Source organism: Sminthopsis crassicaudata, chromosome 6 (assembly GCF_048593235.1).
Source record: "Sminthopsis crassicaudata isolate SCR6 chromosome 6, ASM4859323v1, whole genome shotgun sequence".
NCBI classification, from domain to species: Eukaryota; Metazoa; Chordata; class Mammalia; order Dasyuromorphia; family Dasyuridae; genus Sminthopsis; species Sminthopsis crassicaudata.
Window position 1 is genome coordinate 232,363,585 of NC_133622.1, and position 251,746 is coordinate 232,615,330.

At 40.2% G+C, this 251,746-nt stretch overlaps 2 protein-coding genes, 3 long non-coding RNA genes, 1 other non-coding gene and 1 pseudogene across 14 annotated transcripts in view; 6 read left to right on the forward strand and 1 right to left on the reverse strand.

The window, feature by feature from the left end:
• The window catches only part of LOC141545483 (uncharacterized), a 78,069-nt gene extending 68,336 nt beyond the window's left edge, over positions 1-9,733 (forward strand). The window contains exons 3-4 of the long non-coding RNA XR_012483031.1: positions 7,678-7,733; positions 8,180-9,733. This is a non-coding gene — a long non-coding RNA (uncharacterized LOC141545483). The remainder of the gene's footprint in view (positions 1-7,677; positions 7,734-8,179) is intronic.
• Positions 1-48,903, reverse strand: part of LOC141545484 (uncharacterized) — a 61,347-nt gene extending 12,444 nt beyond the window's left edge. The window contains exon 1 of the long non-coding RNA XR_012483032.1: positions 48,718-48,903. This is a non-coding gene — a long non-coding RNA (uncharacterized LOC141545484). The remainder of the gene's footprint in view (positions 1-48,717) is intronic.
• Positions 14,801-16,654, forward strand: LOC141546628 (cyclin-G1 pseudogene; annotated as a pseudogene).
• Positions 18,946-60,719, forward strand: LOC141545482 (uncharacterized). 4 transcript variants are annotated; one of them, XR_012483030.1, is made up of 4 exons: positions 18,946-19,057; positions 21,830-21,881; positions 58,737-58,812; positions 59,359-60,719. It is a non-coding gene; the product is annotated as an uncharacterized LOC141545482 (long non-coding RNA). The 4 variants fall into 4 exon arrangements; XR_012483028.1 differs by lacking the exons at positions 18,946-19,057; positions 21,830-21,881 and adding an exon at positions 40,727-41,085; XR_012483029.1 differs by lacking the exons at positions 18,946-19,057; positions 21,830-21,881 and adding an exon at positions 40,727-40,946.
• An 8,017-nt stretch (positions 60,720-68,736) lies between these two features.
• On the forward strand, positions 68,737-191,859 carry HSD17B12 (hydroxysteroid 17-beta dehydrogenase 12). The gene is made up of 11 exons (XM_074274977.1): positions 68,737-69,055; positions 111,253-111,299; positions 116,252-116,327; positions 144,164-144,271; positions 156,924-156,988; positions 157,969-158,013; positions 168,723-168,757; positions 181,694-181,775; positions 184,965-185,030; positions 189,952-190,101; positions 191,066-191,859. The coding sequence occupies exons 1-11, from the start codon at positions 68,896-68,898 to the stop codon at positions 191,168-191,170; spliced, it is 939 nt and encodes a 312-aa protein (XP_074131078.1). The 5' UTR covers positions 68,737-68,895; the 3' UTR covers positions 191,171-191,859.
• On the forward strand, positions 118,765-118,902 carry LOC141548161 (small nucleolar RNA SNORA68). The gene has a single exon (XR_012483845.1). It is a non-coding gene; the product is annotated as a small nucleolar RNA SNORA68 (small nucleolar RNA).
• Positions 191,860-198,967: 7,108 nt separating the features above from the next.
• ALKBH3 (alkB homolog 3, alpha-ketoglutarate dependent dioxygenase) lies at positions 198,968-243,551 on the forward strand. Of its 6 annotated transcripts, XR_012483439.1 has the most exons (12): positions 198,968-199,104; positions 200,189-200,287; positions 201,032-201,149; positions 201,410-201,516; positions 205,409-205,443; positions 211,184-211,231; positions 214,545-214,648; positions 217,752-217,840; positions 222,014-222,223; positions 241,166-241,264; positions 242,042-242,204; positions 242,445-243,551. XR_012483439.1 is itself a non-coding variant. In XM_074274986.1 (11 exons), the coding sequence occupies exons 3-11, from the start codon at positions 201,071-201,073 to the stop codon at positions 242,141-242,143; spliced, it is 873 nt and encodes a 290-aa protein (XP_074131087.1). In that variant the 5' UTR covers positions 198,968-199,104; positions 200,189-200,287; positions 201,032-201,070; the 3' UTR covers positions 242,144-243,551. The 6 variants fall into 6 exon arrangements, 5 of the variants coding, with proteins under 5 accessions (XP_074131087.1, XP_074131090.1, XP_074131088.1 ...); XM_074274986.1 differs by having other exon boundaries at positions 242,042-243,551; XM_074274989.1 differs by having other exon boundaries at positions 198,997-199,104; positions 200,217-200,287; positions 242,042-243,551.
• Positions 243,552-251,746: the final 8,195 nt, after the last annotated feature.

Genomic DNA, 251,746 nt, shown 5'->3' on the forward strand with positions numbered 1-251,746 from the left:
CCCAATTGTCATTGGAAATAGATCTAGTAGTGGTGTTGCTAAGTCAGAAGGAATAAGTAATTTAATAACTCTTTGGGCATCATTCTAGATTGCTCTCCAAAATGGTTGTATCAGTTTACAATTCTATCAACAATCGATGTATTCCAATTTTTCTACATCACCTCCAACATTTGTTTTTTTTTTCCCCTTCAATGTTTCTTTCCCCTTCAACCATTTTGGCCAATTTGGTAGGTGTAAATGATACCTCGAGGTTGTTTTAACCAACATTTCTCTTATCAATAATAATTTAGAACATTTTTATAAGACTACAGATAGTTTTGATTTCTTTGTTTGAAAACTGTCTGTTCATATCCTTTGACCATTTATCAATTGAAGAATGAATTGTATTTTTATAAATTTGACTCAGTTCTCTATTTGAGAAATGAGGCTTTTATCAGAGATACCTGTTGCAACCCCCCCCCCCATTTTCTGCACCCTTTTAATTTTGGCTGCAATCATTTTGGTTTGTGCAAAAACTTCTTAATTTTACATAATCAGAATTAGTTATTTTACATTTTATAATATTTTGTGTATTTTCTTTGGTTCCCAACTCTTGCCTTATCCATAGATGTGACAAATAAATTAGTTTTTGCTCTTCAAATTTGTTGATAATTTTACCCTTTATGTGCAAATCATGTACCTATTCTGATCTTATTTTAGAATACAATGTGAGATGTTGATCTATACCTAGTCTCAGGCACACTGTTTTTCCATTTTACCAGCAGTTTTTGTCAAATAATGTTTTTGATAGGGCTTATCATATACTAGATTACTCTGGCCATTTACCATAAATTGTTTTGATAAGTACTGCTTTATAATAAAGTTTGAGATCTGATACAACTAAACCACTTTCCTTTACTTTTTTTTCATTGATTCTCTTGATATCGTTATCTTTTGTTCTTTCAGATGAATTTTATTATTTTTTTCTCACTCTGTAAAATAATTCTTGATAGACTGATTGTTCTGTCACTGAAAAAATAAATTGACAGTTACAATTGTCATTTTTGTTATATTGGTTCAGTCTACCTCTCCTATTTTTAATCAAATTGAATAACAATCTATTAATTTTATTACTCTTTTCAGAGAATTGTTTGCCACTTCCATATAATTTTTGGTTTTCAATTTATCCATACCTTGAATTTTCAAAATTTCTTTTGTTCTTATTTTTAGTTTTTGCTTTTTAATTTAAAAAAATACATATTTATTTCATCAATCCTCAGCAATTCTAGGAAAGGCTTCAGGGAGAGAGCAGAAATTGAGATGAATTTTAAAGGAAACTATGATTGTCAGAGGCAGAAGTAAGGAAATAGTAAATAACAAACATGGAGGGTAGTCAGTATAAAAGGAGAGAGCTGGAAAGTAATGTATAAGGTATAGCAAGTAGATCAATGTGATTGTGCTGTACAGTGTTTGCAGGTGAATAAAATGATATTGTTCTTGCAATTAAACCAGGAGAATCAGCATGAAATTGTAGAGGGTAATAAAAAATCATGCTAGCTAATTGACCACAAAGGAACCACTGTGTATTTGGTGCTAGTGAAAGAAAACTGAGAAAAATAAGAAAGATTTTTGTGGGTTTATAGGTTGAAAATTCACTAGTAAATGTCTTCTCCCACTAGCCTCTCTCTTCTCTAAATTCTAATTATGGGCTTCCCTCTGCTCCCCTCCAAAGGAGCCATTTTCAGAGAGGAGAAAAAGGAATTAGGCATAATTCTGAATTTCAACATTTTAGTAAAAGCTGCTGATGGAGGGCCTAAGTGCCAAAGGAGTGCATCCTCAAACTTTCATTTGTTCATGCATTTGCTTTTTAGAAAAGTTGTTATTTGGACTTTGATGAAGATAAAGAGGTATAGAAGATAAAATAATATGATGTCTGAAACTATGACTCTCTCATACTGCTTGCTTTAAAAAATATATATAATAATTTCCATTTACTTTCAAAGCTGCCCTGCTTTTCTACACTTCCTTCTGAACATACTTTTGTATTTTTCTGTGCCATTTAGAAAAATGGTGCAATGACCTTTTTTTTTCCATTGCTATTACTAAAGTCTCTTTTCCCTACCAATTAAAAAACAAGAGGAAGGGAGAAAATCCTTGCAATTAATAAGTATATTCAAGCAAAAAATAAATATAGTAGCCATGTCAAAAAATGAATGTCTCCTTTTAGTACTTTGAGTTCATCACCTCTCTCTTAGGAAGTGGGAAGCATGCTTCATCATAGGTCTTCTGAAGATGTGACTAGTCATTATGATTGGAGTTCTTAATTTAGAGTTTTTTGTTTTATTTTGTTTTACAATATTGTTAATTTTCTATAAATTACTCTCCTGGTTCTGCTCACTTTACTTTTGCTAAGTTCATACTACCCAGGATTCTTTGAAATCATCTCTTTAATAATTTCTCACAATAAAATACTATTTAATTAGGTTCATATACTACAATTTGTTCAGCTATTCATAAATTATTAACGGGCACCTCTGTTGGTTTCCAATTTCTTTTTTTTTTCCCTTTAAGATCAGAGTTTAGTTTTGTGTATAGCTATTCTCTCTCTAGTATTAAACTTCTTCTTTCCCTAACATCTTACCTCTAACTACACTTATTTCCCTGCTGAGATTAATATTCGCTACTCTAAACTGAGTGTTTGTGTATGTTCAACCCTCCTCCATCTGATTCAGATAAAATTGCGGTTTATCTGGTGCCCCCTTCTTCCATATTTATATTCTCTTCTCACACAAACCAATTATGAGAAATAAGTCCTAGCCCAGGCTTCCTCCTTTCTATGCTAGTATAGTCCTTTTATTCTCCCTTCTCTTTCCTCTTTTAAAACCCTTGAGAAAGAATTGGTCCAGCCCCAGAATTTCCATTTTAAAAAAATTAAACTCCCTTAATATTCTTTGAAGACTTAGTTTCTGGAAGGACATTTGTTTATTTTCTTCATATTAAAATGTTAGCACTGCATCATCATATAGCCCTTCCAGTTGTTTAAATAAATTTGCCTTTTTAGGTTTTCTTTCATTCAAATTTGTATTTCAGAGTTCCTATTCAGCACTCACATCTTCATCAGAAATTCTTTAAAGTCCTTTATAGTATTTACTATCCATTTTTTCCCTTTAGGATCATACACTGATTTTTGGATTATAGCATTTGCTTTTTTTTTGTAACAAGATCTCCTCTCATTTATAGTAGAAGTTACCAAGTCTTGCATGATCCTGATTGTAGATCCTTGATAGTTGAGCTGGTTCTGTCTGGTTGCTTGCAGCATTCTTTTTCCTTTGAATTGTGAGCTCTGGATTTTGGTGATGATATTCCTGGAACTTTTCCTTTTAGGGTTTGTTACAAGAAATGATTAGTAGATCCTATCTTCACTTTATTCTAGATATAATCAATTTTCACTTGTGATTTTTTGAAATATAGCGTTTAGTGTTTAAAATTTTTAAAATCCATTTTGACTAAATATAAAACAAGAGGGGGAAGAATATTTACATGTATACAACAGACTGTGTGAGGGTTCTCAATATAAAGCAAATACATTTCAAATTCAAGAAAATCTATATAATAAATACTACATATAATTTTCAAAGCTGACCAGCTTTTCTGTGCTTCCTTCTAGGTTTCCTTTTGTTTTCTGCTGTATACTTTTCATTTTATTTTTTCTCCTCCTCCACTTTAGAGAAGGCTATAATTAAATACATATACATATATACATGCATATCTTTATCTATATTATATATACTTATACACACATATACACATAAGTAAGACCATACTATACATATATCTATTATTCTTTCTCTGGAGGTGGATGACCTCTTCATTCAGAGGTCTAAATCTTTCCAATATTTTTCTAAGTCAACCAGCTCATCATTTCTTATATCACAGCAGTATTCCAACACAACTTTACATTACAACTTGTTTAGCCATTCCTCAATTGAAGGCAATCTATCACTTTAGCCAATCTGATAGGTATAAGATGATATCTTGAAGTTATTGTAATCTCTAATCAATATTGATTTAGATCATTTTTCATATAATTATATATAGTTTAATTTCTTCACCAAAAATAGGTCTTTTATATCCCTTGACCATTTATCAATTGGGTTATGATTCATATTTTTATAAATTTGACAAGTTCTTGATATATTTGAGAAATGAGAGCTTAAACTTTTCTGCTTTTCTTCTAATCTTGTCTACATTGATTTTATTTATACAAGAATTTTTAAATTTAAAATAATACAAATAAATAATGATATTTCTTGTTTTTCATATATATATATATATATATATATATATATATATATATATATATATATATATATATATATATATATATATATGCTTTTACCCATGAGTCTGATTAAAAATATGCTCCATGTTATTCTAATTTTCTTGTGATATTTCCCTTTATATCTTTGTTATCTGTCCATTTTGGCTTTATTTTGGCTTAACATGGTTCAATATATTGGTCTATGCCCAATTTCTGCTGGTTTTTAAGGAAGTCTACTGCTTAAATTTTTCTTTCCTTAATCTTTTTTTTCCAGATCAGATATTTATGATATCAAATATCTTACATGTTCTCCTTTTTTTCAATTTTTTTCTTTCCTTTTTTTTTTTTTTTTTTTTTTTGTTTGCTGAGGCAATTGGGGTTAAGTGACTTGCCCATGGTCACACATGGAAGTGTTAGGTGTCTGAGACAGATTTGAATGCAGGTCCTCCTGACTTCAGGACTGGTGTTTTTCCAATCTTTTCATTTTATTTTAATATTTCTTGCTGTCCCAAGAAATCATTAATTTCTGTTTGCCATATTCTAGCTTTCAGAGTATTCATTACTTTGGTAAGAATTATAAATTTCTTTTTTAAACTATTCTCCTTCCAATTCTTTCCTCTAGAGTTTTTATTTCATTTTTAATGTCTTGTTTCATTTCTTCTAAGTATACATGTCATTCCTGTGGAAAACAATTTTTTCCCTTTTAGCATCTGCTTATGATTGTTATAGTATCATTCCTATCTTCTTTTGGGTGAACCCTAGATCTCCATTAATCTCTTTTAGTAGGAGACTGTCTTTTTTGGCTTAGTCATCATTCCAACTTTATTTCCTATACTGAGGCTTTGTGCCAACTTCTGTTCCTTATTGTGCTTTTGGGTAGAGTAGTTAGACTTTCTGAGTTTCACTGTGGTTCACCTGGGTTCCTGCTTCTCTGATCTCCACCTCTACTGGTTTAGCCCCCTTAGATCTTTCAAGTTCAGAGCACTGGGATATGTAGGGCTCATCGAATGAGTGCTGGGAGTCTCAGAATTGCTAGGTACTTGGGCTATCACAATGTGAACATAATCATGTCCAGGGGCTTCTAAAGTCCTTTCTATAGTTTCTGAATATGTTGGTGATTTCGGATCTCCCTGGGACTTTCTTGGGGATCTCTTTCCTTAGTCTGCCTCCAGACATACTTGCAACATAGGTCTCTGACTCATTTTTGGTCAACCCGACACACTGCCATCTTGTTTACTTGAACTGACACTGACTTTGCTAGCAGCATCTTTTCCTATTGTCTATGCCTTCCAGCTAACTTTTTGTGCAGTTCTGTGCAGTTTTTTTCAGTTAATTACTGTGGTGTCTCACTGGATTTATTGATATTTATTCGGTTTGATGGAATTTCAGATTTTTGCTGGAAAAGGTATGTGGGAATTAGGCAGCAAGCTTCTGTTCAGGTGCTAATCTTGCCTGAAATTTTTTGTCTTTGATTTGGAATGAGTTGTTGAAGGATTTAGTCCAGGAATCACTAAAGGTTTATAGGAAGAGCTTCTTAAATGATCAATGGAATAAAAAGAAAATTCCTAATCTAAGAAATATGCCCAAACTCCTATTCCTTCATCTGTGCCTAGAATCTATTAGCTCTCAACCAATCTCACTGCCATATCCTGAGGACTAGTCTTGTGCTTTGAGATCTCTGGAAGAAATGTTCTCATAGAGGGCAGGAATCATCAGTCTTTTTCTGAAGCTACTGAGCCACATTCCCAGTAAGTCATTATCAGGTTAACTTCAGTCACTATCTACTTGAACAACATTTGAAACTCAGAGGTGAAAGGTTGTATATGTCAGCTCCTGAGTCATCCAGCCTCGCCATAAAGATGGTTAATGAGCTGGTGGGATGCTTCAGTTGAGCCCTTAATGGTGGCAGAGAATTTCAGGGCTCATTCATCAAAGACCTACCTACTCATATCCCAGAGCCTTCCCCCCATAGTATTGTCAACAGCAGCCACCAAATGTAAGCAGTGTCCTTGATGAGGTCAGGTTATCAATTTCTAGTTCAAAATAAACATGCGACAAACTCCCAGTGGCCATTATTTTTGCCAAAAAGAAGAATTTAAGAATTTTAATTTATTTAAGGAGAAGAGTTACGGAATGAAAAGGTAAGAAAGGCACCAGGAGTCTTAAATATGAAATAGATTTGGGAGAGCAATAGGGTTATCAAGTAAAGGAGTTTGGAAGAATCCATGAAAGGAATATATCATGAGGCTTGAGTACATCATTGATTGGCTGGCTAAATTCAAGTCTGCAGTAGAAAAGATTGTTTTAAGAAAAATCCTATTAAAAAAAAAACTAGAGAGTATAGGAATAGAGTTTTCCTTAAAATTATCAATATTTAGGGTTAGGGTTAGAGAACTATCAGCAAGCATCATATGTAACAGGGGCAAACTAGAACAATCCCCTACTAGTAAGATCAGGGATGAAACAAGGTTGCCCACTATCACCATTACTATTCAATATTACTGTATTATAAATGTTAGCTTTAGCAATAAGAGGAGAAAAAGAAAAAGGAATTCGAATAGATAATGAGGAAACCAAATTATCATTCTTTTCAGATGATATGATGGTATACTTAGAGAATCCTAGAGAATCAGCTAGAAAGCTTCTAGAAACAATTCACAATTTTGGTAAAGTTGCAGGATACAAAATAAATCCCCAGAAATCATCAGCTTTTCTATATGTTACCAACAAAGTCCAGCAGCAAGAGATATAAAGATAAATTCCATTTAAAATAAAAGTAGATAATATAAAATATTTGGGAGTCTACAGGTTAGCACCTTAAAAGAGTTAGTTAGCTATAGGGATAAAGATATCATGAGGCATGGGGAAGGGGAGGGGAAGAAAGGCACTATGAGGCTGAACAACATGGCGGGCTAACCCAAAAGGGATTCAGCAAAGATGGCGTGGATTATGGACATATTTATAGGAGAAATTTAACCTCAGGGGATTGACAAAATTTAGCTTTTTGAATGCATACAGTAAGGTGGGGTTACTCTTCTACAGGGGGTGGACCTCATCAGTGCCTTTCCCTGCTTGCCTCAGGGAGTATTTTTATCAATACTTCAGGCTTTCTCTGCCAAAATCACCTACTGACTCAGGACCTCATCCTAAATGGTCCTCAGGTCCTTGGGTCTTCAGGATCTAAATCAGCAATCATAAGCATGGATATTCCTATAATGCTTTAAAGTTTGAAAGGTACCCTATATAATGTATAATTCTATGTTTCATATACAAACATATATAGAAAGTCTACATTATATTTCATTTGATGATCTCAATACTACAAGATACTCCCAATACTCCTTGTACTATAGGAATTTTTTTTTTCTGTTTTGCAGATGAGGAAACTAAGTCTCCAAGAGGATGGTTGACTTTTCCTATGGCTACACAGTTAGTAAGTATACTTTGGGCACTGTTCTTCTGGGTTCATGATCCCACACTAGAGCTTTTAGACTTTAATGGACCTTCCTAAGTTTCTTTCTCCTAGGGACTGAGTCAAGAACTGGGAAGAGCCAAACTCATGACTGCAATAATAAAAAATGAATTCATTTGTAAATTAAAACCAAAACCCAACCCACAATACACAGTTGTGCCTCTGAGATGGAAGTTTGAAGAGCTTGTGTTCCCAACTCTAATCCCTCGCTTACAACCAGTCTCTGGTTTTGATAATTAAAGAGAATATTAGAAAACATCTATAGCCAAACTTGATTTAGAACCAGGTGCTTAGATTCCTTCCATTGTAAGTAACCTGGGATCCCTTATCTGTCACATGGGGTTCTTTTGTTGTTCTTTGGGACTTTTCAATTGTTTCTAATCATCATGTTTGTTTTCTTTTTGAAGAAACTTCCTGCTGAAGAAGAAACCCTGAAAGAAAGTCTACATATGTACTGCAAGACTTCCAGGGAGTTTTCCTCCAAGATTAATAGAACTCTGATGGCTTTAATTGGTTGTTAAATATTTTAATTTTCTATTCATTTCCCACCTGAAAACCCTTTTCATTTTGAGGAAAATTATCCCTTCAGGCCATGATTTAAAAAAAAAATCATTACATTGAATGAAGAAATGGTCAGCCTTCATATTTTTTAGCATCTTGGTTTATTTCATAAGGAGCTGTCTGAGATAGTGCCTAATACCAAATTTGTTTCTAAATCAGAATTTGGTTGAATATATACAAGATGGCCTCTAGTTGGGATACATAACCCAAATAAAAGTGTGATATGATGCAAAGAGTCCAGTATTTGGAGATGGAGGTCCTGGGTTCAAATCCCAGATTAGCACTTATTATCTGTCTGACTTTGGCTAGCAGTCACTTAATCTTGGGGTGGGGTCCCAGTTTTTTCAAGTAAAATGAGAGAGCGGATTAAGTAGGTCTTCTCTGAGGTCCCTTCTACATCTAAAATTATGATCTAAAAACCAAAACCAAATTGCTGTTGATTTTCCCAAATAGCATTGTCCACTAAGGCAGTAGCACATAAAGAATAAAGACTAACAATGGAGTCAGGAAAACTTTGGTTGAAGAACTGCCTTGATCACCTCTGGGCTATGTATACATGATTATGGGCAAATAGTTTTTGGTGACCCCAGGTAACTCTGTAAGACTATAAATTATTGATATATGTTAGCGAATTTACAGATCTGGACAAAAAAAAAACATTAAAAAGATCTGGAGGAAACACTGGATTTGTTATCAGGTCTTGGATTCGAGTAAAGATTCTGCTACTTAATGCCTGTATTATCTCAGGAAAGTTAACTTTTCAGAACCTCAGTTTCCTCTTTTGTAAAATGAGGAGATTGGACTACATGATCTCTGAAATGTCTCTTCCTGAAATAATCTAAATTTCAGGGCTGCTTTTTTCTTTATTATGTTCTACACAGCTAAGGTCTCTTCTAGCCCAGACATTCAGAGTTCAATACCCTATGGTCAATTTTCTCCATTGTCAAATGAAGGGCTGGACTAGATGAGTCCTATGTTCCCTTTCATCTCTAAATCCTATAATCATGGCTGTCAGAAGTAGTTCTAGTAGACAAATTACAGACAATTCACTTGAAACTACAATTAACTATCCGGCCTGGTTCCCATTTGTTAGACCTTCAGTTCTCAAGCAAAAGCTATGTTGTGCTACTAGATCTTTTGTTTTCATTTGTTTGCTTCTTTGATAAGTACTCCCACTCCCATCAAAGACATTGTTAGCAAAGTACTGTACAGAAGAATGTTGACTCTGTGCTCATCTTTCTCTTTCAACTCCTCCTCCTCTTCCTCTTCATCATTATCACCAGTCCCTTCTTGTCATCAGTTATCAAGGATTCTAAGAAGTAGAATTATCATTTGGAGACTTTATGAGTGGGGCTCAAGGGTGTACAATGATCCTCTTGTAGTATCTGTAGCTATATAGACTCGGCAGTTGTTTAAAAAAATAAAATAAAATAAAATCTCGAAGAGCATATAGTACCTCTGATGAGGGACAGACTCCATTTGCCTTTGACATCAGTAAGACTTGAATGCAGATGGAAGGCAGTCAGTGGGGAAAGAAAGCTGAGGTGACTGGGAAGGCACGTAAGGTAAAATAAGGCACAGAGTTGTTGAGAATAACTCGAGGCAATATTTCTCCCTGGAGCACTTGTCACTCTGTGACTCTGAGGTAAGTGTTCCTGAAAGCCTCTCTTGGCCAGTTGCTTCAATAAACAAAAGCCTAATGACTGATGTGTATCTTAAAGAATTATCTGTATCTGATTGTATCTGTATCTTAAAGAATTAATGGAATAAGGGGTAACTATAGGGCAGGAAAAACAGAAACCAGCAAAATTTCAGGGGGTGTCGGCAGGCAGGATTGCTGTATTCGAGCTTGGGACCCTTGGTGGACTCAAGCTTTGACTGTTATTTTACTCAAGGAAGATTTATAAAGCCAGAGGGTTGTTTTTGTTTTTGCTTTGTTTTGCTTTTTTAAGGATTTAAAGACTTTTGAAAGTTCAGCCAATTGAACTAGAATGAAGAGTCCTTGATGAACTGGAGACCTCCTTTCTCCCAGGCTTAGCTGCCTCAATGACCTTGAATGTGTGCTCCTGTAGCAAGCCATGTGAGGGAGAGGTATTTACTGGGCTCAGTAAGGCCAATTCAGGTCTTCTAATAAAGGGATCATTTTCCCTTTGGTCTTTCAGAAATTGGAAGAGAAGATAAATAGGACTTCACCTCAGGGAGAAGGGAAAACTTTGAGTGAGGATTGGAGAAGTGCTTTTTCTCTGTGATGTTCTTGGTCATGTCTTTCTGCAATGTCTGGCCTACAAATACTCTGCTGGCTAGTATTATCAAGTTCTCTCTTTTTAGTTGTTTTGGTTCAAAGAGGTTAAAAGCTAAAAAAATTAGTCATGACATAAATTTGATCCAAAATTACATGAAAAAGCCTGCTTACTCACTATAGTTTTTTAAGAGGTATAGCTATGAAATCAAAAGTAACTTAAGAGAGTAAAAAAGTAGATTGAAAATAAGAAAAACAGGAAATGAATGGCACAGACAATAAAGAATAAATTCAGTTCTCTATTTTTTTTCCTTTTCAATTGCTACTTCTATAGAGACCAAAGTTAGTTGAAATACTTTCCTTTTTAAGATCCATTTCTTCCTATGCAAAGTAAGGGAGATGGCCAAGAGAATCTCTAAAATCTTTTTCAATTGCAAAATTCTATGATCATCATTCTTCCCTTAATAATTATCTCAGTAAAGCAAAAATCGGTGATTTTTGTCAATATCAGTATTCAGTCAACCTGGCCATGATGGAGGGATGTAGTATAATGGAAAGAACATTGACTTTAAAACGAGGGGTCCTAAATTCATATCCCACCCCTGGTACTTACTTACACATGTTGCCATTCCGGGCAAGTCACTTAACATTTCTAGGCTCAGTTTCCTTGTTTGTAAAATGAGGGGGTTAGATTAAAAATTTTCTCAAACTTTTGTTAATTCCATGACCCTCTGTTCTCTGACCTTGCTAGGCTTGTCTGCCAACAACAAGCCAATCAAGACCATATACCTCAAAATTATCCAATAGGACACATTCATTTGGTCAGGTGCTAAAGAGAACCATGGCACCATTACATTATAGGACTGAAGTTTGGAAAGCCCTTGAGCCTCAAAGGTAAGGCAGGGGTAGGGAGCGACCATAATGGTTCAGTTGGACCCGGACCAGGTTTATTTACTGATCCCTCAAGTTCCAAGGATGAAGAAAGTTGGATTTATGTACCAATCGTGTCATCTACAAAAACAGAGATGAACAATGTCAACAACACTACCCGTTCATCTGGAGGAATCCAGCATCTGTGAAAGTGGTATAGTATGTCCTCTTATGTGAATAAATCAATAGAGTGCACACACTTCCCACAGCTATTATCTCCATCAAATTATTTTCACTTTTAAATAAAATTTCAAATGGCCTCTCATCAGCTACAAATTTAGAAATACAATAATAGATATCCTTCAGGGAGCTGTGGTTTTTTGAAAAAAAAAATCGAACAAAAGTAAATCAGCAAAAGCCACCTTTGATTTTTCAAAAGGCTTCTGAGACTCTAAGCTCAAAAATGGAAGTCCTTGGATCAACAGACAACATGTGCCTCTGCTATTTGGCTCCATCAGCTATGACTCCATCATCCCCTGTGATCTGCAAAGCTGGTTGGGATCTCTATTCTTTATTATCTCTGGTCTCAAGTCCCAACTTGGCAAGAAGGGGAAATAAATTGTGATGTCTGCTCCTTTTCTTCTATTGGCTGTAGGCTTTGAGAGCCAAAGTGGTTTTTATTCATCTAATAAAGGGCACTTCCACAGAGTTGTTCAGAGGGGACCTTCAAATAATTACTCAGTTGAAACAAAGCTTCATCTGGGTCAGACAGCTGGTTTGCCTGTTTGAGACATGACTGGGGACTTTCATATAATGAACTTTTTTTTTTTTTCATATAAAGAACTAAACTGCCTGATGGGGTTCAAATAGACATATTTGTGTCTAGGAGACACATTGAGTGGTAGGGAGAATAAGGAATATGGGACTGTTTGTCTGGTATGTTGTCCTTTTTTTTTCCTTTTAGGAGAGTGATCGGGATTGGTGATTTCATGAGAATGGGACAACTTCCGATGTAGAACCTCCATACCAAATTCACCTTAGCAACTTTATCCATCTGTCTATCTAGCATCTAGTTTTTCTATATATATTTGTAACCGATTTTGTCTTTCTTAATGGAGAGATGGGGTGTGGACGAGATTGATTCAAAAATAAAATTTAACTTGAAAAAGTTCTAGTCATAAAAAGTTCCCTGGGAAAGAAAGAAAGCATACTTATGAAGCATCTCTTACGCGCCAGGCATTGTGCTAAGTGCTTTACAAGTATTATCTTATTTTATCCTACACAATGTTGGTTAGCAGATGCCTTTCTTGCTTCCATTTTACAGCTGAGCCAAGTGAGGATGGGACTTGCCCAGAATCACAAAGCTAGCCAGTAAGTGCTCAGAGTTTAGCACAGTGCCTCGCACGCAGTAGGCACTTAATAAACGCTTATTGATCGGTGGATTTGAGCTCAGATCTTTCTGACTCTAGACCCAGTACTGTAACCTCTGTGCCACTTTGCTGCCTTATTGACTGGGGCATACCCAAGGTAATAGAGCCAATATGGATTAGAAGTGGGATTTGAACTCCTATTTGTTGAACTCAAAAGCTTACCATCTCCACTTCCCCATTCTACTTCTCATACCCTGATAGGGAAGCACTACCCACTGCCCTGGTTTACTAGTGTCTAGCTGGCACGGAGGATTGATGTTAATATTATCCTTTGTAATTTCCCCCTGATGCCTAGCATAATACTTTGCAAATAACAGGCATCTAACAAATACATGCTGAATCAAACTGAAAAGATGCTTCCCAAATACCTCCTGGGTGGCTCTTACCTAGTCAGCAATTATTGGGAAACTCATTGTAAAGGCCGTACCACTACAGAACTGGGCTTCCTCTTGCTTCCCACAAGAGTCAAGCCAAATGTTGCCTCAATGACCCAGATCCAGCAATGTAGCTGGTACAACATTATAGAGCCCCAATTTGGGGGGCCCTGATATAAAAGGGAGTCCTTTCCCTGTCAGTCTAAATTGCCATTCATAGAATCCTGGATTAAGAACTGGGAGGGAACTTAAAAGTCTAGTCCAATTCTCCTCAGTTTTACAAAAGAAGAAACTGAGGCTAAGAATTTAAGTAATTGGATTAAGTTCACACAGATGGTAAGAGGCAGAGGAAGGACTGGAAAGCTGTAGGCTGCCATTTGTGGAGGCTTTTCCCTCAAAGCAGAGGAATAAGATAGAATTTCTTCCAAATAACTCAAATTCTGTGAGTAAGACTCTACTCTGTTTCATTTTGGATTTTTATTCATTCCATTAATAATTTATTAATTAAAATTAATTTTATTAATTTATTCATTTTGGATCCCCTCTGGATCAGGCACTATGCTAGCCCACAGTTTACAAAGACAAAAGGGAAATTGCCCCCTTCCCTTAAGAAGCTCCCATTCTATAGCTTTCCTGCTTCCTGAAGGTAACCAGGCTGGATTAATAGACAACACTTCCCAATGACAGCACCAAACTGATGGATGCTTCATAGCAGCCATTTCCAAAGCACCAAAAAAATAAAAAATAAAAAATGAAAAGAGACTTTTCATGTGTTTTTTAAAAAAATGAATTTTGCTCGAGTGCTATATTTCTAAGCCCAGCCAATTAAACAGTTTGAATATATTCAGTATTTAAACTTCTGGGCCAGGGTCTGGTTTTTCTTTCCCTAGCTTTGACCCCCTAGGAAGAGCTTATTCTAAGTGGCTGAAAATAAGGGATTTCATGAAAGTCTTTTCTCAGCAATAGAAATTGCAGCTGCCAATGGTATAAACTGACCTTTCATGGAATGTCTGATTCAATAATTTTATTAACTCTTTCCACTGGAACACGACCCTCTCCCAGGCAGTGAGAAGAGGGATAATCATAAAGCCCCAGCTTTTAAATTTTTTCTCAAACAACCTGCACAGAGAAAAAATGGGCTGCCTTTGGGCTTCTAGCATGATCAAAGAAAGGGCAACATTGAGGTGTCAGTCAATAAGCATTTATTCATGCTTACTATGTGCCAAGCACATCAATGTACCCACTTCTGTCTAATGCAAATTGGCTGATTGCTGCTTTTGGTTTTCTCTTCTCATAAGGATTGCCTAAAATCATATTCACTGGAACAGACTACTATTGAGTGCCCATTGGGCATTTGGGGAATTGAATGCAATATTTTCAAGGGGAAGAAAGGAATTCTCTTGTTTGCTCTTTGTTAGGGAGAAAGGAGGGAAAATGGCTTATTCCTCTCCACAAATGCTTGAAGAATACCTTATAGGTTCTTATTTCTATAACAGCAGTTCTCAAAGTGAGGTCTGAGAGTCTTTCAAGAATTCTATGAAGTCAAAACTATTTTTATAATAATACTGATGATTTGATTTCTAATAGAGTAAATAACAAGGGCTGTAACCCATAAACCAAAGCTCTTTGGAGTTCTCCAATAATTTTTTAAAATATAAAGTCCTGAGCCCACAAAGTTTGAGAATCACTGCTACATCATGGAAAATTTCTTCATTTCTCTAAAGGAAGTCAAGATGCAAATCCTAGCTTTGTCTTTTATCAGATGTTTGACAGCACAATTACTTCCCTGCTCGTGGCCATTTTCCTACAATATAAGATTAAGAAAGTGGACAAAATGTTCTCTAACTTTCAGGTGCAGTATTCTATGATCTGGGTTCCTTTCCAGCTCTACCATTCACTACCTAAAAGTTGTCTTCTGGTTCTGATTTTCTGTATTAAGATCCCTCTTAGTTCTGATAATCCTGTGTTCTAAGGTCCCTCCCAACTCTATCATCTTGTATCCTAAGATCCCTCCCACCTCTGATATTCTATATTCTAAGATTCCTCCCAGCTCTGACCTCTTGTGTTCTAAAGTATCTCTCAACTCTGCATTGTGTTCTGGGATCTCTTTCAGTGTTTTGTTCTAAAATCCTTCCCAGACTCAGCACCCTGGAGCCTCAGAAACCCCTTCTGTAATTTTCCCCCTCCTCCTTCAGGTCCCTCTTCTCTCCCCCATATAGCTCCAGCATTATCCAGAACATTTGGATTAATTTTTCAGGATGAGGAGAGGACAGGTCCCGGGGTGGGATTGAAGGGAAATTTGCTACCAAGGAAGAAGAGCTGCTTTGAGGAGCTCAAGATGATGGAAGCCTTGGCAACAATTGAAGCTCAGAAAAGGCTGCCCCAGTTGAATGTTCTATTGGCACAGGAATCCAGATGTCAGCTAAAGGTCTGTGGCTTGAAGCTAGTTGAATCTGCTCGTGAAAAATGGCCCTTGGATGACTAGGGGACTTTGAAGTCAAAGTCAAATCCTTCTTAGCCAAACTCAGTTCTTTGCTTAGAGACTTTTGCTCTAGTTGTACATTTGCTGGATGGATATCTACTAAAATGAAATATCTTAGAGGGGTGGGATTAAATTGCTTCTATCTGGCTGTAAAATCCACAAAAGAACAGAGAAATGTCCCATCAGCCACTAGTTTGACCTAAGTAAGCCAATCCAAATTCAGTTTCTGATGAGAATCTGAAAAATTGTATTCGAGAAGATCGAGAAATCAAAGGTACCACTGCCTTTCAGTTTCTACAGCTCTGTTATTCACTCATGCATGAAAACTTGTTGTTTGAAAGGAGGAAGAACCCGGGTTTGGAAAGACTGGAAGCTCGGCTTAAGGCACGCCACTGTAGGATTGTTTTTCTAAAGCAAAGTATTGCATTGTCTATAATTGCACTGGAGATCCAAGCGCAGAAATGTAGAGAATTGACAGAAGGAGTAGAATGTCTTCAGAAACATTCCAAGATAAATTGCAAAGATCTAACCTTCTGGCAGAAACTTGTACTAAAGTGCCTACCTGAATATTCATCAAACTAGTATTCTAAAACAAATGTTCAGAAGTTGAAGTGGATTGTGTCTGGGCGTACCGCATGTCACTTGAAGCGTAGTTATTATAAAATTGCTCATCTTCCAACAATTCCTGAAACTGGGTCTTAATAGGATTCTTATGGTGAAGAAAATCAACTATTTTGAAGGCTTATATCACATCAGAACTCTGGACTCCAATGGATTTAAGTTGTGAAGGCTGGAACAGAGCAACTAGTTTAGCATTGATATGTTTAGACTTGAGGGGGAAATAGGCTATAGTTGGAAATTGATTACGTATGCTGCAGTTGGAAATATGTTTAGTTGGAAATATGTTTGGGATTAAATTATGATTCTCTTTGAAGCACGTTTATAAAAAAAACTAAACTCAATTGAGAAACACTGATATAGAATAAGGATGGGAGATTACATTGCAAAGTGACAGTTACTGATCTAATCTAGTAGTAGCTGGATCACTCTACTGATTATAGGTAGTACTGATGGCTAGATGTGATTGACTTTAATTGATGTTATTTCACTTGTGATTATGCAAGTTCACAACCAAAGAACTTCAGAAAAATGGGATGATGCACTCCAGCATAATCAAGGTTACTGGTCTTTGAGGTAGGATAAACAACTTTGTTAAATCCTTAAACAACTAGATAATTCAATAATTCTAAAGATTAATCTGTACAGGGCATAAGTTTTCATTTAAATTTGATGATTAAATTATCTTAAAATTGTAGATAGATATATTAAATTTAAGATCTTCAAGTGGGGATCATCCTAGGAATCAAATGAGATAGTATGCAAAGTTTTGTACAGAATTATTTATAATCTCAATATTTAACCCCTTAGAAAAAAAATAAGTTCTATTATACAAGCAACTCTCAAAGTTTGCCAGTCTGAAACTTTAGCTGTGCCCTCCTAAAGCAATAAATGTTAATACCAAAACGCTAGAGCTTTTAAATAACAATTACTGTTGGTATGAAACTGGACTGTTAGTGTAGAGTTTTGTATTTAAAAGCAATGCATGTGGAGTATGCTATTGGCATAATGTTCCTGTAACAATTCAACTTGGAGAGACCAAAGTGGGTTGTCTATCCAGATTCAAGTAAGCATTAAATTAATTGGCTAATTATCTGGTAGTTGAAACACTTAAGGCTAGTTGTAGGTTAATGAATCTAAATTGGCATATAGGTTGGGAAAACAGATAGTTAATAAGTGCTTAACTTCCACAAAAGCTATAACTAGTTCAAATTTCCCTTTGACATCATGTGGGGGGGGGGGCAAATAAAACCAAACAAAATCTTCCCTTTAAAGATAAACTAAAGAACTACATTATGTCTCATATCATTTATGTTTTATTTTACAAAGCATTTAGCAGATGCACTCTTCAGTTACTTCTAAACAGCTGATTTATTGAAGAATCCCTTTTCTAATTCATCAATGCAAACTTAAGTTGACTGAAGTAACCTAACAAAGTACCATTATGTTCTGGTGATAAGAAAGTGACCTTTCAATAAAACTATTGAAATGTAAAGTCCTTTCTAATTATAACAATTCTTTAGTTTTGATACTCTGTCTCCTGTGTTTCAAGTTCCCTTTAAGCTCTGACATTCATTCTATGTTCCATGATCAGTTTAATAATACATAAATTAAAAGTCTAGAATAGATGTTCTCTACAGCCCCTTCCAGACCTAACTTTCATGATTCTAATTAAATTGGCTAATCTTTAAAAGAGGGGCTAAGCAAGACAAAATTCAGCTAGTTTTTAAAACATATCTCTGCCTACTTGGGGAAAGTTGGAAGAATCCAAGCAGATGAAAATGTTCCAGGGTTTCTGAAATGCACCTTCCTCATACTGAAAGTGAAGGCAAATCAAAGGATACAAAACTTGATGATCAGACTATACTAACCCATGCCAGCCCTGAATCTTGTACTGGTGGACAGACTGATAAATGTAAGAAGAAAAAGGAGGTGATGGTTTTGATCATTTAAGAAAAACAAAATAAAAATCACCAAAAAGTGCAAGAAGAGAGTTTAGAGAGCCCAAACTATGATTGTGTTCAACAACCAAATTCATCAAAAATGTACATCTCACTTAGAGTTAGCAATTTCATAAGCTCACAGATTTATATGTAGGAGAGATTTTAGGGACTATCGAGTCCAATATCCTCAATTTTATAAGCATTTTTTCTAGTAAAATCATTCTTAGAAAAATTTGAAAGCTCATGTCTGATATGATTGAAAGAGAAAAAAATTCAGGTTGATGGGGTTATCCTTCATAAAAATAATAGAAAATGACTTGGGGCAAGATAGAAGATACAATAGAGGACCTAGGTTCAAATTCTGATTTTATTATTTTTTAGTCAGGTGACCTTGGACATGTTAGTTAATTTTTCTAGACCTAATCTGGAAAAAGAGGGCATTGGACTGGGTCTTCTAAGACCCTTCCATCACCAAATCAATGGCTCCAACAACTCATCACCTATTATATTAGTTAGCAACTAACTTGTTGTATCACTCTGAAATAGCCATTTAACATTTTTTGTCAAAGTTACTCTTTAAAAAGAGACAGGTGTTTATATAAATAAACAATAAAGTTGGGTGGGGGGGGCAGAGGAGAAGGAGGGCGATCCCATAGAATTAACCCTTTCTGCAATGTTTTCTTTCAGATAAGAGGAGAACTAGAAGATGAGAGGACTTTTTCAGCTATCCAACTTCTGGGTTTCAGTACAAGCAGCCCAACCCATATGGTATTTACCAATGTCCTTGTGAAATATACATTTGGAGGAGTTAATGTTGGTAGAATATGTCCAGAGCACAACTGAGTGCTAGACAGATAACTAAATGACAACAAATTGGGAAGATCTAGGTTCTTAAGCATGAAAGTAAATAAATGTATCTCTTGGGAATTTTAACTATCATATATTTGCCAAGATTTTAAAACAAACCAATCTTTATTAACTTCTTCAAATAATTTTCAGTCAGAAAAATAGGAATAAGAAGGGTCCAGTGATTTAGAATGCAAACCTACCATCCCCACAGCACTCAAGTATGCTGGAAATTTGAAGGAATATTAACAATAGATGAAATTAGAATACATTGAAATGAAAATGGACCTAATAAAGAGCAAATATAATAAAGAAATTAAAATGGACTTTGAGAACAATTCATGACCACAATTGTCTTTGTCTCCCAAGAATGTCTTCTTTCTTATGTTAGAAGCATGGCATTTAAAGCAAGAACAAAGTAGCAAAACAAAAGATTTAGTAATTGATACATTTCATCTCTAATATTGATTTGGAGAGATGCAGTTTTGACAGAATTATTGTGATTCTTTTGGGGGGTTTTCCCCAAGAAAGTTTAAACCTCTTAGAAAAATGAAATGGAAGCTAGTATCCTTTCTACTTAACAAAACTGAATGATCAAAAAATCAGCTTCTCCAAATTGCTAAGCAAGTATGGTTATAGAGTAAAAACAAAATAAAACAAAACTACTACCACCCCAACTAAATAAATTTGATAATGTAGTAGGTATGTATATTATATGTATATAAAACAGCAAAAACCTTCACTAAATGAATATAGTAGAAGTAATCAAATTTAAGAACAATTAAATTTTGTTTTAATTTAGTTCTTAAAGATTTTTATTAGCAATTTGATCAATATAAATAAAAAGCATTTTTAAAAATATCAAAAGTAGAACTAATCTCAAAAATTTAACAAATACTGATTTTCAATTTCCTTACCACTAGTTATTATTGAAATAAGCAATATTTTGTTCTTTTTAATTTGTTGTATCATTTCAGCATCAGAATAATTTGCAGATAACCCTTCTAATAATATATTTTAGAAGCTCCAGCCCCTTTTACAAATAAATGAGCAAATTATAATTGATGAATTTTTTTAAAAGACTAGGTTTTATGCAATAAACCTTTGATTTTGGGTTTTTCCATCTCAGAAATAAGCATGCAGAAAAGAGTATTTTTAAAATTATTTTCTGCTTAATAGACATTTAGTTTTATATACATATAAACTGGATTGCAAATTATGGGTTTTGGGATTTTTTTCTTCTTTTGAGAACAGTTTTTAAAAGAAACTACAGAACAAAGAGCAGAAAAACACTGAAAGTTAAATTATATCATTTTCATCAAGTCAGAACATTTCAATGATGGCAAATTGACAACTAATAGTTCATTTTCCATTGAGCCTAATTACATGGTTTCTTGTTATTTAAAAAAAAAATAAGAAATAGCCATAAATTCAGAACTTGAGTTTAATCCTCTAGGTTTTGATTTATTCAGGTAGAAATAGTATTTTTATATTCCTCCTGAATTTAAATATTATCATTTTTATGTTTTAACATTAAGCAATAATTAAACTATTCTTTTATCAATTTATAAATTTCCCTGCTTGGAAGAAAACTTTCATTAAGAATATTTAAAAAAATTTTTTTTGAAACTCAAAGGAGAGATTAATAAAATAGAGACTAAGAAAACTATTGAACTAATATACAAAACTAAGTGTTGGTTTCATGGAAAAAATAAAATAGATTATTTCATCTAAAAAAAAGAATATTTTAAACTCTGTACTTGCTCAGGAAGAAAAAACCCTTAAATATCTTATATTTGAATTATTAAGAGTAAAATCAGAAGCCTTTGTCTCTAAATAGTTGTTTTCTTTAATCTTAAAGTCTGCAAATATTGAATAGTTATATAACTGGATATCTAAAAAATGAATTTTTTATTTTTTAAGAGAGTTTGAAAAAAGCAGCCCCCAAAAGGCTGTCTAAATACTTGAAATATTTTGAAAAATTCTCTGATGCTTATAAATAGACTCATTTATTTTTCTGGATAAAATGGCTTTTTAATCCCTTTGCCTATGGTTATTTTTTTCAAATTCAAAAATTGTTCAATAAGAATAGTTTGATTATATTTGAGAAATCTGGCTAAAAGTATCAAGAATTTATATTTTAGCTTCAAATCTTTCCCCCTTAGACTTAAAAATTAAGAAATTTCTATTGAAAATGTCAACAGAATTAAAAATTCTATTTTAAATTGAATTTAAAATTGAATTGAAAAATTATTAGATATTTTAATGCTCATATTTCTTTATTTTTTTGGTTAGAAGAAAAATCTCTAAGTTATTTGCTTGTTTGCATATTTTAAACATTGGAGAAATTCCATCATTTTGCATTTGGATATATATTATATATTAGAAAAAAATACTGTTCTGTAATAATGTAATCTTTACATGTACATATATTCTCCATATTTGAAAATGCATATTTAAGGAATAGATTTGTGGTCTGGTAAGGAGAAATTTAACCAGCAATAAGAAACAAAGCCATCTTACATAAGCAGGTTTTTATTCTCATGCTTCTTAGGATATTAGATTAAAGAATGAATTGCAAAGCAAAAAAGTCTTTTGATTTTGTCTAGTTCCCACCCTTTTATGGATAACATTACTAAAATAACCTTCCTCTTCAAATTTTTCCATTTGTCAACTACTGGAATGAAATAACAGCAGCTGCAGCTGACCAGAAGCCTCTTTGCTGTCCAGTTTTGCCAAGAGAATGGTAAGTTTTCCTTTGAATATTTCTTTAGAAGCAAGAGTAAGAGAACAGTTTTGTAGAACTGAGGTTTTGAGGTTTGTTTGATCAGTAGATTTCTATAACTATGCTTATTATTTACATCAATATAAAAATTAGTATGGGAGGAAATAAAACAGTATGATCTGACTACATGGAATAAAAAGAAATAAGATATATGGAAAATAGGATTCACTGAAGAAAAAGACTTTACCAGGAATAAAATTAAATACAATTTAAAAAATAAATCTGTGACTATATCTAATTTAATAGAATTAATATGTATATCATTTTAATAGTATTAGCAAGATAATCAGGAGCAGCCAGATTTTAACAGGTGCTAATGGCAGGTATGACAGATATCAATTGTTTCATTATTTCAAATTTATAAAAGTTTGGCATCAGAAAAGCAAAAAAAAAATCTGAATGGTTTTTAAAAAGACTTTTTTAATTACACATTTTGGCATAAATAGAATCAGTGATAACTTTTCTTTCACATTGATATTGGATACAATAAACAGAAAGATAAATGTTTATTTCTTCTTGAATTTGATCTATTAAATGTCTTAACTTTTAAAAGTCTCATGTATCAATTTTAATTTAAAAAATAACATTTATAAATGGCAGCTCTACATTTTGCTTTTAAAATAAATGGAATTCATAGTTTACTTTTCAAAATGTGGGTTTATGATTTAATAATTAAAAATAAATTCTTAATAATATCATACATAGTTAAAGACTGAAATGAAATTATCTACTATGCTATTTTACTATTGTATGATATTTTATCCCATTCTTTGGGTATGCCTGAAAAATATTTCCTTATAAAATAGTCATTTTAGATCTACTATTAAACAGTTTTTAAATCAGAAAGACCTTTAAAATTTTTGCAGCTTAAAAAATTTTTAATTTTAAAAATCACTTGCATAAATTCCAACTTCTTAAAAATAATTTTCAATACCCTTTTAAAATCACCTTGGTTATTTTACCCTAAAATAATATTGCTAATTGATTTACATTTATTATTTAGATTGAAAGATATCAATATAATCTTTTTGAAATGCTCATTTTAAAAACCCCATACAAGGGAAAGACTTTATCATTCTTTAAAGCTGTAAACTGTATCCTATGTTTTAGAAAATTGCTCTATAAGTTAAATGTCCTTTTATTTTCCAGATATCATTTTCTTTGATCAAGTATTTCAAAATTACCATTATAAAAGAAATTACCTGCTATATTTTAAGTTCTTATCTTTAATATTGATAATAATTTTATTAAACTCCATCAACATCAATTCAAAATGCATTGGTTTTATAGTACTTTCTAGGTATCCACTAATTTTTTGAGGCTTCCATGGAAAGAAAAATAGCATTTAAGTACTGATTTTAAAAATCCAAGGATATAGGTTAAAGCTTCCCTTCCTCCTATTGATAATGCAACTCTTTTTCCTCTCTCTGCTGATTCCACATGTCTTAATGTTGTGGTTTTGCTACCTTTTGTTGAAGAAGGCTCTATTTGAAACCTTCTTATATTTAAGAAAAATGTTTTGTCTGGAGCTATTCTTGCATAGCCTTTGACATGATTATTGCCCAGTGGTTGGTAACTATGACCTCTTCACTTGGGAATCCAAATATTACAAAAAACCTCTGATCTTGATTGCTTTTTAGCTTTTTATTTAATCCATTGCTCATCTTCCCTATGGCTTAAAAATATTTTTAATTCTTGAGTTATATTAATCATGCAGAGGGGTGCTAGCTCCCAAATCCAAGGCCTAAAAAAATCAAATGGTAAGAAAATATTTGGAAAATAAGACCCACAGCTCAACTATTTTTATAGGTTACTAGCATGTGGATAGATGCATTTATGATTCTATTTCAGTGAGGATTAATAGAAAGGATCCCTAAAAATGTACCCCATTAAAGATTTTAGCCAGTTTAAAAAAATGTCATTGGCATCCATCTAGAAAGATATTTCAAGTGCTTAAATGTCATTTTAAATACATACAACCAAGTGAAATTCATGTTGGTAGGAGAGTCTGTACTTAGGGAAATCCTTCTCTTCTTTATCTGGTTACTATGATTTTTAACTCTAAAGTGTTCCAAAGTGGTATTGTTTAACCAAATGGTACTGTGTGGTATAAGCAATGAGCATTTTTTTTCTATTCTATTTACTTCTCTGCTTCTGGTTCAATCTTTGGTTTTGAGTTGTGGTTTTGGTTTTGGATATGGATTCTGGTTGATGATTTGTTTATTTGGCGTGATGACTTGGTCCAAACTTGAGACCTCCAGATGTGCAGCAGTTCATTTGCAATATAGACTTAGATAATCACCAGGGAGCACTGAAGGTGACTTATCCATGGTCATGTCAGCTAATATGTTTTGGCAGGTCTTGAATCCAGACCTTCTTCATGGCAAATTTCCCTTTCATTCAGTACCCCACGTTGTCTCTTTTTTCACCTATATGATTTCCAAATGCACCATGAATTTTTGTGATGTCATACGACCGATTGATCTAAAGTTTTTCAAGATTATGAACAGGAGCAATTTAAGAATGGCACATATTCTGATTAATTAGTGTAATTAATTAATGTAATAAACCTCTTTATAGATTCCACACAATGGCTGGGCATTTATCTGCAAGTGATTGAAACTTGGATTTAGTAAGCTTTTACTATGTGATAGACACTGGGCCACACACTCATTATACAAAGACAAAAAGAAAAAATCCCTTGCTCCAAGGGAGCTTACAGTCTACTTGAAGAGACACAAATGTATATAGAGGGAAAAATGTCAAATATAGGCAAATTAATTTTGAGAAGTGGAGAGAGGGTACTAACACTTGAAGACATAAAAAACCCCAAGTATTTAGACTAAAAGAATCTTTCCCTAGTGAACATTTCCCAGCCCTGCCGCTTTTCATCCAACTCACTGGATTTGTATCTGGTATTAATTACCCAAGGAGTTTCTGACCAGGTAAATAGTTGGCTGGCTCTAGAAATGAGCTTTTCTGTTGCTTGTTGTTCAGTCATTTCAGTTTTGTCGTGTTCTTTGTGACTCCATGGATGTTTGTCCAATGGGGTTTTCTTGGCAAAGATACTGGAGTAGTTTGCCATTTCCTTCTCTATTGGCAAATAGAGATTAAGGGACTTTGCCCAACATCACACAACTAGGAAATTTCTGAATCTGGATTTGAACTCAGATCTTCCTGATTCCAAGTCCAGCACTCTAGCCACTGGGCCACCTAGCTGGCACAACTACATGGTACTGTGTTCTAAAATGTTGCTGTTAAATTTGTGCTGTATTACCTGGATAGGGAAATTGCCAATTCAAATAAAAACCAGTTCCAATCATGAAACTTTCTGAATTTGGTTGGCATTCCCAAACTTTCCATGATTGTGCTGAATGGATCTGGGTAGATTTATATTGATGAATTCTAAAATATCTAGATAGTTCTGGTAAGGTAAATGTTGCCAAAATAATTAATAAGAAATGAGATGGTATCCAACAGAGCTTTAAAAAAATTTATCACAAGCAGGAGAAGTAGGGTCTTGTCCTGTAATAGAAAGTCTGCAAGATTTTCAGGCAGAGGTTTATTTTTGTTGTTTCTGTGGTTCATTTGTGTCCAATCAGTTGGCTACTTGCTATCTGTGTGATTTGGGGCAACTTGTTTTATGTCTCTGGATCTCAATTTTTTCATCTGTAATTGGAGAGACTTGAGCTAGATGTTATCTAAGATCTTGGCAAGCTCTAAATTTATGATCCTATGAATAATCCAGTCCTAAAGACCTTGAATTTTTTCCTAGCCACTTCAAGAATAAATCTGGTCCATTCTTTAAACTTGCTGTGAAAAATAACCATGGAGAGAAACTATGGAAAAGCAATAAACTAAACTGTGGGTAGAAGTAGAGTATCTAACCACCTTTGTCCTTTGTGTTTCTATGAAAAAAGGATGCATTTTAGAGAGTCTAGTTCTGTGATGACACAGCAAAAGTGACTAAAGAATGCAAAATTGAAAGCTAATTAATGTTTTTACTTCCATTTAAGTTGTCTGAGTGGGATCTTTGGCCCTCAAGAAAGAAGGCAGGTTTAATGATCATTTCTGGAATAATGTTCCTTTATTTCTGAAAATTGAGGCTACTTGCTGCTTTAAAATATAGATTATATTATGAGATAAAGGAGGCAGGAGGTTTACTTGAGTTAGGAGATAAGTTGTTATTCAGTAGTTTTTTTTTTTGTTGGTGTCCAACTCTTTGTGACCCCATTTGGGGTTTTCTTGGAAAAGATACTGGAATAATTTGCCATTTCCTTCTCCAATTCATTTTATAGATAAGAAAACTAAGGCAAGTAGGGTGAAGTGATTTGTCCATGATCTCAATAAGTATCTGAAGCTGGGTTTGAACATCTTTTTAACTCTTAAGTCTGGTCCTCTATCCACTGGACCAATAACTTCCCAGGAGATAAGTAGTAGAACTTTTAGTTTTTTTAAAAAAAAATAGATTCTTTAAATCTGTGTCTGTAAAAACTTGGGTAGAAAGAATATCATCAGGAACATGGTATTTCAGATGTCTCTTTACAAGGGAAAATGAGGTTGCATTTGCCCAGACTACTTCGGGAATTGACAGCAGGTCAGTTGCAATTAGAAGTCTGTAAAGAATTTTACTTCTGAAAATCTTACCCTTAAAATCCCTATGAGAAAAAAATTTTTCATGTGATCAGTGAATGGTGAATTCTAATTGGTCCTTCCTGAATCAATCTCATAAAAAAGAGATGTTCACCTGGCTCAACTTCTAGATCACAAATGTCCTAAACCAAGGCATTATTTGAGCTACAGACAGAATGAGCACTCTCATTCTACCATTTTGTCAATCTTGTAAATTTCTATGCATCATAAAGACCTTTTTGCCATTGTACATATTCTTTGGTGTTCTAACTAGCCCAAGATATCATGTAAATGTAGTTGGTAGTTTGGAAATAGGTGTGCCAGACACTGTGCTGATCACTGGGGAAAAAATTAGTGAAACAGCCTCTGCTTCAAGGAAGTTTCCAATCTTTTACTGCCTTTTGGCAGATACATAGTCAGGTCCTCTTCTTTAATATACAGAGGGAAAGGATTATTTTCCTGCTCATCCTTCTTGTCAGGACACATCTAGACACAGAGAGGGATGGATAGATGCCTAGGAGTCATAAACTAAATAATGACTATTCCAGGATGGTGGTTGCTGCTTTCCTTTCTGTGGATTACGCCAATGGGAGAGTCCTCCCTCCTTCACTTCTTGGTAGAATATAAGCATTTTAGGATTTTTGTCTTTGTATCAAAATAGCACAATGCCTAGCATATAGTATGTGTTCCCTAAGTGCTTGTCGGATTTAATTGAATTGAATCTAGTAGTCTAGCCATCCCGCATTCCTTCTACAATTAGGCACACTTCTGACAAAAGGGAAGAACTGGGCTGGGCAAATAGGACTTAATAGTATTCAATGTTGCTATCCCATTGTGACAGAATTCTAAAATGCCAAAGATGGCACATTGAAAAACTGGTCAGACTAAATTCTCTAATTTAAAAATAGTCTACAACACTTTCCTAGGCAAAAATATATTTTTTAGGTTTCTTAAACAAAAAAAGTTCAATATCTTTGTTTTCCAAATGAAAGGCTGTGGATCAGATTGGAAAGGAATGTCAAAGATGAAATTTGAACCCAGGACTTTTGACTCTAGAGCCAGCAATTTTTATTTGCATCATCTGACCATCTATTCATACACATTTAATATATATACAGCCAGCTCAACTATCCAAGGACTACTTTTTCTTCTTTACCGGTAATATATTGTCAATAAAAAGCTATAATAAAAAAGAGTAATATATAAGGATATATATATTCTTCTCTCATCCTTTCTGCCTGCCTATATGCTATTGTAGGAATTATTGACACTAAACCAGGTAGCAATAGAAAGAAAAGGAAATGAAATAGTGGTGACTTGTTCAGAAGTACTGGAAAAAAACTGAGGGCAGAATTAGGAATTTATCTTTAAATTCCAGTTATCTATGGGATCCCATTACATAAAATACTAAAGAATTAATTGCTTTGCATAAATACTATATCTAATTATATGAAGATTATATGCTAGAATAGATAGAGGGCTGGACTTGTGCTCAGAAATATCTTGATTCTAGTCTTGTCTGTGATATGTTCTAGCTGTGTGACCATGTGTAAGAAACTCCAATTCTCAGTAGCCTTGGCAACTCGCTGAGATTATAAATTACAGATGAATTGTTGGTCTGTATTAGTGAAAGGAATTTCCAGATCAGAAGTGCTCTATTAGAACAAAATCACAGCTATGGATGAAAATAAAAATGGTTTTGTAACTATGTACAAAGCATGGTGGCATATTAATGAACAGGGGCCTCTAAAGGGAGAAAGTACATGTTTTATTCAAGCTACTGTTTTCTTAGTTTAAAAAAAATAGATTCAAGTGGAATATCTGATACTTTTGTTCCTATGTGAGGTTATAGTTACCTTTTTTTTTTCCAGAAAGAAAATACAAACGAACTGGGTTCCCAGAGAAACAAAATGTCTCCTTTTTAGCAAAGTTCAACCACATGTGAATCAATAAAATAACATACTTTTAGAAAAATAAATCACAGAACATTTTTTTAAAGGAGCTTAATGGATTTAAGTGGGAGGAAGATGGAGAGAAAAGGGAGTTGCTGGGGTATTTTGGCAGTGTTCAAGTTTGAGATGGCTCTTTCAAAATGGCCTTAAGACATAATAGGAACTAGAGCAACACCCTTCCCACCCCCCAAAAAAGACTAGCATACCTTGCTAAACAAAACTGAATTAGAGAACCCTTGATCTGGAAAGGAACTTAGAGAACAGCTAAGCCAATTCACAACTGAAAAACATCTGACTAACATCTGACTAACATCATCCCCATCATTACCATGTCTGGTATTTCTATGGTGCTTTAAGGTTTGCAAAATACTTTACAAATATGCTCTAATTTGATTCTCATAACAACCCTGGAAGTGGGGTGAGGAAAGTACAATCATTATTCTTATTTTACAAATGAAGAAACTGGGGCTGAGAGAAGTTGTCGGGTCTTACTCATTCCATGAAATCTTCCAGGCTTACCTGCAATAACAAATTTGGACCAACAAATGGTCCCAAAATCCCCTGCTTGAATATCAATATTAAAATTAATCCATTATCTCTTCTGCAGTCAATTTTGCTTTTAGACAGTATTTTCTTCCTTTTCTCTAGCAGAAATCTGTCAGCTCTGTCCCATCAGTCACTTCTCTAGGAATAGTTGCCTGTACCTAGAACTAAAGAAGGATTAAAAAAACTGGATTTTCTCTAGTAATAATAATGAAAACCAGAGTTAGGTGGTCCTACCCTTGATAGCCGACTAGCAAGACATGGATTTCTACTGATAAGTTGTCAGTTGCAAATATCTAGAAAATCTAGGGGAAAAACCAAATCCATCAAACAAGTGATTTTGCCTGATTTTTTTTTTTAATGATTAAGGAAAAGCTGATTTCTTCTCAAACCTAAATGAATCAATCTGCCACCAGATTGGTTCTGACACCAGATCTCAATTTCATCATTGGTAAAATGATGGAAAATTGAATAAGATGTCCCTTTAAGCAATAGATCTATGTAATCTGATGAGCTCCTCTTTGTATAAATATGGGCAAGTTGTTTTAACTTCTCATCTGTAAAAACAGGAGTCATAGGATCATAAAGACAGAGCTGGAAAGGACCATAGATGTTATCTATTTCAACTCCTGCTCTATTTTACAGATGAAAAAACTGAAATGCAGATAGGTTTAATAGTTGCCCAAAGTCACAAAGAAAGCAAATGGCAAATGAGGGTTGTTGCACAGAAACAACTTTGCAAATCTTAACGTGCTCTAGAAATAGGTCCTCTTTTAATTTTTTTAAGCAAAATAATATCAACAATGACATATCTTCCAGAAATATAAATTCCAATTTTTGAACTTGTGATCCTGACTGGAGAAAGATGAGCATGTCTCCTATTGTCTAGGCTCCTATAAACTCATCCAGAGAATAAAATATACAGTTATATAGGAGTGTTGTTGTTGCTTGAGATTTGTCAATCACTTAAGAATTTAATTTGATAAATGACTTGTGTATGATGAAATGGTTTTGATGACTGCTGTTTTGTAATATAGTTTTAGATCTGGCACAGCTAGACCACCTTCATTTGCTTTTTTAAAAATTTATTCCCTTGAAATTCTTGACTTTTTGTTCTTCCAGATAAACTTTGTTTTATTTTTTCTAGATCTGTAAAATAATTTCTTAGGATTTGATTGCTATGGCACTTGATAAGGAGGTTAATTTAGGTAGTATTGCCATTTTTATTATATTAGTTTGGCCTACCCACGAGCATTTGATATTTTTCCAGTTGTTTAAATCTGACTTTATTTGTATGCAGCTTTTTGTAATTGTGTTCATATAGTTTCTGACTTTATCTTGGCAAGTAGACTCCCAAATATTTTATATTATCTACTGTTATTTTAAATGGAATTTATCTTTATATCTCTTGCTGCTGGACTTTGTTGGTAACATATAGAAAAGCTGATGATTTCTGGGGATTTATTTTGTATCCTGCAACTTTACCAAAATTGTAAATTGTTTCTAGTAGTTTTTTAGTTGATTTTCTAGGATTCTCTAAGTATACCATCATATCATCTACAAAGAATAATAATTTGATTTCCTCATTATCTACTCTAATTCCTTTTCTTTTTCTTCTCTTATTGCTAAAGCTAACATTTATAATACAATAATATTGAATAGTAATGGTGATAGTGGGCAACCTTGTTTCATCCCTGATTTTACTAGTAGGGAATGGTTCTAGTTTATGCCCATTACATATGATGCTTGCTGATGATTTTAAATAGATGCTACTGATAATTTTAAGGAAAACTCTAGTCCTATTCTCTCTAGTGTTTTTAATAGGATTTTTCTGAAAACAATCTTTTCTACTGCAGACTTGGATTTCCATGAAAAGGCACAAAAAATAACTATCAAAACCATTTCATCTAGGAGAGCCATTAAAAACCAAGTGTCAAAAGGCCTAAATTTAGAACCATGCCCTTGAATCATTGTATCACAAAATGTTAACCAGGATTTTCAAACTGATAAAGCCTATTAAGCCTCACTGCTTGCACTAAAAATATTTTATGTTAATAATATTTGAGAGCAAAAAGTTTTCTATCATTAATAAATGAAATTATTTTTAAAAGATATTAAAATATTTTAAAATAATAATATGAAACCTTATTAGTGTTTTAGCTATGTGAGAAAAAGTTCCTTTTTGGGATTTTGGTTAGTTTTATTTTGGTGGCTATTGGGTCAGCAGCTTTTTCACCTATCAATGTTGTACCATGACCAAAGAATCTGAGGACTATATGGATGGAGGAATAGAGTCAGAAAAAGAAACAGACCCACTAGATATCCCTGTGTAAAAAGATGGAAAGGGAGCCCCAGATGATGTGACTCATGATAGCATCAAGTCAATATGTCTTGATGAAAGGCATGGATTTATCTGCACAAGTGATATCTTTCAATCATTTTTCACTTGTGTCTAACTCTTTGTGACCCCAACTGAACTGGGGTTTCCTTGGCAGAGATACAGGAAATATTTGTTTTTCCTTCTCCAGTTCATTTTACAGCAGAGGAAACTGAGGCAACAAGGTGAAGTGACTTGCTCAGTCACTTCTCTGTGAGTGTGAATTTGAATTCAAGTCTTTCTGATGCCAGGCCTGGTGCTCTATTCACTGCGCCACCTAGCTGCCATTGATATATTGTGGTTTCTCAAAGAAGTAGGAAAATTATTGTGAAATCATAGGTCTGGAACCAAAAAAAAAAAAAAAAAAAAAAAAAAGTGGGAGGGGGAGAAAGAGATTGGCTATTACCTACTAGAGAAAATTAAAATCTAGATGCTGATTTCAAGGGAGATAGCCATATTGTTAATTTTTTCCAGAAAATTTTTCTAATAAATTTGTTCTAGAAAAATTAGTTGAAAATAACAGTTTTTCTAGCACTGTAAAATTAAGCAGATATATATTATTTCATTTCATCTTCACAATGATCCTGTCAGTTAGGTGGGATGACTATTACTTTCTCAGCCTTACAGATAAGGAAGCAGAACAAGGGGAGGTTAACTGAGTTGACTACAATCACATAGCCAATAAATATTAAAAATCAATTTTGAACCCAGTTCTTTCTGCCTCCAATCATAGGATATAGATTAAGAGCTGAGAGAAATGTGGAGGTCACAGAGTTCAATTACCCCATCCCACCATTTTACAGATGAAGAAACTGAGACCTGGAAAGACTAGGTGACTTACCTAGGATTTCATGACCAATGGTTGTTAGACCACTCAGTTATTCAATAAGCATTTATTAAGCACTTATTATATTCTGTAATAAGCTCTGGGAATACAAAGAAAAGCAAAATAATCAAATAAAAACAAAATAAAAAAATTTCAAATGCTTGCTCTCCAGGAGCATGTATTCTTATTTTTTTTCTCTTGGTAGTATTTTACTTTTCCAAATACACATATAGTTCCCAACATTTATTTTTGTAAGATTTTCTGTTCCAATTTTTTCTCCCTTCCTCTCTTATTCCCCTCTCCCCAAGACAGCAAGCAAAGAGATCATTTATTCTAATGGGAGTGGGAATGGAACATATATATAAAGAGCTCTATGCTAGATGCATGAAGAGAAGATGGAAGGTATCCTGAGAGCATGAATAAATCTTAGAATATAATACAAGAGTACATAATTTTTTGTGTAGCAAAACCCCCTCTGGTAACCTGATGAAAGCTGCAGACTCCTTCTCAGAATAAATTTTTAAATGCATAGAATTACAAAGTAAACTAATTATAATAAAATACAATTAACAATTTCTTAATTTTAAATTCATAAACCTCAAGTTAAGAATCACTAACAAAACATGTCAGAGCAGGATGGGATCTTAGACCACAGATGTCCTTTCTGGAAAAGACTATAAAAAAGAGAATGTTGATGTTAGAAGGAACCTTGACAGGAAAAACAAAACAAAACCAAAAACAAACAAACAAAAAAACTAAAACTAAAATGTTAGAGCTGGAAAAGATACCAGAAATGCACTAGTTATGCTTTTTTGTTAGAATGAGGTTTGGTGAAATATACACAACAAATGTCAGTAGGACAGAATCTAGTGATATCCAGGAACCTTTATATGATTGATTTAGGGCATCTCTTATAAAGAGGAACTTCAAGGTGGGAAGGGGAGACACCTGTGAAAGCAGATGCCAGTGTTTCACATCTAGGTCTAGTTGAGAAAGCTTAAAAAGGAGGAATTTTCTCTTAAGTAAAATATATAAGAGAGGGGAGGGGGAAACAATTTTCAGATTGAGTGGTCTTTGGCTGTATATGTGTGTCTACTGTTTAGAAGTAGAGGAGGTAGAGGAGACATGTCTTAAGACTTTCCAGAGAGATGGGTAGCCTAAAGAGGAAAAGGAATTCTCTGAAAAACTTGCCTTCCACACTGGATAGTCAAAGAATATTTTTGTTTGTCTAATTTAGTTTTGTTTGATTGTTTTCTGCTCATACACATCTGTAGTAGCAGAATGCAGATCAAGCTGAGAGGTATTAGTGACTGCTAGACCATGGGGATATCAGTCTATAGAGGAGTACAACCAGGCTCTTTGCAGAACCTGCATCCACTGAGTTTATGCTTGGTTTTTTTGTTTGTTTGTTATTTTATTCTCTGTGTGTCTCCCTCTGTCCTTTTTCTGTGTCTCTTTTTTTCTGTCTCTTTCTGCCTGTCCTGTCTCTCCTTTTTGTCTCTCTGCCTTACCTTTCTCTCTCCTCTGTCTCTTTTTCTTTATTTTGTCTTATTCCTCTTCCTTGTCTCTCTCTTCTTTGTCTTTTCTCTCTCTTCCTTATCTCTGTCTTTCTCTGTCTCCCTGTCTCTCTTTCTGTCTTTCTCTGTCTCCCTATCTCTCTTTCTGTCTTCCTCTGTCTCCTTGTCTTTCTCTCTCTCCTCTGTATCTCTTTTTCTTTCTCTGTATCCTTGTCTCTCTTTAGGTCTCTCTCTGTCTCCCTCTCTCTCCTCCCTGTCTCTTTTTGTCTTTCTCTGTCTTCTCTTTATCTCTTTCTGTTTCTCTGCCTTTCCTCTTTCTCTTTCTGTCCTTTTTCTGTATTTCTCTCTGTGTCTCTTTCTGCCTGCTCTGTCTCTCCTTACTGTTTTTCTGTCTTTCCTTACTCTCTCCTCTGTCCCTCTTTTTTTGCTTTGTCTTACTTCTTTCTGTCTCTCTCTTCTTTGTCATTTTCTTTCTCCTTCCTGTCTCTTTCTCTTTCTGTCCTTTTTTCTATTTTTCTCTCTGTGTCTCTTTCTGCCTGCTCTGTCTCTCCTTTCTGTCTCTCTGTCTTTCCTTACTCTCTCCTCTATCTTTCTTTGCTTTGTCTTACTTCTCTCTGTCTCCCTCCTTTGTCATTTTCTCTCTCCTTCCTGTCTCTCTTTCTTTTTTTGTCTCCTCTCTCTCTTTTTCTCTTTCTCCTCTGTCTCTCTTTCTTTGTTCTGTCTTGCTCTTCTTCTTCTGTCTCCTTCTTCTTTGTCCTTTTCTCTCAACTCTTTTTCTCTGTCTTTATCTGTCTTTCTCTGTTTCCTCTCTTTTTCCCTTTCTCCTCTCTATCTTTTGTCTCTCTCTGCCTTTCTTCTCTCTTTCTTTATTGTCTTGCTCCCCTTCTCTCTTTCTCCCTCTTCTTTGTCCTTTTCCCTCTACTCCTTGTTTCTCTGTCTTTGTTTTTCTGTCTTTATTCTGTCTTGCTCCCCTTTCTTTCTCCCTCTTTGTTGTCCTTTTCTCTCTCCTCCCCATCTGTCTTTTTTTTTTTATCTTTCTGTCTCCTCTGTCTTTCTGTCACCCTTCTGTCCATCTCTTTCTGTCTCTCTCTGCCTTTCTCTCTCTCCTCTCTTTCTTTGTTCTATTTTGCCCCTATTCCTCTGTCTCCCTCTTCTTTGTCTTTTTTCCCTCTTCTCCCTTTCTCTTTCTGTCTGTCTCTACTGTCTCCTCTCTACTTCTGTCCCCCTCCTCTCTATCTCTATCTTTGTCTCTTACATTACCTCTGTGTTTTACAATTAGGGGCTTCTACCTTCTCTTTTCCAAAGATCTTTGAGAAGAGAGTAGAAGTATCAGTAAAAATGCCTTGCTGCTTTTCCTTTATAATTCCCCTGAGAACTCTGCTGGTATTGAAATGGTTTCTGAAGGTTTTAAAGGCTCCCCACTGGGCTGGGGGACCCAGTTTCAAAAGCCTTGAGTTACCCAGTAAGCCTCAGATAGAAAACCTTCTCTGACCACTTTAGATCTGATGTGGTTCTTGTGCAGAAAAAGAGAAGAAAAAACTAAGAAAGGGACATGATGTTTAGGGTCATAATTTCAAAGTGTCTCTTCTCACTAAGCATTTGGGTAGCATATTGGTAAGTTAAGGATTCTGTAGTCTAGGGTTGGGATAGGGGGAGGGACTGATTTCTTTTTATATGAAACCAACTGTTCTCCAGCACATTATTTCCTGTGAGTATTCTAAGTTTGGGGAACATTTGAAGCCTTTCATCTCCTTCTTTCCCCAAGATTTGCTTTCATGGGGTCCTAAGAGCAGAGATCATCATCTTTGGTGAGGTGCTAGTTTGACAGATTTCTTTCCTCCTTTCTTTTGCCCCCTGATCAATCAATCACTCAATCATCACATAAGTCAGAGGAAGATTCCAAGTCCATACATGAGGGGGAAAAGGCATAAGAGAGTGAAAAATAGCTTATTTCAGACTTTCTTGGAAGAAAATGACAGGGCCAAAGCAGAAGACAGAACCTTTGAATTTTTGGTTTAGGATTTAGCTCACTAGATCTTGCAGTTATTTGGCTGCTATTGCCACTGACCAGCCTTCTATCCTCAATTCAATTAGCTTCAATAAGCATGTAATAAATGCCTACTTGTACTAGGCACTAGGTTAAATGCTAGGACCATATGAAAAAATGAAAAATCCCTGACCTCAAAGAGTTTATAATCTATTAGGGGAAAATAATATGTACACAGATAAATGTACACAAAATAAATACAGACGAGGTCTCCATTTTTCAGAGGTATAATAATATCTACCAGTAAAAGAAATCATCTGTCAGTTAGCCAGTTAATAGCCATTCAATACATTTAGTAAATACTTGCTATGTGCCAGCTAAAATCGGGAGATATATGTTTTTTAAATGGCAAAAGACAGCCCCCGACCTCAAGGAGATTATATTCTAATGGAAGAGACAACAAGCAAAGATATATATATATAGGGATTTTGCTTTGAATTATAAATATCAGGTATAAGTATAATTTTTTCAGTAATAAAGAATGAATCCATTTCTGTTAGCATCCTCTCCTCCTATTCCAGCACCTCACTGTATTCAAAATCCTTATTTCTTTAGAAGAGAGTCCAAAGAGCTCTGGCAGGCCTAGATGCAATTAGATAAAACCTAGTTTAATAACTAGTAAAGTCTAGAAAATAGAGACTGTTATTTATGTGTTTAAAAAAAAAACAAAAACAAAAAAAACCCTCCCAAACCAAGATATTTCTTCAAATGCTGGAGAAGAGCAATTAGGCTGATCTTGCTGTCTTATCACGGGAAGTTCAGTAGGGTATGACTAAAACTATTTAGGGGGGAACCTTTGAATCAAGAACTTTCAGGGAGAAAAAAACAGTGAGGAAGAAAGCAGCAAGAATAATAACCTTTCTCTTCTCCTTCACAATTTAAATTAGTGAACCCTTATGTAAACAAAAGCACAACATTGATTTAAAAATACAAGGGTCTTAAAACTCATCTCATCTAATCCCCCATTTTTCAGATCAGGAAACTGAGGCCCACAAGGTAGTTACTTCTTGAGATTTACACATGTAATTGAAGATCAAATCCAAAAATTTGTAGAGTTAATTAAAATTGTCCAATTTTGATATGGAGAAAAATAAATTATAGAGGATGTAGGAAATGTGAGAGAGAGAAAAAAAAGTCAAAATGCTAAAATCAGTCAGTCCAATTCACTTTTTATCTATTAAGTTTCCAAATGAAAATTAAAATTTTCAAATTATGCCTTTTTTGAGAAACTGATTTGTAACTTTTAAATTTAAAGACTCTAAGAAGAAAATTTGAGTATTCAGTTAAAGTTAAAGTTATAAATTTCTTGGCTGAAATCTTTGAACTTTTATATGTTAGTTTGAAATTCAAGATCTAGAAATTTTTTCCCCTCAAGACATTGTTTTGTGGTAAAATGTATAGTTTACAAGAGGGTAGAATAGAGAGGGAGAGTTAATTATTTAAATATCATGAAAAAATAGAGAAATGATTCATTGAGACATAAAAAGGATGCAGAGTATTCTAAGATAAAAATATAAACTTTATATTTTAGGTGGAAAGCAGCAGCTTGTTAAGACAATCTGGGTAGGGGCTGAAAGAGCATTTAAAATTTAAAACAAGTCATAAAATTCTTCAGGATCTTGAATTTTAATTCATTACATTTTTTTTTAAGTCTTGATGCCTCAAATTAGTACTTGGAAATTCAAATGTCCAAATTAAGCCTTGTGCTTTTCAAGGAACTGTACTGATCACCCAATTAATTCATCCCTTTTCTTTCTCATTTTTTTGGGTAGGAAAATTAAAAATTTCCTGTCCTAAGCTGGATGACTTAAAAGGATAACTTATTTTCTGGTAAGGAAATTTGAAATTATTCATTATTGTTACATATCCCTATTCTATAGCTTTCTTGAGAAGAGGGACTTTGAATTAAGAGCCATAAATTGTGAGGAGGCTTCTTCCTATTTTTTGAAGTAAATGGTGTGAATGTTATGGAAATGTTAAAAAGAATTTTTTTTAAGCTAAAAAAAATTACAGTACTAGAAATTGCCCTGATAAAAATACAGGATATTGAAGGAAAATCAAAAACCAACCCCATAATATAGCTTAAATAATAGACATTTGTACCTGGAAATGATATCTTTGTATTATAAGAAACAAACAAATAAACAGAAAGGAAAATGATTTCTAGTCAATTATCTGGAGAGACATGATTTGGAATATTTTTGCCAAGCCAAAAAACATAGCAGCTTTTCCAGATATCTAAAATATTCCAAAATGCTCATATAAATTGTTATAGTTAAATAGGAAGAGGAAGGGCGAGATAAGGGATCTTTGATCAAAGTTGAAAGGATCATGATAGCTTTAAAAGCAGACAAGGAGAGTAAAGGAAAGATTCTCCACAAATATATTCTCAAATAATAGATAAATCATGGCTGGGAGGGTCAGAAAGTAAATGTAGGCATCCTGGTCAATTAGGCAAGAATTGATGTTTAGAAAGATATCTTTTCAATTGTGGATAATTGTTATGAAAAAAGGAACATCAAAGAGATAAGACAAAGCTGTCCAATATACTGGATTTATATTTTTTTGTAGCCACTCTATTGGCATCATTTATAACAGTTAAAATTCCATTTTTAAAAAGCTGATTATCTTAAAACAAATCAACCAAATTTATATGTACTATATATATACATACATATATGATATATATAGTAAAAGGTCTAGAAACCCATGAAATTGGAAAACTTTTAAAATATTTCATAAAATCAAAGAATGAAGGGAAATATTATCCTCAGATAATTAGACCTTGAATTTAAAAAAAAAGAAAGATATTTGTACATTCTTAAATTCTGCTACATTGATAGCATATTTGAAAAAATAAATATGCTGCTTTGTTTTTTTTTTTTTCTTTTGTCATTTATGTTATGGAAAGTAAAAAAAGGATTCTTTCTATGAAATCAAATAATAAGAGTAATCCCAGTAAAATGTCATTCACTGCAATTGAAAAATATTATAGTATCAATTTTTTGGTTTAAAAAGACTCATTTTGCAAAAAGAAATTGCAGTATTTTGAAGCTTTAGAATTCAAATGACTCCATTTCTGTTTTTGGTTTTGAAAAAAAAAAAATCTTTTCTAGATCTCTTTAAAAAAAAAAGCTGCTGGAATCATTTTATTAGTTTTATTTATGTAAGTTAAGACTGACTTAAAATGGCTTAATTAAGTTATACCAAAATTCTAAGTGATTTTTAAGAAAGGATTATGGTGGTTTGGCAAAATATAAAATGACTTCCAATGAAGTCTTTAAGTAAAATCTTTTTAACATGTCAGTTTAAAAAAAAAAATGAATCTTCAAGGTTGAAATGAGGAAAAAAGAAAAAAGGCAACATCTTAATGAAATCTATAATCTCACTGTGCAAGGAGAGACTTTGTAGGTACTTGGGAAAATGTGTGGCTGTCAGTTACAGTTCTAATTTGACTTTTGAGCCTTTTTCATGAAGCTAGGAGTATGGTAATTTCCAAAGAAAGTTATATAAAATGGACAGAAAATATCTAAAGAATAATAATTGAGGGAAAATGGGGAGAAAAAAAGATTTTTACTTTGCTGGATTAAATCTTGGCTAAAGATATTTGGGGGAAGAAATTGAGAGGAGAGACAAAAATAAAAAGTAATGCAGTAAGCTAAAATGACAAATATATGTTTATGTAGATAAAGCATGGGTGAATTTTGTTGAAACTGTGGAGGTACATAAGTGAAAATGGAAATATTAAAGATATGCTTTCTCATGGTAGTGTTCCAGGGTAAAATATTGTTTAAGAGAAATATTAGATGCTTAAAATTAGATATTTGGGGGGATATTTGATAGAAAATAAACCCCTTCCGTGAGGTTTTTTTTTTTTTTTTTTTTGTCATTTTCTTCTACTGTCTTGTAATTTTCAGTACAGGTTACATTTCTAATGTACTTTCAAAAGAGAGAATATTCTGTAAAAAAAAGATCAGTTCTAGGTTCAATTTTACCTTGCATTTTAGCATGAAAAAAAGTTACTTTTTTGCAAGAAATGTGATCGTTTCAGAATATGAATTTTTAAAAAACGAGATTATTGTTTGTCTGTCACCCAGTGCACATTTGAGCATGTGTTCAGTCTGTGGCCTGGCAGCTTAAGGGCATTTATTTGTACAGCCCCGATGCCCCAAACTTCCATTGCGTTTAGACCTCTGTGTTTTGTTGTTGAATGCTGCTTTTTAATGGGGAGACTGAGGAGTTTCGTGGACGAGGATGGTTGTTAGTCTGGAAAGCTATCTCCTCCCCACCCCTCCTCGCCCCTCTGCTCTTAGGAAATGTCTGTGTATTTGTCAATTGCTGTTGCTGGGCAGCCTGAAAGAGACAGAACAGGAAGGGGTCTCGGGCCTGCTCCTGTGGCCCCAGAGAGGTGGGGGAGAGCTTGTCTTATCCAACACTGTTCTGTTGGGGTTTGAGGGGGGAGGGGAGAGTTTTTTAGAAATCAGCTTTATTTTGGTCGGTGGGTCCCTTGCTTTCTTGGGGTTCCCCTGGGGTAAGTGCGTTTCACGGGCTGGAGAGAAACCGAGGGCTATCGGAAGGGGTGGTCTATTGGGAGGTGCGGGGATGGCTGGAAGGTCAGGGGTCAACAGCTCTGGAAGATTGGAGGTGAGCTGGTATGGCCCTACTGTCCGAGCCCAAAGGGCTGAGGAGGGCAGGAGTGGGGAAAGGTCTTTGGCCGCCTAAGAATGGGGTGAGGGGGCGCGCACCCCCAGGAGCAGCATGGGTGGGTACTGAAGAAGGGGATGGGAGGGAAGGCCCAGCTCGTTCCCCACAGTCCGCGAAGGGTTAACGGCCCGGCGGGCCCGGTGTATTGTGGGATTTGTAGGCGCTAGGCATTGTGGGAGTTGTCGTAAAAGCCGGTCCACGTGCTTTCCGGTCATGGCTGCCGGCGGGAGTCTTCTGAAAGGCAACTCCTGGAGTTCACTGGGTTTTTGGGCCCACCAGGGGTTCGGGCTGGGCGTTTGGGGGCCGGCGTGTCCCCGAGAACTTCCTGTGACTTCCTTGTGCCTCAGTCTCCCCGTCTGTCAAATGGCGAGAGTGGCCTCGACAGCTGCCGAGGCCCTTTCGGTCCCCTGTGGGGACATTTGTATGCAGTAGGTGCTCAATGAGTGCTCGTTCCCATGCTCCTCTGCTCCCGGAGAGCTCTGACTGCCTGGGCAGGAGCTGCTGACCTTCTGGGGAGAGAGGGGGGCGTTAGTGACCCCCTAAGGGTCAGGGCGGCCTGCGAGTGGGGTAAGGTCTTAAGGCCGGGCTCGGTCGCTTCGGAGGGCTGCTCTGGACTTCAGGCCCGTGGTGGGGCTCAGAACTAGAGGGGGGAACCTCTGTAAATTTGCGTTTCCAGACACTCCGTGGGCAGGGGTGGGGGGTGGGGTGAGGGATGTGCAGGACCCAGGTTCAGATTCCTGGACTCCAGTGTCTTGCTCCTGAGAGTGCTTTGTTGTTCTCCGGGAGCAGCCTCCCCGGGCGTGAGGCTGAAGTAAAACATCTTTAAGTGGCTGCGGTGGGGAGCCCTAGCTTAGTTAATTGCCAGGACTTAGATTCAGCTAACGGCCGGTTGTTTAACCCCTCCTGTGCCTTCCTTTCCTCCTCGTTGATTGCACTTCCTGGCCTCTAAAGATCCATTCTCAATCTGAACTTCGCATCCTCAGTGGTTGCGGTTGAAATCCACCAATATTTGTATGACATGCAATAGAAGTTGTTGTGGCTTTGCTTTGTGTACTGGCATTTAATTTCTACTATTGCTAACACTTGTGTCTGGCCTGTAGCCGGATTAGATTTAGGGCTGGAGGATTAACTTCTCTTGACACATAGTTGCAGGGCATCCAACAACTTAACCTCTGGGCCCCTGGCACTTGCTCTTTAATTTTCGTATTAGTCGTATTGTGAAAGGAGGCGTACATCCAGAGGGAAAAATAAAAGGAAAAATAGTGTGCTTCAATCTGCATTCAGACTCCTAAAAGTTTCTTTCTCTAGAGGTGGCTAAGTCCTTTGTAATTGTGGTGTATCTTGTCTGGAATCAATGTATAAATCATTCACAGTTATTCATAGTTGCTATTCCTAGATACAATGCTCTTCTGGTTCTGCTCACTTCACTTTGTATCCGTTCAGGTAAGCCAGGCAATTTTCTAAAACTACATTGGAAACTAGTAGCCAGCTAGGCCTTGGTGGAGTTTCCCTATTTGGAGTTTCCATGAAAAGAGGTCGCAAAGGTAATAAGAAAGGAAGTAATTGGTGGTTTGCAAGAATGGTTTTAAAGGTAGCTGAGAGCAACTATTAGAGACTTTTTGTTTGCTGGTGGAGAAGGAAAGTGAGGATTTTGTTTCTTAGAACATTTGGAGAAGGAACGTGAGGAAGATGGTAACAATTATAAGTGGTTTTAATATTTACTTCATGAGATTGTAAAGGATAAATGGACAGAGCTCAATTTTTGCAAGTTAATGGATGTTCATGTTAGCCTATTTAAATGAGCTAGTAAATTATATTGGCAGATGAAAGTGGATATCTGTATTTTGCCCTGACACCATATTAAAATCTTCTATAGGGTGTGTGTGAGTGAGTGAGTGAGTGTGTGTGTGTGTGTGTGTGTGTGTGTGTGTGTGTGTGTGTGTGTGTGTGTGAGAGAGAGAGAGAGAGAGAGAGAGAGAGAGAGAGAGAGAGAGAGAGAGAGAGAGAGAGAGAGAGAGAGAGATGGATACGGGAAATAGGGAATAGGGAGGAAAGGAAAGAGAGAAGGAGAGGGAGGAGAAAGATGTGTCAAGAGTGATGAATTCCTCCCAATCCCTCTATTTTTGTCCGCCTGCATTTTGGATTTCCTTCACAGGCTAATTGTACACTATTTCAAAGTCCGATTCTTTTTGTACAGCAAAACAACTGTCTGGACATGTATACATATATTGTATTTAACTTATACTTTAACATATTTAACATGTATTGGTCAACCTGCCATCTGGGGGGAGGGGGGAAGGAGGGGAAAAATTAGAACAAAAGGCTTGGCAATTGTCAATGTTGTAAAATTACCCATGCATATATCTGGTAAATAAAAACTATTAATTAAAAAAAAAAAAGAGTAATGAATTACCTGACACTGGGCACGACAAAAGCCGATGACCAGTATCTGAATGATTAAGTTACATACAAGTGACCCCGTAAGGGATACTTCCAATTCTTAGCTTATACAATCCTATGTATATTGCATGTGTCCCACTGATAGTATATTTCTGCTCCTATGTTCATAGGTTGTACCTTTTCTGATCTCCACATTCTTTTTTTCCCCTTCCACATTCTTTATAATTTTATGAGGATCTAATTTAAAACATCAAAACTCCTTAGAGCATATCAACTTTTAAAGTTTTATCCTTAAGAAAAATAGTATTTATGGAGTTTTTGAATAGACTAATGAATAGATTCATTTGAATTTATGAAGCAATAGATTCATTAACTATTGTGAGGTACCATATAAGAGTGGTTTGGTAGAGCTTTTTCAAGTATCTGTTTCTAGGATATTTATAAAGCAATTAATAAATTATTCATATAAACAATTATTGAGTACTTACTGTGTGCTAGATTAGAAATCATAGGAATGGGAAGACAACTATTCAAAGTTGCTGGTTTGTTAAGAGCTTATTAAGTAAGGCAATATGTGTGTGGGTTCTGTAAATTTTGGACTGTTTTCTTGTCTTTGTGGGTGAGTAGGAGAGGACACTGAACCTGTGATTTCATTCCAGTGGGAAAATCATAAGTGCTTTTTTTTTTTTTTTATGGCCTACAGGTGTATTACAGGTTCCATTTGTTTCAAGTTTTCTAAAATGATAAAGAACATATTTAAATGGTAGTCATAATTGCACTCACATTTGTATAGTTGCAATTCTACAAACATTTCTGTAGAGAAAAGTAGACTATGATTTGCCTATTCCCCCATATAAAAAGTAACAAGTTAGTTTGTAAATTAATCCAACATTTCTGACTTTTGGCTTCCTAGAGCAGTAACTATGGATTGCTGCCCTTAGTTGATACGGAACAATGAGAGAATTGTGCAATATAGAGATAAGGGCAGTATTTAGGATTTGTACCCTTGGTTTAAGAGTAATCTCTTAGCCTTGAAGGTTGGAGAGTTTATTTGTTGACTTTTTCTTTCTAATTTACTAAATTTTAATTGCATTGTAGTTTTTGTTGAATTAATTTCTCCTTATAAGACAACTGCAGTGTGCACTGGTGGATCCCATAATAGCATTTCTTTAGAAAACTGATTTCTTAAATCTGGTCTCAAAAACACTTCCTACCTGTATGACTCTGGGTAAGTCACTTAACCCCAGTTGCTTCATCCAAAAAAAAAAAAAAAAAAAAAAAAGAAAGAAAGAAAGAAAGAAAACTGATTCCTTGGGATCATGAGAGTAGTATTATTTGAATGGGCTTGAGCGGTCAGCTTGTGCATTTGTCTTGTAGCTTGGAGAAGTTAAGTGACCTAGATCAGGGATTCAAATTCTAGTCTTAAGACTCTAAATCTAGAAAGAAATAAATTTGCTCTCTTCAGAACATCTTGGGGGATTGGAGGGGCAGAAAATAACTACTTTTCTGGGTAAAGAAGCAACTTCAGAAAGATTTTCCAAAAAATTATTAATGTTCTTGAGTTGTCTAGAAAGACACACTCCCTTTTGCTTCTGTTTTCCTGATCACTTTTTGCTCACTATGCCACCCATACGCCTCTCCCTTTCTAGTTCTTCTTTCTGTATTGTATCTCTTCATTAGAATGTAAGCTCCTTGGGGGCAAGGGCTTTCTTCCTTATGAAGTACTTATCACAGGGCCTGACAAATAGTAAATACTTAATAAATGTTTTATCATTCATGTTGTTTTTGAAGTTTTATGAAACAAAAGACAAAAAAAATCCTAGAACTTAAAACTGCAAAAACTGAGTTCATGCCAAAATGACTTTGCAAAAGATTAGAAATTTCCTGTAGATAGAATATCCTTTAAAAGTACTTATACAGGAGCAGCTAGATGGTGCAGTGAATAGAGCATCAGCCCGGAAGTCAGGAGGACCTGAGTTCAAATTTGGTCTCAGACACTTAACACTTCCTGGATAGTGTGACCCTGGGCAAGTCACTTAGCCCCAATTGCCTCAGCAAAAAAAAAAAAGTACTTATACAAAATGCTTTATTTAGTTGCCCAACTTTGAAACCCGCTTTTCTAGAATTTAAACTTGCCAAGATTTTTAAAAAGAAGATCTAATAGGGATTTACCTTTGAAACATCTTTTTTTTTTAAACATATCTTTTTTTTTTTAATTTTGCAGGTACATTAAACTCCACAAGATTGTTTTTTAAATCCAAGTAACAGAATATCAATTGGACTTCCTTTGTTACTACTCTTGACTAATTTTTTTTTTATAGTCTGTAGCCTAAAAGTGTGATATAATAGTACTGATCCTTGAAAGTTGGAATCAAAAAGGATTCATAAGAATTTGTGATTTCAACACACAACTTAGTAAATTCAAGTTCAATTATCTGTCCATAATCACAGTATTCCTAACTCCCAAGTCCAGCAATTTTATCTACTGGCTCACACACTTTCTCAGTGTAACCATAGCTTCCTAACAGGTAGGTTGTTAAAAGCAATATGCTTCATCTTCTGAAGTACATAAAATTTACTTAATCAAGGAATTTGTAATGTTTATGATTGTTTTCTTCTCATTCTATTCCACATAAATACACTTAAAAACATTAAAGTTTGACAACTCTTCCCCTTGCATTATAATTGAACTGCTTGTTGAAAGCTGGAGTGTAACCCTCAAAATAAGTTTTAAAGTTTGCAAAGGACATGCTATAGAAGTCCATAAATTAGAATAATCTAACTTCATGAATACAGGAAAAGTAATAAATCTTAAACTGCTGAGAAAATACAATGGGTTTTTCCATCTTAATTTTCCATAAATAATATTCAGTCCTAATGACATTTATATAGACAGCTGTTTCCTTATTGAGAAATCTCTTGTTCAGTTGGAAATGAATTAAGTATAGAGGGGATTCTGGGAAATTGGTGGAATAGGTCAGAAAATTCCAAGCCCTCCAGATTTCTTCTATAGTTTATTAAACAAGTGAGCTTTTATGGGTAAAAAGCAAAATAAAGAGCTGGGGAAGAGGTTCTGGGACAATTGGAAAACACCTCAATATTTCAGGGGAGAGGAGGATCAGACATCTAAACAGGAAGATTTAAGGATCCTGGACACCAAGGGCCAGGGGCAAGAGCAAAGGGGTGGGTGGGAGTAATGCCAGCAGTGTTCCAACTGATGGTGAGAAGGAACTAGCACATGCCTGATGAGTACAAAAAAAAGAAAAGATGGGGTGGAGACACTGTTGCTTTGGTTTTGATTCAGGCCAGAAGGGACTGAAGATTCCAGCCACTAGCTGGGTGAAGAGAGCAAAAGCATTTCCAGCATTGGTGGCTGGGGGCCCTAGCTGTGGCTTGGAGGGGGAACAAATATTGAAGTTGGGCCCTGGACAATAACAAAAATAATACGGACCTGAGATCAGATTCCCCATGCTCCACATCCTAGGACTACAGGTGATTATAATAAGTTGCTAAAAATGTAAAAAACAATAAAAATAGATAAGCAAAGGAGAAAGAACCAACCATAGATAACTATTATGGGGACATGGTTCATTTTCAGAGAATATTGAAGCAAAAAAAAAAAAAGCCTCTCCTACTCCAAAGAGTTCTTGGAAGGACCTTAAAAATAACTTTAAAAATCAAATAAGAAAGAGTGAAGAATTCAGAATTTTAAGGACTAAAACTTGAAAGCTAGAATTGAGCAAATCATCCTATATGATACCAAGAAATAGCAAAACAAAAATAATTTTTAAAAAGAGAATTTGAAACATTTCATGAGAAAAAATAACTGATCTAGAGAACAAATCAAAAAAAGAAAAAAATAAGCATTGTCAGACTTTGAAAGCTAGAAAAAAAAAGGATTCATGAGACAGTATTACAAGAAATAAAATTGCCCTGAAGTTTTAGAACAAGAGGAAGAAGTAGAAATAGGAAAAAAAAAAAAATTCACTGATCACCACCTTAAAGAGATACAGGAATTTCAGAACTGCAGGTTAAGGAGGAAATATGAACAATAAGAAAAATTAAAATAAGAGCCACAATTAGAATTGCATAAGACTTAGCAGCTATTACATTAAAAGACCACCGATCTTGTAATATTATTTATTGAAGAACAAAAAAACTGGAATTGCAACCAAAAATGATTTAACCCAGAAAAGTATAATAATGAACAGAGGGAAAAAAGCCATTTAATTGACAAATTTTCAGGTTTTTGTTGCCAAAAAAAAAAAAAAAACCCAAACACAAAGCAACTTAATGTTTGGGGTAAAGAACAAATGGTGGAAACAATCAGTAATTTCATTAAGGAAAATGACAATAATGAAACAACATGTTAAAATCTATGGGAGACCCTAGATTAATCAGAGGGAAATATATCTCAAATGCTTATATGAATAAAGAAAAAAGAGCAGACCAATGAATTGAATATGCAATTTAAAATAAACTACAAAAGCATCTCAACACAAAATTAAAAGTGAAATTAATAAAACAGTGTAAAAACATTGGTAAAGTATTCATTATGAAAAACAATAGACAAATCATTGACTAATATGATTAAAAAGAGGAGAAAATCAAATTGTGAAAAATGAGAAGGATGAATATACCACTAAAAAGGTGAAATCAAAGCAAGTTTAAGGAGTTATTTTGCTAATATGTGCTAATTTATATGCTAATAGCTCTAACAACTTAAGTGAAATTGAAGAATATTGACAAAAATACAAACTGCCTGGATTAGCAGAAGAGGAAATAAAATATCTAAATAGATATTTTTTAAAAAATAAATTGAATGGGTCATAAATGAGCTTCCTAAGACAAAAGCACCAGAACCAGAAAGATTTACAAGTGAATTCTATCAAACATTTAAAGACCAACTAATTCCAATCTTAAATAAATTAGTTGGAATAATAGACAAAGGAGTTCTATCATGCTGTTCATGAAACAAATATCTTGTTTATATGTAAATGAGAAAAAGTAAAAACAAAGAAAATTATACCAATTTCATTAATATGGTTGCAAAAATAAAATGCTAGCTAAAATATTACAATATATATACAGATTATATATTATGACCAAGTGGGATTTATACCAGAAATGCTGAGGTAGTTTAACAAAAAAACAACAACAACAACAAAACCTTAAGATAACTGATTTTTTCAATAATACAAGTAAAAATCAACATCATTAGATGAAAAAAAACCGATAGTACAATACTCATTAAAAACACTTAACAGTATAGGCTTTTCCTTAAATTGATAAGATAAAAGATAAAGCCATTAGCAAGCATTATTTGTAATGGGGATATGTTGGAAGACTTCCTAGTAAGATCAGGTGTAAAATAAGGATGCCCTCTATCACCAATATTATTCAATATTGTATTGAAAATCCTAACAATAACAATAAAAGAAGACAGAAATAGAAGGAATCAAAATAGGGAATGAGGTGGTAAAATTATCTCTTTTTATATATGATATGATATACTTGGAAAATCCTGAAGACTCAATTAAAAAGTTTAAATAATTTCAGCAAAGTATTATAAGGCAATAATTATCAAAACCATTTGGCACTGGCTAAGAAATAGAAAGATAAGTCAATCTACAGCAGCAAATGAATAAAGTAACCAGTGTTTGAAAAGTTTAAAAACAAGTTTTGGGCATAAGAATTCATTATTTGGTAAAAATTGTTGGGAAAGCGGGAAACTAGTCTGGTAAAAGTTGGAATAGACCAATATCTTACACCATTTACCATTACCTCCCAGCTGCTTACCTCAGCAGGTGTCAACTGGTTTCTCACCTTCATCAGGTCTTTGGACATCTGGGCTCTGATTATCCCAATCAGAGAACTACCTCTTTAGAGGTTCCAGCACAGACCACAGTCACTCAAGTATGCAGCAACAGGTCTTTATTCTAACTCTTTACATAGTATTCCCTAACATTCCCTCTAACCTTCCTTCTGGAGTTCTCCTGGAGTTTCTTCCCCCCACCTTCTGCAACCCCCCTTTTATAGTCCCCAGGTCACATGACTGAGAGTGCACAAGTTTGAGCATGATCAGCAAGAGGGAGGAGGCTTTTCCTCATTAATGAAGCTTACTCAATACCTTAATGTCCTGTTATCAGGCTCAGGCAGAATAAGCCTCTGGGTGTCTCTTATACTCTGCCCTTGAGATCTGCCCCTGACCTTAACAATTTACCAACATAAAGTCAAAATTCATATATGACAGATTTAAAGAGATATTACAAGAAAATTTGAACAACATGGAACATTACCTGTCAGGCTTAAGGACAAGTGAACAATTTATATACAAATGAGATAGTTTTGTGAGATGTAAAATCAATTATTTTCATTATGTTAAATTTTTTTTTAATGTTGTACAAATGAAATGTGGCCAAAATTAGAAGGAAAGCAAAAAACTGGGGGAAAATTTAGACATTTCTTCAGAAAAAAAAGTCTCATACCTGAAATATATAAAGAACTTTGTTAAATCCATAAGAATGTGAGTCATTTCCCAATTGATAAATGGTCAAGGGATATGACTAGACAGTTTTCTGTAGAAATAAAAATAATCTATAATCATGTAAAAATACTTTAAATTATTACTGAACATTGATTTTAGAAAAACACGGAGAGACTCCCATAAAATAAAGATCAAAATGAGCAATAATGTTTTAAGAACAATTTTGAGCAACCAAGTGATTCCATTATAAATACCCAAATTAATCACAAGTATCCTCTGAAGGAAGTTGCTCTTATAAATGTATGTGTGTGTATACGCGCGCACACACACACACACACACACACACACACACACACACACACAGATTTGTGTCTAATGGTAGCTATCTCAAAGTTTGGAGTAAGAAGAGAGGGAAAAAAATCACATGTAATAATTTGTATGTTTTAAAGGAATAACAAGTTGTATGTAATGGATTTGCAATTTTGGGTGCAATCCTCCATTTTTCTATCCCACTTTGTTATAGAAATGTTTGTTTCTTAATAAAATACAATTTTTAAAAGTTAATTAGATTCATTGAAAAAGAATTTTAGAAAATAATTTTCTTTCTCTAAGAACTCCCACCTCCGAGAAAAACAGTCCTCTTGACCATATATATTGCCTCAAAATGTTCTCTTTTTAAACCGCTCATAGTATTCGATGATATTTCTTTATTTTCTTTTTGTGAGGCGATTGGGGTTAAGTGACTTGCACAGGGTGACACAGCTGGGAAGTGTTAAATGTCTGATACTTAACAGTCCTTCTGATTTCAGGGCTGGTACTCTATCCACTCTGCCAACTACCCTGATATATATATATATATATATAAATTTATAGAACTACATTTAAAGAAAGCTGGGAAAACAAACTGTTGCAAGCAAAAATTAATAAATATTAGACTAAATATTCTGAGAAACTAAAATGTTAAAGAGAAAAAAAATCTCATTCACTGGCTGTGAAATAATATCCAAGGAAATTGGAGAAGCTTTTCATATGCTGGTATTATGCACTGTGATTGATGAATGTTCTTATGCCATTGAAAATCTTGTGCTTAGTTGGAATCATATTCAGAAAGTAAAAAATGGTATATCCTTTGACCTACTGATACAACTATGAGACTTATACCCCAAAGGGATTAAAAGGAGAGAGAAAAAGGGCAAATATGTACAAAAAACAAACAAACCACCAATCCCCATAGGAGCACTTTTCGTTGTACCAAAGAACCAAAAACTTAGGAGAATTATTTTCACTATTTCTCTTACTATTTCTGTCTTCTGCCCCTCCCATTTCCAAGGTATTTATTGAATTGAAGGATGCACATCAATGGGAGAATAACTGAACAGCAAATTATGAATGTAATGGAATATTATATAATAAGAAATGCATAAGGGCTGGATTCAAAGATAATTAAAGTTTATATGAATTGAGGCACACAAGTGAATTCCCAGGAGAATAATTTATACAAGAATAAAAACATTAAAAAACAATTTTGAAATACTTGAGAACTTTGATCGATGCAGTGAGCAGTCATAGCCCAAGAACCAGTGATGTGAAACATGCTCCTCATCTCTTGATAAACATAGTGGACTAGAGATATCAAACCAGACACACATTTTTGGTTGTAGACAATATTCATTTGGTTTTTGCCTAACTTTACTTATTTGTTACAAGAAAGGGTTTTTTGTGTGGGTGGGAAGAACAGAGAAGGGAGGGATTGTTATGCTCTCCCAAATAAAAAAGCATCATTGAAACATTTTTAAAATGCACAGAAGAGAACAGAAGGAAATTCATGGAGAGGAATAAACAGGACAGGTTTTGAAACAAACTTGTTGAATTTATATACTTTTTAGAAATATGTAATGAAGATTTGCTGATTTTTATTTTTGAGATATCAGTCTCTCATTGATGAAATATCCTAAGATTATATGCAAGAACATTTATCGATGGGATAAAAGTGTTCTTTGGTGTTCCAGTACCCAAATTAGTACAAAAACTTAACTGTCTCTAAGAAGTGTAAACTTTCAGTACCTACTCATTTGCCTCAACATGAATCCTTGGTAAAATTAATGCTGTTGCAAATGGCATTGTCTACCTTGACTGTGTTATAAGAAGGGCTAATAAATGTTTTAGTCAGCCAGGTGATTCTTATGGAAAGAGATAGAATTTGCAAAATTACATTGCAATTGTCTTCAAATAATGAATGAATGACTATCAAGAGGGAGACAAATATTGCCAGTAAAGTCCATAGAGAAATACAAGATACTGTGAATCCAGACAGTCCTTCCTAAAGATTTCCGAAAGAAAATTGTGCGTGATAATAAGTTCGATTTAGCTTCTCTTACTATATACTTATGAATTTTGACTTCCAAGAACATTTCTATTTGTTCTATTTGTCAATTGAGAGTGATTTGGCTAATACAAGTTATTTGACCAAGGTAAACTTCTCTCTTGGGTCTTGAAAAAAGTGGCAAATATGATTTCTGATCCACTTTTGGTGATATTTAAAAGATTAAGGAAAAATGAGAAAGGTAACACAGAACTGAAGATAAACATCCCAGTTTTCAAAACAAAAAGTGACATACACTTAAAACCAAGTTTTAATTCATTTCCAGAGAAAATTCCAGACAAATAACAAAGAAGATGATTAGTAAATATCTAAAAAAGGAAAATGATTACAGAGACCTCTTTAAGATAGGCCCTGCCCATCCATAATGAGAAGTTTTCTCCCCTATTCTTTAAAGAAGTGGGGATATGGATATATATGTTAGGATTTTTGGTTACTTGTTTTACTGAGCTATGTTTTCTTTTTATTCTATGTTAATAAGTGATGGTTCTTATAGAAGGAAAGGAGTAATATATTAATATATTGAGAAATTATATGAAAACAAGATCAATAAAAAAATTTTAAATAGCTTATATGAGATTAACCTTATTTTATTTTTTTGCCTCTTGTTAACTAATAAATCAGAAGATATTGTAGATTTAATATACCTTTTTTCACAGGACATTTGATAAAATCTCATACTATTTTTTTCAGAAAAGATGGAGAAATGTGGGCTATTACCTATTATTATAGGTAGGTTTAGAACTGGTTAATTGTTATGAGCCAGAACTTGAAACAAGGTACTAAGTGGAATTCAGGAGACAATGGTTAAATCTAGTTTAGCATTGATCCTACAACAAATAATGATTTCCTAGTGATATAATAATTGGTGTATATTCAGTGTAGAGCATATAAGCTAGGAGCCTTAGCCAGGATTGACATTCGGAGACAGCTAGAGGCAGAAGCTGGCAGAGGAAAAAAAGGACTGGTGGCAGAAGCTCAAGCTCTCAGAACCAAGGAGAGAGTTAGGCCTCTAAGAAAGTTAACCAGGCCCTAGGAAAGGAGACAAGACTGGAAAGAGACAATAAAGGATTTGGACTTTAATACCTGGCTGTACTTGTGGTGATTGCTGAACTGAAATGAAGGCTGTCTCCAGAGACCCCAAGAAAACTACCAGAGAACGTTACAGTTAGTCACAGGTTACTCATGCATTGTCACTAATGGTTCAGTGTCAACAGTGGTCTCTAGTGCAGTAGTTCAAGGATCTGTCCCTCTACTATAGTAACATTTTCCCATGTGTTTAAGATAAAGGCATGGATGGCATGCTCATCATATTTGCAGATGACCCCAAATTTTGAGAGATTGCAAATATACTGGGTGACAGGGTCAAACTCTAAAAGGATCTTATCAGACCAAGATTGAATCTGACGAGATGAAAGTCAGTAGGGATAAACTGGAAATCTCACATTTGGATTAAAAAAGAAAGACTAACTTCACACATACAAGAGGATATGAACCTAAATAAGGTAAAATTCAATATTTAAAAAGATAGGAGACTGGAATGGCATTATTTGTTAAAAGATGGTGGATTACTGGTTCTTTATAAAATTACCATTTCCTTGTGAATAGAGAGATTTGCCAGCCATTTCTTAGATCTATTTTAGAATTTTCCCAGAAATTGAAGTAAAATTCACTGACTTACAGATGTAGATGTTCTTCCTTTAAAAATTAAGATATGTTTCCATTTTGTATTATTATATTTGTGTATTATTTTCATGATCTTTCAGATCACACTAATGTTGACGTAAGGTTAGCTAGATGGTCTCAGTAGATAGAGCACCAAACAACATCAGAAAGACTGAGTTCAATATGACCTCAGACTGCTAGCTATGTACCTTGAGCAAGTCAATTAACTGTATTTGCCTCAGCTGTCTCTTTTGTAAATGGGTAAGGAAGGAAATTATGAACATTCAGTATCTTTGCAAGAAAACATTTTATGAGTCATGTAGCTCAGAAAACTGAAATATCCTGAATAACAATAACTACAAAATAGTGCTTTAGGAGTCACACCTCCCAGTTCTTTTAATACCTAAGGACATAGTTCATCTGAATCAAGTGACTTGAATTCAACAGGAGCAGTCACATGCTCTCTTGAAATCTCCTGGGTTATATAGGAGTTCAGCTCCCTGTTATTTCCAATGCAAAGGTCATTCTCACACATAAAGATTGAATAGCTCTGCTGTCCATTGTCAGTTATAATTGACCCATCCATCCCAAGCAAAGCTCCTATCCATTCTTTGAGCCTCTTTTTGTTCTCCAAAAGTCAAAAATGTTTTTTTTTTGTCCTTAGCTTCCCTTGCCAGCCTCAGCTTGTGCAGAGCCAATTTTTTTTTTTTCAGTTGAATTCCCAAAAGAAAAAATAAAATCCTTATTGGAAATACGCACAGTACATTTGTTCAATACTCACACTGGCCTTGCCCCAGAACATACCTCTCTGTCTCTACATTACAAGTGCTCTCTAATAGGGGTAAGTCACATGATCTCTCTTTAATCTTCTTCACTAGTGGTTTTTCACTGCATCGATTGGAATTCTAAAATCTTTCAAAAATGTTTTTCTCTACAATGTTCTGTTGATTGTTCTGTTTCCGCATCAGTTCACTGAAGTCTTCAGCTTACTTTGAAATTGTCCATTTGCCATTTCTTATGGAATTTAACAGTATGGTATATGAAAGTAATGGAATATTGCTACTCCATAAGAAATGACAATAAGGGTAGTTGTTTCAGTTTTTCATTACCTATGTCATGGTTTTCTATTTGCCGCTGCTTAATGGTCTTGCTTCCATCTTTTATACATTTCTTTTTTAAATTAATTGATTGTTCATCTCCTCTGTGTATGTGTATGTGTGTGTGTGTTTTAGTCTCTTTGGATAAATCTCATTTTTACTTCCATTTGAAAGTCTTTTGAAATTCAGGTTTTCCAAATATGGTGTGATCAGAAAAGTATCCATTTACTTGATTGGTCTTGTCTCCTACTCCGTATTACTCCCAAGTTTATGTTCAAGATCATTTGACACACAAAAAAATCAAAGAGAGAGAGAGAGAGAGAGAGAGAGAGAGAGTGTGTGTGGGGTGTGTGTGTGTGTGTGTGTGTGTGTGTGTGTTGTAGAAAGAACTTGGAGGAGAGAATCACCTGTATATTATAAATCAGGGGAGGGAAGGAGACAGAACCAGACTCATCAAGGAGGGAGCAAGTCAAACCAAAGAGGAAAGTATGGTCTGCAGCTGAAACCTGAATTAAAATAAAATGTAATTGGGAAATATTTGACAAACTAAATACAAGTAAAATATTGCATATATAATGTTAGTTCATGCTTTTCTAAGTCAGTACGTACCCTGTAGGAATCTTTTCTGTTTCGGTTTACACCCCTGGTAGAGCATACCACCATGATTGATTTCATCATGGAGAAGACTGGATTTAGCTCACTGTGACTGAACCACAGTTGTTCTAAGGATTAGTCTTCTGTGTGTATGCAGTTGGTGGATGTTGCTTGTGTATTTTCCTTATTTTCATTCATATTATGTAAATTTTGGCTAAATATTATGCCTTCTTGTCATGAACAATCATTTTCTGTCTCCATCTGCTTATAATTTGCATTAAATTTTCCATAAATATCAATGTTCTTCAAGAAACTGGTCTGATTTTAGTTAAATCAGCTGTTTAGTAGAATCACAATTTCTATTCCTCAAAGTGATTTCAATAAGCAGGATTTGCCATAATAATAGGTCATAGCCTAACAGAAATAATTTTTCCTTAAAAAAAAATTGCGTAGTTAAAAAAATGATGATAGCACCCATCCTGGTTGTAATAAGGGAGAAAATATTCTAGAGGTAGTGTTAGTATAAAATAATTTCCTGCTTTTATAGAATATATAGGTAAATCTATAGTCAAATTTATTGTAGAGATGATAAATTGTAATTTTTAAATTTTGTGTTTGTAGTGAATTTGGATTCTTTAAATATAATTTATTATTTCATAGTTTATGCTAGTGATTGCCCCACATGCAGGCACAAAATGTTCTTGAAACTGGTTTTTCTTGCATATTTCGGTAAAACTCATGAATTTTTAGTATCCCCATTTAATTATTAACTTAACTGTTTCCTTATTCATAGTATGTTTAAAGATCATTTAGCTAAAAGGGAAAAAAAAGACGCTATTAAGTCCATTGGCTTTTATGCTTGTAAAACTAAAGAAATTTTTTTTTTAAACTTTTACTATCAATTAAAATTATTCAAGTTGGGTTATCTATTTAATGTGCAGGCTACCTTTAAAAATACATTTAAAACCAGGTGAGGTGGTGCACACCTTTGCTTCCTGCTTCTGAGGAGGCTGAGACTCCTGGACTGCTTGAGATCAAAAGCTCTGAACTGCAGACAGGCTAAAGCCCAATGGGTAAGCTAAGTCTCCCACGAATATGGTCCCTCTAGGACTGGGGAGAAGGGGAAGGAGACAGGCACCAGACTCCCCAAGGAGGGAGCAAACTAGCCCAAAGAGGAAAGTAAGCAGTTCAGAATTTCTTTCTTGATGAATAATGAGGCTGGGCCATGAGTGACCACTGAACTTCCAGCCTGAGTGAGCTAGGAGTCATTTCAGGCCTGTCTGACTCTTTGTGACCCCATTTGGGGTTTTCCTGGCAAAGATACCAGAGCGGTTGGCCATTTCCATTTCCATCTCATTTTTTTAACAGATGAAGAAACTGAGTCAGAAAGGGTTAAGTGACTTGGCCAGGGTCACCTGATTACTATGCATCTGAAGCCACATTTGAATTCAGGTTCTTCTGACTCTAGGCCTGGCACAGCTGCACCACCTAGCTGCCTCAAAAATAGGGAAACCAAGCTTTAAAAAAAAAAAAAAAAAAGATTAAAAAATTTGAAAGATGAAAATATATATATAAAGAAAAGCATGAGAATAGGTATTTTTCACACTTTGCAGGTAGGAATACTTTAAAGAAAGGATAAAGAATACTAAAACAAAAGAGACAATTTTATTTCAAAAATTTTATTGATATTTTTTGTTTTACATTATCTCCAATTCTAAATTTCTTCATTCCTCTTCTTATACTGGTCAAGCCATCCCCCCGCTGTTGAGACTATAATATATGGAAGTTAAAGAAACAGATGTCCAATAGATAGCTTGGTGACCTAGTGAATAAAATACAGGATCTGGAGTCAGGAGAATCTGAATTCAAATCCTGTCTCAAAAACTTCCCAACTATGGAACCTGACTAAATTACTAAATCCTCATCTATTAAATAAGGATATTTATTAGCATCTAGGCCTCATAGGGATAATGTGTGTATGTATGTATATACATCTGCATATGTATATATATTTATACATATATACGTATATATATGTATATATATATACTTACATACACGCACACACATATATACATCTCTTTGCACACATTAAAATGTTCTCTTAATGTCACTTATTTTTATCATATACCAAAACATTCTTAACAACTCTGTCATCACAAAAAACAAGAAACAGAATGGATGGCCAACATGGATAATGTCAATTTGGGGCTTTCTAAGTCAGTATGTGACCTGCTGGAATTCTTTTCTCCTTGCCTGTGACAACACTGTTCTGGATATACCCACTCATATACCCACTCTCTTTTTTCCCTTAGCCCTAGGCCTTTTTCTTGCAATCTTCAATATCAGGGACCTTCCATGTTCCCAACTGAACATGTCTGGATGAGCCAGATCCTGCCTTTCCTTCAACAATCCCTAGAATATTAAAAAAAAAAAAATTCTAAAGAATAAAAAGATTTAAAAAGGGCCGATTCACTGAAGTGAGCAGAACAAGGAATTGGGGACCTGACAATGGTACCCAATCAGGAAGAGCTTTGAGAACTTGATGGAAATATTTGTGTAGTTCATAGGGCCTCTTGTAGGACTGATGTAGACTTTTCCTCTTCTTTCTGTGGCCCAAGATCATCACATCCAAGGCTCTGGCAACATCCGTGGCTAGCTCCCTTCCTTGCTCTTCCATGTCTCACTGTGGAGGAGCCAGGTTTAGGGAATCCATCCCTTGTCAACTTTGTCTATACTTTCTACACCTTTGTGCTTAGGTTCCAAGATGTAGTTTTCCTTTATGTGACTTCAGACATACCACTTCAATCCAATAAACATTAAGAGTTTACTGTGCGCCAGGCACTGTGTTAAGCCCTGGAGACACAATTAAAAAAGAAAGTCCCTGACCTCAGTGAGTTTACAGTCTAACTGAAGTAGATGATACACAAAAGGAGGCAGCAAAGGGAAGAAGAGGAGACCTGGAGGTGTCTAGTGCCCAGGGGTATCTTGTTCCCATGGAGTTGAGCAGCAGTTGTGGGTGTAATGAACCAGAGTTCATATCTTCTGTAAAGGAAGGCATTGGGAGGAGTCTTCCACCCTCCAATCCTCCAATCTGTTGGAGTAATTAAGTAAGTAATGTGTTGGTAATTAAGGCTTGGTTAGCGGCACAGTGATAAAATTAGGGATGGTAATTTAATCTAGAAGAGGTATCTTGTTTGGTAAATGGAAACTAGAAGGGGCAACAAGGGAATGACCATTTGCTAAGCTTCCTAGAAGTCTCCTAAGAGTGCATCAGATAGTGCCTGGAACAAATTAACTTTTCTGAGTCTCAGTTTCTTCACCTTTAAAGTAAAGGGCTTGGACTATTTCATTATCTATGATTCAGTAATCTATAACAGGGAGTCTTGGTCATAATTTTATTAAAAAAAAACCAAAACAAAAACCTTAAGATTTTCCAGTTTTTCTGTTCCATTCTGACTAAACTTTCTAGTCTTTCATTTGGCTTTCTCCAAAGACTCATTTACTGATTAATAAAAATTGACCAATATATCATTCACATTAACAAAAAGATTTTTTGATTTATAAAATATGTTCTTTTAAATAAAAATAACAGGTTTCCTCATCCCTGAGTGACCTGGCATTTGAGTTTTGGGATCTATAAGACTGAGAGCACAAGACCTGAAGAAAAGGTAATTAAGTTTTCAATCAATCTCTATTTCACAATATGAATTTTGTTGCAAGAAGACAGTCCAAGGATTATGAATTAAGGCAGAGATTTTTTTTTTTGTGATTTCCTTCCTTCCTTCCTTCCTTCCTTCCTTCCTTCCTTCCTTCCTTCCTTCCTTCCTTCCTTCCTTCCTTCCTTCCTTCCTTCCTTCCTTCCTTCCTTCCTTCCTTCCTTCCTTCCTTCCTTCCTTCCTTCCTTCCTTCCTTCCTTCCTTCCTTCCTTCCTTCCTTCCTTCCTTCCTTCCTTCCTTCCTTCCTTCCTTCCTTCCTTCCTTCCTTCCTTCCTTCCTTCCTTCCTTCCTTCCTTCCTTCCTTCCTTCCTTCCTTTCTTTTAAAGCTTTTTATTGACAAATCATGCATGGGCAATTTTTCAACATTGACCCTTGAAAAGCCTTCTGTTCCAAATTATGCCCTCCTTCCCCAGCCTCCCCAGATGGCAGGTAGTCTAATACATATTAAAAATGTTAAAATATATATTAAATCCAATATATGTATACATATTTATACAGTTATTTTGCTGCACAAGAAAAATTGGATCAAGAAGAAAGAGGAAAAGAAACTGAGAAAGAAAACAAAATGCAAGCAAACAACAAAGAAAAAGTGATAACGCTATGTTGTGGTCCATCTTCAGCTCCTACAGTCCTCTCTCTGAATGTAGATGGCTCTCTTCATCACCGAACAATTGGAATTGGTTTGAATCATCCCATTGTTGAAGAGAGCCATGCCCATCAGAATTGATCATCATATAGTCTTGTTGTAAAGCAGAGATTCTTAACCTGAATTTGTTTTTGTTTATATTCTGATAATTGTATTTCAATAAAATTGGTTTCCTCTGTCATATTATATATCTGAGTTTATGAATTTAAGATACATTATTCCAAAAAAGGGATCTAAAATCTTTGTCAGATTGCCCAAGGGATCCAGGATACAATGATGTTTGAAATGCGGAAATTCAAGGCTATTTTTATATTGGTGCCAAGAATAAATAAGTGCTTCTTTAATCCAGCCATTCCTGTTTTATTTAATGCCAAATAATTGTTTATCTTTGTTCATCTTTTGCCTTTTGCCTTCGGCAGTGTTATAGAGCATTGATTCTCCATTAAAGTTTCACTGTTAAAGGAAGTTGAGGACCCCAAACTAGTAAAGTGAGAGTCCTGACTATATTCTGCTGTGGTTGGACCATATAGAGAATATATTGTAGTCAATTTTGGATATTACAATCCAGGAAGGATATTTATAAGCTGGAGAGCATCCAAAGGAAGGCAGGAAGATGAGAGCTCCCTGTCTGAAGTATAGAAGAAAGATCAGAGGGTCAGCAGTTGATCTGGAGAAGCAGACACTCTGAGTAGGGGGATTTGCTGGTTGCCTTAAAGATCTACTGAACTGATAAATGAAAGAGGGATTAAATTCCTTCCTTCTTGGCCCCAGAGGGCAGGATGAAGAGCACTCAGTGGAAGGTCCACAGAGGCAACTTTAAGCTTGATCTAAGGTAAAATTTCTTAACAATGGAGCTTCCTAAAAATGGAATGTATTGTCCCAGGAAATGGTGGGCCAGCAAAACCTTAATGAGCACTTGTTTCCACATGGAAAGATGGAATTCTCACTCTGGTAAATTCTGGACTACAAGACCACTAAGATCTCTTCCTACCCAATAGTTTCTGATTCTATGGCAGGAGCAATAGCAACAGTTTCAGTGGACACAAATGGATTGGATTGTTTTTGTAACACGATTTCATGAATATAGAATAGACGGTAGGGCCTAATACTGAAGAAGAAGGTAAAAAGAACTAAATTTATTAGATACTTTGTCTTATTCTGGAATAACCTCTAGCAGAAAGAAAAGATGACTTAAAAAAAAAAACAACAACAACTTATGGCGTAACATAATTAAGAGTTCCCAGAGTCATTACACAATACCAGTGGGAAGTTTTTTACATGCTTCTTGTATGTACATGTATTTGACACGATATCTGACACAGAGCTGACCTTATTCAAATTTTTGATCCCTTCTTCCCTTTTTCCTATCTAACCCAAGTCCCATCTAAAATGGCTTCTTTATCAAGAAAATAAGTTCCCAAGAACTAGAATTTGTGCCCTGTTATTATGTAATTAGAGGAGAAAAAGTTCTGGACAGTGACTGAGAACCTGGGTCTGTCTAGTTTTGGCTTTGCCACTGATTTGTAGCCTCTCTGTGTCTCACAGGTCGGAGGTTAGGTAATATGACCTGTGAGGGTCATAGCCAGGCTCAAGTGAGCAAATGCATGAAGAAGTGCTGTGAAAACTAATGTACAAGCATGACAAATATGGAAATACATTTAGAAGAATTGCACTTGTTTAACCTATATCAGATTGCTTGCTGTCTTATGAGGGGAGAAGAGAGAGAGAAAAAAATTTGGAACATTAGGCTTTGCAAAGGTGAAAACTGTCTTTGCATAAATTTAGAAACATAACTTACTATTAAAAATAACCAAAAAAGAGAAAAAAGTTCCTAATTAAAAGACTATATATGTACATGTAAGTATATGTAAAAGAAAACTAATGCACAAGCATGACAAATATGGAAATATGTTTCCAAAAATGCACGTTTAACCTATATCAGATTGTTGCTTGTAGGGGGGGGAGAGAGGGAGAAAAATTTGGAGTACAAGGTTTTACAAAGGTAAAAATTATCTGCATGTATCTGGAAAAATCACTTACTATTAAAAATAACCAAAAAAGGAGAAAAAAGTTCCTAATTGAAAAAATATATGTATGCATACATACACATATACACACACACATATGTAAAAGAAAACTAATGCCTATTTTGTGTAAAAGAAAACTAATGGAAAGTAGGAGTACTATTTCTTCAAGTCATAACTAGACATGCTGAAAATTGTGTTGTAATAGAAAGAATCAGATTATCTAAATCTAATTTCCAGCTCTGCAACTTACTACCAACATGATCTGGTCCTGATTTCTCATCATGAAGGAAGGAATTAGAGGAGATATCTTCCAAGGTCCTTTCGACCTCTGATGACAAAAAATCCACAAAAAAATTCTGAAATATTTTTCCAATGTGCCTTCATCCCACTAATGAGAAATTCTGTGCAGCCACAATAAATTTATCTTCATTTCATCTGGAAGACCTGTTTGTGAACTGATATTTCTGAAATGTCACTTGGAATCAGTACCAGTTTATGCGATGACATCAGTACTTGTGAATGTCTTTTGCACATTAAAGAATTTGGTGAAATCAGAAGTTATCATTAATTCAATAAACTCAAAAGTAAAATTCAAATGTGATTGTGTACTGAGTATGTTTATCTGGGCAGCAATTGAATATTGCATGGGTTTGGTCCTTGGAGCCTCTCCAAGGCTCCAAGTCTTAGGCAGTTTGCCCTTCCTGAGCATATCATTAGTGACCTTAGTCACTAATCATGTTTTTCTGATCAGTTATGCCTCTGAAGGACAAACCCTGTTTCCAAAGTTCAAGTTCATAGGGGATTTTGAAACAGTAAAAAAAAAGACTAAAAGTTAGTCTTAAAAATGTAGTCAAGGAGAGGAATTACAAATAGACTTGAAAAAATGAGACCTGAATAACATTCCTGCCTCTACCACTTGTTTATATGGTCCTGAGGGTGAATGGACTCCAACAAAAACCGTATTCCTGGTAGCAACACAATATCTGAGTGGGCCCTGGGAAGGAACAAACTTGACACTGTAGAATTATCTTCTACAGATAGAACAATCTATACTGATGCCCATAGTTACCTTATACAATCTGGAGGTTAAGCTATAGATATCACCTCCAGGAACATCAATTAGTTTAGATCTTAATGACATCATATGTCTTATTTCTTTCTTATTCTGATCTGATACTCTTACTTCTACTTGCTTTTTCCATCATATCTCAGATATATGCAGCAGTATACTTTCTTTCATTCTCCCATCCATCCATCTTTGCTGCAATCAGGGAAGCACAGAGGGAGAAAGGAGACACTTTCTTTCCTTCACTGCCCTAGAACAATAAAACTATTAATCTTGTCAATTGCTTTTAAAATCTTTTTAAACTTTTATAAGATTTAATGCTTATTTTTACTTAAAATTTTACAGAAAGATACTTCAAAACTTACTAAGATTTTTCAGAAGGTGTAAATTCTTGGAATTACCCCAAAGTCTCAGGAGTTCTTTAAATGACTAATTGCCAAACTCCTTAATGATTAATCTCAAACTTTTAGAAGATGCCTTCCTCATTACTGTATACTCAAAGAGATTGAATCAAATAGTTCATCAAAATGAAAAAGTCTACAGATTGTCAAGAAACGTCCTTTGTTTATAATTATAACAGTCAGAATCTGCTATGATGTTTTTTAGTGCTTCTTCATCTTTAATTATCTAACTTTATTTCTGTAACCCCAACTTGGTGGGGCGGGGGGGGGGGGGGGGGAGGGGAAATCTCTTTTCTTATAACTTAATCTCCCATGGAAAGCCTAGGGTAGGAGTTAACAAATCTTTCTTAGTGTTCTAACTACAATCCATAGTAATTTTTTTCTGACTACATTTTAAATCTTTCAAGATAACAGAATCTAGATCACGGCACAGTAAACACAGGCAAAATGGTAAGACGAATACAAAACGCACAATTAAATATTTAAGGGAAGTCCCATGAGATGGAAGAGCGGACTGTCCCATTTTTGACACAAGTCATAAAAAAGAGGGGAAGGAGAAACCAGAGCTCCTATAGTCATTGGTCTCTATTGGTGTCCTGAAGAGGGGGAAATGAAACCTTAAGTGTTCTCAAGATCAGTATCTTTAATCAGGGATTGGGATCAAAGACCCAAGGAACCTGCCTTGGTACTTGAAGGGATGACTCAACTACAGGGCCAAAAGAAGTTGAGAAGAGAGGCTTGTCTTGACTGGGAGAGGGCTTGAGTCACTGACTGGTTCTCACATATGGCACTAAAAATGATCAGATAGAACAAGTTCCAAAGGTGGGAGTTGTCTGGAATGAATTCACAGGCTCAAAACTAATTCTAGGTCAAGGGGAAAAAGCTTTACTGTAATGGTCTATAGCAAGCTGGCTAAGATACCTACTGGAATCCACAGTCAACAAGGGGAAAGGTAAAACCTTGTGTGGGAAAGCACCCAGAACAAGGTATACCAGCTATGCTAATTGTGTCCATCAGTAAATCAACTAGTGTTCCTGGAGGGCCTTTTTGGGTGTAGCTTAACCTCCAGATTATATAAACTGACCGTGGGCATCATTGTATGATAGCTCTGTAGAAGATAAACCTACGGTGTCAGTTTGTTCCACTCTAGAGCCCATTTTTGTTTTGTTTTTGGATTGGTTGGTCTAAGTCACTCCATTGGTGCCAGGCAAGACATAGGATCATCTATTTACAGCTAGAAGGCATTTGGGGGATGAGGTTGGCCAAGCCTCCATTTTCTCAATGACTGTAGACCATTTCCAGAGCCTTGGAAATACAATTGGGTGGAAAAGAATCCTGAGCTTGGAGGAAGACATAGGTTCTATTTTTAACTCTAATTGTAATTCATTTTATGACTGGACAAATCACTATTGATCTAGCTAAGCCTTTAATTCCCCACTTTTAGGAGTGAGATCTACATATTATAAGAAATGAAATGAGAAGAACTTTGGATAAATAAAAATTAAAGAAAAACACAGCTCTAAATATAAACAAAAGATCATTTTGGCACAATACTAGAAAGCAATGGTAAATACTGCAAAATAGTTAAAACCACTCTTATCAAGCCCTGGGATTGGCATCCATCTCTTCATTAATATTGTCATAGAATAATGCCTGCATTTTAAAAAAAGCCTTTGCTTCTACATACCATTGCAAACTAAAGAGATCTTTAATGATTCTCCAGTTTGCAGTGGTTTGTAGTAGCAAAGGTTAGGGAGTTAGATCTTTTAGAAGATGCCGTCTTCATTATACTCAACATGAGATAGAATCAAAAAGTTCAAGATGAAAAAGCCTACGGATTGTTAAGAAACATCCCTTATCATATCAATCAAAAAAAAAAAAAATCTGTCAGAATTAGCCTGAAGAAATATTAGCATTATCAGAGCTTTGGGGCTGGCCTTTTCACTTTTTAAGGTTTTTTTTTGCCCCACAACTTGATTTCTGTGCATATAAATTTATTCAACAAGTAGATATTATATTCAAGACCATGAACTAAGTGCTGAAGAAATAGAGATGAAGTGAAGATCCATGGTTCCCATAAATTTCCGCTTATATTTTATTACAAACATGGGCCCCTGAACCAAGAACTTCTCTTTTCCAATGCTTTTAACCACTGTGATGATACAGTACTCACTGAATCTACGAGCTGCTAGTAATCTCTTTTTATTGTGTGGTTAGACACCAAAGTCTTCTTAGTCATTCTTCTTCTTTTTCTTTTAAACATAATACTGTAGAAAACTCAATCTTATTTCTCTTAATATTTTCAAAAATAAAGTCTGCTTAGAATTATAATAAGTATAAAGGAGACTCTTTTGCTAAAGTTAGAAAGGGGATTTAATAATTGCAAGGAGAAATTTGTGCTAATGGAAGCTACATTTGCTAATTTGAAATATATGTATTTTCTTCAAGATTCCATGATTTCATTCACTTGAGTACTCTGCCCATCAGTGCAGACTGGAATGCCTTCTTGCCTTACTATAGGACAGTGGTCCTCAAACTTTTTAAACAGGGGGCCAGTTCACAGTCCCTCAGAGTGTTAATTTTTATTTATCCAAAGTTCTTCTCATTTCATTTCTTATAATATGTAGATCTCACTCCTAAAAGTGGGGAATTAAAGGCTTAGCTAGATCAATAATAAAAACAAAAATTCATACTCTGTCTCCTCCCCTCAGCCCATTTGCCATAACCAGGTGGGCCACATCTGGCCTGCAGGCCATAGTTTGAGAACTCCTGATTTCTTGAGTATCCGTGGCTAGAAAATTCATTATGTGATAGTCATGATTTCAGTGATGAGCTTTTACATACTTAGCTATCCTGGTGTTTGAAAAAGAAACATATAGTTAGTGGCTCCAAGAAGCTGTAGTATCCTGGCCATACCCTGGTAAAATCATCACATCAGACAGCCTAAACCAGGTTGAGGGTAACCAACAGGAGAGGTAGGTGAATGTTTACTTCAAGCATGTGAAGAATTCCCTCAGCAGAATGGGCAGATGGGGACAATTTATTCCAATGGCAATGAAAGTAGCTGAAGCAAGTCAGACATGGAAGATGTCAAGGTCATCCATTGCATCCTGGACCATCGCCAGCAGTCCTGACTTATGCCTTGCCATGGGATTTGGGATGGCTCTGGAAGAAAAAGTGAGGCTGATAACTTTGCCCGTTTTAATACAATTGACATGCAAGTCAAGACATCATCCTGTGATGTCACTGATGCTCTCTGATAACAAAACATGAACAAGAACATTCTACTAGAGATTGTTAATCATAGATTTAGCACTGGAAAGGATTTCAAAGATCATCTACTTTAGTTCTTTAATTTTTTTAGATGATGAAATTGAGCCTCAGAGAGATCCATTGACTTGCCTTTGCTTATATAGATAGTAAGTGATAGTGTTAAACTGAAAATAGCACTTCATCTTAAAACTCCAACTGGAGTTGTCATTCTATTATACCACTGGATAATCAGGGATTGAAAATAGACAGGGAATTCAAAGATCATCTAAGCCAAGCTTGCCTTTTACGGATGAGGAAATTGAGATGATCAGAGGCTGATGCTTAGTCAGGTCACATGATTAGCAGAAATTATGTTTCATTTCTTGTTTTCTCCACATTCCCAACCTCAACATATTCAAGCCACTGTTAGGCATCCTTCTGGCATATTAAAGGGGAAGAGTTGTATAATCAGAAAAGCTTTATGGCATTATTATTATTATTAGTTAATTATAATTAATAATATTAATGTATTCATATGAATTAAACTGAACAAGTTTCTATATGCAAAGCATCACTTCAAAGTTAAATGAACAAAGGAGAAAATTAAAGGGTTAGTTTAAAAAAATAAAGAGAAAGGAAAAAAACGAGTTCATTATTTTAATGAACACTGTTAATTGGGTAATGTAAAGTGAGGAATTCATTTTCATGGTAAGTCTAACTACAAAACCCTTCTGATTGCAATTATCAAGGGCAAATAGCCATGGTCAAACAGCCAGAGCAACTGGCCCAGAGCATCTCTCATTGATTACTAAATGTCATTAGGATAGAGGTAATTGATCTGAGATTAAGGCAGCCAAATAAAACCCGAGAGAAGGGTGATAGAGTCATCAGGTCCCTTCTCATCTGACCCTCCATTCTGCTCTCCTTAAACAACTGCCCAGCTGCTAATCACTCCTGTTCACCTGGACCTTCCAGGGACCATGCCCTGGGTGACTTTGTTTACTCAGTTCTCTCAGTACCCTTCTGGGGTTACACTGTTCTGATTGTGGAGTCAGGCAGTACAAACTCCTGGTCCTGCTAAATCTTGAATTTTCTTTCTCACTTTCTTAAATTTAGGATTTTACATTTTTGTAGATATTCATTTAAATCTCATTGGTATACAATTAAGCAAAACGGTTTCTAATAATTTCCTGATTTCTTCATTGGCTTTTAATTTGCATTTTAAAATTTTGATACTAGTAATTTGTTTTTCCTCTTTAAGAAATCAAATTAGCTAATAATTTAGCCACTTTATTTCCCCCCACTCTCCTCCCCCTCTCCCCCCCAAAAAGGTCAGCTCTTAGTTTTATTTATTAATTCAAGGAATTGTGTTTTTTAAAATTAATCTTTTCTTTAATTTTTGGGATTTTTCTTTAGCTGTTTAATTGAGCGCTATTAATTTGTTACTTTTCAGTTTTCCCCCTAAGATGTACATCCAATTTTTAAATCTGTTCTCTTTTTTTTTTTTTTAAATTTAATTTAATTAATTAATTTATTTTTGCTGAGGCAATTGGGGTTAAGTGACTTGCCCAGGGTCTTTTTTTTTTTTTTTTTTAATTGATGAAAATGTTTAGGGATATAAAGTGTCCCTCCGCACTGCTTTGGCCAGATCTCTTCATTTTTTTCTTTATAACATCTCTCACATAATCACCTTCTCTTTACTAATATTATAACATCCTAGCTCAGGTCCGTGTTACCTCTGGTCTAGACCGCTGCAGTAGAATTTCACTTTCTCCCTATTCCAGGCCATCCTGTACTCTGCAGCCACAGTAATTTTCCTATCTATGTGTAACTATGTCACCCCCTAGGACGTTGGATGAACACCAGCAGCTGCCTGTTAGCCCCCGGGTTATGTCTGGAAAGTTCTCCATCCTAACTGCTCTCTCGCAGGGCAGTTGTGAGGATCAAATGAGTAAAGCACCCTGGCATACAGTAGGCACTTAATAAATGGCTATGGAAATCTGTAACGTGGGCAATCCGACATTTAAGGCGGGGCTTGAAATTCAATTAGAATCTTCATACAGCAGTCAGCCAAGCTCCAAGTTGGCCACAGCAGTAAACCGGGCCCCTATTTAAATACCATAGCTCAAAGTCGGCTTTTTGAGCTCGGCCAATCTGAGCTCGGTCTTAAAGTCGCGAGGGCAGCAGGAGCCAATGAAAGACGGGGGCGGGGTACTAGAAAAAGCCAGCTGGAGTTTGTGACAGGCCTGGCCGGCAGGAGGCGTGGCTTGAACCTCATTGGTCATCAGGCGACATCAATCAGTGATTTTGGAGCCGGAAGCTAGGCCGCAAGGCGTGCACTTGGGGAGAGAGGCGAAGGGCCGCTCTTGGGGGCGTGGTCTAACGTCTGAGAGGCGGTGCCAAAGCTCTCTTGGGGCAATGGTTACCTCCTCGAAGGTGGGATCGAAGGTGGCGCTAGCCAATGGCTGAGCGCTGAGGGGATCCCAAGGGTAGGCTCTGCCACTGCACCGGGTTTTGGTTCGGGTGGGCGGGATAACGCGGCTTTTCGGTGTCTCAGTGGCCGCGGTCTCCCGCTGTGCTACTCCGCTTCCGGCTGCGGTCCCTCGTGAGTCTCGCCTCCCCCGTGAGCCTCGGTCCGCAGCCATGGACTCCGCCGCCCCCGCCGCCGGCTTCCTCTATTGGGTGGGCGCGAGCACCGTGGCCTACCTGGCCCTGCGGCTCTCCTTCAGCCTCTTCTCGGCCTTCCGGATCTGGGGCACGGCCCACGAGGAGGAGGTCGGGCCGGCGCTCGGCGAGTGGGCAGGTGAGTCCCGGGCGGGGTCCCGGACCCCGCGCGCGCTTTACCTGAAGCGGGGAACCCCTCCCCCATGACCCAACGTGGTTCCGCGGGCAGAACCTCAGGTGCGAGTCCAGAAGCACTTATTAGGCGCCTCCTGCACGCGGTGTCGGGCTGACTCTTGGCAGATCCCCCCTTACGCTGACTCAGTTCACCCCCCTGTCAGCAGTAGCACGCAGCGGGCGGCTGAGAGCTCGAGCTCCGTAAAATCAGGAGGCTTTTAGGCTCCCACAGTGAGGAGGACTCCCAGCACCTTTCCTTCCTTCCGTCCCCGAGCCCCGGGTTACTGCTGGACGTGGTCACCGAGCGTTACTGAAGGCTGTCTATTCCCGGCTATTGCTGCTGTTCACTTCAGTAAACTCGTGTTAAGCTCCAGCTGTGTGCCTTGGAAACCGGCTCCCGCCCGTCGGAAGGTCCCAGAAACTGAACACGTTGACTCCCCGCCACTCGCACCCCGGAGGTTTTCTTCCGATTCTAAATAATAGTATTTCAGGTTAGCAATTAGGTTTGTCTGTAGGGACGCGCTCTCGCGAACGTATCCGCCTTAAAGTTTGCAGAACTTTGCAAATGTTAATTTCCTCGCCCCCGGCAGCTCCACGCCCCCCTCCCCCGGGGCTGCTGCTTTTTCCCATTAGGATTTTAGGATTTGAAGCGGAAGCCTGAGGTTTGATCTCCGCTTTGAAGAAGAGACCTGAGTTTTATAGCAGGGAAGAGCTTACTACGCTAAGCAGCGAGTGTGATAGTTTTGGCTCCGTTTTTACTCAGGCAAAATAAAATGTCAATGTTGAAATAAATACTGCCCCAAATGGGCTCGGGAGGGAAAATGCCCCCCTCAAAATGTGAATGGAATTGTACAAACTAAAAAAAATAAAAGTAGGTTAAAGGTCTTTGGAGTTTCTGAAACTTATCTGTTGAGCAACTTCTAAACAGCCAAGGGATTACCTGTGGAGCGAGGTTCACTTTACTGGGATTTGAGTATCCGTGTAGAATAATAAGGTGAAAGGTCTTAGTGATGATGCTTTTTTAAACTTTTCTTCCTGTACCAAACTTAAATTGTGACTACATCTTCCCAAGGAATAAGTAGGTTTGCAAAATGACATGTATCTGATGTGATGAGTTAGCTTTGTTACTAAAACTTTGTGTTCACTTTGCCTAACTTTTTTCTGGCCCATTAAAGGTGAATCACTCTTATATACCACGCAGGAACTGAATTTCACAACTTTTTGCAACAGAAGCTTGCTTCCAAAAGTTAGTTATCAGCATGGAGTTTGATGTTATCTGCAAACAGTTCCAATAAAGTTTCAATACTCTTGAAACTTGGCCAAGCTCTTGGGAAAAAAAAAGGAAGTCGTCTCTTTAAATAGACAATTCAAAACTGTCCATTTTAAAGTTAAAATTTTTTAAAAAAGGGGCAGCCGGATAGAGCACCAGTCCTGAAGTCAGAAGGACCTGTGTTCAAATCTGGTCTGAGACACTTAACACTTCTTGGCTGTGTGACCCTGGGCAAGTCACGTAACCTCAATTGCCTCAGGAAAAAAAAATTAAAAAAAAAAAAAAAAGAAATTTCCTTCTTGAAAGGAAAAAAGAAAAGAATGAACTTATTTAGCTTTTTTGTTGTGGGAGCGAGAGCCTGATCCTGACTCTGTCACTATCTTGGAAAAGTCATTTACTCTTCGGTACTGCAGATTTAGAGCTAGAAGCAAGACCATCTAATTCAACTGTCTTTAAAAGATGAAGGTGAGGCTAGGGGAGGAGAAGTAATTTGCTGTCAAATGGAGAGCGTCTGAGGTGGAATGATAGCCCAGATACCAAATTTCAGAAGCACTACTCTTTTCCCTGGGTTCCAGAAAGGATTTAGAATCAGTCTGCAAGATTCATTCCAGCACGGATGGAGTCTATGAGCTTCTTATGGCAGAGATTGTTCCAGGTTCTTGGTGATGACTATTTTGAAGAGAGAATTTGGCAACTGAGTAATGCCAGTGACTTCACAAAAAGTCAGTGCCTGAGAGTTCTCACAGCATTTCACTTAGAAAAAAATCTGGCACAGCTCCTGAGAAAAGAGGCTTCAGAAGACAAGGAAAAGATTATAGTCGGAGTCAAATGGCAACTTTTGTTGGTTTTCGTTGGTTATCATTTCATCATTAAAAGGCTAGAGTTTGCTTAGTTTCAGCTTGTTCTCTAGGATTTTGGCAAAAACCTCTATTTTTTCCCGTCTTATTGAGAAAAGTAAGCGGAACAGTTCACACCCATACTACCCAGATGTAATTTTGAACATTGAAGTCTGTTTTTTGTTTTTATTCTTCTAAAGTGTTTTACCCTCTCTCAACTCAAGGGAAGCTTTGAAAAACAAGCTCATCTCAACCTAGTATTTTGTGTTATCTTCAGGATGAAGTTGAAAAGAGGAAGATAGTTTCTCCTTTGCCCTTTAGCAGAAAGGACTCTTCAGCAAATACTTATTTGAGTACTTGAATACTTGGGGTTAATGTGATTTTAAAAAGATAACTAGAAAAACTAAAATCTTAGATCATAGAAAAATGCATTTTGTTAAGCAGTATTAATTTTCAGCTGGTCAGTAACCATTTATTAATTGTCCACCATGTCCCAAGCACTGCGTTAATTGCTGGGGATGTAAAAAGATTAAAAAAGATAGCCCAGTGGACATGTAAACATATGTTCTGAGCATGTTAAATACAAGATAAATAGGAGATAATATACAGAGGAAGGGAATTAAGAAGAATTAACTGACCTTCCAGAGATTTTAGTTAGCATTTAGAACCAGGTTTAGAGTGGAGGAGGGAGAGCCTTCTGGGCACAGCAAAAGAAAGAGTCTGGAATCAGAGATGAACTGTCTTGTCTGTGGAACAGCCAAGAGACCAGATCATTGGACTGAAGAATACCTATAGAAGGATACATGAGTTGTGAGATGATTGGAAAAGTAGGAGGGGACTAAGAAAGGCTTTTAAAAAGTCCAAGGGAACATTTTGTATTTGCTTTTGGAGGCAATTAAAAACTCCTAGTTTATTTTAGATATTTTTCTTCTCATTCTTTGTGTAACATTGTTCTACACTTTGTTTCTACTTAAATAATGCTAATTTTTCTTTTATGTTACATAGTGATGTTGGTGGAGGTATCCTTTTCCAAGATACTGTTTGATTAATACCTTGCTCTCACTTTTATATATCATCATCAGTTTGAAATAATTTAGTTAACGTTTAGCAGTATGGTGGTATGTTATTTATTTAATTTTGGGTACATTCATTTTCATTGGGACATCAGGAGATATTCTGTGAGTTGCTTCTGTTGCTATTATTGCTATTATGTAGCGATTGGTATAGGCTCAGTACTGAGCTTAGTGTTCTATTTTGGATAACATGGAGGAGCAGGGTGGAGAAACCAAATCTGCAAGACTAAAACAATCTTATCTTTTAAAAAACCACCAAACCTTTCAAATGGATTTCTTTTGCTTTTATACACCTTAATCTTCTATTGTGTCTACGGAGAGCAACTGCCCTTTTAATAGAGACTTTAAAAAGAGGAGGAAGAAAGATGCTTGAGCAAAACTTTCAACATCATCATTTGTGTCTGGGAGTCTACACCAAGGTCCACAGTTACAGGATCCTACCTTTTCAAGGGATGGCAGAAAGGCCTTTCTTGCATCTTAGCTGGACTAGTGCAGACATTGTGCCTCCAGAGGAAATCAAAGCAAAATTGTTACCTGTCCCCAGAAATTCATTTACTACTGTAAGGAAAAACTTCTGGATCTTTAGAGCTGACAGAAAGTAAAACAGGTTCGGGAAAGGAGTCAGTGAGTTTCCCACTGGAAGAATCTCCTACCTGCAAGAATCCTTGACTTTTATAAGTCAAAACTAACTTTAAATGTGTGGAGGGAGTATCACTTGAACCAATTCCTATGATAATCTGACCCTTAAAGAATGGATGGAACATCTCGCATTGCCCATGGAACTCACTTTTGAAGGTGATCTTCATAAATCAAATTTGTAGAATCTTAAGGTGGCAGGGACTTCAAAGACCATTTAGTTCAATTTAAAGTTGAAGCTTAGTGGAAAGAGTGCTGCATTTGTTGTCAGGTGACTTGAGATTGACTTATTAGCTCTGTCATTTGCTCCCCAGGTGACTTTGGATAAATTTCTTGACCTCTATGGGTGATGTTCCTCATTTGTAAAATTAGGGAGTTTGACAAGATGGCTACTAAGGTTTCTTCCAGTTAATTATTAAGTGCCAACTATGTCGTAGGCTCTGTGTAATTAAAAAAAAAAAAAAGAAAAGAAATGAAACCCTGTTTTCTCGGCACCTTCTAGCTCACATTCTTTGATCCAATGATTTTTGTGTATGAAAAGGCTGTTCCTATTAAAACTGATCTTCAAGCAAAACATTTTCAAGTTTCTTTAAGCCTCACGCTCCTTAAATCTTTTTATAACCCTCCTCAGAGCACTCTTACTTTAATATTGCATTCAACCAGAAAGAGAGCAGGCCAACTGCTCTGTGTTGCATCTTTAGGAAAGGGTAGGATTCTTGGGAGAAGATGAGTGGAGTCTTTCAATGTGCTCAAGGGACTCAGATGAAGTTTTTGTGGTTTCTTCTTCATTTTTGAAGAGGACCAATGACCTCAGGGTGTGATGTGACTTGATTTTTTATGAATTAGATTTAAATGAGGCAGAGTTGTATTACAGTCATTGAAGTCCAATGGCAGGGCAAAAATCAGGATGTCTGACCAGAGAGCTGCATTTCAGCTGCCTTCATGGTCCTTGGAACAAATTGTTCTTGTCTGCTCATTCCATCAAGGAAGTTTTCATGTGCTTGTGGTAGACATCCCCTTAACATACTAATGGGTTTGAGGCCTGTAGGCTTGTTAAAGGCCATCTGCCAAGATGGTTTTTTGGAGGCCAATGGACGAACTATTGTCACCTATGACTTGAAGAGTAGGAAGGGACTTTCCTTGGGTAATACAGCCGGAGAAAAGAGCTCTCTCTCCAAATGGCCAAACCTGCTAAGGAATATTCAAAAGCTTGTAAATCAGAATAATAGCACCCATTTGAGGGGTTATTTTCAGAACCAAATGAATGAATATTTCAAATGCTTCATATATCCTAGCGCTATAAAAATGATAGCTACTATAATAATGATAATAAGTAATCAGGTGGTTCTTTTATTACTAGATTGTCAGGAGTGAAAAGAATGAATTTAAGTAGAAATTTCTTTTTTTTTTAAATAATAGCTTTTTATTTTCAAAATATGTGCAAAGGTAGTTTTCATCATTCTCATGCAATACCATGTGTTCCAGAATTTTTCTCCCTCCCTTCTCCCCACTCCCTCCTCTAGACAGCAAGCAATTCAATATAGGATTTGAACCCTGGAGGATGAGGCTTCCTGCCTCCAGGCCTGGTGTTCTATCCACTTGTCTTTCTAGGTGACCCAAACAAAAGATGAGATGGAGGGGAGGAGGTGGCTCAGTCACTAGGGGAGAGTTAGCAGGTAGAAAGGCCAAATTGCTCCCCAGGGCATGTGACATATGGAAAGGCCCAGAGGAAGGCCTGAGAATATTGGGGAGAACCTCTGGAACCTCTGTGGGAAGGCCTGGACCAAAACTGCATGGGATGAGAAGATGTGAGAGAGCATGTATGCATTTGCAAGAAGGTTCATTCTTTGAGGTTCTTTTTCTGTAATTGCAGTTGTTAAAGTTCCTTCTCTATGCCAGGTTCTGTGCTAGGATCTGTGGAGACATAGATAAAAACCTCAAACTCCTTACAAATTGATCTTTCTAGCAGACCCTCCCTGGCTTCCAAAGCTTGATGACATTCTTTTATAGTTGTGTAATTTGTGTGCACGTGTACACACACGCTTCAAAACAACTAACAAGAAAACCCCAAAATCTAATATGCTAAAATCCTTTATAAATTGCTCTCAAGTAGGTTAAATAGATTCTCCATAACCTGTTCTGCCTGATGAGTTAACATTGCCCAAGACTGGTTTAGATCTGTCCCATGTTCAGACTGATTCCACTTCTTTGTGCCATCTCTTTTGTCCTTAACACAGATGTTTGGTAACCTTAGGAGATCATAAAATGGGAGGACTGCTTCCAAAAAATGAAGAGTCTCCTTTGATCAGATTGATCACAAATACTGATTAAAAGAGTCTGAATTGATGAAATTTTATTGTATTTCTCTGATGCTGCAAACTCAAAATTTTCAGGAATACAGGTAATTGAGAAAAACACTCAAGGTTGAGTTAGAATACATCAGCTAGGTTAGTACTTTGTACACAGTAGATTAATATACTTTTAATAAACATTTATTGAATCAAATCCAACTGATAATTATACTACTATTAGCAGTTTCAAATGTGACCTAGTCCTCACACTGGTTAAAACTTGAGGTGGATCATCTATTCAGGGCTTCTCAAACTTTTCCCACTCACAATCCCTTTTTTGCCTGAGACATTTTTATGTGACCCTGGACATATAGGTATGTAAAATAGGTCAACAACTCAAACATTTACTGATAATAAATCATAATTTTGTGACTCCCACATTCACTTACCTGGCCCCCTATGGGGTTGTGACCCATGTAAGAAGCTGGGGTCTGAACATTGCCCATAGTGACATATCCATTTATACCTAGTATATTTGTACCAGTCTAATTCTGCCTGCATACTTGGGATATTTAGTTTTAAAACAAATCCTTTAAACCTTATAATTTTCTGATTAAGACTGATTTCTTCTGGTAGGTTCTTAGTTTTAATAGTCTTTCATATTCAAATCCATCATTGTTATTACCATGTGAGTACTCATCCACCAAACACTGGAATCTGAAGATTTCATCCTTATTTCCATCTTTTTCCAAATAGCTGAATCACTAGTTTGTCCTGTCAAATTGTCAGGCTCTTCGCTATTAAATTGTTTGTGGTTTTAAGTGTTTTCTATTTGGATCTTTAAACAGAAGTTGATTGATCAAGATGGTCCCATAACTTAGCTGGTTTTGTATAACAGTGACTCAAAAGCTAACAGTTGATCATGCATGAAAAAACTAAATGGATGGATTTTTCATGCCACCATTTTGTTCGATCTTTAGTCTATAAGTACATGTATCTTGGATGGGCACTCCAGATAGATGGATGGTAAGTTTGTTCCAGAATTGAATGGAATGGAGGAAGTAGGTTGCTTTCAACTGGACATATTGTGGTGTTTTTCACAGAAATAAAGCTGCTCTCTATGTAGAAATCTGCTTTTTAAATGCAACAGTTTCCTAGCAAGGTTGTGTGTTGGAACAACCTAATTTCTAGGGATTTTATAGGACAAGGGAGAAACTCGCAGTAAATAATAGTCCGGCATGTTTCCAGTAAAGACTGAAATGCAAAAAAAAAAAAAAAATGGTAGAATATTAAGGAAACCAGAAAAGGGTATGCACTTAGATGGCAACTGTGAGGAAGGGTAATAGGAAAGACTGGAGTTGCACAAGTACTCTTGAAATAGAAGAAAACTCAGAGGAGAGCTTCTAGTAGGGCAGGTGGATTTTTCTTCCAGAGATCCTTTGTGGAAGCTCTTTGGGAGAATATTGACAAGAAATGAACAAAATTCAAAGCTCTTGGAATCTTAAAAACACGAAGGTTTCTGAGATCCTTTCTAATTCCTCAGGTCTTTGATTCTGGAATTCTTTCTAAGGAAACCTTGCAGTCTGCATTGATGGAGGATATTCTACACAGTTGAAATAAAATCAAATGAGATATTGATATAGACTTGAAATCAGTAATGTTGTGAGGCAGCGCTGTCTCTAGCATTTCAGGTCACATTCCCTCCTCCTTTTAGATTTTCATGAATCGGAATAGTGAAGACAGTTAACCTGGTTGTTATAGTTCTGATGATGATTCTGCAGGGGCTGAGTGACAGACACTCAACAGACAGAGTTTTCCAGGCCCCATCATCCAGTGGCTTTGGCTCATAAAGAGTTTTCTAACATGGAAGCTGTCTCAAAGTGGGATGGCTGCCTTCCATGTGCACTCCTTTCCACATGGAATTTGGATGGTCCTGGTTGGTGTGGGCTGTATTCTGCCAAATCTGGGATTCTGACGCCTAGGGGCAATTGGAATCTCCAGAACCACTGTGTTTTCCAAAGTATGGTGGTCAGATGACCAAGCTTCTCATTGAGGCAATATATTGTAGCAGACCGTGGGAAGGATCAAAGAACGTAGAGTCAAAGAAGCTGGCTTAGATGCTTGCGTTTGTCGTTTACTCACAAGACCCATAGGCTCTCCGGGCCTTAATCTTTTATTTTTTTTCCTTTTTTTTGGCAAGGCAATTAAGGTTAAGTAACTTTCCCAGTTAGTGTCGAGGCCCGATTTGAACTTCTGACTTCAAGACTGGTATTCTATCCAGGGGGCCATCTAGCTATCCCCAGCATCCTAAGTTTTAAGTTTAGGACATTGGACTAGAGGGTCTTCTTAGTCCTCTATGTGGATGGGGGAAAGGTCTTTGGATCAGGTCACATGGAGGACTGGTTGAAAGCAGCTGGCAGGAGGGTGCATAGTTTGATGGAATATGAAGTAGGGTCATAAGGCTGTGTTGTGTTCTTATTTCTTTATTTTCTCTAGATATAAAATTGCTGCATTCATTGTACAGATGTATGTGAGGTTCAAACAGCATCTGAAATTTACTTTGGAAGCATGGTGACTTTCTCATTATCTCCCCTTCATCCTTTTCCACCAGGATGTGTACCTGAGAGAGGATTCAAGCTGTCTGCTTATTTAGATGGTAAAGCTGTGTTCAAGTAAAGAAGTTATTGATGTCTTTATAAAAGATTATCTCTGTTTAAGGTGGGAATGTTGATGTTTTGGATAACGGACATAAAAATTGTTTTACTTTTTAATAAACATGCATTGTGATCAGAGACAATGGCTGAGAGATAAAGTGAAAACTCTTCTTTGTGAAAGTGTCATTTCAACTGTGATATAATTGGGGGACAATTTCATAGCTTGATATAAATGTAATGAAAATACAGGGATTTGAGGGGATAGAGCTGAGATGGTGGAGTGGAGAAAGGCCCCACTGAGCCTTCCCAGTATTTTCCCCTCCAGACAACTTTGAAATAAAGTTTCAAATCGAATCCAGGAGTGGCAGAGCCCCTAAGTAAGATATTCTTCTATCCCAAAACAATTTTGGAGTTCACAAAGGGAGCTTTATCACAAAAATGGCCTGGAGCCTACTTGGAGGAAATACTGGTGGTGGATAGAAGCAGAGGAGAGCAGCAGCTTTGGAAAGCTTCTAAACCAGAGATGATGATAAGGCACCTGGCAACTGGTCAGAAAGAGACAACAGGGGACCTGGATGCAGGTCCTGGATGCTCCATTCCCTATACCCTCTTGTGGATCATAGTTCAAGGGCAAGGATGAATGCTTTTGGTCAAACATGAGTGGAAACCCTGAGGGGCATTGTCACTTCCAGTGCTAAGAGAGCAGGGACCTTTAGCAGTATCCATTGTTGTCCCAAGAGATCATCTAACTGTTGGTTAATTTGATTTAAAAAAAAGAAAACCAAAATATCCCCAGTCTCAAAAATGAAAAAGATGAATGCATAATCAATGAAGATGAAATTAAAACAATTATTAGTTGTTTTGCCCAATCAATGAAGCTTTTCTTAAAATAAGTAGTATATCTAAAACAGTATATCTAAAGTATTATCTGTAATGGAAATAAACTTGAAGCCCTCCTAATAAGATCTGGAGTGAAACAACTAGAATTGCTAGCTATGGCAATAATAGGAGAAAAAAAATTGAAGGAATAAAAATAGGTAACGAGGAAACAAAACTATCATTCTTTGCAAATGATATGATGTTATACTTAGAAAACAGAGAAACAATTTAAAAAATTAGTTGAAATGATTAACAACTTCAACAAAGTTGCAAGATATAAAACAAACCCACATAAATTATCAGCGTTTCTATATATTACCAAAAAAAACCCAGCAGAAGAGAAACTCTATTAAAAATAACTGCAGAAATATAAAAAACCTGGGACTCTATCTGTCAAGACAATCTCAGGGATTATATGAACGCAATTATAAAACATTTCTCACCAAAGAAAGACCATTATAAACAATTGGAGACAGATTAATTGCTCATGGGTAGGCTGAGCCAATATAATAAAATGACAATTCTATCTAAGTAAATTTATTTATGCTGTGCCATATCAATCAAATTACTAAAAAAATTGTTTTATAAAACTAGGAAACATAGTAGCAAGTCCTCTGGAAGAACCAAAAGTCAAGAATATGAAGGGATTCAACAAGAAAAATGTGAAGGAAGGTCGCCTAACACTTCCAAATTTCAAGTTGTTATTACAAAGTGGTAATTTGGCCCAAAAATAGAGGTGGATTTTAAAAATAGATAAGGTATTTAATACACAGCAGTAAATGGTTATGCCAGTCGAATATTTAAAAAAAAAAATTCAAGTTTTGGAGGTTGAAACCATCATTTGACAAGAATTTCTGGCAAAACAGGAAAGCAGTTTGGCAGAAAACAGACATAGACCAACATCTCACACTGTATACCATGATAAGGTCAAAATAGATAAATGATTTAGCCATAAAGGTGATATGAGTAAATTAGGGGAACCTGGAAAAAATATACCTGTCAGATCTGTGGATGAGGGAAGGCCTTATGAACAAGAAAATATAGAAAATATTATGGTATTTAAAATGGATGATTTTGATGACATGGAAGTAAGTAAAACTTTTGCACAACAATCACAATTGGAAGAAAAACAGGAAATGGAAAAAATTAGAAATTTCTCTGATAAAGACCCCATTTCTCAAGTATTTATGAAACAGCCAAATTTTTATATATATATATATATATATATATATATATATATATATATATATATGTCATTCCCTTGTTGATAAATGGCCAAAAGACATGAACAGACTGTTTTCAGAAGAAGATGATCGTAGCTCTCAATAGCCACATTAAAAAATTGCTCTAAATCACCACTTATTAGAGAAATGGAAATGAAACAACTTTGAGGTAGCATATCAATCAGATTGGCTAACATGACACAAAAGGAAAATAATAAATACTGTAGGAGATATAGAAAAATTGGTGAAAGATGCTGTTCATCTCCAGAGAGAGAATGGATGATACTAATTTATCATTGGTGGAATTGCAAACTAATCTAACTATTCTGGAGAGCAATTTGGAACTATGCCCAAAGCATATAAAACTTTGATCCAGTAGTACCACTTTTAAGTTTGTATCTCAAAGAAAGGGAAAAAGAATCAATTAGATCTATATTTCAAAGAATAGGAATAAGGACCAAAAAATTTAAAATCCAGGAGATGCCCATCATTTAGGGAATAGCTGAATAAATTATGAGACATGATTGTGATGGAATTCTCTTGTCCTAGAAGAAATGCAGAGCAGGATGGCTTTCAGAGAATCCTGGACAGACCTATATATAAATTGATGCAAAGTGAAGTGAGTGGAATCAGGAGAACATTGTTCATTGTAACAACAATATTGAAAGGATATTCACTTGTGAAGGCCTTAACTGATCCGATCATGATCCTATTTCAGGACAATCCAAAGAACCCATGATAAAAAAGGCTATCTCCAGAGAGAAAACTGATGGACTCTGAATGCAACTGAACCGTATATTTTTAAAATTTCTATATTTTGGTTGTTTTCTTTTATTTTGTGGGTTTCTTTTTGACAACATGGCTAATATAAAAATGTGTTTTGCATGACTTCAGATGTATAATATATGTCAAATTGTTTGCTTTCTCAAGGAGAGAGGAGGGACAGAAGAGGGGAAAGAATTTGAAATTCAAAATTAAAAAAAATGCTAAATTAAAAAAAATTTATTCAGAAACACTTAGCAAAAATATTAAGTACAATAACATAATATTGTGTTGTAAACTTTATTACAGAAGAAGATTATTACAGAATTTTTTCATTTCTCACCTTCTGCTCCTCTGTTTTATCTCAGGTCAAAAAGATATTTACTGTACTTTTTGGTCTATAAACCAGTAGTTTTTCTTTTGGCCTTATTCTTACCTAAAAGCCAGAGTCTAGTTAATTATGAAGTTAGATTATGTGATGAGAAGCATCTGTAAGAAAAATGTCATTTTTAAAATGAGAGTCATTTTTCTAGAATTTATCTCCATTTTCACTTGAAGTTTTTGGATGTAATTGTTTAATATGCAAGTTGCAGATCTTTTAATACCATTTGCTCTGAAATGCAGTTTTATGTTCATGAAAAAGTTGAATAGTTTACCTTAGTAATCAACAGCATCAAAGAAATTTGTAAGTGACAAATATTAACTTGGGCATTTCCTTCCCTTTTCAGTATGTACAGTTCAGTTTAATTTTCTTTCAGATAGAACCCCAGTAAGTAGAGGGGGATGAAAAGTTAAGTTTTTTTGGGGGGGAGGGGATAATGATATTGCTGCTGCATTCTCAAATAGAGACAACTACTTATTTCGATGAACCTTATAAACTTGAAATGGTTGTAAAATATGAATTCACCCTTCTGTCCATTTGAGATTCTGCTCTATTGGGTGGATGACATTTCCCACAAGACCAGTATTGCAGAAAAACTGCAGAAGTTGTAGGCAGAATAAGTGGGAAAGTTTCTGTTAGAATAAGGTTTTATCTGAGTCTTCATGAATCTAAAATGAAATTGATTTTAGTGCTACTATTCACATTATTTTATTGGGGATAGTGAAATGGATTTGGACTTAGAAAATCTGGATAAGTGAAAATCTCTTTTCTTTGCATTTGGATGAGACCCTTAATAGATTCCTGTTTTACTGCTGAGGAATTGAAGACTCAGAAATTTTGCTTAAGGACTACAGTTAGTGGCAGAGTCCAGAATCTGGGAAATCAGGATTTCTTACTTCTCAAGAATCTAGAATCAGAGTCCCAGGGCAGTTTCAAATCCTTTCCTGGGGCAACTAGATGATGCAGTGAATAGAGCACTGACCTTGAAGTCAGGAGGACCTTCAATCAAATCTGGTCTCAGACACTTAACACTTACTAGCTGTGTGACCTTGGGCAAATCACCTAACCCCACTTGCTTTGCCCCCCCAACAAAAATTTTAGAAAAAGATATAGATCCTTAAAAAATATTTTTGAAAAATCCCTTCTTATATTTATCTTTGAGGTGAATCAGTGAATCAACAGGCATTTTTTTTTTTTGTTTGTTTGTTTAAAAAAATCCCTCCTATATAAAAGGGAGTATGGGATGGTAAGAAGCAGAGTTGAAGTATATTCCAAAGGCAAACAGCCTGAGCAAAGGGATGGACCAGATTTTAAAATTACACTTAGGGCTCCCCCTCACTTTATGCAGCAAAGACTGGATAACTGGCTGTAGAAGGAATTTCTATATAGGCATTTTGTTGTAGAGTCATTTTTCAGTCATTCAGTTCTTTGTGACTCCATTTGGAGTTTTCTTGGTGGAGATATTGGAGTAGTTTGCCATTTTCTTCTCCAGCTCATTTTATGGATAAGAAAGCTGAGGCAAAGTGGATTAAGTGACTTGCCCCTGATCACACAGCTGGTAAGTATCTGAGGCTGGATTTGAACTCAGGAAGATGAGTTTTCCTGACCAGGCCCAGGACTCTAGCCACTGTGCCACCAAGCTGTTCCCATACAGGGATGGATTAGACCAAATGGTACCTCAGATCCTTTCATATATTTTGTGGTGATATTCTGATGACCTTATTTCCCTCACTATGTGGGTAGCCAGAGTAGACCCTCACATTGTTGTTTGATCTTGCCTCAAGTTTTCCTCCTGACTTGCTTTGGTCAGATTCTCTATATTAACTGACATGACAATCTCAGATGAGAAGAGAAGCTTATTTCTCATTGTTCAACTGCTTAAAAGGATGGAGATGGACTAGATAAGTTCTTCTTATCCTAGGGTTTTGTGATTCTTTGTAAAATTGATGGATATATATGCACGTGTATATATATATATAATATCTCAAAAATTGGCTTGGATTTATTAGTGGAGATGCAGCAAAAAGTAGAGCAGAGCTAAGCAAAGTGTGTATAGCCCATGAACTAAGATAGTTTTTACATTTTTAAATGATTGAAACAAAATTAAAAAAAATATATTGTCTCATGATGTGAAAATTAAACAAAATTCAAATTTCTGTGTTCATAAATAAGTTTTTATTGAAATGCAGTCCCACTCCTTCTTCTCTGTATTGTCTATGACTGCTTTTGAATTATAGCAGGAGACCATATGTGTCTCATCTCTGCCCTATTGTTCCAGGAATTGAAATCACAATGAAGCAGTTCTAACTTGACAACATTTCAGGAGCCATGTTTGTTGCTGTGTCATGGTATTTTGTTTTATTTATTTGTTTGTTTTTTATACCAGTGTGTACCCATCATGTCCAAAATAAGAAGGGGAGGAGTGGATTTTATTTTATTTTTTTAAACTCAAGGCTAAGATTGAAACTTTTTTGAATGAGAAGTGCCTTCAGCCAATGTTATGAACACTGAACGACTTTGAAAATTTACCTTTGGTATATATTTGATAATGCTTATTACCGAATTCAACCTAGGATTACATAGCGAAATAGCACTTTCATGCAAATGTTGTTTGAATCACAAGTAATATCAGGCTGCTTCATATAGTTCCTAGGATGCCAAAGTTAAAACAAGAAATAAGATCTTCATTTTCACACAAATTTGCAGTGGATTTATTTTCTGATCTCAAAACTACAGTTCTAGTGGTTTCTGGGCCTTAATGCAAGTACAAAAGGAAAAAATTCACATTTCAGAATATTTAAAAGTTCATTTGAAATGATTCCATCTAATCTTCAGTTGGAAGTGATTAATCGACTGCCTTACATATTCAAAGGCATCTACAGAGAGAAGAATATAATCGAATTCTACAAATGTCATCTAAGCAGTGAATATGCTCAATTAAAAACACATGCTCATGGATTGATACCAACATTTGTGGAAGAAGATCTTTTTAAGAACGAAATATGTAAAATCTCATTCTAGATCAGGTTTAGCATGCATGTACCTTTGTAATTGATTTTGATGATAGGGAACACTAAATTTGAACTCTAATCAAGTAAAATGTTATTTCCTTAAAAAGAAGACCTTTATTTACCAAATAAAATTATATTCAATTATCATAATTTGAGTAAATCAATAAAAATTTATGGAATTTTTTGTCTTGTATAAAAATGCCTACATAATATCCTTAGTTTTGTTGATTGGCCCAGAAAGTATTAAAGTATTTAAATATATATCTCTTTGAGCCCTGATGTAATGGAAAGAGAGTTGGACACAGAGGGGGTTGTAGACCTGGGAGTAAGTCTTGGCTCCAAAACCTAGGAGTTGTGTGACCATAGACAGATTCATTAATTTCCCTCATATACATAAAATGCAGAGAATAAATGGACGGTCAGTGGAAAGGCCACTGACTCTGAAATCAAAAGACTGGAGTTCAAGTCTCCCCTCCTGGTGCTCCCCACTTTTGGGGTCTGTGCAGACCAGGTGGCTTCTGAGGTCTCTTTGACCCCCAAATATAGGGCCGTGAGAATTAACGTGATAGAGGGCAGGGGTGCTGTCCAGATGTCAGGTGGTGTTTGGGCTCTCCTAGAGAGAGATGAAAATTAGTCAACATTATGGAAGCCAGCCTGTTGTGGTGCCTCCTGGGTGCCAGGCACTGCCCAAGGCTTCCACGGCCTGTGGACATGGGCGCTCTCTTTATTCCCTTTTTACAGTTGAGAAAACAGACTGGAGTGAAGGGACTTGTCCAAAGACATACAGCCAGTCCAGCTTTGAGGCTAGATTGGAACTCTATGATCTACCTGACTCCAACCCTGCCTTCTGTCCAAAAGCCCTAGTGCAACTGCAAACTGTGTTTGTGGGATGGATCAAGGGTGGACCTTTTAAAAAGTGATTAAATTGTTGTTAGTATAACTTGATAAACACCAACCAGTGTGAGCATTTTAGTAGACAAAAGGAAATATAATCACTTTACACATGTTAGATGTAGAAGATTTGCAGTTTGCACATTAGGTAGTGTCAAGTTCTTAAACTTCATTTGCTCTTCAGAGCAAAGAAATAAGGTGGGTGCTTTTATGCTTTCCAATGAGGAAATGAAGACTAGGAGAAGTTGGCTGTCCCAAGGTCATCCCAGCTTGGCTGGCTCCCTATGTTCCACTGGGAATCCTCATTACCATAAAAACTAGGCTTTTAAAAAATACCATTACTAATTGTCATATTCATTCTAGTTTTGTCTAGCCTGTCTGCATTTCCTTCTGATCTGTCTCTCATGTGCATCTTTAAAAAGCAATTTACTGATTTTTTTTTTTTTTTGGAGGGGAATCTCTGTTATTATCCTCTTTCCCTCTATTCATAAATTAATTTTTTTCCAATTAAAATTAAAAAAAAAAAAACCTTCCCCTTAAATAGAAATGTAAACTTTATAAAAATCTGGGAGAGAGCCAATCAGTGCTCTATTTTGAAAATCTTTGAGAAAGGGGGAAAAAACTCTAAACTTAAACCTTTTATTGCATACACTTCTTTTGAATCTTTTACATTGTATTGCTTTCCTCCAGAAGTAGAGTTACTTTACATGTATTTTCCAGTTTTTTCTTTAAAAACATTGAAAATATTTTTCAAAAAATAAAGAGGAAAAAAATATTCTTTATCCTTGGGTTAAAACTTTGAATAAAAAATAACTGAAAGAATTGCTAAATTGCACCCCCTGTTGGTCATATTCTAATGTTTTCCTTTGAAAAGAGGGAGGTTTAAATAGGACAGCTGTGAGCTCCTCACATCTCATTCTAAAGAAGTGAGTCATGTGCCAGAATGAGTTGTTAACAAGTCCTGGCCTATTTCCTTTCAATAAATTTAGAGCTGGAAGAACTTGAGCTGATTAATGTATTGTGGTTCAGAGGACAGAGAACTGAACTTGGAGCCAGAGGGTCTGGATTCAAATCCTGAGTGTTTAAATAAGGATATATATATATGGCAGGGAATACAAGAATCCTCAGTAGCAGCATATTGGGCTCCTTTTCCCTGCTACCTTTGGGCTTCACTGTCTACCTCCTTCATGTTCCAGGACCATCTCCAGTGTCAGGACAGCTTCTGAGGACAAGAACTGTCCCATTTACTACCCTCCAAAATCTTCCCTAGGACAGAAAAGCCCCCACCATCTCCTTTATGCATCCATTCCTCTGCTTTGTCCTAGGCCGGCTTCTTGGGCAATCCAAGACAAAACACAATTTCCTGCCACCGGGTTGAAACTAAAAAGAGAATTTTTTAGTTTAATCTGTCGCCCTTGATGGATTCCTTTCCAACCACTGACCCTCTTCCTGGACTCACTTCTTAGTGGTTAACAAATATCTATCCCTTTATACTTGCCATATCCCTGTGATTCCAAATCCTTTAATGTGAAAATCCCATTTTCTTTTCAAAATTTGAGCTGTTTAACTTACAAATTTCATTCCTTTTCTCAAATTTTCCACTTTTTCACTCCAATCAACTTCAATCCTATCCCCTCAACTCATGAAGTTCAAGTGCCTACCCTTCCCACTGTGTTTTGTAGAATACTCATCCTAAAATAAAAGCAAGCTTCCTTTAATTAAATCTCCAGATTTAAAAGAAAGCTAGATTTCAGTAAAGAAGAGAAGATGGAAAGAGTCTTTCTATCTTCTCTTCTTTACTGAAATCTGGCTTCTCCCCAATGATATAGCTTCCCCCAACCACCCTTTTGAATGCTGCCAGTTTTTTCCTCATATCCTGGTGAGGGAAATATGGTGGAATATTTCTTAATTTCTTTTGTCATTTTCAGTCTTTTCCTGGATCACCTTCATTAAGTAACCTATCTTGCCCAGATCATGGTGGCTGTTACTTGCCAACTACCAGGACATTCTTTCTCCTTCCTCTGTGAGTTTAATGTCTAATGTCCACTGTTTTGTTTTTTTTTTTTTTTTTTTTTTTTTTCCCTTTTCTCATACAAGGAACATAGCTATTGATAGTCCCTCAGATGCTTTATATTTTCATTTGTGTGAATGTGTGAAAAAGATAGCTGAAGAAGGGATTCTTAAATTCTGTCAGTGATACAAATATGGTCTTTGTAACTAAAACCAGGGAGTCTACACAGAAAACTATGCCAATATTTCTGATGAAAATTGTTATCCAAAAACTCCAGCAGCAGATCACAAAAATATATACTGTGACCAGGTTGGATTTATAGTAGGAATATAGAATTGGTTCAAAATTAGGAAAACTGTCAACATAATAGGCTATATTAAAAATAGAAACAAGAATAACAGTAATCCTCTGACTGTTGACACAGAAGAAAAAACTTTTGAACATATTCAAATATTTCAACTTCCCAGTTCCTTAGCCTATTCAATTTGTCTCTCAGAGTTCCTTCCATCTATTCTGCATATTCACACATATTTAATTTTTTCATATTATCTCTTCTCTTAGAATGATAGTTTCTTTAGGGCAGTGTTTTTGCTTTTCTTTCTCTACACAGGCTTTTGGCTCTAGTAATCACTTAATAATTACTTGTTGACCATGACTGATTTACAGAGTTAAGGCTGGTTGAGAGTGTATACCTTTAGAAGAGGCTAATGAAGTGGCCCAGGAAGTGGTCCAGAAAGTGGAGAGGATGAAATGTTAAAGGGCCTGAATATTCCAGATGGAATTCTTGATCATTGTGTAATCACATGTGCATTGGTTTCTCCCCATAACCCCCCAGTAAATCTCCTCTCCTGAAGTCACATTAATACTTTTCTTTTGAAAGTCTGGGAGGAATTTGTTAAATACTTGGGTGTTGTTTCTTCAAATTTATGTTAAATTTGTTGATTCCATATTTTCTGGATGTCTTTCCCTCCACTGTGATGTATTTTACTTAATGGAGCATCTGGTAGTGCTGGCAGGAAATTTCAAACAGATCTGCACGTTGGAATTGAGAGTGATGAGAGATTGAATTTTTCATAGGGTAAACTTGCTGTTTTCCAAGTTTGAGGAGACAAAAGAAAAAAATCTAAATGGATTTAGTAACTGAAGAGCAAGAAGCATTGTCTAGTCTTTTTTGGAAGGGCTCAGTAAATTGTGAATTGACCACTGTTGCTTTTATGAATTGAAAGCAGCGCCGTTCATGTGCTGTGGCTGCTGGCTTGAGTGTGAGCTCTCCTGAACAGTGAACTTCATCTGCCTGAATGTGCCTGAGCCCCATGTGACCAGGACGCAGGCTCCTGATACTCTGCCTATGGGGGCAGCTCCTTGATTCTTGGGTCCTTCCCTAGAGAGCATCTGTTCAGCTGGAGCTGAGACATTGAAGGAAGTGTGGTGGCTTTGTGTTTGGGTCCACATGGGATGTTAGCAGTCTCCCAAAGAATTTTTAGGGGACTCTTTGATAAAGAAGACCTCTCAGGACTTTTTGCTAGACCCTTCAAAAAGATCCGATCCCAGCCAAGCCATTCTTATCGAATATGAATCACAGATGGTTCCTAAATATTCACAAAATGTTTGAGCTTTGACTTTTCTGAGAAAACTCTTAGATTTCTCTATAGTAGAATAAACCACTTTTATAGACTCTTTCATTTTAGAGTAGGATCCTCACATTTCAGACTTAGCCAAGACTATGAGAGAGTTACATCACCTGCTTCCTTCCCAGTATTGCTTTGCCCAGTAATAAGGCAAAGGGGGGGGGGGGGGCAGAAACCAATTTAGTAACAGTAATATGATTAACAGAGAGAGTTCTTTGAGGTTTAGTGGCCTTAGTGGCCCCTGGGGCTCCTCCAGCTCTGAATCTATGATTCTTTGACTAGCAACCTATATATTATTTTTTGGTCCAATATTTTGTGTCCCCAAAGTATTGGGTAAAGAGTCAGTCTTTTTAATCATCTTGAATTAAGCATTCTTGCATTGAGTTTTAGTTATTGAAATAATATATCTTAGAGATGATGTATAGATAAAAAGCATGTTGACTTTTTTTTTTGGGGGGGGGTTGCATATTTCCCAGGGCAGTCTTCCTTCACAATAGTTACTTTAGGAGCCTGTACATTTCTTCTAAGGTAAGCTTTGCTCATATTTTTGAACTGCCTCTCTTAGAAGGAGCCCAAGAACCTGAGCTTCATTACCCTGAATAGCCTCAGTAATGGTCAGTCATCTTACTAAGGTTAGGTTTAGTTTTAAGAAATAACCAAAAGTCCTTAAGAGTGAAACCAGTTGAGCATTGTGAGTGACAAGACTGTCTGTTAGCCACATCAGAATTTAACTCAGAAGTAAGATTGGGATCATGGGGGATATTAGTGCGTTGTCTAGTCAAATCATCTCATCTTGTAGAATAGAAAACTGAGGTCCCATGAGGTTATGTGATATACCTCAAAGGTCATACAGGCAAATAGCAGGATTTGAATTCATAGCTTTTGATTTTGATCTAGTGTTCCATGTTGTTTATCTCTGAAGATAATTTAAAGTATGTAGATACCAATCTTCTTTTTTTTTTTATACTAATCTTCTTGATAGTCAATTATCATAAATGTAAGATATTTTGCATAACTTAAAGTTCAATATGTTTATATTACCTATTTTGATCAAATGTGAGCTCTTTGATAGTAAGGTTTTAATTTTAGTTTATTTTAAATTTTTTTCATCCTTAAATGTTTTTAAATTTAATTTTTTTAAACTTAATTTTGTTTTTCTCTGTGTCCATTTTATATCTACTCAATGCAAGAACACCATACCAGATAATAAGTGTTTAATACATATTTGTTGATTGACTTATTGATTATTCTGGCCTATAGAATTAAACATATTAAGACTAATTAAGACTGATATTATCTAATGAAAAACTTTGCTATTTCTATATCTGATCATAACACAAACTATCCAACACTGGCTTCCAGCCAACTTGTATTCCTCTCTGTTTCTCAGTTAGGCTCTTCATTTTCCTTTTTTTGTTCTTCAGACCTGTTCCTTGGCACAGAAGCCTCTAAAGCTCCATCTTACCTTGCTAAAATTCTTGTTTCTTCTTCAAGGTTCAATCCAAATACTACAATACATTTCCATATCCTCAACTGAAGAATTCCTCTACTCTGACAGTACTGTTTGTACATTTATATGGTGCCCAGTATATTTTGCTGTGTCTGGCCCTATCTTCCCTACTGTACTTCTAAGCTTACTGAAAAAGGGGCTTGGATATTACAGAACTTTGGCTCTTCCTCTTCACCTGGCACCTGACTCCTTCTCAGGAGTGGTCTTTTTGATGAAAATTACCAGTGTCAGAAACTGTCATTGATTTTATTCAGTGGCTTGTTTTGAAGTTTGATCTGATAAAATGCAAGGCCATTTTGCCTTTTAGCATATGCTTTTTAAAATCATACTTAGATTAAGTTAGATATTATTTATGACTGTTCTTTTCATGGGGATGCATGTCTTAAGTTAATGGGAAAATAGGGTTTGATAATCTGACAAGATTTGTTTTATAGCTCCATTTTAAGAAACTTAGTGGTGTCTTACATGTGGGAATAACTGTACAAGCAGAGATGGAATATCTGACATGAACGAGCCCTTTATGATAATCAGATTACCTTCTCTCATTTTGAAAGCAGGAAGTAAAGAAGAGGTAACGTATCTTGTTAGTGGCAGGAGCCAGATAAGCCCACGTTTCCTGGACTGACACCCTTTTCACTGCCCCATGAATAGTATAAATCATACCCTCATCAGCTCAGACTCTACCTTTGAGAGTTTCTGACAGCCTGGACTAATTGAGCTGTTCTGTGACTAAGAGGACTTGGTTGCTGTCCTTCATTCTCAAAGAAAACCAAAATGATGTCACTGTGTTAGTGGAATGGCCAACTGTAGCCAATCAGACCACAAGCTTGGAATGCTCCGCCACTGCTCCAACACATATAGTCCCTATGAACATCTAGGGGCTTCTCTTACTCTGATCATCTTGTGTTTCTTTTGGGCTAATTCAATTCTGCTTTGCTCATAGAGAACAACACTTTCTCTGATGAGGGCCTGCCATTCTAGGGGTCCTGTGTCAGTGTCTCCCATGGCATATGGTTAATTCTGAAGTTCTTAAGTGATATCTTGGAAGTATCCTTGTATCAGTTTTTCTGGCCACCTTGTGAATGCTTGCCCTGTGTGAGTTCTCCATAAAATAATCTTTTTTTTTTTTTTTTTTTTTGGCAAGTGCTCACAAGGTGGTCAGGAAAAAAAATGATAAGAGGACTTGCTAAGCAGATGAATGGTATTAAATTTTATGACAAAATTAAGCTACTTAAGAGAACAAACTAGTTTTCCAATATTTTGGAATTGTTTAAGCTATTGGTGTGTTAAATAGAAACCATTTTTATCTCAGGAACCTGCCAGTTAATTTAATAGGGATCATGCTATGTACTTGAAAACCATAATAATGCAGTTGAAAATTTAGACTTCCTCCGCTGAGGGGTCTTGAGGGGGCAAGAGTGCTGTTCTTTAGGACTCTATATTACTCAAATCCTTTGAGTGCTCCCAGTCTGGCTAATACTGCTTTTTGAGTACCAGGCTAGCTGAATTGAATAAGAAGTCCTTTATCAGAAGACTGATAAATTATTTGGCTGTGACTCTCCATGGAATCCAGACTTTAGAGAAATCTCCCTCAGCCCACCCTGTCATTCAAAATTAGTGATATTTATTATATCAATAAAATTTCAAAAGAATCAGTTTTTAATTTATCAGCCTTTTAAATTTTTATTTTATTGTACCCAGGAACAAAGGTAAAAATGCCTCAAGGAGTTTATATTTTTCAGGAAAAGAAGGAAAAGATGTAGCTGGTGCAAAGATAAGGAAATACTAAAAGCTTGAGGAGGGAGAGAGGGCAGTAACAACTAGCAGGGATAGAGGTGGAGAGCAAGAAAGCTGTCTAATAGGATGGCACACCACTGGGCAGGGATGCAGAGGCACCACAGGGGGGTACAGCCTGTTTCGATGCACAGAAATGGGATATGGAATGTGATGTTTAGGAAAAAGCTAGCAGCCCAATTTCACTGGATAAGTGAAAGCTAAGTAAACTGAAACAGGTTTAAGAAAGTAAGCAGGAATCACGGTTGAGCTAAAATGTTTTTATTTTGACCTAAAAGCAATAGGGGACCATTGAAGAGCAAGGGAATAATGTGGTCAGATAGGTGTTTTTAAAATATCATTTTGGCAGCGTTGTGGAGGATGGATTAAAGATTGGAGAGGTTAGAAGGGAAATTATTTGAAGACCTTTTTTAATAGGCAAGGCTGATGAAGGTCTGAAATAGCATAAAGCCTGTATTAATAGGGAGAAGATAGATGTGAGAGGTGTTATGGAGGGAGAATTTAAGATTTTCCAAATGATTGACCATTTCCTTTTGCTCTTCCCTTGCTTTTCCTCTTTCCAAAGGTGACCCTGCACCTGTTGTAATGTTCATATGAAGGATGATGCTCTCAACAGACTAGAAAGTTTGGAGAGTCCTGCAGAACAGCATTCTCAACCCCTCAAGATGAGGCAGCAGAGGAAGTCTAAATTTTCAACTGCATTTTTATGGTTTTCAAGTACATAGGATCCCTATTAAATTAACTGGCAGGTTCCTGAGATAAAAATGGTTTCTTTTTAACACATCAATAGCATAAACAAATCTAAACTTTAGAGGAGAATAAAATGTATTGTTTTGGACTTCTTTTGACGTATTTGATTTCAGTTATGTCTTTGGGACAGCGAAATGGAGATGTCCAGCAGATTGTTGGCATTGTGGAACTGGAATTTAGGAGAGATGTTACTGGATCTGTCAGTTTGGGAGTTCTCTACATAAAGATGATAATTGAGTGGATGGGAGTTGATGAGATCTATAGAAAGAAACTTGGAAGAAACAAAGACCCAGGAGAGTAGAGAGCCTTGGGGAGACCAAGGGACTAGAACAAGATGTTGTTACTCTGTTATTTCAGTCACATCTGACTCTTTGTGACCCCTTTAGGGGCTTTCTAGGCAAAGACACTGGAACAGTTGGCCATTTCCTTCTCTAGCTCATTTTTCAGATGAGGAAATTGAGGCGGATAAGGTGAAGTGACTTGCCCAGCTTGATATAGCTAGCATTTGAGGCCGATTTCTCTCTGACTCCAGCCTGGCAGTTGATACCTGGCTACCCCAAGATGAGGATTTGTCAAAGAAAAATGAAGGGCAGTAATCAGACTGGTAAGAGGAGCATCCGGAGAGCATGCTGGAATCAAAGAAGCATTCTGGGTCCCCTGGCGGGAGTCAGTATGCAGGAGGGGCCAGTGAGAAAATGGTGGTCAGAAGCTGCTGAGCCATCAGCTAGAGTGAGGAATTGGGAATGTTAGGTGAGAACAGTTCTAGGGGCAAGCCAGATTGGAGCAGCTAAGAAGTGAATGGGAAAGGAGGAAGGAAAAGCCAGAAAATTCTCTTCAGGAGTGTGAAAGGAAGAGGACCTTTGGGAGTCCAGGTTGAGAGAACATTAGGAGCCAGAAAAGGTGGGGGGAAACCTGGGCATGTTTGTAGGCACAAGGAAGAAAGAATCCACTGACTAGAAGGAGAACCAGAAGATGGGGGCTCTTGGTGGTGGTTGAGGTTTGCATCCACATGGATTTAGCCTGTTGAAGAAATTGAGGCCTTCAAATTATGCTGAACAGTGCTGTATGCTGCCAGGTATTTGGGAAAAAAAGCTTTTTTTGGTGACAGGCATTTATTTTCTCTCCTTCCCATCTCTCCTTCTTCCAGTTGAGAAAAAAAGAAAAACAAAACTTTTGTAACAAATATGCATCAACAGGCAAAAGCTCCGCCATCAGCCTTGGTTCTGTCAGGTCTTAGTGTTCTTGGGGATGGCCTGTCTTCCTGTTCTTCTTCCTCTACCTGGGCACATTAGGCACAATTGATTTTCCTCCTATCTGTGAAGGCAGAGTTTTGGCTGGACCGGCCATTCAAACTGCCATCATTTAGAAATAATTATAATTTTATTTTTAAACTGTGATTTTCCATTCTGTTTTATTACAGTTGTGTTGAAGGGAGAAATAATCCTTTACATGGTGCCAGTTAACAGGCTCACAATTAGTCATCTCTCTTTTACTGTTCTCACAGATACACACCCAGCTTCTAAATGAAAATATAGTGTCCATAGAATATAACTGGTATAAGGCTTTTTGAACGTTTTTTCTTGTTAACAAAATGTTCAGTTTTCCTCCTTTGTGAGGTTTAAGTCAGGCTATACTAGCAAGCGTGTGTGTTTATATTCCAATGGTGTAGCTGAACCAGACAGCTCTGCAGCACACTGTTATTTTTAGACTCTAGGTTGCCATTTTTATCCTGTAAAAATATTCATCAGTGTCTGGGTGACAGACCATCAGTTTTTTATAAATGTGTCAGAGACCAGATTTTGTTCTTTGTCTCTTTCTTCTTCAAGCTCCTCCCCCACTTTTTCTCTTTTCATTCATGATCTGCTCACACTGCTTGGAGAGTAGGGGTTTTTGTGGGGGGGAAGAGAATCAGTTTATATATTAGATACTTCATTTCACAGATTTTCGGTGTCCCAGTTCATTCATGTTCTTCCATATATAGCTGCTTACTGTCTGTTACAGGGGAGCCAGGTTACTTCCCATGAAAGCTTAGAAGAGAAACTGCAGGGGGTGGGGGAGAGAGCCTATCTTGCTGCTTCCTCTCTGCCTCTGGGCAGAGCCATCTTCTTCTTAGGGGGCTCATCTCCCTTTGCCAGCCTTAGGGGGTCAGCATTATTTTGAATAAGCAGACTGACTTGTTTTTCATTGAAGTAAAATCCATCTTGCATTTTGATGTTTTTGCATCCACTCTTCTGGTTTGTTTTTGTTTGTTTGTTTGTTATGCCTCCTTCTTATGAACCTTTGTACTTGACCTGAGGGAAATACAATAAGGAAATTAAGGTTCTAGAAGTTTTAATGATTTGGCCAGAGTAATTTATATTTGTTATTTTTTCAGTTGTGTCCAATTCTTGACCCTGTGGCTTTCAGCATTCCCAATATTGTCTATACCATTTTCTTGGCAAAGATACTGGAATGGTTTGGCATTCCCTTTTCCAGTGAAGCCATACCGGGTAAGTGACTTGCCCAGGGTCATACAGCTAGTAAGTATCTGAGGTGAGTTTTGAATTCAGGTCTTTTTGACTACTGGCCCAGCACTCTGCACATTGTTTGTTGTACACTCTGTACATCTAGCTTCCTATACTAATAAGGACCAAAGCTGGAGTCTCTTGGATTTGAGCTGAAATAAATAAATAAGAGGATGAATGAGCCTGGATTTCTTGTAAGTTTTGGGAACATTTTATTATTTATGTGGCCCAATCTAGTTATTATGAAGCTATCACTGAACCAGCAACTTACTTTCTCATTGCCTCAATTCATGCATGCTACTGTAGTTGTGGTCTACTTTTAAGAAAATCTAAAGATGAATCTGTAAAATAGCAAAGGTCTGAGAAAATTATTTGCCTTATTGAAAGATATTTTTTAAAAAATTTATAATAGTAACCTTAGAGCTATTTTAAATAACAAATTTCCTTAGTGCACTTAAAATGTGTGTGCAGAAATCTGATTTTTACACAAGGGTTCCAGGCCACAATTGCAAGAAATGATATTTCATCCTCACTAGTAAAGGGACAATGTCATCTCGTGTCCAATCTGCCAAGGTGAAAGAAATCTCCTCAGGCAGCATATACCTGAGAGTGCTTGGTCAGGTTACCTGAATGTAGGCGTTGTTAAGGCCCAGTAACCTTGAGCAGGCCACCTCACACTTTCCCCACTACACTGAGTAGACATTGTCTGATGGGATAAGCAAAGCTCATGAGCTGAAAATAACTGCATTTAGTGCTGTGTGCTAAGCATATTTAGTGGCTCCCTTCCAGAAAGCAGGGGTGAACAGGGATAGCTAAACTGCTTATTGATGGCTCTGAAAGGTAAAAATGTACCGTGTAATTAAAAAAATATAATTGTGAGTGCTGCAAGGAACACACACCCAGAGTAGTCTGAATCTTGGACTGCGAAGGGATGTTGATTGAAGAAAATCATGATTATAAAGGACTTTTTTTTACTATAAAATGTGTTTTCATAAGTCAAACTGTCACCTATTAATATCAAACAGGAATGGTCACTTTCTGAAAACACTGCCAAGGACAGTGGTCCAGGAGGCTGAAAATCTAGATCCTTTTGTTCTTCCTCTAAGTGACTGAATCTGCCCTTTGGCATCTTATTTAAACTTTCCAGGATCAGTTTCCTCATGTGTAAAATGAGGAAGTCTCCTAGCTCAGGCTGTATAATGGATTGTTGAAATAAGGAAAAATGTGTGCTCCAAGCTCTTCAACTCATCAGGATACGTAGTACTCCTCCAGAAAATCTGGTATATCATCAATTTGTCCGTTTCCTTCAGGGAAGGCTGGCTTTCCTTGTATTACTCTCCCTTTGTTCTGGGGCTCAGGGGCAGAGATTTTCTAAGACTGTCTCCTGTCTGTGTTTGCCCCTTCCCTTACTTCCCATCATCCTTTTTCCACACTCACAGGTTGTTTCTTAGCTTTGACTTCTTACTTGCTCTGTTCTTAGTGGTAACTGAAGGTGTAGTGGACCTGGAGCCATTGGCCCCGTTGAGAGAGCTGGAGATGGAGGGGCCTGCTTCATAGCTCTCAAGCTCTGTTCCCAGGACCCCCATATACTTTTTTTGTTGTTGTTGTTGAGACAATTGGGGTTAAGTGACTTGCCCAGAGTCACACAGCTAGGAAGTGTTAAGTGCCTGAGACCAGATTTGAACCCTTCTCAGAACCTAATGATTGGGAGGAGAACCCAATGAGGGCTTCTAGAGAGAGTGTCAGACTGGCAGAAGCCAGTTCTTTGTGACTCTAGTAGTCTTGGTAAGGGAAGGGCAGGTAGAATGGACACAGCTCAGGAGTGAGAGGCAGATGCTGGGCAAGGAGCCCTGCCTCTCTTCCTGCTTTCCTTTCTTCATAGAAAGACAGCCCTTTGAGGGCAGAGGCTCACGCTGTGCTCTTTGTGTCCCTGGGGCCTGGCCCTGGGCCTGCTGTCCAGAGCCAGACATGAGGCTTGGGGCTGGAATGGCCCTGTTGTGAGGAGTTTTCCCAGTCAGATTGTGCTCCCCAGCCAAGGCAGCACCTTCTTGGGAACTTAATCCTTGGATGGCTGCCTGTAGCCAAGCGACTTGCCCAAAGCTCCATAGTTCAAAGGCATCAGAGGCAAAACTCGGATTCCCACCTCTTCCTGACAGGAGGGGGACATCATGCCAGCTTTCCTGTCTATATCTATGTCTATGTCTCCTCTGCCCTGCCTGCTCACTGGAATCCTTGGTCTTCTTTCTTTGTGGCTAACCTCCTTGAGAAGGCCATCTACAATGGACACCTCCTCTTTCTCCTTACGATCTGGCTTCCAGCCTCCTCATTCCACAGCAGCTGCTGTCTCCAGAGTTGGCAGTGATCACCTGATCACCAGATCCAGTGGCCTTTTGTCTCGGTATCTCTCTGCAGCCTTTGACCCGTTGCTCATTCTCTCCTCCCTGAGACTCATCTCTAGGATTCTGGAACCCTTCAATCTCCTCGTTCTCTTACTTCTCTTACCCATGTCAGTCTCCTTTGTCAGATCCCTCTCTGTTCCATAGGCTTCTCTCCTGGCCCTAGCTCTTCTCCCTCTGGATGACTTGCCTGAGTGATATCATCAGCTCCCATGATTCAGTGGTCACTTCTATGCTGATGGTTCTTTGATCTGTTTTGCTGGAACCAATTTGGTGACTTCCACCCTTTTGTTTCCAACTGGATGTCAGGGTGACATCTTAAACTCAGTCATTTCTTGCCCCTCTGTCTTCCCCACTTTCTAATTTCTCCCTTCCCTATCACGGTTGAGTATAACACCATCCTCCCAGTCTCTCAGGCTGACAACTTTGGTATCTTCCTCAACTTGTCACAATATTTTATCTCTCCTCCTCCTCATCCAATTTGTTACCCAAATCTATTGATTTCACCTTTCCAAAATTTTGAACAGGCTCTTTTGACAGTGCCAGCATCCTGGTCCAGGCCCTTATTACTTCACATCTGGAAGCAGCAATTGCCTAAAGGTGGGTCTGCCTGCTCCAGATCTCCCTACCTGAATTTACCCTCCAGCCACCAGAGTGATTTTTTCTCGAGAAAGGTCCTTCCAAGTGGACAGTGTCATTCTATTCATTTAATAAATTCCAGTAGTTCCCTATTGCCACTTGGATCAAATACAGAATCCTTTGTTTGGCATTCAAAGCCCTTTTAAATCTAGGCCCTCCTTACCTTTCCCATACTCTTTAAGCCTGTGACACTCCCTGTATTGCTGTTGCATGAATGAGATGTTCCATCTCTTAGTTCTGGGCATTTTTCTGACCATCTTCCATTTCTGGGAGACTCTACCTCCTTACCCCTACCTCCTGGCTTCCCTGGCTTCCTTCAAGGCCCAACTAAAACCCCATGTTCTCCTGGAAGACTTCACCAACTCTTTTAGTTCCATTTCTCTTTGTAGATCTCCTCAGACCTTTATAAGGCCATCCTTCTTCTCTGCCCGCTCATCCCTCCTTATCAGAATGTCCATTTTCTTAATCATTTAACTAGAGAAAAGCAATTTTGTTGAACTAATTCACATTAATATGTGAATGACTGATAGCTCACCCTCTTCTCCCTAGCTTTCCCAGAAGATTTTACATTTTTTAGAAGCAAAGACTTAATCCAGATGATTGTCTGGTACAAAGCCCAGGCAGGAGACACAAAGCAGCAGGACAGAAATGCCAGATGGTGTGGGGGGAAGGTAGTCTGGACTGGGGTGGGGGATACCGCCCGCGCATCAGGTCCACCTTGCCTGCACACCCCCTCCCTTAGGGTTTGCCCTCCTGACTTTCACACCCTCTCTTCCTTCCGAACCCACAGGTGCTTTAAAAGCACCAAGGTTTCTTCACAGTGACTTGGAGGGCACCTGTGGATTGGTATTTGTTCTTTGCATGGGTGATCCATTTATGAGTTTGTGTACATATCACTCGTATAGATGTTTGTGTTTTTATATACACATATATATGTACACACACACACACACACACACACACACACACACACACACACACACACATATTTCTGGTAGCAAACTCTTTGGCTTTGAGAAGAAATAGATGGAATTCCCGGCCTGTCATAGGCCATTTTTGACCAGCCCATTTTCTTTCCTAGCCAAATGACTTCCATTTCCGTGGGAGTGGGAACCCGGCTCCCGTTGGTCTTTTCCGACTTTGGCCCACTCTCTCTCTGCCTTGCTTTAATACAGATACAGGAAGTTGCCGCTGTCTGATTAATTTGCAGCCCGCGTGCTTATCTTCTTTGTTCTCTGTTCGATATGAGCTGGCATGTGTTGGCCTGCGTTAGCAGCCACTCTCTGGGACTTCAGTGGCTTCTAAATTCGGCGTAGCTCAGCCGGTGCCCTGTTTGCTGGAATCAATTGGGACTGCTATTTTTAGCAACAAAAGGGAATTGAAATAGCAATTTTCTTTCCATGTAATAGATCCCCAGGAGGAATACTGATGCAAGCTCTCTGTCATTCCCTGTTCTCCCCCTCCCCAGAAACACTCAGAGGAGAGGCAGCTGTCACGGTTTGCGGCGGTATTAATCTTTAATCAATCGAGTGTTTTCTGCATTCAGGTGTTCAGGGAAAAAAAGGGTCACGAGGAGGACCCGCCTGGAATAACTGAGCACTCGTGCATGGGCTTCGCAGTCAGGATCTGGTGAAGAGAGGCAGAGGAGCTAAAAATAATGTGTTTGCTTCCAGTGTTCCTCTAGTCTATTTTTGATGTTTGATTTTGATAAGGTTGATTGGGTTCTTGCTAAAAATAGCTGTTCTTTGCAAGTTGAGGACAAAGAATAGAATATTTTTAACCTACCCAAACTAAAGTATTTTTGTTGACTAGAAAAAAATCTGGAAACTAGTCACTGGTGAATTGCTAGTATTTTATATAACCTCTAACAAACTGGACACTTCTGGATGCTAAACAAGGATCGTCTTTATACTTGCCAGGTCCGGTCTTTTCAAAGACTTGCATATTTTAGGTTCTGGCCTTGTTTGCTAGAATATTACCTCATTATCCTTTCTCTTTTCTCCCTCTACCATGATTCAACTCCTAAAACAGCATGTATCCTCTTCTTTACCTCTTAACTGGAGTTATGGGTACTAATGGTTATAACTAACTGAGGAGGAGTTTAACTCATCTCTTTTTCTGTACCAAGATAGAACCATTACCATAATCAATGAGTTAATTGGAAGAAGCCAACATGAGTGTTAAGTAGTGTGAACTACATCTGTCTGCCTTGATAATGTCAGCTTTGGTTTTTTTACAAAGCCAAAATAGTCAAAGTTCCATTTTCCCCTGGAGCTGAAAACTAATTCAGAGGCTAGGTCACTTCACACCCATCTTGGAACATGATAATGATGTGGCTCTTTAGCGATAAAAATCATTTCTTTTGGTCACAGAGTCCCAGCATCCTTTGAAAGTTTATCTATAGACTCAGCATGTACTGAGGCCTACTTCATTTTCTACTAATTATATTTCCTGGAAAGCTGAATTATGTTTATTTCTGTCTTAAATAAGAAAAAGGAAATAATTGATCACACATAGTAGATAGTAAGTATCTGTTGAACAATTGCTGGATTTATCCACAAAGTTGGCATCAGATTTCCCTTTTGACCACGGTGTAGCTTCATTTACAGGTTCTGCCTTAGAAAAACTGGTAGAAAACTGGGAACAATAAGATCCAGCTCCTTTCTTGACAAGGATATTTTCACTCAGCAACAGAATCACTTCTTGGGTGCCCTCTACATGTGAAATGTCATATTAAATATGACTGTCCTTGTGGTTGAGAAATTTACAGTCTGGTTGAGAATATAGATCACATACAGTCCGTGAAAAAGACAGTGCTTACCAAGGGATGTCCAGGTGTGAATAATGGCAGAGGACAGAGGATCCGAGGGAGTGTTGGGAGAGGTGTCAGTAAGTAGAAAGAGAGTGTTAGGGATGACAGGATAACTTGCTGAAGGGAGAGAATCTTGAGTAGATTTTTAGAGAGGGAGATCTGACTTGAATGTTAGGAGAAAGGTCAGAGGCATGCAACAGGTAGCTTGTGTTGAGAAGAATGCCTTTGTAGAGTAGTGGGGAGAAAGGAGGTGGATGATAAAATGGTGGGCTTGTAGAATGAAAATATCAAAGGATCAGACAATGGAATGTATTGCAAAATTTCATTTAATGTAGTATTTGAAGGATCATACAGTGCTTTTTTTATGATGAGGTAGGAGGCATAGGTTTTTATCGTTCTCACTTTACAGAGGAGGAAACCGGTTCTCATGGAAACTAAATGGCCTCCCTATATTGACACAGCCAGTAGTCATTAGAATTGGGATTCAAACCCAGGTTACCTGATTCTGAGCGCTAAGGTAGTATTTCTGTTATCTTCCATTTGCACTGGGGTGCTTGTGTTGCTTCTTATCAGAATAACCCAGTGAAAATGGTGAATGCGGAATGTTTTTCTTGGTTATGTGTAGGATGTGTTGAGTGAGGAGGCCAAAGAGAAAAGACCAGCTGGTTTGAGGACTAAGCCATGTAGGGAGTGGTGAGAACATGGCTGTTGTTAAACTCAGATGGATAATGAAATAAAACTTAAGCTTTTTGAGTGTAAGGACTGCTTTGCATTTGTCATCATATCTCCAGTGCTCTCCATGGTGCTTTTGTTCTAACAATCATTGCTGAATGCATAACTCTCCAGACTATTTTGAGGAAGGTGGTATATAAATTTTAGACAGCATATAAGTGTGAGTTGTAATTGGATGCCTACTAATTCTTAATGAGGTAGTTGTGGCCCAGGTGCTGCTCTCAAGTATTGGAGATGCAAAAAAAAGACAAGAAAACATGGTCCCTGCCCTCAAGGTGCTCACATTTGAATGGAGGAAGCAATATGCAAATAACTATTCACTGAAAAGTTCTAGACAGCATTAAGTAGAAGGTATGGAATGGTACCTGAATGGAATTTTAGAAATTGTATTGTTGTTAAAATGCAAATATATGAAAAGCCTGGATTGGTAGTCTGGAAAACTGGATTGTAGCCTCTGTCATTGGTTTGTAGGAAATTGGACATGTCACCTCACTGCTCTGGACAAGTTGCTTTAACTGTAAAATAAGGTTGTTGGGACTTTTTGGATCCTTCAGCTTTTTCTCAGCTCAAAAATTATGATTCTGTGAAATAGTTTTGTTCTTGAGACCATCATCATTTGGTGTGTGTATATATTGTTCCTTTGTCTAAAGAACTAGAGGTATGGGGCATGCAGTGCTGATGTACTAGCTTGGTCAAGTGTCAGAACTGCAGATAACCCTCCAACACTATCTTGTTAGAGATTATTACTTAGCTTGTCAAATCGCTTCTGTAATTTAGAGCTTTTTTAATTCCAAAGAATAGTCACAAGTCTTAAGTCTTATTATTCAGCAGAGATATATATGAAACTGGCAAGAAATCCCCAAGGTTATTCCTGTTTACTTGAATTTTATCATTTAGATGTTGCCCTGATTTATTTTTCTTAAACAAACACACCAAAAAAGCAGACCCATAGCAGAACCTAAAAAGCAGATAGATCACCAAGACTGTTGACTTCATAGCGAAATGAAACCATCCTTGTTTCTTGCTTTAGGTTCCATTGCTATGGATAACTCCAGCTTACATAAATATGATGACACTGAACTTATTGAATCAATCAGAGAGTCTTTGTAGTGAGAGGGCCCTTAGAGAGTATCTCATCCAAGCTTCTTATTTTGTAGATAGGAAATATATGGCGTAGAGAAATTAAGGGACTTGCCCTAGATTACACTGCTAGTTAGTGACTGATGCAGGCTTCCAAGCTGGGTTTTCTAAAGGAATCCCTGGTGCATTTGACCTGCTTTGCTCTAGCTGAAGCCTCATTTCTGGAAGAAGTAAAGAACTGGGACCAGAAATGGAAAAAATATTGTGTAATATTATCTATTGATTCCAGGAGATTCATAGTCTTGGAAGGGATTCTGAGGTCATACTTCATCATGTAGCAAGAGACCCCTTTAAAGAAAGGGAGCTCTAAATTTACAGTTGCCTGTGAAAAGTGCCTGAACCTTCATATTCTTTGACCCAGCAGTCCCACTACTGGATATTTATTACTCCCGAAGAGTCAAAAACAAAAGGAAAATCCCATATGCTTAAAAAAAAAATGTATTTTGTGTCGTCGTCAAGAACTAAAAATAAAGTAGGTGCTCATTGATTGGGGGAAAGACTGAGGACTTTTTGAAGTTTCTTTATCTAATCATAGACTTTTATTATACCTCTGCATTTTTTGTCTTCATGGAGAATTTTAGTCTGTTCACTCTTCTCTTCTTTCCTTGGCCCTTGGCCTTGCACAGTCTACACCTTTCTCCCTTCTTTATCAAAACCCCTTGGTGAATCAGTTCAATTCTCTCCTCTACCTTCAGTGCCTTGTCCCATCTTCTTATTGCTGATCACTTCTTTCCAAGACTGAGCCTATTCCCATCATCTGCTGTTTTCATGTGTCTTCTCGTGCTACTGAACAAAGCTGGAGAAAATTATTGATTGGCTCCACTCGAGATTTGTTCTGTAATGTCCACTGGGCCCACTGCTGCAGAGGAATTCCTTTTACATGCCTGCCCCTCTCCCCAGCCCCTTTCCCTGCTGCTGGCCCCCAAGTGATTCACTGTCCTGATCATCACAGTCGCTTGTCCGAACCTTTATCCTTCCTCAAACCTCTCATGTGGTTCCCTCTCCTTTCTGTCAGCTGAGAACCTAGCCTCCTACTTCACCCATAGAAACTGAGGCTCTTCACCAAGATCTTGTTCTTTTCTCCTTGTTTCATATCACTCAGATATCTACTCCCCATCCCTCCTTGACTCCTGTCTCACATGAAGAGGTGGTAGTTCTTGTCAACTCTATATGTATTTCTGATTCCTTCCTATCCTGTCTTCTCCAGCTGGCTGTACCTTCCATCATTCCCATGTTCTCACTAAACTTTAATCAATTGTTCTGTTTCTTGATGGCTTACAAACATGCCTATGTCTCTCCTGTCCTTAGAAAACCCTTCAGTCGATCCATCTTTGCCTCCCTTCCTTGAGAAAGATCCGCTAGCTTCAGCTGATGTCTTTGTTTTCTCCATCTCAGTCCCTTCTAACGGTTGTAATTAGGTTTTCTACTTCATCTTTCCAATAAAACTATTCTCCCCAAAGTTACCAGTGGTCTCTCAGTTGCCAAATCCAATTGTTTTTTCCTCAGTTCTCATCCTACTGCAGATTCTGACAGTGTTAATCACTCTCTTCTCATGGATATTCTCTCCTAGTTCTCCTACTTATCTGACTGCTCTTTCTCAATCCCCTTTGCTAATTATATCTGCTAATAGTGATTGTCCCTTAAAATTGTCTTGGGCCACCTTTTCTTCTTCCTCTAATATCTTGTTGAGATGTAGCTAGATGTTACATTAGCTCCTGCATGGTGCTCAGATCTTGTTATTTAGCTCTAACTTCTCCTGAGCTCTTGTCCTTCATCACCAAATGCCACCAGTTTGGCTATCCCACCAGTATTTCAAATTTGTTATATCCCAAACTGAAATTGTTATCTTCCCTCTGCCCTCCCTCCCCCTCACCTCAAGCTTACTTTCCTGTTAGTTTTGAGAGAACTACTGGCTTCCCAATCACTGAGGCTCACTATCCATGACCTTCCACTCTTCACTGGCCTTCCTGCCTTTTCATGAGCAAGCTCTACCAGCTTGTGGCTTGGCATGTTTTCTCTGGTTGTCCTCCATTCCTGGGATGTTCTCTGTTCTTATCTCGGCGTCCTGGCTTGCCTGGCTTCCTTCAGCTACAATTTCATCATCTTTTGAAAGGTTGTCCCAGATATTTGTAATTCTAGTGCCTTCCTGATGTTATTTTGTTTCTATTTATCCTTTATGTAACTTGTTTGTACATATTTATTTGCTTGTTGTTGCCCTCATTAGATCATGAGGTCTTTTGATTCTTTTTAAATCTAATCCAGTGCTTTGTGTACATAGTAGGTACAGAATAAATGCTTATTGGTTAACTAACTTTCTCACATCCTATTCAAGGTTCCAAGTCCTGTTGATGTAATCCTATCTTTTGAACATCTCTCATTTTTTCCTCTGATAAAGCTGCCATCCTAGTGCTATTCCAGTCTTCTCCACTCAGCTGTCAAAGTGATTTTCCTTAATTTCTACTCTGATCATCATCCTCTTGCTCATTCAAGTCCAGTGGCTCTTAGGTAGCTGTAGCAAGTGGAAAACTTGCAGATACTGATTAAGAATAATTTAAATATAGCCAAGACAATATTGAATACAAGGACCTAAAGAATATGAGAAAATGCCACTAAAAGACAAGAGAACTCCATTCAGTGTCATCCCTGACTGAGAAGGAAACGTGTTTCTCTCCAGTTGTCTAGAATTGGTGGAACCCAGGTGCCAAATAGAACCTAAGTTGTCAAGTAGGATCAATGCTGCTTGTCTCTTTTACTATAAGGGCTAGAGTTCTGCCATTTTGAATCAAAGTATTGACTGATAAATGATTGATAAATTAGTACTAGCTTATCTTCTTCTATTTTTGATATAAGTAATTGAAATTAGGTTACTTAGCAGATCAAAAAATTGCAGTGTTTTTAGTATTCTTTAAATAGTACTTGTAGAGACTAACAGCTATTATGCTTCAACCATGGAATTTGTGATGTTGTTCTACTAGGATTTGGTCATTCGAACTTACATCCAGTTCATAATAAGCTGAGATCATAGTATTTAAAGCTTGAAGAGACTCTAAAAATTATAAGTATCTTTTTTTTTTTTTAACCCAAGAATTTAAATGACTTTTTCAGGATCACACAGGTAATGTGGAGAAGAGCTGGGATTCAAACCCTTCTCCGCAACTTCTGATCCAGTAATCTTTCCTGTTCAAGGAATTTTGACAAGTTAACTTTACATAGTCAGTGTCTTGGTATCCAAATTGCATTGTTCTATATCCTTAGACACTGTAATGTTAGTGGATAGATAGATCTCAGGATCTATAAAACTGGAAGATCCATTAGAAATCATCTCATATGCACAGAAAGTAGAATTTCCTCACCCTGGATGATCACCCAAATATGAGAAATGAACTTAGATCTTTTGACTCTGAATCTTGGTAATCTACCATCATGCTGCCTGTCATCATTATGGCATATACTGCAATTATCTTACTGAGATGAAATGAATAGCAGACAATTTTCTTTTAGAATGGCATTGTCTGTGACCAGGAACGGTGTCCCTAAAAGTTCATCTTATTTATCAGCAGATATCATCATCCTCTTTTTGAAACAAATGAAGTGATTTATTTGTGCTCTCTGGGATTTTCATCTTTGGCAGAAGCTCCAATTTTAGCAAGTGATGTGACCCTGGTTGTATATCCGAGGAAGGCTGGCACCACATGAGTATAAGACGCTGGTGAATTTGTCATTTTGTCAGTGATAGGAAAGTGATCCCTGATTTCCAGTTGCCATTATTATTCTATGCCATTAGAAGGCTAGACTGGAAGGATGGCTAAAAAGATCCAATTGTATTTCGGATATCATTTTGTGATCATATTTCTATAAATAAACTTTTTATGCCCTTAAGATTTTTCTGGAAATTTATTCATTTGACTTGTTCTGCTTGGCTCCAGAGGGCAGAAGTGAGGGCTATTGTGTTGAAGTAGTAGAAAGGAAAGTTTATGCTCAATATAAGGAAAAAGTTCCAAAGATTTGAACTAAGGGATGATTACCCTTGGGGGTGCTATAGAGATATATATTCACCCACAGATTAAATGAGAGGGTCTTGGAAGTCCTAACTTGCAAATTCTAACATTCTTTAACCCTGCGAAATAGAATTTAAGTGACAGTACCTTCCATGTTGGAGAGCACAAATAGCAGAATTTGGAAAAGTGACTTTTTTGTCTGGGTCCTAGAAAATATCTGGAGTGAAGTTTATAGGTGGTAAAGAATCAAGTTATTTCTCTAACATTTACTCATTGCAAACAGTATACTATGAATTGAATATGAAGTGTGTCCCAAGTTTTTAGTGTATATGTTGATATAAATTGTGTCTTGCAGTGTATCTCCCATAGTACCAAACCCAAAGTAAGTACTGAGGAAATAAATTTGTTTAATTTGAAACTGAAGGCCACCAGAAAAATAGAGAATTTGTTCTTCGGGGGGGAGGGGGCTTTTTGAATAATTTGTTTAGTGTTTTGCTTTTAACTTAGAAAGTCTGATACTGTGTGATTGTTCTTAATTTGATTCTAGAGGTTTCACACAATTTTTGAGCATATAAAAATATTTAAAGAGCTGCCTCTTCTGGAGCATTTTTACCACCTCTAGAACTGATCTAGTCTGGAGGTGTTTAGACTATTTTTAGGGTTGAGTTCAAGAAAAATGGCTTAGAATTATGTGAGTTGCGAAGGCTAGACCTATTAACAGTCCTGCTATTTTATTGATGATTAATTGTACTTAAGTCTAGAGTTTTGGTCAAAGGCTATATGTTTTTAGGGTGTTTTTTGGCCTCATGAAAATGAGAAATAGTGCTGGCAAGAGCTTTGGGCTTGGAATCAATCACAAGACCTATATTCAAACTCTCACTTTGTGACTCAGAGCAGCCACTTACATTTTCAGCCTCAGTTTCCTCACCTAGAAAATAAGGATAATAAATGTACTTCATAATATGTGTACATAATAATATGTGGTAAGCATCCAATGAGATAATATACATATGTATTTTTAAACTGTATTTTATTTTTCTAAATACATGCAAAGATAGTTTTCAGTATTCACCTTTGCAAAACCTTGTGTTCCAGATTTTTCTCCCTCTCTTCCCTTATTCCCTCCTCCACAAGATAGGGAAGCAATCCATTATAGATTACACATGTGCAGTTCTTCCAAACGTATTTCCACATTTGTCATGCTGCACAAGAAAAATCAGAAGGGGGAAAAACATGAGAGAAAAACAAACAACAGCAACAACAACAACAACAAAAGATGAAAATCTAGATCCACATTCATTCTCCATAGTTCTTTCTCTGGAGACAGATGACACTTTCCATCACAATTCCATGACACAATTCCAATAGAATTGCCTTGAATCACTTCACTGTTGAAAAGAACCACGTCCATCATAGTTGATCATCACGTAAACTTGTGTACAGTGTTTTCTTGGTTCTGCTCATTTCACTCAGCATCAGTTCATATAAGTCTCTCTAGGCTTTCCTCTAATCAATCTGATAATTATTTCTTACCAAACAATAATATTCCATTACATGTATATACCATAACTTATTCAGCCATTTCCCAGCTAATGGACATCCCCTCAGTTTCCAATTCCTTGCCACTAAAAAAACAACTGCCATAAATTTTTATGCACATGTGATTCCTTTCCCCTCTTTTATGATTTCTGAGATACAGACCCAGTAGGGATACTGCTGGATCAAAGGATATGTTCAGTTTGATAGCCTTTGGGCATGGTTCCAAATTGCTCTCCAGATCATTTCACAACTTTACCAACAATTCATTGGTGTCTCAGTTTTCCTACATCCCCTCCAATGTTTATTATTATCTTTTCTTGTCATTTTAGTCAATCTGAGAGGTACATAGACACATATTCATAAACTTTAAGGTTCCTTACGATTATGAATTATCATCATTGCAAGATAAGAAGGAAAATGTGAATAAACAAGGGTAAGCTTTAGTGGGGGCAAGTCTATAAAATACATACGTACAGAAAACTAATCCAAGTTTGATTTATAGGATGATCATCTCGAGTTATTGGTTTATCCAGAATAGAGCTCAGTGCAGGTCAGCATATTGTCCTGGTTACAAAAGCCAATGAACATCATCAAGAAGAGTTTTAGAAACCAAATAGAAAAATTTTATTCTACTGGTATGAGTAACTGTACATGATACGTAGCCAGTCCATAAGTGCTCTCTCATTTTGCTAAGACTCCTTTAAAAAAGAAAGCTTTAATGAGGTCCAGAAAGAATAATAATTTTTAGATCAGAAGAATAGAGAAACCTCTTTATAAGCAGATATATTTTATAAAATTTGGGAAAGAAAAGATAGGAAACTATTGTTCAGTGGTTTTATTTTGTTTTGTTTTGACACTACCTCATTGGAAACCTAATGAAACTGGAGAGGAGCTGGTGAATCAGCTGGAGGGAAGTACGGACTCCTAGTTGGAGCTTGCTATTTTTGAGTCATTTTTCAGTTATCTTAGAATCTTTCTAACTCCTTTTCTGGTTTTCTTGGCAAAGACATTGGAGTAATTTGCCATTTCCCTTTCCAGATCATTTTACAGATAAGCAAACTGAGGCGGGCAGGGTAAAGTGACTTGTGCAGAGTCACACAGCTGGGAAGTGTCTGAAGTAAGACTTGAACTCAGGGAAGCTGAGTTTTCATGACTTCAGGCCTAGTACTCTACTATTGTGTACCTAATTTGAATCAAATGATGGATTCCATTATCTAGATGAGAGGAGATAGAAAAGAAATGGCATTCAAGTTTATTTAAGATGTGGGTGATTGAGATGGGATGTTGTTTATCTTGTCTTGGAATCTTGGATCTTTGGATCCCTGGAAATCCCTGGAACTTTGCAGTTTGATGCAAGTATTGGTTTAATAAATTTCTAGAGCATAAAGAGATAAGAAGAGCTTTGTGTAAGTATACACCAATTTTGAGGAAGCATTTAAGGATGTTTTCTACTTCTGGCCACTTTCTAATAAATATCTTACCACAGAATTAAAATACCATCAGAGATATCTTGTATTTGTCTTCTTTCTCCTGAGAGATGTACTTGTTGTAGACTCCATGGGCCATATGTCAATCATATGGCCCATGAGGTCAAGGATTGTTTTTGCTTTTTTGCAATTCCCAGTGCGTAGAACAGTTTCTATCACATAATAAAAATTTATTACATGGTTGTTGATTTATTGTTTGATTATAACAAAGTAATAAACTAAACCAATTATTGCTAAATGACTGCATCTGATAGTGTATGCAAAAATTCACATCCACTGTTTCTCGAGGGAAGTGTCTTATTCTCTGGAGTATTTATTTATATTTTTTTAATTGTTGTATATATTCTTTTCTTGACAGCTGTTTTCGTCATTCTGTCTTATTTCCTGGGGCAACAGCTAGGTAGTGCAGTTGATAGTGCCACATCTGGAAGATTTTAGACTCAACTTCCTGAGTTCAAATATGGCCTCAAACTCTTGTTAGTTATATGATCCTGTGCAAGTCACTTCACCCTGTTTGCCTCAGTTCTTCATTTGTAAAATGAATCAAAGAAAATGGCAAATTCTCCCAGTATTTTGGCCAAGAAAAACCTCAAAGGGGCCATGGAATTGCATGGCTGAAGTGACCAAACAGCAGAAGTCTTTTTTTTTTTTTTAATTTTTTTTTATTTCTTTGAATTATATTTACTTATCAAAGTTTTTGTTGTTGTTGTTGTTGTTGTTTTAACCATTCCTCCAGTTGGACATTCATTTTGTTTACAATTTTCTTCTATCATAAAAGTTCTAGTGTGAATTTATTGATATGACTGAGACATTTCTTCATGTCTTTGACTTCCTTGGGAGGTATGTGTCCCATAATGAGATCACTGAGTTTGAGGATATGGACAGTGATTTCAAATTGTTTCCAGAATGACTCTCCGATCGATCAGCAATGTATTAGTGTGTCCTTCTCCCTGCAGGCCCTCCAACTCTAATACTGGTCTTTTCTCATCTTGATTGGTTTCAGGGGCATTAGAAGATAGTTTTAAAGAGGAAGTTTGGGACTATATCCTTACTCTTTTAAGGTTTGACATTTTGAAGGGTATCCTTGCACTTTCATAAAACAAATATTGGTGCTACTTGGTGTTAGAGGCAAAATGGATCACTGTGTTAAGCTTGAGGCCTGTTCTTATGATGTTTCTACTTGAGCGTCTGGAAAATTTTTGCTTATAAAAGGAATAGTAAAATCCTATTATTTATCCTATTTAGCTTTTTTTTTAGTACTATTTTTGTGAGTTAGACATTAAACTTTTTCTTTGTCTTTTTTTCTCTTTTCAGTTGTCACAGGAAGTACTGATGGAATTGGAAAATCATATGCAGAAGAGGTAAGCCTTCATTTTATTAATTTAGGTTTAAAAATTTTAATTTTTATTAATTTATTTTTATCCAGGATGTAAATGCTCCTTTCCTCAATTTCCTCGTACGAAGAATTCAAAACAAGAAACCATGAGTCTCCATTTTGTTTTTGTTTAAAAAACTTTTTTTTTTGCTTGCTTTTTGTTTAAAAAAAAATTTACATTAAAAATTTCATGTTACTTTTAAAGCTATCCTCCTTTGTGCTTCCTTCCTATCTTCCTTCTTGTCCTTGTCTGCACATTTAAAAAAGGTTTCAGTGACCCTGTTTTTCTTTTTGGAATTTCTAGTGATTGTTCTCCCTTTCTTTCCTGACCATTTAAAAATAGAAACCTTTTAACAAATATGCTCAAACCAAAGAAATTTGCATGGTGTCTTATAGGAAAACTTAATGCTCTTTTTGCATCCTGATTGCACCTCTCTGTCAGAAAGTGAGTAACATGCTTTATCAGCCATCTTTGGGAGTTATGGTTGGTTATGGCTTTGATCAGAATTCTTAAGCCTTTTAAAGTTTTTTCATTTACAATGTTCTTGTCATTGCACATATTGTTCTCTGCTTCCTTTTCTTCTCTCTTCATCAGTTCATAATTCCCAGGATTCCTTTTTGTTGAGATTCAACCTTTGACTGGCCCCTCTCCTCCAATCCTCACTTCCCCCTTGTTAAATTGTATGCCATTTCTTGTGTTCAAGTCATCCAAGGTAATAAGGACAGCTTATTTATGCCCCCCTTGCCACCCATATGTCTTCAATTGATTTGTCCCTCACTGACAGTTTGTGTTACTTGGAGGTTATGATTGTAGTTCTCAGATTCAAAGCCATATAGCATCACTAGAAGAATATTGGTGTTGAAAATGTGGGTTTCACAGAAACATCACAACTCATTCTTTTTTTTGTATATATTTATTTTTTATTTTTATTGAAGATTTTTATTTTTAAAACATACGCAAGGATAATTTTTCACGATTGACCTTTACAAAACTTTGTATTCCAATTTCCCTATCTTCCCACCTCCTCTCCTAGATGGCAGATAATCCAATATATGTTAAACATGGTAAAAATATATGTAAATCTAATGTAGGTATACATATTTATACAATTATCTTGAAAAGCCCATTCTTAATATTCATCTGCAACATCTAAGGAATATTGAGTTTTAAATAAAGTCAGTGAGATGATCATCTTGCTGTATATTACAGTTTGAGCAGTCAGCATGCTAGGCCATATTCTTTGGAGGAATTATAGGCTTCTCAAGAAGGCTCTATGTTATTCTGGAGCTTAACACAGGCATAAAGTCATCTGTATAGAGGAACATCTGGAGGACCTGTCCATCTATAAGAAACACTTTTCCTACTTGGACTTTTCACTGGACATGTTCCACCACAAAGACAAATACCTTATATCTTCCTATTCAATATCTCCACAAAATTCTATTTTGATTCCTATCAAAGAGTCATAAGCTCTATCATTTTCTGTAAGAAAAACCTGCATCTGTGGCCCGGGGATCAGGCTGGATCTGTGTCCAAGAACCAGCCTCACTTTATTTTATTTTATTTTTTTTAATTTTTATTATCATCATTATTATTTTATTAATTAAAGCTTTTTATTTACAAAGCATATGCATGGGTAATTTTTCCAACATTGACCATTGCAAAACCTTTTGTTCCAAATTTTCCTCTCCTTCCCCCCATCCCCTCCTTTAGCTGGCAGGTAGTTCAGTACATGTTAAATATGTTGAAATACATGTTAAATCCAATATATGTATACATGTTTATACAGTTATCTTGCTGCACAAGAAAAATCAGATCAAGAAGGAAGAAAAAGAAAAACTGAGACAGAAAACAAAATGGAAGCAAATAACAACAGAGAGAGTGAGAATGCTATGTTGTATTCCACACTCTATTTCCATGGTTGTGTCTCTGGGTGTAGATGGCTCTCTTCCCCAATGAACAAGTAGAACAGGGTTGACTAATCTAAATGTGAAGAGAGCCATATCATCAGCCTCACTTTAAGCATGGAAAGTTTCATCATAATTTGGCTTTCAGGTAATGAATTCTTCGATCATTAGAGCCCACCTAATGAGAACAAATTAAAAATGGCCTTCTGTTTTACTGTGTGACTCCTTTTAATTTCTGTGCATGAAAACAGAAGCAGAGGGTATTAGGAACCCAGGTTTTAGAATATCTAAACAGTAACTTACTATAGGTGTTTTGGATCTGAGATCATTTTCTGATAATCCAAACTTTGGCATGCTCCTAGAAGGCTTCGGGCTGTGGTTCACACAGCACTACTAATATTATTATTGTAGATTAAATGGGGAGAACAATAGAATATATTGTTCTACTAGATCTACAACTGGAAGGGACCTCAGGGACCATCTTGTGGAATTCTTTCATTTTGTAGAAAAAGAACCTGAGGCTGTGGGACTTACTGACTTGCTCAGGGTTACTTAAGTAGGGCAAGATTTGAATCTAGAGACAGAAGTTAGCTAAATGGGAGGATGGCTTCTGTAGATAACCGAGAAAGCTAAAGCAACTTCATTGTGTTTGTTTTTCTTTTATCTTGGACCCTAATAGTATTACAACCTTGACCTTTGCTGCAACCTTTCCTGCTGAAACAACAAAGAGTCCTATCTTTTGGGATGGAGTTACAAGAGATGGCTAATCTGAAGAAGAGCTTTCCTGTCACTGTTCTCTAACTATAAGCCATGTCCAATCTTGAAGGGCCCCCATACCCAATTCACCTCCCACATAAGTTGAAATCTATGTAAGCTTTGGTGTTTGGGTTTTTTTTTTTGTTTGTTTGTTTCTTTGTTTGTTTGTTTTGTTTTGTTTTGTTTTTTTGTCTCTGCCCATGTGGCTGGGGCTTCCTTGCTGACATACTCAGTAGACTCTTCTTGTACCTAAATTTCTGTTAAAGAATTTGGTTTTGGTTCTATTTTGTTCTTGGACTGACAATTTTACCCATGCTCCCAAGTTCATTTTGGAAAGTTTCATTGTATGACCAAAGACAATAAGAGATATTATTATGTGAGACCTGTGAGCATCTTGCCTTGTAGTATTCATGATGAGCTTAAACGAAAAGGGGGCCGATGGAAATGTGTTCATGGCTTTTGTGTGCCAGAGTCTCAGATAGAGAATGCTTAGTAGACAAGGACTTGCAAACTACATCATCAGACCCTTCAGTGAAGGTTTCCTTTGGTGGGAGAAGGGACAGAAAGTGTGTGAGGCAATGTGGTTCATGTCTAGCCAATCCAAGATCTCAAAGGTTTCTGTGACTGACTACTCAGAAGTAGTTATTGACATCCCCAAATGTCATGGACATTCTCTCCCCTGAAAAAGTCACGATGTGCTGGCCATGGTGAGTATCTAGTAGAATCATGCAAAAGGCATGAAATTAGCTCTGTGTGTTGTTTACTGATAGAGAAGTCGAATTTGAGTCAGCTGTGTCTTTATACTGCTCAGACTCCTGCCTCATTTAAACAGAAGGCAAACTCAAAGTCCATTTTGAGCTGGTAAAGTGGAAGAGATGGTACAGGCAGTTTACAGCCTCAGCAGGATCTGTTTAAACAAACTGTTGATGGTGAGGAAAACGAGAGAAACAAAAGGCAAAAACTGTGATTCTTATGAGCACTATTTTCTACAGAAGTCTAACACATGTAAAGGGATTACCATGTCAAGGAGGCCAAAAGAGCATGTCAGTCAACTCTTAGGCAATGAGCAAGACCTGGCTTTCTTTAACAAATGGAGAATTATGGCACCTACAAGCTATACCCATTTTAAAATGCACTCATGGGTAAAAACACTTCAGAGGAGGATGGTAAAAATTTATGGGTATTATCAACTCATAAAACCAGTAGAAAGCCACAGAGAGAAAAGTGAGGCTGTGAATGACTTCTTGCAAACTTTGAATAAACCATATTTATTGTTTCATTAGTAGGCAGATGACAATGACCCGAGGGAGTGCAAATATTGGGTAACAGAGGACAAAATAGAAAAATGATAAAACTCTGCAGGGAAAGTGGAAAAACTGGGACACTACTACATTGTTAGTGGAGTTGTGAACTGATCTAGTCATTCTGGAGAGCAATTTGTAGCTGTGCCCAAAGGCTATCAAACTGTGCATTCCCTTTGATCCAGCAGTGCCAATTCTAGGTCTCTAACCCAAAGATATCAAAGATAAAAAAATAAAGGGCAAAGGACCTATATACAAATATATTTATAGCAGCTCTTTTTGTGGTGGCTAAAAATTGGAAATTAAAAGATTCCTGTCATTTAGGGAATGGCTAGAGAAGCTGTGGTATATGATTGTAATGGAATATTATTTTCTTGTAAGAAATGACAAGTAGGAAAAGCTTTATGTGGAGCTGCTTTTTTTTTTTTTTTTTTTTTTTGTTATAGCAAAGAATTAGAAACTAGTGGAGTATTTTTTTTAACTAAAAGAAATGTTGAAGAGAAACCTGGAAAAACTTAATAGGATTTGATGCAGAGTAAAATGAGTTGGACCAGAAAAATTTATTAAATAATGACATTGTAAGAACAAGCAGTTTTGAGATCAATGTAATGATCAGTCAGAGGTCCAAAGGCCCGATAATAAAGCTAGCTATCCTACTTCCTGACAGAAAGGTGAGGGACCAAAAGTCACATTGTGTTTGATTATGAAAAGCACTTTATTTAGTAGAGCCAAGTTACAGTGTATAAGAAAGAATAATAATTACATAATTTTTTTCAGTCTTTCAGTAATATCTTAATGCATCCTAAATTTTTTAAACCAAACTGTCTATAATTTATGTAGTTTTATAATTAAATGAGCAGTAGTAATGACAAGCAAAGAATCTTCTTTCCCATAGATTGTTTTTAAAACCCTGTTGGCTGCTAAAGCATTACATGATACTTACTGAATTGTCTTCATTCTCTCTTGTTTGCAGTTAGCAAAGCGTGGAATGAAGATTGTCCTCATCAGCAGATCCCAGGAAAAACTGAAGGAGGTGGCTAATGAAATAAGTATGTTTTCATGTCAGCACCTGTTGTTTTGGCAGTGGTTGCGATTTTTATTCTTACTTAGAGTTGGATGATCTGTAATTACCTCTGCATTTGTAGATGGTCTTTGAAAATTGCTGTGGTGAATAAATTCATCGCTCTGCAGTCAACCTAGTGCTGAGTGACTGAGCTTTTCTAGGCTTGTCATTGTATTAACAGTGGACAGTGCACTCTGATCCTATCTGTGAAGCTTTTCCAGCTTAATTGACTCCATCAGATATTTTGGTGCTTTGCTGGGATAGTATTTAAAATCCCAAAGATGAGAGAGGGGAATCATCATTGTCATCACAATTGCCATCATTGTCATTATCATTATTCTTTTGCTGAAATTCTTCACTTAATAATCTTCTTAGTGTGGGAATAACTCCAGAGTTTGAAGATTCTGTCAACCCAGTACAATGTTTTTTAGCATAACCAAGCTAGATGAAATTTTGCATATGGAGCCAACAGTAGAATATGTGGTTGTCAATCCCAAAGTTCTCTGCCCTAGCTAAATTTGGAAAGGTCTGGGACCAAAAGATTGGCTGGGGGATGTTACTGAAATATTATTATTTAACTATGTAATCAAGAGCCACCTGGGTAGTCATAAATATTCCATAATGAGAAATATCTTGCTGAAAAAGATTTTGTATTTTGTGACATAATTCATTTTTTATATTCATATAATTTAAGCATAACATATTGATGTGCCATTTGTAATGTTCTTCATTGAATGTCGTGTTTTGTTCCTTTTATAAGAAAAGAAATTCAACTTGTATTTATTTTGCCAAAACATTATGCTTTCATGTTCCCCATTGCTGTATAGCTCCTTTACAAATGCAACAAAACAAAAGCTGTTTTTCATGTCTTGTCCAATTCTGTTTATTTATGTGGACACTTATATTGCCAAAAAGGATCTAGGATGTATTACCAAGGATTTTAAAGTTTGAACATGAAACTGATAACTTCTGTCAATAGCAAACAAGAATTTCAAGAAAAGAGAAGATAATGTTGAAAATAGAAGTATGTTATGCTGTAAATCAAGGTTTGGAATGTACCTGGTAAGGATTGCTTAGAATATATTTGCTTGGAATTTTCTGAATCTAATCTAAAGGTCTTTCTACTAAAAAGGTGAGTTGGAGAAGGAGAAAAACTGCTTACATTTATCATCAGCCCGTCAGCAAGTATTTGTTCTTATGTATCAGGCACTTTGCTAGATCCTGGGGATAAAAATTAAAAACGAAATGGTCCCTAACCTCAATTACATTCTATCTAGTTATTTAAGGACAGCCTAGGAAGAAAAGTCACACAAAATTAAAAGAGCCAGTGATAAAAAATGTCTGGTCTCCAATATCTTTTACAATTGTAAGTATATATGGGTATTAAGCAAGGTAATTTTATATCCTCCTGTTGTGAAACAAATAACTTTGTAAGTATCACTGAAATTGAGATTGTATTCTGTTCAGAAGTATGGATCAAAATTATAAGTCTTATACAAAACAAGAATAGAGAGAAGATTTGATTTACTCATTTGGAAATTGGAACTGAGAGGGGAAAGAAATATGGTGGAGAATATTTGGGGAATGAAGTAATAAAGGCAGAAGCTATTTAGCCTCTTGTTAAACTTTGAACCACATGTAAAAAAGCATGTAAAAAAAGCAGAAGTGGTTAAGATTGGCAGAGAGAGCAAGCCCTGACACAAAGACCTGATACAGCAATAGTGCGCTGCCCTCCCTTATTTGTTGGATTGTCCTTGGTGTTTTGCTTCTCCCAATGAATTATTTTTATCAGTTTCTGTAAAGCATGCTTTCGGGAGTTTTACCTAGTATTAAATTGTACTTTATCTTTCATAATGTTACCCTTTGTATTATAATGGCATATCCCAGCCATAAACACTCGCTGTTCTTCCAGTTATTTTAGTTGTTGGGTGCCACAGCAGATAAAGCACTGGCTCTGGATTTAGGAGCAACCGAGTTTAGATTTGGCCTCAGTACTAGCTATGTGACCCTGGGCAAATCACTTAACGCTGTTTGCCTCCCTTTTCTCATCTTTAAAATGAGCTGGGGAAGGAAATGGCAAATCATTCCAGTGCTTTTTCCAAGAAAAGCCCAAATTGTCTCACAAGGAGTTGGACGTGGCTGAAAATGACTGAATAATGACAAATTTCAATTGTTACATGGGATTTCCCTTTTGTTGCTCTTTGGAGGTTTGTTATTATTATTTGGCAAAGCTGTTCTGTTCTTCTCTTCATGAGTCTTCCTGATTCTGGGCCTGGCACTCTTATCTGCTCTGCCACCTGACTGTCCTGAACCTTGCACACAAAATGGGCCTAATAGTTATTAGATAGAATTTATTGGGGCATTTGAAGGAAAGTAGAGTTAGATGGGATGGGATAGACAGAAAAAGTAAGACTGGAGAGATAATTGCACCCAAACTCCAAAAGACATTTGTTTTTTCCTTAACAATGATCTTACCTAGGGTGCAGACAGTAAATGGGCCTTGTCGCCTTTTTGGAGCTGGTGGAAGTACCCCAGAAAGTGAAATGGTGGGTTCTACACTCCCAAGATACCATGAGCTTTTGAGGCTGACTGCAGATAAGCCTGAGAGTTTGTTAGGCAAGTCCTAGTGAGGCTTGTTGGATATTTGGTTCTCTCATCTTGTCTCCATGAAGTCAGAATTGGAAAGAGCCTTCCTGCAGATCAGGTTATGGGGCTTGCTCCTTTGCCCGGGCTTCTTCAATCATGGAAGCAGAAGAAATTCCTGTCAGCAAGTTCTGCAGCCTGCAGCCAAGCAGTTTTACCCCTCCCAGATCAAGTTCCCTCTGCCCCATAGAATTCTGCTTTGTCAGCCCAAACCGCGTTTTACTACCAAGAGACCCAACACGTTCTAAGTGCAGAGACAAGAGCCGTGTTTTTGATCTGTTTAAATCAATTTCTCAGTTGGAAACATTCCAGAGGAGACCTGAGGGGTAGTCAGAGAACTTGACCTTTTCTGTAGTTGTGCTTTTGAGCACTCTGGTCTCGGGTGGTGTACCTCTGGAAATTATCCCTGGGCTTTCATTGTGGGTTACCAGACAGGGCAGAACTTGGGATTTGGGGAAGACAGCACACTTGGCATTAACTCATTCTCTCAAGGCTAATTTCCACACAACTTTTCTTCCTCTTTTTTCTATACTTGTTATCAATCTTAACAAATATCCCTTCATTGGCACCCTGAGAATTTGTTCCTCATGAGGGCTCTATATGAAAATCAGTGTACTTCAGAAGTAAAAGCTTTAATATATATATTGGGAAATTGACAGCCAAGATTTAGCCACCTTTGAACCCAAAAGATTCAAAATATTTCTGTTGTAATAAAGTTATTAGTGTACAGAATAGTTTTTTTTTTGATTATAGTGAACCATCTCTTAAACAGTAGCAAACACCTTTCCTATGCCTGTCCTGAAAACCTTTGTAATTTCTACCATTTCTCTTTGCCTCCTCCCCAACAGTGAGAGGCAGTTGTGATATGGACAAGATAGTCTTGCAGATCTCCATCCCAAGTACTGCTATTGTTGGTCACCTGTGAGACCTGGGGCGAGCCACTTCACCTTGCATCTTTAAATGAGGATGGCTGATTAAATGTAGGCCTGTATATCTTGTAGCTTAAAACATTTAATGATGCTAGTATATAGAGTTTATTAGAAAAGTATATCCACACCTGAATTTGTGCTTCTCCTCCACTTTGCTGTAGATATTAATGTCTCAGGTGAGTTACTTTTCCTACCCCTACCAGACTTCTCCTTTTAGCAGAATGGCTTTGCAGAATCCCATCATTCTGGTTTCCTTACAGTAGTTCCCTACAGTGACAGGGAAGAGACAATTTCCACTAACAATGAAGGGGAGGGGGAGGAGATGAAGTTTTCTCTTATATATACAGAGGTCATTGTAAGTACATTTTCAGGAGGCTGTTTTTAGGAAAAAACCAACTGTTTTGTCCTTGTCATGGGTAGAAAAAGTCTTGCCTGTCACATCAATTTGTCACCAGCCTATCTTTATTATGTACCCTTTAGGACAGTAGGGAGAAAAAAAATTGCTCCCAGCCATACAGAGAAACGTGTGTGTGTGTGTGTGTGTGTGTGTGTGTGTGTGTGTGTGTGTTTTCATTGTTGCACTGGGTCCATTGTCAGTTTTTTAAGCTTCTATCTATTATCCTAAAGATTGATCAGTTTGGGTTTTTATACTTTTTAGTCTCAGTAACTTTTTTTATCCTCTTACATAAAATTGTGGTTTTTATTTTGACCAATACAATAAAATTGTCATTAGAAAGAAGTTTAGTAGTGTGGGGAGGATGGAAAGTAAAACATCATGTCAATGTCTGCCCTTCATTTATATGTGGGTAACATAAATAAAAGCTGTTCTCTTTGGAATTTCTTAAAATGAAAAATTTTATTCTTTCCTTTATTTACAAGGCAAAGGTTTAAGGTTATAGAATTATACAGGCTGAATGAAAATAGATTGTCCAAATATCAAGTCATTTGAGATTGTTTAGGGAGAGTTCAAGCTCTTCTTCCTCTCCTTAGCACCCTCTCCTACACCTCTCAAAAAGGTCTTTTTTTTCTTCTTCATCTTGGTTATTCAAGGAAGAGTAGTATTTTGTCAGGATTACCAGGTAATGACAATCATCTCTGCTTAGATTTTGGATGTCTTTGTGATCCTGTTAATTTGGATATTTCCTCTACTAGGACAGGTCACATTTCTTCCTTCTTATATATTTCTTATCCATGTTTTCTCAAATTCTTCCCAGTGGGCCTACCCACCTAAGTGGGTGTTTGAGGTCCTCCTAGACCTTTAGACATTGAGTGCAGATTTACCCTCACTTTTATTCTTAATAAATGTTCTTTTATTAACACATGGCCAGTCCACCTTTCTTGATCATATATGTTTTTGATACTACTAAAAAAAAAAAAAAAAAAAAAAAAAAACTTCAATAGAATTTTATTTTTCCCATTAAAGGTAAAGGTAGTTTTCATTTTTGTGAGATTTTGAGTTCCAAATTTTTCTTTTTCCTTCCTTATCACCTCATTCCCCTCAAAACAGATATCTGATATAGGTTAATATATCTACATTTGGTTCATATTAATTATGTTATGAAAGAAAAACCAGAACAAAAGGAAAGAACCATGAGAAAGAAAAAGCAAATCCAAAAAAAAAAAAAAAAGGTGAAAATAGTATTTAGTCTTTGTGGTTCTCTCTCTGAATGCATTTTCATTTTTCTATTTGATTAGACATTTGCTATTTGATACCATAATTGACACTGCTTCTCCTGCCTAGATCTTTATTGGTCAATATTTTGAAGTTCATTGAATGCTACCATGTGGCTTCTCTATTGCTCTTTGAGTGATCCTAAAATTTACTTTTTTCAGAGATAAATATCGATGAGGCTTTGTCTCAAGGTGGGGCTTGGGATCATCAAGAACACTGTAATGTCCTAAATACTATTAAACCATATCTGGGACTTAGTGTGACTGTTCATCTGCGGTGTCTGTCCAAGATGGACCAGTTCTCTGAGTCCTTCATTCAATAAGAAGGAAATAGTCTGGATGATAGCCATTTTCCATCTGCCTCATTTTTTCCAATGTGTTTAGTTAGGCGATATGATTATGATTGTCCTGTAGGAGGCCTTGCAGTGTTCTGGGGCTGGAGGAAATCTCCTGTCATCCATGACCAGAAGTCCTGGAGGACCTCACTATCTATTTTGTGGTGGCTGTGATCATGTCTGATCTTCATGAACTCATTTGGAGTTTTCTTGGTAAAGATACTGAAGTGGTTTGCTTTTTCCTTCTCCAACTCATTTTATAGATGAGGAACCTGAGACAGTTTAAGTGACCTGCCCAAAATCACACAGCTGGTAAGTGTCTGAGGTCAGATTTGAACTCAAGAACATGAAGTCTTCCTAACTCTAGTCATTGTTTTCTACCCAGTGTGTCATTTCATTGCCCCATTTATGGGGAGGGAACCTTTGATGTGCACTCTGTACTAGCCATCCTTTGTGACAATAGCAAACCCTTTTGGCAAGCATTACTCTGTGGTTTATGCTTTACTTAATCTTAATCAGAGGCTGTTGATCAAAGCAATTGATCTTGTTCCATCTTTCAAAGAATCTTGTACGACTTGGATGTGTTCTTGATCCAAATTGGCTATGTGAGTAAATGAAAAGTAATTACTTAACACTTACTCTGTGCCAACCACTGTGTGAAGTTTGGGGTATGCAAATAGATAAAGAAGTCTCCTGCTCTTAAGAGCTCCCACTGCTATCAGGAAATAGTATGTGGCTAAGGCATTCAAATCAAAATCTGGAGGATCTGGGTTCAAATTCTGCCCCATGGCACTTAGTAATTCTTTAACCCTGGGCAGGTCACCTAATTTCTCTGCATCTTATTTCCTACATCTGCAAAACAATTATAAGATTGGGCTCCATCGACTCTGAGGTCCCTTCTAATTCCAGATTTCTCATCCTGCAACTTTTGCCTCTTGTAACCTCTGTTTCCTTCAAGGTTTATCTCAAATGCTATCTTTTGCATGAGGCTGTTCCTGATTTTCCCCCAGCAGTTGTGCTTCCTTTACCCAGATTATCTTGAATTTACTCTGTATTTTGAATTTACAGTTATTTGTCTGTATGATGTTTTCCCCAAGAAAATATAAGCTCCTTGAGGACAAGGAGAGCTTAATTTTTATCTTTGTGTTCCTGATACCCAGAAGATACTACAGATCCTTGCTGACTCATTTGTATCTCTCCATCACATCATAAAGAAGGGAAGAGTTATAGAGCAGTAGGTCCTTTGAACAGAAAAGGACCTGAGGTTATAATTTTCCTTGTACCTCAATAGCATCCCCTTAACAAGAGCCTCAGCATCCTCTGCTTTAAAATCCTGCCCTTTGGATTTTGTATGCTATCTTTGGGCATATGATTACTTCAGTAGCAAATACTTGTGAATTACCTATTACATTTTAAAGCACCTTTTCTACATAGGTAGCATTGTAGTTTTTAAATTAGATGTATTAGGGTCTCTTTGTGGAGTTTATTAATTATTGCAAACCCTTAAAAACTGCAATATAAAAATTATTTATGACCATTATAGAAGTAATATGTGTCCCAGATATGAAGTCCATGATGAGGGAAGATCCTTCCAATTCTCTACAATACAGTCTCTATGAAATGTATGTGCCCACTAGATTATGGGCTGTGCTAAAGTGTTTTTAAATATTTTTGTTTAATCTAATACACTTTATTTGATAGGTAATTAAAGAATTCTAAACAAAGGAGGGGCTTGAAACTAGATTGATATGTGAGGAAGGTTTAGCTGGAGAAAAGTGTAAGATGTATTCTTGGGCTAACTGAACAAGGGGCTTCATTATCCTCTGCAAATAGTAATAGCTTTGAAATTTCATATGGTAATCTCATATGAATATTCCCAAACTTTGGAAACATTCCATTATAAAATCAAAATGTTTCTATCAATTGCAGTTAATTTCAACTTCTGTTATTATTTATACTGCTCATAGTTTTTACTGTGATAGAGAATAACATCTGTATTATGGATGGGTATTTCAGCAGAAATGTTAGCATGTCTACCAATTATGTGGATCAGCCAAATTAATGTATTTAGGTCTGCATCTCCGATTAAAGCAGCTGCATTAGTGTTGCCATTCCACAGCTGGCATTACGCACGTGGGAGTGTACTGCATCGTAGCCAGATGCTAGATTGTACCTCTTAATTAAAATGCTTGCTGTGGATGGAGAGTTCCTTCAAAGCAGTAAGTGGTCTCTCCTATTGGATTATTGATGGTTCAGTGATTTGTTTGTTTGTTTTTAATAAAATTCTCTTTGAAAGAAGGAGAATAGGGACCAATGTGGAATGAAATTCCCATTTAAATCGATGATCAGTTTTTCTCCTCTCACTCTTAAATTGTTATGTTTGTTGAAACAAACAAATAATTGTTTAGGCATAGCTTTAAATAAATGAATAATTTGGAAATTTTATGAAATACTTTTAAAATTTTGATATTAATATTCTTGCTTAAAAGGTGTTTGCTTTTTCTTCTGACTTTGAGAAAGTAGTCCCAAGTTCAAAGTTACCTTTTTGGAAAATTGGTTTCTTTCTTTTTGTTTTTGTTTAAAGATCATCTCATCTAATCCAATCCACACGATGCCTTTGATTCATAATGAATTACCTTATACATTATGGGTCCTTAATGAATTTTGTTAATATTCTTTCTCTGATATAACATATGTTTAATATATGTGTAAATGAGAAGCTGGATTATGGGTGGTTAAGAATAAAGTGAAAAGAGTTTAGCTACAAATGGCTGAAAAGATGTAGGACGTTAGCTGAGATGAAGGCACAAATGAGGATATTTGCAGATGGGAAAAAATATGGGCAAATTTGTAGACAATAGGGCATGAATCAGTAGACAGGAGAGAGATTGAAGGGATAACAGGCAGGCAGTCTGTTGAAAGAGAATGGGATCTTTTATTTTCATCAAAGGGGTTAGCTTTGGTGGGGAGGAAGTAGTAAAGGAGGAAAGCATGTCAGAAGGCTTAGGAATGATGGGAGACAAGAAAGAAGGAGGTCAAGGTCAGTGGACTCTTTTTTGGGGGGGGGTTGAGGGAAGGAAGCTACAGGAAGTTTGAGGAAAAGCAGCAGGAAAGGGAAGAAAGCTGTTTTCCAGTGGGTGGGAACTGTTAAGAATTTAACTGGATAAATTTGTATTTAATTGTATTTGTATTTGTACTTTAATTTGTATTTAATATAAGACTAATGAACATAGAGAAAGAGGTTCCCCAACTCTTAGAAAGCCAAATCTTTTTTTTTTTTTTTTTAATTTTAATAGCATTTTTCCTGGTTTTCTTCCATTTATTATTTATGACCTGAGACTTTATAGAATAGGAGAAAAGGAATGAATATTTAGTACCCAATTAAAAAACATTATCAAAAAGTATATATTATGAAGTATCAAAAGTTCATTTCTTAATTGAATACCTTTAATTCATAATCTGCTAAATACATAAAATAATAGGCAAGAGTTCTCTATATTGACAAAAGTGTTAAGAAAACTCGAAATTAATTTGAAAGAAATTGGTTTTAAATTAAAGTATTGATCTATTTACCCCTCAAAGAATTCAATGGATATAAGAACTCATTGATTTGCATGTTTCTTCTAATGCTACAGATCTCTATCTTTCCTATGTGACTCTTGTCCATGCCTTTGCGTAAACTGAATGAGCCCAAAGGGGCCACTGAATTTGTCATGTCCCTTCTCACTTTTTTTTAAAGATTTTTTTAAAAATTAATTTTATTAAAGCTTTTTATTTGCAAAACATATGCATGGGTGATTTTTTAACATTGACCCTTGCAACATCTGTTCCAAATTTTCCCTTCCTTTCCCTCACCCCCTCCCTTAGATGACAGGTAGTCCAATACATATTAAATATATGTTAAAATATATGTTAAATCTAATATATGTATCTGCACAAGAAAAATTGGATCAAGAAGGAAAAAAAAAACCCAAGAAAGAAAACAAAATGCACGAACAATAATAGAAAGTGAGAATGCTATGTTGTGGTCCACGCTTAGCTCCCATGGTCCTCTCTCTGGGTGTAGATGGCTCTCTTCATCACTGAACAAGTGGAACTGGTTTGAATCCTCTCATTGTTGAAGAGAACCATGTCCATCAGAATTGATCATATAGTCTTGTTGTTGCCTTGTATAATGGTCTCCTGATTCTGCTCACTTCCCTCAGCATCAGTTCATGTAAAACTCTCCAGGCCTCTCTGAAATCATCCTGCTGGTTGTTTCTTACAGAACAGTAATATTCCATAACATTTATATACCACAATTTATTCAGCCATTCTCCAATTGATGGGCATCCACTCTGTTTCCAGTTTCTAGCTACTACAAAAAGGGCTGCCACAAACATTCTTGCACATACAGATCCCTTTCCCTTCTTTAATATCTCTTTGGGATATAAGCCCAGTATAAGCACCAAATAGTATGCAGAGTTTGATAACGTTTTGAGCATAGTTCCAAATTGCTCTCTAGAATGATTGGATCTGTTCACAACTCCACCAACAATGTATTAGTGTCCTGATTTTTCCATATCCCCTCCAACATTTGTCATTATCTTTTCCAGTTATCTTAGCCAATCTGACAGGTGTGTAGTGGTATCTCAGAGTTGTTTTAATTTGCATTTCTCTGATCAATATTGATTTGGAGCATCTTTTCAAATGGCGTTTTATTTTTCCAAATACGTGCAGAGAGTTTTCAGCATTTATCTTTACAAAACCTTGTATTCCAAATTTTTCTCTTCTCTCCCCTCCCCCATTTAGCAAACAATTCAATATAGGTTAAATATGTGCAATCTAAACATATTTCCATATTTTTTATGCTGCACAAGAAAAATCAAATCAAAAGGGAAAAAACACAAAAAAGGAAAGAAAGCAAACAAACAACAACAAAAAAAGAAAATACTATGGTATGATCCACATTAATTTTCTATAGTTCTCTGTCTCCGTGGATGCAGATGGCTCTTTCCATCACAAGTCTAATAGAATTGCCTTGAATCACCTCATTGTTAAAAGAGCTAATTTAGGTCCATCACAGTTGATCACATGATTTTGTTATTGCTCTTGATTCTGTTTACTTCACTTAGCATCAGTTCTTGTAAGATTTTCCAGGCCTTTCTGAAATCAGCCTGTTCATCATTTCTTATAGAACAATAATATTCCATTACATTCATGTAACATAACTTATTTAGCCATTCCCCAACTAATGGGCATTCACTTAATTTCCAATTCCTTGCCATTACAAAAAGGGGCTGCTACAAAATTTTTTGTACAAGTGGGTCCTTTTCCTTCTTTTTATGATCTCTGAAATAAAGACCCATAAGTGAGACTGCTGGATCAAAGGGTATGAAAAGTTTGATAGCCTTTTGGGTATAGTTCCCAATTGCTCTCCAGAATAGTTGGATCAGTTCCTAGCTCTTCCAACAATACATTAGTGTCCCCGTTTTTCCATTTCCATCATTATCTTTTCCTTTCATCTTAGGAGTCTGAGAGGTATGGAGTGGTACCTCAGAGTTGTCTTAATTTGCACTTCTCTAATCAGCAGTGATTTAGAGCATTTTTTCATATGACTAGAAATGGTGTTATTTTCTTCGTCTGAGAATTGTCCATTCATAATCTTTGACCATTTATCAACTGGGGAAGAGCCAAATCATTTTGTAACAGGGCAAGGAGTTCCTTCCTCTCCCCTCTTAAATTTAAATACATAATTCATATTAATGATGAGTTTTAGTTATGCATATCAAACCCCTCCTCAGTTAAGTTTTTTTCTCTTGAATTATTGTTTAAAGGGGTAAATATAAAAAGGGGTAAATTTAAATGTTTCTAAATGCCAACTAAAACAAAATCTTTAGGTAGTAAATCTTTGTTTCCTGGTTGGAATTGATTGCATTTGGGGAAAAAAATTCTTTTTTTTTTTTTTTTTTTTTTTTTTAAGAAGTTAAATTCTTTCCCTTGCTCAAGTTTTCTAGGTTGAAATGTGATGTTTTTGATGATAATTTCTAAGTCTGTTATTGGGATGACTAGTATTAGGAAAAGCTATTAGGAAAGTTTAGAATTAAACTTGAATTACTCTGGAGTTACTTTAACATAATTCTGTTTTAGGGAACTCTAGTCATCTCATATACAGAGATGAAAAAACTCTACAAAAATCTTCATAGTCTTCATGGCATCCTTCTTGGGCTTTTAAGCGAGGGACTTCAATAACTGTCCCTTTCACCTTGTATTAAGGGAAGCTCCAAGCCTCGGATTCTTCTCTCAGGCCAGACTGGTCCTTCCTTGTCTTAGAGCAACTTCCTTATTTATTCTAGTTCTTAGCTTGGTGTTTGGCACACATTTTTAGCATTTAATAAGTACTAATTGATTTCATGTGAAAATTCCTTGTTGGTCTTGTCTTTCTAGAGAAAGCGTCTCCTTTCTTCCCGTCCTTCTTTTATTTCAATTCAAACCCTCCATGTTCCATGTATTTAATTCCTTTTACACTGGTTCCCTCTCTGCCTTCCAGTACATATAGTTCTGTCTCTTTTTGTTAGAGAAATCTCTGCTGGAGTTTTTTTTGTTGCCTTGGCCTACCAGGCAGCTAGCAAAATTCTCAAGTGAAGCATCTCTCTTTTTTCTTTTAAACCACCTCATCCTTGAACATTGCTACTGGTCCTGCTCACCAGACCTGAAGGATCTGCTGAATCCATTGCTGAACTCTTGCTTTTAAGGCCCTCTTGGCCTTAAAAACGTTTGGTCCAAACTTACTTTTGTATACTGTCTAGGCTATCTTTCCTCCCAGCTTTACTGTTTACTACACTTTGGGCGTTGTTGTCGATCCTACCCTCTCTCTGCTTTTCAAAATCTTATTCCTGTTTTCAGGCCCAGTTCAAATCCTATCCCTTCTATGAAGGAAGGGTTTGTCTTTTTTTTTTTTTTTTTTTTTTGTCTTTATCTTTTCCCCCAGAATGCCTTGCACAAAGTAGGAGTCTGGTAAATATTTGCTGAGTTGAATTCATTATTCCAGCTGGTTGAAGAGTCTGAACCACACAGTTTAGCATTTAATTATATATTGTTTTGTATTATTTTCTAATTAGTTCTGTTTGTTAGCCTTGCCCACTCAACATTTTATTCTTTATTCTACTTCTCACAGCTTCTGCCATAGAGCTGTACATACTATTGGGTAACAGAGATCCAACAATTGCTAACTAATTGATATCTACAGTTTCACTTTGATCGTAGCTATATGTGATTTAAAAAAAAATCTTGAGGGTTTTAAAGCTCTTGAAAGTCCCATTAAAATGATGTGTATGGAAGAAGAAGGGGAATAAGCATTTATGTGAAGCCTGTCACATGGCAGTTGAGTTATGCAAGTGCATGGCTCCTGCGGAGGCGGAGGCGGCACTCTTGGACCTGGGGTGTAGGAGTTTGGCGTCAGTGAGGTGACCACGCAGTAATAGTAGGCTGCTCCATCTAGCGACGATCCTACGTTGGAAACCAAGCTGTCAGAGCTCCCTTTGGTCCGAAATGCACTTTATGAGTAGTTCCTGCACTTCCAGCCCCAGCAAGAAAGCAGTACCTTGCTTTAAAAAAAAAAAATTCAAACAAACCAAGTAATACGAGCACCAAACTAATGGCGCGTGCATTGACTTTTAAGGTTAAATAGTCTTAGTCCTGGAATAGAGAGAAAATCTAGCCCAACACCTTCATTTTCCAGATGAGGAAGTGGAAGCCTGCAGAGATTATTTGGGCTGCTCAAGTCCATGTAGCTAATAAAAGTCCTAAGACTCATCATGACTCTATGTCTAGTCCATTCACCTTGATTGCATGTTTAACATTTTCTGTAAGGAGCATATATGTCACTGTCCATCTCCTACCCCCACAGACAAATCAGGAATCCCTCTGGTTCTCATTGATTGGACAGTAGGTCTAGGCCAAGCCCTGCTTGGCATTGTTTGGGACCTGAATGACTCAGAGCGAATGTTTTTCTTTTTATTATTATAACTTTTTATTGACAGAACATATGCATAGGTAATTTTTTACATTATCCATTGCACTCACTTGAGAGCGAATATTAATAGCAATCATTTCTGTTTTGGACAGAAACCCTGAGGGTCTTCCCCTCCCAGATTTATTTTTTTTTGGGGGGGGGCATAGTTAAAAGTCCCATTCTCTGCCTCATTTTTTACCTTAATCATCCTGATTGTCTCTGCCAGACTAAGACCTGTTAAAGACTTTCAGGTCAGGTTCTCCCACTGTATCTGGGGCCATCTCCAGTCATTCCCATCTGTATTTTCCCACTGGGCCCAGATGACTGTCCTCTCTCATTTAAATCCAACTCACTTTACGTACTATGGAATCACCCCCCTGATGTCATGGTCCTCTTTGAGAATGAAGGACAAACATTTTGAGCTATATATTATATAATCTACCTCTTAAACAGACCATAATCCTGCTCCCTCCTTTTATAGATAACTGAACTAAGACCCAGGGAAGGGAAGTGATTTGATTATAATCACACAACGAGGTGGTGATGGAAGCCCAGGGTTTTGCCTTCCACTTGGTGGTCTTTCTGCTGCCTACAGTGCCAGGGAATGTCAAATGCTTGTTCTCTGCAAGGTACACAAGGTGAACCTTGGGGATTCAGAGACCTAAGTGGAAAACAATCCCTTGTTAAAAACAAAGTATAGTTTCAGAAGTTAAATAGTCTTTCTTTTCTTAATAATTTCATAAAACATAATAGAAATGTGTTTTTAGACAGTTTTAATATCTTACAAAACCATAGTACAACTTTCAAGAAATTGTATTTTTCATTGTCAAGTTTGTCCTAGACTAATACAATTGTTATCTTAGCCATTTGGGACTGTAGGATCTGCTGTATCCATGCTGAACTCTTGCTTTTTCTTTTAAGGATTTTGATATTTGCATACTTGCCTTTCCTGATATTTGAGTAAATAGACATTTTTTGACTAAAAAAATTACAGCTTCCTAGTAGGAGCTCACAGGTGTGCTTGTAGAACCTTGACTGTCCAAATGAAGGGATTGTCTTTTCCCACAACCACATTTATCGTGAATGAAAAACATGTATTGACTAGGCCAATTGAACAAGAAATGCGGGTTAATTCTTATATCTGATTATTTTTTTAAAAAGCTTTATTACTTGAAGAGAAAATGTATAGAAATCACTTTTTTAAAGGTTATCAGATTTGAATTCTTCTTCATATGCTATACTTTTGACCTGATGTTTCATATACAAAATTGCTTGGGAAGTTGCTCCCATTTGCTGTGACACCATGTGATAAGTAGCTGGTGATGAGGGGGTGCATGCATTTTAAAGCCCATCTTAATCATGGTGGAGAGTCCTCAGGCTGCTTAATGCAATGCTAAAAGGGAAAAATGGCAGCTGCAGACTATATTTCTTCTTCCAAAACCCATCTTTTTTTTTTTTTTTTAATTTAAAGGTGTGTGTGTGTGTGTTTGTGCACATATAAAAGCACATAAACTGCACACATGCATGTAATATTTTATAAAAATGAGTTGTTGAGTATAGATAATTCCTTTCTTCTCTCGCCTTTCTCTTCCCTGTCCATCCTACACAATACACAAAAGCTATTAACTTCATTTTCCTCAACAATTACCAGACAGTGCTTGCAGTAGGGGGTGAATGTCACTTACGTCCTTGTTTCACATAGCAACGTCTCCCTAGGGTGGTTTTTTTTTTTTTTTTTTTTTAACATCCAGTGCAGCTGCTTGTAGCAAATGGAGAGAAAAGAAATATACATTCTTTTGCCATTCCCTGGCTGTTGTTGAGAGAAAGTCCATACACCCTGTGCACTAAGTAGCTCCAGAATTCAGTATGAATGGGCAATCAGATGATGAGAGCTCCTACTTTTCCTTGAATGGAGAAATGCATTTTGGGAAAGAATGTTGGTTGTTTGTAATCTTTTTGTGAATGCTTTTTCTTAAAATTGACAGATTTTTATGAATGATAAAAAAATTTTTTTTCAGCTATTAAAATTTTCAGAAGTGATAAATATTGTTGGGAAAGTATTCCATTTGACTTGCTGTGTTGGGAATATTCCATAATTAATTTCTTTTAGCCCATTTAAGGAAAAAACAAACAATAAACATAGACACATAACCCAAAACCAGATGTCTAGGCACTGTTGGTGCCAGTTTTTATGTTGTATAAATATTTAGTTTATCAAGTGAATAATATTTTCTAGAAAATTGGTGTTTAACAAGCCTAAACAAATACATGAAATTAGATTGTCATCATAGTATGGCAGAAGGAGCTTTGGATTGGTGGCCAGATGATTTCAAATTCAAATCCTAGCTATATTTGTGAGACCACTTCACTTGATAAAAACAGGGGTTGGACTAGATTAAGATCCTTTCCAGTCTAGAATTTCTTACAATAGATATAGTAGATAGCATTTATATACTACTTATATACTATGTAAATATATTACATACAACATTGTTTTCCCAATTAACATGTAAACATGGTTTTCAACATTCATTTTCATAAGATTTTAAGTTCTAAATAGTTTCTTTCTCCCTCCCTTATCTCCCCTTCTCCCCAAGTTAGCAAGCAGTCTGATATAGGTCATACATGTATATCATTTTAATCGTACTTCCATATGATCATACAATATAGAATGTTAAGGAGAGATGGGATCAGTCTTGTTCAGCTCTTTTGTTTTGCTTAGTAGGAAATGAGATCTAGGCTACTTGTTTACCTTGCTTTGTTCTCATTAGTTGACAGAGCCAGTCCCATAACCCCTCATCTTCTTATTCCCTTTCCCCACACTCTGTCCATGCTATCACCATGGCCTCCTTTATTTCCATATTCTGGCACTTAATGGCTACAGTAATGCTTCCTTTTTTCTTCGGGTTATTTTTTTCTTGACTCCATGGTAGCAGTAAATACAGATCATTCAGTACTAGCATAAAATAGGATCTCTAATGCTTTATATTTGTTATGTTTGCTAGTCTCTGTTTGATTGCTTCATATGTAGTGTAAACTACGACTATGCTGAAGGAGCTTTTCTAGACAAGTAATTGTTCTGTATATACAAAGATATACAGAGTCCTAAGGATATTTTTCCATAGCCCTGTTGCACCTTGTGAACCCCAGATGGAAGTCTGCATCATAAATTGCATTTTATGGGCAGCTCAGGCTAACACATTTTTATGAGAATTTTTTTAAATTTTAAATTAGGGAAGGGTTGTTAAATAGCTTTAATGTTCTCTTTTCTCCTTTTTAAATAAGATGAAACCATCAAACTAATGTACTAATAGAATGGAGCACTAAATCTGGCATCAGGAAGCCTGGGTTCTAATTTTATTTGTGGCATTTTTTTGTGTGTTTTGAAACAATTCACTACATATCACTTCCTGTTGTGTAAAATAAATAAAGGGATTAAACTAGTTAGGTTTCAAAGGTCCCTTCTAGCTCCAATGTCTTCTGAATCTAAAGGTATGCCAAATAGTTCTTTTTCAATCAGTTTTGAGACATTTATTTTTCCACAACAGTTTGGATTTTTAAGATGTTGGAGTTTTGTGTAATTTTGAGTGGGGAGCATGATGGAGGGCCCTTCCAGTTTTAGGAACGTAGATTATGCTGCAGAATTGGGAAGTGGAGTTTATACTTGCTAATTTTACTCCCATGCTCAGCTGGTATTTTCACATGTGAAATTATCTTAAGCAGGTGGACACTGGAAAAATGATAAATTCATTGGTATAGACCTTTATGGTTTTGATGATACTTTGCTCATTTCCCAGTGTATTTGTTCTCTTAGGAGAGAGATGATAGAAGACTCAGAGATGAAGTCGTGCTGAAGGTCCTACCCCAAAGATGGAGCCAGACTGATGCTTCCTGGTTCTGTGGTCTGGACCACATAGCAGATCTGGGATCCCTCAGGTTCCAAACTGCCTTACTTTCTCGGATGCTCAGTGGCCAATACCTGTTGTGTCATTGATGTGCTCAGATTATCTTTAGTTATCGTGGAAGTTCAAATTCCAGTGAATGTTGGCTGTATCTGACATTTGGAAAAGACTTGTGCTGACTTGGATGTTTCTCTGTCTTACAGTGAAAAGAAGGGGAACTTTCCTGAAACTTCCTTGGAGATGTAGGCAGAAGGACAGTCTAAAATGAACTTATGGCATTGTATGTGGGCCGCTTCCGCCTTTTGCTGGGTCCAATATCATCCATCTGTCTCATTCAGTGCTGGCTGATTAACACTCATACCACTTCTTTAATTCTTTATTCAACATTCATTTAACAAATATTCATTAAATACTTCCCTTGTAAACTTGTGCCCTGTGCTCAGATCTGGGAATGTTATGTATAATTCATTCTCGTTCTAAGTCCAAATGTTGCTTACCCATTAAATTCAGCAGACATTTATTAAAGGCCTGCTATAAGCAGGGTATTGGAAATACCGGGGAGAAAAAAAAAAAAAAAAAAAAAGCACAAGACCCTTTTCATGTCCTAAAGGATCTTATGGTCTACTGGGGATGTAAACTGATTAATAAACCGAAGATAATTCGAGAGAGTCAAGAATACTATGAGAATTAGAAAAGACTTCTGTTAGGAGATGATAGTTGAGTTGAAGGGATTCTGGGATATGTTGAAAGGAAAGAAAGGGAGCGTACTGCAGACTTTCAGGACCAGCTGTGTAAGGAGCAGGATCTATCAGAGTGAAGTGGCCTAGGAGGGTCAGGGGGTGCTGGATTAGGCTTTTGCCCTAAGCTGCGTTTGGGTTGACATCTCACCATCATTTTTCTAGTAGAGAAGAGAAGCTTCTCCAAGAAACTGCCCTACTTGTTTTCAAGAAAAGACCTCTGTCCCTGCTACCCAGATTGGCATTGTGGGAGGTGCCTTGTTGTGTAGCATAGGGGCTAGCTCCCTGGAGGCCTCGGTGTGAGCCAGAGTCAGAATAAATTAAAGTCCTTGGTCTTTAGGGGGAGAAGTGAAGGAGGCAGGTGAGCTGTCACATGGCTCGCCACTGATGTATCCTGGGTTCTGGAGTCCTGAGTCACTAACCAGCCTCTCTCCTCCTCCTCTTCCTGCCAACAAGTGACTCTGGTCTCTCTTCCCCTGCCCTCCAATCTTTGCCTACAATAATCTTAACCCCAAACATTCTGCAAGTACCAACAGTGAGAAGAGCTATTTAGCCAAACCTATACTAATAGAGTCATTGTTTTATTACATCCAATAGGTAATTAGTCTTAAGAGCTTGGTTGTCTGATTCAAGCAAACCTTTTTGGCGTTTCAACCATCTACACTATAAGTGTGGCGAGCATTTCTCTATGTCACCTATAGAGGTATCAAGCCCTGGACCCACATGATGTTGCATCTTGAGTACAGGATCTCCCTGTCTTTCCTCTCCCTTGTCCCCAGTTATATCTTTGTGGCTCATTTTGCCTTTACCCAAGAATGTATTGAGCATCTAGGATAATACCTTAGAGACATTTAGAAATACAAGAAATAAAATTAAAGAATTAGGAATCTTGTTTGACAAAATTTGGTTCTGCACATACATATTGTACCTAGGATATACTATATTTACTATGTATGGGAAAGCCTGCCATCTAGGGGAGGGGGTGGAGGGAAGGAGGGGAAAAATTCGGAACAGAAGGGAGTACAAGGGATGATGTTGTAAAAAATTACCTATGCATATGTACTGTCAAAAAATGTTATAATTATAAAATTAATTAAAAAAAAAAAAGAATCTTGTTTGAGTTTGAGGCAAAGCCTATTTTTAAATTTTGTTCAGAGTCTTTGGGAAAGATCATTTCCCCAACAAATGTTTTCTAAAATCTAAAAAGACAAATAAAATTATCACTACTTAAATGGAAGGCAATATAATATAGTGAAAAGGATGCTGGCCTTTGAGACAGAAGCCAAAGAGTAAGTTATGGAGGTTTCTTCATTTGTATCTTGCTTGACCTTTATAATTTTGCTACATTCTCTTTTGATTTTTATATGTGTTTTTTTCCCATTGATATTGCACTCATTGTATATATTGTTTTCTTGCTTCTGCTGATTCAGTTTACATCAGTTCCTATAGATTTGATGTGTTGTGAATTGATACGTACATTTGGGGACCTAGTTTATAACCTGAGACTGCTTCATTCAATAGTGAAAAAATATTCCTTACCTCTATTATGGAAAACATGTGCTGAAAATTCATGGCAGACTAATGGCTTTGAAGGCCTCAGAGAGAAGTAAAAAGGGAATGTTGACAGCAGAAGGGCACAGTCCTAAATACCTGGTCTTTTGGGTGGTAATGGCAGAGTTTGGAAGTGGCTCGGGGGATAAAATCCTGAGTCTCAGGTCAGGAAAAGCTGACTTCATGTCTGGCCTCAGACACTTACTAGCTGTGTGATGATGGACAAGCCAGGTAACTTCTCCTTAATCCACTGGAGAAGGAAGTGGCAAACTACTGCTTCTTGGTATGTGACCAACTTAAGCTCAGTGACAAGTAATGTAAGCTTAAGAATCCCCAGACAAGGACCAAAACACAGCTCAAAATAGTGTAAGCATTAATTGCTTTGGCAGGGGGGTCAATAAGATATGATGGTGCAGAAAAATCAGAAAGGGGTACATTCCCTTTGACTTGTTAGTGAGGCAAATCAAACCAGGAAAATGTTGAAGCCCATGGAGAAGTGGGCGGTCACATAGTCTGCACCGTTCTTCAAAGAAAAAGGAACTGTGAATGGGGGGCTATATTCTCTCATAACAACAGCAATAATATTCTCCCATAAACCCATAGGACTCTTAAGGAAAGTTGGATATAACTGTGGTTGTGGAACTTCTCTGGGAACCCCGGGCCTGGGAGTGATAGTATATCGGAGGGAGGAGGTTTGTACTTGACAAAGCCTAAGCAGCCTTGGTCTTCAGGGGCATGAACAAACTGTTTTTAACCTTATGGTATAAAAATCTCACCCCCTGAATTGCACATTGGAGAATTGAGCTAAATCTTAGTTTATGAGATTTTTATTAAGTTTTAAAAGTAGCCAATAATGCATTAATATAATGTCCACTTCTGATGTAGTGAGCGTTTATCTGTTAGGGAAAACATATAAAAAGTGAAATATTGCAAAGATGATTTGACTTGTATCGGTTCACATAAAAATTCAAGCAAAAGGGGGCACTTGAGCTGAGTGAGAAGAAGAGGATTGAAACCAAAGGTCACTTGCCATGTATTCATGAGTTTTCTTCAAGTTCAAGTTTGAATATAGAAACTGGCAGGTTTGGGTTATTCTTGGGGAGCCCAGAACCTCAAGACCATTTTTTGCTTTTCACTTCAGACCTTGCTTGACACAGTTCAGGAGTCCCTGAGTTAAAAATAGCCCCAGAGCTGGAGTGGGTCAGCCCGTGCCCAGAGGCTGGCAGTGGCTTGAGGCCTGTGATGATCAATTGTGCTATAGATCTGTGGTTATAAATAACATTTAGATTTTTCCCTCTGAGTTTAAATTGTAAGGATGTATTTTTTAGTGGGCAGAATAAGTGAAGGGACAGTTTTATCTCACCTAATTCTCGACTTGTCCTCCAGTTACCACGGCTGGGGCTGGAATGCTGCTTCTATTCCTAGCTGATTGTCTGCTGTGGGAGGGAGGTTTATCCCTGTGTCAGAACTGTATTAGCCCTGGAGGTATCAATTCTACCCGTCAGACAGAGAAATGGGTGAGGAGGACTGTGGCAATAGGACTGAGGAATCCTCAGGAAGCGTGGTCATGGACACAGATATCTGCCACTAACCTTGGGAAAGTGTCGGAATCAGAGCGCTTTCCATCTCTGCCAGGACCAACACTGATTCCAACCCAGGGAAAGGCAGGGCGGCCCAGCCGGAGCAGCGAGACAAGCTGGGTGGTGACGCGGGTCACACTGCTGCCACCAGTGGCTTTTGTGTAAAAGTTCTCAGCACCTTCAAATGATTTAGCCATGGAAATGCCGCCATAGAAGCGTTACCATCTGCTGTGCAGTTGCAAAGAGTGCTGGGTCTTTCAGACTGACTTGGGGCTGAGGGTTCTTAGGTACTGTTTTCTGGTTGAAAGTGAACTCATCAAGAGCAGGAATTGACTTGCTTTTCTCTGTATCTCCAGTGCTCTGCACATAGGAAATGCTTATTTATTTCTTCATTCCACTTGTCCATCTGTTTGTTCTGTTCATCCATCCACCCATCCACCCATCCATCCATCCACCCCTGCATCCCTGCCCAGGCTTTCAATGTTTGTCTCCTGGGCCTGAGACCTTCAGCAGGTCATACTACAGTTCACTGGGCAGCTTTTCTTGGGAATTGTACTTTCCCATTCAAACAAACAGACAAGAAATGGAAGTGACTCTGTTAACCAAACCATTCAGACTAGTGACAGCAGCTCTCTGTGACAGACTTACTAGTTTATTGGCTCTCCTGCTCCATCATCAGTACCTAGAGTTCTCTATCATGAATGCCATTTTAGGAAATATAATCAAGAAAACCTGTCTTAGGTCTGCCTTTAAAGTTTTTAAAAATTCATTTTACTAAAAATTAATAAAATTATTAATATTTATTAATATCTTTATTGATAATGTAATTAATTACATTACTTTGATTTCTGATAAACCTCTTTCCCCTTAGTTGCCTAGCAAGCTATCCTTTGTCAATCAGTCAGCTAGCCTTTATTAAGCAGCTACTATGTGCCAGGAACTGTGAGAAGTGCAGGAGGTACAAAGAAAGGCAGATCCACTTACTCCTAAAGAGCTCACGGTCTAGTGGGAGAGACAACACGCAAACAGCTCTGTTCAGATATTCTTTACACAGGATACATGAAGCTAATTCACAAGGGGAAGGCACTAGCACTGAGGAGGGCTGGGAAAGGCTTCTGCAGAAGGCCGGACTGTGGCTGAGACCGGAAGAGGGGGAACCAGGGAAGCCCAGGAGGGGAAGGGGAGCAGGCCGCGCTGGATCATGGGATCATAGGATCATAGAATCCAACTGGTGTTTTAGGAAGCTCAGGTGTCAGCCAGCAGTCCAGGATTTATAGCAGTGATGGCAGTGGCCAAGGAGAGAGGGCTGGGGGGGTATTTAAGAGAAGTTATAAAGGACTAGACTCCATCATAGATTCAACAGGGTCAGAAGAGAAAAGGAATTGAGTTCAAGGTCGACACCCAGGTTGGGAGTCTGGATGTCTTGGGATGATGGTGGTAGTGTCAATAGTAATGGGGAAGTTAAAAAGAATGAAGGGTTTGTGGGGAAAGATAATGAGTTCAGTTTTGAGTGGAGTTGAAATGTTTATAGGACATTGTGGTGGTTGGAAAGTCAAGATTGGAGAGTGGGTATTCTTGATCATGGGGCAGCTAGTGGGGCCAGGAGTCAGCAAGACTCATCTTCCCGCGTTCAAATCTGGCTTCAGACACTAACTGTGTAATTCTGGGCAAGCTACTTAGCCCTGTTTAGCCCAGTTTGCTCATCCGTAAAAAGTGAGCCAGAGAAGAAAACAGCAAGTTACTTTTCTAAGAAAACCCCAAATGGGCTCGTGAAAAATCAGATATGACTGGAATGCCTGAACAACAAATCCTTTGTTACAGCTTAAAAGAGAAAGCACGGGAGAGGCCACATGTGCTAGTGGCTGCCTCCTCCCTCACTGAGCATTCTCCTGATCCTTCCCTAATGGGGGCCGGGGGGGGGGGGGCACAACATTGTTTGCTGAGGAATTTTGCCACATTGTTGTGGTCACTAGGCATACTGTTTTCCTAGTTCTGATTACTTCATTCTGAATTAATTCATGTAAGTCATCCCATGCTTCTCTAGACATTTTTCATATCCATGACTCCTGTCACATTCATGAACCATCATCTGTTTGATGATGGCCATCACGTTTGATGGCCAGCTACCATGTTGGCAGCTCTGTGCTGCCACAGAAGCATTGTTGTGAATGTTTTGGTGACCTCTGCACATGAGAACTTTCTTCTCTCTTTTTGGTTTTCTTCTGTGTAAATGCCCAGCCTAGATCTACTTTAATAAATGTGTCCGAGTAAACTTGATCTGAGAAGAGGAAGAGCATGGTACCCCTTTCAGAGCTTTTCATAGCAATGGGTGGTAACATTAAGCTGAAAGTAATTCTGGAAATCATCTTCCTCTACTTCCCTTTTACAGAAAAGAAAACGGATCCGGAGAAAAGTGGTTCGCCTTGGGTTCCACAGTGTCAGGGGGAGAGCCAAGATTATGAGTCTCATTTTAATATAGAGGCTACATTATAAATGGTAGGATGTCTGGCCATCCTACTTCAAGCAAAATAAATGGCTTTCTTGTTTGTAGAGATGAAGATGTCTTCATTCATATCCATACCTAAGTTTGTGTGATAACCTGTAGCGTGCCTTACAGGGTTATGTAAAAGATAATTCCTGCTTCCTTTCTGAATCTCCAAAAAACCAGTGTCAAAGCTCACTTTAAACAAGGTAGCCAGACCACTGATCACCTGTCCAGAGTCCTGGGTGTGTGTCACAAGTTGCTATTTAATAGTTGTGTGATCCTAGGTAATTCTGTTCGCCTCTTAAGAGTCTCTGAGAGCTTTACTTCCTAATCTGTAGAATCAAGATAATGATAATAATAGCTGTCTTTTCTATTTCACAGAGTTGTAAACTGCAAAACCAGACAAAAGAAACCTTATAGAACATAAGGATTTAGGAACCCCATTATTATTCAGATACAGCCCATACTACTTTCTTCCAGAAGCCATTATATTTTCTTGATGTAAGAACAAGTAGAGAGACTTCTATGGGGATTCATGATTCAATAACATTCTTAGTTCTTTGATTACATTTTATGTAATTTTTAAGTCTTAAAAATTTAACTATGTCTGCCAAATCTAGTAGATTATGAAAGTGTATATTTTGCTTCCTTGGTTAGTACATAGTTATTAATCCTTAGGTTAGAAATTTATTCATTTTAAATGTCAACCTAGCAGTTTAGCCTAGGAAGATACTTTGCTTTTCTTGAAATCATTTTGAAAATTTTTTCATTAGTTTTAAACTGGCTCAAAAGCTTTATGTTTAATAAAAAGTATCCTCCAATCTTTCCTCATTACTTTTCCTAGGAAGATGACAAAATAAGGAGAGTATTCTTTATTGCTGGTGAATTCTGGGGCCCATGTTGGATGATCTTGAAAGTTCCTTCCAGCTTTTGAGATTCAGTATGACTTCTATGATTTGGAGCAAAGTCCTTGCATTTTTCTCTAAACTTGCAACTTTAAAAAAAGATATGCTACCCTCATGTTTTCTAGGCTTCCAGTTTATGAGTAGGAATAGATTGTGTTAAAGCAGCAATTATATCTTCGAGCTGATTCATAGGCCTTGCAAAAATCGTTTTCCGGGATTTGTTCTTGTCATTGATTCTAACCAAGATCCAGGTCTTTCATGACCCAGCTTTAACTTTAAGGCAGGAATCTTTTTCAATATTAATTACTTCTTCCTATGTGGATTAATGTGGCATCTTTTTTCCCTATTTCTCAAAGATATAGAAAGCCAAGTCAGATTTATAAAAATAAGAGCCATTCCCCATTTGAGAAATGACCAAAGGATGTAGTTTTCAGATAAAGTAATCAAAACTGTCAATGGCCATATGAAAAAAATGTTCTAATAAACTATTTATTGGAGAAGAGCAAATAAAAACAGTTCTTCGGTACTACCTCATACCTATTAGATTGGCTCATTGGACAGAAAAGGAAAATGACAAATATTGAAGGCGGTGTGGGAAAAATAAGACCTTAATGCCCTGTTGGTGAAGTTGTGAAAGCCATTCTGTAAAACAATTTGGAACTATGCCCAAAGGACCATGCACACTGTTTGACTCAACAATACCACTACTAGAGTCTCTATTCTGTAAAGTTCTATTGTCTCCAGAAGCTGCCGATCGCTCTCTGGGAGGAGATCTGCTGTCTCAACTCAAATCTCTCGGCCAGATTCTTCTTCCTGTAGAGAGCCGCCAACTCTGACCTAGAGTAGAGACTTCTCTCCCTTGCTCAATGTTGCCTCCTTTATCCTCCCAGAGAATGGGGGTGGAATAACTCAAGGGCTTCTGGGAAAAATACTTCAACCAATGAACTTGCTCCTCCTAAGCATTCAAGCTCCTCCCCAGAAGTTCAAAGGGGTAAAACTCACTCCAAAGGCCTGAACTAGAGAATTGTTAAGTACCGACTTAGCACTTAGTAAGAACCTAATATCTCATTATCTCATTAGCACTTAGTAAGAACCTAACACTATTCCAAAAGTTTTTTTATTTTTTAAAAAGGAAAAGGACCTATATGTACAAAAATATTTATAGCAGCTCTTTTCTGGGAGCAAAGAATTGGAAATTGGGGGCTCACTGAAGAAATTGTGATATTATTGATATTAAATTGTGATAATTGAGATATTATTGTGCTATAAAAAGTGATGAGCAGGATATCCTCAGAAACCTGGAAAGACTTCCATGAGCTGATGCAAAGTGAAATGTGCTTTGTGCAAAGTAACAGCAATATTGTAAAATGATCAGCTATAAGTGACTTGGCTATTTGCAGCAATACAATGATCCAAGACAACTCTGCAGGATTTATGATGAAAAAATGCTTTCTATCCCCTGAGAAAAAAACTGATGATATCTTATTATAAATGAAGCATACTTTCTAAAAATGTACTTTCTTTCCTTGAGATTTTTTGTTTGTTTGTGGAGGGAGTGTCTGTTTTCTTCAACAACATGATTATTATGAATATATCAAATTGCTTGCCTTAATGAACAGGAAGGGAGGGAGGAAAGGAGAGAATCTGGAACTCAAAGTTAAAAAAAAACAAGTATTAAAAATTGTTTTACATGTAACTGGGAAGAAAATAAAATACTAAATAAAAAAAAGTTGCCATTTATGTCTTCTCCCTCTGTCTCCCCTTTTTTTAAGAAGGCAGGAATTTTAAGAATTTAAGGAATACATATGGGGAGAAGACTGAGTGAGGCAGTTAGGGTTAAGTGACTTGCCCAAAGTCACACAGCTATTGTGAATTCTCTGAGGCCAGATTTTAACTCAGGCCTCCTAACTTCTGGGCTGGTGTTCTATCCACTGTGCTATCTAGCTACCCCTTATTCACATTATTTTAAAATACAACTAAATTTCAGTCTCTTATCTTTTATTAAATAGAACTAACCAATATAGAAGTCACTGTGATTGGTTTACTTAAAGAAGTTATTTTCCCACATGGTTTTATGAATATCACCACTCAGTCTCAATTTTCCTTTATATCCACTTACTAAATGTTTTTGTGGATTGGGCACTCTTCAAGCTAGGAGGGAGCTTTGGGACTTTTATTATGTAGAGGTTTACTTTGTAGGCATTTTTTCTGCCTAGTTAATGACTGCCTTCACTGAGGGGTTTTTCTGTGAAGCTCTTAGGTCACTGGTGACAGTGACTGCTAACTCCTAGCCAGGCTTCAAGACCTAGTGTAATTCTGTGTATTACTAAATATTGATGCTTGATAATTATCCATATGCCCCACCAACCACTGGGATAACTTCTCATTGACATTGTGATATCTCAAATTTTTCCTTAAAATCCTCAGTCCCGGTAGTATTTCAGACATATTTAGATGTGAATTGTATTTTTCCTGTTATTATCTCTCAAACAGTTCATCTAAAGATCAGGAAGTAGATGTCACTATCCTTATTTTACAAAAGACATAACTGATTGTGGGTTACTTAGAATTATGCTGGGCAGCTAGGAGTACAGTGGGTAGAGCACTGGGCCTAGGGTCAGGAAGACCAGCCACAACCACTTACCAGCTGTGCGACTGAGCAAGTCCCTTCACCCTGTTTGCCTCAGTTCCTCATTTATAAAATGAGCTGGAGAAGGATGTGGCCAAGAAAAACTCAAATGGGCTCATGAAAAGTGGGACACAGCTATTGAGAATTCAGCTCAACATTAGCTTGTTATTGTGTTTTCTGCTAAGCTATCCCTCTAGTACTGAAAAATCATGGGGTCATAGGTTTACAGCTGAGTTCAGATGTCCTTGAATCCAAGGTTTTCATTTTATGATGGAAGAAACTGAGACCTCTAGCAGGGTTCGATGCTCACATGGGGTAAAGAGTGCAGGATGTGGTATCATATTCCAAGACCCACATGCAGTCTGAAAATTTTAAAAGAAATGTCACTGAATTTGAATTCGAGTTCTTTTTTTATGTGTCTATATGTGTATTTTTAAAACCTCTCTCTTTGTTCCTTTTTAGGAGAAAAATTCAAAGTGGAAACCAAGACAATTGCTGTTGACTTTAGTTCTGTTGATATCTATAACAAGATCCACACAGACCTGGCCGGCCTCCAGATTGGTGTTTTAGGTTTGTATCTTTGGCATATTTCTTGGATTTAATCTGTCATTTAAACCTCCTTCCTACTTGCTTTGTATTCATTAATACAAAAGCACTATTGTTGTCTATATACTTTTAAGTGGGTGAAGTAAACTCATGAACACAATAGATGAGGTTATTATGAATTTCAAATGTTATGAATTTATTTAAATATGAACCTGCTTTTGAATATAAACTTACGACTTTAAAACAATTGCTTTTCTGCCATTTTGATTGTTTTTTCTGTTGCTAAATTATTTTCATTCTATTTTTTGAAAAAATTGAAGTTCTCATTTGCGGTTGAATTCTTAGTATCTCAGCTCATTAGACAGAGCATCTACTCCTGAAAATGTCAAGGAAAGACAAACTCTGTGGGATGATTCCCCTCATACTCGAAGCATTTCATTTAGAGAAAAATACCAAATAGGATGTAGGACGGGCTTAGTCCTGGGAGTACTTCTTTCCGAACCTCCTTGCTGCTGAATCCAAAATGCCATGGTCTTTGTAATAAATACATTCTTCTCTTTAATAGACCGCAGAGGCAGGCCAGTACCTGAGGATTAAGGGAGGTGTCTGACAGTGAAGGCCAGGCCCCAGTGCCTTAGCCCATGTCAGAGGCCTTCTAGTTTTAAAAGTCAAACAGAGGCTCTTCTTGGACTCTTCTGTGCATTTCGCTCTTCATCCTGATCCTGGAAAGTCCTCCTGTCCCTTTTGCCCACACCTAGCCCCCAGTCCACCCCATCATTCCTATTGTATGAGCACCAAAGTGTGTGCTCTGGCCCCCCCCTGTTTTATTCTATGTCATGTATGGCCTGGCGGACTCTTTATTTAGCTCTTTTTAAAATTAGCTTAAACTCGATGCAAGCATCACAGCTGTTGGCTGGGCACTGAATACCCAGTGACAAACGGCCTTCTGCAGAATCCCTTTCCTTTTCCTTCTTCCTTGACAGCAGCTGGATGCCCCTGAAGACACTTCTTTTGTCACTTGCCCTCATCCCCTTCTGTGGTGATGGTGATCTGATGGTGAACAGGGTTGGGAATAGGCAACGAGAACGCAACTCCACTTGAGGGAGGAAGCTGGGCACTGATGGTAGAGTAGGCGACTGATCTGTTTCCTAATTTTAAGCTTTTGTTCTCTAAGCCTTTTCAGAAGGCCTGGGGTAAAGGTGATAATAGCAACAGTACTAGCTGACACGTCATCTTTAAGGTTGGCAAAATGCTTTTGATGATGAGTCTCACAGCAAGTCTGGGAGGTAGTGGTTCTTTCCATTTTATAGATGAAGAGACTGAGATGAAGAGAGGTCTTGTGAGCATCACTGGTGGCGAGGAAGAAGTGGAGACAAGGCTTCCTGACTCATTTACCACCTTGTATGAAGTCTGTTGTCATAGATAGCCCTCCCCCCCCCCCTTTTTTTTTTTTAACCACAGAGGCTTCCCAACTAGAAGCCCTAGAGACTTGGAGACCAGAGATGGGGGAAAAGTAGGTGGAATAATCATAATGAGGATGAGCACGATAAGTGATTTAGTACGTCATCAGTTGGTTTCATGCCATTGAATATTGTTCAAATTTATACAGCTTTGTGGTTTACACTCCATTTGCCTTAGAATAATCCTTTGAAGAAGATCTAATGAAAGTGTTATCTCCATTTTATAGATGACAACATCGAGGAGAGAACTTGAGTGAAGTTAAATGATATGTTTCTGGTCACACAACTTGTAAATAGGGAAATCTTCTTAATAGTAAGAAAATACTATGTAAAAGCAGAAATAAGAACATGGTTAGAAAAAGGGAAGATGAGCATAGTTAGTTTCTAATAAAATTTATTAACCATTCAAACTGTTCCGTAAGTGGAGCGGGCTGGCTGCCTATGGAAATGTGGTCAGCTTCCCCCCTTGAGAGGTTCTCTAGCATAGACTGGATGAATCTAAGAGTAATCATAGCAGTTAACATTTATGTAATGTTTTAATGGTTTCACAGATGAGACATCTTCCCCAGCCTAAAATTTTTACTTTTAGTCATTCAATAAGCATTTATTAAGCCCTTAATACAGGCAAAATACTGTGCTCCTTGTTGTGCTGGGAATAAAAAGACATTCCTTTTAAAAAGAAGGATGAGGTAAAGTCATTTAGAAAATTCCAAATTTTAGAGTTGACAGTACTCTTATTGGTTATCTAATCCACCCCCCTCATTTTACAAGATGTACAAAAAAGAGCTAATGTTCAGAGAGATAGATGAAGTAAGCTGCCCACAATCAGAGTTTGGATCCAAATCTAAACCTCTTTTTATTACACTTTTTCTAGACATTAGAAAATATTGTCATTTTCAAGCTTAGTGAAGAGACCAATATCATTTAAAGATCTTTGATGTTTCAGGTTTAAAGGAATAGCTTTCCAATATCTCAGACCCTCAGGCTTGAGGGACAAAATGCATTGAATCCAGCAAGAAAACCTGAGCAAGAAAACTTTCTGGAACATCAATTGCAAATGGAGACAGCCTTTAAGAAATAATCCTGGCAAGACCATCTGGAATAGGCCATGGAAATTCTCCCATTGAGAAAAAGATTTCCTCACATCAGGGAAACTTTAAAAAGACACCAGTGATAGCCAGTAGCTTTTGCCTTTTTCTTTTACTAGGATGTTTGTTTTCCTTTGAAAAGCGAAGTTTTATCTATTTTAAATCAGAAACAAATAGAAAATTAACTATTCCTGAATTTGAAGATCAAATGAATTAACATGGAATGAGCTTTGCACATTTTAAAGCACCAGTTAAATCTTAAGTGGTATCATTATTATTATTATTATCATTGCTACTACTATTACTACTATCATTCTGTCATGTAGTCCAGCTACTTTCATTTTTAGAGATGAAAAAGGTGAAACTCAAAGAGATTGGTTGCCATGTGTGAGGTTATCTAGATAGCCTCATGACAGAAATAGGCAGACACAGCAGAAATTTCTGCTCCACTGGCCTTTTCCCTCTGCTTTCTGCTCTACTTTTGGCTGCTTTTCCTTGTTTGTGTCCTGAGCCCCTTTGACAATCTGGGTGGGTGGGACTCTGTGGATGCCTTTCTCAGAATCATGCTTGTAAGTAATTGGAGAAAATGCTAATTCAGTTAGTCTGGATGAAGGCCTACCTTCTTTTCCATCCAAGTTCATGAAGTCTGAAAACCTGGTCTCCAGGTTAAGAATCCTTAAGTTGATCCTTCAGTGAAATTAGAAACACTGGCTGAGTTGGAGAAAGCATTTTAGTTGAAGGAGGCAGAGATCATTTTGCAGCCTGAGAAAGTGGGAGCAGACTTGAGTGGGGCTTAACAATTCCATTGCCCTGGGGGGTTAAGGAAGAAAAAGGAGAGGTGAGAGCCAGACACCTTCCCCAGCCTGAAAATTTTACTTTTAGTTGTTCAAAAAGCATTTATTAAGCCTTTAAAACTTGCAAAACACTGTGCTGTCTGGTGTGCTTGGAATAAAAAGACTATCCTTTTAAAAGGCCCAAGGGCTGGTCTGCCTCTTTTCCAATAAATCTTCCCAGAGGTCAATCCCCCTTTTCTGAAAAGAGTTAAGGGAAGATAGGGACAGGAACTGGCTTTTGGTCCTACTCTTCCCAAATCCTGTCCAAGTGACAGGAAGGATGCTGAGTCAAATGAGAGACTTGTGAGGAGGGCTCTTCTGCTTCCTAGAGCAGTAATTATATGGCATTTTTGTGGATCCAAGAGTGAGAGGTAGTTTTCCATAACCCCAGACCAGCCGCCTCACCTCCCTGGGGAAAAGCCTCTTCTTGCTTAAGATGGGGCTTTTTGGTGCAGCCTGTGGGAGCCTGAGCTAGCTGTCTTTGGAAGAGTCGGGGCCCATGCCTGCTGGGAAGGGTGGTTTAAGCTGCCTTACCCTTTCACCTGGGTGTCAGGACGAGAAAGTCTAGCCTGAGTTTGGCTCTCCTGGGTAATAAACAAACATTCTAGAACTTAAAACTTGCAAACACTTTGGCTTTGCCTTATTTTTGCTTATAGCACTGATGTAGGAGAGCTGCTAATTTACAGATGTTCTTGGGGCTCAGATGTGGTCGCTGTGACTTCATTTGGGATAAGGAGTTCTCCAAGGAGGAAGTTTCTTCCATCTGAGCAGCCAGCCACCGTCTCTGCAGTTCATTTTTCTAGAGTTGCTTGGAGCTCCAAGAGCTTAACTGGTTTGTCCTGGGTGAGCTGTCTGAAGTGATCCTTGAACTCAGGTCTTTAAATGCTGCTTCTTACTCCATGGCATGTATAATTAAAATGACCAAACTGAGCCCCTCTCCAGAGAGACAGAGGGAAAGGGAGAGAGACAGACGGAGACAGGGAGAAATGTCTTTTTTGTCAAGGAAGAAATCATGGGTATGGACAAGTGGGCCTTCACCAGTTACTATGAAGAAAGACTAGTGGACTTGATGGATCTTGGTTAGTTTGGCTGAATTACTTCCCCCCCCCCTTTTTTTTTTTATTCTTAGAAGAGTCAGTTGTCTGGGTGGATGAGAGGGAAAGAACACATTATGAAATAAAGTAATAAAAAACAAAATATTAAAAAATTAAAAGAAAAAATAATTTGCAGAAAATAGAATTTTGATTGGGAAAGATAACACAGTGCTCTCTCACTTCACTCCAATTCCCTTGCATGTCATAGCATTACCTCCCTGATGTCACGCTACTCTTTGAGAACGAAGGACAAAAACCAGTACCAAGGTTATTTCAAAGGGAGCTGTAACCTCCAGTATAAATGGACCCAGAATTTGTGTTCTAAGTAGTCTCTTGTTGAGCTGTGAACTATTGCGTGATGTGATCCAATCCCATTCTTCCCTTCTCTCCTTCCTTCTTTTACTCCACCTTCACCCCAGCAGAGTTTATGCTTGGCCAATTGCGTTTAATTTTGTTATGGGGAATACATAGTAACTTAGAAGTAAATACTGGAAATTTTCTATTGTGTAGCTTCTGACTCAGCCTCAATTTGCAGATTCTGATTAAAGCCACTGCAAATTTAAAGCCTTGTAAACTCCTTTTTATTTAGAAATTGATTCTCACAAATGTAGGAAAACTGTAAAGTTTGCAAAATGTTTTGCATAGTGTTCCAAATATCATCTGTCAGACTATGAACATGTGCTAGCTGCAGCAATATGTTAAATAAGAGGCAGCAGAACCTTTCTTCGCTGGAGTCGCTGAACTCCAATGACTTGAGACAGTTGGGACAACATGGAGGCAAAACTGGAGGAGGGGCAGGAGAAGGAAGGGGCAACAGCTGTGTGGTGTATTGAATCACCGCATGGGGTGGGCTTTCTGGATAATCCCTTCACTAGTATTTCTTTTTTTTTTTTTCCCTTTTTAATTTCCTTTTTTTCCCCCCAGAATTTTATTTAATTTATTTTTTTAAAATTAATTTTATAATTATAATTTTTTGACAGTACATATGCATGGGTAATTTTTGTTTTTTTACAACATTATCCCTTGTATTCACTTTTCCAGATTTTCCACTCCCTCCCCTAGATGAGAGGCAATCCCATACATGTTAAATGTGTTGCAGTATATCCTAGATACGCTATATTCACTAGTGTTTCTGACTCGAGTCATTTTGCTAATTACCTCACATAGCTATTTTTACCATGGTCTTAATAATACCACATCAGTCCATTAACCCCCAGAGTAGATGGCTCCTAAATCAGCTGACTTGTAAAAAATTACACTAAGCTAATCCCTGATGAATGAAGCTTCAATTATTTTAAGTTTAAAAATTAAATCAGCATTTATTAAGTGTTTACTCTGTATCTGGCACTGGGAATATAAATTCTAGCAGGACAGTCCCTGCCCTTCAGGAGATCCCATTCTGATGGGGAAGACGATTGCAGCCCTTTTATTCAGAGCTGAAGGGGTGGTGGGAAAGCTAGTGTCTGAGCATGGTGCACCCTGTAGGAGAAGGAAGACATGGCTGGCTTGGACTCTCTCCTTCAAATGGGAGGTCTAGGAGGAGCCATCCAATCCAGGGCAGAGGCCACACGGTCATTGAGGGCTGGATGAGCTTCCAGGATGAAAAGGATTCTGGGCGATGGTAGAGCTAGCCTTGAGTGCAAGCCTGGAGGGGATGGGCTGTAGGCCAAGGCATTTCTTCCCTTCTCCTCCTTCTCAGTCAGTTATGGAAGGTACTCTCCCTGGACTTCCACAGGAGTCCGTGCTAAGGCTGGCTTAGGGTGGATAATCTCAAACTGGACTGAAATGGAAATCCTGTGTTCAGACTTGATCTGATGATCTAAGTAATCGAAGGAGGAGCCAAAGTTTCAAGAACATTTCTGTAGCCCTTTTGATAGGTTTATTTCATGTGAATCTGAATGATTTCTTACCTGAGGGACAGACAAGGAGGGTATCTAGCACACCTGTGCTCAGCCCTTAGGATTGAGACTGTTTGAAAAACCCCTCACTCTGGCTCTTTGCTCTTCTCTGCCTCTGACCACCCTGACCAGCAGAGAGAATCACAGCCTCTGATGATGTCACCGTCTTCCCAGCTTCTGGTTTTCAGAGAGAACTTTTGACTTTGGGCAGGGAGGTCAGCAACAGCAGATGAACTTCTGCAGGAACAAAACCCTCTTAGTCCCCAATTTAAAAAGACTAGAACGAGAAAGGAGAATGAAAATAAAAATAGAAAAAAATGATAAACTTTTTCAAAACTAGCCGGGAATTGTGTTTTTTAAAGCTTGTGACTGAGAGAAAGTAGACATCGGTGAACGCATGGCTCCTGGCTCCTGCCTCCCTCTGACTGGGACCACCTTTTCCTCCTGTCCCCCCTGTTCTCTGCCTGTCCTTTCCTCTCGGTCCCTTCTCCTGGGATTGCCACATCCCCTCGCATCTCTTCTTCCCATTTCCTTTGCCTCAGCCTGAGCTCCCTAGATAAGTAGTAGCTCAGGTGAGAACTTGCCCATTTCTGAAGGTGCAGAAGGGTCTGTTGTTGTGCAGGTTTATGCCTCCGTCTTTCTTCATTGCTTGCTGATTGACCTTTCTTAGTTTGAACCTTAGCTTTGCGGCCCTGTGGCTTGCCTCTTTCTTCCATGCTCCTTGCTGTCCAGTCAGACCAGCCTCATCACTCTGCAGGCACTTCTTAAGAGCTGGGTCCTGGGCTAAGTGCTAGAGATCCCCCAGGAGCCCCTGACCCCAAGCGCCTCATTCCTACGAGGGAGATAACGCAGAGACCACTGCTTGTACTCTACGTACTGGAGAGAGGGCAGGATGGTGCAGAAAAAAGCTGCGAGGGGAGCCGGTGGGAGTAGGAGCCCAGAGGGAAAAGGAGGAGGGAGAGAGAATTGTAGATCTGAAGGTGAGAGAGAGGGCGTCCTCGGGGGCTGCTCCAGGAAGGCAGGTGGGGCTGGAGCTGAGAGAAGGCCCAACTTGTGAAGCACCTCCCCAGAAGTAAGTGCCCCACAAGTGAGATCCCTAAGGAAGATGAGAAAGAGGACCCTGGATGAATCTTCGGGAGATAGCCAAGGTTAATTGTTGTGACCTGGCGAGAGCAGCAAAGGGGGGCTGCTACGGGGAGGCAGCGAACCTGGAGAGCCAAGATGGTGCCATCAATCATGGCAGAGCTTGCACAAAAAACATGAGGTTCAAGACAAGGCCATTTGATTTGGCAATTAAGAGATCGTGGGTGACTTTGGAGGGAACGCTTTCCGTTGAAGGATGCGGTGGGAAGCCAGACTGCTGAGAATTTAGGAGTGAGAAGAGAAAATGTGGAGGTCATGGGGGGGATGGGCAAGCCATGAGGGTGTTTGTGGGCGTGGGGAAGCAGCCAGGACATGGAGAGGTTGGAGATTGGAGAGAGGGAGAGTGTGAGGGGCAGAGATGGTGATGTGCTGGAGCTGACTGAAGGGAACAAGTGGAGAGGGAGAAGGGCCTGCCACGTCCTCATGGGAGACAGGAGTGGAGATGCTGGGACATGTCCTGGAAAGCTTTGAGGGAAGTCCCTGAATACCTTGGAGAGCCGTACCTTTGTCGGGACAATGCCCTTACTGCCACCACCTCTTCCCCTGCTCTCGGAGTCTAAATCTGAAATAGTTTGGAAGGCCCTGTTCTGATGCTCCTTCCTCCCTGAACCCTGCGCGCTCAGGGAGTTCTCCTGAGGTACTACATCCTCCTCTGGTGTTTTCTGCCTATTGTACTTGCGAACCTGTTCTAGAATGAACACTCCTTGAGGGCAGGGGAGAGTTCCTTTTTGTCTTTGTATCCTCAGCTCCTAACGGAGAACCTGGCACGTAGTAGGTGCTTCATAAGTTCTTGGCGATTACTCTTGTCTCCTTGAGGCAGGGACCAGGCCAGGCCTTGTCCATCCATCTTCCTGTCTTCCTGACCATACTTTCAGGCACTGGATACCTAGGGAATGACTAAATAAATCAATAAACTTGTGAGGTGAAGCTCTAGACGTTCACTTTTGAAGGGAGGAGGTTAAGAAACTAGCATTGGGGAGAAAGATGTGTCATGGAAGTCTTTGGGGTCATAGGGAAGGGATTAAAGCCAGCAGCAGCCCCCCTCAGTCAGCAGCAGGCATTTATTAAGGGCCATTTGGGTGCCCGGTGCTGGGGATGCAGTGACAAAAAGGAAGCTGCCCCTACCCTCCGAGAAGCTTTATTCTACTGAGGGAAACAACATCTCTGTGGAAGTGATGGCTCAAAAATAGATTATAGACTGAAATGTGAATCAGTCCGGGGGGACGTCGGAGGGGAGGGCTTGAGGGGATCGGAGCCCAGTGGAGAAAGTGGCCTCGGAAGGGAGCCCTTCTGTGGTCCTGCACTGAGGGGCGGGGAGGTGCCAGCAGAGTTCTGGGGTCCCCCCCTTCTCTTGAAGCTCTTGCCATGGGGAAGAGATTTCACAAATCTGAAAGGTGTGAAAACAACTTGGGGGATTCCCTGGGCCTTTCGTAATGAGGCCCAGAATAGAGCGGGATGGCAGCGCCCACACCCGCTTTGACATGAGACTAAGCGAGCTATGTGTGGGAATTATAATCTCAATATTTCTCTGGCACAGCCGCCCCCTCCCAGACCCCTGGTGAGCCAGCTGCCCGCTCTTGGGTTCCTGCTGCCACCTAGTGTCCCTACGCAGAACCACACCGGGCTTGCCTCCTGCAAGAGGTGACGATGCAGTATGGTTTAGGGAAAGTGCTTTTTAAGCAAGCAACAGTTGGGCTCGCTAGATTCTGAAGGACGTTCTGAAGGGATGGCTTGTAACTGAAGAACTTGTACCGAATGAACTGTGTACATTCAGCTTGGGAAATGGCGCCCAGCCACGAATTAGTGGGCTGAACAAGCACTCTGGTGTGGGGCTAGGGAGACCAGACTTCCAGGGCCTGCCGGCTCATGAGCTAGCTCTGCAACCAGCTCCCCCTCGTGGCCTTTTTCTTCTCATCTTTTAAATGAAGACCATTTAGAAAACCTTAGATAATGCCTCCGGTTTTCAGCTCTGTAATTCTTTTTATTTTTTATTTTATTTTTTTCATATCTAATAGTTTTTATTTACCAGATAAGCATGGGTAATTTTACAACATTGACAGTTGCCAAACCATTTGTTCCAACTTTTCCCCTCCTTCCCCCTGCCCCATGGCAGGTTGGCCAATACATGTTCAATATGTTAGAGTATAAGTTAAATGCAACATATGTATCCATGTCCATACGGTTATTTTGCTGTACAAAAAGAATCAGACTTTGAAACAGAACACAATTAGCCTGTGAAGGAAATCCAAAATGCAGGCGGACAAAAACAGAGGGATTGGGAATTCTCTGTAGTGGTTCACGGTCATCTCCCAGAGTTCTTTCGCTGGGTGTATCAGCTCTGTAATTCTAATCGTTGCTGTTAAGCTTTAAAAATATATAAGGTTTTTGGACATGGCCAAAAGGGGCCAAATTTCTTCTGCTTGACTAAGCTTATTAAAACAAGGGTTCCTCCTTCCAGGGGAAAGAGAAAGGAGAAAGGAGAAAATAAACATCTGCTATGTTCAAGGCCCACACAGTGGGAATTGTGGAACTTGCCTCGGCGTTGTTATTTTATTTTATAATTTGTGAAACACCTGATTGTGACGACCGCGTTAGCTCCCTGGATACCTTAGAATCAGCCCGAGTCAGGATAAATAAAAGTCCTTGGTCTTTAAGGGTAGAGGTGAATTGGATGGATGCAGGATCTCCTCGACCTTTCCTGGGCTACTGCCCAAAAGTGACTCTGGCTAGTCTCACTCCACCCCCTAGTCCCTCCCACAATTCTCTGTATACACCAAAAGATGGAAGCAGCACAGAGTAGTGGGAAGGGCCATTTTCCAAGCATATGCTAATAGAGTATTGTCCAATCGGTAATTAGCCTTAAGTGCTCTGTTGTCCGACCTCAGTGCATCAACTCAGAGTTTCAGCCCTCTACACCTGATAACAAGCTGTGAAGCTGAGATGGTAGACCTGGTTAGCTGAGGGCCAGCCCAGCTAAATTCAGAGAAATGCTTCATCCCTAGGCTGATCACAGCTACTTTTTTTTTTTTTTTTAAATCATGACAACTTGGGACGATCACCTGCCAAGTTTATAGAGCTACCGCAGCTGGCAAAGTTGGACACACACGTGGAATTACAGATTCTCACAGTTAGGATCGTTCATTTTAAACTTAGGGAGACTTTAGAGACCCTCTAGGCAGCCCACTCCTTGGATTGACAAAGAACTGAGGCTTGGGGAGGTTGAATGAGCTGCCCCAGGTCAGCCAGGTGTGGAGCTGAAGCGTGCAGCCAATGTCATAGACATTTCAAAAGGAGATGTTTTCCTGCGGGTCTGGGTAAGGAACCTGCTAACATACAGGAAAAAGTTCTGGCTTTGGGAGGAGCAAGTCAGTGAGAGATTGACTGTGTAAGAAGGGAGGGAAAAGGTGTCAACATGGGGCAATCACCACTCAGCAGATGGAGGAGGATTTTCCTCGTACTGTTTGCATGAGGGCGATTTATATGATGATGCTTTTTCACAAGAACTATCTGGGCTGCTGGGATGGCCCTCACGAGCACCCTTTGAAGCAGCTCCCTCCATTTACAGGTGACAAAATGGAGGCAAAGAGACATGACGAGGGAAGGCATTTTCCCAGGTTTGTACCTGGGCCATCTGGCCTGTGTGATTGACCTGAAGTCAAGCTCTGTATAGTGTATTGTGCATGTAGCTCTTCCGGAACTGAATTCAGAGACTGTATTTGGTAGAACCATTTTCAGTGACTAAAAGCCTGCTTTTGCGAGGAAGTTCTGGAGACTGACTTTCACCATGCTGAATGAAAAGCATTTCCTGGGTTCCTCCACATACTCTTGTTTGGGAGGTAGTAGCAACAGCAGTAACTTCATGTGTATAATTCACAGTGGGTTCAAATCCCCATTCTGGTGCTTGTTGTTTGCACGACCTTAATCTCCCTGGGCCTTAATTCCCTCATTTTTAGAAGCAGGGCTTGGGGGAGGAGGGGCTGTGATTCTGGGTTCCTATGGTCTCATTTATAAAAGACAGGGTTGAGTAATGTAATTCAGACCTTGGCTCACTCTGCACTTACTGGCTGTTTGACTTTAGACAAGTCTCTTCTTGGTTTCTTCCTGTTATAAAAGGAGAGGGCTGGACTATGGACACCCAAGGTCATTTCCCAGCTTTGATTCTTGTCTAGGATCCTTGGATTCCCACAGCAGCCAGGAAAGGAGATTATTGTCCTTACTTTACAGAAGAAGAAACTGAGATTTCGACATCTCGGGTGGCTTGCCCACCAAGGTGGAAGCAGGTCCCAGATGTGTTTTCTGTCTTCAGGTTCAGAGATTGTTCCGTCATGTTGTGCTGAGTCTTGGTATCACTGCTCTTGACAGATTTCTTGCACAAATTTTCCTTTACCAACATTTAGTTCATGATTTCATTGTCTTAGATCAGCTTAAACTTTCCTTTTTCTAATAATTCTTTGTTTACTGTGTTTTATTTAGACTTCTGTAGGTGATTCCCGCTCTTAACTGATACTCTATTAATGTGGTCTGAGATGATGTTAGAGGAGATCCCCCGCATCCTGTGGCCCCCAAACTTCATTGTTCTTTTAAAAAAGCATTCTTATACCTGATCCCCAGATCTCACTGGTAGGAGGAACCTTGTTTGGCTGATCACATTAACTATTCCTAATCTTGTTCCTGAGGCTCTGCCTCTAGTCAGTCAGTAAACATTTAGTAAGCACCTACCACTATGCAGGGAACCACTTAACAGTGTCAGTTGGGGATGGAGGTAAGGATGCCTGTATGTAAGATGGCTTTGTCTTTTAATAATTCAGTTAAGTACAGTAAAAATAAATAAAACACAAGTCAAGGATGTAATTGATAATCCAGAAATCTATTATTTGGAAACATTTTTAAGTTCTTTGGTCAAAGAAACCCCAAAGACAGATGTTTGCATTTAAAAGACAAAACAGTAAATGCTGAATTTCCATCCTATTCAGAGCCTCCATTTTGATCATTGGAAATCAAAGCAATCTGAAGGTACAGGAAGAATGAGCTTGCTGACATTGATTTTTGGTTGCTTTTTGTCTTGTAAATTTTCAGGGGCTGTATTTCATTTCATTACTCCCAAGAATCTTTAAAATACATGACAGCAAAACAACAACTAATATTTTTGTCTTCTTTCAGTGAACAATGTGGGAATGTCATACGAGTATCCTGAATACTTCTTGGATGTTCCAGACCTGGATAATGTAAGCTATTTTTAAAATATCTCTAAAAACCAATCTTTCAAAATCTCTCTAGTGGTAGGATAGACACAATTAAGTTAACATTAAGCTGGAAGGAATGATTTCCATGATGTGGATATGCTTTTCCTTTAAGTAAAAACTGTGTAAACATGTCAGAGAGAGAACTGCTTATTTTAACTCTCAGGGGTGTTTCAGCACATTTTGCACGGTGTTCCTAGGTTTGTTTGGGTTTTTGTTTTTTTTTTTTTGATTAAGGGAATTCTTATAAAGTCTGCGTTGAAGTTGAATGGACCCTCTGAAGTCAGTGATTCTTGAAAGGGTTAAACTCAGAGGCCTGTGGATGTGTCCTCTCTCTTTACTTTCCCCTAATGATCCTCATGTCATGAGTCATTCTGTGCCATGAACAGAAATGTCTGAGAAGTGCTCTAGTGGTCGTACATTTTAAGTTGAATGGAATCATAACAGTAAAGAAGGGACCACAGAGCCATCAAGACCACTTCCCCTCCATTTTACAGAGGGGGAAACTGAGGTTCAGGGAGCTTCGTCGAGGTAATTGATGTTACGCGGTTTTGGCAAAAGAAAAAGCCCAGTATTGCATGTAGAGCTCTTCCCAGGTCACTGACGAACTCAATTCTGCTGTGTTAGGGGAAATAATTGGCTCTGGGAGAGCCAGCTGCAGCGGGAGTGACGTTGGGACCTTTATCCCACCCTTCCTTAGCTTCCTCTAAATGGGCACAATGCATGTTCTGCTAACTTTACTTGACAAGGTAGTTGTGAGGCAGACCCTTTATAAACCATAAAATGCTCCAGAAATGTGAGTTCTCGGGATGTTTTGATTTTCTCACTCATTTCTGCCTTCGTTTTAAGGACTTCACATTCTCAGGGCAAGTTTCAGGACAACTATAATATCTATAAAATGTCAATAATTACTTCTAAAGAACTATTTGGAAAATAATGTCTAATATAAATTTTTTTTTTGGCAGCTCATCAATAAATTGATAAATATTAACGTCATGTCTGTTTGTAAGGTAAGTGGTTTCTTTTTTAATATGTGTTTTCAATTTAAATCCCATCTCAAAACAGTGCAACATCTCGGCTTGCTCATGACAACCCTGACAGGCCGATAAACCTTTATACCAAGCCCTCTGAGACCTTTGTTTCCGGCTGCCCTGTTGAGATGTGGTCAGAGAACGCTGGATAATTTTAATATCAGTTCAAGTGATATATATTCATATCTGCCAAGAAACATGCTAGAAGGCATCTGAGTTGGGGTTCCTCAGATGTGATCCAGAAGAGCCTGTGATCAAGGGCTGGGGTATGGAGGCTACAAGCTGAAGGCAACAGAAATGCAAGGTGAATATTCCTCCTCTAGACTAAGGCCGCAGAGTTATGGGGGTGCAGAGGTCTGTCCCTGGCCTCCCTCCTGAGCAGGGCTGGCAAGGCCTTGAATGAGGAACCAGCAAATAAGATGATCTTTTGTAGAGGACGGGCCAGCCCCAGGGACACAGAACTGGCCCTCAGTCCTTATCCTCAGAGAACTACGGCTCAAGTCACTGAGAATGGACGTGAGACCTTACAAAATTGGCGTCATGGAAGAGAACCTAGTTCCATGTTTATAACTAGTCCTTCAGGGATCCAGGTGCATGTCTGCAGATTGGCAGGCCTCTGAGACAGTTGGCAACCTTTGAGAGTTAAGAGTTGTTGGCCTAAAAGACTGGGGCTCAGGCTTTTGTGCTTTCTGGCAAGGCTGGACATTGAGTGACTGTCCTCTAGACCCTTCCAGGGCTCCTTCTCAAGGTCTTTCCATCCTGCTTAGGCCTGATGGAGCCTTGCCAGCCCAGCCTTGGAGCTCTCGAGGCTCCCTCCAGGCTAGGAGGTGGTTCTGGAGAGCTTGGGGGAAGAAAAAGGCAGATTGTAGCGAGTCTTGTGGTGCTGGAAAGTAAAGAAAGCATGACCTCTGAGGGAAGTGACAGTTTGCCACGTGGAGGCCTTTGGTGCCAGGCCGTTATGAGACCCCGGCCCGATGGCTAGCTTGGCATCAGAAGGCATCACAGCACTCTCCTCCCACTCTCTCTGGAGAATAGAAAGCTAGCCCCTGAGCAGAGTGTCTGGTACGTGGGATCTCTTCTTAGGAGCCATCGCCAGTGACCTGTCTGACCAGGCTCACCGATACTCCAGAAGGAAGCCGCCACGTCTACGGCTGGCCAGTGAACCAGCCTTTGCTCAGCCTGCCCCTCATGCCTGGAGGCCCTTCTCTTCACACTCACTTTCAGGCTCCCATGCTTTCTCCATGGAGGCCTCCCTCATGGCCACCTCCCCTTCCAGCTCCAGCTGCTACTGGTGTCTCACTTCCCCAAACAGCCTCGCACTGATTTTGTATTCTTCTCCATGTGCCATTGGACACATTTCCTATCCTAGGAAAACATAAGCTCCTTGAGGATGGGGGTCATTGCATGTTTGTCTTTGCATTTCCAGGGCTCAACACAGGAAAGTCCTAATAGATCCTCTTTCATCTGTGTTTCCCCCGCATGGCAGAGCTTGTACACAAGATGCTCTCATCAAATCCTTTTCCATTCATTCATATCTCTAGTATCTGATGTAGAGAAATGGTTTAACAAATGTTTGTGGTCGCTGACTGGGTGGTTGGAGAGGTTGGTGAGTGTCACCTCTGGGTGAGCTGTTGGTTGGCCAGGAGGACGGGGCGCTTGGGCCTTGTTCTGTGGCGGAGGGCCCAGGGGACCAGCAACCATCTGCCCAGCTCTCGAGCATTGAGGGACTGTATGGAGCTCCTGGTTGTATTAGGAGAGGCTTTAGCACAGTCTTGAACATAGAAAGATTTAGTGTAGCTTATGCTTCTACCAGAGACAGTCCAGGGAATCAAACGAACAGGATCCATCTTCTCTAAATCCTTACATCGTGGGCACACGGCCCTTGCAAAGGTGCTTTTGAGGAGCTGATTCTGTGCTCCCATTTTGTCCCCAGAGGCCCTACAGAGTTTATGTTGCGGCTCATGTACCAGTGAAATAGATGTTTACTGATGGTGCTCTCAGTTTGGCAGAAGATGTGGGATGTGCCAGCGGAACACCAGCAGAGGGAGCCCTTTGGCAATCCACCATGGCCGGCTTGGTCTGGTCAGGGAGGAAGGCTTCTGGCCTGCATAGGACTCCTGCATGTTTAGAGAAATGCAGTTCAGGCTCTAGTCCTTTTGTGGCTTTAGGGCGATTCTCATGGCAGACAGTGACCAGCAAGAGCCTATTACTTTATCCAGAGATGTTTTCTGCATGGCATACTGCCTCGGGATCTCACTGCCTTTTTAATTCCTTTTGAAATCAGCCAGTAATCCTCTGATCCTCTGGAATGGAAATTTTGAAATCATTGATGACATATTTAGGCTTTAAAGGGTCACGGCAGCTGCCGAAGACATGGCTGGGTACATGATGTGGGGTCCGAATACTTAGGAAGGATCTAGGAGCACAAATAGGGTAGCACCTCACTGGAAAAATGAGGGAATTGCCCATAAACCTGATAGATGCTGACAATTTGGAGAAAGCACACTATTTGGTTAAAAAACTTGGACAGTGACACCTTCATATATGAAATGGCTCAAGTTTTAGGAAAAAATCAATTAGACCACACTGTGTTACCTCATCAAACTAATGTCTGTTTTACTGATGCCATAGGTGGCTTATTTTTGTGTCCACTTAGAGTTTTCAAATTAAAGATTTGGGACTTAAAAATTATACTCTGTGGAAAATGATCTGTAAACAGCTACACACACACACACACACACACACACACACACAGATTTAATGTTGGGTGTCAGTGGGGCATGATAGAAGTGAGCCCTTGGCACGAGGCCCACAGGCCCCAGCCTCGTTCTGCCGTGCCTCAGTGGGCAGGTGCTTTAACCCTTCAAAGCCTCAGCTTCCTTACTTCTAAAATGAAGATTTGGTCATTGTACCTGCTTCTCAGCGTTGTTTCAGAAAGCCCTCTATAAACCCTCAAAGCAGTATTTAAGTGTGATTTGTTATGAATAAGCTATGAAACTGTACATCGGAGCTATTTTTAGTATTGCAGATGAGTAGTACACGTCATGCTTCTGGAGGACAGAGAACGGAGTATGTCTTCCACCTCTGCAGAGGCAATTACTGCTCGGGCGGTTCTGATGCCATCACTCTTGGTGGCTTTTGTCTGAGTGTCCAAGGTGGAGTCAGTATTGGGGGGCAGAAGGATGGGGAATACTATGCCCACAAACACCCAATCACCCCAAAATAAAAGGCATCAAAAATACATTTTAGCTAAATGATTCGTATGTTGTTTTTCTCCTTTAAAAAATGGGTTTCTTTTTTATGTATGATAAATTGGGATTTCACCACAGGAGTCTCTGACAATCCTAGCTGACTCTCTAAGGAAATACAAGCTAGGACATGAAAAATGTTCTCTGTTTTAGAAAGGGGAGATTTTCCATCTTGAATGACGGGGCTCGGGTCTTCGGGGGAGGGCTGCTGTACCACAAAGACTTAGACTAGTTACACAGGGAACAGCAAAGAAGCATTTGGCTGTCCATCTGAGGATCTCAAAGCACCTGATCACCTTGATCTAATTAGGCTTTCTACCCCCTGTGCAGTAAGTATTATGTTCTTCTCACAGATATGAGTCTAAGAATTTCTTAGCAAATTGTGATCCCAGTAACACAGAACTCAAGTTATACAGCTTTTCAAAGGCAATGTGCTTTGGATTGCTTTGGTGTGACTTCCAGGAGAGCTGTGGCCTCATTACTGCCAAACATACACTGTGACACTATTATTACCTGGTTGCTTTCCGATTACTATTATAATGGAATTTTAAAAATTATTTTGTTATGAATCCACTTGCCAATTGGTTAAAAGCATTTACTTCTAAGGAACTCTTGGCTTCAAAATGGCATGACTATTCATACTTGTTTGAATTGAGGCAGCCTGGGCTCTGGTGCACCTCATTTTGTTTTTCTTTTTTTACAAGAATGCTTTTTCTATAATAGCTTTTTATTTTTCAAAATACATGCAAAGAGCATTTTCAACATTCACCCTTATAAAAGCTTGTGTTCCAGATTTTTCACTCTCCCTTCTTCCCCATACAGCAAGTAATCCAATATAGGTTTAAACATGTGCAATTTTTCTAAGCGTATTTCTATATTCATCATGCTGCACAGAAAAATCGGAACAAAAAGGAAAAAAAAAACAAGCAAGAAAACGACAACAAAGATGAAAATATTATGTTGTAATCCACATTCAGTTGCCACGGTCCTCTCTTTGGATACAGATGGCTCTCTCCATCACAAGTCCATTGGAACTGACCTGAATCACCCCATTGTTGTAAAGAGCCATGTCCCTATGAAGCTCCTTATTGAGGCTGTTGGCAGAGTGCTTAGCAGAGAAATGTTAGGATGGCACAGTAGACATGCACAGCATCAACCCACTTTATTAACATAGAGACTCTGATTTATATGTACATGATTGCATACTCTGAGCTAGCTGTCACATGGGTGGTAAAATTCTAACTTTGAGCAAACTCTGATTATAGGTTCAAAAGAGAAGTGATTGCTTCATCTCAGTGTATTTTTTTAACTATCTCCACAAACTTGAGTAGTGGATTACAACTATTAAGCCTCACTTTTTTTTTTTTCTGGGATAACAAGGAATCACAGAATTTTGTTAAAAGGGAACCCCAAACAGCTGTCTTATTTGATGCATATCTAAAGCACAATTCCCTGAGAGCATACCTGAGAAGTGATCATCCATCCTTTCTTGAAGATTCACAATATGACAGGGAATCTGCAGCCTCCCAAGGATGCCCATTCTGCTTCTAGAGATAGCTGAACCTAAAGCCATTTTTAACTTTTCTCGGGCCCAAATTTGTGTCGTTGCAACCTGTTACTTCTCCTTTTGCCCAGTGTTCTCTGTATTTTTTTTTTACTTGTAAAGGTCATTTCTTAAACCAAATTTAAGACCGACTTTACATTTTTTAGATTTTCTTTGTTTCAGTTCAATTTCTTAGCTTTCCATGACAGTCTTTTTAGCTTCTGATTCTGTAATTTGTTATATTAGCCAATCAGCTTTGAGTCTTCTGCAGATTAGATAAAGATGCCATGCCATTGAAGTCTTTATCCATATCATTGATAAAAAATAGTCAACTACACAGATCCTTAGGGCACTGCGCTGGAAATCCCCCTTCCAAATTGTCATAGAAACATGTCAGTCAGTCTAGGAGCATGTCTGAAGTGCCAAGCACTGTGCCAAGTACAGGGAACACAAAGAGAGGTAGAAACAGTCTTTGCTCACAGTCTCATGTGGGAAACAACATGGAAAAAACTGTACAAATAAGTTGTATGTAGAAGAAATTGGAGCTCATCATTGAAGGAAAGATATAAAATTAAAGATCATTGAAAAGGCTTTCTGTAGATGGTGGAATTTTAGCTGAGATGAGTAGGCAGAGATGAAGAAGGAGATAATTCTAGGCATGGGGACATCCAGGAAAAATGAATAGTCAGGAAATAGCTTGTCCTCTGTGAGGCAAAGTTCAGGGGCTGTCTCACCAGATCTCAGAGCCTTTGGAGATGAACGAGGCAAAAGAAAACTGGAAAAGGGCTTTGAACACCAAATGGAGGATTTTATATTTGATCTTGAGGTAGAGAGCCATTGGAGTTGAATGAGTTCTTTAAGTATTCTCATTTGACTAGTTCTAAATCGATTTTATTATACTTTCATCCAGCCCACATCATTCCATTTTTTTCCACAAAAAGTAGCATGAAATACTTTATTAAATGTTTTTGTTTAAATTCAGTTTTATTTTATGTTCAAATTTTCATTCTTTCACCTCTCCTATCTTCCCTATTGGGAAAGCAAGAAAAATAAAATCCATTGCCACCAAATATAGTCAAGCAAAACAAATTCCCATATTGATCACATTAAAACATATATATAATACCTCAGTCTACAATCTTTGAGTTCGTTACCTCTTTATCTGGAGGTAGCTCCATCATTGGATGATATCTCATTAGTCCTTTGGCACTTTTGGTTAGTTGTGTTGATCAATGTTTTTAGATTTTTCATTTTGGTATTTCCCCAATTGTTGGGCACTCCCTTAGTCTCCAGAACTTTGCTACCACACACACACACACACACACACACACACACACACACACACAGTTTTTGGTGTACATATGGGTCATTTTTCTCTCTCTTTGATCTCTTTGGGGTTTAGACCCAACAGCAGTATCTCTAAATCAAAGGGTATTACACAGTTTAATAGCTTTTTGGTATAGTGTTTGTTTTTTTTTTTAATTTATTTAATGTTTTTCTCCAGTTACATTCCAATCAATTTTTTTTTCTTTTTTTTTTTTTTTTTGAGGCTGGGGTTAAGTGACTTGCCCAGGGTCACACAGCTAGGAATTGATAAATGTCTGAGACCAGATTTGAACTCGGATCCTCTTGAATTCAAGGCTGGTGCTCTATCCACTGCACCACCTAGCTGCCCCCTCCAGTTACATTCAAAACAAAAATTTTTGTTTTACATTTGTTTTTAAAATTTTTGAGCTCTAAGTTCTTTCCTTTATCTCCATCCAAATTAAGAAACTATGTTATGTAAAACATTTCCCTTAACATCAAGTTGTAGAAGAAAACCTAGCTTTCCCAGCCTGATGAATATAAAAACCCTCAAGAAAAATTAAATTAAAAAAGAAAGAGAGAGAGAAGGAAAGAAAGAAAAAGGATGCTTAATCTGTATTCAGACATAGTTCCTTTTCTGGGTATGGGTAAGATTTTTCATCGTAAGTACTTCAGAGTAGTCGTGGATCATTGTATTGCTGACAATAACAAAACCATTTACAGCTGGTCATCCCAGAATATTGCTATTACTTTGTATACAGTATGTTTCACTTTGCTCGAATTCATGGAGGACTTTCCAGGTTTTTTATTTTTCTGGCAGCATCCTGCTCATCACTTTTGGGTGTAGTTGCTTTGCACAATGGCTGGCTGAAATCACAGTTCTAGCCCCAAGATGTTAATATACCTATTTTCCAATAGCCCTGCCAGCATTTATCAAATGACTTTATATGGTCTACGTAAACTGTTTCTGTGGCGTTCCCCCGGTCTGTCAGAAAAGGAACAAGTTTGGCCTGGAATAATTGTTCTTGATGCATTTTGTGATCACCTTTTTTCTGCAATGTCCATTACCTGTTTCTTTAGTAATATGTTTTAGAAGGCACAGAGTCACGAAGTCATGCTTCTAGTTTGCAGACTCTCATTCTCTTTCCTTTTTTGAGGATTATGATAACATTTGCCTTTCTCCAGTCCTGCAGTGCCACCCCCTCCTTCACAATCTTACAAATGTCACTGAAAGTGGTTCAGCATTCTTATTTGCCATTTTTTTCTTTACCCAAAGAGATAAATTATCTGAGCCAGCTAACTCAATTTCTTCAAGGAGAGCTAAGTATTCTGTTACTCTTTCCTTATTTATCTTGGGTATCTACTTCTTTTTATCCATTTTTATTCTGTTCTCTTCAGCCCTTTTCTTTGACATTCTCTTTGGCAAAGAGAATAGAAACAGAACTCTTCCACCAGACTGTATGCAGCTTTGGCAGCAGACAGAGCCCGTGTCTGATGGGTGCCTCGCGTGATTGCTCGTTGGTCATGTACCCAAAAGAATTCGAAATTGGGTTGAATCAGACTTTCCTTGGGTCTGGTTTATTTATCACCGTTTCAGTGACCTCTTGTTAATCAGTAAACATTTATTAGGAATATACTATCTGCAGGATGCTGCTGTGCACTATTAATACAGGTACAGAAATGAAGCTGTTGGATCAGGCCTTCCTGGACATTCTTGCCTTCAAGGAGCTCATATTCTCATGTGGGGAGCAGACAGTGTATAACTCAAATAAGAAAAGTGGCTAGGGAAAAGAGTTTTGATCTCGGCAGTCACAGAGATTTTTAGTAGCTCCTTAGGGTGTTAAGGGACAGGTCAGTTCTCTAAGAGCCTCCATGGCTGTGGATCATAACATCTGAAGGAGTGGTAGGGCAGCCTTTGCCGACATGAGTGTTGCAGACTGGGAATGAGATAAATTGGAAGCAGAGGGAAAAGGAGAGAGGTCAGACAATGCAACAGCCTCTCAGTCAGAGAGGTCAGAGAACAGCAATGGCCTCTCAGTCTCCTTGTATCATCCGATCACACGAAGAGCTCCATTCTGCAGGTCTGGGTTGGATCTGCAGCAGCCACTGCCAGGTGGCTCCCGTGTATTCCGTCAATTGTCATGCTCAGTATTATAGAGTGTTTGGGACTAAATGGCATCTTAGCAGTGTTGAGTGATTCCTTTTGGGAAAATTTAATTAAAATGACTTAGGCTATAACTTTATGGTAAAGAGACTGGCTGTAAAGTGACCCCAGTGAATCCATTATGTTGATTGAATGTGCAGGGGAAAAGTTTTTTTTAAACAGATAAAGTATGACAGAAATGGGAATTAGGTTTTTTGAGCTGCATAAGGTTATAGTGTTTGCATGCAAATGTATCCCATTTTATGTGTTAGCTGGTCTTATTTTATAGTAATGTTAACACGCCCTCATGGTGCACATTCCTGCTGGAAAGCCTTTTGGCTCTGAACCCTAATAGTACCAGAGCTTGTTCTGCCCAGAAATTCGTTTGGTCCAAACTTGTGCTTGGGCAACGCTCTCCCATGTCCCAGAAGGGCTTTGCTAAGTTTGTCTCTTCCTGGCCTAGATATTCATGTTCTCTGGATGCAGCAAGTGAATGGTCAGAGCTCCTAGATGCAGAGCTGACCCTCCCTCTGGGGTCTCCTCCACAATGCGGAAAGTTGGGCCCCAGAGGGCTGAGGGGCCCTGCGCCCTCCCTGGGTGATCCGGTTGTGGGCCTTTGGTCCTCTGCCAGTGCTGCCTCTGCCCCCAGGGAGGACGGAGCTGGCTCCCAAACCCACACTGCCAGCCTGTCGTCCTCCACTTCTCTCTCGCCCACACGTTTCCGATCTTTGCCAAATTCTCTTGATTTGACCTTGAAACATCTCTCCCTCTCTACTGACACTTCCCACCAGGCCTTGATGCAGGCCCTCATTGGCTCAAGCCTAGACTGCTGCTGCTGGTCGGTTTCTTTGCTCAAAATCTCTTCTCACTCCCACTCGTTTTCCATCCAGCTGTCAAATTAATCTTGTTAAAGTGCAGGTTTGACCATGTCAACCCCCTATTTAACTAACTCCAGTGATTCCCTATCACCCCAGAATCAAATATAAAATCTTCTCAGCATTCAAAGCCCTTCATAACCTATGTCCTGCCCCCGGGTCCCCAGCTTTTTGTACCTCTCATCCTTGTGCCCCCCATCTACTGTCCCAGGCCTCCTTGCTGCTTCTTGCACCATCTCCTGCCCAAGCATTTTTTTTGCTTTGTGTCTCTAGCACTTAGCACAGTGCTTAGCAAATGGTGGGCTTACGGCTTCTTAATTCAACTTCTGACATCCAGGGTCTTTCTCTTTCCACTACAGCATGGAGCCAGAACTCTTGAGTAAAGACAAGCTATGTAAAAAGTAGAAAGTGATTTTCATAGAACAGCTATATGCACAATCTTTCTTAGGGATTTTGATGTTTCAATTCTTTTTAGCATTGGACTATCAAGGAAAAGTAAATTTAGGATTGAAATCTGAGTGTGAAGGGGATGAACAATAAGGAAGAAAAATTTGGTTTTCATTTGACGCCCCTTTGCCCGCAAATTGATTGTTGATGAGCAGTTAGCTTCAGTCTTTGAGATTGAACCTATATCACTGAGACTGAAAATTTCTTTTTTTTCATATTTTGATAACTATTTTTAATCACATCGTATTTCATTGTGTGCATTTTAAAAATATTCTGAGCAGGGGTCCATGAGATTCTCCAGAGGGATTCTGGATGTCCCAAAGCAAAAAGAACCCTGTTGTAGTGCAGAATAATAGAGCACCCTGATCTCTATGAGTTGTTATTCAAATATTTTAAAAATTATTATGAAAGATCATCCCTTTTGAGCCTTAGTAGGCAGTTGGGTGAGTTTCTGTGGAGGCTGTTAGAGTGCTGAACACTAGCATCTTCAAGCCCTCCCTATTTAAGGCATGTCTGTGGTGTTTCTTCATAGCTGATCATTTTTTAGAAAGTCCTTCAAAATGCAAATATGAATTTTGGTATTAATAAATTAATAAAACAGATTTATAGCCTCTTAGTTGTTCTTTTGCTTCTTGTGACCAGAGTTTTCTTTGTGTCTGGCTAGAGCCATAAGAAATTAATCTTAAAGATGATCTTTAAGATGATCTTAAGATATTGTTGGTCTATTGCTTTCTGATGTAGTTTTAGAAAAAATTGACCAATCCCATAAAAGCAAAGGCCTTTGAAAATCTCTACAGAAGAGGAAGTTTCAGCAACACCAGTAGGCTGTATGTCTATTTGTGGTAGCATGTGCCCTTTTTTAAGAAGAGAGTTTGGTAAGTGTCCTGTTCATCAGAAATTCCATCCTGTTTCAGAATCTCTAATTTTGTCCTGGCTCACTGACAGAATCTCCCATAATTTGATCTGATTCCTCTTTATGGACTCCGGACACAGCCAAATGTGATATAGTATATAAAAATAAATGACTCTGGGGGGAGGCTTCTGGGTTCCCTTCATTTTTGTGGGGGTGGCTCTTTATCCTTTGCTTGCATCCTCAGTCCTCACGGATTGTTTTTCTTTTTTTGCAGATGACACGATTGGTGTTGCCCGGCATGGTGGAAAGGTGAGTCATGATCTCACACACAAATGCTATACAGACCGAGTTCATTATTATTTATAGGGGAGAATCCTTTCTTTGAAAAATTCATTATGGTGACTAATCAAGCTATCCTCCATTTTTACTGATGGAGTGATGCTGAGGTGAGTCACGGCCATGGTGTGTGAGTCATCAGCTGGTGGAAGCCTTTTCCACTTGATTCCCTTTTTATTCCCCCTCTCCAGGGCTGTGATGGCTTCTTTAGACCAGAATTAAAGAGCCTTTCTGAGTCATCCCCACTAACTCAGTAACCTGCTATTCTGAGGGGGTGGTTAGGGTTCCTGGGATGTTCCCGGGAAGAACCTTTTAAAGTTGCGCACTCCTCTCCATTTGTAACCCAAATCGTGAGGGTTTTGTTAGCCAAGACACAACCTTCGGTTTTAGAATTCTGGCAAGGAGAATGGGTGTGTGTTCTACACAGGCATAATAACATGGAATGATTATGGGATGTGGAGCCAGGCTGGTAAGAAAGAGAAAATGGGAACTGGCCCCAACTCAGCCCCAATTGGTGTTGAGTCCCACGCTAATGAAATGGGTTCCTTACTCTTCTTGGGAAATTTTATTATGCAGCCTTAATGTGTAAAATATCATACACTCTAAGTAAGGGCAGAATTATGGTATCTCAGGAGAAGTTCCCTTTTCCTTTCTTGCCAGCACCCACATCACAGGGAACCTCACAGGGCTGACAAGGCTGATCATCTGAGGTGACTTGCTAATTCACTGATCTTAGAATATGCCGGCCATTATGGCTCTGTACGTGTGGGATGTGCCAGTCATGTTTGCTTTGTATGTGTAGGATGTGCTGGTCATCATGGCTTTGTTCAGGTAAGATGAGTCGGCCATTGTGGCTTTAAACTTGTAGGATGTGCCGGCCATCTTTGCTTTGTATGTGTAGGATATGTGGACATCATGGCTTTGTATGTGTAGGATGTGCCGGCCATCGTGGCTCTGTACATGAGATGACACTGAGTCTCTCCTCCAGACAAGAAACCACAGCGTGGACTTTGGAATCAGAAGAAGACAAGGAATTCACCTCTGTGTCTCTGAGAGACAAGACTATTGCTATTGCTCAAAGCGCTAGTCAGAAAAAGACAATTTCTGTCATTGAAACTGTGTCATAACTAGGAAGCCAAGAGTCTAAATGGTGACACAGAGTATGAAATAAAGAAAGCAAGCTTCACTAAAGAGCCTCAACATGCAGCTAGAGATTTTTGTTTCAATCTGGACAAGATAGAGAGACAGATCAAGGACAAAGGTCAGACTCGGAGGTACCCCAAGTCAGAAAGATGCCCAGGGGCTAATAGGATCAGTCAGCAGAGGATGGTTAACAGCCCAGAGGCCACATAGGTAAGGGCCTTCCTTACCCAAGAGGCCTGAGGAGAGGCTGTTTTCCCAGAGACTCTGATTGAACAGGATCAGGGGCCCATAAACCAATTCATTTTGAAAATATTTTAATAATTGCATTTCAATACAGTTAGCTTTATATATATATATATATATATATATATATATATATATATATATATATATATATATATTTTTTTTTTTTTTTTTTTTTTTTTTAACAACATTCAGAGGAGGAGTCCCTGGGCGTCAGTAGATGGCTCGAGGGGCTCATGGCACAAATAGTTTCCAGTACTCCTGTCTGGATGATTGATTTTAACTTCACATCCTTTGATCACAGTGTGATCCATGGCTTTGAAGCAATGCTCACTTCAGTCTGCTAAAAGTTTGCAAACTTTCATTAGCAAAGCCCTACTCGTACAGAATAAGGATTTGGATGCTGAACTCTCATTACATGGCTGACCCCGGAGTTCTCCTCCGATTCTCCTCGTGATTTGATGCTTGCATTTAGGATATGTTTCCAGACCTCGAGAAGGGCCGTTAAGGGAAGCTGTTGAAATTGATTTCCATAAAATTTCATATTAGAAATTTGAGTTTCTCTATTTAATGGCTTTGGAGTTAGTGTAATCCCTGCCTGTCTCTGGGAACCTTAATTGTTTTCATAGAAGATGCAAGGTACTGGTCCCCAGAGGAAAGAGGCCCGAGCTTTTCCGTCTCATCATTTGGGATTCCCCTTCCGTCTCAGCTCTCTTTGAGGCTCTGGCAGCCTCCTGGGCATAGAATCACCTACTTAACACTCCATAGGCAAACTCACATGCAGATCATAGGGTTGGTCGAGTAACTACTAAGAGACTGAGGTTAAACTACAGCAAAGCCACAAGTGGGTGAGCTGGCTAGACTTAGAAGGCAGGATGAGCCTTCCCAGGACAGCTTTTTAAATTGGGCCAGTGTTTGGGGAGGTTGTTCCCAGGAGTATCTCGAGAGTCCACGGTTTGGTTCTCCCTGACTCCATCTAGCGCAGAGCCACCATAGGCCCCTGGGGAAGAAGAATGTAAAGGGGAGGCCAGGCCGGGGCCGGGCCTGGTTTGCTACGTCACTGCTAAGGACCTGTGAGGAATATAGAGCAGACAGTGAAGGCAGTGGGTTGTTTAAGGTGAAAGGCTGACCACACATTTTCCCTTCTACCATCATTTGTTAGGGCAGAGTCCTACTCCCTCCCCCAGTTCCTAAAGCTCCCTTCGAGCCTTTGCTTATAAATTTTGAGCAGGCCCTTGTCAGCTCGCCCTGTGTCGTGCCCGTAATGGCATCCTTGTTTTGTCGAAGCTCTCACTGAGAGACAGGATCCCTTAGAAGTCATCTTTATTCTCTGTTCTTTGCTCAGTTCTGAATTTGGGATTACAGAACGTCCAGTCCTCCAGAACGCTAGCCTCGAGACATGTGATCGCTCAACCAATATCTCTGCAATCGGATGATGGTGTTATTGCTGCAGAAGTAGAAAGTGCATAATTACATGAGAGAGGAAGCTTGAGCTTCCCACTTCCCTGGAATTGTAAACATTGTGGACAGCTGGAGCCAGGAGGAGGTTGCCATAGCAACTTGGGAAAAGCTAAAAATAGCCTGTTTTCTCCTGTGTTGCTTAAGGTGGCACTGTGACATGTTGTGGGGTGGGGGGGACATCTGCTAAGTGTTTGCAAACTTTCATCGGCAGAGTCCCGTTAGGGCAGAATAAGGATCGGGATGCTGGGCTCTCATTACATGGCTGACCCCGGAGCTCTGGATTCCCCTCGTGATTTGGCGCTTGCATTTAGGATGTGTTTCTTAGACCCGGAGAAGAGCTGTTAAGAGAAGCTGTCGAAATCGATTTCCATTTCCTGCTTGCTCTCAATAATATAATGCTTCCTGAAAGCACACATATGTGCTCCCTGCTCAGGGACTGAGACTTGGAGCCCCATGATGGAGGCGCTCTCCCACCTGCTCTCCTTCCCCAGTGTAGTCCCTACCTCATGCTGGGTGGTGACTTACTCCCTCACTCAGAAACCTTCTATGGCTCCCTATTGCTGGTAGAATAAATGACGTAGCCTTCAGTAGTAGCCTGTAATTAGGATCCTGCACCCTCTGACTCCAGCCTTTTTTCCAGGCCTATTTCTTCACTTCTCCTCTCCTTCACTTACCAGCTATTCCAGACAAGCTGGCCCCCATTCCTCCTCAATCTCCAGTTCAGCTCACATGTTATTTCAGAGATCCTTTCTCTGTTTCCCCAGCCCAAAGTGTTCTCTCCCTCCTGATGTTTTCCTGCAGCACTTTGGGTGTCTCATTTGTGACTCTCTCATTCGCCTCCCAGTAGTGCTTACCCCTGTGCATAGCTCATCTCCCTCACCCCCACCCCATCCCTGTATTTGGTGAGCTCTTTCAGGGCTGGGCCTGGGTCTGTTTTCATGTCCCTACCTCAGAAGACCTGGGTTTGCCTTATGCACATTGCACTTAATGTGAGGTTCTCCTTCTACAGTACGGGCCGTGACTCAGGCTTGCCCTTCTTATCCGTGTCCTGTCATCAGCCCTGCACAGAGGATTGCCCAGTGGCTTAGGGCCTTGGCTCTTTTCTTTTAACAGTACGTGGGTGGGTGTGAGCACGCTTGCAGACTGCCCAGCCACCTCTTCTTTTCCCTCACGACGTGATCCCTTTTTGGCTGGTCCTCTCTCTCCTCCCTTCTGCACTTCTTTGTTCAGACATTTTGTCGTGGGCAGTGTACAATAGCAGACTATTTACACATCATATGTCTTTCTGTTGCCTTTTGAACCGACTGCGGTTTTGATTCCTCAGAGATTGTAACAAGTTGTGACTTTGAAAAGATGAAAGAGTTTCAGGAAAAAATTTGGGGATCATTGGAAGTGTTGTCCAACTTCAAACACAATCGAAATTTCTGTCCCACTCAATTCTGGCTCGTTTCGTTGTACCAACTGTCGTGGATGTCTGGAACCCAAACACTTATGAACTGCTTCTCTGGGCAGTTCTTCCTACAGCACCTCATTGTTTGAATAATGGGCCTTTTTTATTTGCCTGCTTTTTCTATATGGATAGACTTTGCTCTTGAGTAACGATGAATCTCATTTGGAGCCTTGGCGGTGTGCCAGGGATTGATGCAATCAGCACAGTGCCATCTCCAAACAGCAGAAGCATCTGGATAATTTCACAGTCTATAGGCTATCCCTCTTCCATTTGGCAAGCCTGGCGGATATCCTCCCAGGCAGTAGTCAGCACTCTTGTGAGGGGCACACCGCTTAGTTTGAGCCCTCATTGATAGTTCTAGTCCTCCGGGGCTGGATGTTACCTCAATTGCTGGGTCAAGGAATCATGGACTAGATACCCCTGTGATAGGTCCCTTACAGCTTTAAGTCAATGATGCATTGGGGGATGCTTTGCTGCAGGAGTGTATCTGAGGTTGTATTTCACTGTACTAAAGCTAGTCAAATAACACCAAAGGATCTTAAGTTCTTGAGTCTTATGTTCTTTCAAGTCCTTCTATGACAGAAAAAATGATCTACAGTAGAGTATGGTTTTAAAAATCCTTTTGGCTCCCTTCTCATTTGCAGCAAAGACACCTTTTATGGAAATTCCCAGAAAAGATTTTGTTGAGATGACACACTTAGTTTCTAGGCCAGTTATTAATTAGTAACCTCAAAGTTCCTTTTTTAGTAATAATAACACCCATAATTTTGCTTCCCCCCACCCAACTGTTAAATGTTTTCTTGTCTTTTAGAGATGTTGAGGATTCATTTCTTAATCCCCTGAAAAGTGTTACAAGCTCCTTCAGGACAGATTCTGCTTCAGTTATAGCTCCACTGCTTAGCATACTACGTGCATAAAATAGGCATTTAATAAATGCTTGTTGAATTGAAATAAACACATTTACTTATTTATTCATTGGTTCATTTATTCATTCATTCATTCATCTATTAATCAATTAATTAATTATGGGACAGTGACTTTTTACCCAAATTAAAATCAGAGACTTTCAAGGTAAAACGCAAATAACCACAACAAAAGGATTTATTCCAAGGGCAACTCCCAACAGACAGGGTGTCAGTAGAGGGGTGCAAAGTACAAACTGCAAAACACAAGATTATATAGACCAGAAGCCCCTTTCTTCTCCGCCTCCTCCTAACCTTTTGTCCCATTGTCAGGAGAGTCCAGGGTTGAATTCTAAACATGGAAATCTATCCCAGAAACAAAAGAATAATAGTAAATAACAAACTCTCTGGAGAACTGCTATACAAACAGATATTCTCAGGTGTAAGAGTTCTGTTAACTGAATTCCTAAAATCATCATTGCCTTTAAAAGAAGAACTTTAATTCTAATTAAGAGGTGGGGGAAATGTTCAGCCAAGACAATCATCTGCCGCTTTTTAGCTATAGTTTAACTTGTTATTTGCAAAGTCTCAAGTCACATTTAGGGCATAATTCAAGGCCCACATTCCCATGAGAGGTCTTCACTCTGTTTATCCCATTCAACCTACAGGAGCCTTCTTGGTGTAATTACTTGTTTGGGGCCAGCTTTCTGTTTTTTTTATTTTCCACTAGCATTTTTTTCCACTTTGTAAGGTGGAACATTAGAGACTATAACATTATCATTAAAATGTAGTGATTCCATTGTCATTGATGGAAAAAAACAATTATGAGAAAAGAAATAGTCTCTGCCCTCAAGGAGCTTCTAATTGAGTAGCGGTGGTGAGATAGGCACATAGAATACTGTTACACAAGCTAGAAAGTGATTTGTGATGAACAGGAGAGGCCCACAGGTTAGCCTGAGTCTAGAGAGAATCCAGAAGTATTGGGTAGAAGTAACGGAGAATGGTTCATCTCAATAGATGGAAAATGGTGTAGCATTTAGAGCTGTCCAGATGAGGAAGGTGCTTTCTTGGGTGGTGAGTATTCCTCTCCTTCCTTTTCCCCCAAAGAGGTCTTCGAGCAGAGCCACTTTCTGAGGGTCTGATAGCGAATGTTTTTGTTCAAGTTTGAGCCAAATGTGACTGACCCTGAGATCCTTCTCGGTGCAGACTTTCTGTGATTTTTGACTCAGAAAATTTCATGGAAGAAGTGTCCCTCCCACTGGGCCTTAAGGATAAATTGGCAAAGATGAGGGGAAGTTTGCAAGTGAGAGAGAATGAATGTTACAGTGAGAGGTGGACCTATTCTAAAGAGGTACTGGAGGGGATGTAACTTCGATTCTATCCTTTAATTCTAAATTGTCTAACCTCCGGCATTCTAATCAAAAAATTTATGCCTACCCAAACCTGTGTAGCGCTCCATGGCTTTCTCTACTTGGGTGGAGTTAGAACCAGAGCGAGGGGAAAACTAATTCATCTCATTACCAGCAACGTCCTTCAGAATAATCATTACTAATGTGAGAGAGAAATAATCATTTCTCTTGGTACTTCCAACAATCAATGAGGTTGTGGAAAGATAATGAACTTAAAATGATAAATTTTAGATGGGTTTGTGGGAAAATAGGGATTATAGTGATAGAGGTAAAAAGAGCATATGTGTTGCCAGCCTGATGGATGGTTTGCGCAAAGACACACACCAGAGAAGAGATGGGATTTAATGTGTGAAGAAGAGCAAGAAGGTCTACGTGGCTGGCCCAGGGCAGCAGTTCTTCTGGCGTTAGTGGATTGCAACCTTAGGAGGTCAGCATTGTGATGGAGCAACTAGAAAGGCTGGTGTGGTAGGGCAAGTGTTGCGGTCATGTCCAATTCTTTGTGGCCCACTGGGGGGATTATCTTGGCAAAGATATGGGAGAGGTCTGCCCCTTCCTTCTCCCTTTCATTCACAAATGAGAAAACTGAGACGGGGTTGAGTGTCTGGGCCGAAGCTATGTTCAGATATTCCCGGCTCTGGGCCTGGCACTAACCACTGGGCCGTGTGGTTGCCCCCAGAAGCTGACTAGAAAGTGTCATGCAGAATTGGTCCCCATGGGAGCTTTTCCAAATCTCTCCTTCTCCCTCCCCTCATACTTAAGAGTAAGACTGTTCCTTCTGAGTATCTCCCGTTCTCCTTGTTTCAAGGTCCCTCTGTGAGGTTTCCTGTTCTCCTCTGCTTTCCTCATCTTTGGCAGAGGACAGCCCTTCTGCACGTGTGCTCGAGTCCTGCTGTCTGTCTTCATCCGCAGGATCCACGCTGCGGATCGTCACCTTTCCTTTCCCCTGGGTTGCCTACTGCCTGCAAACATGCTCCGGAGTTGTCCTGAAGAAGCCTTCACTAGATCTTGTTGTTTTTCCCAGCAAATGTTTACATGAACAAATTTGCAAGGAATGGGATCATAGTGGGATCAGCAGCCAAATGGCTGATAATATTGGGAACTGCATAAAATCCAACAAGATGAGCATGGTGTCCATGAGCTCTGGCTTTCTGCTCTGAGTCTGCCCTCTCCCCCTTTCTCAGCTGTTCTCTCCAAGAAGCCCCCCTCACTGCTCTGTGCTTCCTCTCACTTCTTATTCTGCTGACTTACCAGCTCTCTCTGTCTCTTTTTGGTGAGGCCTTCGGAGTCACACAATTGGGTGTCTGAGCCTACATTTGAACTCAGGTCGTCCTGCCCACAGCCTCGGCCCTGCTCAGCTGCCTTTCTTCTCCGTGACTCTGTCGTGCCCGAGGCCTTTTCTCCTCCCTCTTGGCCTGTGGGCTGCCAGTGCTATTGCTCGGCCTCTGGCTTTTCCTGCCACCACTCCCCTGGTTTCTCCCTCCTAGGTCTCCTCTCAATGGCTCAGTCCCCATATGTGGGTGTGCTCCCCTGGGCTCCGCCATTTTCACTTTGTACTTTCCTCAGCACCAGGGGTCCAGGCGGTATATCTAAGAACATGACTCTCAGCATTCTGTTTAGCCTCAGTCTCTCCCCTGAGCTTCAGTCACCAGTTGGCTCCTGGACATTTCTAACTTAATTTCCCCGAGACGTCTCAATCTCAACATGTCTAAGACTGAACCATTGTCTTTCCTTCTAAATCTTCCCCACTTCCTGTTTCTTCCAGAATCATAACCTAGGTATTTCATTTCTGCTTCCCCAGTGTCCCTTCTCTCCTAGGTTACCGTAGCAGCTTCCTAATGGGATTCCCTACCTCCAGTCTCCCCCATTTCAGTCAGTCACTGCTGCCCCAATGCTTTTCTGTAAGCTGTCACCCTTCTGTCCAGCTCCCTTTGATGGCTTCCACCACTTTGGGTCACTTTGGGATCAAATGTACTTTCTTCTATTTAGTTTCAGAGTGCTCCACATCCTGGCCCCCAGCCCTGATGGCCTCAGAAGACGGTCTCCCTGCCCCCGTGGTGCAGGTCCAGCCGAGCAAGCTTCTCTCTGTCCCATTCCCTTGTCTCTGGGCCTTGCTCTGCTCATTCCCCATGCTGGGAACATGCTCGCTTCTTAGCTCCCATTCATAGGCTTCCTCTAAAAGCATCACCTTCTGCTGCAGCCTTTCCTGACCTCCATGCTCACTCAGCCCCTCGCCACAGGCCTCCTGTTCAGCGCCTTGGTCTATGATTTATGAACTTTACATTTCTGCCTGTCCTTTCCTCACCCGTCAGGAAGCATCGCTCCTGACCTCCCTTGTTAGAACGTAAGCTCCTTGTAAACAGGTGGTGGTGCATCCAGCCAGTGCCCGCTCCGTCTTTGCGCCAGACTTTAGAGGAGTCAGAGGGGTTCTGATTGCATAGGACATGACAGATGAGGTCATCCAGCCTCCTTGTTCTTAGTGAGGAGGCTGAGGCTCAGGGAGGTGAGAGAGGGAGCCTCGGTCTCCTGAGTCCCGTCCATGCTCTTCCCCCCACTTCTCTGATGATACAGCAGAGAACAGAAGCCTGGGCCCCTCAGAGCCACATAATAAAAGCATTCTGTGCCAGTGAGCTCTGGCTTGAGCGTGAAGGTCGCCATGCCTTTTTCAGTGCCGTTTCAGCTTTTCTATCAGAGTATTTTAGAGGTATCAGGATGTCACTGTTCTATGGGAAACACTGTCGAGTTGTGGTTGTTTCCCAGTAAGGGTAATCTGATCAGTAAGGACTGTTGTTCCCTTACAGGACATCGAATGGCTGATTGTGGGAACATGTATGAGTGGGCTGGGGGAGCTTGATTGCAGACTGCTGCCATAAATCCAGAAAGTCTTACCTTCTCTTTCCAAGTCCCAGGAGAACGGAGCTTTTTTCCTCATTTAGTTCTGGGTGTATGTTAAGCTTGACTTTTTTTCCTCCCCTGCTTGATAATATAGTGCATTCATGAGTCTGCCTCTACCGTGGAAACTGCCTTGATGTCACAGATTCTGTTTAGGTGGGGCAACGGAACTAGCAATGCAAGTAAATGAGGAAAAAAGCCTTTTGTTTGCACGGCAGTCCTGGTGTCACAAGCTGTGTCCCTGTGCTTACATGCGTGTGCTAGTAATAAGCAAAATTGGAGATCGGTGCTAGCCATGGAGAATTTGTGGTAATCCAGACAAGGCTTAGCTTGGCCTGTTACCTTGGAGAGTTGGAGAGCAGATTGGTAGAAACAGTGGTGCCTCCTGTAATGTGCCCCAAACTAGAACTTTTCCATGTAACTCTACCTACCGTGACATCTCAGAGCATCCCATAATTAGCACTGAATAAACTCACCATTTCCCAAGACTGAAAAGGACAAGTGAGCCACATCATCGACAACTCAGCACGGCACAGGGTAGAGAGCCCAACAGCCAGAAGAGATTCTTGCCTCTCTGAGCCTTAGTTTTTTTTTTAATCTGTAAAATGGGGCAATACCTGTAGCCCTTAGTAGTTGGGGGTGGATGGAATGATTATAGTATAGGAGAGCAAGTATAGTAGTACATATATACTATATAGTATAGTATAGTATAGTATAGTATAGTATAGTATAGTATAGTATAATAGAACAGGAAAAATGAACTACTCAACTCTTACTTTGCTTGTTTTCTCTTCTAAGGACAGTGAATAAATATGGTCCGTGGAGAATGAAAGCCTGAGATCAGGAAAGCTAGGTCAGCATCTAGCTGCTCCCCCAGAGTTCTCACAAGTCACCCAGCTTGGACAAGCATCCTAGAGTATGAAAGAACAGGCAGATGGCATTGTGGAGCCACTTTGATTAACCTTTGAAAATTCTTAGAGATTGAGAGAGGGCCTACAGGCTTGAGGAAGGGCCATTGTTATCTCTAGTTTCAAAAAAAAACTTCTGTTCCTAGAAAAATTCATAAAGTGGAATTTTAATAGGGAAAATCATGAAGCTGAACTAAAAGAAATCGGCTTCACCAACTACAAGAAGGCTAGATGGCAAGGAATTCATTTGGAAAAGCTCTGGCTCTTTTAGTGAACTGCAAATCCAGTATGAGTCAGCTATAATATGGCAACAAAAAGCCAATTCTGTCATGGACTGTGTTAATGAAAGCAGAGCAAACGGCCTGATGGGTAAAAATCATGTCATGGTCGCTCTGATCATTCCCATCTTCAGACTGTTACCATTTATGATAGAGTTGTCCAAAGCAGCATGGAGCTAGGTGGTGGAAGACCTCCCTCCGTGCTGACACAAGCCTATGATTTTGTTTTGTTTTATTAAAGCTTTTTATTTTCAAAACATACATATGGATGATTTTTGCCCTTGCAAACCTTGTGTTCCCAATTTTTCCCCTCCCTTCCCCCTACCCTCTCCTTTAGAAAGCAAGTAATCCAATCTATGTTGAACTTGTGCGGTTCTTCTACACATAATTCCACATTTATTGTGCTGCACAAGAAAAATCAGATCAGAAAGGAAAAAAATGAGAAAGAAAACAAAAAAGCAAGCAAACAACAAGGAAGAGTGAAAACACTATGTTGTGGTCCACACTCAGTCCTCACAGTCCCCTCTCTGGATGCAGATGGCTCTCTCCATCACAAGACCTTTGGAACTGGCCTGAGTCACCTTGCTGTTGAGAAGAGCCACGTCCATAGGATGCTTTTGAATAGTGGAGTAGTTGCGTGATCCTGTGTCCTGGAAGACCCTCCCCCAGGCAGCCTGTAGAATGGAGTGATGGGCTTCCAGGCTGTGTGTTAGTTTGCTGTTGGGATAAGGTTGTCGATGACCTGAGCTAAAGCAGGGCAGCAGGGGGAGTCATGAGGAGTGAAAGATGGCCACAAGGAATCGTGTAGAGGATTGTGGATAAGTTTTGGTGACTGAATTGGTGTGTATAATAAAGGGGAACAAAGATTCCATGTTCATAGCATAGAGATTGATGATGCCATTGACAAAAATGGGGAAGTCAGGAGAGGAGCAGGATTTCAGAGTCAATAAGTTCCATTTTACACGTGTTGATCCTCAGGAACCATATGGTATTTTTGTCTCCCAGATCGTCGTACAATGTCCTGGACACAACTGATACTTAGTTAAGCATTAGTTGAACTTCTAATTAAGTCCTAGAATAAGTGGTAGAGACAAATACTACAGGAGTTCCCAGAAAAGAAAAACCTAAAATGAATAGAAAAGGCCTAATGGAAGAAGTATATCATCCTGGAGTCTTATTCATGATATTCCTTTTTGCTTTTTGCTTGGGGGGGTGGGGTGGGGTGCAGTACTGATATGGAGGGAGACCCTTAATTATTTTGGATTGCAAATGGTACAGGAATTGAAAATTAAGGTAAAAATTAATGACTCTCTATGAAATGGATCCTATCGTTGGGAGAGTTGAGCTTCTCCAAATAACCAAGTGTAGCCTAGACCACGGCTTCTTAAGTGTTTTCCCATTTGTGACCCCTTTTCACCTGAGACATTTTTACATGACTCTGTCTTCATTTTGAGCCAAGGTGTTTCTGGCAGTGTCCGTGCATGTGCAGTGCCAAGTGCACATATTGCATGTTTAAAACCAAGAATTCAGTGAAGTTGTGCACTACGACATGGGTAAGTGCCACCAGAAACACCTTGGATTTGTTAAGCTTTTGATTTTGAATTAATTTTTGATCATTGTATGCAGAAGCCTTTTACTGTTGCCAGATTTTTGTGATTTTCCACACACACACACACACACACACTCCTCCATTTTCATTTATGAGATCTCATTTGGGGTCACAACCCACAGTTTAATTAAGTGACTTTGTCCTAGCACAGCGGTCCTCAAACTTTTCAACTAGGGGGCCAGTTCCCTGTCCCTCAGACTGTGGGAGGCCGGACTAGAGTAAAAACAAAAGCTCACACTCTGTCTCCGCCCCTCAGCCCATTTGCCATAACCCGGCGGGCCGCATAAAGGTCCTCAGAGGGCCGTAGTTTGAGAACCCTTGTGCTAGATGATGCTACATTGGTAATTGTAGGTCTTTAAATCTGGATTAAGTAAATAGTTATGAAATGAAGTGTCAAATCAATGTATTTCTGTAGTCAACATTTAAGAAACAGCCATGTATGTGCTCCAGACTGCCTGAAGCTCTTGGAGTCTTGGCCTTCTCCTCATATATGTCTAGACCACATTGTACTACATATTTTACAGAGTTGTTCTGGGAGAGGAAGTTGGTAAATATACATAGAAATGTGGATGATTGTCATTTTTCTTACATGTTCTGCCTTTTTCTCCTCCTTTTAGATCTAAAGGTGCAATTTTGAATATCTCATCTGCCAGTGGCATGTATCCCGTTCCACTGCTGTCTGTTTACTCAGCGACCAAGGTACAGTTTATTTGGGGAAAAATGATTAGAGTAGATTAAGTTAGAAGTGCTATAAATTTGCATTTCGGTAGTTTCCTTCTTGGAAGGCTAACAGAGTGGATAAATTGTTAGAATCTAGTTCAGGAAACACTTCTGACCCTTTCCTAAGCGAGTTACTTAATATCTGTAGGTTTCAAGAAGATCCTAAGGATTTATCTACTGAGTTATAGATTAATTGTGATTATTGTATAAGTTCCCATACTAATGAACTTGTTGCTTCTTTGTGTGCTTATTTTTGTCAGTTTCAAAATGGGCTAGAAAGAAAACCCAGATTATCCCTTCTGCCATTTGGTGAGGGGAGAACACTCATGTACTTTGCCCATAGACCCTTAGATTTGATCTAACCCATTTTGGCATTTCCCATATGTGAAAACATGTGTTTTCAGTTCTTTTATTAAGGAGACAATTATATCTAGATATTACCCTATAACAGTTGAACTCTAAATTTGTTGTAAACCAATAGCTTTCACCTTTAAAACCGTTTTCAGAACCTTGCTTACGTTGCTTCCTCATTTATTGGAGAGCTAATTACCTACAGTCTAACTTTGTGGTCATTGCTATGAGTGAGTGACAGAGTACTTGCTTCTGCTCCGGTTGTCCATGGCTGCTGTGAGTCTGGTGTTCTTTGAATCGAGTATGTGACATCCTCTTCCACATAGACCTATGAACTTTAATCAAGGTTCTTTTAACCCTGATCAACTACCTTCTAAGTGTGGGCCAGTGGTCAGTTTGGAGTAGAAGCTGAGGAGGCTGGGTCAATCGGCATAAATCCATCTCTACGATGAGAGTGGAGTCATGTACTCTCAGGATGTCATCTCATATACAAAAGGCAACTCAGCGTCAACTAGCCTGTCGTAGGAACAAAGAAGGGAACGTGTTGAGGAGTGCATTAGTGAATCTAATCTGTGAATATATAATGAAACCAGTGCATGGAAGAGACTTAAAAAGCCATTTTTTAAAGTGGAGAACTTAATATTTAGTCTAGTTTTCCTTTTAAAATAATGGGCAATTAGTTCTTTTTTCTAAATTTATCTCTAGAAATAAGAAAATGGACACTTATTCTTATTAATTACATTGAAATTTATTTTTACAGCATTTTATTAAAAGAGAAAGCAATATTCTTCCTTATTAGTTGTATTTTTTATTCTGACAAATTGGGAGAACTTGGGGAGTGTGGCCTGTGATAAGAGAACTCAGTAGGAGAATCATGGAAAATGACCTTGATGACTCCTATTCAGTAATAAAGACTGCTTAGAATTTAGTTTTTTCCTGAAATTTATTAATGACATCTCAGACATGTTAACAAGACGTACTCTTAATTAAAGAAAGGTAATGCTTCCTCTAATTGGATGAGAAAAGTGCAGGCATATGTGGTTTCCCATTTGTGTAGCTCCATTTTTTACTGTTTCAGTAGGGAGGCATTATACACATAACACTTGTAGAAAACAACAAGATCCCAATTCCACAGAAACATCAGCAGTTTTATGCGGGCAAGGGCCAGATAATTCAGTAAGAGTCAGGGCTTATGGAAAGACCCCTGGCCTGAGGGTGAGGAGTACTGGGGCTACTGTTGGAGAAGTAATTTAGCATCTTGGAGCCTCTGTTCCCCATTGTGACATGTGCTCAGTGAGCTCTAGACATGGGATTGGTGCCATTCCCACAGTTCACGGCCTTCCTCTCTGAGTTCTTCAGTTCACATGCGTGACCTGTGGTCTCAATATCCCTGCACTGTCGAGCTGAGAGTGTGGGTGACCCTGCACGGCCTGTCCTTGCTGCAGGGGCACGGCCAAAGCGCGTGTCCTGCCACTGCTCGGTTGTTCCATCATCTTTACACAAGACTGAGGCAGGGAATGAGCTGGGAGGTGCCTGAGAGACGCCTCGGATTTTTGGGAGGAGAAAACCTGGGTGACATCATGCTTCCAATGGCAGGTGTTCGTGTAAGGAGCTGAAGTGCAGTGTGCCTTGGCAGCATGCAGCAAGGCCTGGCTTTACTCTATCGCTTTAGTTTGGGAAGGAGAAGAACAAAAATAGCACCTGCAATAATAAGTTTGCCTTGGTTTGTGTCAGCTGTTGGAACCCTGAAAAGGCAGCTGCGCTTTTGAGCCAGCTGCTCCCAGCCCTTTTGGCCTGCCTTTGTCCCGGGCTGACACCGACACTCTCAGTGAGACACCCACCGGCGTGTGCTCGTGTCCTCAGCCCGTAGAATGCACCCTGAATCTTGCTGCCTGCTCTGCCGCGTTGGCCAGAATATTGCCAGCTCAGAGCCTTGCCCGGTTGGGCTTGATGTCACCTGCGTGTCACCTGAAGCACAGGCCATTGTACACTTCCTATCTGTCCTTGGTGTTCGGGCTGCAGAGGGCGAATGGGTTCTTCTTACATTCCTGAAAGGGGATACCAGGTTTTTGTTTTTGTTTTGTGGAGAGTTTTTATGAAAACATAGGAAATGTTTTCTTGTCTGCACCTGCTGAGTCTCCCCAGACTCCCCTGGACTGTTGATCTCAATGTCCTCAATGTCCCCTTTCAGCTCTTGAGAGCTTGTTTCTTTGTCCCTTAGAGCTTAACTGTGGAAAGGGGCTATATTTTAATAGGAACAAAATAAAATTTTTCTTTGAAAGCAGTAGAATTTAAAAAATGAACAGACTTGGGACCATTCTGTGCTCCCAAATGACCAATCTGTATGCAGCTAGAAGATGAGATTACTCTGATTTTTAGTAACATTTCACATACATGGGCCTCTTTGTCCCTTTCAGCTGCTCCTTTAGCTTAGAACATCGATATGCTAACTGAGGTCCTGTGACATCAAACGCTTTGTCTTGAGGCAGTGGGAGGCAAAGGCAGCGCCCGACCTCGAGCCCCAGGTATGTCCTACATGGGCCCCGACCTGGCTCCTCGGCACTTCTGCCCACGACTCGTGATCAGATCAGCAGGATGTCCTTATCAAGGATCACTTTTGTTGATGGCTTTACTGTTAGAAGCCAACTTGTGATTGTACTTGGTTCTTTATGAGGTCTCAGTCTTCATCTAAAGTAAAACCAGTGGTGAGGAACCCGCACGTTCCTGGTTGCCAGATTATTTTTTGTTTCCAAGACGACCAATCAGCCGATTGATGTCATCGATGTGTTTTCTTCTTCCCCCTCCCACCCCATGCAGGCTTTTGTAGATTTCTTCTCCCGGTGCCTCCATGCGGAGTACAAGAGCAAGGGCGTCTTTGTGCAGGTGAGTGGAGTTTGTTTGCGTTAAGCATCCCTGTTAATGCGTGGTTGCCACAGCAACTGTGGCTGTCTTGGCAACGAAAGGAAATCACGTTTGCAAGTAAGTGAATGTGACGTTAATGTACCATTAAAGATACAGTTTCCCTTTGGCTTGTACTAGGGAAATCGTGGCCTCTGAACAGTGTTCCCCAAACTTTTAAGTGGGATTTCATGTCCGAAGCCAAACCAAAGGCATCATGGAAGTGATTTAAGCAAAATTGGTTCAGGCTCAATTATAGATCAAAGGTTGGCTATAGTGTCAGAGGGATTAAAACTAGAAGAGACTTTTGTCTCCATGGAGTCATCTCCTCACTGGAGAGATGAAAGAAAGCATCCCAGAAGGAGAAAGTCACTTGCCTAAGGTCCTCCAGATTAAGTACAAGAGCTCAATTTAAACTCAGCCTGAGTCCAGTCTACTTTTTTCCTGTACTAACGTGCTCCCTGAAGAGTTCTACCCAAGGGACTTGGACCCTGGTCCCTCTGATTGTGCGCCACAAGGATTCTAGGTAGACACAAAAGGAATAAGGAAGCAGTGTTTTTATTTCACCAAAGCCAGATTCCAGGATGACATGTATACTGACCTCTGAACTTATCATCTGGCAACATCCTGTTGAAGCAGCAATGCTCTGGTGACTGGCAGTAGCCGTGGGATTTCTCAGAAGTTCTGCTGGGGCCTTTATTGGTTCTACTCTCAGTCAGTTATTGAGTAGCCAATTGAGAACTTCTCAAGCAGGTGCTAGGCCTTGGGCACACAAGGACAGTCAGAAACACCAAACCTGCCCTCAAGGAACTTGTGTTCTACGGAGGGAACCAGCACATCATTAGGAGGCATCAGACAGAAGGGAAGTATGTTCTCCCATTCAGTTTCCCCCTTGGAAGTTTTATATGGAGTGGTTATTGGTCCCCAGCTCACTGATGTACTTCCCAAAATGTGGCACCTGAGGATGAGCCACAATATTCCTGATCTGGGCTGTCTTGGCAAATTGGAGAGATTACAGTAGGCGCAATCCCTGCGGAGAAGGGGCCTGCCTTGTCCCCAAGACAAGTGTCGGCCATGTGCCTCCCATTGGGGCAGACAGGGAAACCTGGCTGAGGGAGAGACAGGAAGCTGTGTGTGCCATTGACCTCAGACTGCTTCCACTACTGTGAGCATGGGCTCCTCTGAGACCTAGGCCCCGGAGCCTTGAGACTTGAGCTGCCCCTCTCTGAGACCCCAGCCTGCATTTAGCCGGCCACCAGCCCTGTCCCTGCCCACTGCAGATACCGGCTTCCTGCCCCCACAGGGCAGAGAGCACTAAAGTCTTGGGGCTCTCAGTTCTCTCCTAGACAACAGAGCTTGCTTCTTGTCCAGCCCTCCCAGCCTCCATCCAGGGAAATGACTCCTGGGAAGCGTAACCTAGCAACTGCCTCTGCAGGTGCTGCAGCTGTGGAAGATGGGGGAAGGGACATTCTCACCACAAAGTCCTTGACACCATCGGATGGCTTAACATTGGAGTCTGCTAGTGGTTTTATCAATGGACATGACCTTAAGAGAAGATGCTTTGCTGCCCTCTCTGCCCCTGTGCCTTCAGGACCCTTGAGTCTTCCCATCTGTCTCACAGCTGTAACCTCCTCTCTTACGCTTCCTCCCCCCACCAGAGAATGAATCCTGAGCAGGAAGGCTGCCCCAGAGCAGGGGCTCCCCTCCCCAGAGCTTAGCACGGGCCTTCACATCCTCAGCCTTTAGCCAGGACTCTCTGCATTCACGGAGGCTTTGAGGGCCAGCTCATTGCCTGCGTTCTCACCCCCGAGCTAGTATCATATTTAGAGAACATTCTTGCTTTCCCCTGCTGGCTTCAAATGGGGAGATTGTCCACTCAATGGGACTCTTATCTATGTTCTCCTCCCTGGTGCTGCAAGGCCGAGTGCTTACGTTATCCGTGTGAGTGTGTGTGTGTGTGTTGGTGCATCTGTATCTTGAAGTTAGAGACCCTCAGTGTCAAATTGTGATGGAAGGTTAAAAAAAATCATATGAAACTGAGGAAAAAAATGGTATTTCTTTAAAGTTACTGTTCCTTTTATGAATAATAATTATAGAGCCCTGGTAGAATCCCTGGAGATACTGTCCTTGCTCAGACACTCACTCCTAGAGGTCCCCCTGCAGTATATCTCGGGGATAATCTGGCTTAGACTTTCCCAATCGTTCTCTGTAAACCAGAGTTAAATTAATTTGTGTTCTCTCAGACTTTAAGAAGTGATGCTACTTCTTTTATAAGTAATAGTTACTATTTATGTAGGGCTTTAAAGTTTGCAAAGTCCTTTACTACCTCACAACCACTCTGGGAAGTAGGTACTGTAAAATTTCCATTTTACAGATGAAGAAACTGAGGCAGAGAGCAGTTGTAGTTTGCTGAGGGCCAGAAAGTGTCTCTGGATAAATTTGAACTCAGGTTTTCTTTTAGCTCCAGGTCCAACTCACCACCTGTTACCTAAAGAAAGATATCTTTTCTTCTTCCTTTACTGCTGTTCATTGTTTTCCATCCTTTCCCCACTCCTCCCATTAGGGAAAAGCATTTGATTAAAGAATCAAAGTGTGCCAAATAGGGCAATCCCTGTCAAGACACATCTCCTTCAGTCTCCCAAGAAATTGAATCAAGGGAAAAATAAAAGAGAAGCGTGAGAAAAACTTTTCCTATCTCCCCAGTACCCTAGGACAGTAATTAGCACAGATTAGACACTTCATGCTTACGTTGAATAACCCAGAGTGCCTCCTTTAGAACCAACCTCTTTTTGTAAAGGGTTTGGAAATATCAGCATACAGCAGTAGGATCAGAATCAAATTAAACTTGATTAAAATTCTTTTTTTGAGGAATGTTTTTGGATTGTGGCACTTGACCTAATCAAATTCACCTCAGTCTTTTATTTGTTTAATTATGATTTTGAAAGAACGAGTCTTTTCATCAAAATCTAACATGAACCTGAGGTGAGGTAATTTTTGGTGAGGAATGAATAAGAAATCTGTGGGACTTGGGTCACTAGAGGGAGCATTAGAGTTCTCTGCCAGTCTGCACAGCCACCTTAGTGACAGAGACCGGATTGGGTGTTTCTTTAGAAGCTCTGATTGCAAAGAAAAATGGACTTTGTGAAAACTCCCGGCCCCTTCTTTCCCTTCAGGCTGGAAATTAAGCCAAGAGTCTGGCTTCTTCTTCCAGATCTTTTACTTAGCACTTTCTCATGGTCAGATGGGAGAGCCCTTTGATCTTTTGGGGTCTTTTCTGGCTTCCCTTCCCCTGCTCAGATGTCATGGGTTTTGGTTGTTGATGGTCTGTCTCTAGGATCCCTTCCAGCTCTTACATCCTGTGGTCCTCTTTCAAATCAAATTAATAACCCTTCACTAAATGTCTCTGCTGGACACATGTGCCCCCATTGGTGCTGGAGATGCAAAAATGGAAACAGCAGCCTAATGGAGGAAGGACAGCCACGTACAAATGTGCCCTTTGGTCCAAGGCAAGGAGAGAGTTAGATAAAACACCTCAGAAATTTGGAGAAGAGCGAGACTCCGAATGAAGGGAGCAGATTCTCCCTGACCTGGAGCCCGGCAGCCCAGAGCAGAACGGGAAACGAGGGTGGGCAGTGCGGGAGGTGGCTGCCATGTCTAGCACCCTCTTCCTTCTCCAGGTCCTTAGGGGGACCCGGCCTCAATGTCCCTGTCTGTAAAACGAGGGGCCCATCTCCAGGAGCCTTGGAGCTCTAAGCCCCTGGCAGCCACCCCCAGGCTGGTCTGGGGGGAGAGGGGAGACGCCTTTGTTTTCAAAGACCAGCAGATCTCTATGTCTGTGCTTACCTGGGCTGGAAGTCCTCTGCCCCACCTGAGTGATGAACGGTCCTCTGGCACCACCAAGCGGCCCAGCCGGGCAGTGCAGCCTCAGGCCCTTGTACTGCATGCGGACTCACCCATCCAAACTGCCCAGGAGCTGTCATCCTCATGGCTTTGTTTCTCTCAAGTGGAATGGTTTGGTTTGGGGGTGGAGGGAGGGCAGTCTGGCAAGCTTCAAGTCATGGTTATCTGAGCCGTGTGTGTGCCCTAATGGTGCCAATGAGACAGTAACAGGATTTTACTGATCATTTCTCCCAGATATCTAACGTTTGTCCCACTAAGACAAGATGTGATGAATCCGTGCTTTATCTCAAAAGCAAAAGCCTCTGGCTGCTTTGTCAGGTGGATGCCCTCCCCATTGCCTCTCCATACCTTCTGATCTCATCCCACTTATGTTACCTCTGCCCATAGAAACCAGGCTTCGGACCGAGCTCCGTCAGTGTTCTAGGGGCCTTCTTCTACATGTCTTGACATTGGGTAAATAGCATTGCTGTAGGTGTCTCCCAGCCATTGTAACCGCCTTCAACCTACCTTTGCTAGTTTAACCTCTTATCATGGGGAATTTGAGGAAGTGAGAAGCCCCTCCATGGGCAAAGTCACTACAAAATACACCAGATTTTTAATGTGCTTCTAAACAAACCAAAGCAGAGGTTATGATTTCTCTTGACAGGAGGAAATCTTCAGTATTTTCTGCTTAATAATTCTGTGTCCTGGTTAGCAGAATAGTTAGGTAAGAACACTCTGTCTTGGACCATTCTAGTCTCCCAGTTGAAGCTTTAATTTGGCTCACTGCTGCCATTTCTCTCTCTTTTCCCCGTTTAGTTAATGTGGGTGATTATTTCTCATATTGGTTCTTTGTATTAGAAATTGTGTCTTCTCCTGGTGCCTTTCTGTTGTGGTGGGAAGAAAGATTTCTTTTCAAGATGCATCATTTATTTTGCCACAGACATGGTTCTGATTTCTGTTTGTGAAAATATTCATTAGTAACATACTATTTTCCCACTTTAACTCAATGTCCTTTGTTTTCCAGAGTGTTCTGCCCTTCTTTGTGGCTACAAAACTGGCCAAAATCCGAAAGCCAACCTTTGATAAGCCGTCGTCAGAGACATTTGTGAAGTCCGCAATTAAGACGGTTGGTCTGCAGTCCCGTACCAATGGCTATCCAGTCCATGCCCTTATGGTGGGTTGTTCTTTATAAAGAACAAAAAGTTTTCACATCTCATTTTCTTCTTTATAATAAGATAGTTTTAAACATGGTTTTTATGGTCAGAGCTTTTTGTACTGAAGCCATGGGTACAAAAGCAAAGCATAGATACTTTTAGATGCGGCAAGAAGTTATTTCTGGGTTGCATTAACTCCCCTTTTGGTAAGGGGGAAAAAAAAAACCCTTAATATCAGATAACTTTAAAAACCACATTTAAAAAATTCTCATTGAAGTAGCTTGCCTTAGTGGGTAGAGATCTGACCTCAGAGTCGGAATCCCCGGCTTCTATTCCTGTCTCTGTTCATATTAGCTCTGGGATCCTGAGCAGGCTACATTGAAGTTTCTCAGAGATCTAGATAATGTGAGGCTTACAAGGTAACGGACTGTATTGGGAGGAGTTCTCTTACCCTGGAGATGGCAAATACAAAGGAATCGTAGGTCTGATCCCCTGAAAAAGGTTGAGGATGTAAAACCACATATTTTAGAGTAGCCCCTCCTTCTAGAAGCACAGAAATGACCCTCTAATCTCCGGCTGTGCCATGGGCCCTGGCAGGTGCTACTGAGGTGGGAAACCTGCCCAGGGAGGCCCGGGCTTAGACTCTGTGTCAGTGGTCAGAACGGCACTAGGATGGCTGAAAGGCGGTGCTTGGGACAGCCCCACAGGGTCAGAAAGGCCCCTTCAGAGAGAGAAATCAGTCTGCTAGTGGGAGTTTTCGGAAGCCACCCCAGGGAGATCCTCAAAGTGTGGAGGATGGGTTTAGAACAGGGCAGGCATGCAGGCCCTGTGAAGCCCAGAATTCCATGGTCTGGGCTCGCTAAGGCAACCTTATCCTCCCCCTACTGCTTGAGTTCTTGATAATTTTGTGTGTCCTGTGAATGGTGTTATAAAAATCCAAATGGCCTTTGAAAGCTTAGAACCTTCTTTCTCTTTCCTCCCTAGGGTTGGATCTTCTCACTGATGCCTTCATGGCTTTCCATGAAAATTGCAATGTCTGTAAACAAGGGCCTGCGAGCTCGCCAACTGAAGAAGGCCAAGAAAACTTAAGCTAAGTGATCCCGACGAGGATCTCCAGCAGATGGTCCAACGTATCCTCGTGTTCTGGCAACCCTCCAGTTATCACTTTTTAATTTTGTAACCAGACTAAATGCTTTTGGGTTTGAGGAGAAAGTAATATTTATTTCCAGGGGCTTCTGCCTTGGATTGCTTACTTGATGCCAATTGGACCAAGTCAGAACTTCAAATAAGGGCTTATCTCATTCCATGGGGAATCCTTTCTTAGAAAAAATAAAACAGAATCAGGCTTGGGGGGGGGGAGTGGGGGAAAGGGGACAGAGTGCAGGGCAGATTGCCAGAGAACTGCTTACTAACTCACAGAACTAGACACCTGGCTAGGGACCGAAAAGGCTTCATCGGGGCCAAAAAACTGACCCTCTCCTGCTTTTATAATTATGATGCATTATTTGTATTGTCTGAGTTGTGCTTGCTAAAAAGCAACCTGGATAGGACTGCAATTTTAACCCTTCTAAGGTGAGCGGTTGATTGAGTCCAGTGGTACTGGGTAGTTGGGGCTGGGGGTAGAGGAAGGGAGACCCCACCCCTCTGCAGTTTGTGCAGGCCTCTGTAAAGTCTTCTTAAAACTCTATAAAGTCTTTGTCTTTGTGTCCCACTCACCCAGGGTGGGGCCTGCCTGGCCCACAGCGGGGCTGAATAAAATGCTGCTTGTGGCCACCTCAGTCTGTTTGTGGTGGTCTTGTTTCACAAACACAACTCGCCCAAACCGCCTGGTCTCTGACTGATGCTTTTTATCCTACAACTTCAATGACCATCAAGCCGAAAACTGAAAGGGTTCTGCTTCCTGAAGAAGAAACCCTCCTTCCCAGGAGCTGTCCGTGGTGCCCAGCCTTCTGTGCCCAAGTCACCACCACCAGCGCTGCTCCCAGAGCATCAGCTGCTTACTGGGTACCATCTGAAGTCTTCTCTTTTAAGAAGATGCAGATTGTTGCCCATGGAGCAGAGATTCGATTTTCTTGATGCTTAAATTATGGTCATGCCTCCTATAATCTACAGTAAAAAGCACTGTGGGGGAATGGAAAGAGTGCTGACTTTGAAATCTAAAGGGTTTGTGGATTTGGGTTCTGGCATGTGGCCTCAGGCAGGTCTGGACCTCTGTTTACTCCTTCTGTAAAATGAAAGGGATGGCCTGGGTGATCTCTAAAGCCCTTTCCAGCCCCAGTTCTGTTCTGTCAGTCTGGAAGCAACTTTCCTTTGTCCTGCTGCTTTCCATACTAGAAGGGCTGGGAGGCTGATTCATTAAAAACTGGGGGCATCGTGATTCCTTCATAGGGTATTGCATGGCTCAGGTGTACTGTTTCCTTTGTTTGCAGTAAGGAAACAGCTGTAGTTTGTCTGGGAAGTCCCCCAAGGATCTCAGAGCTCCATCACTGCTCTGATCAGTTGTGCAAACTAGAAGTCTGCTTTCATTGCACAGTAATTCTCCCACCAGGCTCTGAGCTTCATGAGGACCGGGACTTAGCACAGTGTCTAACACAACACAAGGTGCTAATAAATGTGGATTGAAATACAGACTAGTTGCCCGTATCTCCTCATTCCTTGGCTTATCAGCTGGTGGGTCAAAAGTTAGCAAACATGGAAGACCAATGATGGTCTTCACAAACTAGCTCCAACCTTCCTTTCTGGAAGTGTTTTACTTCTGTCCCTTTCCACACGCTGCCTTCCAGCCACACACGTTTTCTGAACCCAGCACTCCATTTCCTGTCCCACCTTTCTGGAATGTACTCCATTGTCATCGCTGCGTCTTAGAATTCCTAGCTTCTTTCAAGACTTATTTCATGGTCCATCTCCTTTGGGAAATTCTGGTTCTGGTTCTCATAATTGGATGTACCTCTCTTCTCCTTGATTTGTCATGTGTGCCCGTCTAATACTATATTAACAACGATAAAGCAGTTAGCATTTATATGCCACTTTAAAATTTGCAAATACTTTAGGTGTTTTATCTCACTGATCCTCACAGTAGCTGTGGGAAGTAGGTGTTATCATCATCCCCATTTTACAGATGGGGAAACTAAGGCAGTTTATATTACTTGCCCAGGTTCCACAGTCTGTAAGTGTCAAAGGTAGAATTTGAACTTGTGCCTTCCTGATAGCAAATTTAATACTCTACCCATAGCGCCAGATAACTGGCTATTTTATTTATATATTGTATCCCTTCAGGTGCTGTTTTTTATTTTGTTTTGGTATTTCCAGATATGGGCAGGTAGGTGATGCAATGGATAGAACGGTAGGCCAGAATCAGCAAAACTGCCTGAATTCAAATCTGGCCTCAGAAACTGACTAGCTGTATGATCCTGCACAAGTCACTTCACTGTTTGCCTCAGTTTCCTCATCTTAAAATGAGCTGGAGAAAGAAATCCAGTATCTGCCAAGAAAACTCCAAGAGTTAGACATGACTGAAAATAACTGATCTACAAAATCCTCAGATATTAAGCTATCCAGAGGCAATGTAGTGTAATGGAGCCTTGGAGCCAAATCCCACTTTGGACACTTACTTGTCTTGCAATTCTAGGCAAATCTCTTAGCTTTGATTTCCTCATCTTTAAAGGAGGAAAAGATACTAAAGAATACTTTGCATTTACTCATCTGTATACATTTATTCATCAGCTGTATCCATTCCTAGAATGCCATTGTTGAGGGCAATTATTCTTTCCCTTTTTTTTGGATCGATCCCCAAAAACCTAGTTTTATATGTCCTGCCCATAGGTACTTTAATAGTAGTATTTTTTTTCGATTACACATAAAGTCAAATTTTAACATTCATTTAAAAAAAATTTGAGTTCTGAATTTTCTTCCTCCTTCCATCACCTTTCTTTCTAAAAAGTGAAAATAGAATGCTTCAATCTGCATTCAGATTCATTCCATCAGTTCTTTCTCTGAATGTGAATAGCATTTCTTGGATCATCATATTGCTGAGAGTATCTAAATCATTTGCAATTAATCATATGCAATGTTGCTATTACAGTGTACAATGCTCTCCTGCTTCTGCCCCTTGCGCTTTGTATCCGTTGGTGCAAATCTTTATAGGTTTTTTCAAAATCTGCCTGCTTGACATTTCTTAGAGCACAGTAGATTTCCATTATATTCACTTAGCTCAACTTATTCAGCCATTCCCCAATTGAGACAGCCCATAAGTACCTAAGTGATGTGTTGAATTGAATTGAAAAAGGATATTTTCCATACTAAGTACTTGTTATCCAAGTCAAATCAACAAGCATTAAAAATATATAGATGATAGTTATTTCAAAACATTTCCTGATAACATTAAAAACATTTTAACATTCACTTTTCAAAATTCTGAGTTCCAAATGAGCTCCTCCTTATTCCTTGAGAAGGAAAGCAATATATTGATTACACATGTAAAGTGCAGAACATTTCCATAATTAGTCATGTTGCAAAACAAAACAAACACCAAGAAAAAGAAACAGAAAAAGTATGCTTCATTATGTGCTCCAAGTTCATCGGTTCTCTCTCTGAAGATGGAAGGCATTTTCCATCATGAATCCTTTGGAATTGTCAACACGCTTTTACTAAGAAACTTGCATGCCGGGCACTGCTAAGTTTTGAGAATACAAATAAAGGCAAAACATAGTCACAGTCTTCAACAGTGCACAAGCCAGTAGGGAAGGTGACATGCACAGTGCTCTGTATAGATGGAATAAGATAAACCACAGTTAACCAACAGAGGGGGGCACTGTCATTAAGAGGATCAGGAAAGGCTTCTTTTAGCAGGACTTTGGATGGAACTGGACACAAACCAGAAGGTGGAGATTAAAGGGAAGGTACAGATTTGGGGGACAGCAGGTGGAAACGCCCAGAGGATGGCAGGGAACAGCCAGGAGGTCGGTCTCAATAGCCATTGTGGATGTCACTCCTTTTATACGGTGCAATTCTGAAGAAGATGGCTCCCTCCTCTGGAAAGTCAGTTGGATTATTACAAGTCACCATATCAATAAGTCTCTAAAGCCCTTTGAGTTCCCTGGAACTGGATTTCGAGTACATAAACATTAGGTAGTCTTTTCACAAAAAAAACCATAGTTTGTGCCTTGGTAGGACGCAAAAGAGTAACTGGTTTTAAAATAATTGAGTTATCCTCATGTTGCTATTACTATATAATTTCCTACCCCCGAACTTGGATAAAAAGTAGTATTTTTCCCACTTTATAAATGAAATCCATTATAACTCAAGGTCTACCCAAAGCAATTACTGTGGTTTAGAGAATTCACAATGAATACTTAGCTGATGCCCCGTGGACTGTAGAATTTGTAATTTTGTCACTGAGACAAGTTCTGAAAACTGGAACTTCGCAGTAGGACTTGTCTATGTTCTCCCCACCCCCACATGCTGGAGGCTCATCTTGTTGACCACTGACTCCTTCAAATGGAACTTGCCTCAGAGTTGAAGGCCAGAGACTAATTATTTCCAGGTGAAGGAGGCCATTTTCAGGCGGCCTTCATACTTTCTGACTCTCTCCCTCACCACTTTGTCCAAAATGATATTCCTAATGTGTAGATCCCGCTCTAGAAGCTTTACTGACTGACTCCCTATAGCCTTTGTAATAAAAAAATTCACGTTTTAAAGATAAAGCCTTATAAAGTAATGTTTCATCAGCCTGAAAAGCTATCTTTTCAGGCTGATGAAATGTTACTTTTCTTTGTGCAGTTGATATTCCGTCGCAGTGTTGTTCCCAATAAATACACAGTGTAGAATTTTCTGCCTCTGCTTTGGGACAGACTGTTCCCCTCTGCCTCATGTTCTTTCTCCTTCTACCTTTATCTCTTGGAATCCCTAGCTGCTTTTGAAACTCAGCCCTTTCAACTAGGGAGTCTGAATGTAGATCAAAGCGGACTGTTTGCCCTTTTTTGTGGTTTTCCCTTTTGTTCCAATTCTTTCCCAACATGACTAATGTGGAAATATGATTAATATGATTGTACATGCATAACCTATATCAGGTTGCTTCTGACTTGAAGATGGAGGGAGAGAAGGGAAAAAACATTTGGAAGAAAGATTGATTTCGCCCTTTCTATATGAGGTCCCTTCTTGTCTCCCATTTCCTAGTGTTCCCCCTAACCTCGGTATTTTTTTTATTTGTATTGATTTACCGGTGCCTATTACCTGTCTCCCCCCGACCCCCATCATCATCATCAATATTTTTAAACTTTGTGTCTTTAGCACTTTAAGCAGAATAGAGATTACTGAATGTTTGTTGAATTTAATTGAATAAAATTTAAACTTGCTTCTTCCAACTGTATCGGGGAGAACAGATCCATGTGCCCCGTCCTACCTCCACCACTGAGGGATTACAAAAATAATAATAATATCCATTTCTGTGGTATTAAAAGCGTCAACTGGATTGGAGCTGGCTCCAACCTGTGGGGGTCTGGAGCCTCACAAAGCAGGCTAGAGGTAGGAGAGTCAGGACCCCAACAGAAGCTTAATTAATTTTGGAATAGTGAAAATGGCATCTGCAGGTGGAAGCCCACTTCCTCAGAAGGAGAGCTTGACTTTGCTGATGCACGGGGTTGGCCCACAACAGAGCTTGAGATTGTTCTTATGGGAACGGCCATTATCTCCAGGTTTCAGGGGTCTTGCCCACCCTGCGGAGCACGGAACCAGAGTTCTGGGATGGGAACTTGTCAGTGACAAGGAACAGGGATTGTCAATATGTGACGGCTGGAAACTAAGGTGAGCTCATTGAACACTTGGGGCTGGACCAGAAGGTGATTTCATCCTGGGTGCAAAGGATCACTGTTACGGCAAGCTCTGGGAAATAGAGTGTCTCCAAGATATTTTGGTAAGTGCTTACGTCCACCACTATCTGCACGGCGCAGGTATTTTACAGATGAAGGAAATGAGTGTCCCGGTCCTTTCTCATCTGTAAAATGAGAGGTGCACATGACCCTTCAGTCGCTAGACTTTTCAGAGGAATTAAGTAGGATAGGAAGGATGTGCCTACAATGGGCCTGTGACCCCACGGATGGGCCCTCTTTCCTGGGCAGACCACAGCCCGTCCTTGCACCCTTGTTCTGGCTAACTGCCCCTCCCCTCCCAAGCCCTCCAATAAAATCCTCTACCGGGATCATCCCAGAGCGCCAGGCTCTTCCTGCAGCTCCACAGCGCGCCCTCTCCAGAGCATGCAGGCTCCCGGCCCTCCTGCCCCCGTCTGACCACGTGCGGGCCACTCTCTTTTCCACATGCTGGTCCCTTCTTTATCCCCGAGGTGCTCCGGCCCACCCTCACCCTGTGGATGACTTTCCACTGCTTCAGACCATGGTTTTCAGGGGTTGTTGAAGACTACTTTTGTTTAAATGTTCAGAGTGGTGAATGGCATAGTTATTTATCAAGTGCTTGGTGTGTGCCCAACCCCTGGCTAACTACTGAGCACAAGCCTGGGAAAGCAGCAGGGATCCAGCCCCACGGCTCCCGCTCTGAACGGGAGAGACCCGCGGGGAGTAGTGGACACAGTGGAGGGCAAGACCCAGGGGTCCCTCGGCAGCAGAGTAGGTGGCAGTGCCCCTTGCCTGTAAAGGGGCGTGAGCAGAGCCGGGCTTCAGCAACGGGAGCTTGGTGGGGCCGGGCCCTTGAGCCCCAGGAAGGAGAGATCCTGGAGGCAGGGGGAAGTCTGGCTGACCCCTAAAAGTACGGGGTCATCAAAGCAGGCGCGACCCCCAGTCCAGGGCAGAGCGCTCCCTGCCTTGGGCTTTTCCCGGGTTCAGAAGGGGGACCTTCCCTGTCATGTTCTGGGCTTAACCTGAGTCATGGACGCTTTGGGCAGGCTGCTAAAGCCACAGACCCTCCTCACAGTGTTTTTCACTGTGTCAAATAAGAGGCAGCTGGGTGGCTCAGGGGATGGAGCAGGGCCTGGGGTTCCAAGCTGGCCTTAGACGTGCATTAGCGGTAGGACCCTGAGCATGTCACTTAACCTGCTTGCCTCCTCCACCTCCTCCCTCCAATCCCTGGCTCCTCCCCCTGCTGGCCCCTCCCTTTTTTCTCTCCTCCCCTTACTTCCCTCTCACTTATCTAATTTCTCCTTTTCTCTCTCTCTCCTTCCCCTCTTGGCTCCTCCCCCTGCTGGCCCCTCCCCTATCTCTTCTCCCCTCACTTCCCTCTCCCTTCCTCTCTCCCTCCCTCCCCTCTTGGCTCCTCCCCCTGCTGGCCCCTCCCCTATCTCTTCTCCCCTCACTTCCCTCTCCCTTCCTCTCTCCCTCCCTCCCCTCTTGGCTCCTCCCCCTGCTGGCCCCTCCCCTATCTCTTCTCCCCCTCACTTCCCTCTCCCTTCCTCTCTCCCTCCCTCCCCTCTTGGCTCCTCCCCCTGCTGGCCCCTCCCCTATCTCTTCTCCCCTTACTTCCCTCTCACTTATCTAATTTCTCCTTTTCTCTCTCTCTCCTTCCCCTCTTGGCTCCTCCCCCTGCTGGCCCCTCCCCTATCTCTTCTCCCCTCACTTCCCTCTCCCTTCCTCTCTCCCTCCCTCTCCTCTTGGCTCCTCCCCCTGCTGGCCCCTCCCCTATCTCTTCTCCCCCTCACTTCCCTCTCCCTTCCTCTCTCCCTCCCTCCCCTCTTGGCTCCTCCCCCTGCTGGCCCCTCCCCTATCTCTTCTCCCCTCACTTCTCTCTCCCTTATCTAATTTCTTCTCCTTTCCTCTCTCCCTCCCTCCCCTCTTGGCTCCCCTTTCCCTCCTCTTCCTTGCTTTACTAGATTTCTTCCTTCCCTTCGATTCCCGGTCTGGCTCCTCCCTCCCCTCCTGGCTCCTCCCACTTTCCCGGCCGCTCCTCCCTCTGGGCGGCCCGTCTAGATCCAAGGAAGCGGTTGCCGCCCGGACGCGCGTAGTCGCGTCCCTGCACCTGCTCCGGCACCGGAAGCGGCTGAAGCGCCGGCGGGGTCGGCCGGAAGTTCCCGGAAGGGGCCGGTGGGTGTCCGAGGGTCTCGTGCGGCTCGCGGGGCCTCCCCGCTCGGGCCGGGTCTTGCCGCCCCGGGGGCCCGGGGGATGAATTGTGCTGATGGGGATGAGAGGGAACCCGGACCGTAGCAATTCCTGCATTCCCAGCCGAGCCTCAGTTTCCTCATCTGTAAAACTAGGCGTGAGCCCTCGGTCCCGGGGCCCCCGTGTGGAGGGAGGAGGGACGTCCTCTGTGAGCCGGGGAGAACCACCGGACCTCAGCATCCCCTCCGACAAATTGGATACGGCTGGGCCCCAGGGCCCCCTCCCCGTTAGCTCACAGGCTGCTCCAGGCCCGAGGATGCTTTCTGCAGCCGTGTATCCCACTGCGGGGGCCCAGCTCGCAGTCTGCGCCCGATGTCACCCGGCCTCTGTTTTGCCTTCTGTAGAATGGGAATGTTGACAACTGCCTCCTGCCCCCGGGGTGCTGAGAGACTCAGTCGGGTTCTTTGCAAACTTTAAATTTCTCAGTGAACTCCACCGCTTGGGGGGCGGGGAGGCCTGTGCCCGGGACGCCATGGGGGATGGGGCCCCGCCGAGTTTAACAGTTAGTTGGGAGGGCCCCGGGGGGCTTGTTTGCAGTCGGAAACTTGAGGCCCCGTGACTTGCCCAGGTTAACCCCGCGACATGGGGTGCAGTCCGGATTTGAACCCAGAACCGGCAGGAAGACATTTTGCAGCCTTAGAAAGCTGCCTGAGGCGGGAGACTCGTCCCATGGTCAGAGTCGGGGCTGGTGGAGCTGGCGCCCTTTGCACGCGGCCGCGTTGCCTTTATCGGATTGTTAATAACAGGAGTGGCGAGTGGTGTAACATAGTTAAAACCCAGCGCCCTGATATTGACAGAACAGGATTGGTGATGTGGTGTAGCAGATAGTTAAAAATCAGCGCCCTGATATTGACAGAACAGGAGTGTGGTGGTGGTGACCTTGATGGGAAATAGACGAGTGAAGCGCCCTTGCTCTGGCAGAACCCCGGGTGGACGGCCCTTGGCCTCGGATTCATGTGTGCGATGTGTTAAAACTTAGACTTACCGGAATTTTCCTTCTCCTTCTCAGGCCCCTTCCCTCCAATTTTTCTTCGCAGGGATCTGCCTTGTGTGTACCCCTCACATCTGGAGCCGCCCCGCAGGACAGCAGCTGCCGGACAGAGGGCCGGTGAGTGTCTAAGGCTGGGGTGTGATCTGCTCACCCCAGAGGAGAGTCCGAAGTTCTGCCGGATCCAGGCCCCCGGGCCGGTCCGGAGATGATCAGTTACAGAACCATGGGCCCCCAGAGGAGTTCTCCCCCTCCCCCAGAGAGGCCCGCTAAGCTGTTGATTTGTCTTGAGGCAGCGATGGGGCGTTTCCTTTTTCTGGTGCACCAGTTGTGCCGCAAGCTTGGGGTTGAGGAGGATGTTAGGGTCAGGCCGTGGGCGCCGAGTTTGGGGTCTGTCCTCACGGGCGTGACAGGAAACAGGCGTGGGGCTGCCGGGTGTGGAGGAAGGGAATCCGGGCCGCCATGCTCGGCCGCTCCAGCCAGCGTCGTTTGGTGATAAAATGGATCCGGGAGCCACCGAACCTCCCAGAACTGGCACCTCGGCGGAGGCCGCCCCCTGCCCCCCAGAACGGGAGGGCCCCAAACAATGTGGCCTCCGGCCTCCCCCTCACCCCACTTGCCGGCCACGATTAACCCCCTCCAAGGGCTAGCCCAGTGCCCACCTTTCCGGGAGCATGTCCTTGGATCCTCTGCCCCTCTGAACAGTGGCCTCGCTTTAGTGGCGCTTGGTGCCATTGCCATTCTGGGGCCTCTTCCTCGTGCCTGGCCCGTGAGTGTGGGTGAAAGGCCCCTGAGGGCAGAGGGGGGCCCGGCAGTGGGTCACGGAGGAGGGTTGAGGTGTCCTGACCTTTTTGTTTGCCTCAGGGAGAAAACTGACGGAAACCTGGAAGAGCAGGAAGCGCCATGGAGGACAAGAGGCGGAGAGTCCGAGTGCAGGGGGGCTGGGCGGGCCCTGCCAGGGGCCAGGCTGCTGGGAAGCCAGGCAAGCCCCGACCCGAAATGCCTCCAGTCCGTCCTGAGGCGGCGGTAGTTTGGTGGGAGGCGGCGGGGGTCACCGGCCCTCTGTCCCCCACTGCCCTGAGCTCTCCAGGACACGCCCCCTCGGGCCCAGCCATGCATCTGCCAGGGAGGCCCAGGGTCACTGAGGAGATCTTGGGGCTTCCTTGTGAAAGGGGGAGAGGTTCTCGTGCTCCGTTGGGGGCTGGTGCCCCTCGTCTGACCTCGTTCTTTGCTTCCCTTCAGGTCTCGGTGCCAAAGGCCCCCTCCAGCAAGGCCGCGGGCAGAGCTGGGTGAAAAGCGAGTCCCCTCTGCCCGAAAGACAGTTTGTGTATAAAGAACCACAGGAAGAGGTCAGTGCTCCTCGCGGCTCCCAGAATCAGGGGAAGCTTTAAAAAGGGCATTTACTGTTAAGTGAAAGGACTACAGAGCAGTCAAGCCTTGGTGGAGCGGTGGACAGCCCCGCACCGGGCTCCGGAGAGACTGAGACCAAGTCCCAGACCCAGGCACAGGCGCACACGTTAGGTGTGAGGTGAGGGGGCAGCGAGAGGGCCCAGCGCCTGCCGGGAAGGCGGATTTGTGGTTTTCAAGGAAACTCTGAAGTCTGAGAGGAGGCACTAGAAGGGGATGGCCCGAACCCCGAGGCTTGGAAGGACTTACAGGCCAGGGGAAGAGTTAGTCTTTGCTTGGGGAGTGAGTGAGTGAGCGGAAGCGACCGGATACGGAGGCTCAGCGGCAGTGTGGGGGAGGTGCGCAGACCTGGCCTCCAGTCCCAGCTTTGCCGCCACTGCTGCTCTGACCGGACTTGTTCTCCTGTTTGTTCTTCCTTCTCAAGGAGGACCCGGCATCTGCAGGGTGATGTCTTGACTTGAAAGTGAGTTGGATTTAAGTGATGTAGGGCCGGGCAAGGCCATCAGCCTCCCTTGTCCAGGGGCCAGCTACAGACCAGGAGAATACCCTGGATGCAGCGGGGGACTCGGCCTTATTAACCCTGAGGTCTTTAACAGGGCGCACTTTGTCTGAGGCAGTGTCCATTCTGTAATTAAGGCTAGGTGAGAATTGAGGCAAAAGATGGCCTCTCCCTTAAAAAAATGTCACTCTGGGAGGAGAAGGGTCTTCTGACCAAAGCAGAAATGATGTGCTATTAGCATCCACTCTGAGCCAACAAAACCCCAGCAATGACCTGGGCTTGGACTGTGGAACCATCTTTTAGGGCTTTTTTTGCCATTCGTGATCTGTGCTCCTGGACTATGATGAAGGGCCCCTCAATGCCTTGACACCTTCCCTTAGAGATGTGGTTTTGTCTTTTTTCCATCAAGGTCCCACGTCCTTCACAAAGCCCTCTCTGGTGGAAGGGGCTCCTCCCCCCATCTCTGCTACCTCTTGTATTTACTTCTCCTGGTTCCTTAGCATGTTGGTATTTGGCCTTTTGCTTTGTTCCCCTCCTTCGGGAGAGGCACTCTGGTTTTCTCCTTTGTTTCTCCAACATCTGGCACAGCTTTGTACATAACGAGCCCTTCATAAGCGCTTGTTGACTTGGTTGTTGCATGTTTTTCCCACTGAGCAGGGTTCAAGTTCAGCAGGGGCAACTGGTAGGTTCTCCATTGTAGTGAAAAATTGACATCTACAAGTAATGGAAAAGCTTCAGTTGTTGGTTGCAGCCTCTTCACTGGAGTCATTTAACAGAGCTCCTTGTTAGCTAGCAAGAGCATTAATTAGAGGCATAATGCCCTTCTCCTCAACTTCTCTCCTGATCCCTTTTTACAAATACATCTGCCAAGAAAGCCGCCGGCATGCATCAAGGGGATAGTAAAATGAGAGTTCAGATCATAAGAGTTTTAGTTTTAATTTTTATTCTTTTTTTTTAAAATTAAATAAATTTCAATTAACAAGCATTTATTGTTTCCCTCTAGGGGAAAGAAAACCAAAGCAAACCCTTACTACTCAAGTCAAACAGATACCAGTGAGAGAAATGATTATCCAGAGTTCTCTTCAAAAGATTAAAAAAAAAAAAGGAAAAAATTCAGTCTCTTGAAGGATGTTATTGATAATGAGATTGGATTACCTCTCCTCACCCAACCTGATAAGGGATTTGATCTAAGATGGGGAAGCGTGTTCTCTTTTCTAGCTTGGGCTGAGATAGATCTTTTTGTCCAGAGAGCCCAAGGCCGGAGTGGTCTCACTATGGAGGTGGTTTCTTTGGCCAAGGGTGACATGAGCCCCTCTTGGCCCTTCTTTGAATACCTACTCTTCAGAATATAAACTGTGAGCCTCCGTCCTGATTGTCTTTGGTCTAATGACCGTCCTTTTATTAATAACATATTAGCCCTATTAATAAAATGATTAAATTACGTGGAAACTCACTCTCTTAAACCTTTATAATCAACACACCATATTGACCATGTCAAAAAATACCTCTCACTCCTCATGTTTGGTTGTCCATCACCTTGGTCAGGAAGGGGGTTGTATTCTTCATCATTGGTCTTCTAGAATCATGGTAATTTTGATCGGAGTTCTAAAATCTTTCATTGTTGTTCTTTTTTACAGTGTGTTAGATAATTTGTTTTGCTGAGTCTGCTCCCATCACTCTGCAGTTAGTTCATGGAAGTCTTCCCAGTTTGCTCTGAAATTCTCCTTTTGTCATTTCTTATGACTCGGTAATATTCCATTACATTCATGTACCATAATTTGCTTTTCCATTCCCCAATAAGTAGTCTCCCCCCTTTAGTTTTCAGTTTGTTAATACTATGAAAAAGCTGCTGTGATGATTTTTGTACACATGAGTCCCTGATGTCTTTGGGGTATAGACCTAGTAGTGAGATTGATGGGTCAAAAGAGTTTGCAGAGAGAAGTAACTTTTTGGGTATAATTCCAACTTCCTTTCCAGAATAGCTGAAACGATTTACAACTCCAGCAACAGTGTCTGTTTCCCCTTTGCCAAAATTTGTTATTTTTCTGTTTTGTCCCCTTTGCCAAATTTATAGTCATATGACTTTGCATTTCTCATTAGTGATTTGGAGGATTTTTTTTTTTTCACATGGCTATCGATGGCTTGGATTTCTTCCCCTTGTGACCTTGTATTCATATCCTTTGATATAAAATCTTTTGCTCTTATCATTCATGTGTCTTAGAAATGAGACCTAGTTCAAAGAAAGTTGCTGCCAAGATTTGTTCCCGTTTAACTGTTTTCCTTCTAATCTTAAACTGCCCTAGATTGGTTTATGCAAAAAGTTTTTAATAATCAAAATTGTGATCCTTTCTGTCCTTCACTTGTTCATGAATTCTGCCCTTCTCCACGGATCTGAAAGATTTCTTCTTGTCCTAAGTAACGATGTGAACTTTTATATCCAGATCATGTATCCCTTTGGAACTTATCTTGGCTTGTGATATGAGGTGTTGGTCTAAATTTCTTCGAGACTATTCTTTGGTTTTTCCAGCATGCATCATTTTTTAAATTTATTTTTATTTATTTATTTTTGGTCAAATATAGCAGGTGGCTCTTTGGGTTTATTGAGCACGAGGCTGCTTGGTTCATTTGCTTCTGCGTGGTGGACCTCGTCTCTCCTTTTGTTCAGCCTCTTGAATCTTTGAACCAGAACCAAATTGTTCTAATGATCACCCCTTTTAGTGTAGTTTGGGACCCAGTACTGTGAGGAGCATTTCAGTAAGGAGTAGGTAATGAGTAAGTACTGAGGCACTAGGGGGCGCCCCGTGCACAGGATGCTCAACTTGGACTCAGGAAAACCGAGCTCAAATTCATCCTCACACTGGGCAAGTCACTTAACTCACCTCTGTCTGCCTCCGTTTCCTCAGCTGTGAAGGGGGGATATTTCACAGGGTGGTTGTGAGAATCAGATGAGATAATATTTGTAAGAAGCACGTAGCACACTACCTGGCATATTATAACAACAACAGTGGTAACAGTTAACATTTATGTATTTCCTTCTTTGTACCAGGCATTTTACTAATTGCTTTTCACAAATATTATCTCATGAAAGGCCTGAGAATGGGATGCTGCTTTTATGCCCATTTTACAGATGAGGAAATGGAGGTAGACAGTTAACTATCTTGCCCAGAGTCATATAGCTAGTGAGAGTGAATTTAAACTCAGGTCTTTCTGATTATAGTCCAAGTGTTCCAGTAGATGCAATATAAACGCTAACATTTCTGTGCAGAAATAGGAACACCTTTGAATTCAGGACATTAGAACGGATTTCTAAATCTGCCCTGCTTTGTTTTCCGCAGGTTTTACGTCGGATCCCAGACCCACAAATGATTGAGTGAGTACCTGCTGCCTGATGGGGCAGAATGAACATGTGAATGCTGCCCCGGTTTAGAAGTTTGCTTTCTGTCCACTGTTGATGAGTCACAGAACCTGGGTCTGGTGGGCCAGCCCCGAATGGCAGCCTCAGTCCCCCCTGAGTACTTTCATCCTCGAGGCTTTGTGAAGCAGTGCTCATGCGGCTCCTTTGGAGGCCTTGCCACATTTGCTGATGCGATGGAGAAAGAAGAAGGTGGTGGAGCAGGCCGCGGCTGTGGTGCGGCCCTTTCTGACCCACTTCCTCTGATCTCCAGAGAAAGTAAGCCAGAAGGGAGTCTCCAAAGGAGTTTGCATTTGCTTTGAGGGAGCAGAGGGAGATTGTTTTGACTCCTCACCACACTGAAAGTCAGACGTTCATCAGATCTGGCTTGACTTGGAATGCTTAAAAAGCCGCAAGAAAATGTCCATTCTCAGAACTTCCTTGTTCCTCCAGAGCAGTCCTAGTTGATTGGTGGTCAGGACTCTCCAGCTCACCTCTGGGCAGATCGGTCAGTTATGTTTCCCTGCATCTCCTGTGTTTGCACTTGGTGTGGAGAGGGTCAGGCCTTTGCTGTCTGAAGGCCTCAGTGCAGGTCTGGGTTCTTTGGCTTACCGGCTTAGAGCTCCTGCTCAAGCCCCTTCATCTTCCTGAAGTCTCTTTCCTTCTCTGTAAAATGAAGAGCGCAGACCAGATGATTTTTAAGGTGTCTTCTGGCCCTGATATTCTGGGCACCTGCAAATTGGGACAGAAACCGTTCTCTTAGTTCTCTTGTGTGTCCCTGTCTTTGTCCAATGCAAGGTCTGACTTTTTGCAGGTAACTCACCTAGAATGTTGAAAGATCTCTAGTGACCTCTGACCAAACAGGTCATTTCTGGGCCTCCATTTTCTTGCTGTAGATGGCAAGTTTCTTGACGCTCCAAAGTCCAGGGTGCTAATAAGCTAAATATAGCAAAGTCATAACACCTTTTGGGAAGCTCTGGTTAGATAGTCTGGTTTTGAAACTTTGGTTTTCATCTGGTTTTAGGGGAAAAAAGAAAAAAGACTTGAGTTCTCGTGATCCTCAGGTGTGCCGGAGGTGCTCACCTGCCTGTTTGGTGGCTCACGTGTTTGCTTCCGGATCTCCCTTGGTGCTCCCATGGACCAGAGATCCAGTGAACTATTGAGGGGCAGGTTTATGCAACAGCAGGGCAGGCCTGCTTTCATGGCAGAGGCAGGCGGTCACTGGAAGTACATCCTCAGACACAATGTGCTTGCAGATTTTGCTAAGCTCCTTTTTGACCTTGGAGTGCTGTTCTAGTGCGTTGATGTAGTCCAGTGTGTTTAGCCATTCCTCAGCTTTCCTTTCTCTTTATTTGACGTAAGCGATTCTTTGCTGTAGAGAGAAGGAGTTATGTGTAGAAGTGAATTTATTTTGGATGTTAAAAGAAAGTGGTACCGTTAAAAAAAGCTAAAAGAATTGTTGTGGACACTTGCTCCCTTTTCCCATTCCCCCAATTTACACCTATATGAGGGGAAAAGATTTATTTAGGAAAAAAGATCAATTTTCCATCAGAGGTCAAAACTTTCCTAGCAGGTGAAATGTGTGAAAATCCTATGATATTCAAAATCGCTTTCCTGCCTTAGGATTCAGTCAGTGGCCATCAGCTTGATGAGGTATTGCTGCCCTCCATGTTCCAGGTCTTTCTTGATCCTGGAAATCCATCTCAGCCCTGGAATTCACATATTGGAAGTTTATCCTCTGCCATTTTGGCCTCTTCTTCTGATTTGGACTCCTCCAGACCTTCCATTTAAGGAGAGCCGCTGGCCAGCCTTGTCTCAGCCCTTTCCAGGCCATCCCCATGCTTTGCCTGCTAGGCTCCTGAGCCACATATCCTTCCGGGGGGCCCCTTTTCAGCATCCTTTGATTTGATGTCTCCTCCCATTTGAATGGAAGCTCCTTGAGGGCAGGGACTCTTTCTTTCTGTTTGTACTTGTACTCCTAGGGCTTAGCACCGTACCTGGCATGTGATGGTGCTTACTAAATGCTTTTTGACTGACTGCTGGAGTTACTTGTGGTATCAAGCAGTTGTCCACTTCCTCTTGGAAACTGAGGCTGCCACAAACATTCTTGCACATACAGATCCCTTTCCCTTCCTCAATATCTCTGTGGGATATAAGCACTGCTGGATCAAAGGATATGCACAGTTTGTTTGTTTGTTTGGTTTTTTCCCTGAGGCTGGGGTTAAGTGACTTGCCCAGGGTCACACAGCTAGGAAGTGTTAAGTGTCTGAGATCAGATTTGAACTTGGGTCCTCCTGAATTCAGGGCTGGTGCTCTATCCACTGCGCCCCCTAGCTGCCCCCAGTATGCACAATTTGGTAATTTTTTGGGCATAGTTCCAAATTGCTCTCCAGAATGGCTGGATTCTTTCACCACTCCACCAACAATGTATCAGTGTCCCAGTTTTCCCACATCCCCTCATCATTATTTGTTCCTGTCATCTTAGCCAATCTGACAGGTGTGTAGTGGTATCTCAGAGTGGTCTTAATTTGCATTTCTCTGATCAGTAGTGATTTGGAACACTCTTTCATGTGAGTGGAAGTAGTTTCAATTTCCTTGTCTGAAAATTGTCTGTTCATATCCTTTGACTATTTATCAATTGGAGAATGGCTTGAACTATTATTAATTTGAGTCATTTCTCTATTTTAGAACGAGGCCTTTATCAGAACCTTTGGCTGCAAAAATGTTTTCCCAGTTTATTGCTTCCCTTCTAATCTGTGACTGACTAGTTGTTTTCTTAGGACTGGCTCCAGCTGCATGTTCATGGTTCGGAGAGACTGAGTCAGTGAGACAAATTAAAAAGCAAACTAACACTTTACTAAATGTAAACAAACACCTGGCCAAAGGTATATTGACAAGCATTCTTTGTGTCTTGGCCTCCAGATCAATTATCCAGGCTGCATAAGAATAAAAAGTCTGTTAGATTCAAAGAGCTTTAGCTCCTTCTTAACAATGTTTATGTGACATCACCAAAAAGTGACCGTAGAGCATTTGGCCTGTCCTTGCCTGGCTCTGTGCACTTTGCGTCAGTTCCATCAGTTTCTTCATTTCTCCTTTCATCTGCTTTTCCTTCTGGTTTGTGTTCTGTTGGTCCTGGCCCGGGTTTGAGTGTGAGCAATAACAGACTAGCTGGAGGCTGCCACTGTCCACCGGTTGGGGAGCTTGGCAAGGCTGGTGGAAGCGCCGCCTCTCCCTTCAGCTGGGATTCTGCCCAGCTTATTCTTCTTTACACCGTGCTGGAGGCCTGGATCGAGAGCCCGGCTTGTGGGGGCTGAGCCTGGGCACCCAGGCAAATAATAAAGGAGAAAAGTGTTTTTAATGGCAGTTCAGCAAAACTGACCTACCCATGAGCCAAGTCTTTCAGTCTGTGCTACCTCCCCATCTGTAGTCCTAAGAGAAGAAATTGCATTTTCTCATTTCTTCTTTGGGATGCAACTTGGTACTATAATCACAGCATTCAGTTTCTTTTTTTTCCCTCACTTTATACTGTTGCATTGTGGGTGTCTGCTATTTTCCTGGTTTCTTTTTACTTCACTTTACATCTCTTCTCTCCATGTTTCTCATATTTATAGTTTCTTATAGTGCATGAATGATTACTTTATGTTCATGTATTGCAGTTCACATAAGCATTCCCATATCAGTTGGCACTTATTTAGTTTCCAGTTCTTGGCGACTACAAAAAGTATTGCTCCAAATATTTTGGTTTATATAGGACTTTCTGTACTATATGCCTAGCGGTGGGATCTCAGGGTCAGAGGGTATGAACGTTTTGGCCTCTTTCAGTATAATTCCACATTAATTTCCATAGCTTCATTGAGAGCATCCCTGTGCTTGTCTTCCCACAGTCCTCCAGCACTGACCATTTTTCTCTTTGGTCTTCTAGTCCGTAAATCTTAATGTAAGTCCAGATAATCTATTTACAGTAGTAATTACTTTTGTTGTTGGAGTACTTTGGGGATTACAAAGCGTCTCACCCCAACAGCTCTGAATTGTGCTTCCCAATCTCTCTAGTGATTGTCAGAGCTAAGGCTCCACATCCACACTTGATATTCTACCCCTCCTTTTCCTTATCTGCATGGGTTCTTTTCTGTCAGTGACTTGTTCTATGAACTAGAGCAGGGGTCCTCAGACTTTTTAAATAGGGGGCCAGTTCGCTGTCCCTCAGACTGCTGGAGGGCCGGACTATAGTAAAAACAAAAGCTCACGCTCTGTCTCTGCCCCTCAGCCCATTTGCCAGAACCTGGCGGCTGCATAAACATTCTCAGAGGGCTGTAGTTTGAGAACCCCTGAACTAGAGCATTTGTTTAACCCCTTGTCTCTGCTGTAATGGGGAGAGTTTTATGTCTCGTTCCCTCACTGCCGTATCATGTGGTTAGGTTTGGCAAGATTTTTGAGATCTCAGAAGAACTCCAGCCCTAGAGAAGTGCCAAGTTTGATGTTTCCTGTAAGGCATTTGCCCTCAAGGTTTTAGTTTTCCATTTCTGTGTCTGACTTGAAAAATTCTGTGTCTAGTTTATTTCCCCCGGCCTTGCTGTCTAGCCATAGCTATGTTGAAAGCATGCAGCCTTTTTTCATCATTAGGCAACTTTTTGGCTTTTGAATCACCAGTCCCAGGGAAAGGTTACATTAAAATTGTTTTTTAATTCTTCCAGAAACTAAAAAAAAAGGCATTGTTACCTTCTACATCAAACCCTTTAAAACTACCCTTGTTTCTTGGTTCAAACTGTCACAATTTTAAAATGACATTGGAGGACTGGAGGATTGGAGACATACTTGACAGCCTCTGCAGAAGCCAGCTTAGAGCCAAAGGGCCATTTTTAATGGTGTTGGTAGACAAGAAAAATCTGGAACTTTATACATTATAGGAGAAAATGATAGTGGAATAAACTTGGTGCCATTGTATGTGCATAAGCTACATACTTTTTTTATTTAATAGTATTTTATTTTTTTCCAATTACATGTAAAGATAACTTTCAATGTTCATTTTTGTCAGATTGTGAATTTATAAATTTTTTTCTCCCTCCTTCCCTTCCCTCCTCTTCCCCAAGATAGCAAGCAGTCTGATACAGATTATACATATACACAATCATTGTAAAGATATTTCTACATTAGTCGTGTTGTGAAAATAAATTCACAACAAAATGGAAAGAACCACAAGAAATAAAAAACAAAAAATGACAAAAATAATATGCTTCAGTATGAATTTAGTTTGCATAGTTCTTTCTCTGTATACGAGTTGTACATTTTTCCATCTCAAATCTATTGAAATTATCTTGGATCGTTGTATTACCAAGGAGAGCTAAGCCTGTCATAGTCCAATATCACACGTTCTTGCTGTTCGTATGTACGGTGTTCTGATTCTGCTCACTTCACTTAGTATCAGTTCATATAAGTCTAGCACAGACTGGATGTTGAGTAGATAGCACACTGTAAGAGTTAAGAGGAAAATGTGGGTAGATATACTGTGCTATTTTTCCTCATAGCCTTATATGCCTAATTTTCCTATTTAAGAAGGTTGTAAATATTGTCCATTGTGGACATTTGGCCTTCAGCAAGAGGAGGGGCATTCTCTCCTACCGTTCCTCCCTATTTTGGCTGTCTGAAACTTCTGAATGTATACTTAGAAGCCTGTAAAAAATCATCTCACACTAAGAATTTTTCTTCTGTTTTCTTTCCTTAGCAAAGAAGGTGTCTATGAAATCAGCACGTCCCCCACAGGCACTTCTCGGTGAGTGAATCCCTTCAGCAGAGGGGCTGGTTCTTAGGAAGGCCCTGTCATTTCAGAGTCCCCACTGGAGGGGAACTCTGAAAATATACTCATGTATGTGTAAAGGCCCGAAACTCCGAGTAGGTGCACTGGAATCAGACAACCGCGCACTTAAGGCTAATTTACCCATTGGACAATACTCTATTAGCATATGCTTAGAAAATGGCCCTTCCCACTGTTCTGTGCTGGCTCCATCTTTTGGTGTATACAGAGAATTGTGGGAGGGACTAGGGCATGGAATAAAATAAGCCAGAGTCGCGTTTGCAGTAGACAAGGAGAAGGGAGGTCATGGAGAGCTTGTGTCCATTCCCTTCACTTCTACCCCTAAAGACCAAGAGTAAAGACCAAGGACTTTTGCTTATCCTGACTCCGGCTGATTCTAAGGCATCCAGGGAGCTAACCCGGACTTCACATGTATGTGCCCAGAATCTAAACTTTTGACTTCAGATTCCTGAATCCTATTTTGAATTCGAAAACAATTCTGTTTCCTCTCCTATAAGATGAGTAGGTTTGGACAAAATGATCTCTAAAGTTCTTGCTGGTTTTGTCATTTTTGTGTACTTTGTGTTTGTATGATTCCTTATAGCTTTTAAAAAACACTTTTAAATCTCTTATCTTTTTTTAGTCACATAATTGTGGGGTTTGAATTGCAAACATTTTTTCCCCAGAAATTTTTTTTTTGATTTAAAAATGTGCTTTTTATGGATTTTTTTGTTTTTTTTATTAATTTCTTAATATATCCTTCCTCCCTTCTCTTTCCAGTATCCATTCCTTGTAACAAAGATTAAAAATTAAAGTTTCTGGGGGCAGCTAGGTGGCGCAGTGGATAGAGCACTAGCCCTAAAATCAGGAGGACTTGAGTTCATATTTGGCTTCAGACACGGAACACTTCCTGGCTGTGTGACCCTGTGCAAGTCACTTAACCCCAATTGCCTTAGGGGGGAAAAAATCCTTTAACTAACAGATGAAGAATACTGCCGAGTGCCAGGGTTCCTACTGCAAGGTAGAGAATGGGAATTAGGCTACTTCTTTTGTTTTTTACATCTATAGAAACTTAAGAGATGTTAGAGAAAAAAGAAACTTCAAAAAATTAAGCAAACTAGAACTTTACTTGATGAAGGTTATCTTAAAAAACTCTTAAGAACCAGACTTAGAAGCATAGGGGGCTTTAGAGGATGTCTTGTTGAATGTCCTCATTTTAAAGGTGAGGAACTGGAAGTGAGAGGCTCAGTAACTATGTTCCCAGGTCATGCAGCCATCTTCTGAGGGAGTATTTGAATTCAAGTCTTCCTGGTTTCCAAAGTCCAGCACGATGTTCATTGTATTATTCAGTGATGCTGCTGTTGGTTAGGATGTTTCATGGAATACTTTTGGAAGTTGAATTCACAACCCATTTGAACAACCTTACTATTTTGCAGTTAAGCCTCATTTGGATATAAACTGCCATTTCACTCCCTATTTTATTTTCATCGGTCTTGGCTCCAAATTACTCATAATTTTTCTTAAATCCGGTTCCCTTCTGCAAGGTAAAGGTTTGCCACAAATGAGGATATTCAAAAACTGATAGTCTGAAGGAAGTTCCCAATATTGGGATGAGGAAAAGACCTCTCAGTGACACCGTTTTGAAAAATCCAACCCTCATTGGCCTGGATAAGTTTTAGTATTTGTGTTTTTAAGGAATTGTGTATGATTACATATAGTACAAATACAACTTTGAAGGCTCTGCATGGGAAACGGGAACTCTGGCAGGTTCCGCTGAGCTACAAGGACCTTAAGTATGGGTCTGGTAACAGTCTGTGGCTGCTGTCCAAGGTCCAACCTGGCTGGATGCTGAGTTGTCCTCTCAGTAATGGATGTCCAGAGGTTGACCTCTCGGTGATGAAATTTTTGGCCACAGTAACACGTTGCCTATCATCGCATCTCATAGCATCTTGTGGAATTGGCAGCGGGATGTCCAAATGGAAATTGTTCTTGATTCTGGAGACTGTAAATCCTAGAACAGTAAATATTTCAGAATACTTTCCTCATACTAATCCAGTGAAGCAGGGCTTGCAAGGATCGGTCCCCTCATTTTATAAATTAAAAGCAGTTTCATCAAGGTAGCATTTAGTGAAAGTCACACATTCTAAGGTCTCACTGCCTCTTCCCATATCCAGAGTGAGGGCACTCCCAGAAATGAGAATGTTGGATGGATGTTTTTTGGGAGCTCTTGGATAACTGGAAGATTCCCACAAGAACAAAGAGTGGGAGCCTTTGTGCATTTTCTCCCAAAGGTCTGAACCATAACATAATGTTGGCTTTAGGCCTTCAAGGTCTGAGCACCCAAAGAGAGTGGCCTTCCCGTGCTGATCCTGCCTGACTCGAGACTGCCTCCCCCTTTGCTGTCGGGGATACGTGGGGAATGAATGGAGCAGCTAGGAGGATGGGTGAGCCAGCTGGGGGCTGCCATGCCACAGGTTTGATCTGAAAACAGAGCCATGCAGCTGGCAGCGTGGTTAGGGAATGATTCTCTTCACTGCCTCCCATGCCTGTGTTCTCAGATAAGCCAAGGTCAGAGACGGCATCCAAGTACTTTCTATTCTTTTTCTTAGCTGTAACATTCAATCATGACATCACAAACCGGCGTACTTTGTATGCCAGTCTCATGGCCGACTTGCGTGAACATCCTTTGTTCAAGGTTCCCTCTACGAGTCTGCCCGTCTTCCTGATCTCTTTTTCTCACTCTTCTTGCCTGGCTTTGTGAAACATTCCTCCTTCCCTCACAAGGGACTTTATTGTTTTTGTTTTTTTGCTCTCAGTTCATTTGGTTATGTAACATAATACAAGCTTTTTAGCGTACTTCATTTTCTACCCAAACAGAGCTGCTGTTTGCGGAAATTACTACAGAGCAGTCACGTATCCTTTTGAAGATAGAACTTACTGGGTTCTCTGTAGAATGTTTTCTGCCAGATTCCCTAAGCAGACTGTCCTTGCATACTGTTGTTGGGCCTGCACCTCTTTAGTCATATTTAAAGATCCCAAGAAGAGCGCTCTCCTAACAGCTCTAGCTTATGCAATCTCTCTGCATGCCTCTGTGGCCCAGGTCCCTCCGGTTTCCACAGCACAGTATTGTCCAGTCATGGCTTTGCTGACTTTTGGTTTTCCAAAGTGCTTCTTGATTAATAGGAGGTGGAGATGCCCTAAGAGCTTTAACATCTGAAGAGATTGCCTCAGCGTGTTAAGTTATCTTACCTCGGTGCCCTTTAACCTGTCGTGCTTCTGTTTCGTTCATCAGGATACGCTTGTTTCCCAATTTCCTTGACTCGGAAGAAGCCGATTGGATATTTGAACAACTGTGCCAAGATGTTCCATGGAAGCAGAGGACTGGTATTCGAGAGGGTGAGTCCAGGGGAACTCCTCACCTTCCTGGCATTTCTCATTTTAAGCTAGGATTGCCCGAGAGCTCCCAACATGCTGGCTCATAAAAGGGGAGCCTTCTTTTCAAGGTCCTTTCCCTCATGGAGGACGTTTCTTGTCAAGAAGCACGAGGAACCTGAAGGATGGGGTCACTTGTTGCTTTGGGCGGTGGTGCCCAGTTTTTATTTGTGGCTCTTTGCCCACGATCGTTTCTGTGAGCCCCGCCCTAAGCTCTTGTAGACTGGTAGCTCCTGTATCTAACCCTGGACACTCAGTTCTTTAGCCCGCTCTTCCCGTCAGCTACTCCTCCACTCCACACCTTAGCTTTTGCCCGGTGTACTACCGGAAACCCCCCCTTTCCGATTACAAAGTTTATTGGTCTTTCACCTCTTCCTCTGCCTTCCTCTTTGTGTCTATTCCATGACCTTCAATCTCTGTCTTCCCTCCTTTTCCCCCTTTCCCCCATCTAGACCCCTTCTGAGCTGATTCAGTTCTCCGGTTTTCTTCTCTTGAACCCCCAGACAGCCCCCCCCCCCCCCCAGCCGTGGGTCGTCCCCAGATTTGTCACCTCCACACTGAGGATGCCTGAGTGCAGAAAGAAGCACCGTTGTTCGGGTTGGGCCCCACAGGCTTGTGCTGCGCAGCCTCGTTGGGCCCTCTCTGCTGCTCGGCAGCCCTGCCGCAGTCCCTGCTGGCTCTTCCACCCCTCTTCCCCCTTCCTCGAATTTCCCTTGGCCCTCTCGGGGGAGCTCCTGGCTCAACTTCTGCAGAAAAGGGTCCAGGGCATTCTCCAGGTGCACCTGTTCCTCAGCCCCTCCCACACCTGCCCAGGCCGTCCCATCAGTCCCAGCTTCTCCCATTGATTCTGCCTCCCCTCAGCTCCGCTGGCTCTCCGGATCTCCCACTGAGCCCTCCCTTCCTGACTGCAGCCATCTGCGGCTCTCCGTCCTGGCCGCCCCCGGCAGAGTTCTCTCCACTTACTCTCTGCTTCCCCCTCCCCCTCTTGTAGAGTTCTCTTGTCTCTGGATTGCAATGGGAGGAGATCTCTTGGGGAGCTTCTGAGGAGGCAGCCTTGGCTTTAGTTCCAGTTCTAAAGGTGTGAACCAAGTACATTACCTTGTAATCCCAATGACCCTCCGACTTCTGACCTCCCACCAAGCTACTCTGGGATCTCCTAGCTGCCCGATTCAGTGGCCTTTTCTCGATCCTTGTTCTTTTCTTGCTGCAGCTTCTGACAATGGATCCTCTCTCTTCTCTCTAGCTTTCTGGAACATTGCTCTCTCTCCTGGTTCTCCTCCTCTCTCTCCGACCGCCCCTTCTCTGGTTTCTTGCCGGATCCATCTCCAGGTCACACCTTGAATTATAAAATCATAAAAATCAACCTCAGGGTTTTGTCGGGACCCTCTTCTCTTCTCCCTCCGGACTTCTTCCTTTAGTGATGTCATCAGTTCCCATGGATTTAATTATCTTATCATCTCCTTGATGGTTCTCAAATCTCCCTTACCCTTATCTCTCTGATAACCTCCAGCTTCACATCTCCAATTGTGTTTTACTCATCTGGCGATCAGTTTCCACTAGACATTTTACAGTCAGTGTGTCCAAAACAGACTCCTCCTTCTCTTTTCCCCAAAGTCCTCTCCCCTCTCTCCTGTTGCTCCCCTCCCGCGCCCCTGCGTCGCTCCGGCTGAGCTCCTCGGCCTCTGACGCTGCTCTCTGTCGGAGCAGCTCTGCTTGCCCGGCTTCCCTGCAGGAGCGGTCGATGGGACCCCGAGGGGAGGCTGCGTGGGGGAGCCCATCCCACAGAAACTTCCAATACATCTCTCCCCATTTGAAACCTTTTGTAAGCGTCTCTTCTGCCGTTGACTTGGTGAGCTTGGTGCACCTCCGCCACGAGCCCCGGGCTGTCTCCTTCTTCTCCCACTCGTCTTTGATTTGGGGTCCGGCACCCGCCCTCCGCCGGGCCCCTCCTTCAGCAAGTCCTTTGTCAGTTCCTGCTGGGTGACTTAAAACCAACATTTTACCTTTCATCCCCTTCTGATTTCTCTCTCTTGCACTTTTAATCTCATGTTGCAGAGAATTCTAAGCAGGACTGCTGTTCTCATGCCAGATTAAAAACTGGAGGCAGGTGGGGTGTGAAGCTATGTGAGGTAGCTGCTCTACCACATGCTGGCACCGGGGGGCGCCTGTGCCTTCGCTTTCCTTGGCATTGTCAGGAGGGGGGGGGGGAGGAGCGCACACTCGTGCCAGCTCCTCTGAGCACCCCTCCCTTGGATCAGTAATGAAAGGAGAGGCCCTTTGGGAGGGACAGGGGAGGGGAAGGGGGTCTGGGGCTGAAGGCTGGGTTTGACGTGAGCGTTTTGTCGCCCAGTCGGTTTTACCATGTGCAGTTCTGGGCCTGGTGCTGGGGGCCCTTTCCCTTCCTTTGGCAGCCGCCCAGCCTTCGGGGTGGGGGGAGAGGGGCCGGGGTTCTTAAAAAGAAAAACATGTTATCTCTTCCCTTATCATTCATTCCCCGCCCTGCCCTTGTCTTCTTCCTCTCTCTAATGAGAATTCCTGGCTCTAATGCTCTCTGGGTCTTCCCTTATGCATCTGTCTACTTTGGAATATCTTCACTTCTCCGCTCTGCCTCCACAGGTCCTACCCATGTTCCCGAGGCCCCCCGGGGCTCGCCTCCAGCCCGTGTCAGCCTCCTCCTGTGTGCTCTTCTTTGTGGCGCTCACTGCCTGTGCTTCCCTGCGGCACCTTCCTGCCGCTTCTCTCCGCTTCGGCCTGAGAGAAGGGCCTCTTGAGGGAAGGGCCTCTTTTGCTTCCCGCGCTTCCCCAGCATTTTCCGTACCATCTAATACGTCCAGAGCTCTTGGTGAATCCTCCAAAAATATAGTGATCCTGTGGTTACTTGTACTCAGAGAATGAACTCTCCTGTGCGCACACAGACACCCCCACCCCCCACCGATGGGAGACCACCCGTGGGTTTTACAGTCAGATTCTGCAAGGGGGGAAATCTGTGAACGCTATTAGAACCAGCCTTGCTGATAAATGGAATCCGATTGAAAAAGTTGAGCGGCTTTGTATTTCCTTCCTATAGGTCTAAGTTATCTGCAGCCACGATTGACAGCGTGGTATGGAGAACTCCCTTACACTTATTCCAGAATTACAATGGAGCCAAACCCTCAGGTAGGTTTACATTTTTTTAAAAATCTATGATAGCTTTTTATTTCCAAAACATATGCGTGGATTTTTCAACATTGACCCTCGCCAAGCCTTCTGGTCCAACTTTTGCCCTTCCCCCCACCCCCCTTCTAGATGGCAAGTCATCCAATATGCGTTAAACATGGTAAAAATATGGTAAGTCCAATAATGTATACATATATTTATACAATTCTTTTGCTGCATAAGAAAAATCAGATTAAAAAGGAAAAAATGAGAAAAAATATAATGCAAGCAAACAAAAAGAGTGAGAATGTTATATTGTGATCCGTACTAGTTCCCACAGTCCTCTCTCTCTTCATCACAAGACCATTGGAACTGGCCTGAATCATCTCAATGTTAACAAGAGCCACGTCCATCAGAATTGATCGTCATGTAATCTTGTCGTTGCCATAGCGTGCTTAAATTTTATAACGATGTATTTTTCTAGACTAAATACCAAGAATTTGTGGTACAGAACTTAAAATCCCACTGGACAGGATCTGTGGAGGCACCAGTCGTTTGGCCCTTAGTAAATATCGTTCTTCTCATTCTTTTTATGATCTAGTGAAACAATTAAAGAACGAGATCAAAATAGAGCCGGTGCTTAGCATCTTAAGAAAGTAAAGAATGTTTTCTCACCCGTCCTACTTTCTGTGTCTACATGGGCCTCTCCACACCTATGAGGTGGTGTCCTTCAGCCTGCCCTATGAGATTGCTTCATGGCTGCCCCTCTCCCACACTGTTTTGTTACTTCTGAAGAATCTGGAGCTTTTTGGGTGGATTTCTGGGCTAATATTAAGGAGCTTTTGGGTCTCCAAACTTCATCATCTTGGACGTCTGCCTCCCTTTTTCTTTGTTTGGAATGTTCACTGGGGTAGGCCGTGGATGGCCAGAGGATGAAGGAGCCTCCGGTTCAGTTTGTGGGACCCTTGCCACTGGCAGGGATATCGTGTGTTAATTAATAAGCTTGGAAGAAAAGGAGACTGTGCTCACTGTGTGTGAATAAGCAGACGTGTGAGACATTTCAGAGGCGGCAGTGAATCTGTGGCAGATACTGGTTAATCTGTAATGGAAAACTCAGACCTGAAGATGTGAGAGGGCAAAAGTATGAAACAGATCGTCCCGGTGTTTTTACTCAAGGAAGTTTGGGTAGTCATTATTCCCAGTCTAACGTTTTGTATACAGCCCAGGCAGGTAAGAGGCCCTTGACCATCTGAGGCTATTTTGGAAACTTGTGTTGCACATTGAGCTTTCAATTCAGTTCCTATAATTTAGTGCGGCCCATGATACTTGGCATTATTAGCTGCCTCTCATTTCAACAGTTGTCGAATCAGAACTTGGGAGGAGTCTAATGGGAAGGGGAGAAGAGCTCCTATTCTTTGGGGTTGATCTTTCCAGATTAAGGTGGTAGCTGTTGGGAGCCTATTAAGAAGCGGTGGTTTAAAGGAGGGCCTCACTTGGAATTTCTCTGCTTCCGGACTCTGTTGGCAATTTGAAATTCCTTCAAAAGGATTGGGATTCGTTCATTTGAAATTGTGTAGTTTATTGGGAATAATAAACATGAGCCTTGCAGGTAGAGTTTTAAAAATCTCTGTAGCTTGTGGCCTGATGGTCACATTTGGTATCCGAGTTAAGGATATATTAAGAGGGTTTTTTTCCTTTTCTGAGGCTGGGGTTAAGTGACTTGCCCAGGGTCACACAGCCAGGAAGTGTTAAGTGTCTGAGACCAGATTTGAACTCGGGTCCTCCTGAATTCCAGGCTGGTGCGCTATCCACTGCGCCCCCTAGCTGCCCCGGATATGTTAAGAGTTTCGAGTTAAGACATAGGGTCAAGTGAGGTGGTAAAGGCGCCTTTTTAGAAGCAGAGTAGACTGTCACCTAACAGATTGGCTTATTCTCTTGTTAGCTTTCACGCTGTGCTCTCCATGTTCATTTCAGCTCTGGGATTCCTTTATTTCTGTAGTATTGACTGCTTTCTCCTGACTTTTCAGGACGGGATGTCATTCTTGCATATGTCAGATACATTCAGGCTCCCTGAGAAGTTCAGCTCCCTGCGTCGTCAGGGAATTGGGGGAAGTTGGCGCAACGGTGATAAAGGAGGCTTTATCCTCTGGCTCATTGCGTTCTCCCCGTCTCTCCATCAGCCTGGCACTGAGAAAAGTGGATATATTCGCAACCTAGAAACATTACAGAATTGATTACCATCACTGTAACGTGAACTGTAGAACCCGAGCTGCTGAGCGTTGTTTCTTTTTGTGGCAGAAAGAGCTCTCTTTTTTCATTGATTTTAATCGATATTTATTGAGCAATTACATATGCAAGGAGACACTGATTTATGCCTCTTTCCTTGTTAAATCCTGGCTGATCTTTGCTACTGGGGTATTGTCACTAAATGTAACGCTTTAGAATCATCAGGAAATGTAGTTCGCCATGCTGCTTGCGGAACTTTTAGGAGAAAAAGAGCATGATCTGAGTTCAGAGCTTGGTACTTACTACAAAGTGTTAAGTAGTTTTGAACTCCTGGCTCCTGTTTCCCAACTATTGTTATGGCTGAAGCAAGATCTCTCAAAGCCTTTCCTTGAAGATCTTAGCAGCTGGGAACCCTACGTGACCCTGAATTCTGCCGGCTTTCTTTGGCTTATTCTCTCCCCCACCTTCATACACACTGCCCTGTATTTTTGAAGATTCTTTGAAGTGCTCAGAAAAGCGCTTTGTTTAGACTTCTGGGAGGAAACTTAACAGAAACTGTAACAATAAAAAAACAATTTAAGGTGTCCCGTGGAAGGTGCAGAGTGCCTCATGAGATCGGGGTCAGAGCTTCCTGCCAAGTGGTGAGAAAGCAGGAACTTCCTAAAAGGACCAAAGTCTCCAAGTGCAGCAGCCGGCCTCAGCGACCCAGAACCCCGTAGGGCACAGGGGGGCCGGGAAAGTCTTCTCGAGCCTTAAAGGAGAGTCATGATTCTTGTTAGTTGAAGGACAACTGGCTTTTCACTCTTGGGGTCACTGTGGAAAAAAATAAGGCAAACAGGAAACAGCCTTAAAAATCTTTGTAAAATTAATGCCATCCTCTCCGTCCCAAAGCGGCGGTGGACCATAATGAAGGGCCTTTTCCGCTCTGCTTCTAGGACAGGGAGGTCTCCCATGGAAGGTCTCTTCCTCCGCTGAGCTCGGCACTTTGCTGTCACCTCTGGCTGCACTTGGCCTCCACCAGGCCTTGTCGTTTGATTGCTTGTTCCCTCTCCCCTCCTTCCCTTAGCGTTGTATCCCCCTCCCCAGCAATGTCCCTCCATGGTCCTTGCGTGGAGGAGGGATTTGGCACATTTGCAATGATTGAATTTTTATTGATCTCATATTTTTCTATTGTTTTTACAACTCCCCAAAGTAGTCATAAATAAAATAATCCCATGTTTCATAATAAATATGGGAGCAGAATTAACGGGAGGAGGGTTACAAAGCAAGGTGGTTATTCACCATCCAGGTGGAACCTGTGAGTTACCTGCAGAGCCAGCAGACCCCCTGCTCTGGGGGGAGAGTTCTGAAGCAGACAGGCTATGTGGGCCGGAGTCTGCCCAGTGGCAGGGCTCCGCTGAGGGAGCTCAGCTAAAAGGAGCTGGAGGGCCGGATTCGCACAGGTCCTTTGACTGTGGCTGGGGGTCTTTAGTCAGGGCCTTCTCTTCCCGAGGGACTTTTCTCAGTGCTTTGCCAGGTCCTTCTCCAGGGCCCTGAGACAAGGCAGAAGTTGGGCACCTTGCTGGGCCAAAGTGGGGGGTGCCCTCCTGACTGCGGACTCAGCCCTCTGTGCCGCAGCCCCCCAGTGGTGAGGAGGACTATGTAAGAGTTTGTCCTCTGGTGTGACGGGCAAGGATAAAACGGGGTTAGGCCATGCTCTAGCGCAGCTGCAGAAGCAGAGCCGAAACTCAGGTGGGAGGGGTGGGCATGCTGGGAGGGGCAGAGGGGACTGGGAGGGGTGGGCATGCTGGGAGGGGCAGAGGGGACTGGGAGGGGTGGGCATGCTGGGAGGGGCAGGTGGGCTCTGTAGAGGCAGGCGGCCCAGTTTCTCATCGCTGCCCATTTGTGTGCTTTGCACGCTCCTCGTTCTGGCGAGGCCCCCTTGTGCTGGGGCGTCTGCCGCCTCTCACCTCCCTCTGCCCCCCACAGTGGCACCCCGTGCTGAGCATGCTGAAGAGCCGCATCGAGGAGAGCACCGGCCGCACCTTCAACTCCTTACTCTGCAACCTTTATCGGAACGACAAGGACAGTGTGGACTGGCACAGCGATGACGAGCCCTCACTGGGCAGATGCCCCGTCATCGCCTCCCTCAGCCTGGGCGCCACCCGCACCTTTGAGATGAGGAAGAACCCCCCTGCGGTGAGTACCCTGTCTGACCCCTGCCCCTCTCCAGGGCCACGGCCCCAGCCCAGCCAGGCAGCTCACGCTTGGAAAGCACCTACTGTGTGCCGGCTGCAGGGCCGGGCCTAGTCCTGGCCCTTGAGGAGACAGAGGCACAGACGCCTCCAATTGTGGAAGGTGTTCGTTATTTTATCCTTGCTGATAAAGCAGCTGAGTCAGAGAAGAGGCAAATTAGAGTCAGGGAAGTCAGGGATAGGAATCACTTTCCCGGGTCTTTCCAGGAGATCGTCCTTCTCTTTCCTCTTGCTGCCCACGCTGCCGCGCTGTCTTTAGAGAGCTTAGGGGACAAAAGCTCCTCTGTGGGTTTAATGTTGACATCTTGGGAGGAGCAGAAAGTCCAGACTAAGAACCAGGCTCCTCTAGAGCGGTTCTGACGCGCTCAGGGGCCGGTATTTAAGTAGGATCCGACTTCAGACCGCGGACGTGTTGCTCACCCGGGGTGGACGTCTGTCCTTTGGATAGAAGGCAGCCTCGATGCTGCGTGGGGCAGCCTCCGCATCCTATTTTCTCTGGGTTATCACATTGACCCCCTTTCTCCTCCCCCCACACTGAGTCTTACTCTTCTGAAGGGGAATGGCAAGGGAGCCATTGGAGCCGTCGGCCTTTGCAGTTCAGACCCTGGCTCTGCCATCCACTGGGCTCCGTGCTCCCTGCTGTAAAGTGGGAGTGCGCCCAAAGTGCTCTGTGAACCTTGAAATGCAGAGCACGAGCTCCAGCTTCTGTGAAGGTCGTCCCCATTTTGTAGAAGAAGAAATCGAGGAAGCGGAATGATTGGCCACTGGCAGAGCTGGGTCTTCGGGTCTGCTCTTCCACTTCCAAGGCCTGCCCCGGTCTGACGTAGCAGGGATACCCAGAGGGATGAAGGCCTCCTCCTGACATCACGTTTCGCCAGCCCCGTGAGGTCATGGGGCTTTGTTGGGGCAGGCTAGCGATCAGAATGGCAGCGCCTGGTCCTCCTAGGGAACTAAAATCCTCCTGGGTTTTCTGGCCCACAGGTTGGCAGCCGTCTCTCCGTTGCCTGGCGTAGCTTTGTTAGCTTTTAATGAAATATTAACAGATCCTTTAATTCTGGCTTCCGTTTCAGAGGTAAAGGGGCAGGCAAGGAATCTGGGTGTTGTACACGTGAAGGGAATTAGCAGATGGATGAAGGTGGCTCCCAAATAACCCTCCCCAGGTCTGGAAGCAGCGTCTTTAGATCAGAGTAGGCTTGGATTGCAGCAAAAGCCCTCCTGCCCATTGCTGCCGGGATCAGCCTCTTGACGAGGTTACAAGTTTTTGCAAGAGTTTCTAAATGCCCGGCTTCAGTCAGGCCGGAAGCAGGAGCCCCCGTCTTGGCACAAGACCTCGGAGGAGATTGTTTTTTCTCGCTTCTTCCCAGGATAGAAAGGAAGCATGTGTTCCCAAATGGGGCATCTGTTTGTTTTTCTATGGAAAAATCATTTGTGACCGTAATTCCTATAGACCAGGGGCCGGATAAGTTCAGATGAGCCTCTCTGGGACGCCACGCTGCTTGCTCTGTACTCCTTCCTTTTTACTGCTCTGAAAGCAAGGATCACCAGTCGGATGTTGGGGGGGGTGTTGGGGGGGATCGTCTGCCAGTTCCAGCTCTTTCTCCGATCCGACTTGCGAGCAGAGACGTCCTGCCCTCGGAGGGGTGTGGGAAGCCTTCTGCCATCTGGGCCTGAGCGGAGTTTGGACGTGGGTCACTTTCAGAGAGAGCGCAGAGGCTTCCTCCACAAAGGGAGCACATGATCCCTTTGCCTTCTGACCCCGTGGCAGACTCCTACAGGTAACACTCAAAGATCCAAATGGCTCCAGTGCCTTCAGTTCTTTCTCTGCTGTCCCACGGCTGCAGCCGTCAGTCCTTCCCCCTGTGATTCCCACAGGAACTGAGCCACCGTCATGCGTGGGGTCCACGTTTGTCCCCATCAGGAATCACTCCGGTGGCCCCGGGCCTGAGAGCTCTTTCTTTCCTCACCAGGCTCTTTGTTTAGTTTAGGGTTTTAGGCCAGACTCAGTGACACTTGTAGCATGTTCTGAAGATGTGTCCCAATGCATCAACACAGAAACCCAGAATGCCTGAATGGGAGCAGACTTTGGGGCTCATCAGCCAGAAAGCTACGGGTCTGGGCTTTGCCGGAGGAGGGTCACACAGTGGATCGGGGCAGAGCTGGGCCTAAACCTTGGGTTTGCTTCCTGGTCTGTCTAGAAACCAGCCCCCTTTTCATTTCAGCTCTCCAAAGCCATCCAAGGTCTCGGCGGGGCCCCAACACGGCTGCATCTGCAGATGATTTTGCTGCAGCATTGAAGCGCAGTTGTAATGAGCTGGGTGCTTTCCCCGGCCAGCTTTAATTCTACACCGCAGAGCAGGCTGGAGAGGGAATGACAAAAGCCCGTTGGCAGGCTGCTATTTCTCCGTCGGTTACCAGGGAAACCGTGATGGCTGGAGGAGGAGGGGGTGTGTTATTAGATAATAGCAGGAAGTTTTGTGATGCACTTGAGATTTGGATGCCAAAAGGCTCCATTTTTTTCTAGCAAATAACCTCTAGGTAATCTGTGCTCTTCAGCTGAATCATCACAATGAAGTGCTTTTCCTCCACTCAGGGTGACTTGGGCTAACAGCAGTTCTCCCGCGCTCTCCTTTCCCTGGTACCTTTGGCAGGAGCAAGGGGAAATCCTGCTGGATGTAGCACTCTTGCTCTACCAGGCTTTTAGGGGTCTTGGTGAGAACGTGGGCTCACAGGTGAGCTGAGCTCTAACACAGCCTGAGCACAGGGTGGCTGGAGTGAAGAGCATCAAGTTTTCTTATGACTCTGTAAGGGGTGGGGAAAGGAAGTTTCATTTTAGAGCACCATTGACTGGAGATAACTAACGAGGTAGAGAGATTGAGGTAAATATAGATAAAAGGAGCTAGAGCTAGGGAGGTATAGAGGAATATATAGAGTAATAGAGTTAATATCTATTTATATGGATGGAGGGGGCCTAGCATTGTCTTAAGTCCCAGGAGTACAAATGCAAGCAAAAAAGCAGCCTTTATTATTGAAGAGCTTATAGTCTAATGGGGGATCCTGGGACCGTGCTGCCAGCAGCCGTGGTTAGTTCAGCATCGCCATGTCCGTCCTATACACCGTAGGCTTCCTGCTCTGACAGCTTACTTGTAGATTCTTGCTTCATTATCTTGCAAAAAGCGCTCGAGAGAGATTGAACGTGGTGGTCTTGTGTTTCAGGGCCCTAAGCAGGGGTCAGAGGCTCTTTGTTCAGGTACAGCCCCTTCTAGATCCTGGGGTGACAGAAGAACGTTAGAGATGAGAGGAGCTTTGGAGGCTATTTAAGCCTCCTTTTCAGTTGAGGGAGAAGAATACTGAGACCCCTAGAGGCTGGGAGATTTGTCTGAGATCTCACGGAGGAAGGACTTGTACCTTGGTCTTCTGCCCCAGGTTTGGGGCCTTCTCCATCCACATCACTAAATAGGGTTGAAAGATGCTTTGTGTATTTAAGCCAGTGATTTCCTGACATCTATCCTCCCTTCTGCCACCACCGCCATTGATTCTTCTCTTACAGAACAGCAGAAGTGAAGCAAAAACCTCGTTGACTGCAGCTGACGGCGTGTGCCATGCTCTGCAGTCCCAGTCCCCTCTTCTCCCCAGGAGATTATGTTTCCTCACTGAGATTGACTGACTGTCAGTGTTATATTTATTTCTGGCAAGGTGCACATTGTGAATAATAGTCTCCATTGTCAGTAACGTTTACTAAGTCCCTGCAGAGGGCTGCGTTAGAGGGAGATGTGGAGAGAAGTAAATAAAATAGGACCCATTTCATGGAGGCTCTACTAATAGAATCATCTAAAATCAGCTCAAGGGCAGGTAGGTGATACAGTGGCTACATCCCCAGGCCTGGAGTCAGGAAGCCTCCTCTTCTTAAGTTTAAATCTGGTCTCAGACACTTTCTAGCTAGGTGACTCTAAGCAAGTCACTTCACTCTGCCTCAATTTCCTCATCTGTCAGATGAGCTGGAGCGCTGCTACTCTGCTAACTTTGTCAAGAAATCCCCCAAAATAGGATCATGGAGATTCAGATATGATTGAAATGACTGAACAACAGCCACACAAATATAGGCACAAATAACTAAAGTATAAATTCTGCAAATGAATCACTGAAAGAAAAAACATTCATTAAATGCTTACTAAGTGCAAGGAACTGAAGAAATGCACATAAGCAACGAAAGCAGCCCCTGTTCTCAAGGAGCTTACTTCAGTTCAAGGGACATTTATGATCACTTATATGTCAGAGATTGTGCTAGCTGCAGTGGATACAGGAAAAACAGGACATCGAGGGAAACAACCCATGGGGGCAGGGGTGCTAGGGAGGGTTTTGGACAGGAAATCAAAGGAAGTATGCATATAGTTATAGAACAAGGGATTGATGTGTCCTTTCCAGAAATGTTGTATTGGTTTAATAATGATACTTTGTTTATATACATACATACATACATACATATATATATATATATATATATATATATATATATATATATATATATATATATATATGTATATATATACTCAGAGAGAGAGAAAAAGAGAGGGGGGGAAGAGAGAAACAGAGAGAGAGAAAGAGGGGAGAAGAAAGAAAGAAGAGAGAAAGAGAAACAGAGAGAGAAAGAAAGAGAGGGGGGAAGAAAGAAAGAAGAGAGAGAGAAACAGAAAGAGGGGGGGGGAAGAAAGAAGAGAGAGAGACAGAAACAGAGAAAGAGAGAAGGAGAGAGAGAGGGAGAGACAGAGACAGAGAGGGTGAGAGAGAGAGAGAAAGGGGGGGAAAGAAAGAAAGAAGAGAGACAGAGAGAAACAGAAAGAGAGAAGGAGAGAGAGACAGAGAGAGAGGTTTTTATTGACAAAATACATGCATGGGTAATTTTTCAACATTGACCCTTGCAAATACTTCTGTTCCAACTTTTCCTTCCCCTAGATGGTAAACAGTCCCATACATGTTAAATATGTTAAAGTATATATTAAATAAAATATAGGTGTACATATTTATATAGTTCTCTTGTTGCACAAGAAAAATTGGATTTAGAAAGGGGAAAATGACCTGGGGGGGAAAAAAAAAGCAAGCAAATGGCAACAGAGTGCAAATGCTATGTTGTGGTCCACACTCATTTCCTAGTGTTCTTTGGGATATAAGCCCAGTAATAATACTGCTGGGTCAAAGGGTATACACAGTTTGATAATTTTTTGAGTGAGCATAATTCCAAAGTTCTCTCCAGAATGGTTGGATCCAGTCACAGTTCCACCAGCAATGTATCAGTGTCCCAGTTTTCTCACATCTCCTCCAATATTCATCCTTGTCTTTTCCTGTCATCTTAGCCAATCTGACAGGTATGTAGTGGTATCTCAGAGTTGTCTTAATTTGCATTTCTGGGATCAGTAGTGACTTGGAATATCTTTTCATGCGGCTATAGTTTCAATTTCATCTGAAACTTGTTTGTTCATATCCTTTGACCATTTGTCAATTGGAGAATGGCTTGATTTCTTATAAATTAAAGTCAATTCTCTGTATATTTTGGAAATGAGGCCTTTATCAGAACCTTTGACTGTAAATATGTTTCCCAGTTTATTGCTTTCCTTCTAATCTTATCTGCATTAGTTTTGTTTGTACAAAAGCTTTTTCTCTTGAAACAATCAAAAAAATTTTTATTTTGTGATCAATAATGATCTCTAGTTCTTCTTTGGTCATAAATTCCTTCTTCCTTCACAGGTCTGAGAGGTAAACTATTCTCTGTTCTTCTAATTTAATTATAATCTCATTCTTTATGCCTTAATCATGGACCCATTTTGACCTTATCTTGGTGTATGGTGTTAAGTGTGGGTCAATGCCTAGTTTCTGCCATACTAGTTTCCAATTTTCCCAGCAGTTTTGTCAAATAGTGAGTTCTTTTCGCAAAAGTTGGGGTCTTTGGGTTTGTCAAACACTAGATTGCTATAGTCACTGACTATTTTTTTCTGTGAACCTAATCTATTCCACTGACTAACTTCTCTATTTCTTAGCCAATACCAAATGGTTTTGGTAACCGCTGCTTTATAATATAGTTCTAGATCAAGTACAGCTAGGCCACTTTCTTAATAGTGATTCTTAACATGCCCGGCATTCTTTAAAGGTGGCTGCAATGTGGTGGGGTGAGCCTGATTTTGAGCAAGAGCTGTGTGGTTATCAATCAGAAATCAGAGAAGTCTGGTACCTGGGTGGAAGCGAGGCTTGTTTGGAGATTAAATGTGGATGACAATTCTACTTACTGTCAGAGTATAAGAGAAGGATTCCCCAAAGAGTGCAGAGATTCTCAAAAGCCACCAACCAAAAACCAACCCAAGTTGAGAATTGTCGGCCTGTTCTAAGTCATGGATGTCATCCATGTTGGCCAGGACAGCAATGAGCAAATGCACTTTGGATTGCCATTTATTGGATTGCTACTTGGGTGGTAGGATCTTCAGGAGTGATGAGGAAACTCCTGTGGAGACCGTGGGAGGGTGGTTGCCTAGAACGACAGCGTCCATCTAAGAGTTTTACTGATTTGATAAATACGAAGTATTTTAGTAATATTCAGGAGCGTCGCTTCCAGACTTCCAACTGTGTGTGTTGAATAAATGGGCTTTTATGCTGTTCATTCCCTGCTCCCTCATCCCTTCATCCAAGTGAGGAGGAGGAAGGGGGGCCTGGAGTCTCCAATATTGGAGTTCCGGTCTGCCAGACCTTTTCTTTTAAAGAAGAGAACCGTCCAAGTGGCTTGGAGTTATAGTGCTGTAACAGAAAAGACAGAGAACTGGATATATAGTGGTGATAATAGCAGCTAGGATTTATGGGGTGGTGAGAGATTTGCAGAGTCCTGTATATAAATGATCTTATTTCATGCTCATAGTTCTGCGAGTCCCTGGAAACCGAGGCTGAGAAAAGTCACACAGCTAGTGTCTGTCTACGGTACTATTTGAACTCAGCTCTCAGGACAAGTACTCCAAGTTCTGCCCTCTGTCCCCTGGGCCACAGCTGCTGTCTTTGAAGTTTGACCCGGGGAGGAATCATAACAACAGCTTCTAACGAGACAGCCTGCATTTTGGAAGCACTTACTGGGTTCAGATTACTGTTGTGAACCCTGGGAGAGAAAAGGAGCTTGGCTGAGGCCTGGTCTCTGCCCTCAAGAGACTTAGTCTCCAGCAACTCCTGGTCATGCGGGCCCAGGCCTGCCATTTTCCTTGTCTAGGCCTGCTTTCCTTGTTTGTAAAATGAGGCAGGGCTACATGATCTCTAAGCTCTTTGCTAGCATCTGCACAATGGGGATCCCCTTTGCATGAGGTGCCTCCCACACAGTGCCAGGCCTTTGTTCAGTGAGTTGGGGGGAGGGTCACATTTTTTTAACAAAGCTTTTTATTTTCCAAACACATCCACACATAGTTTTTGACAGTTACCCTTGCAAAACTTTGTGTTCCAAATTTTTCCCTCTCCCTTATTCCTCTCCTAGACAGCAAGTAATCCAATATATGTTAAACATATATAATTCTTTTGTACATATTTGCACAACTATCACACTGCACAAGAAAAATCAGATCCAAAAAGGAAAACAAAATGAGGAAAAAACAAAACGCAAGGAAAAACAACAACAAAAGTTGAATATACTGTGATGCGAATTGAAAATACTGTGCTGCTGTGAAATATACTATGTTGTGAGCCACCCTCAGTTCCCACAGTCCTCTCTTTGGGTGCAGATGCTCTCTCCATCACAAGACCATCAGAACTGGCCTGAGCCATCTCATTGTTGAAGAGGGCCGAGTCCATCAGAATTGGTCATCTTATAGTCTTATTGCCTTGTACGATGGTCACATGTTCTTGAAGCCTCCAGGGTTCTGACTGTTCTTGGGATATTTTTAAGTTGGTTGGTGTCCCCCTGGGGGAGGGCATTGATTGCAGCTATTACCCTTCTTATTATGCTCTCCTCCTTATCAAGTGAGTCAGCAGGTCTGTGGCAAGCGAATGCCAGGGATGGCGCGAGGGTTTTCATTTGTGTAGTTTGGATAGGAAACAATTGGATTAACTGTGGTCAGAGAACCTTTTCAAGCGCATGAGCCTCAGAATTACTAAAGCACAACGTCCCCCCCGTTTTTACTTCTGCAGGCCTTGTCTCAGATACAGCAGCTTCTGGTTTTAAGGGAATGTGCTGTAGATCGATACCAGAAATTCAATCACTTGCAGCATGAGTTGAGTCAGCAGAGCGACTCTGTAAAATTATTCTGTGGGCTGCCATGTTTATTCTCTCTCCATAATTTCCGGAATGAATCAGAAGATGCTTTTTTGTTTTTTTCCCGGTGTCAGCACTGCAAACAAAAGGTCCAGCTGTGATTTTTCTACCGCTTACATCAACATCAGTAAGAACAGCTCTGCAATCGAGTGTAGCTGAGGCTGATGAGAACCCAGCTGGGGGCCGTGAGGCTGGCCAGTAGCATGTTTGGATCAGCAAAGTAGGCCAAAAAGAGGTGAAATCGAAAAGAAGGAGCAGGATTTGCGTAGCTGTTTGGGAGGAGAACAATGGCCTGACACTCACCTAACTAATGTTATCCTTTACAGTTTTCCTTAGGAGAACAAAGTGGTGCAGTGTACAGGCCCTAGAATCAGGTGAACCTGAGTTCAAATCCAGCCTTAGACACTTCCTAGCTGTGTGACCTTGAGCAGGTCATCAAACCTTGTTTGTCTCAGTTTCCTTGGTCATAAAATAAGCTGGAGAAGGAAATGGCAAAGCACTCCAGTGTTTCTACTTAGAAAACCCAGGTAGAGTCACAGAGTCAGAAGTGACTGAAATCATTCAGCAGTGAAAAGGATGATTTTCTTTGTCTTGTCCCACACTCAGTCAGTTCCACTGTGCCCTCATTGGAGCCAACCTTGATTTGACCCTCACTATTGTTGTTCTTTCTTTGTTTGCCTCTGGAATAAGAGGTCTACATCTGCGGTATCTTCTACATTCAGAGTCTTTTCCTCAGTACCCCTTCACTCTTTAATCCTTCACAGTCAGGCTTTTGTCCCCACAACTGTAGAAATGTATTGTTGGGGTTACCAAGGAACAGCGATCCACAAATCCAGCAGTCTTTTCACAGTAAATGAAATAGCGAGTACTCTCAGTAGCATCCTTGACTCTTCTTCTAGTTCATCAACTCCCATAGCCTCTGTTTTTCCTCTCGCTTTTATCCAGAAGCAGATCACATTTTAATTTGATCATCATTCATAATTCAGCTCCCATATGTTGAACTCTGAAATCCTTCTCTTCTAATTTCTTTTCTCTCCACCTTGCTCCTAAACATGTTCATCTTTCTACAACTCCTAGTCCTCAATTCCCTCCCTGTTCTTCCAGGCCATCGCCCCTGGGAAAGATGGCTGTGCTTTCTTCCCTTCATATAATAATTATATATTCAATATTATATAATATAATTAATATTATTATAATATTAATATAATATAATAATAATATAATATAATAATAATTAATATAATATATAATATATAATATTAATTATATTATATATAAATTATATAATATTAATATTATATAATATTAATAATATATAATATAATAAAAATTATATTCAATATAATTATATGAACTTATTATATTCAACCGGTTCAGCTTGGTGCCATTCTCCGCCTTTGATTCCCCTTTCCGCAGGGCCACGCCTGGAGTTACCCCGGCCTGTGCTTTCTCTGCTCCTTCCTGCCTGAGGCTACCGGGGAAAGCCTCACAGTGTATTGACTTGGTCCACTGCAGAGTTGTCAGCTAATTTCAGCTGGGCCCTCCCTGCCGTTCGGTCCCCCTTTCACTCCTCCCTGATGGACTGTCTGCCACATCCCATGGACTTGTCCCAAATTTCCTTTCTCCTCGTACTCCTACTGTCAGCAGATGACCTTGCCTTAAGAAGACATTGGATAGAGATAAATGTTCACCGTTATAGAAATGTTTTGAAAAGTCACCTCATTGTTTAAAAGTAGCCACTTTTCTGAAAAAGATCAGGGAGTTTTCATGAACTGTCAGCTTGGTTTTGATCAGCAGTGATACAACAGCCAAAAAAACCTAATGGTTTCTGAGGCTGTGTTGAGACAACACTCCTAAGAATATGGAGATCAGAGTCTTGATGTTCTCCGCCATATTCAGATCCCACTTGGAATATCGTGTTCAGTTTGGACATCACATTTTAGAAAGAGTATGGATAAACAGGAAAACATCTGAAAAACAGCTACAAGGAAAGGCCCTTAAGCTCATGTCAAGTAAGAACTGAAAGCATTTGGGGGTGTTTATCCCAGGAAAGAGGCAATTAAATTTCTTTTGAAATTGAATGTTACTGCACCATAATAAATTATTAAAAATGGGGAGACTTGCATGAAGTAATAGCAATGGGAACAAAATGAAAACCCAGGATATTGGTTGTTTCCAGTTGTAGAGCTAAGATCACAATAATAGAGACTAATTTATGTTCCATACACAGTAAAGTCGCAGTGGAACAGAAAAAAGTGTAATGTGGGTGCTCACACAGTAATGTAAATATGTGCATCATTCAGGAAGGCTTGAGAAATAATAGGAGTTTCAGATGTCTATTAAGAGAATTATAGTTTCTCAGCATTTTGCTTCGGCTTCTATACTTTTTTTGGAGTCTTTGTTGAAGTAAAATGAAAAATAATTCATTGGGTTAATCTCCAACTCAAAAACATTGAGCAACCAAAGTATCAAAAGGATAAAGGCCTTAGTAAGCATATAGTTCAGCTCTTTGATTTTGCAGTTGAGAAAAAAGGCTTAAAAATAGTGTTAGTTTGCACTTCTCCATTAAGTTAGTATAAGAAGTATCTTCTTATCTCCCCAACTAGTGCCTATCATAAAAGCACCTTATAACCAATAGATGTCTAGTGAGTGTTAGTTTGATTAAACGAGAAAGTGAGCTCCTTGAAAGCAAGGATTATGATTTATATCGCTTTGGCCCCTCTTTTCCCTAGTGCTCGACACAGGGCCAAACGTAGAGGATCTATTTGAAAAACATTTGCTTATTGATCTGTAAATGGCATATATTATTAGATTCCCTCCTTCCCTGCCACATACACAACAAAAACAGCACAATTGAAGTAAGGCCAGAAACTCGGGACAGCAAACTTTGATTAAATGAGATAATGGCCCCGGAATTTAGTTTGGCCATCCATTCCATGGGACTGAGAAACAGCTGAGACACCCCAGGCTGCCTGGCTGCTGTTGCCCTCATAAGCTACTTTTAGTCAAATGGTATCATCCCTGTCACTAACAGATGTCCATTAAGAATCAACCAAAAATATAAAGAAAGGAGGACAGAGTGAAATAAACTTAATTTTAGTTTCATTCTCTGACCTCATTATATTTGATGGTGATTTTTTTTCTTAGTAGAAACCTTGAGCTTATTGTTCATGACTCTGGACAGATGCTCTGGTAGGAATTATAAGTTTCTGTGCCCAGATACTTGTGAGGTTTTTATAAAATAAAATCATAAGAAGGTACACTTATAACCTTAAAATGTTTTCTCAGAAGGTAGTAATATACTTAGAAGATATACACATATTAATAGAACTCCCAGTATGAGGTCATATTGACTCATGTAGATCTTGTGTCTACTAAGACCCATAGATCTTTTTCAGATGAACTGCAGTCTAAACATCTTTTTGAATCTTTATTTTTGAAGAGCATGTAGTGCTTTCAAGTGAAGATGGAAAAGATTCTGCCTTCTGAGGGTGTCCCAAAAGTCTTAGAGCAGTTTTAAATGACTAAAATCCCAAAACTTTAGTAAGAATGAGCTACAGAGAAGAATCTAACCAAGATGGGCATTGAAATTCTTTGTGAGGAAAGGTTTAACCTGAAGAAGGGAAGTCTAAGGGGGAAACAGGAGAGCTATTTTCAAATATTTTTCAGAGCCATCCCAAAGAGGCATATGTAGGCTTAGTAAAAGGAACCACTTCCAGAAATTTAAAAGTCTCCATGGGAGTTAGTCCCAGTAGGGTTCAAGCAAAGGCTGTGTAGCTTCTACCCAGGAATGTCCTTGGGGCCCTCCAGGGTAGCTCCTGATTGGACTAGTCACCTCTTGAGGGTCCTGGAAGCCCTGAGATGTTTGAATCCGCTCTTCTTCAGCTTCACCCATCTCTGGGATTGGGAAGATTTCAAGATTTCCCAGCACAGTGTTGTATGTGTTGCAAAGCATCAATGTGGAGCTTTCATTTTGAACTGTGAAGCCCTCTTGAAACTAGGAACAGACATGGAAAATTTCATTCTTAGCCATGGTTTTTTCTGATCATATTTAAGAAAGTTCTGAATAAATGAGAGGACTGTTTTTTTTTTTCCACCTAGCCTTGCTTAATGATTGCAAATGCACGTCTGTAAACAGTCAGAACCAAGGTTTCCACTGTTCCTTGTCCATTTATCAGCAGGAATCTTTGTGCACTCGGGCACTGGCCCTTCTGTGCCTTTAACTTGCTTTCGTCAGTGGAAGGAGGCTGTCCGCCATCTTGTCTGAGGCGGGCCAGATAGTTTATATCCCCATTAAACTTTGGCTTCAGAGGATGAAGCATTTGTGAGTTATTTGAGTGTGATTTATTGTGTGACCTTGCGTACATTGGAGAGAAGTATGTTCTTTAACCAGGAGATTCTGAGAAATAGACAGAAAGGCATTTGAGGCCCCAGTCAGAATTAAGTGCTAGGCCTTCCTTTTGCCAGTCACTAGGTACAGAACCTGGCCAAGTCATCTTCCCTTTCTGAGCCTCAGTTTCCTCCTTTTTTAAAATGAGGGAGCTGGATTAGATAACTTTGCGGCCCTGACACTCTCGGATTCTAAGTAGGAATAAGCACTGTGAGAAATCTGTGTAGTTCAACAGCTGTACCGCGTCTTTCTACCTTTCTCCTGAGTTTAGACCTTTGCTTATTAGAAATAGTTTCCCCAAGAACACACTGTGTATCTTTGTCTGCTATATTTGCCATATTGAGCCAGAAGTGTCTAGAATTAATAGGACCCATTCATCCCACTGGACTTATAAACAAGGGTGAGCATAAAAAGAAAAAATTATAAGAGAACAAGGTCATGTACAATTCATGGATGTGACTAGAAGAATTTTTAACCAAACAAGGGATAAAAATGTTTATTAAAGAAAAAATATTTTCAGTGACCTGAAATTGAAAGGTTTATGCATTAATAAAATCAGTTATAGGCAGGATAAGAAGGGAAAGCATGAATTGGGGGGAAAACTATTTGTGTGAAGTATTTCTGAGCAGGGTCTGCTATCCAAGATGTCACTGTGTCCTTTGAGAATTTGAGAGCTAGGATTTCAGGTGGTCTTTGAGCCTAGGCCCTAACTGCCAGGAGTCTTTTGTAACATATCCGACAAGGGGTCATGCTCAGCCACTGCTTGAAGACTTCCGGGGGCACTCTCCCCCAGCCCTTAGGCAGCCTATTCCACTTTTGGACTGCTTTTGTGGTCAGGAAGTGTTTCACGACATTGAACCTAAACAGCTCCGAGGCCAGATAAAGTCTTGTCCCGTCTCCAAGTGTGACATCCCTCTAAATACTTGAACACTGTTATCTGTATCTCAGTCAAGTCTTCTGTAACCTAAATATCCTCAATTCCTTCTGCATTAAATACTCCAAGCCTTTCATTGTCCTTATTGTTCTCTGGATGCTCTGCACCTTATCAATGTCTGCTCGACCGTGACGCTGCAGACTGAACATCCTGCTCCAGATGAGATCTGATCAGGGTAGAGCATTCTGGGAATATCTCCTCCTTGTCCTGTGTTCCTGATGGAGTCCAAGATCACTTTCACTTGTTTTGTCTGCTGATTTTTGTTTAACTTGCATTCCAGCAGAACCCCCCAGATCTTCTCAGAGCAGTGACTGTCCATGTCCCCCCTTTCTTGGGAAGTTGATTTTTGTTGCCAAGATATAAGACTTTACCTTGATCCCTGTTTAATTCCATCTTATTAGATTCAGTCCCGCCCCCTAACCTGCCGGAATCCTTTGGAGTGTGACAGTCATTCCTTGTGTTTTCCATCTCTCTCAACTTTGGGTCAGCTGCAGATTTGAGGCACATGCTTTGCCCCTATCCAAGTAAATGTGTGAATTAGCGCGGATCCCTTACCTGGGAACCATGGGCGCCAAAATGTGATGTTCTTTTTCTCTAAATTATAATCGTTCTCTTGGAGCAGATCTCTTGGAGGGCTTCTGGGAGCAGCCTTCCTTTCAGTTCAGTCCAATAATCCCAAAATGCAGCCAGGATTTAAAGGCCGATCCTTTACTTTGTCTTTCAAAGTCCTGAATCTTTTCCTGGGCCCGGTTAGCTTTAGTAGAGGCCTATCTCTCTTCTTGACTCCCGAGAGCTCTTGTCCTGAATATCTCCAAATCCAAACCAGGGGTTATTCTTTGAGCCCAGCCATTCAGACTCGTCAGAATCCACCTCGCTGTGTTATTATCCAGGCCATCTTGTCACCCTATCCACAAGAAAAACATTTTACAAAAATTGAAGTCGAGTCGATCCATAGAATTCTCCATCCTCTGGTTTGGTTGTCTTGTCTGGAAAGGAAACGAGCTTCATATAGCGTGACCTGGTCTTGACAGAGCCAGAGTCCCGGTCACCCCTGCTCCCCATTTTAGATATTCAGCAACCATCAGCTTCAATGATCCCTATAGAAATTTCCAGGAAATCGAAAATCAAGATTGCTGATTTATGATTTATAGATTTTCTTCTCTTCCCAATTTTGAAAATGAGGACATTTGCTATTCCCCAACTTTGTATTCTTCCCATTTTCCCACATCCTTTCAGATGTTAATGACAGTGGCTCACCTACCCGGTCTTTCAGGATCCAAGGCTTTAGTTCATTTGGTCTGGGTAACTTTAATTCTTCAAGGGCAAGTAGGTTTCTTCTTGTATTGTGTCCGTAGTTATCTTGGGCATCAGCTCTCTGCCTTGGTAAGGGATAAGAAAGAGCTGGGATCTATGATTTCATGAACACGGGAAACTTCCTCCCCAGGGCAAGTTGGTATATTTGCTAATTAATAATCCTAGAGTTTCCTAGAACTCTCCCTGCTACATCAGTCTGCCTCTTGTATATGGAGTTTAGACAAATAAGACCAAGAACCATTTCCAAATGGTTAAATTGTCAAAGGATATGAATAAATAATTCTCAAATGAAGAATTATAAACGATAACAATTTTTTCTGATTGCCCTAACTCATAATATTGAAAATTTTTATTTAAAAATAAACGTGAAAACAAATCAAAACAATGTTGAGATTTTACTTCACAATCAGCAAATTGATGAAAAAAATATAGAAATAAGAAAGGGCTCAAGAGAACTAGATCTCCTAATAATTGGCTGGTTGAGCTGTGCAAGCAGTTTAGAATTATGGCTTAAAAACATAAGGGACTAAAAATGTCCATCAGAGATTCTGTTCCTAAGCATATACCTCAAGGAGGTCAGGGCAGCAAGCATTTTATTATTATGTGTCAGATAGCTGAAGTTCTGAGAATAAATTATGGCTGGTCTGACTTCATGGAGGTTCCAAAAAGAGTTTATCAGGAGGAGAAGAGGGTCAGAGTGATGGAGAGAGAGCAGATGAAGTCCAGAGTTAACCCTTAAAATGGAGGTTTCTAGAGGTGTTTGTTAATGGGAGAAGGGTTGAAGGGCATAAGAAGGGTCATTTGGAGCTTGGTGGCAAAGTCTAGACAGCAAGCATGGGAATAGAACGTACAAAAATATTTATGTGTTGCTTTTTAAAAATATTTTATTAAATATTAAATATGACATTAAAATTTTCAGTTCCCAGTTCTCCCAATTTCAGGATCCAAGGCTTTAGTTCATTTGGGCTGGGTAACTTTTAACTCTTCAGGGGCAAGTAGATTTCTTCTTGTATTGTGTCCTTCGTTATCTTGGACATCAGCTCTCTGTCTTGGTAAGGGACAGGGAACGGCTGGGAGCTGTGACTTTATGAACACCAAGGGCAAGTTGGTGTCTTTGCTTCTTCCCTCCTCTACCCTTTGAGAAAGCAAGCAATAGGATATTGGTTATAGATGTGAAGTCAAAGCACCACTTTTTGTGGTAGTAAGAATCTGCAAAAGAGACGTTCCCTTCCATCTATTGGGGAATGACTAAACAAATTGGGGTAGGTGAAAGGGAGGAAGCACTCCTCTGCAGCATAAGAAACAGCAGAGAAGCCCCGGAGAAGGAAAAACGAACACGTCCCATAAATAGGTGACCATTCGTGACCCCGTGGGAGACCGCGGGTGGCAAGGTCTGGCCGAACTCGTGAGGCACAGCCAGAGTGTTACTGAAATTGTGTTTTCTCTTTTTAAGTTCTTTGTTCCACAGGGAGAGCCTGTGAGGGAGAGGAAAGGGACATTTGGAAATGGAGCTGATGTCAAAACAAGATAGTGACAAAAATTTTAAAACACCCTTGTGAAAATCCATCAACAGAAATGGGACTGATTAAGCGGCTGCTGCTTTGTCAGCGCTGGTTTTTCCCCTTTATGTGCGAAATTCTCCTTGGCTTTAAAAATCTCTTGTTTTATCCATGAGCATTTATGGTTCTCCTTCCTTGTTCTGCGGTGTGCCTCAAAGATACAAATAGCCCAAAAAAGGAAGATTCATCCATCACCTAAAAATTAGTCAGTCCTCAATTGTTATCCATGCTCCAGTTGCTGTTTCTGGGCTTGATTTCCAGGTTGCCTGCTTTTTGCACACTCCTCCATTCCTGTTTATTCATTCTACTTGTTTCCCAGTTATCATCTGCTAGTTTCCAGCTGCCTTGAACCTTGCTCCAGCAGTTTTCTTGTCTAAATCGAGCAGCCTTGGATTCCCCTAATCTCACAGATGACGCACTCGGCTTTTGCTAGCTTTTCTCCCATAAAACATAAGTTTTGGTGTTTGACGTTGTTCTTTGCAGCCCCGTGTTGGGGACTAATCAGAGATAGGACCAGGCTGCCATCAGGTAGGGTAACCTGTCCACGACCTTCTGGATGGCACCTAGGTCACATGGGGGTGTTTGGGGACTAGTTAATCCCTATCCAAGGTGAGAGGCGTGCATTGTTCAGTCAATCAATACATGAAAAAATAACTTGAGTCATCCGGTTCACTTGTGTCTGTGTGATTTGTGGTTTTGCTTTCCAGAGCTACTCTTAAGAGGGCTAGGGGCCTGAAACTTGGGCTGTTTATCCAAATGTAATATTGTTTGGGTTTTGATTTTTCTGGGAGAAAGAATTATAAACAGTGAAGTAGACATTGAGGGTAGGCCCTTATGTCCACAGCAGAGAAGCTTACAGGCCAGGGACCTCCTAGAGCAATCATTGACCTCCCCTGAAGCCCCGGGGACAAATAAAAGTTGCTTAATTCACCACCTCTTCACTTTCTGCTTCTGTGAAAGAGAAATAACACCACCTGCCTCTCACCATGCTGTTGTGAAGTCTTTTAAAAATGACATACGTAGGCCTCTTTTGAGATCCTTGGAAGCAAGGAAGTGTTAATACAAAGTATTTTCATTATGGGCTTCCAGGAGTTAGTGGTAGATTTCCAAGAGCTAGAACAGCTGCTATCACCTGGTAGTATCATACTATAAGGCTGCACCCAGTTTTTGTGTGAGAGAGAGAAGGCAAGAGAAAGATCCTTTGGGATGTTGGATGAAGAAGAGAGTTCTCAGTGGTCAAATAACTTAAGAGAACTAGTTGTTGAATTTCTTTGTTGACTGTTAAAAGATGAAATGTCACCTACTGGTGTTCTGTTGGACAGTTCATTTTCTTGAGTATGCTTTATTACCAAATGCAAAGAAATGATGACTCAATTCTTGAGAATTTTAGGATTTCCAAAGCACTTGTCTCATAACAGTCTATTGGAGTAAGTCTTTTTTTGGAGGAGTGGTGCTTTCTTTTTTTATTTTTTTTCATTTTTTTTTATTATTATAGCTTTTTATTTACAAGATATATGCATGAGTAATTTTTCAGCATTGACAATTGTAAAACCTTCTGTTCCAACTTTTCTTCCCCTCATCCCCCTCCCCCAGATGGCAGATCGACCAATACATGTTAAATATGTTAAAGCCAATATATGTATATATGTCCATACAGTTATTTTGCTGTACAAAAAGAATAGGACTTTGAGATAATGTACAATTAGCCTGTGAAGGAAATAAAAAATGCAGGCGGACAAAACTAGAGGGATTGGGATTCTATGTAGTGGTTCATAGTCATCTCCCAGAGTTCTTTTCCTGGGTGTAGCTGGTTCAGTTCATTACTGCTCTATTGGAACTGATTTGATTCATCTCATTGTTGGAGAGGGCCACGTCCATCAGGATTGTATTGTTGTTGAAGTATATAGTGATCTCCTGGTCCTGCTCATTTCACTCAGCATCAGTTGATGTAAGTCTCTCCAGGCCTCTCTGAAATCCTCCTGCTGGTCATTTCTTACAGAACAATAATATTCCATAACATTCATGTACCACAATTTATTCAGCCATTCCCCAATTGAGGGGCATCCACTCAGTTTCCATGGAGTAAGTCTTACAGGGAAACTCAGAGAGTGGTGATCTACTCAAGATCACACAACCAGGAGGTAGAGCCTGGACTGAAATCCACTTTCTGACTCCCATTGTACTGTAATTGAGCCTTGTTGGTTTTCAAGCGTTCCTATATCATTGGAATTTGGTTTCCTAGCTCAAAGTAGGCTCTGCTATAAAACTCTTACTTTTGGCCACCTTACAAAGTAGCCGTTGCGTCTGTAGGATGAATGATGGATAGAACTTTTCTTTTGGCTTGCCGTCATTTCTGAGATCGGTCTTCTTGTTATTCTTGTCATACATGCAAATAACTTGATTCACTTCATGCTATTTCTCAGGAAGAGAATGGAGACTATACATATGTGGAAAAAATAAAGATACCCTTGGATCATGGGACCTTGTTGATGATGGAAGGGGCCACACAAGCTGATTGGCAGGTAAGAAGCAGGGTCAATAGCATCTCTTGTACAATTTCTCAGATGTTGCCTAGGACTATGAATTTAGGAAGCGCCATCATTTCATAATGATTAAGGCATTAAATTGACATCACATCAAGCTTGATAATGTTTATTAATCACTGCCAATAGGTGTTTATTTGTTTCTGTTGTTGTTGTTTTTTGGCTGGGGCAGTTGGGGTTAAGTGACTTGCCCAGGGTCACACAGCTAAGAAGTGTTAGATGTTTGAGGCCAGATTTGAACTCAGGTCCTCCTGAATTCAAGGCTGGTGCGCTATCCACTGCGCCACCTAGCTGCCCCTGCCAATGAACCTGGCTTTAGTCAAAAGGTATTTCAGGCCAAGTTCTCAAAGTGTCAGAGGCCTAGGAAATAAATGCTGGTTCATTTACCACTTAGGGGATAAATGTCTCACATTGCTTTTGGATTATGCTAAAAAGACTTGCTAGTTAGCATCCTTCATGTTGAGCTGGGGAGAATGGCAAGAGGCTGAGATGAAGAGTAATGCTTGGGGAAGGCAAGACTGCTTCAGTGCTAGAACGCTCTCAGTGTGTGGTAGGGGAATATCAGAAGATGGGGAGAGCATTTTTATGCAAGAATTCATCATTATTATTAGTTTAAATTTTTTATTCTATCCCATTTAGGGAGGTTAGAATAGCACTGTTCCGATTTCCTTGAAATGACCTTTAATGAGAATATCTTTCTGTGTCTATAATTAGTTATAAGCTATAATTGTGAATAACTTGTCTGTTTCTCTTTAGCATCGGGTGCCCAAGGAGTACCATTCTAAGGAAGCAAGAGTGAACCTGACCTTCAGGACTGTTTTCCCTGAGCCCAGTGGGAGGGATTCGAGAGTGACCTAAGAACCTTCGGAAAGAAGCTGTCCTTGGAATGGTCCCGCTCTTTGACATCAGGCATTCCAAGGTGCATGTGGACATTGAGGGCTCCTAGTGAAACAGCTCTGTCGGAGAGGAAGAGCCTCGCTGGGGCCTTAGCAGAGAGTTCTGTTAAATGGCACAAGCACTTCATGTTGGGGATATGCTTTTTGTGGGAATAGTAATCCCCAGACACACCTCAGACTTGTGGGTTTGCTTTGGGCAGAGTAAAATCTATTGTGGTTATGCTCACCGATTGGCTTTTCTTTTTCCTTCATCTGTATACAAGGACTGTATACAAGGATGGGTCTGTGTCTCTGGGGCACACAGCACACGCTTCCCCCGTGACTTGAGAGAAGTTGGGATGTAAATATGTGTCACCATCTCTGGATTTCTCCTTGGTCAGACAGCTGCAGAAATCCAAACAGAGCTGTTTTTCCTGAGCTGCTTTGAAGTTCGTCTTGACTCCTTGACTTCTGTGCCATTGTCCTGGAAGGCTGTCTCTGCAGCGTACACTTTGAATCACACTGAGTCATTCAGTCTCTCCAGGGTCTGCTTTAGCTAGTCCCTCAAACCCAAGAACCTCAGGCAGCTGATCCAGTTGATCCAGCCACCGTTGGGCAGTCAGCAGTACATGATGTTTAACTTCATGAAGAGAACAATCGTTTAGTGTGATGTAAGGAGAAGTAATAGGCTGAAATTCAGGCAAAATAGCAGAGCAAATATCCGGATAGTGACATCTGTTCCTCATAGATTAGTATCCCCTAGGGAGCTGCGGGAGTCATTTAAAGCCAAATCAGATAGAAACCTAGGGAACAAATATCGTGCTGGGAGCTCTCCTTCCTGGGGCCTGCTGGGAAGGGACTCGGTTATCTAAGGATTTTTTTTCTCCCCTCAAATTTCAGTAACCCTCTGACTAAGGCTCTTGAGGCCATTACGTCACTGAGGTTCCCAAAACAACATTGGGTTGCTGCCTTTTAGTGCATCATAAACACGTGCTTTTGTGAGCAAGAGGTCGGGAGAGGTATGGAAGGATATTTCCAAACCAAGACTGGAAAATCTTTTAAGATAAAGGAAATAAGAGCACCAGTCCTGAAGTCAGGAGGACCTGAGTTCAAATCTGGCTTCAGACACTTAATACTTCCTAGCTGCATGACCCTGGGCAAGTCACTTAACCCCAATTGCCTCAGCAAATAAATAAATAAATAAAAGGAAGTTAATGAGAATGGAACAAAATTAAAGACGTGGCTGTTGTGGAAATAACCTCGTTGTTGAACTGCCTCCTGTTTATCCCATTTCCGTTCCATGGACTTGGATCTGTGATCCTGATGTCCAGGGTGAAGAGGGTAGAAGGGTGTTTTGTTGTAGGGCAGAATAAAGTTTGTTGCTTGCTGAACTGTGTGGTTTTTGTTTTTGATAGGCTCTCACCATTATAGTTATTTTTTCCATCGGCTTTTATGGAGCACCTTTCCTCCAAGGAATTTGAGCATTTTATAAAGCCTGTGCGTTATCCTGATATTTTTGAGGGAGCTATGGATGCTGCAACATCTCCCTCTCCTGCTTGTTGCAGAGGAACCAACATTATCGGAGCAACCCCACTGGGCATGAGTTAGTGAGTGCCATTGGGAATCGCCTCTCTCATTCCCTTGGATGAACAGACTCTACGGGCCCTTGGAGAAGACCCTTCCCATGGTGGAGTCATGTCTGCATCCCTCAGGCTTCTCACCTGGATCCTGCTGTTTCTGGCAGGGCGATCCCTACGGGGCAACGCTGGCGAGCTCGGCCTCTCACCTACAAGCCCAGGATGAGTCGGCAGTGGGAGGCGACCTTTCAGAGAAGGCTCAGGTGATCTTCAGGGGCCTTCAGAGAAGGCCGGTGTCCAGATGGAAGGAGGGCTTTGACCTGCCTTTTTCTTTCTTAGAAGACAGCTGAAATGTTGCAGCCATTTATGGACACCATTTTTACTGATCCATTTCAGTTTCTGATTTTCCAGTAAGCCACTCCACTCCATGTGAACCGCCTTCTTGCCCAAAAAAGCAAAAAAACAAAAACAAAAAAAAACCCAGTTATGCAGTGCCCTATTTAGCAGTCATATAGAACAGTAAATGACACTCTGCGGTCCTTAATCCATTTTCTGCAGAAAAGAAGGAATTGTTTTCCAACATCAGTCATCTGGAACTAATAATCATTGCATTGGATCTGATCTGAATTTTTGTTTTCGATTGCATTATTGCAATCAGTGTACATATTGTTCTCCTGATTCTGCCGTTCTTCCACTGTTTGTAATTTGCCTTGTTTCTCTGAATCCTTCATTTCCATTGGTCCTCGCTGCCAAAGTGCATTCCACTACAAAGTTACACTTTGTTTAGTCATTCCCGAGTCGGTGGGTGCCCACTCTGGTCGTGTTGTTACCGCAATAATGCTGCTATGGAAAACCTTCATTAAGCACCTCCATGTGCTGGGTATTGTGCTGTGGGGGGGAGACAAAGAAAGTTTAAAAAAAAAAAAAAGGTCCTACTCTCAGGAAATCAGTCTGATGGGTAGACAATATACAAACCGTTATGTACAAGTAAGATCTATGAAGGATAAGTTAAAGATGAATAAAAGAGGGGGCAGCTAGGGGGCGCAGTGGAGAGAGCACCAGCCCTGAATTCAGGAGGATCCGAGTTCAAATCTGGTCTCAGACACTTAACACTTCCTAGCTGTGTGACCCTGGGCAAGTCACTTAACCCCAGACTCAGGGGGTTGGGGGGGAAGATGAATAAAAGAGAAGGCGTTATCTTTTTGTTGTTGTTAGAGCTTTTTTATTTACAAAACATGCATGGGTAGCTTTTCAAGGTAATGGGTAAGTGACCCTGGCAAAACCTTCTATTCCAAATTTTCCCCTCCTCCCTTCCACCCCTCCCCAAAATGGCAGGTATTCCAATACATGTTAAATAAAGGCATTGTCTTTAAGGGGATCTAGAACACGGGATTTTACCTGGGGCCTAGAAGGCAGAGAGATGCAGGAGGAACAGAATTCTGAAGGAAAGTGCCCTAAGACAAGAGGTGGAGCGTCTGGTAGACACAGGGCTCGGGGAGGTAAGGTTTAGAAGGGCGCCATGCAGGCAGGATGCGCTGGAAGCCACGGGAGTTTGCTGAATGAGGTTAACGCGGTCAGACCTGGGATTTTAGGAAGATCCGTATGATGTTGAGGGAGGACAAGCCTGAATGGGGAGAGGGCAATGAGGGGTCTTCATAGTGGGATGGGCAGGATCAGATACAGTCAGCACCAGCGCGCCCATTATGGGCCTCTGCTTCAGGTAGAATCAACTAGACTAAGCAGCAGATTGGATACGGGAATGAACAGGGGAGAAATCAAGGACACCGGGAGCAGTGATTGGCGCCCTGGACAGTAGCGGAGAAGTCAGGGAGAGGAAAGGAGTAAGGAGTGCAGTTTTGTACGGTAAATATCTGGGACCTTTCTTGCTCTCCTTGACCCCTTAGAGTTTAGACATCGTTTTATATGACCATGGATGACTGGTTAAAGAACTGTTTAAGGGAATAGTAAATTGGGAGGGGGGGAGAGACAAGTTTTTTGGCAATTTTCTCAATAACTCCCAATTGTTTTTCACTATGGTTGGACTAATTTTTCAGCTCCTTGACTATCTTCCTGTCTTCCCAGAATGATTAGAGTAGTTCCATCTCTGCTCTTGCTAGTTTGGTGGAAGTGAGAAGAATCCTTGGAATTTTAATGTGCATTTTCTTTATTACTAGTGATTTGGAGCATTTGTGGTACAGCAGACCGAACTCCCCAACAGAAGAGAGTCTTGAGAGGAACACGAGAGTTTAATTTCTTGCCATGCAGCCCCAAAACTGGGGAGGGACAAGCAAGTGGGGATCTTGAGTGAGCCCAGGAGTAGCTTCCTGCCAACCTGTCCCTTTCCCTTTCTGGCCACGTTTTAGGTGGCTTTTAGAGACATGGGCTCTGGGCCTAATGCCAGAGTTAGGAGCCTGCTGCAGATAAGAAACCTGCCTCGTTGGGGGGATGGAAATCAGCTGTAGCATCATTCTCCAAACCCTGCTCCTGGGACAGGAGTCAACCGGGAATTAAATGGTTTGTATTTCTTTTGAAAATGGTTTGTTTTCTTTGATTTGTCTACAGGAGTTTGGTTTTTAGAGCTCAGAATTTCTGTCGGTTCCCCGTAGGTTCTGGATGCCGGTCTCATGATCAGAGATCCTAGCGTTTTGGCTTCAGAAAGTATGTAGAGATGAGCTAGTCCTGCCCCTTCATTTTGTAGATGAGGAAGTTGATCTCTGGAGAGGTAAAGCGACCGGGACTGGAGAAGGGCTAAACAACACGTAAATTTGTAGTGAATGCAATTTGGCTGGGAGGAGCAAAGTCCCAGAGGAAGTGACCGAGCTGGAACTTGACCCCAAGCCTCTCACGCCAAGTCAGAAATGGATTCCACTGCCCTTGCTTCCAAATGGGCTGCCTTAGGAGAAAGTGATTTCCTGACCAGCGATTAAATGGCAATGATAAAGCCGGGAGTCACCCTTGACTATGGATCAGATTAGATGGTCCTTCCAATTCCCAGATCTAAAAACCTTTCCATTCATTCGTGACTTAGAACTGAGGTTCCTTAAGCTTATTAAAGCTTCTCTTAAGGTGATCTAAAGTTTCTTTTAAATTCCAAATCAACTCCCACAAAGAGGATTTGCACTTATTTGATAGATTGATTTCCTCTTTTGCTTGAGTTGATTTGGAATTAAAAAAAAATTACCCTTCATTCAGAAATAGTGCATTAAAGCACATCATATTAAACTACACTGGTTTTGGAGTGAAAGGGAAGACTACCAGGAAGGTGGGAAACTTGGGTAACTACCACCAGCCAATCTCAGGCACGCGTGTTAGTGGGGATGGTTTTAAGTGATGGGACTCAGAGCTTCCTATTACACTTGTAAAACAGGAGCCAAGCATGATGGTACTGCCCCGTAGGGCCTGTTCTAGGGGAGGCCGCGGCTGGAGGATCTGCCACAGGGCCCACAAAGTCTAGCACCAGGAGGGTGACCCTCTGGGGGCAGGGGGGGGTTCTCCCACCTCCAATCACCAGCATGATCTCCCAGCTGTGGTGTGTGGAACCTCCAGTGCAAGGAGGAACAGCCTGACCTTTCATCTTTCATCTCTTCTGTGCTAGAAGCTTGAGGGAAGAGGAAGGGGAAAGCCCAGGGGGGATCAGACTTCCTTTTGCTGTGCAGATTTGACTCCAGCCTTTTTGGAGAGAAATAGTGAATCGGGGCCTCCCTTCTGATTATCTGAGCCAGTCCCGGTCTCCAGTCCCATCTCCACCCTCCTCTAGGAAGAGGAGTGGTACCTTCCACTCATTGATGAACATTTTCACTCCCACTCATCCTCTCCACATCCCATTGATTCCGAACCGCTATAGAGCATCATCCAGATCCCATTGCCCATCCCAAAATTCCAGCCAAACCCCCCCAAGCCCTTCCCCTGCCTGTGCCATATATAACAAGCTTTCCTTTGTCCTAAATCCTCCCCCACTTCTTCCATCTTTGAGCTGTTACTGGCTCCCCCGATGACACAAACAGCCCAGCGTCCTCTCCAGGACTGGCTACTTCTGTCACTCTCCTGTCGGGATGCTTCTTGTTCTCCATTGCCACTTCTAGGTTCTCCCCCTACATCCAGCACTCATGCATTTCTCCTCCTTTGAAGTCCATGCCCTTTATATCTAGTACCCCCAAAATCCTGGTTAACGCTCGTCTACAGATTTCCAGGTCACTTAGTCTCCTTTCCCAATGAGTTCAATAAATAGTTCGCAACTTTTCTCTCCTCCCCAATGCTTGCCCTCCTACAAGGGGTCTTCAAACACACATATTAATTCTCTCTCAAATATCTAACCACTCAGTTCTTCCCTTCCTCCATCTACTGTCTTTACATGTGCTGCTGAGAAAAATGACAATTATTTTGATAGGGTCCACTACAGATTCACGCTACTCAGCCATGACTGGGCCCTCGCTGCTGCTAGGCAATCAATCCTACTGCACCTTCCTTATCAAGTCACTGTTCTCTCTCAAGCAGCTCTTTCCACCTTTAATTTCTCCTTAAATCTTCCATGATTCCTCCCCCCCACTCCTGTCAGCTGAGAACCTTGACATATTTTACAAAAAGATTTACTGAGAACTCCTCTTTCCTTCCTCCTCATCTCTTATCACTCAGCTGCCATCTGCCACTATCTTCTCCTCCACTCCGGTCTCCCATTAAGAGGTGACCTTCCTCCTTACAAGATTAACCCCTCCGCCTGCATAAATGATCTCATTCTGTCGCCTCCCAAATTACGCCCCAGTCTTGTCCACTCTTTCACTTTAGTCTCTCCCTCTCAGCTGCTTCATTCATTTATAAGTTGTTACCGCTACAAACATGCTCGTGTCTCTCCTAGCCCCAGAAGACCCTCATGAGCCTTCATCACAGCTAGTGAGTGTTCTGTATCTCTTCTGCCTTTTGTAGTTAATGCGCCTGTGCACATCACACTGTCTAACCAGGGATGACTCTTAGAGTTCTGCCCTGTCTCCTTTCCCTCTCAATTAAATTCTCTATAAGAGTCCTTTCCCATCCCTCTTAGTTTTAGTGTCCTTTCTTATTTCCTACCTGTCCTGTATTAACTTGTTTGTAATATTTGTTTGCTCATTGTCCCCCCCTTAGAATGTGAGGTCTAAAAAATAGATTATCTTTTTTTTCTTTTTGTATCCTTTTTTTATCCTTTTTGTATCCTTTTTTATCCTTTTTGTATCCTTTTTGCATCCTTTTTGTATCCCCAGCTCTTTGCACAGTAACTGGAACTTAGTAGGTGCTTAATAAATGTTTATTGACCGATCTTTATTGAACCAATTCCTAATATAGCTTGGAAATGAGACAGCAAAACTTGCTGCAGAGATTTTTTTCTTCCAGTTACCTTTTTCCATTCTAATTTTAGCCCATTGATTTTGTTTGTACAAAAACTTTCTTAACATTACTTTCAAGAAGTCTTTGTCTCTTGACTAGGAAATTTTTTTTCTAATTTTAAGTTGTTCATTTCATTTTCTGTGATTCTCTCTGTCCCTTAATTCTCCATGATCACCTTCCTCTTCATCCATCTGGATCTTATTCCTTTTAAGCGCCACTTTTTCTCAGCCAACTTTTTTGGCGGATCCACTCTGAGCGATGTTTGCCAAATTTGCATTGTTCTTCACTTACGAGAACATGCAAGAATCTCCTTCTAACCTTCCATTCCTCACCATCTAGACATCAGTTTACGTTCCAGGTATTAGGTATTCCTTTATAACACGGTTACCTGAGGAAACCTGAGTCCTCTATCTCGGAGCCCATCTTCAAACCCCGTTGTGTCATAATTCAGTGAAAATTTGCTAAATGCCATTTATTTAATAAAATGTAATCATACGTTTACAAAGTCCTTTGCTAGTTGCTCGGGATACAGAGATGAACAAGATAGTCCCATTACCTCAGAGAGCTCACGTTCTACCGGTGGACATGATGTTCTCACTGGGAAATAGTGACAGGGCTCCTAGTATTTGCTTCTAGATCCTTCCAGCAATAGATACCTCCAGTGTTATTGAAGTCAAGGGGGTTTCTAGCCATCCTTAACTGCTTCTCATTATTATTAAGAATATTCCTGTGCTGTGTTCCTGGAGCTGGCATGAGGCTGCCCCTTGTGTCCCACATCCTGACATCCTGATTTACTGAGGGAATGAATGATTTCTTGGACCAGCTGTGAAAGGAGCAGCTTGTAACTTGGGAGGCAGCGGATGAGGGATGATCTGGAGAAAGTTATGAGAAATGATAGGCTAGGAATGCCCTCCTGACTTCTCGGCAGCTTTCATTTGGCCGCAGCATCCCTGCTTTGCCTTTTCTGGTCATAAACTCAGAGTGTAGAATTGGAAACTTTGGTCGCTTTATTTTTCTCTTATAAAGCCTAAAGTTTCCATAGCGATGTGTTTTATTTGTTTAAATCTTCACTTTTTCATGGTTTCATCAACACCCTCCTCCCCAGAGCTGACCCACTCTCGGTAATGATGCTTTTTCCTTTTAATTGAAGCTCTGTAGTTTTTGGAGGAGTTTCCCATCTGTCACCTTGCTGCTGCCGCATGAAGCCAGCCTCTGCTTATCTAAGGGGAGTCACTCAGAAAACACTGCACCTGTTTTCAGTCCTGGACCATGTTCTAAAACCCATCGGAAAGGGTCTGTGACGGGGAAAACAGGAAAAGGGAGAGTCACAAAGGGCACGGAGGGCGGAGATGGGGGACAATCATGGAGGAAATAGATACCACTGAACAGCACCACCCATTAAAACATGAGCCTCAAACATCACCTGTGTAGCTCGCCGTTTCCTCGTTGGGAGAGGGGGATGATAGTACCTATGGCCTTTAGTTCACAGCTTGTTGTGAGGAGGTGGGGAATGAGATTGTGAAACGTGCTTGGCAATCCTTGAAGTATTGATCTGCCTCTGGAAGGGACCTCAGGGGTCATAGAGTCCACCTCTTCCCCCTTTTCCATCTTCCTGAGTTCAAATCCAGCTGGGACAAATCACTCACCCTGTTTGCCTCAGTTTCTCATCTGTAAAATGAACTGGAGAAGGAAATTGCAAAGATCTCTGCCAAGAAAGCCCCAAATAGGGGCACAGAATGATTGAAATACTGAATAACAACATCGCACAATAATTCTCAGAGTGGGACTTGAACCTAGGTTCTTGGATTCCCAATCCGAAGCATTATATTTCTATAATATGTACCTAGAGACCTATCTACTATTCAATCTACTATCCATTAGCAAACATTTTTTCTCTCTCATGTGCAACTATCCCCAAGAACAGGGATAAAGCCCCCAAAGTCAGGCTCAGACTCGGGTCCGGTCTCCCTGTCTCCTTGTTGGAGCAGACGTCTTGCACCGTCCCCAATCCAGATTAGTTCCAACCCTGCCTAAGTGAGCCCCAGGACATCCTCTTCTCCATCAGTGGCCCCCAGAGTGCAGGAGCGTTACCAGCCGCCTTCCTGCTCTTCCTGCCAAGATGGCAGCTGGGAGAAGAAGGAACTGTGCTCTGTTCGGGAGCCATCCATCTTTAGCAGGAAGCGGCCCGTCTCCGCCTTTCCTAGTAAGCGGCCGAGGGACCGCGGAGTGGGATTTTCTGCGCTTTCGTTGCTATCATCTTTTATGTTTATGTTTTCCTGCCTGTCCCCGGTCTCTAAATTCCATCAGAGGAGGAGCCGTGGGTGACTTAAGCTTTGTATCTTTTATAATACCGAGTCCATCCCTCCATACACACTTCATAAATACCCACTGGGTTTGAGCCAACCGAGGTTATCGATTTAACCCCTCCCTAGGAGCAGGGGATGAAGTACAGGCTAAGGCCCTCTTTAGATCTAACTGGAAGGGAGGCAGTCTGGCCGAAGGCAGAGAACACTGGACTTGGAAAGCAGGAAGCTTCAGCCAGATTCCTGGCCTTGCCATTTTAAAGTACGTCTTCTTGGGTAACCGCGGAGCTCTCAGTCTCTGTCTCCTTCCGTCCAAGGAGGAGGTAATAATAGTCTCAGTGTCCACAGGAT

Coding starts and splice junctions, on each gene's coding strand:
- HSD17B12 (XM_074274977.1), top strand. CDS start 68,896: ATGGACTCCGCCGCCCCCGCCGCCGGCTTCCTCTATTGGGTGGGCGCG. Junction 158,014..168,722: donor ACGTCATGTCTGTTTGTAAG/GTAAGTGGTTTC, acceptor CTTTTTTTGCAG/ATGACACGATTGGTGTTGCC. Junction 185,031..189,951: donor GCAAGGGCGTCTTTGTGCAG/GTGAGTGGAGTT, acceptor TTTGTTTTCCAG/AGTGTTCTGCCCTTCTTTGT.
- ALKBH3 (XM_074274986.1), top strand. CDS start 201,071: ATGGAGGACAAGAGGCGGAGAGTCCGAGTGCAGGGGGGCTGGGCGGGC. Junction 201,150..201,409: donor CCAGGCTGCTGGGAAGCCAG/GCAAGCCCCGAC, acceptor GCTTCCCTTCAG/GTCTCGGTGCCAAAGGCCCC. Junction 205,444..211,183: donor CCAGACCCACAAATGATTGA/GTGAGTACCTGC, acceptor TTCTTTCCTTAG/CAAAGAAGGTGTCTATGAAA.